The 273,322-nt window shown below is 44.6% G+C and overlaps 1 protein-coding gene across 3 annotated transcripts; it reads left to right on the plus strand.

Annotated features, from left to right (window-relative positions):
• The first annotated feature begins 69,720 nt into the window (after nucleotides 1-69,720).
• On the plus strand, nucleotides 69,721-237,880 carry MTX3 (metaxin 3). 3 transcript variants are annotated; one of them, XM_069223188.1, is made up of 9 exons: nucleotides 69,721-69,919; nucleotides 103,600-103,669; nucleotides 141,982-142,058; nucleotides 164,901-164,993; nucleotides 181,118-181,300; nucleotides 181,436-181,512; nucleotides 183,515-183,672; nucleotides 210,715-210,803; nucleotides 229,555-237,880. In XM_069223188.1, the coding sequence occupies exons 1-9, from the start codon at nucleotides 69,788-69,790 to the stop codon at nucleotides 229,663-229,665; spliced, it is 990 nt and encodes a 329-aa protein (XP_069079289.1). In that variant the 5' UTR covers nucleotides 69,721-69,787; the 3' UTR covers nucleotides 229,666-237,880. The 3 variants fall into 3 exon arrangements, with proteins under 3 accessions (XP_069079289.1, XP_069079280.1, XP_069079298.1); XM_069223179.1 differs by lacking the exons at nucleotides 210,715-210,803; nucleotides 229,555-237,880 and adding an exon at nucleotides 184,363-186,286 and having other exon boundaries at nucleotides 69,722-69,919; XM_069223197.1 differs by lacking the exon at nucleotides 210,715-210,803 and having other exon boundaries at nucleotides 69,723-69,919.
• Nucleotides 237,881-273,322: the final 35,442 nt, after the last annotated feature.

A 273,322-nucleotide genomic window follows, 5' to 3' on the forward strand; every position in this document is an offset into this window, starting at 1 on the left:
GGCCACTGATGTGATGGAGCACCAAACCTCTGTCCAGAGATTGTAAAAACAAGAGGGGAGGAAATAATCAGAATTTGAAACAGGAGCCCAGCTTCTCCTGGTTGACTGCTATGTTCCCCTAGCAGCCAAAACTACTGGGAACCAAGACACAGTTAAAATAAAAGTGTGAAACTAGAAGCATAAAATAAATGAAACATGGTAATGTAGTTATGGTGGACCCAGGCATCTCCACTATCCTGTACAAGGAACAGGAAAGGTATAAGCACTGCACGTGCGATAAATCTCTGCAGAAGCTGTCAGGTAAACAAAGAGCTGTCCTCTGAGGCTAGTTTTTCAGAGAAAATCATCTGAATTGTTAAAGCTAAATCAAACTATTTGTCTTTGAGGTACCACATTGGTTCTCAGCACTCTTCTTAATTCGTTCTTTATACTCATTATCTGAAGGGTCGCTGCACCAAAATATATTATGATCCCCAAGAACTCTATCTTCTTCTTGGTTGGCAGATATGAATTACTCTTGCTGATAACAAATCTCAATCTCTCCAAGAGCTGGACTCCAATCACTAGTTTCTCCGTCAACACAAACTTATCTTGGAGCATAACAGTAATGTTATTAAAATATGATAGACGGGTGCCTTTATCTCTCAAAAAAGCAATCATGGACTTCAAAGGGTATGTGAAGTCCAGGAGAATGTGCAACAGCTCTAATGGTAAGTTGAGGAATGTACCAATGATACACTTCCACTGTAGGGGTCCTTGCAGGACCTGTGATGCAGTTCAAAAGATTGATATGGTAATGTAGGCATCCTTTCAGTCCAATCGCCACATCCAGTTGTCTTCCAACAAACCATGCCTCAGTAGAGGGATACCATCCATCTTTAAGTAGCTGTATATGATGAAGGATTTGGAGTTACTAAGACTGAATACAAATTTGTATCTCTTGTCTTTTTTTCTTTAGTGGACTATATTGCTGAGGAAACACGCTGAAGAGAGGATTGAATTCTCGTGCTTTGTTGCATTATTTCTCTAATGCCTACCTCGCCAAAAGGTCCTGCTTTTCTCTGAAACAATAATCAGTCTCAGTATCATTGTTTGAACCGGAGCTCCATAGACTTCTATCCAGAAACCTTGAAGGGTCTACAACATCCACATGCCCTTTGGTAATGTGCACCAGTTGTGTAAGAACAGTTATGTTCACCTGCTACCCTTGCATGGGAAGAAGGAGTTATGTTCTCCTAAGCCCCTCCTCCTCATGCGCTTTATGAAAAATCAGCCTCTTGTTCTGATCTCATGGGGCTCATGGGGAAGAGGGCACCTCAGTGAAGTTGGACCCTTTCCTGGACTCCTCTACAGGAATATTGTAACTTATGAGAGCCATGATTGTTGAAGCGACCTAATAAGTGCTCCCTACCACATCCAGCTCATTACAAAGCTCCTGGACTGAAAACATTTTTCATCAATATCTGTGCCTTCTCCATGACTGTAAAAATATGTACAAATTTCCTGAGATCCTTTACAAAAGGAACCAACCTGAGCCCCTTTCAAGTAGGCAAGCTCCTACAACTTTGGGTTCACCTTTAAAAGAATGCATCTTCAGGGCTAAGGAGGTGCCACCTGTACAGCAGTGATGCAAGATGGTTCTTGGTGAACATCCCAGGTAAAAAGTCTAGGTCTCTGAGGCTATTGTCTTCTTTAGATGTCTCAGCCATTTCAAGAATTTTTATGAAGTGATTGTATGTCTGAATATCAATGAAAAATATTGTCTGGTATAAATGTTGTGGACTAAACATTGTTTACAAACATATTGCTTCGTAAAGTGTAGATGTTCTCAAATTAAATGCTTTGGGGCTATGTTTCTGTAAACAATATTTACAGCACTATATTTTGTCAGACAGTATTTGGGCCAAGATGTTCTGGTACCATAACTCGCCAGGTCCAGCAATTTATCTTGGAATGGATTTTAAGACCTATTCAGTCTTTTCCTCGGGTCTCTAATAAAATGTTTCATGAAAGTAGTCATCCTTGGATTGATTTCCGAGGTCTGGGGCTCATTCATTCCAATAAAGATCTAAAGCATTCAGTCCTAAGGTGGATCCTTATGTCCTTGGCTAATGTTTACCTGAGTTATACCTGCACATATTAGTCTTTCTTACTACTCATATTGTTCTGCACATGTTGAACTGGTTCTGCTCACTCTTCTGCTCACTCTTACTCACACTTTCTTCTCCTCGTTCCCCAGTTAATTGACATTTTCTGCCCCTACAGCATCTCTCTTTGGACCCCAAAGAGACCTTGCCCTCAGAACATTTTTGCTTGGAAAAAAAGTAACCTGAATCTTCTTTTTTGGTATGTTCAGTATCTGTCTTAGAATCATCACCTATTTGGAACTCCTGAGCCAACCTTCCATGCTCTTCAGTAGTGCAGACGACAGTGTAGTAACCAAGAGCAGACGGTCCAAAATAATAGTAAAAAATATAGGACTTCTCTGGAAGTGAGGTCCAGTAGTGAGAAGCATCCTCCTTTGGTAGCTTGGTCCCGGGCTTCGAGCTAAGGTAAGCGGCCTTACAGGTTTGGAACAGCCCCATCACATGCACCACTTAACAACCTAAAAAGTTGGCTCACTTTTCACACAAATCAACACAAGAATGAACATCAGGTTGGATCTCCAACTGTTCCTTCTATGTTGCACTGAGAGGCTCATAATGTCTACATACAAATGACGTATTAGGTCTCCTTTAATTATTCATAAATGACCGTTGCTTTGTTTAGACCTTTATGGCGTGAATCACTGAAAGGATTGGTTAGAGTGTCTATAGACTGTCTACCTTGTGTGTTCTGTGAAGGCTTTTTTAAGTGTTGTCCTGAAAAAAGGTGTAGTTGAAATAGGAAATCCCCTCCAAAACATATGCTAGCGCCTTTTAGTACAGCTACTGACTTCCTGGCCAGAGTGAATGTGGGTGCACAAAAAAACTGTCTACTGTTTGGATGATACAGATGTTCATAGCAATTGTTGTTAACATGTATGAGCTACATAAATGTGTGTACTACTGTGAGAGTCCAGTTCAAATGATTTATATATTTTGTTATATATATCAAATTTTATTTATAATATTGATTAGCATTGCACATTATGCGCATATAATGCACTATTTCTGTGATTATGTGTACTGTAAATGAATGTTCATTGACTATACCATTATATTGATCAGTTGCATCTCTTTTATACACTCTTGTATGTTCACTTAGACTTGATTACGTCACAACCTTGATATCACTATAACATTAATAACTGGATATTGTTAGGACTACCAGTGTTTTCTTCTTTTCTTCCATTTATTACTCTCCCCTCCTTGCTGCCCCATATGGGGTACCTTTGTGAAATTCCAGCATACCTGCAATGATGTAAGTCTGCCCTCGGGCAGCCAAAGAGATTGTGCAGAGCACAGCACAAGAAACGGGCTGCAATCCTTGATGCACCATGGCTACACCAAAGGCATTTAATAACAGGCTTTGAACTGAGCCAACAGCCAGGAAGCTTTAATAAGCTCCGATGCAAACCACAATAAAGAGAAACACTGAATGAAGACTGGCATTTGTGCTGCATTTACACTGGAAGTCACATGCATTGCATGCCTCCAATTCAGCTGTACAATTTTGATTAAATGATTTGTTATAAGCTGAGGCTGGTGGTAGGGGTTGCTATTCTCTGTCATTAGAATCTATGAAATATTGTCTGACTTGCTTCACTCTAAGGTTCAGGACATTTGTAACTTGTTTCTTCTTTTTTTGTTTTGTCACCATGACCACTTTCTTCTGATGCTTTTAATCCAGCACTGGGTCCTAATTCTCAATTCTGGGGTCTGATGAATTGTTCTTCTCTGCTCCGAAGAGTGAGGAGACCATGCATCAAATTATTCAAATTAATTACAGTGTAACTCAATAGTCACACATTCAATCTCAGAGACCAAATTATAGTTCAAAGGGCTTTGTTTAGACTCAAAGTCAAGCTTACATATATGAGTCTTAAAATCATAGTATAAACGTACAGATTAGCCAAAGGTGAATCAAAACATCGTACAATCTGAAACTTAACTTGCACATAAAAGACCACTAATCCATAATAATATAATAGAGATAATGCAGAAAATGAGGAAAAACAATTGTTCCATAGAGTACGAATCCAAGTTCTCCTGCCTAACCATTTAATCTAAATTCCTAACTATGCTAACATGCTATGTGTTCAGGAAACTAGTCAGCACCACAGAACTTCTGGATACGTTTTCATCACAGGATGCATAGTGGCATGAAACCACACAAATTAAAGTTGAAGATAAGTATTTAAGCAGGGTCCAGTCTCAGCTAAGGGCAGAGGGAATCTGAATCTTACCTAGAACTAAACCACACTTAAATCCTCTTTCTTCCAAGGATTATCTCATTGTCAAATACCTTTCCCAGTTCAAAAACATAACCACAAATTATGCTTTCCTAATTGAAACTTCAGCCTTCTGGGTTTTCGGCATCGACCTTGGTACACTCCTGCGCTCTGGAATTGTACAAGAGTTACAGCTGCCAGCCCAGGAGAGTCCTCACAGCTTCGATAAGCATTCCTCCGGACTTTTCTTATCATCTCGAACATTGAGCTTCCTATTAACTCGGTCTCGGATCCTGACATCTGCAGCTTTAAAAATCATTCAGAGGCAGATTGCACATTGAAAGTTAAAACACAGAAAAATATATGGGCCTTCACTCCACCCAACTATTTTAACATGCATACACTCTTGGGTTAAATAAATTCTATATGTGTCTTATGTCAAATATATCATGATTATAAGGAATAATATTTTTCAAAAACACTATAAGATATGCATTCTTTCAAACAATTATAAAATATGGTATACATAAAGCATTGCATTTATCTGTACATTTAGCTTGTATATTTTACCGTGTACCACGTTAAAACACATTTCTTTCATAAAGCAGAAAAATCACCCTTTTCAATTAATATTTTAAGAGGTGTAATGGCACAGCCAGGTTAAGCTCTCTCACTTTCTTGGAACATTTCACCCCACTTACTACCAAAGCTGTCACTTGCAGATGTATATCCATTCTACCAGTTTTACACAACCCTGTCCACTGGTTTATTTCAATAAGGGCTCTTCATTTGTGACTCCAATTCTCTGCCTCAACCTAAAAAACTCCCTGGAAACTGTCCAGGTTCTGATTTAATTAAAGCATGACATTGCTGTACTACAGAGTTTAAAACTGATCATCTCATCCCATGCTTTATTCAAGGGAGGGTTTTGGAAAAAACAGCTAACTCCCAGCTCTCTTATTTATTGGATGATTATAGAACTTTGGATAAAACTCACTATCATTTTAGACCTGCCCATGGGACAGAAACTGACATATTTACTGCCTTAGATTAAATTAAATTCTCCTTGGATTGGCAATGGATGTCACTGCCCTCTGACAGTGGACTTTGATCTCATGGGCAATCCAAGATTTCTTCATGGGCTGCAGGAGATCAGATTTGTCATCATGACACTGAGATGGCTGGCCTCATAACTTGAAGAGAGGTACAGGTGGTCCTATAGTTCTAAATCTAACTCTCTTTCCTATATGTTCCACGGGGATCTCCGTACAGCCTTACACTCTTCAATATTTATGCAGAACTTTACCATCTTTCATCCTTTGGCTTCAGATTTTGTGCTTTTGTGAATAATACAGAACTGCTTATTCACCTGGAAAGCAATCAACCTGATGCAGTAGACCACTTTCAGCTCTGTCTCTTAACAGCATTGGACATGCTGTCTTTGAATTCCTTATCCCTAGATTCAGGCATAACTGGGCCACTTTCTTTTGGAGCTCCTCTTAAAGTTTTGACCACATTTTGGTGGTCTACTGAACTAGGCTCAGCGCTAATTCCTTCTGCCCAGGTGCACAAATTACAAATCACCTTCCATGAGACCATTTGTTTGAATTCACATTAACAATGTGTCTGCTGCTTCATTTTGTTTCTGCACCCAATGCTCACTTCTCTAGAGAAGGAAGACCACCACTCAGTTATCTGCATGATTTTATTATGATTGGACCTGATACGGGGTGAGAAGGGTCCCACCAAGCTCCCTCATGGAGGGCAGGTGAGGTCTCCCTGACTTGTTGGCATACAATGCGGCAACTCAGCTTCAGCATGCAATCAGCTGGTTTGGTGATGAGTCTAGCTGGGTGCGGATGCTACTTACTCTGTGAGCTCCTTCTTATAGGCAGGAACGTCCTGTGGGACACCCCATACTTTATAAGACAAGTGCCAGAACACACCACTGGGTAGTCTGTAAAATTCTAAAGAGAGTGCCCTTCGCAGAGAACCTATCGCTGTGGAAGTTGCACCCCTTTTCTGCCCTGTTGACTGACATGACCTATGTTAGGTGGTGAAAGAGCAGCTGTGAGATGGTGGGGGACTTTTATTGTAAAGATAGCTTTATTATGTTTGACAAGCGAAAGAAGAGTTCAGAGTGGGAACTGGACAATTTCTGCAATAGGCTCTACTGGCCCATGCGGCCCGGCAGGTGTAGACCACATTTCCCGATATGAGTGTGCTTTGACAGCTGATGATCTTAGTGGGATGTACTAAGCTAATTACACACATACACCGGGCCTTATTGGAGGACGGGGATGGGGGTGACAGAGAGACCAAAAGTAGGATAGACAAACTGATGGCGCAGGACTGGACAAAGACGTGCTATGGTTAGGCAGGTGTCGCCCACACCAGATTTACACTGATCCAGTTTAATTACCTCCACCAGACATAATTGATGCCTTGGAGATTGACACTGATGGACTATACTATCTTACTAGACTTAAAATTTGTCATGATAGGCTAGTCTACTGTGTTGCTATACAGCAGAACTTGCTTCTGACCGGCTTCTAATCTTGCTTCAGAACTTGCTTTTGTCTGACACTGCCTCCCATCACACCTTGATCAACAGACTCCACCACATCAGAATCGAAGGAGATGCCTCATGCCTCACCGGAAGAACTCAGAGAACATGTTTCCCATTGTTCACCTTGGAAACCCAGAAGATCTTCTGCGGCGTCTCCCAAGGATCATCCCTGAACCTCACTCTCTTCAACACGTACAAGACCCCCTGGTAAATACCGTCAGATTGCACGAACTCATCATCATCTCCTATGCCGATGACACCCAACTCACCCTCTCATTGTCAGAAGGCCCCCTCCACCACCAGAGCCAACTTCCACAGATACATGATGAACATCGCTAACTGGATGAAAGACAGCTGTCTCAAACTCAACATGGACAAGACGGAAGTCCTCATCTTTGGGAAGAACACCGCACCATGGAACAATGCATGGTGGCATGCTGAACTCGGCCCATCCCCTTACCCAACAGACCACGCCCGCAACCTCAGCATCATCTTGGACAGCAAGCTATCTATGAAGAAAAAGGTAAACACATACTGTGCAAGATCATCAGGTGGCTCCCAGCCACCACTAGAAGAACCGTCACACAGGTCGTAGTCTGGACTATGGGAATACATTCTATGTAGGAATCAACGCATGCCTTCTGAAGAGACTACAGACAATACAAAACTCAGAGGCACGACTCATCCTCGACCTCCCCAGATGAATCCACATAACACCCCACCTCAGGAAGTTACACTGGCTCCCGATCCAGAAGAGTTGCCAATTCAAGATGTTGACCCACGCATACAAAACCCTGCACAATGAAGGACCAGCATGCATCAACAAACGCATGACCTTCCATTAACCGAACAGACATCTACAACGATCTGCCTCCCTCTTCCTCACAGACACCCCCATATATGCTGAAGCAACAGCAGAGGACGCTCCTTCTCACACTTAGTGGCCAAAGCTTGGAACAACCTTCCCCTGCACCTAAGGACTGCCTCGTCCGTCCAGCAATACAGGAAAGGAATCAAGACCTGGCTCTTCAAATTAACAGATCACCACGAAGCAGTTAGCAACTCCAGCGCCTTGAGACCTTCACGGGTAATTTGCTGCACTTTATAAATCCTTGATTGATTGATTCTGACCTGAATCTGTCTTTTAACAGAGCACAAATGGTAAAGACAACTAGTTGCTCTATAAATATATTAAACAGTCAATCAAGTGCTTGTGAATGACTGCATTCCTTTTTATCTGCATGTTGCAAGCCCTTTGAGCAACGTCCCTATTTGTTGCCCACCCTTTCCTGCAGCAACAATTGAGTAGGTCCACTGGGCCTGAATGGAGTCCTGGAAGCCTCTGCAGTCTGTGCACAGCTGCTGACACACTGAGAAAGCAGTGGACATAGATAGACCCCTGACTGCATTGAGACTGAAAGGAAATTTCGCTGATCAAAAATGAGGTGCTGGTGCATTCGATCCTAGCTGTCCCCCTGGTTAGGACCCCGTAAAAGGCAACATGAACGAAACACAGGCAGGAGACATTAGAACCAAACAGATAGGATGAGAGAAATGGCAATTACAAAGAAACTAGGAGAGTGAATACAGAATTTAAAGTGAGATTTGTCCTCAAATGAAGGAGAGCTATGAAAACATCCGGCAAACACCACGTCTTTTTGGGTAAATATAAACTTAGGGGCGGCAACCCCCCCCCCCCCACCCGAGTATTCCAAGTCTGCCAGTAGAAATATTCATGAATCCAGATCATCTGTTTATTACTGCGGCAGGGGAGTTTCATTCACAGTTGTAAGATGGTAGAAGTGTACAGTATTAGTACATCGTAGGTAATTCTAGGGCGTTTACTTTACAAGAGGTCTGCCCTGCAGCACTCACGCTACTGCAAGAGGCTTGCGAGGTCCCATTCAGTTTTTCTTTTTTTATCAGAGAGAGGTGAAGTAAAGGTGTAGAATGTGGTTGCGACGTTAAAACAACGACATCAATCTCTGTATTAATGTCAGTGTGGGCTTTGTGGCCGCACGCCATTCTGGCCGTAATCGTTTGCCCAGACACAATCCCCCGGCCAGTGTGCACTGAAAGTAGGACTGCTCCAGTCTCTCGTGGCTTGGCCACAATGCTAGACACTGCATAAGCAGTCACGGTGGGAAGAGGATTATAGGGTGCACGCTTCCTGGCTCGGCAAGAATATTCTGTCTTCTTTCTGAGTTCATCATTTCTAGCAGATTCAGCATGTTTCCTCCACAGATGTGCTCGATTATGGTGCTTCCAAAGATGGTAGTTTCACCCTGAAGAAAAAGAGGAAGAAAGAGAGACGATGGAGAGGAAAGGGGAGAGAATGCTTGGGGGCGCGGGGGGGAAGGAGAGAAAGAAAAAGAGAGAGAAATAGATTGACCGACAACCCCAGGATGGTTGCGAGCTATAGAAGATAGTGTTAATTTCTTGCAGGGGGTAAGGGGTGTTGTCTAGCTTTGCCCCAAAACCCTGCATGTCCCATCCCGCAGGGAGCAGAGGCCAGCCTACATCTTCAAGTTTTCAAGCGAATCAGATTTGAGTGGCCTTCTTGTCGGGGATGTACACTTTTCATAAGACTCACTTTTTCTGCAGCAAACCTTTTTGAACCATCGCAAAGGAAGGCATTGGGTCTAGGGGCAGGGCTCTGTGTTGCAGTGCTCCTTTAGGAGGCAGGGATAGGCCTTAAGATTGAGAAAGAAAGCTTATTGGTGTGTTCACTTTAGAAGCAGGAGATAGGCTGTCACTCATGCATAGAACCTGTCCCGCACATCACCTCAAGAACTGCAAAGCTAGGATGCGGTGTGCAAAGAAGTCCACAATCTATAAGAAGAAGCCTATCCTAGATCAGAGTGCTGCTGTTGCTGCCCAGCTAGCTCAAGATGTATGCAGTAGAAGTGGATATTGCTTCTCAAACCCTTCCTTCACATACATCTGCCTGCTAGAGAGGCATATTTCCTTTGTTGTGTGACCTTGTTGCAGCCCACGAGTAGATCTAAATAATTTCAGGGGAAGGTGTTTTTTCTCCCCTCTGACTCATCCCCATGTCTATGATTGTATGAACCTGTCCTGAGCCCTCGTAAGTTTCTGAATCCAGCCACATATCGTCAGTTAAACTATGAAGGTGCATCTTTGGGCACTGTATTTATTTATTGGCCATAGTCAGCTGCCTCCACTCCAAACGGAAGGTGCCAGTAAGTGTCCCCTTAGGTTGTGGTTCCCTTATCTACATCAACATCTTCCCCAAACCCCGTCTACTTCGAAAGAGTATTTCTCCTTGCCTGGCACTTACACTGAGAATGCCCTACAGTGATCTGTGTGACTGGTCAGGTCATGCACAGACTACCCTTAGCCCGTAGTGGAAGTGAACCCCATGAAAAATAAGACTGGACCAGATGAGGTGGCAGAACCATTCGGAACTGCTTATACCAACCTCGGAGATAGGACTTAGGCTGCATACAAACATAGTTGTTCCTTTTGTCTGATCATTTAGAAAGAAGCTTTATCTGCAAACTACATAGACAGTCTACCTGGCCCTCCGCTCCTGTGCATGTGAACAGGAGGTGGAAAAAGCATGAGTGGGCCTTCGGCCTGAGTGACCAGGTAACAGCAGCAAGCTTTCAAACCCCTCATTATCACCACCACAGTCAGATACATAACATTGTGGCCTTCTCTGAGTCGGGGGGGGGGTAAGGGACATTGCTCAGTACGGAGATGATTGGGGCATTTCATGACATTGATGTTTTTTTAAGTTGATAAGTTTAAATTATTTGGTGTGAGTATGAAATTGGGGAGAGAACTATCATGGTTACAGTATTATGGTGTTTCACAGAAAGATTATGTATAAGAAATATTAAGTATGGACTTGTGTAATATGTTTTTCAAAAGTGGAAATGTTACAATGCATGTCTTCTACTCACCAACTCAATACAGAGGCGCTACATTATCACCTTGCAGTGTATCACTTCAAATGTGCTTGCTGTTTGCGGTCTGAAGAAAGATGTCACCTGGCAAAGAACAAATGTCTTACAAGCATTCCATAGATGGGCCTTGTGATGTAGTAGAAGGTTAAGGCTGGCTGGAACCTTGGATGATGAGGATTTCATGGACTGACAGTTAGAGAGGGAAGTGGTGGATAAGGTCTGTTGGAATAAAAATCCTACCTTACCTTTTCACTAATAATGACTTGTTTATTCTGTGCAATTTCATACTAGTGACGAGCTGAGGGAATCCTGCAGACCTCAACACAGTCACAAGTGATGTGGTGAAGCCAGTGGATTAAAGTGTGCCCAGAAGTCAGATGACGCATTGGAGACTACTGGTGGCTAATTGAGGTGTGGATCCTGTCACCAGGTCAGCAGTTTTGTGTGTGGGTGCTCTTCCCTCACAGATCACTGTTTTCGACTGATTGAAAAAAATACGAAGCTAGCCGTGAAAATCTGTGGAGCGTTACAAGTTTGGTGGCCATTTTAGGAAGTTGCAATCGATTTGGCACAAGCCCAACATCCTATAGAACTGATTGGAACACTGGCAGCCATCTTGAAAGAATGGAGAAATAAGAAAACAGGCCAGATCGACCAGAGATGATATGCATTTTGGGGTGTGTGGCGGCCATTTTGAAACTTTGGGAAACGACTTGAAGCATTTTGGAGAACTACAGTAGTTATCATTGGTTGATTGAACGAAGATGTAATTAATCAGAAATTTCCTAGCTATTGAAAAGGAACGTTTCAATTCTATTAAGGACACAGATGCGAGGATTATGCATTTCTTTCTTCATTTAATTAATCAGCAAGTGTGGTAGATGTCTTTCAATGCATCTCAGCATATGGTAGAATGTGAGGGATTCTATTCCTGAGGCAGATGTCACTCGTGACATCACATTGGAATGTGGAGTGCTGGGGTTCATTTACTGGAGACTTGGGAGAGAGATGGATGTCCTGTGATCGCTGGTGGATAGGATGCTCTAAATAAAGAACCTACTTCTCAAATCTGGATTGTGACCATCTTTACAGCAAGTTCAAAGTTCAACGTAAAGAAAAAAAACACAACATTACATATCCCATGGTTCATAACAAAAGCATCCCCGGTAACAAATGTCCAGTCCTATATCAGTCCAATAGTCCATATATATCCACTGCTCTCTGAGTCTTTCCTCGACTTCACTGCAGTCGGTTAAGTTCAAGCACCATTATTTCCCCGTGGTATCAGCCCCTGTGAAGAACAACGTAAATTGTTGAAACCAATCTAATGTTTATTTTGCATCCAAGACCTATTTGTAACTCATAACACAATCCAATAACCTTATTATATGAACAGTTTACAATCATGATATGATTTATTCAAAATCTCGTAACAGCCTGTCTAGAATAGGAACAGTATAAAATAATGAGTACGTCATACAAGTATATTGAAGAACAATGCCACCTCTTAAAACTTGTCTTTACTATGTTCTCCATTCAGGAGGGTGACACCCCTACACTGTGTCGGGTGAGATAATCTTGCCTCCGTGTCCTTAATAGAATTGAAACTTTCCTTCTCAATAGGAAATTTCTCATTCTTTGTCAGGACTGGAGCTGCAGATTATGCATTTTCAAAGCTTACTTACCACCAAAGCAGCTGCTTCGTGGATTGGTTTAAAATAAAACCATTTAAAAGTAGATTCAGATGACCAGTCAACTGCATTCATAATGTCCTCCAATCTGCCACCCACCTGCATTGCTTGGAAGTCATGGCTCCTCTTGTGGAATGTGTCCCAAAGAACTTTACATTGATTCCTACCTCTGCCATAATCCACCTTATCCACCTTGCAATAGAAGAGGAGGATACTGCTTTAAATTGCTTCTTAATGAAAATTAACAGCTGTCTCTCCCCGGTGGTCGGCATTCCGCTGTCATTTCCTCATAAGCCTTAAGACACCTGACCACACACAGCTTAGGTGAACTCTCAAAAGCTGGGTACATTACTTTGGTTCTCCTAGATATTGTAAAAGTAACTCCTTCTGATGTAAACACTCTAGCTGCAATGACTAGAGCCCGAACATCAGATACCCTTTTACAGGATATGAGACACAGCAGCATAGCCAATTTTGCTGAGATCTCCTTTCTTGAAAGGTATTGGTTATCTTGCCATGAAGACAAGAAATGTAAGACTATGTTAACATCCCATATACCTGAGTATCTAGGTTCAGGAGGTCTGGACATCCTGATGCCCTTAAGCAGCTTGCAAACTCAAGGATGCTCTCCCACCAGTGTTTTGTGAAAAGGAGGGTGACCCGCCGATATCGCAGACCTAAATGAATTTACTATGCAGTAGGATAAGTCAGACTCAGACAATTCTGCAAGAAATTTAAGGTATCTGTAACCTGGGCGCCCATGACACCCAGATATTTCTCCACACACCAACGAATCCAGGCAGACCTATATCTTTTACCAGTCCCCGGGGCCCATGCCTGCTGGATGAATCTCTCAGCCCCTTCCTAAAGCCTGATGTCTTCCCATCTGCGCCTGAAATTCTCCATGCCATGAGTTTCAAATGACCTTGAAGAACCAGAGGGTGCGGTTGACCCTGTGGGTCTAGAAGTACTCATGGAAAATCTGGAATCAGAATCAGGGAGTTGCAAGAGAGTTCGAGCAGTGCCGGGAACCATGCCTGAGATCTCCACAGAAAAGTTATCAGCACCACAGTGCCCTCTGACATCACACTTGAGCGGTCACTCTCTGTATCAGCATGAAGGGAGGGAAAGCGCAAGATATCCACCGCTGACACCCCCGGATCCAGACGGCAACTGACATACTTTGATAGCTGTGCGTTCAGTCTGGACACATAGAGATCTACTGAACATGGACCCCAATGATCCATGAAAGTCCCAAAGCCCCCCCCCCCGTCCAGCTGCCAGTCGCTGGTATCTTCTATGTGCCTGGAGTTCCAGTTCGCTAAGGTATTGTGTGACCCTGGAAGATACTCTGCTGTCACTGAGATTTGATGTTGGAGGCAGTAATGTAACACGTCCTTGGCTACTTCCACCAATGCTTTTGTGCGGGTGCCCCCTAGGCAATTCATGTATTGAGCTGCAGACACATTGTCCATCCTCAAAAGAATGCAGCAGGAGACCTTGATCGCAAAGGATCCCACCAGGAGTTCCTGGCAGTTGAGATGTAAACTCAGTTCCTGCTGAGTCCATCAGCCCGCCTCATAAAAATCTCACAACACCTGACCCCCCAACCCTGCCAGCTGGCATCTGATTCTATGATATGATCTGGGGAGGATCCGAAGATCCCTCTGCCATTCCATGCTTCCATGTGGTCTACTAACCACGGTAATTCCATCCGCGTCTCTGGGGAGAGGGATGTTACTCCCCGTCTGAGGTGCAATGCCTTCAGTCACTGCAGGGCCCTGTAGTGTAGGGGGTCTGGGAATATGGCTTGGGTCGAGGATGACAGCAGTCCCACTATCCTGGCCAACTGTCTGAGAGAGATCCTGTATCTCCTTAGAACCTAGTTTGTGCTTGATTTTGGACATCTTTGGGCTTGGGAGGTTAAGGAAGGTCGCATTGGAGTCTATAAGGAAGCCTAGGAAGGCCATAGTCTGAGAGGGAAAAACTTCTGACTTCTCTTGATTTATTACAAACCCGAGATCCTGAAGCAAGACAATAGTCATGTTTGCGTGAGATAAAAGTTGGAATCAAGACTGATTCATCAGGAGGATATCATCTAAATAAATGTTTAGCCAGACCCCCTGCATCCTGAGGTGCTCCACTAAAGGTTTGAGGAGTTTCGTAAAGCACCATGGTGCTGACTAAAGTCAGAACAGGAGAGATTTGAATCTAACACTTGCTGTTGCCAGATGAACTGTAGAAACAGGCGGTGTGGAGGTAAAATTGGTACCGTGCGGTACCCGTCCTTGAGGTCCAAGCGTACCATCCAGTACTCTTAAAGGAGGAGGTCCTTGAGCAGGTAAATGCCCTCAATCTTGAAGTGCCTGTACACTACCCATTTGTTGAAGGCACGTAAATTTATGAGCGGGTGGAAAGCTTTGTTTTTCTTTTCCACCAGGATACTAACGCTTAGGAAACCCCCCGGGTGGAGTACTGACCTGAAAATGGCCCCTTTAGCTAGGAGCGCCTGCTCCTCTGAATCAATCAATGCCATGTATGTTTGAGAGAAGAAAATTGGTTTTGATGTTGTCTCCTGCACCAGAATTCCCAGAAAATCTATGTGGAAACCCTCCGCAGTCGGTAGTACCCCAAGCATCGGAGGTGATCGTCGCCCATTTGTGTGCTAACCTCCTCAACATCCCCCAGTGTTTGAGGGGAAGAAGTGGTAATGCTTACTGTCAGGTCCTCTGGGGGCGTTCCCCCCACCACGGGTGCCACAGCTGGTTCTGTTCTTCCCTCTTCCCCAGTTGGGGAAGAACGTTCCCTGTCGGCCGTCACGCCAAACATTGTTTCTTTTGGTTGAGCCTCTGCCAGGGCCTTGACAGTTGGAGTGGCCACAGGGGGGACCCCTACCTCTTCCAGCCCCGCCAAAAACCTTTCAGGGGATATCTTTTTGATTTAGGTCTGCACCATGTCAAGCACTGAGAATGACCCCGCAAACTTCCCCAGCTCCTTTACAAAGGGGTCACCAAACAGGTGTCATTGCGCAACCGCCCCTACTTCCAAGTAGGAGAGCTCCCCAAGTTTCAGGTCTATCATGATTAGTAGGGACCTGCACCTCTCGGCCGAGATGGCACAACTAGCATTGCCCAGAAGGCACACTGCCCTCTGGGCCCATCCTGCCACTATGTCCGTGGGAAGGGGTTTGCCCATGTGCTTTGCTTGTTCAGCCAATGTATGATCTGCATAAGGGGGTGCAGTACATCTAAAAGTTTATCCTGACACACCCTCCAGGAGCGGTCAATGCCCTTCTTAGGGTCCCTAGTATATTTTCCAAAGAAAGTACACAACTTTGGATCAATACCTGGCATAGCCGCCACTTTGTCCTCCAACGTAGGGGAAGGGCATTCCGCCCTTAGTTGGGCCCGCAGTTCCTTGTCTAGAGGTTGTCGAATCTTGCTCCGGGTCGAACATGTCCAGAGTGGAAGTATCTCCTTCGCAGGGTCTGGCTTGGCGAAAGGCGGGCGCAAGGGGCAAGTGGAGTCACGGTCCTCATCTGAGGATGCATCCCCGTCTGTGCCACCGTCTCCATGAATGGCCAACTCTGCATCAGGGTCTGTCATAAGGGTGACCTTATTGCCAATTTCCCCAGGCCACTCATCCCCCTGGTAGGGTGCATGCTTTAATGTGCGTGCACTCTTATGGAAGGCTTCAGTGAGACGCTAGAAGCCTTCCAGGTTCCCCATGACACGTTTGCGTGATTTATTGGGAGCCGCTGAGTTGTTGCAGCCAGAGCGAACTCCTGTATCCCCAAACATGTCAGCTCCCATAGAAACCTGGGTTGTCAACTTGGCCACACTCTCTTGTAAGGGGGCTAGCGCTTTAGCTATGACCTGAGACGGGATGGCGTCCAGTTCGGCCTGAAGACTGCACTGTGAGGGACCCTCCTCCATAGATATAGTGCAGGAATATTCATGGTCCTGTAAGGACTGCATAATGAGGAAGATGTGAGCATCCACAAACGAGGAATTAACTTTCCAAAAACACAAAACGCCCTGTAGTTAAATCGGGCAGCCCCCTTGCTGGTGTTCTGGCAAGCTCTAAAATTGCCCCTGTGAAGCAACTTGCCTGAGGTGGTAATACGGGGACGGACCAGAGAATGGGCCTAAACGTACCACCATTGCCATGCGAGGGTTGGAAAGGGGTAAGGAACTCAACTCACATTTACTACAGAGCTCCTACCCCTTACTGCGTAGTGCGAAGCAGATCGCTAATCACTTAAACCTGTGCAATTCGATTTTTTTTGCTCTACGTAATACGGGTCTCAGAGGCGGCACGAAAAATATGTGACAAGTCTACGGAAACTGGCTGGTACCTGTAAAATTAGAGCATGAGTAGCGTATTCACAATAAATTTCTATTCAATTGCAGGGATGACAGATTGAGGGAAGAGCACTGGTAAAAAAATGAACCACCATTGGCTAAAGTGTTAATGATAGGAAAACGGGTTCAGCATATGTTAGCGTGTGTGTCTGAGATAGGTAAGGATTCAGGTATAAAAAAACAAGCACTTATTATCGTGGTTGGTGAATCAAAGAGGAAATAAGGCTGGGTAAATGATGGCAGATCAAAATGAAAGGACAGGAAGTTCAAAGGTAGATTTTTTTCGGTGCTGTCAACGGGTCACATGGATAATAATACGGACTGTCCTGCTCAAAGTGCTACATGTGTAGGATATACCCATCTGAATGGTATTGATGGGGATCTAAAGACTTTGGATATGAAACCTGTTGGCTATGATGGACAGGAACTTACTATGTGCGGTTATTTTTATGCCAACTTTGAATTTAAAAACTGAATGTCAAAAGGAAAGGTTTATGTCTCTGAAAGCGGAGATGATATATTGGGTTGGACTGTACAAAACAACTTTGATGAGTACCTTGATCCAAACATGCAACCTCAATTACAAGTACAAATAGTGGAAGGTAGGTGCATGAATGCAGTTTGTACTTTTCTAGAAGTGTTCCAAGATGAGAATGGGTGTTTGAAATCATATGGGTTCGAAATTAAACCGAAATGTGGTATTGAACCAAGGTGAGAACAATACCGTTATGTATGCATGCTAAGGTGAAGGCAGAGTTAGATAAGCTAGTAGAAAAAGGTGTGATTGTGCCTGTGGAAGTCAGTGGATGGCTAGCTCTGATTGTTGTGGCAAAGAAACCAAGTGGTGAGTTTAGTCCGTGCATTGATCTGAGGGCCTTAAGGTGGTGGTTGTTGACTGTCATCATATACCAAACATGTCTGAGTTGTTAACTTTTATGGGTGGCGCCAAGTATTATTCAACTTTGAATCTGGCATCCGCTTATCATCAGGTGTGATTGCACGAAGATTGCGGCGATCTTACGGCATTCATTACTCCATTTGATAGGTATAAGTGTATATGTATGCCTTTTTGTTTGGTTTCATCCTCATCAGTATTTCAAAGGATAATGAAAAGTTTACTGAATGGTATTGGTGGAGTGATATGCTATTAAAATGATGCGTTGGTATGTGGTAATAAGTGGAAGGAACATAATGAAAGCTTGAGGCAAGTGGTGTCATGTTTCCTGAGGAAATGTTAATGTTCAAGGCCAAAAAATGTAAATTTGGTGAAAGTGAAATTGTTCACATATTGTCTGTAGTGGGAGTACACCCAAGAAAAGAAAAGAGGGATACAATAAGCAGGATGCCCTCACCCTGGGCTAAAGAAGATTTCTTGTCCTATTTTGGAATGTTACTGTTTTATAATTGTTTTATTCTAGGATGGCCATCTGCAAGAACACACAGTATGAAGAAGCTACTTAAGAAAGGAGTTCTGTTTGAATGGTCAGATGAATGTGAGGCAGAGATTTTGGAAACTAAAACATATTTGCAGAATGCACCAAATTTGCAGTTTTTCGTTCCTGGGAAGGACACATATGTTTGTAAAGCTGCAAGCATGAAAGTTATTATTGCATTTCTTATGCAGAAAACAAAAGGTGAGGATGTAATGATTGCTTTTGCCAGTCAGTCGTTGAAGGAAACTGAAGTAAATTATTGAGAAAGAGGCACTTGTGGTGCATAGGACCTTGAGGAAATTTAGGAATTTTGTGTGGGGTGATTTGTTTATTGTGAAGACTGATCACAAGCCATTACAAGTGATTTTTATGAAAAAGGGCTAGATGCTTTGTCTTTAACAATTTGTTGATGGGCGATTGACCTAGAAGAGTTTTCATTTGAGGTGCAATATATTCCTGGTGTACGCAACTGTGCATCTGACTGTGAAGATTAGTAAGCACTAAAGAAGATAGTGATGATTCAGATTGTTTCATGGAAGTAAATGTGTGTTGGTGAAGAGTAGCTGCTCTCTGGAGTTGTCTTAATAAAATCTATTTACCTTCCTAAATCTTTGTTTCTTTGTCTTTGGCTACTGGATGAAACAGGACCAGCTCTTGTAGGACAGACACACCCCTTTCTAGGAAGCAGCTTCATCCCTGCAGTATCTCCTTTCTGCAAGTACTGCTCTTCCCTGTGAGAGCCATCACACCGGTATTTATATTTGCATATTGGATGCATCTGGGCTTTGCCCACTGCATACAAGGGCCTCTATGGGTAGCACCTCCACAACACAAAAGAAACCCTTGCACTGTGGGGTGCTGACACTGTTGCCACAGAGACGATACTTGGGTGAGACGCTTCTCAGAGATCAACTAGTCATCCATGGGACACTGCATAACTTGTGTAGCAGCCATTTTGGTTGGCGAAGAGAACGTATTTGTAGTACCATTGACAAGTATGTTGGTATTTATTTTTTATGTAACATTCTGGGGGTGATTCTAACCCTGGCGGGCGGCGGAGGCCACCCGCCAGAGTTCCCCCCTCCAGAATACTGCACCGCGGTCAGAAGACCGCTGCGGTTATTCTGGGTTTCCCACTGGGCTGGCGGGCGACCGCCAAAAGGCCGCCCGCCAGCCCAGTGGGAAACACCCTTCCCACGAGGAAGCCGGCTCCGAATGGAGCCGGCGGAGTGGGAAGGTGCGATGGGTGCAGTTGCACCCGTCGCGAATTTCAGTGTCTGCAAAGCAGACACTGAAATTCTTTGTGGGGCCCTCTTACGGGGGCCCCTGCAGTGCCCATGCCATTGGCATGGGCACTGCAGGGGCCCCCAGGGGCCCACGACACCCCATACCGCCATCCTGTTCCTGGCGGGCGAACCACCAGGAACAGGATGGCGGTATGGGGTGTCTGAATCCCCATGGCGGCGCAGCAAGCTGCGCCGCCATGGAGGATTCAGCAGGGCAGCGGAAAACCGGCGGGAGACCGCCGGTTTTCCTCTTCTGACCGCGGCCAAACCGCCGCGGTCAGAATGCCCTGCGGGGCACCGCCAGCTTGTTGGCGGTGCTCCCGCCGACCCTGGCCCCGGCGGTCCTTGACCGCCGGGGTCAGAATCACCCCCTCTGACTCTTCTGAATCCAACAGACAAGCCCCATGCGTAGTGAGCACATAGAAAAATTATTTTCCTTTTTTTTTACTTTTAGAAGACATACATAGACAGTCACTCTAACTTCTCTTCAGGCCTTTCTGCCAGCTCCGGGAGAACCTTACCGAAAATGACGTGAGTGGAAGGAGTCACTTATCTACTACTATGGATGACAGAATGAACACTTTAGACCCAGTAGGAAAAATAAGGTTTTTCTGCACAAATTTGGTTCTGATGGGTTAGGAGTCTTAACCAAATGGAAATTAAGTCAGTAGGAGAAGTGGAGACTTTAAAAAAAATGCTTTGAATGATCTGAATAATTACTTTATGCCCACAGTCTGTGTTGCCATTGACCATTTAATTTTTTTCAATGGAAGCAAGGCATCACAGAGTCTGTGGAGTACTACATGGAAGCTCTTAAGAAAGTTGTCATCACATGCAAGTTTGGGATTATGCACAATGAACTTATTTGGGATCAAACAGTGATGCACTCCAATTATCCGACTGTGCAGGAGAGATTGTGGGTCAGTGGTGGCTTGTGTTTAAAAGATACTGTAAACATCACCAAAAAGGAAGAATTTTCCAAGGAGTGAGCTGTAGTAGCTTTGAACACCTTTGCGTGTGGCAACACTGTCGGTAAAGTTAGGTCAAGGAGGTTGTATTCCTTGAAGAAAAGCAATGAGACGTTATTGTCTTATCATAGATATGATCATATCTCTCAGAACATATCCAACGTTCAGAAGTTTACAGACAATCCACAATTTTTTAGATGCTGGAAGTAAGATAATTTTGCACATAATAAGGGGTGACCAGCTGCTAAACAGAAACCCTCAAATTGTGAAATTTTTGACACTTCGCAAGGGTATGCAGAAAAAACGGCCCCACAGCAAAGTCAGCATGTGTAATTGAAAATTCTGATCATGGATTATATATGGGAAATTAAAACAGAATTGTTGGGCGTAGAGTCTGATATTTTAGAGCAGGATGTTAAATCCAGAAGTAAATCATCTTGTGCTGTAAAATCCAGTGTAATTTTCCTTTTCCTTTATTTTGGTTCAGTAGTTGCTAGGTATGTAAACTCCAGTTGAATAGCCAGACAGCCCCCCCGGAACCTTGCTTCTCCCCTCATTCTACTGGCATCATCAGATGCATCATACTACATCCCACTTTCTAATACATCTCCACACATGGCCCCCCTTTATACTGTATATACAATTAAACAACAGTTCTTTAAATATCTTAAGCATCACTAAAACATTGAATTACAATATACATAACTTTCACTACAATGAAACTACAATGAAAAGTGAATCATACATGAACTAAGAGAATGATTAGATATAAATCATTCCACTGTGATAATCTACCAGACTCCCCAAAAATCGATCTCTTTTCCATAGCTTCTGTATGAGGCCTATAAAATCTACAGCCACTTTTTCCCATAGCATGGCTGGAAGCTCCACTCACTTTAAAGGTGGTTGCCTAACCACTTTAATCTTGTCACTAACAATCACTCACAACTCCTTCTACTTCTTTATGCATACCGGGCCGCCAGAAAAATTGCCTTTACCTCCTTTTCATCATGTTGCTTCCCAGATGTACCTCATGTATACGTTAAATCAAAGTTGCTCCCAATGCATCCGGTGGAACAACACAAGCATGCCTCAAAATGTTATCATCCTGAATGCTCAATTCATCCTTTACCACCACATTTTGTTTTACAGGTTCGTCTAACACACTTGATTGTTGCCATCCACTTCTTATAAGCATTCTGAATTGCTCATACACCATGTCACATGCCATAGCTTCCTTCCATTCCTGTTTTCTGAGGGCAAGTTCCCCTTAAATACAAATTATTTGATTCTCTGTTTCATATGTGGGTGAAACATCTTCTACTGGCATACGCGACTGGCAGTCAGCTATAACATTTTTCTTTCCTTTCACATAATCTATTTTAAAGTTGAAATCCATAACAGTCATTAACTACCTTGCAATCCAGGGCATTATACTGCCTTCCAAACCCCGACCATATTTGAAAATTTGCAATAATGGTTTGTGATGTTTTAAGTAAAAAAGACAAATCCCACAAGTAATACCTAAAGTACTTCATGCCGCAATAACAGGCTAATACTTCTTTTTCTATAGCAGAATATGACTGTTCTGCATCTTGCAATTGCTGAGATGCAAATCCTATTATTCTTGCTTCTTCATTCACTCTTGGAGACAATTCCACCCCAAGGCCCACACTACTGGCATCAGTTGTCACAATGTTTTTTCTGTTAATGTCAAAATGACCCAAAGTAAGTGATTGGATAAGAGATTGCTTTCTTTTGTCAAATGCAGATTTGCACTCCATACATCATGCTCAGCATCTCTGTAATATTGGGTGAGGGTTGCCTGTCTATCCATATGTTTTAGTTAAGTTAAGTCAATGCAGAGGTGAATTTTGTTTTCTTACTTTGGGGCTACTACAGTGGGAGCCAACCATTCGGATGATTTGATTGGCTCAGTGATATTTTCTTTAAGTGATTTATTCAATTCCTGCTTAAGTGGCTCTTTCATTAACAATGGTAGGGGTCTCAATTTATCCACGGCAGGTGTAGCATTTCTTTTTAGAATTATCTTATGCGTGAATCTCTTCAGTAATCCCAATTTATCAGTGAATATATGTGGAGATCTTTCCATCAACTTCTTATCCCATTCAAGGTTTATTTTATGTACCTCAACTTTATTCTCGTTAACAGGTACATTACCATAACTGGTTCTTTGGCATTAGAATAAAGCATTATTTTCAAATCCTTTTGGTGATGTCAACCCAAAAGATCAGATCCCTCATTGGTTATGTACACCCTACTGTGCGCAGCATTCTCTTTGAAAAGTCCATCCATTGCATTCCTATTATGTTGATCCTTTTTCCACCATATACCACTAGGCTTTTATGTCTGTTTGTTGTAGATCTTTAATTTCCCCGTTCAATTCATTCTCGTACATGTCCTTGGAAATCAAGATAGACTCCCGGACTTAGCCATTACTTTAAGTGTTATAGTCCCTAATGTGAATTCACAATGAGGTTTTTCTTATTTTTCTACACTTTCTTTCTTTATGTGCATATTAATGGTATTAGTCTTTTGTTGCACAGAATCTTCTATTTCATTCACAGTCAATATAATTTCTTCTTGACTATCGCTCAGATCATCCACCATTTTCACCCCAGTACTTTGCATCTTTCCTTTTGACCTACATACTTTAGCTAGAGGTCCGCCTTTCCTGCAAGATCTTCATATTGTAAGGAATACCGAATGCCATTAGCATGAATGGCTTTATAACGCAAGTGTTGTAGTGTCATAGCGAAATGCCTTTACAATAGAAGGCTTTTGCAATTAGATTTTTTACAACGAAAATGCCTTTAGAACGAAATCCTTTACCACTAAACGTAAGTATTTAACAAGTAAGTATAAACCCTTTTTATATATATGTATCTACGTATATATACATATATATTAGTTTTATATATATCTATATATATATCTATATATATATATATATCTATATATATATATCTATATATATATATATATATATATATATATATACACATATTATATATATAATGGGTTTATTTTTACTTGTAAAATAGTTACATCTTCTGTGGAAAGGCATCCGTTGTAAAGATACATTACCTAGTGACGGTCACCACTAGGTAGTTATAGTTAGGACGTAGTTTCTATAGAAAAGCAGTTTTTTGCCTATATCTTTGGCACCACTTTGCGAATCTTCACAAAATTTCTCAAACAAATTTGTCAGTCATGTTAGCTGCTGTCTGGAAAGTTTCAGGCTGAGATAAAGGGGAGATGGCATTTAGTGTTTCCATTGTTAATTCCTGTAGGAAAAATTGAACAGCGAGAGCGCAAAAACCACTGTACGGAATTACACCAAATTTGGCAGAAAGGTAGCTCTTGATCCAGAAAAAGCAATTTTTAGGTCGAGCCTAGGCAGCGCATGCTGTATCTGCGAGAAATGCTGTGTTCAGTATATGAACTTTAACCACGCCCACTCTTGTCATTCGTTCTTTGTTGTGCTTTTCTTAAATGCTTCACTTTTATTGGTGCATTGTGCTAAATGTCCCTCCTTTGCATGCTAAGTTCCTGCCCAGGGTGCTTTCACTAAGAGAACATTTTTGTTGACCATCAAACTACCTCACGCTTACTCCTGTTACAGCGTGCGATGGCCCCTCCTCCCATGTGGATAAACCATTTAGGAAGATCGTAGAGGGGCAGCTGGGAGAGATGGTTCAAAAGAAAGAGAGCGCTGTTTATTTTTATATGGCACGGACATTTCCAAAGGTACTAGTGCGCTTTACAACAAAATTACTCCAGAACAGAAATAAAGAAACAGACTTAGACCTGTAGTGGAAAAAGATTGATGTAACGCCGAAGTTCCATGGGGATGAAATGGTAATTGAGAAAAGTATTTATACGTTACTAAACAAGCACTCAGATTACATTTGCATTGCAATACAATTATACTTTACTGGTGTGACGTAACATATATGCATTGTCAAAATGTTTTTCACTGCTTATGTGTATATTATTTCGATATCCTGCACTAATGAAGGAACGATATTGCTCTGTATTGTTTCTATAGGCCATAACACTATTTGTAGTCTTGTACGCAAGTGTAGATAGGTGCATATGAGAGAGATAGTGACATAAGATACAGAAGAGGTTGCTGGGAGATGAAGAATTGATGTGGCAAAAGGCCCTTATACATTCAGAAAGACTCGGAAACGGATTACGAAAAGAAAAACTAGTTTTGACACTTCAAAGAATCCACACAGAATAAAGAAGGAAGTACCCACTACCCTAATCCACACACCACATGGACTTGTAGTTACGTTTTCTCAGCCGAGGGTAATCTCTGATTCAGGTGGATCAAAATAAAATGTAGCCATACATTTCAGTGCAACAACCATTTTGTGGTTGGCATGATTTGTGAGTTTACAACTTTGCCAAAGTGTTGCCCCTGGTTACCTCCCCATGCAGCGACTGAGACCCATTAAGGACTTGACCACACCACACCATTTCTGGTTCAGAAATCGTAATTTTGGAAATGCAAAAAATTCGCAGATAATGGGGCAGGTATCGCAATTTGCGATTCAGTAATAGCATTTGCGATTTTTAAGAAATCGCTATTACCGATTCGCAAATGTGATACTTGGCACTTTGCGAGTCGGAAATAGCGATTTCTTAAAAATCGCTATTTCCGAATCGCAAAGGGCCTTGATGATACATCTGGCTCCAGGTTCTTGTCCCTCCTCCTGTCTGGTTAAACCATTTTTATTCGTTTTTCAACAAAGAGCATACAAATATAGAGCACATGCAAGTGGCACAGGATGATGCAGAATACAATCTTGGGTGTGGTAATTGTATGTGTTGTAAAGACCTTGTTGTAAATATTATGAGTAATAATATGTGACATTTCTTGTGTGTTTCCTTGTCGGACATTTCTAACTCAGCTCTTGACAAGCTCCATAGAGACTCCTCCAACCATAATCGAGCATAATCTGCACTGATTTTATAGCTTCTCTGTGCTTTTATAGCAACGGGTTCCCTTTTAATCTCTGTAGTGTAATGACATCTTGCTGTGGAGAAGACAATCATATAGCAACAGTTTTGTCAGCCATAGGTTTAAAAATCTGTTCTTCACAGAGCAGGTAAAATGCAGCCACCTCCTGGCCCCTTACCCTCCGAGAACCAAAAATCCATCTGTGAAAAAGATTTGAAGTGAAGTATTATCAGCTGTTACATCTTGTAAGGACAGCTTGTGGGTCTTTGGTCTGCTCGTTTTCGATAAAAATGAAGCTCTTATCTCCCAGTTATATAAAATGTTCAAAGTTCATTATAAGATTCAGTCCTTAGGTAAAATTGTGATGGTCAGAAATAACGAGAAGATAATTATGAAATGCTTTCACATAATCTGTGCTAGTATTAAGCAACCCCTCCTCTGTTTGCTAATGGTATAATCCCGTAAAACCCTTTACGTTGCTGTGACAGCAGTGAGGTTTCAGCTGGTAGTAACTGTATTGAGCTCTCACTGCACTTCAGCATAGCAGTCGTCTACCAGGAAACACAAGGCAAGTAACACGAATTAATGTGGCAAAAAAAGTCCAATTATGCATTTACAATGCCGATCGCTCCAACTCAAGTAAATGAGATACCTATTGCTTTGCAAATGCTTGTTGTTATTTGGTGTAAATCAGTTCAGCAGTTTTTGAGAAATTTAAGGAAATCCAAATGTATATATCTATGTACAAGAAGGATTCACAACCCCTCCCAATCTCGTGCTGACATCTGATTGTCTGGCAACACTTCAACAAGGTTGTGTTGGCAGCCATGTTGGGAATCGGCTTCAGTCGAGTCCCAGAAAAAATAATTAAAAATACAAAAGGGGGCAGGGTCAGAACACCCTGACTCTCAGGTTTGGTGCCGGGGTCCCAAAGTGACCACCCCCAGAGTAAAAAACATTTTTTTTAAATGTTTACTGTGGAATCGCAACGGGTCACCAATCTAGGGTAAAACATCTTTTTAAAAACAAGCGTGGGCTCCTGTGCTTGTTTTTATATAAGCCCCCCAGGTGGGCCAGGTCCTGCGGGCACCTTTGTCTTTTTAATGGGGGGGCTCCTGGCCCCCGTCCACAGCCCCGGGGACCACCACCTCCCCAGGGCTCTTAATGTCATTTAAATGGGATGCGGCCCCCCTACATCCCAGAAACCACCACCTCTCCGGGGCAAAATGCGTGAATTGTGTGGGAGAGGCCCTTTAGCCTCCCCCACAGCCCTGGGTAGCACCACTTCCCTGGGCTATATAGAAAATAATGATAAGGGGTCTGTTTTGGCATTCTTGGTTGGAGGGGGGCCGCATCCCCCCCCTCATGGAGCCACAGATGGCCCTGGTGACTGCCACTCCACAGGGCTGGCTCCTGCTATTTCCCAGGGTGTCCACCTCCCGGAACACAGCTGTTTGCTGTGGCTTGCCTGCAGCTTTGAAGCAAACACTCCAGTTTCTGTCAAGAAGTTCCTGCTGTCAGAAAGAAGAGCTTTAATCTCTTTTACCTGCACGCACGTATACATGCATGCAGGGAACAGAGATGAAAGGTTTGCTTCAGCAACCACGGAGCGGCTACTTATGGGCCTTGAGGCTTCCCCTGCAGTCCCAGATAGCCCATAAAGGGCTAAGAAAAAGAAATTAAAAAAAAGAAAAGCTCAGTGTGAAGGTCAAAGACCTTCACACTGAGCGTTAGGTCAAAGACCTTCACACTGAGCGTTGAGGGTTTGAGTCTAGCCGGACTCATTTCCCTCCTTTTTTAGGACAAGCGTAAGCGTACACCCTCTTGTATACTTTTTAGTATACTTCTTCTGTGGGTTTCCAGTTATTTAATTTGTAAGTTTCAGTGTCATTTAAAAATCTTTGTTTGCTACTGGTCAGTCATGCCTCTTAGTCCCTCCTTCTTCTGTGTGGGAGCAGGGACCAACTACTGTATAATTACACTTTGTTTTGTTTATCTGGTCTGTTGGGGACTTTTTTAAAATTTGTTTCCTGCCCAGGGAAGTTCCCATTTTCATTTGCAGAGCATTCTTGCTCTGAGCTTAGCTGTAAACAAGGGTATAAATCAGGCTGTTATCTTGGTCACTTTTGGTCTTTGTGGGCTCTCTGCACCCTCTCTCACCAGCCTGGCTTAAACGCATCCTTGGCTTGGATTTTCTTCACCAAGTGTGCCTGTTTGTTGCTTATAGTCTAGGCACCGAGCTCTTCCACGGCTCTGCAATCCTTAGAGACAGTGCCCACTTCTGCTCCATACTGGGATTCCACTCGCAGCTCCATCAGTGCACCTCAGTTCACACACTCTGAGCCCTCAGCTGTGCCAGCGCTAGGAACCCCACACAAGCTGTCTTCCAGAGCACCTCAGTTCTTCCAGTCAGTACACTCTGCTGCTCCAGTACTGGGACCTCGGGTGCCGCTCCATCAGTGCACCTCAGTTCACACACTCCGAGCCCACAGCCATGCCAGGAACCCCACACACGCTGTCTGCCAGAGTGCCTCAGTTCTTCCAGTCAGTACACTCTGCTGCTCCATTACTGGGACCTTAGGTGGTGCTCCATCAGTGCACCTCAGTTCACACACTCTGAGCCCTCAGCCATGCCAGGAACCCCACACACACTGACTGACAGAGGACCTCAGTTCTTACAGTCAGTATACTCTGCTGTTCCGGTACTGGAACCTCGGGCGCAGCTCCATCAGTGCACCTCAGTTCACACACTCCAAGCCACTCACTCGTACCTGTGCAAGAACCCCACACACACACTGTCTGCCAGAGCACCTCAGTTCTTACAGTCAGTACACACTGCTGTTCCAGTACTGGAACCTTGGGCGCAGCTCCATCAGTGCACCTCCGCTCACACACTCCAAGCCACTCACTCGTACCCGTGCAAGAACCCCCCACACGCTGTCTGCCAGAACACCTCAGTTCTTACAGTCAGTACACTCTGCTGTTCCAGTACTGGGACTTCGGGTGGTGCTCATCAGTGCACCTCATTTCTACCCCAGCAAGGTCACTTCTTTTCCTATACTGGGATCCTGCTCACATACAGTTCCATTACAGCAGTTCAATTCTTATATTTAATCTCAATGCCAAGCCAATACTGGACCCAAAAGAGCAAACCACAGCTCAGCCAGTGCACCTCGAGTCTAACATCCAACGCCACTGTTGATGGGAACCATCACAGCTCTGCCAGAATCCATCAATTCTAACACTCACTGCAAATTTCTTCTCAGTACCAAGGATTACACACACGCCCTTCAGGACTCCTTGCTTCTGTGGTTCAAAGGCAATCCCACTCCCATGCTGGGCCTCACTTGCAGCTTCACCAGGGCACCTCCAGGCTAACTCTCAGCAAAACTACAACCCAATACTAGGTTCCACACATAGCTCCATTAAGATACCTCACTTCTGACCTTGTGTACTTGTTACTATTCCAGTACTGCAGTCACATACAACTCTGTCAGTGCACCTCAACCCTAGCCTGCAGCGCCCCATTATTCCAATACCTGGAATTACATGGCACTCTTTTTTTCATTCATCACCCGCTGCCTTTTTGTTATTTCAGCACTGGGATGGGGCACAGTTCTGTCTATAGCCCCAATCCTGATCTGAAGCACCCCAATATTCATGAATTAGGGGTCACATACAGCTCTGCTAATGCCCCTCCTGCTGTTCTGCAGTGCCCCCCGCTGTTCCACACTCTGACTTCTGTTTGAGGACGTGGGGGAGCCAATTAAATCTATTCTTAGCTGCCATCTATACTTGGGAGGGTCTGTTCCACTTATCTCACTCTGTTCTTTCCTTTCCTCTGTTTACTCTCAATGTTTTCTTTGTCCCCCACTTTTCTCTTTCCAGCTCTTAAAATCCACATTTGTTCTTTCTTTCAACTGGTTATTTCTACCCCTCTCCCTTTTTTATTTCCTTCTTCCTCTTGCTACCTCCTCTTTCAAACTTTCAAAAACTGGGTTATTTCTTTCCTTGTTTCATTCCACTCTTTTTTTCTTCATCAGGCATGCATTCTTTCACTATTTATTTCTCTTCTCTTCATTCTTTGTCTTTTTTATTTGTTCTTTCCTTTGACTTTTTAGGCTTCCTTTAACTTTTTTTCTTTAGATCATTCTTTCTTCCTTTCTCTGGTGTTTTTGTTGTCTTTATCTGTCAAATCATGTTTTCTATAAATCCCTCTTTTCCCCATCTGTATGTGAAAGCCAGAAGTTACTTGTCGAGACCCGAAGTGTCAAAGTGGTTTTCCCATTCTGTGTCTGTGGGAAATGTGTCAGTACATACATTCCATGGTTCATTCGCTGTTTGTTTCTCTCTCAATCCCTCTTCCTTTCTCTAATAATAATTTTTCTGTTTCTTTTCACACTTCTTTCATTATTTTTTCCTCTTTATCCTTCGTTTGCTAGCTACTGTCCGTTTTTTTTGTCTCACACGTTTGCTCTATTTCTTCTCTTAGTTGAGTTTTCATTTTCTCATTCTTTCTTACCTTCCCTTCTTTATTTTATATCTTTGCGACTCCTTCTCTTTCTCCCTTTTGTCTGTTGTATTCCTTTCACTTCACTTTTTTTCCCTTATTCGCTTTCCCTCCTGAGGCCTAGTTATCAACGGAGCAACAGATGCAGCTGCGCTGAGACCTACAGACCTCACTCAACTCTAATTACTGCTGTAGTTTCCTACCGAAATTCCAGTCAACCATTTCCCTTTCTTACTCCAGGGCTCATGACCGTAAATATGCCACTTCTCCTCTCCGTCTTCACTCCCGACTTTCCTTTCACCCTCCAATCTGTCCCAAATTATATTTTTGTTATGGTGTTTTGAGCATTACACTCTCATGCCAAAAGTTTATTTCTGATAAAGGTTTATATGATAAATGTATATGTTTTAAGATAGAGGAAGGAGGTAAATAGAAGTGCTTTAGTTAAATGCTGGGCACCTGGAAATATTTGGCAGGAAAAGTCAAAATTATGAGGCATGGTTGACTAAATTATGTGGCAAGAGAAGTCCAGTTATGAATTTACAATGCCAATAGCTCTAACTCAAGAAAATGCGAAACCTATTGCAATGTAAATGCTTGTTTTTAACTACAAATGTTTAAGCCTCATACTGAAAGGTGATCTTACTCTTTTTAAATGACAAATACATTTTTCTTTTCAATTTGTCCAGAAATATCTAATTCTAAGTATATCATAAATCAAAACCTAAAAAAAACTCTATCTCTTTCTTTCTCTCTCTCCCTCTGTCTCTTTTAATCTTTCTCTAACTCACACACCCACTCAGACACTTACTCATAAACTCACACACCCACCCACTCACCCATCCACTCATAGGCCCACTTGGAACCTTGTGCACCCACTCACAGCCCCTGTCAGACCCTCACGCACCCACTCACAGACCAACTCAGATAGTTACACATACACTCACAGACCCACTCAGATGCTCTCACACCCACTGACACCCTCATTCACCCACTCACAGACCTGCGCACAAAGTGATGCACCCACTAAAACACTGATGTATGCACCCTCACACCCAGACACTCTCACAGCCTCTCTCACCCCCAGATACACTTTCTCACACCTATTCTCACACCCATAAACCTTTGGCTTTTTAAATGCATATATATCTATACAGATACTCACCTTTTAACCAATAACCCCTGAACCCTAAAAAAATCATTTTCCACCCTAACTTTCCCTTACCATCCACAAAAAACCTATGATCACCCTAAACCCTAAGAATCCCCTTACAACTCAAAAACCCCAACCCACCCCAAACCCTGAAAATTCCCTTTCCACCCAAAAGCCTATATCCACCTTAAAACCAAAAAATCCCCTTACCACCCAAAAACCTCTACCCACCCTAAACCCTAAAAATCCCCTTAACAACCAAAAACCTATACCCACCCCAAACCCTAAAATTTCCCCTACCGCCCAAAAATGTATACCCAACCGAACCCTAAAAATTCCTTAACCACCCAAATACCCATACCCACCCTAAAACCTACACTTCCCTTATCACCCAAAAACCCATACCCACCCTAAACGCTAAAATTTCCATTACCACCCAAAAACCAATACCCACCCTAAACCCTAAAATTGCCCTTACCACCCAAAAACCTATATCCATCCTCAACCCTAGAAATCGCTTTACCACCCAAAAACCTATACCCAGCCTAAACCCTGAAAAGTCTCTTACCACCCAAAAACCTATACCCACCCGAAAAATTCCCTTATCACCCAAAAACCTATATCCACCCTAAACCCCAGAAAGTCTCTTACCACTCAAAAATCTATACCCATCCGAAAAACCAAGCAATAATAAAACTATATATATATATATATATATATATATATATATATATATATATATATATATATATACACATATATATTTAAAAAACATATAGGCCCTCATTATGAACATGGCAGTCCGGATCCCCATGCCGGCGGTGGCAGAAATTACCGCCACCGGCATGGCAGTCCGGACCGTCATATAATAAGCACGGGAAGACCGCTACAGGTGGAACTCCGCCACCGCCAGGCTTCCACCGCCAGGCAGCCTGACGATGGCGGAGTTCTCCATCCGACAGGGCAGCGCTGCAAGCAGCGCTGCCCACCGGATAATGCACCTGTGTTCCACCAGCCTTTCCCTGGCGGTTTAGGCCGCTAGGGAAAGGCTGGCGGAATGGGTGCCCCGGGGCCCCCGTGCACAGCCCTGTGGCACATGTCACTGCCCGCGCGACGGGTGCTGCTGCACCCGCCATACTGCTACATTGAGGACGTCTCCATGTGGATCTGTCGGCAATATACATGCCCAGCATTCTGCTGGGTAGGCGGGCGGAAACACTGTTTCCGCTTGCCGGCCCAGCGGAATGTTGTTTATTGGGCCGGCGGAGTCTTCAACGTGCTGCCAGTCGTTGTTTCGACCACCAGCACCGACCGCCGAGTTCGAAATGACCCCCATAATCTAGTGGTGGTCGCCACTAGGTAGTTATAGTTAGGACCTAGTTTCTATAGAAAAAGTGTTTTTTGGTTTTGCTAATATCTTTGGCGCCGTTTGATGAAGCTTCACGAAATTTCCAAAAGGTATACTTTGCTAAGTTAAGCTTCTGTCTTGAAAGTTTTTGGATGATCTGTCAAGTGGGGCTGAGAAAAAGAGGGGTCCCAAAATGCATTTTCTCTATTCATTTTTCAAAAGGACCTTTGGACACACATCAGCCCGAACCATTAAATGGAATTACACCAAATTTGGCATGAAGGTAGATTCTGTTGCGCAGATCACACTTTTTGTGATTTGCTGTAAATCGGTTCTGTAGTTTTGGAGTAATATAAGGTAAAAAAAATATAGATCTATAGGGACGCTGATCCTCCACGGATCCGCTGTGGATCGATCCGCGGATCCATGCACCACAAGAAGAATCTGATTGGCTGACCGCAACCTGCCAGAAAGGTTGCGGTCGCCATTTTGTTTTCACATCGGCTCAGGGATGGGAAAAGAAGAGAGAAAAAACACATTAGGGGTCAGGATACAGGTATAGGATGCATAGAGGGATCCCTTAGGGACCCTTTGTGGGCAAAAATTGCCCAATAATTAATTTTTCATCAGATTTGTGGATCCATGGATGTATCCACGGATCCTGAATTCGCGAATCCAGAGACATTTTGTTTTAAAAAAACACCCACTTTATCCAAATGCATGCTGCGCACGGCCGAAGGGTTTAGGTGTACGCAGGAGGGTTGGCAGCCGGACCTGACACTGCTTATTTTCACATCAGTGCATGTTGAAAAAAACATAGAAATTCACCCAAAAAAAATTAAGGTTATAGGGACGTCATAGTTAGGTTCTGAATTTACTCGCACAAAACCTTAGAAATTCAGCAGTTATCTTTAGAGTTATTTCAAGTAGCTATAACTCGCACCCTAAGGTAACAATAACTCACGCCATCGCCGTGCGCAGCGGATTACTCCACATTTTATATCACTGATGACACCTTCTTTGGCATCATTGATATTATCACTGCAACATTTGCAATAAAATTATTGATCACAAAACTGTGCATGGCAAGGGAACGAGTTATAGTTACTTTAGGGCATGAGTTACAGTTACTTGAAATAACTCTAACTATAACTTCTGAATTTCTAAGGTTTTGTGCGAGTAAATTCAGAACCTAAGTATAACACCCCTGTAACCTTTGTTTTTTTAGTGAAAATATATATATACATATAAATGTGTGTATATATATATATATATATATATATATATATACACACACATAAATATATTTAAAAGCTGCTTACTTATCTGCAATATACTTACATTACCCATGATTTTCGTTGTAAAAGGCATCCCTTGTAAATCCATAACCGCAAACAATTTCGTCTAAAAGCCTTTAGTTGTAAAGACATTTTCATTATAAAGCCTTCATTGTAAAGGCTTCTCGTTCTTTAGCCTTCATGATAAAGACTGTTTCTCCTACATATTACATTTCTTGCTCTACACACAGTAATAGACCTAATGTGTCCTGGGCATCCACACCTATAACAGGAGAATGGCTTGTTTCCTTAGCGACATCTTCTCTAGTAAAGTTTGCATATTGGATGCATCTAGTCTTGCATGGTTGGCTAGGGTGCACAAGCTTGCCTTTGACGAGCATGTCCATGTGTCCCCAGATGCAGCACATAAGAAACCCTTGTGCAGTTTTGCACTAATGCTGTTACCAAAGAGAAGCTACTCAACTGAAGCAGCTTCGCAGCTGTTTTAACTTTAATGGAAGATGGGGGAAGCGAGGTCACAATTTGATTTGCTTCTCGCTCATGTTCCCTGGCTGAAGAAAAATATTTCTGATTCAGAAAGAGAAATGCTAGTGTGGTTAGGATATAGGAAAATTCAAACAGTATGAGTGTGGCTTTGTATTTATTCTCCACACCGATCATATTAACCACTGAAAGGTTACTGAATACCACACCATGTATTACAATGATTTTGTTACGGTTACTGGATTACAACTAAGATGCAATATGTCACAGGTGTCTCGAGCAATGTTACAGACTATTTGAGCAGTACTCTCCTACCTATCAATTTACATCTGTCTTCTGGGGTGATTTTGTTGGGTTGTTGTAGATGATGGCAATACTAAGACCATGTCTGAGAACAAAAGGGTTGTCCGTAAATGTGATGTTGAATAAAGTAAATGAGTTTGTTGTGAATGCTTGCACTAAAACAAAATGTCTTGCAGGAGAATTCAAACATTTTTGGGAAATCAGGAAAGAGTTATCAGTTAATGAAAAAGGTTTTTTTTGAGGGGTCCAGAGTGTTTCTATCAAGTCGTTTGAAAAACAACATTTTAAGGATTGACCATAAATACCATCTTGGCATTATCAATGAAAGATCAAAGACTTTTACTGGAGACGTTTGTAAGGAACTGTGTGGGATGCTGCTAATCTGCAAAGTTCCAATTCAGTAAAAGGCCACTATTGTGTTCTCTGGAGTCCTCTGGCAATCCATGGGATGCTGTTGCCATTGGCATTCTTGGTTCCATTCTAAATTATAGTGGTACTATCTAATAGTGATGGTACATTTGTCTTCTAAATGCCTTGACACTGATGTGGTTGACAAGGCAGATTCTCCAGCTGCAGTGAAATCCTAGATGATTTTTTGTGTGAGGGAGTTCCAAAAACCATCTTGAGTGTTAATGACCCATAATTTGTTTCTGAAGATGTGAAATGTTTTTTAACCAGGAAAGGAATCACAGATAAGCCCACATCCTTCTACCTGACTATCTGTGGTGCTGTCAAATACTTCAACAGAGTTATCATGAGTTTTCACAAGTTATCATGAGTATTATCCAGTTGGCCATTAATGCTAGAAAGTGCTGGGAAATGGAGGTTAAGAAGATGGATAACACCCGCCACACCAGGATTTAGCCATTTTAAAGTTTTGAAAGGCAGGGAACCTTACTCAAAAGACAACATTCACTAAATGAATGCAGAACATCTAGAGAGTTTGTCCCTGCTCATATCTTAAATGGGTCTATAGACCTGAATGTGACAACTCCTACTTCTAAAAAAAAAATCATTGATAAGGCTGCGGTGGTGAGTGTGTTATAGTAAGCATCACTGTTGTGGTGCAAGAAGAGATGCGAGTATGTGTGAGAATATGGTCCTCTCCTGTTCCTGGTACAGAAGCAAATGTGGCATGGAAGAGGAATGGAAATGTTCTTCCACATATCATTCTACTCAAGGGGGAGAAAATGTTCTATATACAGCACGTAAGAGTATCTTCAAGGCTAATAGACTAATGATTTCAGCAGGCGGCCCTTTTCTCAGCCAGGGTGACAGGGTAAATTACTTTGTCGCCATGACAGAGATGATGCCTGTCGAATCTATAAATGACCACCAAGCTGACGATTATTTATGAACCATTGGCAGGAAGTGCCATCATGGACCGCCAAGTACCTGCGCGAAGTCTGAGCAAACAACGGGCACCACCTTTTTGCCAGTTAAACTATTTTGTAACCGGAATCTCTTCATTTTTTATATTCAGCTTTAATTCTTCAGGAGTATAGGAAATAAAATATGGGCATATGCATAATGAAAAGAATTCAATCACTGACACAAATTTTTGTATTTTACAAAATTTTAGAAGAATTCGTTTTAGTCCCCTCCACACCTAATGCATTTCGGGTCATGGTCAAAGGGAGCCTTAAGCAACTGAATAATTATTGATTAATGATCCTCCTCGGCCTATCAGCAGCATTCAACACCGTACAGACCCCACAACCTGATTAACAGACTAAACAGCATTGGCATCCAGGGGAACGCCCGCAAGTGGATCACCTCCTTCCTTACAGGATGCTGATTTAAAACTGCAGGAGCAGACGCCCCTCTTAGATACCTCCATCCTCCAATTTCGTTAGCTAGACAGATGGTTGCATGGGGGGAAGAGGATGGGATAAGAAGAGCCGGCTGGGTTTCAGAGTGTTCCTTCCTGTGTATCCTCTGTTACCTTTAACCTTTTAGATTCTTGTGTTTTAGCCACAGGATTTGCCACTTCATTGTAAAAAAATGTTATTTGTTTTAATTCACCATATCATTAGTTATCTCTTTGAAACTACTATTAACACTGCTTTACCTTTAAATATCAACATACTTTGTTTTACCCAACTGATATCCTCTCTTCTGATAATCTCGCTTTTGATATATATTTTATATTATCATTATATACAGTTTTTGGATAGTTTTGAAGTCCCTTTTTGTTGCAACTAACTTAAGGAACAACAATGTTCATCTTAACAGCTATAACACATTCTTTCTTTTCAGGTACTTGCATGTCCTGCTCTTCAGAGCCAAGAGCGACAATGGAATGCCTCACGTTGTATTATGCTAAGTATAGAGTTCTTTATTATTTCATTACTTTGTCGCTGAAAATCTTATAACTCTGTTTTCGCTCACACTTTATATTCTCCTTTACCTACTCTCATCTTCACCCTTTTGTATATAACAAGTTCTAAGCCTTTCTCTGCAGATCTACCTTTTAAGAAACAGGGTTGCTGATGCTTGTGCTGACTCTGTAGTTGAGTGGGGAGGAAATAGCTAGTTACAGTTTCAAGATTGCCCACAAATTCTCTGGAGACTTGTGAACTGTCTGTCTAGGAAACAAGACACTAATCACTCCTCCCGAACATCGTTCTGTAGGTAACTGATAACCGTAGAACTATACGATGCTCGAAGATGACGCTACCTTAACTAAACTTTTCCAATGCATAAGAAAGTTTTGTTTCTCCTCAGATTCCTCACGTGAAGTGTGCCTCACCTTAGGTGCGAGTGCAGGACGTTCCAACAGAAGCTTTGTGGGTGCAACGCTAGTGTGCAAACTTGAAGCCATAGTTTCTGTGACCAACTTTGAATTCCTGATATTCCATTGCAGTTTCCAGCATGCTGCATGTTGTTTATTGTGGAACCCGAATGGGTTCTTGTGAATGATAGTATTTATTGATTTGACTCTAGTCTGCTTAGGAAATTGGGACTTCCTGACTGATGCATGCAGAAAATCTGCCTACCTCCCTTCACCTCCGAATCTAAGAACATAGGGGGTCATTCTAACTCTGGCGGGCGGCGGAGGCCGCCCGCCAGAGTTCCCCCGACAGAACACCGCTCCGCGGTCTAAAGACCGCTGCGGTGATTCTGTGTTTCCCGCTGGGCTGGCGGGCGACCGCCAGAAGGCCGCCCGCCAGCCCAGCGGGAAACCCCTTCCCACGAGGAAGCCAGCTCCGAATGGAGCCGGCGGAGTGGGAAGGTGCGACGGGTGCAGTTGCACCCGTCGCAAATTTCAGTGTCTGCTAGGCAGACACTGAAATTCTTTGTGGAGCCCTCTTACGGGGGCCCCTGCAGTGCCCATGCTGTTGGCATGGGCACTGCAGGGGCCCCCAGGGGCCCCACGACACCCCATACCGCCATCCTGTTCCTGGCGGGCGAACCGCCAGGAACAGGATGGCGGTATGGGGTGTCAGAATCCCCATGGCGGCGCAGCAAGCTGCGCCGCCATGGAGGATTCAATAGGGCAGCGGAAAACCGGCGGGAGACCGCCGGTTTTCCCTTTCTGACCGCGGCCAATCCGCCGCGGTCAGAATGCCCAGCGGGGCACCGCCAGCCTGTTGGCGGTGCTCCCGCCGACCCTGGCCCCAGCGGTCAAGGACCGCCGGGGTCAGAATCACCCCCATAATCTGCAGCGTACAACAAGGCTCACCCCTCAGTCTCACCCTGATCAACACTTACATGATCCCCATAAGATCCCACAGACTCAACATCATACCCTACACAGATGACAAACTCATTCTGTTGCTCACCAAAGACCCCCATAACCACTAGAACAAACTTCACCAACGTCATGACCAGTGTCTCCAATTGGATGAGAACTAACTGCCCTAAGCTCAACTCGAACAGGACAGAAGTATTGATCTTCAGGAAAAAACACATCCATTTGCAACAACAGGTGGTGGTCTGAGCTCTGACCCACACCTGCTCCAACAGACCACACACGCAACCTCAGCATTATCTTCGACAGCAAACTCACCATAAAGTGACAAATCAACAGTCGCCTCTTCCTGCTTCCACACCCTCCGCCTGCACCGCAGTATCTTCAGATGGATCGCAGTCAACACCTAAAAGACCGTCACTCAGGCCCTCGTCACCAGTCGACTGAACTACACCAACATTCTCTACTCCTGCCTCTCCACCCAATTCCTCAAGAAACTCTAGAACATACAGAACACAGCAGCCAAACTCATCCGAGTTAGACCTTCTCAAACAAACACATATCACCCCCCCACCTCAGAAAACTCCACTGGCTCCCCATCCAGAAGGGATACCAGTTTGGATCCTCATGGATGCCTACAGAGCCTTACACGATCATGGGCAGGAATACATCAACCACAGCATGAACTTCCATCAACTTGCCAAATACCTGCGCTCCACCTCCCTGGCCCTCGCACACAAACCTTGAATTTGTCACAGCCACAGTGGGGGACATTCCTTCTTCTACATTGCAGCCAAGACCTGGAAAGAGTTGTCCGCCAACTACAAACAGCACCCTCCCTAGCAGACTTCAGAAGGAAACTCAAGACCTGGCTACTCGACTGAAACTTCGCATGCAATCCCAGCGCCATATAAACACTGGGGTGATAGTGCTGCACTATATAAATACTGAGCGATTGGTACAAATAATACTACTAGGCCATTATTTCAAAAAGTAAACACAGAACGTGGACTAACATACTCTTGTCTTTAATTTTAATCTTTTTCCAACATGGGGATGTTGAATTTAGTAATCTTTGAAGACGCTGCTACACTGTCAAAAAGACAAGCAACCGAAGGTCTCGGCTTCAGTTGTGCATTTTTTTGGATGTAGCTTCTAGTGCATCAATAATCTTATCCTTGATGTTTTTACTGTGATTACATGTGAATAATAGCTCTTCATCGAATAAATCTAGTTATTGTCTGCTTACACGTCCCTAGTAAAGTGGTTCTCCATGTACCCAGGGCTTATAAATTAAATACTATTAGTGGGCCTGTAGCTCTGACTGTGGCACCCACTTACGTAACCCTTAAAACATGTCTCAGGCCTTCCATTGTAGCCTGTGTGTGCAGTTTTAAACTGCCATTTCAATCTGGCAGCATAAACCTTTTGCCAGGCCTAAACCTTTGGTTTTCATACCTACAGGGCCCTAACAGCCCATAGGGTAGGGTACAGTGTATTTAAAAAGTAGGACATGTACTTCTTACTTTTACATGCCCTGGCAGTGAAAAACTCTCAGATTCGTTTTTCACTACTGCAAGGCATGTCGCTCATATAGGATAACATTGGGTTACCTAATTACATTTATTAAGTGATAACTTGGTAGCAGATAGGAAAGTAGAGTTTGGTCTCTAAAGAACAGTAATTTAAAACCCTCTTTAATGGTAAAGACGTATTTTAAGTCACAATACTGAAAATGCTACTTTTAGAAAGCTGGCATTTTCTTGTCCCAACTATTTGGTGCCTGCAGCCTGTGTCATGACTAGGTATAGCAGCCGGATGGTCTTTGTGTATTACTCCAAGACAGTGAGGCAAGGGAGGAATAGGTGCCGGCAGGATGGGCCTTCTCTGACTTGATAGGGGGTTTAGCTGTCACCCACCACACTTGCACATCACAAAGACTCTGCCTTGGCACACTCACAAAGGGTTTTGCACTAGTCTTTTGTGCCCCTAGTCAAGCTGGCGATAGGGCAGGGAGGCAAGTAGTTCCAAATACCTTTGTAGAGGGAGGACTCTAGAAGCTTCCCCCCACTTCAAAGTGGTCACCGGGTATAAGTAGTGAACCTTCACATCCAACTCTTCAGTTCACTTCTAGCCCTGCTCAATCCAGCCTGTCTGTGTGGATCCAAGCCTCCAAGAAAATCTCCAAGGGTCAGTTGGGTAGCCCCCTGTTCAAGCAACAGGGACGTAACAGGTGTCATCAACATTGACACATCTCGATTCAGCACGACACAGCCCGCCATAAAAGTCTGGTCAATGCAGCATGACACAGCCCGCCATAAACTCTGGCCAGTGCTTTTTCTTAATTCTGAAGCATCTCAACGCAGTCCTTGCAAACCCTGGTGGGCTTTTTTGATGCTGACGTAGACATAAGCCCAGCAAATTGCCTCTGCAAGCCCCACCGGCTTCCCTGATGGCGACGCAGGACTTCGCATCGCCGCTCCTCATCAAAGGTCATTGACTCTAATCCTGCATGGCGCATCTCAACACCGGACCTCACACTGCAGCTCCCCAATGGTTCAGCGCTGGCCCATGCAGCTCGACACAAGGACTTTGCATCTTGACACCCAGGGCACAAGGGACTTTGTCAGAAGACTGAAGTCAATCTTGCATCCAGTCCACGCTCCAGCTCGGTCAGCCTAAACTTGTGACTTGGACCCAGTACACCACAACTATGTATCCGTGGTTGGCGCTTTTTACTTCTTAGCACTTGATTTATTGAAAAACCTTAAAACTGTAAATCTCTGGTTCTGATAACCGAATTTTTTTTGTTTTAGTGTCAAATAATTTATTACATTTTACTCTATTTTTCTAAATTGGTTTGGGATTTTATTTGTGTTGTGTTTTCACTTTATTACTGCTTGTGTGCTACATAACACTTTACACATTACCTCTAAGTTAAGACTGATTTCTTTTGTTTCAAGGTACCAGAGGGTTAAGCATAGGATAATTTAGTGACTTTAGTGGAAACTAAGTGATTGCAATTCAGCAAGGACCAAGTCATCATATGAACCTAAGATCTGTTGTTTGATGGGGGGTATGAAAGTAGACTTCTCTCTAAATTCCTAGCATCTTTGTGATTCTCTATTTCAGACAAAACAAACTTCTATTTCAATTTGTGAAGTAGCATAGGGTGGTACAAAGGATGCACCTTGTTAGAAAACTTTATATTCAAGCTTGGTTAATGGATATTTACAAATGTCAGTTAGGAGGCTCTTGCCTGGCTGTATTTTTTTTCCTAAGGCCTCCACTTGTTCTTTGTGTTCTCATTGGCTGGTAACAAAGAAGTTACAGTGTGTTATGGTAAATGTTGATGGTGAAACTGCAGAATTTGAAATTGCTATCCCACTGCTGAGATTTAATGTGAAAGGTGTTGATTGACTTGATGATGAATACTTTCTATGTTTTGATTATGAACTTTATCTTTGCTTTTATCTGCTTTTCTCATGAATTCCTCAGATGGTCTTCCCTCATTGTTGTTGGTTAGCTTGGGGTAGGGAGGGAAATGTAGTGTCAATTTGAAGTAATTACTTTAAATGTGCTGGCCTAATACATGTACAGGAAGCCAATGGACAGGGAAAACTAGTTAGCGGCCTGGTGCTGTAGGAGAGACAACCACAGACAGAGAGTGCCAACAGGGAGGAGAGGTCAGCGACTTCAAGGAGGAGTGCTGTGAGACAATGGCAGCAGAGGGAGTGACGGCAGTCCACCGACATTGCAGGAAGACCTCTGCCCTAATACTACCTTCAAGTCCAGCAGTCCCAGAGAACAGGCAGATGCTGTGGCTCCAGACGCTGAGACACAGGAAAGCATTGGCTTCAGGCAAGTCCCTGTTTTTAGAGTCTATGCACTTCACAGGTGGTGGGCGGGGCTCAGGACGCCGACCGAGATAGAATCTAAGGGATGCTCCAAAAAATTGGCTGGAGAAGGCACTAAAAACACATGTTGAGCACCTGATTACAGAGAGGCAATTGGGGGGTGGAAGAGAAACTCTTCACAACTGGGGAAAGTCAAATGTGTTCAAAGAAACCAGGCACATGATTGTTAAGTAAAAAATGTGTATGGGTGATGGGCACTATGTATTTCCCTGTTACAGTGAAGGCTTGAGCGAGTGAGCTCTCTCTAGGAGGAAAGCCAGGCACTATCATTTACTGTTGCCATCTGATTTGTTTTGAGGGCCATGTTACACCTCATCTTGGGACAAGGAAAGGACGGGGGGAAAGTTGAAAAGAAAACCAGAGCCTTGCATTATTGATAAAGAGAGAGAAGAGGCAGCAATAACAAAGCATGTGTACTTGTGTAGGCCCCTGGGGCAGTGTTTGTGGAACAGAAACAGTTTATGGAATTAATGATAATAAAGAAACCAAATAAAGAAACCAACCTACGACTGGGCATGTCACTGCATGGGAAGGATGGGGTGACCACAGTGCTGTCAGAAATGGGATCAATCTGTGTCAAGCAAAATTACAGAACCCGTAACAATGGAAGTGATGATCACTCAGCTAGCAGAAGTGCAGCGCCATCTACCACTGGTCCTCGAACAACAAACACAAAATTCCCCCAAAGACCAGAAGGCCTTTCAGGAAGCATTAAAGGATCAGGCGGTTTAATTAACTACCAATCAGCAGGTCCAGGACACAGCCATACTGCGTCTCACAGGTGCCATTTCTAGTGCACAAGTTCATCCTAATGTTCCCGGGTCAGTTCTGCAAAAATGTCAAGAAGAGGCAGAAGCAGAATTTTTTTTTGTGAATTTTGAGAAGGTAGCCAGAATAGCAACATGGCAGCGGGAAAGATGGGGCCAATACATTGCTCCTTTGTTATCTGGCGAACTGCAGGCCGCATACCAAGCAGCAAACACTTCCGGGGTTACAGTGTATGCGGCCATCAAGCAGGTGATTCTGGAACAACTGGGTTGCGATCTGGAATATTATAGGGGCCGTTTCCTTAAAGAAAGATGGACTGCTGGATATAACCCAAGAGCACTGTATTATAGCACAAGAGGCCTATGAAATCATTGGCTTCAACCCCAAACTGCAACTAAGGAAGAGATAACCGAAAGGGTGTACTTAGAACAGTACCTGGAGGTCTTACCCACAAACACTCGATCATGGGGGAAGCAACACCCCAACCTCATAGTTCAGTCTGCTGTTGAACTAGCCTGTGCCTTTCACTGTTCCCCTGAAGTCAAAGTACATGTACTCAGAGTAGTTTGAGCCTCCTAAAACACCTAGATGGGGAGGGGGTTTTCTATGGGAAAACAGGGCACCCACCCTGCTTAGGTTTCCAGTAAACTCCCCACGAGAGAGTGCAGATCTACACCAGGGACCGCAGTACTTCCAATGTGCTGAGTGGGGACACATAGCTTGACATTGCAGGCCTTGAAAAATACTAAAAATGTTACTAGACCCACAGGTCAAGTAACTTCAATAATCTACTTGACCTAACTAATGTACTTGACCTGTAAACAGGTCTCAAATTGTGTGATCCCAGGCAAATAGTTTACAGAGTCACCTTTTCTTAATTCTCACATATGATTGCACCTTCAAATATATGAGCTCAGCATTTCTGCAGTACAAAAAAAACTCTTTTGTTTGATTAACTAGACTAAAGTTTGCTGCATGCTTCACAAGAATCTTGCCCACATACCCATGCAGTCTAGCCCACATAACCTAGGACTTCTTTTAGTTTACTAACAACATTGCCATCAGGGAAGGAGTGTTTCTCAGTTTGTTTAAACACTCAATTGTAATAAACCATGATTTGGTAACAGTCATCTACATACAGTAACTTTCCAAGAAATGTCCAAAAACCTCTCCACTAACTTGCAGCTTTACTGATTAAACTATATAGTGTATTAACAATCTGTGAAAATTGGTTTTCAGAAAACATATCCTTTGCATTTCAACATGTAAAGTATTCTGATTTGTTTTCATCCTATTAACATATTTTTTCATCACACAGAAATATTAAAAATGGGCTTTCGGCGTGTCCAAGATGGCGGTGAGCTAGGACGTCCCCGTCCACGCTCTGCCGTCTTGGCCTGCAAAAGCGTCTTTCGGCCCGGTGGGGGGTAGCCCGGAGGCTCCCCCTGAACTTTGAAGCACCCCTGGGGGTACCTGGCCACGCGGCAGTGGCCCTGACCTGAGCCGCGCCGCTCCCGCGGGGAAACGGAGATCGGCCCTGGATCGAGGCGGAGCCGCAGAGCGGCGGGGCAGGCGGCCTGGGAGAGGAGCTTTCCCCCGGTGGTCTGGTGAGCGTGGCGCCGGTGGGTTGTGGGGCCTAGGGGGCTCCCTCTGGCCACGGGAGTGGCTGTACCGCGGAGGGGGCCCCGGCCCTTGGACGCTGGAGAGCCCTGAGCGAGAAGGGCGCCCTCGCCTGTGAATTTGGACCGGGGGCTGCGGGCCGGCGCTCTCCACCTGGGTGCCCACGAGGTGGGCTGTGTAGAAGATTGAGACCCCGGAAGCTGACAAGGGGCCCTGCTGACTGGACCTGGTGCTGCCACATCTCACCACCCACACTGTAATTAAGAGAGGGCCCGCGTGCAAGGCGGAAGAGGCAACAGAAGAGGACCTTTGGAGGTGGTGGCTGCCAGGTGTTGGAACCGGGAGCGGACCCTGGCGCAGTGGTACTTGCTGGTCGGTCTCAGACGGAGATTTTTGGCGGTCTTGCAGGGCTGAATCGGCGAATTGTGAGTAGGCTGACACGATATGGCGACGTCTAAACTCAAACGAGAGCGCTCAGTGCGGGACATGCTCGCCGGGCCGCGCCTGACATCTGGGAGTACCGCGGAGGACCTACCTGCGGCGAAAGCCCTGGAGAATCGGGTGGAGCCGGACCCAGATGAGAGCTCTCCTGTGACGAAGGGCTTCCTGACCTCCCTGTTTGATTCGCTTCAGGGCGATATCCAAGAGCTGTGCAGGGACATCTCTCAGGAGGTGAGGGAGTTGCGAGGAGAGGTTACCTCCTTGGGTGAACGAGTTTCCCAGCTAGAAGATGGCGTGGTCCCACGCAGTGAAGAAGTGGCGGCCCTGCAACAGGAGGTCGTACGCCTCCGAGAGCAACAGGACCTCCTCCAGATAACGGTCAAGGATTTGGAAAGCCGCTCCCGGCGACAAAATATCCTTATTAAAGGTGCTCCGCTTGGTGTTGAAAAGGATAACATTGGGGACTATGTAGCGGCCCTTTTTCGCTCTATACTCGGCCTGGACGAGACCCAGGAGGTGGTACTGGACCGAGTACACCGTGTCGGGCGTGGCCCTGGAGATCGCCCTCCGGACATTCTAGCATGTCTTCATAATTTTGTTCTCAAAGAAAGGATCCTTCAGCGGGCCCGTAGTCTTCAGCAGGTACTCTTTCGAGAGCACGAACTTCAACTATTTCACGATTTATCTGTGCGGACTTTGCAGAGGCGGAGAGAATTTAGACCGATCACGGATCATTTGCGTGCACATAATGTGTCCTATTCTTTGGGCCACCCGTTCCGCTTGGTCTTCTGCTGGGAGGAGCAGCTCTGGCAAGTGAAGTCTGTTCTAGAAGCCAGCCGTATCTTGGGTCTGGAGGATCTGGGCAGAGAGGCGAGTGAGGAGGCGATCCAGCCAGTGGGGGGCCCTCCCCGGTGGCGGAGGAAAGAGAAAAGAAGGAAGTTGCAACGCCCAACGGCCTCGGAGTTGAGGTCGGAGAGAGAATCAGTGTGGCTGCCGGAACTTCAGCCTAGTGGGTGCCGCCGGGGGTGCCCGGAATTGCTTCTGGCCGTGTGACTAACAGCATGCTGATCTTGGAAGAGGGTCGGGGCGGTGGGGGCGTTGGACTTGGTTACTCAACATGGTTGGATACAATGCCCCATGGAGACTTCACCTCGCAAAGATGGACGGCCGAGGACTTTTCTTTTCTATGCACCTGTTGTGCGTGTTAGTTGCTTGTTGTTGGGTTCCCCTGCGATACTGGCTCCTTGTAGTGACACTCTTAGGTCTGGGTGCTCCAGATGGTCCGGATCTTTATGTGGGGGGTGGCCCTCTGTCGTGCCCTCTTCTCCCTTGCGTGCTCCCCTCCATATAGGACATGATCATTAAATGTATAAGCTTAAATGTTCAGGAATCAATAACCCAACCAAGAGGTTAGCCATCCTATCTGCCTTAGAGAGATCGGGGAGTCATATTTGTCTCCTGCAGGAGACGCACCTGGTTTTAAAAGATAATTACCGTATGCGCTCTAAGTGGTTCCCCAGACAGTTCTGGTCTTCGCTACCATCAAAGCATGCAGGGGTGGGGATACTTCTCTCACCTTCATTCCCTGGGGAAGTGATATCAAAATTGCACGAGGTTCCAGGGAGGCTTCTAGCAATGAGGTTCAGACTGGGGGGCTTTTCCTTCACTATTGCTTCCCTATATGCGCCTAACTCCCAGCAGGAAATCTTCCTAGGACAGGCTTTGACTCCACTGCTCCAATCTCCTGATGGTGCTGTCCTGGTGGGGGGTGATTTTAATCTAGTGATGGACGGGGACCTGGATCGCTCAGGGGCAGACGAGGTCTTTGTCGGATTCTGGTCGACAGTGGCTGAGTGGGTGTGGCCTGGTGGATCTCTGTAGGAGTGCGCACCCCACGTTGAGGGATTATTCCTTTTACTCAGCAGCAACTAAAACATATGCTAGGTTGGACCTCTTTCTGGCAACACAGGAGTTTCTCCCCCGGGTTGGAGATGCAGCGATTGAGCCGCGAGCCTTGTCCGATCACGCCCCGATCACGGTTGAAATTCATGTGAACATGGTGTGGGTAGGTGCATCGGGGTGGCGATTTAGGGACTCGATGCTCCAGAATGGGGCAACTTTAGAGGCGATCCGAAGGGCAATAATAGATTATCTCAGCTTTAACGATGATGGGATCATAAGCGTTGCGACGCTGTGGGAGGCACTGAAGGCTGTGCTGAGGGGCGAGGTGATGTCGCTTTCTGCTAGGGACAATAAGGCAAGAAGCCGACTCAGGGAGGACTTAGAGCAGCGAGTGAGGGTCTTGGAGCGTTCGCATAAGCGCACTGGTGCTCCTAGAACTTGGCGAGAGCTTGAGAAAGTGAGGAAGCAGCTGAGGAGGTTGGTCTGGGACAGGGCAGAGTATGCGGTGGCTCGCCTTAAACAAAAGTATAATGCAGGAAGCAACAAGTGCGGGAAGCTATTGGCGCACAGGTTGAGAGCGCAGCGCGCAGCGTCATTGATAAAAATGGTCCGCTCGCCCTCGGGAGCAGAAGCATATACGTGCGATCAAATAGCGGAGGCGTTTGCAGAATTCTATCGAGGTCTCTATCGGGCCGAGGAGCCTAGCTCTGTAGCACCAGAATCTTTCTTAGAGGGTGTAGCAATTACTCCCTTGACTGAAGGGGATGCAACCTCGCTCGACCAACCTATAAGGGCAGAGGAGGTCATATCAGCAATTGCACGGCTGCAGACCGGGAAGTCACCTGGCCCGATGGTTTTTTGGCGCTCTTTTATAAATCTTTCTGTACGGAACTTGTACCAGTCCTGGTGCGACTCTTTAATTCCTTTCGTCAAACCGGCGCCCTCGCTCCTAGCATGTTCGATGCTACTATCGTGGTTATCCCGAAGCCGGGGAAGGACCCCGAGGAATGCGCCTCCTACAGGCCGACCTCCCTCCTCAATATTGATGCCAAACTATTTACTGGCATTCTGGCACACCGTCTCAACTATTATTTGCCGGGGCTGGGGGATCCCGACCAAGCGGGATTTATACCGCATAGGCAGTGTAGTGATAATACCAAGCGACTGCTCCATCTGCTGGATAGACCGAACGCTCTCGTAGGGAAGCGCTCTTCCTGTCCATCGATGCTGAAAAGGCGTTTGATAGGGTTCACTGGCCATACCTGTTTAAGGTGCTAGAGCGCTTCGGGCTGGGTCCTGGTTTCATGGCATGGATCCGCTGCATTTATCAGGCGCCTCGGGCGGGACGCTCTCTTTACCCTTCGCGGTCCAAAGAGGGACCGGGCAGGGGTGCCCGCTTTCACCCCTCTTGTTCGCGCTTTACATGAAACCTATGGCGCAGAAGCTCCAGGACAACCCTCTGATTAGAGGTGTAAAGTTTGGGGGGATGAACATCTCATATCATTATATGCGGATGACGTCATCCTTACCTTGGCGGAGCCTACCACCTCTTTGCCTGCATTGATGGGTGTATTAGAGGAGTTTGGACGGGTCTCAGGATTCCGGATGAATATGCTAAAATCGCAGGCTATGGGCAAGTTCATCAGCGCTGAGCATGAAAGGGACCTGAAGGCCCGATTCCATTTCATGTGATCTTCCTCAGGGCTTCCATACTTGGGGATCGAGCTGGGTCCCACGGTAGCCCGCACGGCATCGCTGAATTACGCGAAAACTAATCCGGGAGGTGCAGTGTGACTTAGAGACTTGGGGGAGACTCAAACTCTCTTGGTTGGGTAGGGTGGCGGCAGTGAAGATGACCATTTTACCACGTATACTGTATCTATTCCAGGTGCTCCAGCTGGAGCCCCCGCCGCGAACGATAGCGACCCTCCAAACGACAGTCCTGAGATTTATTTGGGAAGGGAAGGCGGCCCGGCTACCGCAACAGGTGCTGTATCGTCCTAAGCAGAGGGGTGGGCTGGCGGTCCCCTGCCTCCTTCGATACTTCCAAGCAGCACAATTGCGTTTCCTCTTGGAATGGAGTCGGCCGTCTTCTGAGAAGCACTGGTGCTTCATGTGGCTGGCTCCCACATATGGAAGGAACCCTGGCTCGGGCGCCGACACAGGGCGCGAGGGCTGTATGTTTCCCCAGTCACGGAGGTTTCGATGCAAGTGTGGGATCGGGTGGCTTCCAGGGCGGGCTTGACGACCTTCCCGTCCCCAATGACTCCCTTGGGTGCGAACCCTGATTTTGGTCCGGGCCTGCATTCGGAGGCATTGCGTCAATGGAATGAGGGGGGCTGTAAAAGGGTGGGATATTTATTAGATGAGCAGGGGGTTATCCCTTTTGACCAGCTGAGGGAGACATACGGCCTAACTGAGGCCGATAGGATGATGTATTATCAAATACGACATTGGGCCCTGCTCCCAGCCAATAGGACATTAATAGATAGACCGCTAACACCGTTTGAAAAATGGATTCTAATGAAAAAGGGCGATAAACGCGTGGTTTCTGAGCTCTATGCTCTTTTGCGGGGGGAGGTCCGCCCGCCCAAGACTAAGGGTCAGTTGAGATGGGAGAGGGAACTGGAGCGAGAGCTATCGGATGATGAGTGGGAGAGTATCTTTTATAGGGCGCACCACACAGCTTATAGTGCTGCAGGCACAGAGACAGCCTACAAAGTGGCCTCCTCCTGGTATTACACCCCAGCAAGGATACACGCATGGGATCATGATAAATCTAGTCTTTGCTGGAGGGGGTGTGGTGGAGGGGGGTCGCTTGTGCATTTATTATGGCACTGCCCAAAATTATATTGGTACTGGACGAACATAATAGATACTGTCGACAAGGCTTTTGACACCCAGATTCCTAGACTCCCTGCGTATATCTTGTTGGGCCTCCCCAACCCTCTCACTTTTCCCCTGAGATCACTGAAGGGACGGCAGATGGCCTTAGCTTTAAATGCTGCAATACAACTGTTGCTGTCCGCCTGGGGGACCGAGCAGATTCCGACAATAGTTTCATGGCTACACAAACTCTGGTTTATCCTCACTATGGAAAAGCTCACCCTGACCTCTCAGCAGCGGAGCGGGGACTTTAAAGAACTTTGGCAACCATTCTTGCAAATTTTATCTGGGGAGTTCTCAGAACTGACATGTCCGACTTACTTGAGGGTTCTGAATTTGAACTGAGTGAAGGGAGCGATCCTTTAGGGGGGATGTATTCATAGGTCCAGGACTATATTGTAAAGGAGCCTGGAGCTGTTTGACTCTTGTGTTATCGACCAGATGTGGGGAAACAAAGTTGTATATTGTATTTAAAGTTTTCTTTTTCGTTGCACATGAAGTAAGCTGTTTCTGAACCTAAGTGTATTACTTCGATGTGTTGCGTATGCAATGTTTTATAATTGTAAAATCAATAAACAGATTTGATCCATAAAAAAGGGCTTTCACAACTACTGAAATATATTGTGAAATGTTTGCACAGTTGACTTAGTCATTCAAAAGGTGTGTGTTAGGAAAAACCTGACACCCTATTTCCTTTTTACAGCAGGTCACACAGTTCACATTTAAAAGTACTGGAACTCTGCAGTCAGAAGGAAAATGAATTCTAAGACAAACTGAGTTTTGACCTCTGTCGGTGAACACAGAGCTAATGTGACATAAGAACAAGATTTGAAGGCATCTTTTATTGCCCCTTCACTTTTCAACTGAACAGAATCTGTTCTCTGTCAGCTCGCCAGAAGGGGCGAGTAAATCTAAAAATAGTGCGACCTGATCAAATAAGACTCATCATAGCGAGTGATCTGGTAGATTTTTCGAGCCCTGCCTTGCGCCCATAGAACAACCACCAGTGAACCCATGGAAGTAAATTATACCCGGGGTCAGGTCCTGATTGCAGGGGGGGGCACCCAAGGGCTGAGAAGAAATAACATCGGAACGTCAGCCCGATAATCGCTCTGCTGGACACTGGATGCCAGTACACTGCAGTCAGTAGAGAACTGATCACTGAAACCCAGATTAGACCTGAGGAATATGTGCAGGTAACCTGTGTGAATGAGGATAAGAAATCCTACCCGCTGGCTAAAGTATTGCTAGAAGTGGACAGGGATCCACATGCACAGAAAGTATGAGTTGTCCCCTACTTAGCTGAGAAGATACTACCCCACTTTACGATTATTTGGCAGCCTTGACGTCTCATAAAACTACGATAGGACAGCTCAGGGAGGCACCCTTCTGTGAGATAGCAAGAAGGGCTCCCGTAGGAAAGAGGGTAAAGACACAAAGTGAAAGAAGAAGGGAATTGACAAGTTATCAGATGAAATCCCAACCCTCTACAGCTCAGAGGGATTCAGATTCCTTCTAGGAGCTTCTGGACGGCCCAGAAGAATGATAGCACCCTGATGCATATATGGGAAGAAGTGAAGGAGGACAAAGGAGGCCCATTCGTTTGCACAAAAGGGGATTGTTGTACAGGGTTTCCTGGAACAGAGACCACTAACCAGATCAGTTACTAGTACCCCTTGCCTGCCGGGGTCCAGTCATAAATCTCACTCATAGCCAGACCAGTGGTGGGCACTATGGGCAGGAGCATACTTTAAAGTATTTGCTTGAGGGGTTCTACTGGCCTGGTGTGTACATAGACATAGTCAAGTACTATGCAGCCTGCCGCAGATGCCAGCTGGTAAATCCACTAGGGGTGGCAAGAGCCCCTTTACACCCACTCCCTATCACAGGGGTATCATTTTGGTGGGTGGGTATCAACCTGGTAGGGCCACTGCCTCCCTCTGCTCGGGGCACCAGTACATACTGGTCTTAGGTGATTACACCACCCGTTACTCTGAGGTGATCTCTTTGACCAGTATGACCACCCTTGCTGTTGCTCAGGACATGATCTCGTTCTTTTCCTGGGTGGGCTTCCCCCATGAGATATTGACTGAGCAGATTACCTCATTCATGCCCCGGTTGATTAATCAGATCTGCAAGTTACTAGGTATACAGCAGATCTGGTCAACTGTGTATCATTCACAGACAGATGGATCAGTGGAACATTATAATAGGACCATTAAGACGATGTTGAGAAAAATCAAACACTCCAAGAACAGGAGGGATTGGGACAGGAAACTGCCACTGGTCCTCTTTGACATTCATACCCTACAGTGTTTTCCCCCTTTGAACTACTGTACAAACTCAAGGAGATGTGGGAGGTGCGCGCTTTCAAGTCACTCTTTTCAAACGCCCTGTTATGTTCCCGCAGCACCTTTCTTTTCGGTGCACTCCACTGTAAAGCCATGTTTTTGCATATATCTGCGGCGTGTCAATGTTCAAGCTCATTAGCACAGAGGCATGTTACTGCTGCACTGTCACCCTCGACTCACCATTTAAATGTAGATTAAAAATATCAAACCTTTTTTTGCATTCGGCGCATCAGATGTCAGGTGCGGCTTCTTCACAGTAATTGTGTATCAACTCAAACAGGAAGAGATGTGGGAAGGGCACAGTTTATAAAAGTGATTTTCAAACCCTGTGTTTTGTATCTGCAGTGTCTCTCCGATTAATGTGCTCGAGAGTGAGACCTCATTTTGCATATACCTGCGGACTGTCACTGTTTAAGCTTGTTAGCAAGAAAGCATGTTACTTGTGCATTTTCCATCATAAATTACATGTGTCTCAACTTCGTACTCATAACACTATCATTTGACACAATTTACTTACAATTTCAATTTGGATCCAAACATCAGAATCTGCTGGTGCGTTTGTAATCCAAGATGTCAGGCGCTTGTGTTTTTTTGGGCCCGGCCACAACTTAATGGGGGACGCATGCTCCACCCTCCCGGGGCCGATCTTACCCCAGGGACTCCATCCCCCAGCCTTCATTTAATAGGGGAAGGGGGCCGTGCAGCCCCCCTCCCTGTGCTGAGTTTGGCCCCAGAGACCTCATCCCCTGCGGTCCGGCCATGTCACCTGGGTGCCCTGTGCACCCAAGGTCCACGATGGGGAACGATGGGAGGAGCCTCAAAGCCCCTGTGGTCCCAGCTGGCTCCCCACCTCCTCCGGCAGCCAGCACTGCTGCTGCACAGAGTGAGCTGCTGGAAAGGCAGCTCCATCCATGCAGGAGCAATTGTTTCATCTCTTTCCCTGCCTGCATGTCTGCGGGCAGGGAAAGAAATGAAACCTACCCTTCCAGCAGGTGGGAGCACTTTGACAACTCCTGCCCACTGGAACTGGAGTGTTTGCTTTTGCTTGGCAGGAGCTGTCAAAGCTCCCACCAAGCAACAGGAAACAGCTGTGTCCCAGGGGTCGGCACCCCAGGACATAGCAGAAACTGGCCCTTGTGGGTGGCGGTCCCCAGAGCCATGTATGGCTCCAAGAAGGGGGGGGTGGCTCCACTCCTATTTTCACAGGCTGCCCCGGGGAGGTGGTGCCCCCGGGGCCCCTCTTCTTTTTTTTTTTTTTTTAAAAGAGCAAGCCCCGAATAGATGGTGGTCCCTGGACTGCGGGGGTCCGAGGGCACCCCCTGCTCCATATTTAACTTAGCCCCAGGGAGGTGGTGGTCCCCAGTGAGAACATGTAATTTCTATGTTTCATGCAGTTCCTAATTAGTCTGTGCCAGCGGTTTTACTTATTCCTGTTCACTAGACTATTTTTTTAAAATGCTTATCTGTTCACATACTGTTAACTGACAACTGTTCCTAACACTCAGGAACAGTCGAATAGAGGTATTCTTTCCTGTCTTGTAATAACTCAAGGTTCAAAGGCTTGTCCTTTTGTAAGAGAAGAAAGTTGAGGCCTGCAGGAAATGCTTCTGAGTTGTGTATTTTGTACCCTGGAAAGTCTCTGGCTAGGCCTCTTCTAAATTTGTGTGTTGAAACTAATGAGGGAAAGACAAGAAGTCTAAAATTAAGAAGTCCAAAATTGGTATATCTGTCAGGAACATGTATAGCCACATCCTATAAAGGATATGAACACCCACTGTGATATTTTTGTGTTTCCTGACTCATGTGTTTCAATGGTGTGGTGTCTGGAACATATATACATTGTGTGCATGTTTCATTCAGCAGAGCTTCTGTTCTGAATTGTACCCAGCTCTCTGCAGCGCTGCAGTTAAATAAACAATTCTTTTCCAATCCTGCATTCTTTCCTATTTGTGAGCAGTGACATTATTTACACTCTATCACCAGGGCCCCGGGGGGTATGTGCTCCCCCCCAATTTATTTACAGCCCCAGGTAATGGTTCCCGAGGCTTGGGGATCACTGGTCTGCACAGCCCCATCTAACCATTTTATTTGTAGTCCCAGAGAGGTAGTGGTCCCTGTGGCTTGGGGGGTCCGCGCACCCACTCTTCCCCCATATCATTTTAAATTTGTAGCCCTAGGGAGGTGGAGGTCCCCAGGGCAATTGTAAGCCCTTGGAAGGGGGCCCCGTGCACCCCCTCTATTTTTAATTTTTTTTATTAAACCCTGCATGCCCCCGAGACCTGGCCCACCCGGGGGCTACAATTAAAACTATTTTAATTTTTTTGCCACAGATACTCAGCATTTTTTGTAATGCTTTTTTGCTCTGCCGACCAAGTTTGGGGGGCAGGGAATTCCTACCCTGCTCCATTTCCTTTAGGTTTCGACAGTACAGAGCTTGCAAAATCTTCTATGTTTACAAAACAAAATCTGAAAGGGGGTTGAGACCACCCATTACTTACCTCGACTTACCACTGGCTGGTTCCCATGTGGCTCCTACATCACATTATTTACCATTGGCTGGCTCCCATGTGGTCTACACATCGTTCTACTTACCATTGGTTGTCTCCCACGTAGCTCGTTGCTGGTCAACGCTTCCTCCTCATCTCCATCATCGTGCCGTGAAGACTGGCCTTGGGCCCAAGAACTGCTTACGGTACCTGTCTCCTTCAATTTGCCGTCTCTGCTAGGGAGGGGGGCCCACCGGTGCCAAGTACACGCTAAAACTGCTCCCTCGTCACTCCTTCAAAACTCCTGGACACCAACTCCCCCGTGGGCAGTGATTGGACTCTGGAGAGGTCTGGCCAGCTGGTGGGCAGTGTAGCAGACTGGAGTAAGCCTCAGGGAACACGGGAGGGCAGCAGGCCTGGAGGGCTTAGGCATCCCAGCTCACTTCTTTGATGTCTCCAAATTGATAAAGCCAACAATAGATCTCACATACATTTTTCAGACAGAGACCAGCCATATTCAAATCAGGTTTGGTTGTGTTCCTATGTAAATATGTCCACATTTAGCTGCAAGGGCTAAGAGCAGAGGTTTTGGTCTGTGCCCCACATCTATGCACTGTGTTGCATCTGAGAAAATAGCCACACTGAAGCGGTTGTCTTTTTACTGCTGCTGTTGTGCATATTCTGCCATACGGCTTGTTTTTCCTGCGTAAGTGTGTGGTTTCATGTACTGTTCACGGTTTCCTTCAAGAGCAATAGCCTCAAAGGCTGACAAACTTGCAAATGTCATCAACGAGACAACCGCAGTAGTTGCAGGTCTACTTTACTTGCAGCTCCATTACAGTGGCACTTTAAAAATTATACAGTTTAAAAATGAGATTGACTTGTATACTGCAGGGTTGGGTTAAAGTGTGCTCCATGGAATTGGCAGTAGTGCGGTGCGTTTTATGTCATGCAGCAACTGTCTATTGTAAAGCTTTTTTTTCACCTCAACCCACTACAATCCATTCCACATCACTCTACTTCAAACTGGGGGGCGGGCCTTAAGTGATTCCAGGGGGCGCCACACTCTGGCTGAAAGAAGAATTATACAAATAACAGTGCTCTGTTTTAAGCTGAAACATGTTATTGCAATTTTAAAATTTTAACAATACTTAACTCTAATGTTTAAATAAGTCTAGACATATTTAAACATTGCCATCTTAATAAAATAGTTGTGAAAAATTCTGAGGGGGGGAGATGATTTTTATTTTTCAACTGGGGGGGCAAGAATAAAAAGTTTGAAAACCACTACTCTATGCCATGCCACTCCATTCTGCTCCACTACAATCTAGGCCACTTTATGCCACCCCACTCAACTCACCCTACACTACCCTACTGTACTCTGCCACTCAACTCTGTGCCAATCCACTCCACTGTATCCGACACTAAGCTAATCCACTCTAGGACACTCCACTGTATGCTACTCCAAGCCACTATACTCCACTCCATTCTAGGCCACCACACTCTACACCACTCTGCTCCACTCCAGCCCACTCTACTCCAAGCTACACCATGTTACTTCACTACACTCTACTTCCCTTCATTCTGCTGTATAACATGGCTCCAAGACATTGGCAAAGCCCATAGCTCTTGCATAGGCAAAACCTATTGGCTTTGCCAATGCTTGTTTTTTTGGTGGGACTCGGCTGAAGCAGAGTTCCAGGATGGCTGCAAACACTTCCCAGTTGAAGTGTTGGCAGCCAATCAAAGCTCTGCATTTCCCTGCATGAGCTTGTTATTCTTTGCAAAATAGACGCCAAGGATCAGTGGCCCCAGATATACAAATTTAGATTCCCTTAAAGTTCTCAACAACTATTCAACGGATTTACACCACATAACAAAAAGCATAATCTGCAGAACAAAATCTACCTTTCTGCAAAATTTGGTGCAATTCCGTTCAGCGGTTCGGGTAGTAGTTGTGTTCAAAACCCCGATGGAAATTAACATGGAAAACACACTTTTTATTTTTACCTCCCCCCATTTTCTAGGCCACACTTGATGGATCACCCCAACACTTTCGATGCGCAACAAGAATTAACGGCACACTTTTTGGGGAAAAGTTTGTGAAGATCAAACTGTGCCAAAGATATAGGCAAGTCAAGAAACACTTTTCCTATGGAAACATGGTCTTAATTATTACCACCTACTGGCAACCACTAGTAGGTTTTTGTGTTTTTGTATATGTATATACATATATATATATATATATATATATATATATATATACATATACTCAAACACACGTGCAAACATTTTTTAGCGAGCAAACATTGGTGGAGTGAATTCATTCATTTCATCTGCACCGATTTACAAACTTTTTTTTTTTTTTTTAAATATGTTTATTAGGTTTAAATGTTTACACAAATAGTGTTTCACAATTACAGTATATTACCACCTCTCCTCCGTCTTCAGAGGAGAGGCAGTCACAACAGGATTAACAATAGTGGAACAGACAGTTCTCATACAACAACATAAAACACACTGAACTCCCACCACCTTACTCATAACAAAACTTGGGACATTTTACTACAGTCTATCCTGTTAATTGCCACGTCTCTTGGATAAGCGTGTTTTTTAGCACCGGTGGATCTAACTCAGGGTAATTGGGCAGCATTGCCCTCCGATATTGCTTGTTAATTGTACTGAGAGGAGGAGGACCGCGTTTATTTTGGGGGGGGGGTATGTGTGTCGCTCAGTGGTGCGCATTATTTGCATGTTGTTGGTGTGCGTGTGTGTTCCTCCCCTGGCCCCTACTATTACTTGTGCTGGTCACTACCGAGAGGGGGGTGGGTTCCGGCTCTTCCTTATGGTGTGCTCCAGGTATGGGTGCTTGATCTGGCACTATAAGGGTGTCTGCCAATTCTATGCTCTCCCGTCATCTCTATCTGTGTCATGGCGGCCTTTCATCGCTTTTGGCAACTAGTCGGGTGATCAGTGTTTCCCAGATTTCCTCTCCCGTGTGATGTTGTCCCATGCGTGCCAGTTTGCTCAGCACCAGGGCTTCCGTCCTGTTCCAGCACAGTGTGTGGGAGCGCCAGGCTTTCAGATCGGGGGCCCTGGGTGCCTTCCAGTTCATTGCGATCAGTCTTTTGTATAACACGAATGCTAGATCTGCAAACTTATGTAAGTGTTGGTGTTTCTTTTCTCTGGCTCTCAGCCCTAACAGGCAAGATTTGGGGTCTGTTGCGAGTGTCAGGCCTGTTATTTCCGCTACCTCCTCTGTCAAGCTACTCCATTCCCTGTTTATGTGGGCGCATTCCCATACCATGTGGTAAAAATGCGCTCCTGAGGCGCCACACCGCTGGCAGGTCGGCGTCGATCCAGGGAACATGCGGCGTATCCTGGCTGGGGATAGGTATGTTTGATGCGTGTAGTTGAATTGTGTGTAGCGAAACCTGGAATTTCTGGACACCCCCCTTATGTGATAGAGGGCTTTCGGCCACTCCTCTTGCGAGATCGGGTCGGTGAGGACTGCATTCCACCTGTCCCTTGGTCTCTCTAGGTTGAGCTCGGAGGATTTGTTCAGAATTTTTTACAGATTTGTCACTATTTTTGTTTGGTTATCAAAATGCAACATGTGGTGTAGAGTAGGAGAGCTCTCAGGTTCAGCGTTCCCCATGGCCCACGCCTTTTGGATCAGGTGGGCTATTGCATATTAGGACAGAAATTGTCCAGGGTACACTGCTGTTAAGGCTTGGATGGCTACAAATGTCATCAGCTTCCCATCCTCGAAGCAGTCCCCGACCGACGTTATCCCGGCCTCGGTCTAGGTCTTAAGTGTGTGTGAGCCCACCACATTAACGCAGCCTGGGATCAATTCTAGTGCTAGGAGTGGCGAGTATAGGAGTGTTTTATGGCCCTTTTGTATGTACCTTTGCCAGCATAGTTGCGCTACCTCCATGAGCGGGTTACCCAGGGTCCCCTTTGGTGTCTGATTCATTAACCATGTAATCAGCGGTACCCCGTCCAACCGCGCTAGAAGCCATTTGGACTCCGCCTGTGTTGGCCTGTGCAACCAGTTCAGTATCCACTGTAGTTGTGCAGCTGCCTAATACAGTTCGAAGTTGGGGGCTCCCAGACCGCCCGCAACAAGCGGGCACTGCAGGGTGGCGAGTGCAACCCTTGTCCTGCCGCCTCCCCATATTAGCTGCAGTAATACTGTGTTCAGACCTTTGAAAAACCTCCTGGGGACCCAGATAGGCAACGCCGCAAAGTAGTATAATAACCTAGGCAGCAGCAACATGTTTGCCACCGCCACCCTGCCCATGGGCGACAGTGGGAGTTTGGTCCAGAATCCTAGTGACCCCTTCATGGAGGTCAGCGCCTTCCCTAGATTCCCGTCTCTGAGGTCCACTTTTTTGTGGTATATATGTACCCCCAGATATTTGAATGTGACGAAGCACCATTTCAGACGGCCAGCCATGGCGTTCTCTTGTCTTGCCAGGGACCATCTGGTTAACGGAAATATACATGATTTGTCCCAGTTCACTACCAACCCCGATAAGTTAGCAGTGACATTACTAAAGGAATTGTCTCAGGCCCTTTTCGCACATATATTAGCGCATCATCTGCGTACAGCGATATGCTGTGATACTGACCGCTCCTGACCACCCCCCATCTCCTCTGCGCAGCACGTATACGAGTGGCCAGCGGCTCCATTGCTATGGCAAACAACAGGGGGGACAATGGACAACCCTGTCTTGTGCCCCTTGTGATTGGGAAACTGTCTGATATGACCCCGCCCGTCTTTACCCTGGCGTGTGGTTTGGTGTACAGTGTCTGCACCCACTGTATAAAATTAGGCCCTATCCCCATGCACTGCATTGTAGCAAACAGGAAGTCCCACTCCAGAGTGTCGAATGCCTTCTCGATGTCTAGTGAAAATACCATCTCATCATAAGCCCCCGGTGGGGTGTCCCCCAGTACTCCTAGGAGCCTGCGGATATTTAAGAAGGTATTGCGTTTTGGGATGAAACCGTTTTGGTCTTCATGTATCACAGTGTGCATTAGAGGGGCAAGCCTGTTAGCGAGGATCTTGCCCAAAACTTTACAGTCTAAGTTCAGGAGTGATAAAGGTCTATAGGATTTAACATCGGTGGGGTCTCGCCCTTCCTTGTGGAGAACCACCACCATCGCCTCTCTCAGTGTAGAAGGTAGGATTTTATTGACCCATGCCTCCTCAAACACTTTCATCAGGTGTGTCGAGCATGTGGAGTAGTATTCTATTGGGAGTCCGTATGTGCCTGGGGCTTTATTCCTGGGCATCTGCAGCACTGCTCTATCGATTTCCTCCATTGTGAGTGGGGCATCTAATTGCTGCTTATCTGCTAACAACATTTGTGACATTGGAGAATCCTCCAGAAAGGACCTCAGTTGCGGAAGGGTGCATGTTGTACGTTTGGTGTATAACTTAGTGTAGTACTCCCTGAAGACCCCATTAATTTCATCCTGTGTAGTGAACATTTTGCCTGCGTGCCCTTTTATGGACCCAATCGGGGTATGTTGCCGGTTCTCGCGGAGAAGCCACGCCAGCATCCTACAAGACCTGTCTCCCTCTGCGTGTAATCGTATTAAGCGATATTTATGGTCATGTTTTCGGAGCGATCGTCTGCTTCATTATATTTTGTTCGTGCCTCTTTCAATGTTGAGTAAGGAGCCGCTTTGTTTGCCACCGCTTTTTCCAAGTCTCCCACTTCCTTCTCTAATTTATTTATTTCTGTGTGCAACGTGCGCCTGACTCCCCAGCTGGTTGAAATGCAATACCCTCTTACTACTACCTTGTGTGCCTCCCATTCCAATGCTCTGGAGTTGGTTGAATCCTTGTTTATTTCCCAGTACTGTTTCACCGCTGCGTTTAATCTCTCTCTAAACGCTTGGTCCTGTAGGGCCTCCCCCTGCATCCGCCAAGTGGGGATCTGCGAGCGTCTCCTGCCCCAATTCAGCGTTGTTCTTAGTGGAGAATGATCGGAAAATGTTTTAGCCAAGTATTCTGCCTTGTTTGTCAGGGCGCAGATATCCCGGGTCCCCCACATAGTATCTATTCTTGTGCGTACCATATGGGGTATTGAGTAGAATGAATATTCTCTCCGTTGAGGGTATTTCGTGCGCCATAAATCAAATATACTCATATCCGCCGCCCATCCGAGCAGGGGGCTTCTGGCTGTTCTGTTTGGGTTTGCTTTTGGGGCATTATTGGACCTATCTAGTTCTGTGTTTGGGATGCTGTTAAAATCGCCTCCCCATATAGCTGGGGATTCGGGGTTCACCAATAAAGCTGGGGTAGGTGTACTCAGGAATTCGGCTGTAGCACTGTTAGGGGCGTAAACTCCGACTATTGACAAATGTCTACCGTCCAGGTCCCCCTCCAGTGCCACATATCTGCCACCTTTATCAATCATCTTTTGAGTTATAACAAAGGGAACCCCCCCTGCTATCCAAATCAGCACTCCCCTGGCATATGCCGAAAACGTAGTGCCCACCAGCTGACCACCCCATCTTCCGCACAGCTCGCACAGGTCAGCTTCCAAACAATGTGTCTCCTGCAGGATAGCTATGTGTGTGCCCTGTCGTTTAAGGCGATCATATACCCTATTTCTTTTGCTTGGAGCCCCCAACCCTCTTACGTTCCACGTGATTATATCATATTGGTGTGCAGTGAAATTTGCACTTAGCGCCATTTCACATTATGTGTAATTGCCTCCCTTCCCCTCAGACCAGCTGCATCTACGCGGGTCCCCTCCTGCTCAATCAATTGTGTCCTCCTGTGTGTCAGCGCTAGCAATATTTCCCGTGTTGACCTATTGAGTTCAACTTAACTGTTGATCCCCCTACACACCCACTACTTACACTCAATGCAAACCTGTTAACTAACAACGAACTACTAATCCCATTAACAAACAGCAAACTTGGTGTCCATTCAAACACACATGGGGCAGCCATATTAGCGACCAGATGTGGCCTGTATACATGGCCCACACCCTTCCGCAGCCATTGGCTGCCTATACTGCTGGGCACCCCCGGGAAACCCCCCCGACCCCCTCCACCCCACCCACCCAGCCGCCAGACCCAAACAGTACCGTCCATTATACAGTCAAGGCCGATTGAGGCCCGCCGCAGCATTCACCAGCACTTGGACAGGCATGGCTCCGTCACGGGCTCCTCAACCGAGTGGGGAGGGAGGGGGAAGAAGGGAGGGAAAGGGAGGGGGGGAGGGAGGTCGAAGCAAGAGAGGAGAAAAAAAAACAAAGGGGGAGGGGGAAGGAGAGCGGGAGGCTGTCCGCGTTTACAGTTCGTCCGCCGCTCGAGGAGTGAGTTTCGGCACCGCAGGCAAATCCGTGAGCCCACATGCCGAGCTGATCGAGTCAGAGTCCGGGCTGTCCGCTGGGATCTCCCTCAGAGCCGCAAAAGTATTCTGCGTGTGCAACGGAGTGGTCCTCTATACTTTTGCCCTTTCCTCCGCCGCCTGCTCCTCTGTGGGCTGGCCTTTTGGCCTTCTCTTGGAACGCTTCCCCATTGGGGCAGTCAGCCATTCCTCTCTGTCTTCCGTTCCGGATTGAGATCGTGCCAGGCCCTTGGCATGCAACCACGTCCAGGCGTCCTCAGGGGATGTAAATACATGAACGCGTTCATCCGATGTGACTCTTAGCTTTGCAGGGAATAGCAGTGCATATTTGATGTTGTGTTCACGGAGGCTTTGTTTGACCCTTACAAATGAATTGCGCTGTTTTTGTACTTCCTGTGTGAAGTCTGGGTACGCATTGATTTCTAAATCTTCGTGTCTAAATGGGCCTTTGCTGCGGAATAGCTGCAGAATTAAATCGCGATCCCTATAATTTAAGAATCTCGCTATCAGAGGTCTCGGTGGCTGGCCCGGGGCCGGGGGCCTCCCCGGTATCCTGTGTACTCTTTCCACCGAAAAGAATTTCAACGGAGACCCATTCAGCACTTCCTTGCTCAACCATTGCTCCAGGATTATTTCTGTGCTCTGTTCTGCTGATTTTTCGGGGAATCCTATAAAGCGTACGTTGTTTCTCCGTGATCTGCCTTCCGCCTCTTCGGCGCGGCATCAGAGTATTTTTACCTCTGCATCCAGCCGCTGTATTTGTTTTTGGTTAGCCAAGACCGAAGGATTCATTTCCTTTATCTCCGCCTCAGCTGATTTTACCCTTTCCGCTAAGTTACGGTGATCCACTCGTAGCAAATTTAGATCTTGCGATACTGAATCAATCTTGTTCTCCAGGGAGGTTTTGGTGTCCATAATTGCTTGCAGTACTTTTTCGAACTGGGTTGAGTGGGTTTGCAGAGTGGTTTCCAATGCTTGTAGGGTTGGAGCTAACTGCTGGTCACTTGTTGACTGCCCCTGTGTATGACGGTCCTGGTTTTTCGTGGATTTGTTTCTTGCAGCCATGATGTGCGTCAGGCGAGCGGCTCGCTGTGAGCGGGCCGTGTAAACGTGCAGCTGCTGTTTGGTGCAGGACTCCGGTGTGGCCCCTGTGTACAGCCGGTCGACCCTCCCCTTACCACGCTGCCAGCCCAGTCCTCTGCGCACGCCGAGCGGGGGGGAGGAGGGGCATCAGGCGGTCACCGCTCCAAATAACACGCAATCTCCTGTCGATCGCAGTACTCACGGGAAGGGGGGGGGCCCCGTCCAGTCCCCCTGGATCGTGGACCCTGCTTGGTCCCCCCTATCAGTTCAAAGCAATCGGTGCCAACGGGGGGGGCAGAAGAACCCCCCTCCAGTCCAGCACCACCCGCGCCTCACGGGGCGTGCCTCACCCCTTGCAGGCGCCCCCACCTCCACCCAAGCCGGGGGCGGGTCCACGATCCGGAGTGTCTCCCTGCAGCCTCCCCTCGGGTTCCTCACCTCCTGTTGTTCCTGCTGATGCACCCGCCTGGTCCCAGACAGCCAAAAGATCGCCGCCCTCGCCACAGCCGACTCAGTTTCCTCTGTGTGGGAGGGGCGGCCCACGCGCGGGTCAACGCCTGCTATTTTCCCCGCATGCAGCGGGGAAGGGGGGGCACCCCCACGTCCTCTCCCCCCGCTCCAGTCAATATTGTGCCGGGGGGTCAGTCGCCACACGGCGAGCGGCCTCCTGGCTCTGCCGCTCCACCTCAGGGCACGCCGCGTGATCGCGGCCGTCTATCTGCTGCGGCCCGCCCCTCCTCTCGAGCGCGGGGCAGCGAGGGCGGACGGTCAGGGAACCCGGGGGTCGCCGGGCGCCCGATCCGATCCTCGCATCGTCCGCACCTCCCTCAGTGGCCCGGGGGGCACCCACAGGATACTTTTGCAAAAGGCAAGGGCCGGAGCGCCGAATCTAAGCTCCCGTCCCGGCCGCCATCTTGGCTCCTCCCCTAATATGTTTTGTAAGGCATTGCTAACTCCTTGTTGACAGATCGTGTGTGCATTCCCACCAAGTGTGGATGAAAGAACCTCTCTGACAAAATTGTCTCCAACACAGGGGGCTGAACATTAAAAACATTTTGTGTACTTTAGTGGGATGGAGAAGAACCTTTTAAGACCTATGCCGTCATATGTAGGTGTTAAGCGGACCTCCAGGAGCGATGTGTGCTTACAAGAATGCATGTCTTGCATAAAGGAATACTAAAAAAGATAGGACTGCGATGAAGAGGACATGGCGATAATCAGTCTTTAGTATTTATTCAGCAGGACTAAAAGTTACAGAGAGACCCTTGAAAACACTTGTTTGAACAGAGACAAATCCATACCTGTTACTACCTTTGCTCAATCTTCAATAGGAAAACTGCTTAAACATGTCTTTCAAGCTGTCTGCCCTGTCTGAGGCCTAGGTTGCAAAAACATACCCTTCAAGAATTTCTATCTCAAGCTCAATAGAACTGCACAATCGGAGATATCGAGTGTTAATGATGAGATGTCAATGCCACAAACAAACATGTACTGACTCAACTATCACCTATGAATAATTGCTGTTTTAACTTGAGCCGCAATGTAACTAATGTCTTAGCAATGATCCCATGTCGAAGTTGGGATTCTGAACAAACATAAGCTGACAACGGCAGCACTGCCACTATAATATCTGAAAATACTTCTCTTTTAATCACAAAATAGTTTTCTGTCACCAGAACACACAAGAGTTTCAGAAGTGCCTACCACTTATGGTGGTATCCTCCCAACATGAAGGTTGGTGCAAGCCAAAAAATAAACGCTTACATTTTCACCTCCCTCCCCAATGTTCAATCAACTTTTGGTTTATTTTGCTTTTGACAGTGTAAAGCAAACAAAACATTGTGGCAACACTGCATATCTTGCAGAATAATAAAGCAATCAGTACTGACGTTCCCCATATATACCCTCCATCCTCCACAGAAAGCCCTCCCTCATAAAAAGTAATTTGTGAGCACAGTCATCATCACCAGCTTGACCTACTCCCGATCTGGCGGGTTGTCTAACAGACCCAAATATGCCCATTATTTAGTTCCATATGTTTACCCATTTACATGGGCGGCCCCTGCTGTTGTAGACCTGGTGTTCTGCATCCCTGAACCAGTCCATATCCGGTCTGACCTCCAATCTTATACACTCTGTGACTCAGCTGCACCCCATTGGCGTGATGTTCCACTTTGTCACTGCAAAGTCCAGGGTGTATAGTAATCTAGCGTATTTTCTTGGCCAATCCTCACCCCAAATATTTGGAAGAATCGTTTTATGTGAGACCTTGGACATGAGGCTGGCCCCCTCATGAAGGCCCCTACGAACTCCCCCCATAAGTCCTCGAGCTTTGGGCAGTTCCAGAATGTTTGTAGTCGCCCTCCCTGCATTCGGCAAACTCTGGCGCCCTCATCCATACTTATCCCACCCATCCACCCAAGCGTTGTCACATGTAGTGGGATCTGTGCAGTACTAAATCAGGCTCTAATAGCCATCATCCTGGACGATCATAGTGCTTTTTCCCCAGTACTCTTTGTCCGTCTCCTCAACGTCGGCTTCCCAGGTTTCTTTGAGCCTCACAAAGGAGTCATGGGCGTTGTACAATAGCTTCCTGTAGGTTAGAGAGATTGCCTTAAGGAAAAGAGGTTCCATCAGCAATCTGTCCTCTAGGGTGAGGATCGTCAAGCGGCTGACCCTTCTTAACATGTGTCCACAATGCATGCTGCAAAGGATCATACCTAAACACCTCTATGGGGGCCATGTCGTATTCTGTTTGCAGTATCTCCCAGGTGATCATGTCATAATCTCGTCATACATCCCCAATTGAAGAAATGCCTGTCAAATTCCATCCCTTGAACTCTCTAAGGGAACCCACATCCAACAGTGAGTAGCTATCACATAGAGGGGTCTCTCAGTGAGCCGACCCCGCTGTCCCAGGAATCTAGTAACCCTCCACCATGTCCAGGCCATCACCCTTGTGGGGGGGGTGGGAGATACATGCAACCTGCTGGAAGTAAAGCGCTCCTGGATAGCCAATGGGGCCAAGGGTTCTACGGTCTGTCCTGATCAAAGGCTCATTGTGAGGAGCAAAGCCCAGTCGTTGACCCATATTAGTTGTGACGCCCAATAACACTTTTCTAGTTCAGGAAGGGCAATACCTCCATCGAACCATCCTCTTGTGAGCTTACTCGACACAATCATGTGAGGGCCCAACTCATCCCATAAGCGTTGTCAGATCACCTGGCATACATTTTGGAAGAACACCGGTGGCACTCGATATGGCGTGTTTTTCAGCAGGTATATCATTTTTGGTAAAGCGATCATGTAGTACATTGCGGCCCTGCCAAGGAGTGACAGAGGCCGCGATTGCCAATGTTGGGCATTAGCTCTAAGGCAATCCAACACTGAATAGAGGTTTGCCGTGCAAAACCATTCTGGTTGACTGGTCATATACAGGCCCAGGTATTTGAAGCCCACTGTGTCTACCCTGTGGCCCTGCAGGAGAGTGCATTGTGTCGTTCATGCACACAGAGGATATAGGAGAGATTTCCCACAGTTGATCGTGTAGCCCGAGTGTGTACTGTAGCCCAATCCACTTCAAGCCTGGTTGAAGCGTGAGTTGTACTATTCAAAACTGTAAATAACTTCTGGAGTTAGTTGATTTTAATCATGGTTAACATACTAAAAGTATGATAATGTGATGTAATGTCAAACAAAAATTATAACATAGAATGGCATAAAGTATGCCAATTACACCAGTATAACTAAAGTGTCACACAGGCCTAACTGGGACCTGAAAACGTTTCCCTGTAAATTATGCAATAAACCACATCTAAAACATGATAGAATCTCTTCAGAATTCTAAAAAGTATGTCTTTCATATGTGGAAGCTTCAACATGACGTGGTTACAATATATCACTGCACAGAGAAGTACTTATTAAAAGTAGTATTTCTGTACATGAACATAGAACCTTGCCTGCCACTAACAATGTCATTAGTGAACTAAAAGGCAAGTCAGTTATCATGTGCATCCTGTATGCGAGCCAGATTCTTACAGAGCAACATTATAGTCTATTAAATTAAACACAATACGTTTTGCACAGCTCCCTTTCTGAACTCAGGTATACGAAGGTGCTTTAACGTTGGTAATGAAGAAAAAAAGAGTGAGAGAGCGTAACTTATATAATCTATATTAACATGAATTGTTTATGAATTAATGTGTGATAATGCTGCATAGAAACAATAATAATAATTTGTGCTTGAACGTGCACTTGAAATGTGACCTCGGGGAGCGTCCGCCAATGTATACGTAGACTAATAATGATGACTAAAATGTTTATATTATGTTCAAATAAGTTTATACTAATGATTGCGTTATTGAATCTGTGCTGAAATCCTCATAGGCCTTAGGTTAGCATGAGCCGAAGGTTAGTCGCTTGGCTCTCATATTAAATGTGTTTTCCTATTTTGCAGTGTGCTGACTCATAAAAGGACACGACCCTGCATGTTCTTTTCCTTCAAGACGAATGTAACCATGTTAGATCCGTTCTCACAGCCTTTTCTTGTTTGCAGAATTTTTTTTTAAAACAAACTGAAACAGTGTAGATTAATGTAATGTACAAGGTCATTCAAACCGGTGAAGACAATGGAACTGCTGACCAAAAGATGTGCAAAGAATTACAGAAACATGAAATCATACCGGACGTGCCACCTCTGAAGATGTCCATTATGGAGACCAATCAAAGACTTGTAAAATAATATGGGGTGAAGAGTTAGGTTACCTAATGTATTTTCTGATAGGTTAAAGATAGTGGGGTGTAGAAAATGTCCAATAAAATTTTGGGGGAATGTATAACGAAAAAGGGATAAAAACCCATGTCACGGGGAGTCATCTAGGTGGGTTAGGGAATGCTATTGATTTTATCCAGAGACTTTGTCACTCTGTTTGGTGACTTGTTGGTTTACTTAAAACCATCCTCGCCCTTAGATTGTCCATTTTTACACTTTACCTCCTTATGAGGGAAGTGCCCTTTTGCCCCAGAGCTGAGTTCTGACTGATGGTGAATTGACTGATGTCCTGAAGACGAAGACTGAACCTGTCTGGCCTAAACTTTGGAGGGTAATTATGACAATGCAATTGTGATTTGTCTGTTTGCTTTTCCTTTCTAGGTACCAACTGCTTACTTTTGACAGAGACCCTAGTTAGATGTTTTCCAAATTAGTGTTCTAAATTGTTTAGCATGAAGCACAACATGCTAATCAGTGGTTAGGGCAGGTGTGCACCAAACTGACGCAAATAGACAAACGACCGAAACTATGCTTTGTTGAACTGACGCGTTATTGACACTCTGCTAAATTGATCTATGTTCACACCGTGTTATATTCTGATGTTTGTGATTCTCGCTTTAATTAAATCTTACCAAAGTTGCCATATCGTGACTATGCTATTATGTTTCTTGGTGTTGAGATTAACGCATCTGCTTCTAGATTGTAATTAATAGGGAAGAAAATGTATAAAATTCTACTAAACTGGTGTGGTTATTCATGGCTGCAAGGTCATGATAGAATCTTGTATTGATTAATGACTTTGACTAACGTGAAGTGTATTGTTGTGATAAATATTGATGACATTATTGACATTTTGATTGATATATTGATTAGCTATCTCTCCTAAGGTGCCTCTCAACTGGGTCAAAAGATTCATTGGCCTAAAACGAATCCTGATGTGTAATAAATTATCATAAAGGGACGCGTTATCAAGAGGATGGAGGAATTAAAATAACTGCCTAAGCTCTAGCTCACACAACTAGGCTCAGCATAAAAGCAGTATTTATTTCACTTTTTTCTGGTTTCATTTTCCTACAAATCACTACTAAATGGGTATTTATTTGTTTCTCCTTTTTTTTAACCTAACGTGTTAATGCTAAGACATGAAGGCAGAGCGAGAAAGCGTGGCATAGGGGCAGAGCGACAGATGAAGGCACAAGCTTCATGAAAGATCTGCTCGTTTTGGGTTCGAGGTTCCAGGAGGGCTCGAGCAGATCCAGTCATCTGGTTCGAGCTTCCACCGGCTTATCCACCTCTAGCTATCTCGACTGCCAAGTCATGGACACCTCAGATCTACAATATACATCTCCTATCAAACTGTGTATCGCAACAAATACTAAAGTATTTGTACACTCGGCCACTTAAAGCCCTAGAGACAATCCTGCTAAATGGTGAGTTTCCCATCCTCTGTAAGGGTCTGCTCTACTAGGAAGCGCTGGTACTGTCACACAAGTACAACAGCCCTCTGAACAAGTATTTGTTGTCTTATTCGAACTACTGCCCGTCACCGTTTTATTTTAACTCTGCCCCTACTCCGCATTCTCGCTTTTCACTTCCACGTTCCGTTGTCTGCTCCTAAAACAAGTTTTCTATTACTACCGCTGACTGTTCTGTGCATATCTGCGCTTTTATAGTTCCATCAGTCATCCTCCACCTTGCTGCGCCTCCGCTACCATCCTTTACCTCCACCTCCCTCTTACCAACAACAGAAAAGCGATTTGAGAAGAGAAGGAAGTGGAGGGTAAATGGAACCAAGCGCAGAAACTACTTCCGGGTTAATGTCCAACGATAACAACATGGCGACTGCCATGAAACTGAGCTGCTGGGGAGGTGACTGGGGACTCCCTTCGGTGCACCCCGAGTGCCTCGTCGTCATGGTAACGCAGCTAACAACCCTTAGAATATCCTTCCTTGTTGACATTGGGTCGTGGGGTGATGGTAAGGGGACTGTGCTGGTCTTACTGCATCAGCCTGCCTGCGGGAACAGCGGGGTTACAGTGTTGCTGGGAAACCTGAATCAGGTTTCATACAGCTGTGAGGCTTGTGCTAGCTCAGACTAATGTCCGATTTTGCTTTTCTTGCAAAACTGGTTTAAATCAAGTTAATGCATTATACGTGCGCGTGAAGTACTAGCACCAAAGATGCACATTTCTTCTTTTGGTCCTATGCTAATAACTATTAATGCTATAAATGGGAGCAATTTATTATTTAATGTATCAATTACATCAATTTCAATTTGTCTCACTTAATAATAGCATTCCGGCCAACAGGCTGAGTGGGCAATTGACGACATTGCATTAATCAAACTAATTTGTTTCTGAGCCGTTAATGTATGAATGTAATTTTACAGTCCCTCACTGTCGATCGCTTATAGAGTGCCTGTTGGGATTTTGCACGGGGTTTAAAAACTAACGTTGGGATGCATTTTAACACTAAATGTTCCATGCTGTCAGCGCTGTATGCATTATGAATCCGTTTTTTATATGCCAACTAGGGAGCAGAGTCCCAATTTTTAGCTTTATAAATGTGGATAGATATTCGTAAGAATCAAAAATAATCAGAATTAGAAAATTGTAATTTAAAGTGAAAACTGATAAATATAATAGCTTTTTGTGGATCATGCCAAAAATTAATATCGTATTAAAACCCACCAATTATTTACTAATGGTTAACATTTTGGTCACTCTCCTTTGCTTGCTTCTTATTCCACCACTAACCTTTCTCCTTTTGTGATTGCCCCTCCCATGTGCATTTCCTCTTTGCTATCCTTAAGATTAGCTGACTAGTATCTTTCCACTACTCACATGTAGGGAACTAGGTTTTACTTTTCCATTCAATACTTCATGAGTGTGCTTTTTTCTTGCTTTGTGTTTGCTCTCCACCTCTTCCAGTTTGTCTGTAAATGCACAATAGGAATATTTTCCAATGTTATGACTAAAAGAGCACACTATAAGTTTTTTTTGTTTTATTGTCTGCATTCGGAATATTGCAGAAATGCATATCTTGGCAAACGAAAGCTTGTTTGGCGCTAGGGGAGTGGCTGGATTCTTCACTCACTCAGCCAGCATTTCAGGTAGAAGGTGTTCTTAGGGTGACAGTAAAAGCAAATGTCTCTTCTGCAGTCCCATAAATCCGCTCCTCCCGCTACTGTAGTAAGCCAAATGGATGAAGCATTTTTCAGTTCTGAAGCTGGAAAGTAAATCACTCAAGCATTTTCCTGTCAACACCCGTTCACAGTTTTCTGAGTGAATAGTACTTGATCAATAAGCCATTCATTTATAAAAACTGTACATTTTATACTATTATGTACAGTTTTGAGATCCCTTACAACGTGTTTGCTTTTCCTCCATTATTCTGATTTTTTTATTTTATTTTGTAAACAATGGTTTACTAAGGAGCACTGGCAAAGTCAATACCTTGACATTCTTATTATAAAGAAGGTTTACCAGTGCTCGTTATTTAACTGGTGTGTTATTTGGTTGCAGAATTGCTTCACTGCTGAATTTAGATTGGGTAACCAGATGACAGGCGTTTAATCGAAGCTGATTTTACTTTTAAACAGGGCCATTGGAATTATTTGGCAATTTTGGGCCAAATTATGTTTATGTACTGCACACTTCAAAACCTAATTCATTCTAAGCTGGAATACAATCTAAATGTTAATACCATAGTAAGTAAATCTTCTGCAAGGCGAGAAGGAAATATACTTTGGATGCAAAGGTTTGGTTTACATTTATGTGGAGAAATTTGTATAGATACAAAAGTTAGATAAAAGATCTATAACGTGGATTTGAAGTGCTATGCCTGGGCAGTCAAGATAGCAATGGCCGTGTCTACTGGCCTTATAAGAATCACAATGAACATCCTCGCAACAAGGTATTGTGATAGTGTAATATAACCACAGGGTGACTGAAATTATAGAGCAGGGATGACTCAGGCATCACGAAAAGGCAAATTATGTGGTATTCTGTATCAGTGTTGTCTTGCTATTCTGATAATAAAGGGATTACAGTACAGAAATATTTCTTAAGTATTAAAAGAATACTCAGTCAGAATATCCTATTAAAATGTTTTTCACAACAAACTATGTTTGTATACTTAAAACTAAAGAACAAGTCAGAAGTCACCACAGGTAACAAGGGAAAAATATTAACGTTAAGATCAAACTGTGCTATTGTAATGTAGCAGGATGTGAAGCACTAGGAAAACATCAAGACACCAGTGAATGTCTTCTAATTTGATGTCATCTGTCTCCAGGAAACATAAAGTACTACCAAGATTGATATGGCTGGATATCAATGCTTAACTGTTGCAGCCAGTGGACTCTCAACAAAAGGAAGACCTTCTTGGAAGATTAGCCATGCTTGCGGCAACACATCTTCACCTGGGTTGCACTAGCCGAACATTACTTGCTCCTGGACACAAGGGATCGCTGTCACATTGAAATCGTGATATTTCACTTCTCTTACATTTTTATTCCCAATGTATATATTCATCCTTCAACAAAAGTTAAGAAGTATTTCATTAAAGAATTAGCCAACATATTGGACTTTTTACAGCCCCTCTTCCAAGAAGCCTAATAATTCTGATGGGCAACTTCAGTCTCAACCTGATGGGCAGTCACGTCAAGCACTTCTGGCACGAACAGAAGGCCAACTATTGGAATGTACCTGAAACTTCATATTCAACCTGAGAACGTGGGCAGAATATCAAATTTTAATTCCATAGTTTCAAATATAGTTCTCATCGGGTAACAGCAACAGACAATATTGTCTCATTATCAACACAGATCCAACGAGGTATTAGATTGAAGCAAAATCTTCATGCATGCTTCATCGTTTTTTGTAAGGCCTTTGACTCACTCAGTAGACCCCTGCCATGTAGAAAGCTCAAATAAATGGGTATTCCAAAACAGCTACTTTAAAGCCATTTAATCATCATGTATGGACAAATGGATTTAAATTAAATCTAAGAATAAGGTATCTATTTCTGACAATGTTTCTGTAAATAAAGGTATGAAGCAATGGTACATTCTTGCTCCTTTGCTATTTAACTTGTATCAAGTTGACATTGGAAAAGGATTCGAAACACAATAGGCTTGTCCACCAAAGCTAAACTGTAAGCTTCTTCACATTATACAATATGGTGATGACACAGTGCTTCAGCATTCACTAAACCAATTACAGTTATATTGCAAGGATAACAGATGATAATTAGAGTCAAACTCAAAGAGGTATGTTTTAACCTGTATTTTGGCGTGAATATTCATCATGTTGGTGCTCCTAAAGCTCACCTCGAAAATAAGATGTCTAAAAATCCACCAATATTATATGCTTTTAAAAGATTAGAGGCCAGATGTATGTAGCTTTTTCTTGGTTGCAAATAACCGGATTCGTAGTTTGTGAGGAAGAAAAAGCGTTTCCCAATGTACAAACCCAAATTTGCGATTCGGTAATCTATATAGAATCGCAAAATGGGGTTGAAACTCACTATTAGGAAGGGGAATGCCAAGGGCGTCCCTTCCTAATAGCGACTCGCAGTGATAAGTATGATTGTTTTGGGACCGTGAATGTGGTCACAAAACAATCGCAGTTACCACCAATTTCAAATTGGTGGTTTCCCATTCACAAAGTATGCAAAAACATTTTTTAAGAGCAGACAGTGATCCCACAGACCACTGCCTAATCTCAAAAAATGAAACTGAAACATTTAATTGTTTGCTTTTTAAACCCACCCCGTTTTTTTTTAAGGAAAATGGGATGCGTTTAAAAAAAAAAAGATTGCTTTATTTAAAAGCAATCAGAGACATGGTGGTCTGCTGACAACAGCAGGCCACCATCCCTGTGATTTTTGCGATTCCTAGTGGGTCCTTTTCCTACCTCATTAACATTAATGAGAGAGGTTTATTTCTGACCCACTGGGAATCTCAAAAGAAACTCAGTGGAGTTTGGTACATTTGGAATTCGGATTTCCTAGTTGTGATTCACAATTAGGAAATCGCAATTCAAACGTTTGTGCATGTGGCCCTAGCTTCTAACCCCTCTGGTCCATCACTACTCCCAATGTTTCTACCAGCGGTGTCATATGGGGACAAGTTTTACCCTCTAAAGCTAGACAGTTGGCTGAATATAGCACTATATGAGCTCCACAGGGAACCGTTCTGCCTCCAATGTCAACTAGCCAGCATCAAAACAACTAGAGTTCAATCTCTAGGACCAGGTATTAGCTGAGAAGGCAGCTCTTTTATACTGCTGGCTCCATCTACCTTTTGCTGAACCGTGATCCCTAAAATTCCATTTGAAAAACAAACTGGATTTGCAGAACTCACCATCGCAGTGGAACGTAGCCTTAGCTTTATCTGTACAAGTGATAAACCTGTGCATGGCAGAGACATAGAGTTTGACATATTTACACCTAAAAGAATCATATGGAAGATTGGCAAGATTCTATCAAAAGCCAAGGACATTGGACTAGTAAATAGAAGACAATTGGCACTATTGTTGCTCATGCCTATACCATGAACCCGGCGGTGCAGCATTAAAACTTCCCGACCTCCTGGGAGCTAAAGATGAAATACCAAAGTCTGCAGTTGGGTTTGTTTGATATAAGCGAATAGCATCAAAACTGGAAATACAAAAGAGAGGACACCATCAGTCACTTCCACAGCTACAAAACTGAAACTCTGACACAGGTGCTATACTGCTGCCCAGGCTACTTTAACAAGCGTGAAAGAACTATTGTTGCCACACTGGAGGAGGTTACAAACCCACACCTGCAAAGAAGTAATAAAAGCTTATTTCAATAGCAATGGACGTCAGTTGCTGACTGCTTTGTAAAAGCCACGCATTGAATCACAGACAATCTCACAAATTGAATTGCCCCAAGTGAACTGTAACTCTACGATTTTATAACTGTATAATTTACTATGTATTTTACTATTTTCTTAATCACAAGGATATATATTGAACAGTTTTAAGCAGTGGTGGGTTGAACTTTTGGATTTTAACTCCGCCTTTTCCATGGAGTAACAGAGTTCTGCCAACGGGCAGAAATAGGCACATTGCAGCACTCTAATTTAGTCCCAGGAAGTTGTTCCACACTGAAAAATCAGGGCAAACGGCACCACATGGCGTATCAGAGGGTGCAGTTACTTAAGTTGATTTTGCTGCCCCTGGAGTCGATTTTCTACTCGAGTGGCAGTCTTCTGACCATGAAAGGTTGCAGCCGCTCGCATTGGAAAATACCTGCCAGTCCGGTCTCCTCCTGTTGACCAAAAAATGGGACTATGGGACGCCAAATCTCGCTCACGCTCGATGCTTTACTGTTTTAGAGCCATGTGCAAGAAAAAATTCTGAAACACTGCGATTGGTGGTATTTTTACGCAACTCCATGTTACACGCGTAACACAGTCGACTAAATTCCACCTGCAGAATAGAATATTTCAACCACTCCTAACTTTAAGTAACTATCAAAGATTTGATTTGTTTTGATTTGACTAGATCTACATGAAAATACAGAAATACAGTTTTATCAACACAGTCTTTATAAGCCCCAGAGTAAAGGTAGATTCAGTGAAATATACAATGTTGCTCTCAAGAGACATTATTATTTGAATCCAGTTATTTTTTAGAAGTGGTCTGTATTTTTGGTGCTATTGTGTCCAAATCGGACCTCTAGAAACATTTATTTTCATTAAAAGACAGCACTGGAGAAGAGTAGCATACAATACTGATGTGTAATTCTAGAGTCTTGCCAGGAGGTGCTGAAATAAAGGCTGTTTATGTAGAGTATCATTTTGTAAACTGAATTTTCAGGAATAATTAAGGAAATATTTGAATTCCTTTGTTTGAATTACATGTAACTATGTCAGGTTTCTTTTTGCATTTCAAACCAGAGCCCTTTCTCAGTTCATTAGCGGTCAGCCTCAGTAGTGCATAGGTCACCCTTCATTAGTACCAGTTTAACACTTGAAGCTAGCAGTTGGAAACTGATATGTGGCTTGTTTCGTGTAGTAGCTTTTGATTCATTTAGCTGGACACATTTTCTTTTTGCATTTCAAACCAGAGCCCTTTCTCAGTTCATCAGCGGTCAGCCTCAGTAGTGCCTAGGTAGAAGTCACCCTTCATTAGTACCAGTTTAACACTTGAAGATAGCAGTTGGAAACTGATATGTGACTTGTTTCGTGCACTAGCTTTTGATTCATTTAGCTGGACACATTTTGTTGTTGTTGAAATCTGACGATTATGCAATAGATGATATGATATGCGGCAAATACAGTAAAACTCATAATTGTGTAGCGAATATCTCACTGCAGAGTTCCAGTGTCCGTGCTATTCAGCAATTCTGAATGGTGGATTTGTCTGGCTAGGTTGTTTCTAAGTTGGAAGCTGTTACTGAGGTTCAGCGGTCATCTCTTGCTTAATATCTGCTTGTGGGTAACCAGGAGTATGTTGTACAATTGTATTCTTGCAAGCATTTGGAAGCTGTGACTTTGATGCATTTATATGTGAGACAGAGAATTGTGAGTGTGATTCTGTCTTACTGGGAGCCAGTGAAGCTACTGCTGCTTTTCATGTTTTGTCATATCAAAGACCACTCTCTCGTGCATTTACCAACTTCTGGGGACGTTTGATTTTGTTAACAAGCGCTTCCACTATGATGGTGGTAAATTGGGAGTTTGATTTGGTGACAGAAGGTTTCTTCTACTGCTCACATTTAGGACTTTAGCTACAAGTCTGCTCTCCACAGCACTCTCAGCTGTCATGATTTTGCTTTTAGGCAGTTTGAACTCTGAAAGTGTGTGGCAACTAAAGGTGTTGGGTCCTTTTGAAGCAGTGTTCTCTACCTGAGCCAGGATTTATGTTTTTTGATATGTTTACTTTTTTTTCAAAGTTTTGTTTATGCAAGTATCACAATTACATATATTTGCACCAATTGAGAATCTCAGCGCGTGAACCATACATCTTATCCCGCTCCATTAATTATAACATAGATTTAGAACGAGTTAGGTATTCGTGTACATGTTCGACATATTACCTATAATATACATGTCCAGGTAATACAATAATGTTTATACAGTGTGTCGGTGTAGTCATACAGTAGTGGTGGGCTATCCTGCCCATATCAATACAATGCATAATATATTAACTTTAAACAATTAACCTGTGATACTGTCGAGCACATTACCAGATACAAGCGTGAAGAGCGAACAGCCCACGCACACCACATGACCAGCCAACACTATTTCGTCAGCTAGACCCTTAGTTGTGTCAGCCAAACCCAATCCGTGACAACATAGGTGGATCGAACAGGGGTGGATGGGCTTAGGAAGCCGAGGCAACAGAGGTCGGAGTCGACTGGAGAAGTAGGCGTATCATCCTTCAGACACCCTCAACCATACATCTCCCACTGCCACTGTACCGCCCAACAGAGTATGACAGCACCTGTATCTCATTATTGGTGGTCAGCATCTGAGGGGTTCCCCTCATCGCCCACAGGCTCCCCATGCAGCCCTTCGATCATGCCACGCCAAAGTTCCAGATCCCGTTTTGCGTGTTCATCCATGCACATCTTACAGAGGTGACCTTCCTCCTCAGTTGTCCTCTCAATGAGGTCAGTTAACCACACCTCCTGTGCTGGAGGGGCCGGATTAACCCATTGGATGGCAATGCGCCTCTTAGCCAAACAAGCCACAGTTGTGCAAATCGGAACGCCATTTTACGCCCTTTTTTTGGGAGCAGGAGGAGGCCCAGCAAACAGTGTTTTATTGTTACCTGTAGTTTCACAACCGTTACCTCCCTTAGTGTTTGTACTATTTGGTGGCAAAAAGATATGATAGAGGTACATATCCATGTGACGTGTTCAGAATTGGCGGGAGTTGCGCCACAATGAGCACAGCCATCAGAACGTGACAGGAACAGTCTATGTAAGCGCTGCGGTGTCAGATAGATTCTGTGCAAGTAGTAAAAATGTGTCAATTTAAATCCGGCATTGCTAGTCCCTTCTGGCACTGATAAGCAGGCCCTATTCCACTCCCCATCTGTAAGCGGTGATGCCAGATGGTTTCCAAGATGTACATATAGAACCTTCTAGTAACTCTTTTTCCCAGTTAGGGGTATCACTACACCACGTGGTCGCATATTGTAACACGCTCGCCATGTAGTATAGATGGAGGTCGGGAAGTTCCAGTCCCCCTTCAGCTGAGTCTAACTACAAGACCTCAAAGCGGACTCTGAATCTCTTACCTGCCCAAATTAAGGAACTCAATAGCTTATCAATCTGCCGAAACAGCGAAGAAGGCAATTCACAAAAGGAGTTTTGCATGACATACAGACACTGCTGGAGTAATACCATTTTACTGAGTGCTATTCTGCCCATTACCGACAGCGGGTGGGTGATCCACAATCAAACAGAGGCCTGGATGCCATCCATTATTCTTCCCATGTTCAATTCATATTGAAGCAGAGGGGAGTGAGCTATTTGCATACCAAAGTACTGAAAGGACTTGGTCTCCAATGTCAACCCCACCTGCTGCAACTCCGCCGCCTCAACTCTCGTCAGCCCCACCATAGAGTACAATACCATCTTTCGACGATTGACATGGAGGCCAGCTATCTCTCCAAGGTTATCCATCATTTATAACAAAAGCGCAATCGATCTTTCCAGGTCAGGAACATACACCAGAGTGTTGTCTGCATACAGCAATATGACTTGTGTTCTGTGCCCCACCTTCATGCCCCCTCTTTCCAAGCCTGTCCTCAGCTGTATGGCTCAAGGCTCCATAGCAAACGTGAATAGCAGTGGCGGCAGTGGGCAGCTCTGCCGTGTGTCCCTTTCAATGTCAAAAGGGTTCGATACTATCATTCTCGTTCGTACCTGTGCTTGCGGTGCCATATACAGCAGACGCACCCATGACAGGAAGTTTTGTCCACTGCCCATCCTGCATAGCACCTCCCATGAGTAGTCCCCAGACAAGTATCAAACGCCTTTTCTATGTCGAGAGCCACTAAGTCAGACGTCTCTTGTATTACATGCAATAACCTACGCAAATTCATATGGGTTCCCACCCCCCATCCCCCAGAATGAAGCTGCATTGGTCGTCCCGTACCAGATGGGTTACAACTCGCCGCAGGCGGGTTGGCAGTACTTTTGCAAGTATTTTCACATCAACATTGAGCATAGATAATGGTCTATAGGAGCTAGGATCCACTGGATCCTTCCCTGGTCTTGGTATCATGATGATCAGTGCTTCCCTCAATATGCATTGGGAGCGAGCCTTCGCAGAGTGTTTCTAGTAATCAGGGGATAACCGTTGCAGAATATACACGGTAAATCTCGGCTGGTATATCATCAGGACCTGGCGTCTTACCGTGTGCCATGGCTGCCAGAGCTTCCTTAGCTCTTCTAGCATCACCTCCCCCTCCATCTGTGCCTTAGTAAAACTGGGGATGTGGAGCCCATCAAGATACCCACACACCTGGGCTCCGTCTGTAGTCTTCAGCGACGTATATATGCGTTTCAGGTGATCCCGCAAAAGTAGGTTCACATGTACTTGTCCCAAATACCTCTCCCTGGTCGGTCCTTGCAGTGACAGGGTTGTTGGTAAAGGCTGTTCACGCTTAAGGAGCCAGGGCAACATGCACCCCACGTGGTCTCCCTCACGATACAACTGTTGTCTGTAATCCTTACATATATAACTATCCAGCCTATTCCAAATAGCTCCTATTTTTGAGTGCATCACGCGACAGTCTGCCTCAGAGACATCTCCGCTGGCCACTTGGGACTGAAGAGCAATCAGGGCATCCTCTTGTTGTGTAAGCTCCGCTCCAGTTTTTTCCTAATACCATAGGATTTACCAGTGCGTCCGCCCCTAATAACTACCTTTAGCGCTTCCCATTCTATGCTGCGCATCAAGTTGTAGACCAGTTCACACTAAAATATCAAGTTAGTGCCGCCTGCATATCTCCCTTATATTCTAGGTCTCCGAGTAACTCAGGCCGCAACTTCCACAGAGGTATCGTCAGCCTAGGTGTATGGCTCTCACATTCTAATAACAAAGGGGCCTGATCTGATAGAAGTCTCACCTGAAAGGCAACACGACGGACATCTAGGGTGCCTATGTTGGCCAGCAAAAATCTGTCTAGCCTGCTATATGCCCCATGTGTGGGTGTGTAACAGGAATATACTGTGGAGGTGGGGTGTAGTTCCTTCCATATGTCTACGAAATGTAGGCTACTCATAACCTCGCAGAGTTTAGCTGTCATATGCGGCTTAGTGCCTAGTTTTGGTGGGCTCCTGCCTAAAACACCACCCAGAACACAATTTTAAATCTCCTGCCCAGAAGACGGGCATTCCCATATAGGGTTCTAATTCCTGTTGCAGTGTTTTAAAGAACTCTGCATCATCCGAGTTGGGAGCATGTACATTCAGGATGCAGAGTTCGCGCCCATCCAATTCGCCATTTAAGAAGATATAGCGGCCTTGTATGTCTGCTGCTAAGCTTTTGAAGTGGAAAGGCACCCCAGGGGCAACCCAGACAGAGACCCCCCCCCAGCGTATGAAGAATATGTCGCAGAGTACAACTGTCCCCACCACTTTTTCTGTAGCTTTTGTGCTTCACTATCCATCAAGTGTGTCTGCTGGAGGAGAGCAATTTGGGCACCTATGCGTCTAAGGTAGGTGTGTACTCTATAACGCTTTACAAAAGAGTTCAGCCACCCTTAGATTCCATGTAATGATTCCACTTAGATAATCATCCTGAGTTAAATCCTCCAACAGTCGTATCTCTACCCCGACCACTGCCCCCATCCCGCCTACGTCTGCCCCAATCATGTATTCTGGTCCAGTGCGTGCTCAAGAAAGCAACTCCATGTCCTCTCTTCCTCATAGTGCATACAGTACCCATGTGTATAAAAACATAATACCAACTACAACACATAATCACATTCAACATCCCCAACCCTCCTCGGTAAACACCATCCCCAACTAGTGTCTGTCCAATCCGTGTGTGCACCCCGCTATCTATTCTAGAATCCAGAGGAGAGGGAGAGAGAATCACTACCCCCACTCAATAGCAAGGAATTGTTTGAGTTGGTGCAGTCTACACGCATGTACTCCTTCAAGACCCCTCACACAACCATCCAAACCCTGCACGCATTTCGCCCAAGACAGTAGCTTAGTGCTGCAATACAAAACCTGGTACGGGGCGTAGCCAGCTGCGGCAGAAAACAGAGGAGCGTGCCTGTAAGATCGCCCACACCCCCCTTATTGTAGCCATCCCGAGATCTGCCTCCTCCAGCATCGGCAGGTAGTAGAATAGGAAGCGGGAGGAAGAAAATCGAGAAAGAGGTGAGCAGAAATAAAGTCAATATTTCCAGGCCTGTTATGGGTCCAAAACTGGTAGTCCTTCATGGTGCTTTGGTAGGGCCTCTCAACTAGCTGTAACATCTGAGTCCGGTGACTGGTCAGCCTCACTGTGGGGAGATCCAGAGCGCGATGATGCCTCTGAGGTGACTGATTTCACTAAAAATCTGGCCTCCTCATGTCCCTGTCTCTTTCCATCCAGACTCAGGGTGCCATCTGGGCGCGCTCCTATTCTGTCTCTACGACTGGTGCGGCGGCACCTGTTATTTCTGCGTGTAGTGGCCTGCGAGTCCCCTGCCCCACGGTTTCTCCTGCGGCTCCCCCTGTGCAGGGTCTCCAGGGGTCCCTCATCGGTTCTCAATTACAGCCAGTCCCAGACTGCCTCGCACATCTGGAAGAAATGCGCACGACCCGCATGCAGTACCTTCAGCTTGGCAGGGTAGGGGAGCATATAAGTGTAGCCCATTTCTTACAGTTTTTGTTTGGCACCTATGTACAATTGTCTTTGGAGCTGCACCGCCCTAGTGTAATCTGGGAAGAAACATATAGTTTGATTCTCATAGGTGGGGTCTCCAAGTTTGCGCACTTCCTGTAAGATAATATCCCAATCCCTGTAATTCAGAATCTTGGCAATAATTGTTCTAGGTGGAGCTCCCGGCGGCGGAGGGGGGCCAATGTCCTGTACGCCCGTTCAACCACGAACATGGGCAATAGGGGTGCAGTCGGCATCGTTTTTATATACACTCTTCTAGAAACGCCTCCGAGGCCCTTCTCTCCACCCCCTCCAGGAAGCCCAGTATGCGCAAGTTGCATCTCCTCGCTCTCCCCTCTGCATCTTCGGCCTGCGCTTCCAATTTGCTCGTTTTAGTCTCAAGGATAGCTACCGTTGCTTTCAACATATCGATATCCGTCTGTAGGCGTGTCACTTGCTGCTCAGTAGCCACCGATCGTTCAGCCACCACCCTCAAATCTGCTCTCAATAAGTTAACATCTACCGCCATGCAGCAATTTGCCTCTGCACTTCCTGTCCGGTCGCCTCAATAGCTGCCAAGATCTGTGCTCCGGTGGGCTCATCTCCCTTGCTCTTGGGTGTAGATGAATCTTTCTGCAGGCTCCCTCCTGCTCCCTGGGCAGTATATTGGTCCATCCTGGTTGGATGTGCACTCTTGTGTGATCTGTCCTTGGCCATAGTGCACAGAGTTCCCAACGTTGGTCTCCAACTGTCTCACAGGGCTCTGGCAGCCTCATTTTGTCATGTTGCTGCCAGCAATAGCGATTCCGCCTTATGCACGCCAAACAGCCAGTGTACCCAGTCTAATCCACCTCTAAGGCATGGTTTCCTTCACTATTCCAGGTATTTTCCTGGTCGAGCAACCAGGACGGAGTTCAGACATCTATTTCCTGGTGTGGGGACCATTTGGGGGGGAGGGGTGGAAATGGAGGCAGCCTTGTCCGATGCAGCCGGCCTGGTGACAATGCCTTGGCTACCTCCAGTGCTCCTCGACCCCCTCCTTCTGTTCAGCACTGTCTCACGCTAGTCTTTGGCACACTCTACCAGGCCAAAACACCAGATCAGGCGCACATACCTGTGCCACTCTCCGTATCACTGTCTCTCCGCAGGGTCCTCCTCACCTTCGCTACACTTCTTCTTGTAATCCACGAGGCTGCACTCTGGGCCGTCCAGGACCAGGCCTCATAACACTTGTCAAAGTCGTCGCACTGGGGTGGGGGGCAGGGAGCAACAAATAAGTGAGTCGCCTCCCCTGCCTCAGAGTACCCCCACCAGGTTCTTCGGAGGCAACATGCCCACCCCGGGACCTGGCCTCACACGCCGACAATCGCCGTTGCAGCCGCCATGTTAGAGTCAGGCACTCCTCGCAAGTGTGGCTCTGCGTCTCGTCAGTATCATTTTTGTTCTTCCCCCTGCCTGCACCGCAGTCCCTCACTTCATGTTCACCAGATCACAATGGTCTACGGAGGCTCAGGTTGGCAGGATGGTGCAGGACTTGAACGCCGGGGCCCGGAGCACTCGCTTAGTGCGTCCGGTTGGCCATCTTGTTAGCCACGCCCCCTGATCTATTTACTTTGAGGCTACTATGGCATGTCAATGCATCTGTGTTTTAAAGTCCTCTAATGATGATTTGAAATTGGTTGGTATGTTCTGTCACTGTCAGGTGTAATTGTCCTCTGCTTAGGAGAGAATTGGACAGCATGGGAATGAAGCAGGTTCATTAGAGGTTTTATGTACATAATAAAGGGAGAGAGAACAAAGGGGGAACCTGTGGTAATCTTCATGTGACCTTATGTGTTGGTAGGAGGAATTCTCTTTTCATATACTTTGGGTGTGTTCCCGAAACAAATATTTGAACCATCTAATAGTTGCATCTGAGGTATTGACTACCATATCTAACTGGTGGACTATTATGTATGGCCTACTGTGATTCAGCATGCTGAGTCACAACTCATCCACAAGTGTTTTTGAGCCCTGCTTTGATGTGTTAGTTGATAGGATCTCTAGGGTCAGGAATAGTTAGGAGATGTGTGATGTAAGATTGGTTAATGGTGCTTTGCACATTGGTGCTGCTGTTCACAATTTTGGTCATCTGGGTAGCTGATATTATGTTTCTAGAGAAAGACAGTTTTTCAGCAGGGAGAGGAATTATTTTGACACACGTTGATAAAGAGGGTATCCAAATGCTAAAAGAAGCATTTACAAGTGCAGTAGGTTTCACGTTGTTCAACCCTCACACCAAAACCCAGCAGTAGCAAGATATTGGTTTTGGAGAGGTTAGCTAAGCATGTACACTTACATTGCTGTTACATAGGTTCATTTGCATTTTTTCTTCTATTCTCTGAACCAGTCTAAACTTTAATGTATTCACAATGATTTAGTATTGTGCTTTTACACCATCATAGTCGACATTATACCAGGGATTATGACAATTTGTCCATGGTGAGTAAACTGCTGGAAAGTACCACCGTTGTGCTAGGGTCAGCATGTTGCCAGTGATTTCCACCATTGTGTCAGAGCTAGCATTTTGCGAGGAATTGACAGCTTTGTGCCACATTAAGCATTTGGCTGGAGATTTACACCATTGGGCCAAGGCCAGCATGTTGCCATAATTAACAGCATTGTGCCAGGACCAGTCTTTTGCCAGAATTTACCACAATTGTGCCAGGGCCAACATTTTGCCAGGGATTGCCACGATTGTGCCATGATCAGCATGTTGCCAGGAATTACCACCCATGTGCTCATTCCAGCATGTTTCCATAAATTACCACCATTTTGCTTGAGCTGGCATTTTAGCAGTAATTACCAGCATTTTGCCACGGCGAGCATGTTTCCAGCGATTACCACCATTGTTCCAAAATCAGCTTGTTAAAATATTTTACCGCCACTGTGGAAGGACTATGACGGCTCCAGAAAATACCACCAAAGTACCAGGGCCCACATGTTGTCTGGGATTACTGTCACTGTGCTCGGGCCATCACTTTGAAAGGAATTACCACCATTTTGCAACTAATGCTAGCATTTTACCAGGAATTACCACCAACAGTGATCAGTTTGCTGAGGATTAGCACCTTTTGTGCCGCATGTCTCCAAGGATCACCATCAAGATCTGTGGGCTGCCAGAAATGATCACCTTTGTGTTAGGGCTCGCATTGTACGAGGAATTATCACAGTTGAGCCATGGCTCGTAGAGTGCCAGGAATTGCCAGCATTGTGCCAGGTCCAATTTTTGATGGACTCGCTTCGCACTCAGAGGCATACACTCATAAAAATGTAGTTGTGCACAGACATATGCAAATACAGACATGTATACACACACTCTCTCTCACTCTGTCTCTCTCTCACACACACACACACACATACTCCCATATTGTGGGGTAAACGGGTGCGCAGGGGCCATGAAGTTATCTTACTTCCTGACTCCTGCTGCAGGCTGTCTCTTCTGTGCCACCTGTCCTAATAAGGCTCTCAATGTGTGCTTTCCAGGAGCGTGAAGTGTGAGGGGGTTGACTGCATGGAAGAGCAGGATAAAAGGGGAGCAGATGAGTAAATCAGGGGATTATTAAGAGTAAGTGCGGGGTTGGAAAGGGTACTGGGATAAAGTACCTGCTTTGAGGGTAAGGGGGGGGGGGGTTGCAGGATTCGAAGTAGTCATCGGACCCACCTGGCACCTGGGCAGGCAAAATGGAGGCACTGATGGAGGGACGTGATTCTCTTTGTAAGTGCATATTCATGGACAAGGAGAGAGTGCAGGCATTGCTACACAGAGACTCCTCTCTGCGCTAGTAAAGGTATGTACTTTTCAGCTTGCAATGCAATAAGTTGATAAGTATGCCTAGCGAATGCTGAATGCCTACTTTTCCTACTCCACATTATTTTCACCCCATTTCGCCGCTGTCCGGCAACGTTTAGAAAAAAGATACAGGTTGCTTAAATAAAACTATACACCATTTAAGAATTTGTCCCGCACAGCAGTGTAGTTAATTTATTATGCATATAGAAAATGTGTAATTCATATTTATTATACCCTGTAAAGATCAAGCTGAACCTTAAAAAGAGATGCAAATGTTTGCGATTCTTCACAACTCCTCTTGAAATGGGAGCTTTCTGTGACTTCTGAAACATAACATTTTCATGGAAAAAGTAATCATTATTTACACCTCATTTGAGTTACAGTTGAGTACTTTTTTTTTTCTTTCCCCGCTGAAGGCCATAAACATTTCCATCAGTCCATCCATTAGGGCGTTTGAATGTTGGGCCAATATGCCACCTCGATCAACGCCTGAACACAATAATCTGCAGCTTTTTGTAAAACTCTGGAAATCAGGCAGTCAAAAGCTGATTATGTGGCATGAGTTGCAAATCTGTGTTTACGTGGGGAAAAGATCAGATTCAGTTTTACCACGTGGAAACGTATGTAGAGCCAGCACAGAGAAGGAAAGGAGGTGGGAAATGAGTGACCATGTGTAAGGAAAGGGGTGTATTATATGGTGTAACTGTCCAACCTCACCGTGTAAAACACTCACAATACAAACCTGGGTCAGTCAGACTCTTTTGTTAAACCTTAACTGAACCCTGGGAAGCTGTGGCTTCTAGCAGTCAGTCTTAAACAAAGGAACACATGTGAAGCATTTAGAAACACCAAAACAACGAATTAAGAATGTCATACAACACAAAAGAAATCTGACACCGCTTTATAATAGATTTATGTTTTTATGAATTTTCAGACACCAAAACAAACAAAATCGACCAGAGGGTTCCGAAGATATAGATTTTTAAGTAAATCGAAAATCACTGCAAATATCAACAAGCATTGATAACCATACAAGTTTGAAAACTTTGTAAAACCAAACTTTGAAAGATTCGAGTTGGGCTACTCTGGCCTGCTTTGGGTGACCAATTCTGGCAGGGGGAGGTGAAAGGGATCAGAAAGGAGTTGTAGAACAGTTACCTTGTTGCCAAAGCAGTTTAAAGTCCAGTTATGGGCTCTAAGGACAAACTGCCAACAACTTCAAAGGAGTGGTCCTGATGAAAGGGATACAGGAGTCGAAGATGCTGAGGAATCTGTGTGGTAGATAAGGGTCTTCCTGGGTTTACTTCTCAGTCCACAGTCCAGGTGGGGCTACTTTGGCCACAGGGGGTCGATGTCCCTCGAAGTCCTCTTTGGTTCAGTAAAAGCCCACTGGACTATTGATCTCCGATCACAGTGAAACCACTGGTTCCCTTTGGTGAATGCTAGTGTTGTCTTGGGTGACCAAACTGCACTCTAATCACTCTCCCAGGTCCAGCAGACTCAGTGCAACTTTTGAGCATCAGGACTTGGTCGTCTGGGCTACACATCCATGGTGAGAGGCAATAAGGCGAATATAACTACTGACTGGCCAGAAGAGGCTTATAGAGCTTTTGTGGCCGTGGTGCTGCAACAGGAAGTCAGCCAATTGACACTTGGAGTGACATCTTCTGTCTGGGACTCCGCAGTGTCTTTTCCTTGAACTAGGCACCGGAGGCATGTCATCTCTTTGCTAGCCCAAGGATCAGTAGGTGCAGTCCAGTGGTTAGTGGAGCCTCTCTTGTCAACTCTAGAGAAAAGCAGAGCATTCCTTCTTTGGACCTGTCTTCAGTACAGATGTGGTCTGTGGTCTCTATGCCCATAAGGTGCCCTCGGGGATGTAGCAGTTAGTAGCCAGTTGGCTACTAGGACCCTCCCCATCTTATGACAACTTTCTGCTATGTGTGTGGCATCTAGCTATCCCAGAGTGCACTATTCTGTCCACTGCCAAGATGGCAGAACTCCATTGGTGGTGTGGAGTTTGGTAGCCCACTCTTTTGTGTGGCTACCTGAGGGCTACATGCCCACAGAAAAACACAGGTTGGGAACTGATCTCCCCTCTCTGTCCCCAGCACTAACCTGTTTACCTCAACGAAAGAGAAACCACTGTTGTGTGTCTACAGTTTTCCCTTCAGTGGCAGGTTCCCCTTTGAAGCTCATCTTATGGGGCTCACACTTGTGTGGCTTCCTGCCTGAGAGAGTTAACACCTTTTCTAACGACAGGCCTCTGTTGTTCCTGCACCTGAGAGCCATGCACACTTCTCCCCAGGAGAGGGCATAAGGCTGCCTTGTGGCTAGCACCTGTAAATGCTTCCTGGAAAACTTGGGCAACAGAGTGATAACTTTCTAAAATTTACACATCTTAAAAAGTTACAGTAAATTCGACTTGGGCATCAAGTCGGTTTTAATGTAACAGTTATTTTGATGTCTTGAAGTACCATCTTCAGTTGTCCCATTTAGGAGTTGACACCGCTGAGTTGTTAGCGTGTAACACTGTACCAATGAGGCTACTAGCATGTCCCTAGTAAAAACGACAATTTGATATATACTGAAGGTTTGGGCTTTGCCATAGCTTAAATGGCAAAATCAGTTAGCAGTTTAAAAATTAAAATGCTCTGCCAGTCTGCAGTGGCCGGCTTGGAAACATGTTTTCACATTGTCACATTCAGGGTGACACAATAGGTGTTGCAGCCCTAGTGGGATGCTTTAACGTACAGGCACTCGGTACGCCTAGTAGCGTATACTAGAGACTTCTAAGTAAAGTTATACTAATTAGGTATAAGGCAACCAAACATATACTTCTAAGGGTCAAAACACTGGCACTGAGGTCTGGTTAGTATGCCTCAGTAAGAGTCGCAAAACCAGCAGCATCAGTCCAAAACTTTGGGGGTGACCATGCAAAAAGAGGCATTTCCTTACATGCTCCCCCCAGAAGAAAGGTGATGAGCAACTAACGTACTCCCTGGAAGTTCTCATCATCTAAGTAGAAGAACATGGGAAGGCCATCTGCATTAGCCTGGTCAGTCCCAGGCCTGTGGTCCACTGTATAGTCCATACCCTGTAGGGAAATGCGCCAGCTCAGCTGTTTGGAGTTCTCTCCTCCCATCTGCATTAGCCACCTGAGTGGTCTGTGGTCAGTCTGAACAATGAAGTTAGTCCCAAATAGGAAGGGTTCTGCTTCTCCAGGGACCAAACCACTGCACACTATTCTCTTAGGGAGGAGTTCCTTACTGATAAAAGTAACTGGATGATCCCATCCAAACTAAAATCATTTACTTGTGGCATCACTGCCCCATTCCCACAATCGCAAGCGTCTGCCTGAACAATAAACTCTTTGTTGAATTCAGGTGCCTTCAGAACAGGTACTGAGCACAAACCATCCTTGTGGGTGTCAAAGACCATCTACCCAGTCCAGATAACTTTTCAGAGTTGCTTTTTGGAAGGAGGTTCTGTCAGCAATGCCACTATGGCACCATAACCTTTGACAAATCTTCTATTGTGCCCAGTAAGTCCAAAGAAGGCTCTGGGTTTTAGGAGCTTACCAGGGCAGAATTGTCTGAATTTTGGGTTGGAAAGGTTGCACATGGCCTTCTCCTACTTGGTGGCCCAAGTACACATCTTACCCCTGCCCTTTCTGGCACTTGCTTGCTTTAGTAGTCAGTTGTGGTTGTTGGAGGGCCTGTAGCACTTCCTTGAGGTGGATCAGGTGATCTAGGTGAACTGAATACAGGACTATCATCCAAATATGCTGCACTGATACCTTCCAACCTTGAAAGTACTCTGTTCAGACTCCGGAAGGTGGCAGGTGCATTCTTTGTCCTAAAGGGAATCACTTTAAACTGAAAATGGCCTTTTAGGTGTAGAAAAAGTAAGCCTCTCTTTGGCTCCTTGTGTGAGGACTATCTACCAATAACCTGAAGTCAAGTCAAAGGTGGTCATATAGTTTGCAGCCCCTAACTTATCAATGAGCTCATCAGCTCTAGATATGAAGTGGACATCTGTCGTGGTGACCGCATTTAGGCCTCAGTAGTCCACATTGAACCTCATCTTGGGATTCCCTCCTTTGGGATTTGATTTGGGCACCGGTACGACTGTACTGGTCTAAGGACTGCTAGAGGACTCTATCACCCCCAACTTTAGCATCTGACAGTCTATACATTTTACTATTGATAGATAAGATGTCACCTGTGTTCACATGGTAGGTGCACCACGTTGTCAGCCCTCGAGTCAATGAAAACAGAGCAGCAAACTGCCTTAACAACTTGTTGCAGTTCCTCTGCTGTTGCTCTGTTTGGGTGGAATAGAGAACTACTCCCTCTACAGATTCATCTGTTTGACATTGGTTGACAGCAGGTCAGGGTGATGCTCACTCTCCTCTTCTTCCCCTCTATCTGTCACCATGAGCATGGCAATGTCTGCTTTGTTAGGGTGGAGTTTCAGCATCACAAAACAAAATAAAATGATGGACGGAGTGTTGAAACTTTTCAAACACTTACCCCCAGTCACAGATCTGGGTTTAATCTATCGTTATTTTGCTTGCCACGTCACCCCAGTTTGGACCCAATCATATGCAAATCAGTCTTGACCCTGTTCCCCATGGGAACAGTCCAGCCCGAAGTGCTAGGCCAGGTCCTCCCTGGACAGGAAACAGGCATCCTGGGACCGGTTTCTGGCTAGGTCCATACTGTGGTGGCATGGTGAGCAAAAGAACGACGGATTAAACCCAGATCTGTGACTGGGGGTGAGTGTTTGCATTGTTCAGCACTCCATCCATCATCCTTTTGTGTTGCTAAAGTTGCCCTAAGTGGGAATGGTATGCCCAGACATGGGTCCCTTGCTCACTGTGCCACTGGATTCAAGCTAGCCTGGCTGATGAAGGGTGAAACCCTGAAACCGGTCCCAGGATGCTTGTTTCCGGTCCAGGGAGGACCTGGCTTGGCAGTTCGGGCTGGACTGTTCACATGAGGAACACGGTCAAGACTGATTTGCATATGGCTAGGTCCAAACTGGGGTGGCATGGTGAGCAAAAGAACGATGGATTAAACCCAGATCTGTGACTTGGGGTGAGTGTTTGCATTGTTCCGCACTCCGTCTATCATCCTTTTGTGTTGCTAGGGTGGAGTTTCAGCCTGTTGACATGAATGAACCTGTGAGCGTTCCTTGGGGTTCCCATGTCCACCTGATAAGGACTTCCCCTTTCTTCTCCAGAGTAGGATAGGGCCCTGTATGCTACAGGCTCCCAAACCCACACCAATTGTTGTTGTTGGTAGTACACCATTGAGGATTGCTGGTAATTCTAGTGTTTAACAAGCTCCGACCAGGCCTGCAGCATTTTTGTTTTGTTTTTGCCTTCATTTGTTTTGCCATTCTGGAGCGAAAGCATCATGCATATTCCACAATATCTTACTGAGGGGTCTCCCCCAACCTTCTCTCACCAAACCCAGTGGACATCTCACAAGGTGTCCAAAGAGTAGCTCAAAAGGACTGAACCCTAGTCTTTTCAGAGCAGCTTCCTTGTAGGCATAAAGGTATGACAGGAGAACATCCCATGTCCTCCTGAGTTTTTCAGGAAAACCCATGATTAATCCTTTCATGGTCTTGTTGAATCTTTCTACAAGACCATTTCCTTGGGGATCTTAGGGATGGTAGGGAGTGGTGAACTTGTAAATCACATCAAACTCATTCCACGTGGCTGACATAAGATTACTACCCCTACCTGAGATTACCTTTTTAGGGAACCCAACTGTGGTGAAGGTTCCAAGGAGGGTAGTAGCTACTGCAGTAGCAGTGACTGTCCTCAGGGGTATGGCTTCCAGATATATTGTGGCATGATCCACCACCACCAAGATGAATCTGTTTCCAGAGGCTGGATGTGAGTCTAGGGCAAGTCTTGAAAAATCATAGAAATGTTACTAGACCTGCAGGTCATGTAACTTGAATAATCTACTCGACCTAACTGAAATGTACTTGACCCGAAAACGGGTCCCAAATTGTGTAATCCTAGGCAATTATTTTCTTTTACAGAGCCGCCTTTTTCTTCATTCTCACATGAGTGCACTTTCAAATATGTGAGTTAAGCATTTCTGCTGTGCAAAAAAACACTTATGTTTGAGTAAATAGACTAAACATTTGCTCCATGTATAATAAGAAGCTGCCCACACATAGGGTACACATGATACCTGACTTGCCTCTTAGTTTACTAATAGTATTGCCATCAGGGCAGGAGTGTTTCTCAGTTCATGTTTAAACACTCACTTTTAATAAATACATTACTAAAGCATTTTTTTTGTAATTTTTTTATTGCTTTTAACAAGGGATTATAGTATGCAACGATACAATTATTAAGTTAAACCCAACAATGAGTTCTTGCCCTCCTCCCCCCCATGTGCACTTTGTCCATCTTCAAGTACTCTTATTTCAACAATTCTCTGCTGTTAGGAGCTTTATCAGTGTACCATGGTGTTTTTGTGTTGCGGTTGTGACAGTCTACTCAGTTTCTGATTCATTGTCGGAGTTGTTATCCTCTGATGTGGAAGCATCCATAGACTTTAGATTTTCCAACAGGGAATCCCACTGTTTAGCATCGTCTCTAGACCTTAGTCCCTGTAGGGCTTCTTTCAGTAGCACAGCGCTTTCAGTTCCAGCCCATTTCTCTAGCGCATTTTGCCATCTTACCACTTGGGGACCTCCCGGGTCCTTCCAGTGCGCCGTTATTTCTCTCCTTGCTAGTATTAGTGCCAGGTCTGTGAACCTGTTGGTTATTTTTTGAGCTGAAGGGCGAGGAAAGTTCCCCAGTATTGCCACTACTGGGGTAGGCGAAAGTGATTTTTCTGTGCTGGAAGATATTTTCCTGAACACTTCTGACCAATATGAACTGATTCTCGGGCAATTCCATAGCATGTGTGCCAGGTCTGCTGTAGGTTCTTCACATCAGGGGCATTTAGAGTTGCTCGTGTTGTAGAATTTGGTTATCAATTGTGGGGTTAGATATGCTCAATGGTAGATATATAAGTTTATCAGTTTGAATCTTGCATTCCTGGATATTGGGTAAATTTGAGAGGTGATTCTTGACCATTGGGTGTCCTCCAGTATAATGTCTAGGCCTGTCTGCCATTTGGATTTAAGTTTATTCATTGGTACACAGGTGCTGCTCTGCAGAGATCTGTATATTCCCGAGACTGCCCCCTTCTGGTCTCCCATTGAATAGAGGAACTGACATCCCTCATGTATATTTGGCTCACTAGATTTTGTTGGATAGGCATTGTGGGTGAGGAACAGGCCGGAGGGGAGATCAAACTGTTCCTGGAGCTCTGCGTAGGAGCAGAGCTTACCATTACTGTACAAATCCCCCACTCTCCTGATGTTATGTGCTATCAGTTTATTAGTGTGTGTTGCAATGTGTCCCTTCAGGATGAGGTTTAAGGCTACTAGGGGGATCTCAGGTGAATATGGGGATTTTGTACAGGTGCATCTCAGAGATTGTTCCTAGCAATGTCTTGATGCTTCCCATTCCAGCGGGAGCTGTTGTTTAGGTTTTTTTGGGGTTCAGTAGTATATTGACAATATTTTCGAGAGGACAGTTTAGCGGGATTTGTAAATCTTTTGTGCCCGGTGATTCGCTGATTAATTTAGCCAGCCATTGTAGTTGCCTTGCCCAGTAGTAGATTTCCAAGTCTGGTGCGGCTAAACCACCCTCGGCAGTGGGCCTTCTGAGGGTGTTAAGAGCGATTCTGTGCCTGTTCAGTCCCCATATGAAATTTACAATTAGGGAGTCTATATTTCTGAACACTCTTTTCGGGATTATTAACTGGATCGTGGAGAAGTAGTATAGCAACCTGAGTAGTACTATCATTTTGAGCAGGGCAACCCTCCCAAAGACAGTCAATGGTAGTGTGCTCCAGAAGAGCATATTATCTTTGATTCCTCTTAATGCCCTCTGTATATTTCCCTCTAATAGATCTTCTACTGTGTGGTATATGTTGACCCCTAGGTATTTATATGTGTTCGGGGACCAGGGTAGGCCCCTGGTATCTACGGGTTCTATAGTGTCCTTGGTTAGTGGGAAGATGGAGGATTTTCTCCAGTTGATTCGGAGGCCGGAGGCCATACCAAAATTTTCTAGCATATTTATTGCCCCAGGTAAGTCTATATCCAGGTTTTTGAGAAATAATAGCATGTCATCTGCGTATAGTGCTATGTGGTGTGTCCAGTTATTGATTAAAATACCCTCAAAGCACTTCTTGGATCTTGCTGTTTGTGCACGGGGCTGTACTGCTATAGCGAACAGGAGGGGAGATAGTGGGCAGCCTTGCCTGGTCCCTCTACATATTGGGAAGGAGTCAGAAATGGTGTTGCCTGTACGTACTCTTGCTGTGGGGTTGGAATACAGTAATTTTTCCCAGCGTGTGAATCCCTCTCCTAGCCCGAGTTTTAGCATGACCTGTTCTAGGTAGTCCGACCTTAGGCTATCGAAGGCTTTTTCTATATCTACAGAGATTATCGCTGCTTGAGGCATTGTTGAAGGCAAGGCATGCAGTATTGAAACTAAGCGTCTGATATTTTGTGCTGTGCTACGATGTGGGATAAATCCCGATTGGTCTTGGTGTATCAGTGATGACATGAGGGGTAAAAGTCTGTTTGCTAGTATCCGACTCAATATTTTATAATCTAAATTCAACATGGATAGTGGGCGGTAGGAACAGACGTATGAGGGTGGTTTATCGGGCTTAAGTAGGGGAATCATTATGGCCTCATTAGCTGATTGAGGCAGTTTGTTGATGCGCCATGCTTCGGTATATATTTCGCAAAGTCTCGGAGCTAGTAGATCCTGGAGTAGTAAACAGAACTCCATTGGGAGTCCATCCGTTCCTGGAACTTTGCCCCTTGCCATGCCCTGTATCGCTATTTTAATTTCCGCTATTGATATTGGAGCAGCTAGGGATAGGCTTTCTTCAGCGCTTAGTTTTGGAAGGGTGAGAGCCTCTAATTCCTGGACCTGAATGTTACTAATAGTGTCCGTAGGTGGGACATAAAGGATTGAGTAGTATTCAAGGAAACACGTGTTGATCTCCCTTTGACCATGTACTCTGTCGCCCAGTTGTGTCTCAATCTCGACTATGGTGGTTTGCTGTTTGGGGGGTTTGGCTAGCCATGCTAACAGGGTGCCTGCCTTGTCGCCTTCTGCGTGTTGCTGGTTTATATATTGTTTGTAGTCGAAGCAAGATAATCTAGTGTTTGCCTCAATAATTTTAGCTTTGGTTTCTGTCATGTGGGGGGTCAATTTGGGTTGGGTTGGGATCTTACGCTCTACGTCTCTGAGGGAGTCTTCAAGTTTTTTTACTTCATTCTCAATTGACTTTCGGACTCCTATACTCTCGCCAATGCATTTGCCCCTGGTTACTATATTAAAGGTTTCCCATTCAAGGGCTCTGGAGGTGGCTGTCTCTGTGTTTATAATGAAGTATTCCTGAATGCTTTATGTAGGGTGAGTTTGAATGCTTCGTCTTCAAGTGTTTCTGTCCTCAGTCGCAAGGTAGGGATCAGCGGTTTTTCCCCTCTCCATGCTAGTGATACCATCAGGGGGTTGTGATCCGAAATAGTACGACTTAAATATTCGGCTGCTACTACTACTTGTTGCAGTTCGTGGGATGTTAGGAAGGTGTCTAGCCTCACGTGTAGGTCGTGTGTTATCGAGTGATAGGAGTAGTCCCTACATCGCGGGTTAAGCTGTCTCCAGCAGTCTCCTAATTGCCAGTGTTGTTGCCATTCTGTAAAGGATTTGGCAGTTTTTGTGGTTTGTGAGTGCGGTAAGGGCGGATGTGAACAATTAGGTGTATGTTGGCTATACAGTTGTAATCCCCACTGAGAATTTTCGGGCCTGTTAGCTTCGGACCTAATTCTTGTGATAGCTTATCAAATATTTTTTTTTTATCTAGGTTCGGTGCGTATAGTCCGCCAATTGTCACCACCTTCCCGTCTAATCTACCCTTGACCACCACATATCTACCCTCTCTATCTATAGTTGTTTGTAGTGCCTGGAAAGGGACCCCCGGTCGGATCCATATCAGCACTCCCCTGGCATATGCCGAGTAGGTAGTGGCAAATATTTGGCCTCCATCTTTTTTTTAGTGCTGTGACTTCCTGTTCTAACAGATGTGTTTCCTGTAGTAGGGCCATGTGTGTCCCCCTACGTTTAAGGTAGTTGTATACTTTATACCGTTTGGACATGTTATTTAAGCCTCTGATGTTCCATGTTATCATTTTATAAATTGCAGCCATGATCTGCAGGTTTTAGATTTGTCAATGTAGGTGAATATAGACCTATAGATAGGTTTTCTGTTATGAATACTGATTGAGGATCTAAGACGAGAATTGTTTGATTCATTAGTGATTACTGCATTGTTAACCCCTCTATCTATGTGGACTAATTTAATCCCCAACTCCCACTCCCCAGGACCGGTGTTCAAAACATTCCCCGTCCAAACCGTAAACATGCTTATATTAGAGTCCTATAGGTGGGCGATGTGTCGGCGGTCGAGAGCCCCCGCTCATAGTTGCTCCCGGGGCCCGGCTATAGAGTGTATTGCTTCCAGTAGCGTTTACCCAAGAGGTATAAACTATTGGTTGGGCTAAGAGGATACTTGCTTATTAACCTGGGTGTGTTAATTAGGACCTTATTGGTACTCACATAAAACTTGATCCTCACAGACAGCAGTTAGATAATCTCCTCTGCAGTACCCGGTGTTATTTTGGGCAGGCTAGTGATAGTGTCACACGAGGATGTTGATGAGCCCTCGCAGTCTGACTCGAGGTTGGAGGCATTGTCAGGGGACGAGGGCTGGCCCCTCCGCTTAGAGCTGCTGCTGCCGTTTCCACTGCATTCCGCATCTCCTGAAGTGATTGGTGTCTTGGTGGGGCTGCTTCCAAGGTTCGTTTGGTGGATCTGCTGCATTTCTTGTCGGGCTTGCTTGGGGTTCTAGGAGGAGGGGACGGGTTGTTTTTGTTTAGGGTTTCCATCCATTCCTTTACTAGCTGTGGTGATGGAAAAAAGTGCGTTTTGCCGTCGTATTCCACACGAAGCTTCGCCGGGAAGAGCATGGCGTATTTAATACCGCACTCGTGTAGTGCTCTCTTAGAGTCATTGAAGGAGGCCCTTTGCGCTTGCATTTCTCTGGAGAAATCTGGGAAGATCATAATTCGTTGGTTATTACATGTTATCTCACCGAGTTGACGAGTTTGCGAGAGGATGTAGTCTCTGTCTCTGTAGTGCAAGAACTTTGCTATAATTGGTCGAGGTCTGGCTCCAGGTGGAGGCATTCTGTTGGGTACCCTATAGGCTCTTTCTATTGCGAAGAATGCTGAGAGGCCCTCGTCGGCTATTGTGGTTTTGATCCAGTTTTCCAGGAAGGCTTCCATACTGTCTGCTGATGACTCCATTCTCTCTGGAATCCCAACCAGACAAAGGTTACTCCTGCGTGCACGGTTTTCAGCGTCCTCCGCTCTGGATTCCAGGGATTTAATGCGTAAGGAGAGGTCTGTGAGCTCTGTGGTAGTTGCATTTTGTGTTAAAGTAGTTGCTGTAAGAGTTTTTTCGTTCGCTCCTACTCTTTCTTTTAATTTGCGGTGGTCATCTCGCAGTAATGTAAGGTCCATTGCTAAGTTATCTATTTTCTTCTCTAATGCTTCCCGGGAGTCTCTAATGGCCAGGAGGACCGTGTCCAGAGTTGTTTCCTGTTGCGACTTGTCATCTGGAGAGGTTAATTTTGTGGGGTGACTAGTGGTTTTAGTGGTTGAAGCCTCGTCTTGGCTCTGCTCGTCACGTCTTTTGGTTTTCCCCATTCTTGGAACAGTTGACGAATTAGGTGAGGAGAAGTGTCTTCCGCACCTGTGTGTGGCCCTCTACCTTGCGTTGCACTTTCGGGGGGTCCCCTAATTGTTTTTAGGGCCCACTACTTTCCCTCAGGGGGTGGGCTCATTGCGTGAACCGAGGATCCCGAGTTCCCAGGTGTGAAGGGGGAAAATTCAGCTGACTGTTTAGACTATTCAAGGGGGGGATGTGAGGGTCTCAATCACCTCCTGATTTCAGGGTTTCTGAATCTGCTTGATTCTACTCAGTAGGCTTCTCCCAGGCTGTATTTCACTGGTGTTTTACATTCCCGTCTTTGATCTGAATTGTTACGGGGGGCCCTCCAGGTTATCCTATGGAGGGGTATGTGGTCGTTCTTGTGATCAACAACTCGTCTCGAGTCAGACAGGGGAACATCAGCGTAAGACGACTTCACTTTGCGTCGCAGGTCGGGCAGATGTTGTTGTTTTTCAACACTTACGATGGGCAAGAAGAGGTCCCCTAACTCCTGTCCCCCCACTCTCTGGGCTTCAAATTTGAGGGGGGGTTTCACTGCATGGGCCGGGTGGTGGGGGGAGGGGGGGTTAGATGTCCAAGTAGTCCCTGGCTAGTTATTGTGCTTATTGGTCCCAGTCTGAGGGCGGGTCGTCTCCTTCATGTTCCCGCAGTGCAAAGCAGTCAGGGCACCTTCAATTTGGCCTGAAGTAGGGGATGCACCTCCATGCCAGTGCTGGATGGGGTCCCCGCGCTCCTCTCCGAGTCCTTTCCCCCCTGCCCGGAGATCTCCGGTAAGCTTTTTTGGAGGCTCAGGGGTCCCCGGGTTGGTGGGCACAATTTCCGGGCCGCGACCGGGTGAGGGTTTCAGTCTCCTCACACCCGATCTCCCCCTCCACTCACTGGCTCCTCCAGCGTGCTGCAGTTGGTTTGCCTCCGCTCCGGAATCCCCCCGGTCCATGGGGGCCGCTCGGTTCTCATCGCGCGCGTTCAGTCTCCTCGGTGCTCCAGGGCGAGTCTGCAGGGGAATCACTTGGTCGCGGCCGCCATTTTATCTCGAGCGGCCACGGATGAAAATGTTTTACTTTAAGTAGATTCCTGCTGTTGTTTCTGGTCGGAAACGGATCGTCTGTGGTCCCGTCGCATTAAGATGTGTCCACGATCCACTGGAGCCAGATTGGGACGTTAATCAGGGGTTTTCAGTAAGCCGAGCCCCGATTGCTCTCCCGGAGCTCCTCTCTAAGCGTACGGCTCCATCAGCCGCCTGCCACGCCCCCCCATTACTAAAGCATGATGTCGTGGCACACCATTTGCAGACAGTAAATTACCCATTGAAATGGGCAAACATTTTCCCACTAACCTGCGGCCTTTCTGATACAACTATATAGTGTATTAAAAATAATCTGTAAAAATTAGGTTTCAGAAAGCATTCACATTTTCACATCACAGAGTAAAGGGTTTGATTTGTTTTCTTCCTGTTAAATATTTTTTTCATCCCACAGAAGTACAAAAAATGGCCTTTCACAACTACTGAAATATATTTTGAAACAGTTGACATTAGATATTTAGATGTTATGTGTTCAGAAAATTCTGACCTTACAGCATTTCCTTTCACAATCTTTGAACAGCCGATCAGACAGTTCACTTGATAAAATCCTGGAACTCTGCAGTCAAAGAAGTCAACGGACTTCTGACCTCCTTCTCTGAACATAGAGCATATGTGACAAGATGAAATTCAATAACATAGTGTATTAAAATAATCTGTAAAAATTGGGTTTCGAAAAACATTTATCATTTGCACATCACCAAGTAAAGGATTTGATTTGTTTTCTTCTTATTACATTGTTTTCATCCCACAGAAGTACAAAAAATGAGCTTTCACAACTACTGAAATCTATTTTGAAATGTTTGTATGGTTGATTTATTAGCTATTTAGATGTGTGTTCGGAAACATCTGACACTCTGCAACCTTTCAATTTACACTCTTTGTACACCAGGCCAGACAGTTCACTTTACAAAATCCTGGAACTCTGGAGTCAGAGAAGTCAACTGACTTCTGATTTCTTTGTCTGGAAAAAGATCAAATGTGACAAGGTAAAAAGAAGATTTAATGGCATTTTATCGCTCCTTTACTTTCTGAGTGAGCAGAATACCTGTTTATTTGTCAACTCGCCAGAATGGACAGGTAGGTTCTAAATTTACCTTGACTTGATAGAATCTAACTTGCCATAGCGAGTGGATGAGTAGATTTTTCAAGGCTTGTAGGGAACCAACAATGTCAATCCCTACCCTTTCAAAGGGTGTCACAGCCACTGTTAGAGGTATGAGGTGAGCCTTTGACTTGCCCAGTCTCTTGCCACTGACTTGAGCAGTGACACAGGAGCGACAGAACTCCTTCACCTTTTCAAACATGTGAAGCAACAGAAATGGTTGACCAACCTTTTGTATGTCTTTGCCCGCCCCAGATGCCTAGCTAAAGGGATGTCATGGGCCAGGCGAAGGAAGAACTTTCTATATTGTGTACCACTCTCCTAATTGCCCCTTACCTCACTATACAGGTTTCTCTCCTTCCAGTATACCTTATGTGTACCACTGGCATCACCTTGTTCTTGTCTGATAGCTAGCTGGCTCTGCTCATCAAGAGTGGGACAAGTATTTGGTCCCTGCTTATGTCCTCTTTGGAGGGACCTTGGAGTTCTGCCTACTCTGGCAGCTTTCCTAAGGACATAGCCTCCTCTTCAGACACCAGGCCTTTTCCCATCAGGATTAGGTTCCATTTGGCCTCGGTACCTTTGGAAGTTGATTCACCAGTTTCCCTGCCCTTCCTCTTCATTCTTCCAGGATCGAGGGTCCCTTGGATTTCCGTCTAGGCCTTTTGTGCCCTAGTGGGGAGACACACCCATTCAGGAAGACCCACCATTTCTGCATGAGAGCTTCTCTCCAGCTCTGTTCAATTGGTAGTCTCAAGGTCATTTGCAGCAGACATTCCACTGGGATGACAAGAGAGACAGCTGCCTTCTTTGGGCCATTAGCCCTCCCTACACAGTCTTTCACCCTTTGTAATTCTCAGGGACAAATTCCACCCCATCCCTACAGTAACAATGCCTTTGGGATGGTCAACTTTCACAAGGGTTCCAAGTTACTACTGATCTTATGGCCATTCTTCAGGACCAATTGTAGTAATCTACACAGTGGTTGGCATCTAAACTTATGTGTTTTCAATAATTACCAATCACAATCACCACAACTTGGTGGAAGACTAATATATTGTTATTATTGCGGAACCAACCTATGATAGAGTGACAAAAGACTATCAATAATGCAGTTTGCATGTATCACAGCTCAGTTAAGCCTCTGACAAGGGGAGTAAAAATCTTGTCATTGTTGCACTCACATGTAACCATAGGTGTATAAGCATCAAGTAAAGTGAGTCCTTAAACATATATAGCACCCACCACTATACGCACTTGTGACATAGCAATGGGAAACCATCATGCATAGATTTTTGCACACTGTATCATGTATCAATAGTATTGTGTATAAATAGTGTCCCCTTGTGTGAAGGCAGTGCAAGCGCTACATAGCGTGCTATGAAAAAGAAATAAATGGCCATTAGTGATGAAAATGGGGGCCCTTCACAGCGGTAGTGCCCAAGACAGCTCTTACCAGTTCTGAAAACAGTAATACTCACAGGAACAGTGAGTGGTGTTGAGCGGTCAACCTACTCACGCTCTGCTTCCTCAGAAGTGAAGAAACAGGCTGGGAGGTTGCTGTTTAAGTGTAGAGCTGAGGGCGACCAATTAACTTCACCAGTGGCAGCCACTCTGTGTTAGGCTGGGGATGGAGAGTGTCCGAGATCGCAGGCGCCATGTTGGAAGTACAAGATGGCCCAAAAAAGATCTAAAAGGGAGGGGGCAGTGTGAGACACACAATGCATTGCTGGTAAAATTAAACCAAACCTAATGTCTCAATGGGGAGAGTCCCACAAGTAAAGTGGGCAAGGAAGCTCAACCCCTTCCAAGAGAGGAGTAGAAAAAATAAAATGGGTAATGGCCGCCATCTTGGAATGACATACCTGTTCACAGACACTAGATAAAAGTGTAAGAATAACTGGTTCACACACGGAAAGGTTAATGTGATAGACATTCACCAAGTGTCCTGTAAAGGAAGCCCTGATGGACCTGAATGTGATCATTTATCATGGTAATGTCAAAAATTCAGAGCAGACACAAAAGACTAAAGGAATACGTCCCAAGGTCAGGGCCATCCAATAGTGAAGTCAGCAATGTAGGTGACCGAAGGCCCATTGTGGAAATTGTTAATGGTCAAATTCACTCCAGGGAATGTCATAATTCAGGCTATCTATGTGTGTGGACAGCTGGGAAATCCATTTTTTGTTCCCTTCTGAATAAATTGGTCTTACTCATATGTTGGTGTGCTTCTAGTATTGTCCAGCGGAAATTGTCAGGTGAATGACCTTCAGTAAGGTAGTGTATGCACATTCTAGTGATGGCTTTGGTACAGCGTATGCTACTGCGATGTTCCATTATTCATGTGTTGACAGGTCTAGTAGTCATACTTCTTTATCTTTTATAGCATGGGCATGTAATCGTGTAGATGCAATTTTTGGAATTGCAGTTGGTGTGTGTTCTGTCTCCAGGTCTTGGTGGTGTCTAGTCTTATCTCTTCTGTAGTTTCAGTGAGATCACAGACTGAACAAGAGCGACATGGAAAATAGCCTCTTAGAAGAGGTAAATACAATAGTGATCGTTGTGCTGGCCCCATGTTGTTCCGTGGTCTTGTGTGTCTCAACATGTCCTTCAGATTGGGAGATGTGTTTAAAGGCAAACCCAGGGAGAGGGGATGTAAGTTTGCATGTTTGTAAGATTGCTTAGTCTGCATTGGCAGGCTGAGAGACATGTTTTTACATGGTCACATTCAGGGAGGCACAATAAGTGCTGCAGGCCTAGTGGCACACTTAAACGTACAGGCACTGGGTACCCCCTGGTATTATATACTAGGGGCTTATGAGTATAAGTTAGTAAAGTTATACCAATTGGATGTAAGCCAACTAAACATATACCTTTAAGGGTCAGAGCACTGGCACTGAATTCTGGTTAGCAGGCCTCAGTGCACTCTGAGTCAAAAACACCAGCAACATCAGACAAATACTTTGGAGGAGAGCCTGCAATAAGAGGCATTTCCTTACACTATAGATTATGGATTTTTTGTTTAAGAGAAGTGATAAAGGGCTGAAAGCACAAAGGGCCTTGAGTTAAAGTTTGGCAGGTGGGTAACTCCATCACAAACATGCCAAATATCATGCCTGTCTTATTACAAGTGATTATGGTGATATTAAGGGTGATAAAATAATAGCAGTATTACTGTTTGCCTCTTATTGTGTAACGTCAAGTATGTAAAATAAATCTTGAATTTTTTGAGTAAAACAATGAAACAATATCCACAGGCTTAGTGTTTCTACAATACCTTCTATGTTTATCTTGCAGCATCAAAGCAGCCTGCATTTCTTGCAGTGTAAAAATCTTTAACCATTGAGCTCAGAAATTTTAAATCTCTTTAATCTAGTCTGTAGTAAGTGAGTTTGTAGGCGGTGATGTTGACGGCCATTTACGAAGAGTCTGGTCACTTCATACTCATTTACTGCCAAAAGACAAACTACCAAGCATTTAATGGTTCGATATTCAATGTATTCATATTTTCTACAATTACTTTTACAATGTGTTCTTTATAAAATTACCATTGCAGTGGGAATCATCATTTTGGTGCCAAAGTGTTTGGTTTTGAAATCTTAAAAGTGGCATGTTATTTTCAGCCTAACATCAGTATCTTTGAGGACAAGTAAATGCTCTTCAAGGAAGGCTATGTTCTAATGCTTCTTCTGTTTTGCTCAATCCTGCTTCATTGAATTGAACATGGATGGTTGCTAAGTGAAGACGTCCTGTGCAGATGACGCTATTAAAAATTTACTGATGTACACTTTTTACATTTATTTCAGGCTTACGCTAGGTTTGCAAGCGCTCCTGTGAAAGTGGATGTTGTAGATCACAGCTGGAAGAGTCCAAATGGTAATGATAATTTAAACCCCCTTAATGTCATATTGTGCAAGTTGATGTCTGATTAAACAAAAAAAAAAGCACAGCATGTTCCATTAGGTGTTTCAAATGATGCATTGTGTTTAGTTATTTGTTTTTTGGACGGACAATGTAGCACATGCCACGGTCCGATCAGATGATTGCAAAAATTATATTTTTCCTTTTCTGATCCATACAAGAACAATCTGGAACTGTCAACAATAGGCCTTTTCTTCCAATAGGCTGATCTGTAATATCAAACCTTGGCATGGCAATTCACCTATTCATGGATAGCAGCAGCACTCGATTATAAATGGTCTTTGACAAGCTGTGGCAGCCTGTCTAAAATGTGAAGGTGGAGGAGGCTGTTTCATTTCATTTGTCAACATCCATTACAACGCACTCTGTAAAGACTGCTGGGTCAGTGTCCTCTTCCTCCTTTTATTCAGCCTTACCTTTGATCCACTATTTAAGGAAATCCTATTGAGAAATCTCATTTAATGAATGTAAATTTGCAAACCTAAATTTTTAGTCCCATCCATATTAAAGGTATATCACGCTTAAACTCTATCCCGAAAGTCCCTATCAGCGTTAATATCTTCACTTTAAGATTACCATTTTTAAAAATGTATTTATAAATTGTTAATTAGACATATGTATACACGTGGTGCATACTGGAGGTAACATTGAAAGACAATAATATTAATTGCTAAACAATATGCTTGATGGTTTCAAGTATAATCATTGACGCTGTCTGTTATAAAGTAGAATGTACAGCATTTGCTTAATCTAAGTAGAAGATGTTAGTCCATAAATTGTGAAATGAAAACCTGAATGTAGTAATCGTGACCACAGACCTGTAATCCCTGATATTTTCCTAGACCTCAGCTGCAGCAACAGATACATCTCACCAAAAGGAATGTATAGTCATTAGCAGTATCTCAGGAGTGTATGGGATAGTGTGTGAGAAGAAGTTCAGCGCCTAGCGTTAACTAACATAAGCTATATGAACAAGTCTGTTAGATATGTTGTATAACCTAGCTTGCCTGACGGCCCTTTGAACTAGCGCTTTGTACAACTGGTATAGTGCAAACCAGGGTGTGTTTTGCACTATACGGGCTGTTGGGCACTCGACTTTATCATGGCCACCAGCCATTGAGAATTTCGGGTTTCACTGGACGTTGATGTGAGGGCAGCTGATGTAATTACTTGGCATTAGATGTTACTGTGGTCACTCAAACCCAAGTACTTATAGGATACTGGGTTTCATAAAATGTGTTCAGCTCTTATTGATATCAACTGCCTTTACTATCATTGTTGCAATTGGGACACAGGCTACGCTGACTCCTGATGATTTCTTTCACAGTTCATGGCAACATTTGCTGAATTTAGCACTACATTTTGCTGCGTCACTTCCTGAGTAGCCTATCTTTGGATATAATTTGTTATGCATTGTCCTTGAAAAAGTTACGCTGGTGATGAAATACGTGTTGGCTGTGGATGTTTCTACATTTGTACGCTTGCAAACCAATACTTTCAAACATCAATAAAGGATCTAACCTTTCAAGTTTTCTATGGACTCACCTTAGTTGACAATATATTGTGGACTGTCTATGAGTGCTTCGGTATTCTTGTAGCCATTTTATGTACAGTGCTACCTTTCAGGTTACCCTAATATGCCTATGGGTAGAAGGGCATCATCTACCGTTCAGCACCAGCATACATTAATAGTTGTTTGTTCTTCTTACTTGCTTTTGCCATTTACGTTTAGTTAGATGAAGGATGTGCGCCCACTAATGCCACTACTACCAGGCTATCCACAAAAACAAAACTAATATAGATTCAAATAGAAGAAATCATAACTTTATAGTACCTTTTTTTCTTTTTAAACGTGATCCATGATACATTTATGAAAGCACTAAGACGGCTACTCGAAATCAAGTGTTGAATGGGAAATAGTATTGAAATCTGTAAGATTTCAGTTAATTCCTGAACTTTCAAAGCTTTACCCCTCTATATCAGTCTTCAATAAAAACCAAAACAATTTTGAAGCTAAAAATGAAGATGCCTTACATAATAGTGCTTGCCGGCAAGTGGAACACTCCTACCAACCGTTTGGATCTGACCGAAAAGCTCATCCACCACTCATTATTCCTCAAGGAGCATCACTGATGCCACAACTGTTACGTTACAGCCAGCCTTTTAGAATCTTATTGAGACTGTATATGTTCTTCCCAAAGTGGTATTCTATTATGTTTTTTTTAACTTTATTTATATTTTTTAGATAACACAAACAAAATCACATGCAATCCATGTATGGTAGCCTATAAAGATGCATTGTCATTATTTCAGTGTGCAAAAGGCGATGGATAATCAGGTGCGTTAGTAATTACGGGCAGATGAGGTAGGGAGGGAGTCCGTGTCGAATGGGGTCATTGAAGGCAGCAAGAGTCATAGAGTGTACGAGTAGTGCTACATATTAGCACCTGAAGTGGATGATGGGTAAGGGTATTCACAGGTTGCTTTCAACACAGACTGGTAGTTTTAGTCACTATCAGAAAGATCCTGCAATGCTAGTTAGTCTCTGAGCGTTGCAATATGTCACAGGCCTTGAAGCTGTAGGTTGGAGTGCTGCTTATACCTCGCTGGTAGTCTCGCAGTATATGATGCTACAAATCCAGTCAGATGGAGAGGGGCAGCGCTTCCTGCCCCAGTGCAAGATAATTTCACACTTGGCCTAGAGAAGCGCTATTGCAGCAAATCTACGGATCCCAGGGTGGGAAGCTCAACCACATAGCCCAGCAGGGCTGTTAGTGGGTTGAATGTGATAGTAGTCTCAATCATTTTGGATAGCTGTAGGAATATGTCTCGCAAGAACGCACCAATGGGGCCACAGTTCAGGTCATGTGTGAGAAGACCACGCCTGTAGTCCTACATTTTGGGCAAAGAGAGGATCGAGAAGGATCCAACCTGGCCAGTGCATGTGGCGAGAGGTCAGTTCACCTAAGGAATTTGTTGTGTAACAATTTGTGTTTGTGGTTAGGTGATATCAATTTGGTCTGTGTACAACAAAAATTCCATATTTTATCTGACAGTGGCGGCCCAAATCAAGTTCCCATTTCTCCCTAAGCCTGGTATCGCAGGTTGGTAGCAATGCGACTGAGGTGTGATATAATTTAGACAATAAATGGGTACCCTCGAGGTCAGCAATCACTGTTGTCAAAGGGGAGAAGTCATTTGAAGCCAGAGGATAGGAGGGGATTTGAGCTCGCAGAGCACTGTATCCATCTCAGGGCAAAGTGATCCAGAACCATGGCGAATCGATTATCATCTCTGTGGGATAAAGCATGTCCCTCAGGGGAAAAATCTCTGAATGTGTAAAACTCATGCTGTGAGTGGGTACACCAGACCAATTTATCCTGTGTGGGGGGCAGCCATTGGTTGTTTGAAAGCAGCCTGGCTGAAGAGTAGAGAAGGTCGACCCTGAGCAATCGAAGGATCCGCCGCCACCCCCAGCAGGTGGTGGAGCTTGGTTGTATGTCAGTGGGGTCCAATAGGATGTCCTGTGGAAGAATTGAAGCAAGAGGAACATGGTCTGCTTGATCTCGCTCCAGTATAACATAAGGAAGACGGGCATCAGGGTGGAACCAGTGATATGAAAATTGAAATTAGGCAGCTAGAAAGTATAGCTGAAAATGTGGGACTCAAAGTTCTCCCCTGTCTTACTGGCACCAATGTATTCCAACTTACCAGATCAACAGGAGAAGTAAGGTTTTAATGGTAGAGAAAAAAGCATTAGTGAGGGCAAACAGTTTGTTTCGAAAGAGGTACAGGAACCAGCGGACCACCACCACCTTAATGATGGCTATGGGACCTGCCATAGATAGTGGGAGGCGGCACCAGCGCTCAGTTTGTGAGACCAGGAGGTCCGTTGCAGGGCCGTTAATTAAACTAATTATCTGCTCCTTGTCTGTATGGAGCCAAGTACCGAGGTAGCAAAAGGGGCCTGGATTCTACTGCAAAGAGTAGGAGCCCAAATTGGTATTCTGTTAGACAACTAGTAGATAGACTAACATTGAACAGATATTACCATATGACCACTACAAAACACCTCAAAACAGCGGTCAAGAATAAAACTGCTAATCTTCATGGTGTCTCTTGCAGTACAAACCAAAAGACGACTTTGATGAAAGGTAAATCCACAAATGTGCATCAAATGATGGAACTTATTATGTCAGACCATCCATGTAAAAGGAGGAGCCTACATAGCCTAAGTGAATCTGAAACACCTCTAGTGTCTTAGGAACCTAGGAGACCTTTGACCCTGCTTGCAGGTAGGTCGCTTCCCGCTCCGCGCTACCTCCTCTCCCGTTTCCTTGCTGTTTTTTTTTTTGCTTCCCCGCCGCTGCATCCCCTGTGGCCCCTCCCCACCTCCCCCCTCGTTCTCTCACCATTTTCTCTTCCCTTTTCCCGCCGCTGCGTCCCCTGCGGCCCCTCCCACCTCCCCCCTCGTTCTCTCACCGTTTTCCTCTTCCCTTTTCCCGCCGCTGCATCCCCTGCGGCCCCTCCTGCCTCCCCCTCGTTCTCTCACCATTTTCCTCTTCCCTTTTCCCGCCGCTGCGTCCCCTGCGGCCCCTCCCACCTCCCCCCTCGTTCTCTCACCGTTTTCCTCTTCCCTTTTCCCGCCGCTGCGTCCCCTGCGGCCCCTCCCACCTCCCCTCTCGTTCTCTCACCATTTTCCTCTTCCCTTTTCCCGCCGCTGCGTCCCCTGCGGCCCCAGCCAAAGGCAAGCCCGTTTGCACTCGTCCGCGCTTGGACCATGCCCAGCGCCACCCCCCCTGGTCAGCGAGACCCCTGCACCTCCAGACGCCGCTATACGGCCGACCAGCTCAACGCCCTCAACCCTGGCCGCACCACAGCATGCTCCCAGTCCTCACCAAGGAACACCCACGGACCCTTCGCTTGCCGCACCTGCAGATTCACCTGCGACAGAACAACGAATCCGACTGTAGGCGGGCGTCGCTCGCCTCGCCTACGGATAATCAATATTGGCGTTCGCCCGATGCCTTTCCCGGCTTCCGCCCACGTTGTCATGGAGACGTGTGGGGGCAGAGACGGCAATCGGCCCCGGACTTCCGGGTTGCCGGCGATTTTAAAAAAGGAAGACGCCGCGATCGAGGTCGGCGAGCAGAAACCGGAGCCAGGGAAACTCTACAGATCCCCAGCGCGAGGAGACCAGGAGCTGAGAACAGACCCCGACCAGAAGAAGACAGCTGGAGCGGAAAGACAGAGAGGACACGAAACAGCCTGCCACGGCCCAGGAGGGTCGTGGCTGCACAAGGTACGTGCCCTTTTTAAGGGCAGCCGCAATAAGGAGAAAGAAGGGGAGGGAGAGAGGGTGATAAAATACAGGAGATTAAAGACTGGGGGAACTCCCAGGGCACCCTACCACTCGACTTTTAGAGAGCTCACAAACCCTAACCATCCCACTAAAAATAAAAACTCCACAACACGTATTAGTTGCTTGTTTAACTATTCCCTCTCTATTCCCCTCACACCTCCACCCCTCCCCACACTAAACCAAAAATCAGGAGCCCAAGAAATACCGTCTCACTTACCTGCTGTATCCTCTTTTGTTCTTCCGAGGGAAATCGTGGAGCAAGGGGAGGACACCCGAAACTCGCCACCTGGAAGAGAAAAAATTAAGGAAACCATTAAAGACCTTGGAGGTTCCACAGACTTGAGGAAGAGAAACAAAAGAAGGAAAAGAAAAGTTACCATCCTATTATTTTGTTCCACCTCTCCTAGAACTTAAAATAAAGCAAGAAAATCCCTGTTAAGGGTTAAAAAAATCTGCGTCCGTGTTCTCTGTAGCCCAGATCACAACCCCAATCCCCCACACCGACAAAGACCGAAACTAACCACCTCCACTGCATACTCCTCAACACCCGCTCCGCACGCAAGCACGCCATTGAGCTCTGGGACCTGCTCGACTCCACCGCCCCAGACATAGCCTTCCTGACCGAAACCTGGTGGAACGACTCCACGGCGCCCAACATCGCTATAGCCATCGCAGACGGCTACAAGATCATCCGTAGGGACCGCAACAACGGAATCGGAGGAGGCATAGCCATCGTCCACAAATCCTCCCTCAAGGTCGACACCCACACCGACGACTCCCTCAAGACCTATACTTCCGCATCCACACCGACCCCAACACCACTCTCAGAGGAATGCTCATCTACAGACCCCCCGGACCACGAGCACCATTCAGCGAATCCCTCGCCAACCTCACCAGCATCCCCGCACTCACCTCAACGGATTACATCCTCCTCGGGGACCTAAAATTCCACCTGGAGAACAACAACAACACCAACTCCACTACTCTGATCGACAACCTCACCAACCACGGCCTCAGACAACTCGTCAACACACCAACCCACATCGCCTGCCACACCCTTGATCCCATCTTCTCCTCAAGCGCCCACGTCACCTTCAACCATACCACCGTACTCCACTGGACCGACTACCACTGCATCCACTTCACCTACAAAAAACATACCGAGCACCATCGCACCCAACAACCACCCCGCCGATGCTGGAGCAAAGTTACGGAAGACCAGCTTACCAACACCCTCGTCCAGAACCCACCCCCGACTCCACCGACCCAGACACCGCCGCCAACAACCTCACCCTGTGGATCAAAGACTGCGCCAACACCCTCGCGCCACTCAAAAAACCCACTGACAACCAAGCCAGAAGAAAAGCCACCTGGTTCACCGACGAGCTCCTAAATTCCAAATGCGACTGTTGGAAGCTAAAAAAGGAATGGCTCCTCAAATGCACACCTGACAGCCTCACAGCCCACAAGGACGCCACCTGCAAGCACCACCAACTCATCAGACAAGCTAAACGTTCCCACTTCAAAGACCGCCTGGACAACAACCCACACAACAGCAAAGAGCTCTTCAGCATCGTGAAAGAACTCTCCAACCCCAGCGCCAACATCAACAACATCCCTCCATCCCAAGAACTCTGCAACGCACTGCCCACCGTCTTCCACCGGAAGATCATCGTCATCCACAACAGTTTTGACGCCACTCCCACGTCACACCCCACCCCCGAACACTCCACCTGTGCAAACCACCTGACCTCCTGGACCAACGTGAACGACACAGAGACACGCAAGATCATGAACTCCATCCACTCAGGATCTCCGTCAGACCCCTGCCCCCCCCACGTATACAACAAAGCCGACTCCATCATCGCCCCCCAACTACGGAAGGTCATCAACACCTCCTTCGAAACAGCGACATTCCCTGAAAAATGGAAACACGCCGAAATACGCGGCCTCCTCAAGAAGCCCAAAGCAGACCCCAAGGAACTCAAGAACTTCCGACCCATCTCCCTACTCCCCTACCAAGCAAAAGTGATTGAAAAAATCGTCAACACACAACTAACCAGCCACCTCGAAGACAACGGCATCCTAGACCCCTCCCAGTCCGGCTTCAGACAAAACCACAGCACCGAAACCGCCATTCTCGCCGCCACAGACAACATCAGATGCCAAATGGACAACGGCAAAACGTCAGCCCTCATCCTCCTGGACCTATCTGCCACCTTTGACACAGTCTGCCACGCACCCTCAAATCACGCCTCCACGAAACCGGAATTCAAGGAAAAGCCCTCAACTGGATCGTCTCAGTTCTCTCCGTCAGAACCCAGAGAGTCCGCCTCCCCCCCTTCCGCTCCGAAGCCACCAACATCATCTGCGGCGTCCCCCAGGGCTCATCCCTCAGCCCGACGCTGTTCAACATCTACATGGCCCCCCTCGCACAAGTGGCCCAACAACATAACTTCAACATTCTCACCTACGCCGACGACACCCAGCTCATCCTCTCACTCACCAAAGACCCGCACACCGCCAAAACCAACCTCCACGAAGGAATGAAATCCATCGCCGAATGGATGAGAAACTGAGCTCGGACAAGACTGAGGTCCTCATCCTCGGATCCACCCCCTCCACCTGAGACGACTCCTGGTGGCCCACCGCACTAGGAACCCCACCGACACCGACCGACCACGCTCGCAAACTGGGCTTTATCCTCGACTCCTCCCTCACCTTGTCTAAACAGGTCAACGCAGTTTCCTCCTCCTGCTACAACACACTCTGCATGCTCCACAGAATCTACAAATGGATCCCAACAGAAACAAGAAGAACAGTGACACAGGCCCTAGTCAGCAGCAGGCTGGACTATGGCAACGCACTCTACACAGGCATCCTAGCAAAAGACCTACTACGCCTCCAACGCATCCAAAACGCCTCCGCCCGACTGATCCTCAACGTAGCCCGCCACAGCCACATCTCCCACCACCTGAGAAACCTTCACTGGCTCCCCGTGGACAAAAGGATCACTTTCAAGCTTCTTACCCACACTCACAAAGCGCTCCACGACAGCGGACCAGCCTACCTAAACAACAGACTCAGCTTCTACGCCCCCACCCCTCAGCTCCGCTCCTCTGGCCTCGCCCTCGCCGTCGTCCCCCGCATCCGAAGAAAGACCTCCGGGGGCAGATCCTTCTCATACCTCGCCGCCAAAACCTGGAACACCCTCCCCACCAACCTACGACAGACTCAAGACCTACTCACCTTCAGAAGACTCCTCAAGACCTGGCTCTTCGACCAGTAACACCTGCTTTCCCCTCCCCCCCCCCAGCACCTTGAAACCCTCACGGGTACATAGTGCGCTTTATAAATCCAATGATTGATTGATTGATTTACAACTACAACTAAATCAAAATACCTATCTCAAAATGATTCAGGGGAAAGCTAATTCTTGAGGTATCGAACCTTACTTGAAATGTTACTGCTGCCTCGTATAGTAAAGAAGTATGACAAGTAATACAATGTCTCTAATAATATACCAATATCCACACTCCACAGCAACTGATCACAGTAATCATATTGAATATCCACCATTACCAAAAATGTAATTAAATCCAATATTTCCACCAGCATTAATGCTTGGGGAGTGACTCCATGACTGTCCCTTCATATCCCACCCAGAAACAGAACCACAATCTTGTGTCTTCCTTCACCGCGCTCACGGAGTACGATGGTGTTTTTCATGGAGTTCAGACATAGCCCTTGTAACATTCTTAGAAAACACTTACCCTACAGAGATGAGGTTGAGTATGAAGTCTAACTGCCTTGCTAGCACTTGCAATTAGTGAAGGATGATCTTCTAAGACTCAAAGCAGAATTCCTAACACTGTGCATTTCTGTGTTTTAAAGACAGTGTAGAAAAAATGGATGCAATGTTACAGACCTTAAAAAGTCAAGACATGTATGAATTCTGGCATTTGGTTACTGAAGGAATTCCCCATACAATCAATCATAACCTTTTTTGCAGATTGATAAAAGGAATTGGGAACCCCACATAAGTTCTCTTTATAGCATTTAGATACTACCTAGTCCTGGTTGCTCTTTTGACTTCTCTCATAAACCCTCCTGGAGGGAGTAAAACACATCTTCTGGGGGAAATGAGACTTCATGACTGGTTGGGAATTGCCTTCCAACAGTTTATAGAGTTGTGAGCTCCTATTCTTTCTGTGCCAGAGTAATCTGGCATGTTGGATATATTCCTCCCTCAGGGTCCAGTACAGTCTTTGCGGCCATTTACTTAAAAAGGGTGCCAAAATACCCTACTTAACTATTACCTTTAGGCCCTGCACTGGCTAGTCAGCAACCTGTTTGTTAGAATTAAGCTATCCGCAGTTCAAGCCTGAGTGGAGTCTAATTTCATTCTTGTTTTTCCCCTATATAGTATTTTGGAAGTCTCAATCAACTCTATCAAATTCCTATTGCTGACCAGCCTGATAACCCAGGCCATTAAAAAAGGCATTGTCCTCTCTAGTGTGCGTACATTGACCTTGAGAGTGCCTGTGACATTTTCGACAGGCCTCTCGTGTTGAATAAATTGCAAAATTAGGAATCTGGGATGCAGAAAGGCATATGTCCACTTTTCCTAGTATTTATTTAGACAGTGGTGTGCATGGATAAAATCTGTATGACTAGAGACCGGAAGCAAAGAGGGGCTGCTTGCCCCTTTCTTATTCAGTCTTGGCATTATTGATCTAAACAATGAATCTACAACCAGGAACGGGAACCAGCTCACAATAGGCAGACAAACCAGCTTTATTCAATGCTTCTGATGATGTTGAATCTTAGCCATACACCCATGGGGCTCCAAAACCAAAATTGACAAAAAGCATACAGTGTATAGAGTTGCCCAAAGCTAAACCTTAAAAAGAACAAGGTAATGACTGTCACTTGAAGCTGGAAAAACCTATCTAGGCTACATGGGCTCACCTCTTGAAAGAGGGGAGATAACTCTCTTGGTCTAGTGCTCAGTGGCTAGCTAGAAAACCGTCCTGATAACCCAAAACAACTAATGGGAGGTTATTGAAATTCTTTGGATCTGGCGAGGTTGGATGGTTTGTAGTCTTCTAGTGAGTTGCTTGGTGATCCTAGTGCAGAGGGTGTTCCCATTTGCTGGTTACTAGGCAAGGAGTGGCAGTTTTTCTAGTGTTGGTTGGAAGCCATTTGAAGATCTTTTTCAGCATATTCAGGATTTGGAAACATTGCGCAGTGACAACTTTGACTTGTGCGGTCATGTCCAGTTTGCGGTCGATAATTATTCTGAGGTTCCTGGTGAGGGTTCTGAGTGTGGGTCTGAGTATGGCCAGCCACCAGTTGGAGTCCCATAGTGAGGTGTTCTTGCCCAGGAGCATTACTTTTGTCTTGTCGGCGTTGAGTTTGAGACTTTAAGGATTTGGAATTGGGCTTTGAGTAGAGACCCACTACTTTGACCCAATGGAAGTTACCATTTTAAAATAAACCCTTTGCATGAGAAAGTCAAGCTCTATTCAAGCCTAGGTTGGAGGGCTCTCTGATATCGACCAAGGCTAGTGTGATCCAGGGAATGATGCATTTACTAATAAAATATCAGATCTAATACTTTGGAAGCTTGTTTCTTGTCTTTGACAGAAATCTAGCAGAGAGCCAAGGGTTCTTCACTGCCAGTGTCTGTTGAATAATCTTTTTATCCACTGAAGAAAGTAATCCTCCCTTCACTATACAGTGTTAGTGTGGCTTTCCTAAATGAGAGAGCTTCGTACTCTAACGCCCTGCAAGCAAACCACTCCTGCAGCTTACCACAGTATTGCACAATGCCCATGGAACCTGATATGAACAGGCTGTACATGTTATTTTGTTTGAATCAAGTCCTATTTTTAACTTAGGCTAATGGCAAGGCGCCACTTCAGTTCATTGTTGGTGCAGGCTTTGCTCAGAACTGGTAGAGTGCTCCAGGCATGCGTTGCTTGAATGCGTTGAAATGGTGGAGGGAAGTAGGTTGTTAAGCTCCCACAGGTATCCACCAATTAACCTGCCAACAGTCAGGCTTCACTCCACGGTTTGTGCACTACTAGAAGGAAGACTTTGTTATGTAATGTGACAACCTACTTATGCATTGAATTAAACAAAAATAGTGCTTGAAGTTATTGTTTTAAATTACCTTTGTACATTTTGCGACTTTAATCACACAAGATGTTCATAATGTTTCTCATTTTAAACCAAAATAAAACTCTTAATACCAATAATGCTATAGGCAGCAACCCCATGGGTATCAGTATCTCGAACACGTCATTTGCATGTACATTGCATTTGAAAGGGTCTCCTGGCACTACCTTTGGGCTGTTGTGAAGCATAGGGGTTTTGGAGAGGCCTTTCTAGGGTATATACACAATCTTTATGCAGTATCAACTACTCGAATGGCCATAATTGTGATGGTCTCAGCTGCCACATTCCCCCCCACCCCCACCTTTTGCCCCTCATGAGAGTGCCTGTCAGGCTGAGCAAAAGTCAGCCTGACAGACACTTTTCATGTTCAGATCAGGCAGCCAGGAGCGAGACATTCGTGATTTGCGCAGACTCCTGGCTGCCTGAGCTGAATTTACTGGCCTGAAGAGGTCACAGCTCCTATGAGCATGACCTCCTTGGCTCAGCAAAGGTGCCTCAAGGCCCTCCCCCTCGGTGACGAGGGGAAGTGTCAACCATTGACTCCGACCTAGGCACTTCAGGTTTAAGCCCTTAAGCGCCCAGGGCGAGTGTCAATCGGTGACACATCGTCACAGAGTGGGGTGGGGTTGGGTCAGAAGTCTCACTGACCCCATCCCACTCTGTGACTAAGTTAGGACTAAGGTCAGCCAGTGAAGGAAGGCAGCGGTCCCAACCCTCCTGGGACCTCCGAGCTGAATGTAAGTGTGTGTGTTTTTTAAATGTATGTTTGGTGCGTGCGTGTATGTTTGAATGCCAATGAGTGTTGTCAATGGATGTGCGTGTGTGAATGAATGAGTGTGCGAGAAAGTGTGCTTACTGCCTGCCCCCTCCCTCCTAAAATTACCGGCTGCCACTGGGTCTGGCGTATTTGCTGACAGTCCGGCTTGCATACTAGTTGTACCATACTTCTGTTTCTGTTTTTTTAAGGCAGACATTCTGTTCTGAAAGTATTAAGCCAGTTGAGTTTCACAGTGAGTTGGTAAAGCTGCATGTGGACGCTGATGGCGTGGCAGCATATGCAGAAGTGATTGATAAAGCCGTTACTATAATTGAAAAGAATGCAAGGAATTAGAGATGTTTGGTGAAATTTCTGGTTATCATTTGAAGATTGTCAAAATAATGTCTAATTAAGAAGCGTTTGTGGTATGAATTCTAAAGGATGCAAGGTATATAGGGGTACCAGCTACCTGTGACACAGGTAACGCGGTGAAAATACATCATAAATCATTATTGAAATAAACTATTACCATGTTACATGACTGCAACCCATTACCTGTTAGCTAGTTAGGAAGATGCAATATTGTGAAAACTGTGATACTCCCAGTGTTTTTCTGTCTGTTCCAATTTATATCACTGATTTTCCCAAACCTCTGTTTTCAATCTTGGCATGAACGGGAAAAATGGCTCCGGTACTCAGTGGCGTAGCGTGGTGGGTGCAGGGGGGCCGGCCGCACCGGGCGCAACATCTTGGAAGAGACTAAATCCACGGGTTAGGGGGCACAAATTACTTGCCTTGCCCCGGGTTAGGGGGCGCAAATTACTTGCCTTGCCCCGGGTGCTGACAACCCACGCTACGCCACTGCCGGTACTGAACCCCAATTCTGATTCTCCTGAATTTTCTGTGTCATGTTGCTAGGGGTCAAGTGTTGGAAATTGCTTTTTGAAATGTACTAAAAAAACACAGTCGGGGACCCTCAGAACATGAAGCCAGGTCCCCCATCTGTCTAATATTATGTGAGTTATAAATTCATTAAAGAGATGCAGCGAAATGTCAACCTATCTCTTATGTTCTTCCAGGACTAGGGTCCTAGCTTCAAGTTGCCTTTAGGCTAGCTATAGTTTTATCATTCTACCTGTAATTTCTGCCACTTATCCTATTGGTATTAATGGTACCCCGAATCTTGTCATTTCTCTGGTTAATATCCTGGTGCCTAGTCTATAATATTTTAATTAGTGCCCTTTCCCTACTCATGTAGTCATCTGACTCCTGGAGCACCATCAACCAATTATTCAATGGATTTACCTATATAGGGGCCCAGAATCTAACACAATCACCATCCTCTCCTTTCCTCTGATTCTTTTTCATCTGGGCCATTGTGACAGCAACCAGCACCCACAGCACTTTATTCATGTTGCTCTAAATGTTCATTTTCAATGCATGTTGCACTGTATTGCAACATATGTGGGGGTATTTTGTCTATGCACGCATGGCACTTTATCTATTAGCACTGTATATCAGCACTTTTTTATGCTGCTCTGGGTAAAATTCCTTACATATCAAGCTGCGGGGCACTTTAAACGCTATTTGCATTCTTCTGCACTTAATTGCAATAGATTGTATGCTGCTTGTTTTTAGGAGGATGTTGAGGTCTGCTATTTGTACTGTATTGTAGGGCTCTTTCGGTTGCTTTCATTACAGTGTTGGATTTATTCATGTCGTATTTTATGGTGATTGATTCTAGGCTGATTTTATAAGGAGGGGGGATAGCGTTTTCATAGTCTGGAATGTACAGGGAGTGCAGAATTATTAGGCAAATGAGTATTTTGACCACATCATCCTCTTTATGCATGTTGTCTTACTCCAAGCTGTATAGGCTCGAAAGCCTACTACCAATTAAGCATATTAGGTGATGTGCATCTCTGTAATGAGAAGGGGTGTGGTCTAATGACATCAACACCCTATATCAGGTGTGCATAATTATTAGGCAACTTCCTTTCCTTTGACAAAATGGGTCAAAAGAAGGACTTGACAGGCTCAGAAAAGTCAAAAATAGTGAGATATCTTGCAGAGGGATGCAGCACTCTTAAAATTGCAAAGCTTCTGAAGCGTGATCATCGAACAATCAAGCGTTTCATTCAAAATAGTCAACAGGGTCGCAAGAAGCGTGTGGAAAAACCAAGGCGCAAAATAACTGCCCATGAACTGAGAAAAGTCAAGCGTGCAGCTGCCACGATGCCACTTGCCACCAGTTTGGCCATATTTCAGAGCTGCAACATCACTGGAGTGCCCAAAGCACAAGGTGTGCAATACTCAGAGACATGGCCAAGGTTAGAAAGGCTGAAAGACGACCACCACTGAACAAGACACACAAGCTGAAACGTCAAGACTGGGCCAAGAAATATCTCAAGACTGATTTTTCTAAGGTTTTATGGACTGATGAAATGAGAGTGAGTCTTGATGGGCCAGATGGATGGGCCCGTGGCTGGATTGGTAAAGGGCAGAGAGCTCCAGTCCGACTCAGACGCCAGCAAGGTGGAGGTGGAGTACTGGTTTGGGCTGGTATCATCAAAGATGAGCTTGTGGGGCCTTTTCGGGTTGAGGATGGAGTCAAGCTCAACTCCCAGTCCTACTGCCAGTTCCTGGAAGACACCTTCTTCAAGCAGTGGTACAGGAAGAAGTCTGCATCCTTCAAGAAAAACATGATTCTCATGCAGGACAATGCTCCATCACACGCATCCAAGTACTCCACAGCGTGGCTGGCAAGAAAGGGTATAAAAGAAGGAAATCTAATGACATGGCCACCTTGTTCACCTGATCTGAACCCCATTGAGAACCTGTGGTCCATCATCAAATGTGAGATTTACAAGGAGGGAAAACAGTACACCTCTCTGAACAGTGTCTGGGAGGCTGTGGTTGCTGCTGCACGCAATGTTGATGGTGAACAGATCAAAACACTGACAGAATCCATGGATGGCAGGCTTTTGAGTGTCCTTGCAAAGAAAGGTGGCTATATTGGTCACTGATTTGTTTTTGTTTTGTTTTTGAATGTCAGAAATGTATATTTGTGAATGTTGAGATGTTATATTGGTTTCACTGGTAATGAAAAATAATTGAAATGGGTATATATTTTTTTTTGTTAAGTTGCCTAATATTTATGCACAGTGATAGTCACCTGCACACACAGATATCCCCCTAACATAGCTAAAACTAAAAACAAACTAAAAACTACTTCCAAAAATATTCAGTTTTGATATTAATGAGTTTTTTGGGTTCATTGAGAACATGGTTGTTGTTCAATAATAAAATTAATCCTCAAAAATACAACTTGCCTAATAATTCTGCACTCCCTGTATATGGCAAAGAAAGTTCTGCACCATTATAACATATATTCTATGTACTCAGTATTGTTTAAAAATGCTCATCCAGGTATTAGATATAGTTCTTTATGTTGAGGTCTTACACTACAGTATGATTTCAAAACCATACATTCGTAATGATACATTATTACTTGCTTGAATGGATGGTATTTTATGGTTGGTTGAACTCAATTTAAAAAAAGCAATCAGCAACCAGCATTCCTATAATAAAATGGAGGAATCCTAAAAAAAAAAAATCACAAAAACTCCTCATTGATGCTTCCAACACCCTGTGCACAACATTTTCCATTGCTCATGATGATGAGCAGTCCTTACCCACGGTGCCTGGCCCCTGCAGAGAGCCAGCACGCAGCCATTTTATTGGAGCCAACTCAGCATGTTTCCCAGCCAGCCCCTGTGAGGCCGGAAGCAACTGCCATACATTCCCAGCCTTCTCTACTCAGGATGGGTCCCAAAGCCCCAGCATCATACCTCACCACTTAAGTGAGGTAAACATGTCGCCCACCTTAGCCCAGTTTAAGGAGCTTTCCTCTGTGGTGCCAGCATAGGGGGTACCACACTCAGTGTGCCATAATCTTAACACATCTTCCGGTGCTGGACAAGCGGCTTCCCCCTTACACACTGAGTAGAAGCCCTGTCTGCCAATCTTCCAATATTTACAGGACATCTAAAGGTCAACCTAGAATCAGCCATCCAGTGCTGCACCTTGAAATGCAATTAACACCAGAAAACACCTCCATTGGGCTCAGAAGAATGGTGACCATCCTCGATCCTGGTTGCTCATCCCCAATTCAAGCTGGCCACCCTGGATTCGAGCAATACTTTTTTATAAGAGATACTCCAGCCATCGTTAATATAGATAATGCTGTAAGAAATTTGATTATTATTTAGGGTGGGTGACTACCTACCTCAAGGAATAATCACAACCCTTGTTAGGGTGAACCCTAAACGTCACCAAATTACCCTGAGCTATGCCACAGAGCAGACGGGCTTAACATAAAGTAATATGTAAAGTATGTATGCAGTACCACAACAGTAATAAAATCAAAATGCAAAATAATAAGTATCCCAAACTGAATTAGAAAAATTGAGTAAAATGTATTAAACAGAATGACAAAACTCCAATAAGGGGAACCAGAGATACGAATATCTAAGCTTTAAGAAGAAATAACACCAAAGAGCACACAATGCCAATTATAGTCCGTGGTAGACTGGGACCTAGACACAACCTCAAACTCACCACAATGAAGCACGGGTCAGATACACCAAGAAGGTTCATCCTGGTCAAAGATTTTATATTATGACTTAAGTCTTTTAAGTCCCAATCTAGCACAGGAGTACACTTCTAAATCCGCCCCCAGGAGCTCAGGGGAGGCGCTTAGAGACTCAAAGGATGTCAAGCAGATACCAACTGTAGGGTCCAGTCTTGGTCCAGTTGACACTTGTTACTTCCAGGAAAATGCTTCTTTTAACTTGTTGTATCCCTGTAGCTTGAGCAGGAGGTCAACCTTATAACCCTTGGAGAACACTTCCTGCACCTCTTGTCTTTGACCTGAGAGGAGCGCTGGATGACTGGACCGTTTCTCTCTTGTACTCAGACAAAGAAGTGTACTCCCAGGGGTGTACGCCTGACCTCCTGTTCAAGGTACAGGGATATAATAAACTGCAGGATGCCTTTTCCATGAACTCAGTTTAGAGCTGATGACTGAACACCATGTAACCCTGAGCCTCCACACACCACTAAGAAGAGTCCTAGGAACATATAAGAACTTAATTCTGCAGAGTGGATGCTTCTTTCTTTGATTTGTGGGTTCTTATGATTCTCTAGGATTGTAAGAGGCACACGGCTTGCATAACAGACACACCTTATATTTCACAGGAGACTTGGTTGTAGTTTCAGCCTTTTATTCAGAGAGTCAGATAGTTTTGTTAGAAATATTGTAATTTTGCATCTTTCTGTCTGCCACCTTTCCTTTTTTGACTGTATTGAGAACACTTGACCAATGCGAACCACACCCAAGTTATATTGACAGTCCCTACAGAGGATAACATTGGCCACAGGGCTTACTGTTGAACAAAAATATAACATGCTGTTTTCTAAAGTTAAGAACTATCTGGACATTCAATTTATTGACTGTTAGCTAAGCCGTTATGTTATTTCTGACTTTCTAAACTCCTTCCACTTCATGGTGTAAGTGATGACTGCTCCAGGGAGCACTTAGTCACTCGGTTTGAGTGCAGCACTGTTGTGAATAGAAGACTCCAAAAGTAAATGAAAATAACACCAAATATTATTGAACAATAGCGTCTGAATGCAGTTTGATCCCAAGAAAAGGCCTTACACTAATGGTCCTCAAGCTGCATGGAAACAGAATAAAAATAAATAATCGTGGTACCTTCTCTTCATTCTCAAATTTACACACAATTAGAAAAACAACAGATACACTCGATCTAGGCTACAACTATCACCCCTGGCAAAGAAGCCTAGATCGAGTGCATCTCGATCTAGGCATCCCAAAGGCAAACCCATCCACGCCTGGACCACGCCCAGCGCCAGGGCCCCTGGTCCTCCCGCCCTCCACCGCTACACACCAAGGCTGTCAGAGTCACCAGATCCTCGGGGTCCGTGCACGTTTCCAACACTTCCACCACGAGACAGCTCCAATACTCTGATTAGATTTATCACAGAGTCTAAGAGAGTCCAAGTGGGGAAAAGGGGATTAGGACGGGAACAACTGGGAAGGAGACCTGTAGGAAGGAAAAGGTTAAAACACAACATCAAAATTACATCTCATGAAATCAGTACCATGCTACAACTCTAAGCTTCGTCTTTTCCGAAAAAACATGAACAACCCTAGAATAATCCTAAAACTGACTAGGCTTTAGATGACCGAATACCTGAGGAGGAAACAGGAAAAGTTAAATAGGACTTTCAGATTCAAGTACTTTCTTTAGCATGAGAATCATGAAACACTCTGAGCAATTTCTAAACAACCCTATGAATCTCCTTTTAGGAACACATATCAGGAACACACAGCATTACATCTAGAACTCTGGTATTGTTGTGTTCATCTCAGAAAAAACATTGGGAAGTAAATTGCGCACATTGCAGATTTTTCTATGAGTATTAAACACCATAAAGGTTTGTGCACCATAAAATCACACAACGTAGATTCAAGGAATAAATCACGCGACGTGTCAACTTGAAATGCTACCAAGAAAATGTCTTAGAATGGTAGCACACAGTAACTTACATTATTTATGCACGAGGAAAGAATTGCGCGTCTTGCCGATTCAAATGCCACCATACAAAAGCCAAGAAATGGTAGCGCACAATGAATAACATGAAAAAACACTCAAGGAAAGAATCGCGCGTGTTGCCGATTTGAATGCCACCATGTAAATGCCAGAAAATGGTAGCGCACAATGAACAGCATGAATTGCACACGAGAAGTGAATCGCGCATTTCGCCGATTCGAATGCCACCATGTAAATGTCAAGAAAAGGTAGCGCGCAATGAACAACAAAGTTAAATGCTCATGAAACGAGTTGCACGTCTTGCCAACTCGTAAAACATCATGTAAATGTCAAGAAATATCAGCGCGCAATGAACAATAATGTAATAACGAAGTCAAATCTTTATGGAATAAATTGCGCGTCCTCCCTATTTGCAAACCACCATACAAATGTCAAAAAATGGCAGCGCACAAGTAATCTGTTATTCATTTAAGAATTAAAATCAAGAATATGAAGATTCTCAATTACGGTGTTGGGAAATGTCCAAACACCGTCTTACCGCCTGGGAACCGTGATCACCAATGAGAGATGAGTGCAGAAGACTGGAAAATCCAAATTGGCTGCCGGGACAGGAGCTCAGAAAGAAGCTGCTGCTCTGCACCGGGACCTCTGAATAGTGAGCACTGGAAGTTGGGCTGACTCTCTTTTATAGAGTCTTGGCCCAGCCTAGAACCACGCCCAGGCATGTTGCAGGGAAAGTCTCCAGAAGGCCCTGGAAAGGGACCACACCCTAACACACTCTGAATGTCTGCAGCAATACATTGTAAATGTACAGTATTTATAAGCACCTTAAAAATGAATCTTTTGGATGGAATTCTGCAATGCAAAAGGTTAAACAATAACATATCATCACAATGCATAAATTACTTTATCTTGCAAGTGTTGGGTTTTTGCATTGTAGATGCCCGTAGAGCGCGCACTGTCCTGGTGTTGACAGTACTCCCGTCTCCCAGGCGCGCTCTAGGGCCTGGTTTATCTGGATTGAGACGATGAAAGCGTCTCACAAGTACTGGAGCATGAACATCAGATGCGGAAACCCATGAATTACTTCCAGGGCCATAACCTTTCCATGAGATTAAGTACCATAGGTTACGCCCTCTCAGTTTAGAGTCCAACACTTTCTTGACTTCATATTCTTCTTCCCCCTGTACTAGAACAGGAGCTGGATGAGGGCGGACCTTTTGGACTGCCTTTTTTAAGAGGGAAGTATGGAACACTGGATGAATCCGTAATGATTTTGGCAATTGTAGTTTATAGGTCACAGGATTGATTTGCTGAAGAACAGTGTAAGGACCTATAAATTTGGGGTTGAACATGTGCTTCGTCTTGAAGTCTATATGTTTTGTGGAAAGCCACACTTTGTCACCAGGTTGATACTGCGGTCCCTCACAATGTTTCTTGTCATAATGCTTTTTGTATTTTTGTTTGGCTTTTTCTAAATGTTGTTGAATCGGTTTCTGAGTTTGATGCAAATGTTGAATGATTTCTGACACAGCTGGAGTGAGAGAGCTTTCTTGAGGAAGTGTGATGGGCAAGGTGTCAGGATGATAGCCAAACAAACCAAAGAAGGGTGTAACGCCAGTAGAAGTGTGGAAGGAGTTGTTGTAGGCTAACTCAGCTAACCAGAGCATTGATGTCCATGAATTAAGTGCTTTTTCAGCGTAAGCACGTAGGTATTGCTTCAAAGTCTGATTTAGTCTCTCCGTTTGACCATCTGTTTGAGGATGGTGGCTAGTAGATAGGGTAGATGTCCCTTGGAGTGTTTTACACCATGTCTTCCAGAAGTTGGAGGCAAATTGGGATCCCCGATCGGAGAGGATCACTTTTGGCAGTCCATGATAAAGAAGCACTCTATTCAGTAAGATAGTTGCCAGTTCACTAGAGGTGGGTAATTTCTTACAGGCAATGAAATGTCCATATTTCGTGAGACTATCTACTACCACCAGAATTACTGAATGCTGTTGAACCACTGGCAGACCTGTAATAAAGTCTAAAGAGATGTGTTCCCACGGACGACTTGGGGTTGGGAGTGGGTGTAACAACCCTTTCGGTTTTGAATGACTTGTTTTAGTGCGAGCACAGACTTCGCAGTTGTTTACCATTGTTTTTACATCCTTTATTAAGGTAGGCCACCAAAAATAGCGTTGGATTAATTCAAGAGTTTTAGGAGTACCAGGGTGACCTGCTGTAGGTATAACATGCAACCAATGAAACACTATCTTGCAAAGTTTGGTAGTGGGCACGAACAAACGAGCATCGTAAAAGGGTAATCCTTGCTTGATTGATCTTTTCGGATCTGCTTGGGCCCACGCCTGCCATTTTTCAACAGTGAATGAATTGCGGATGTCTTCAAAGAAATCTTCTGTTTTTATGATACATAGGACCTTGTCAGGAGCAATGATAGCTCTGGAGGTTTGAACTGCAGGCAATGTGGTAGACTCTTGGCGGGACAAGGCGTCAGCTTTGCGATTATCTTTACCAGGCCGGAAGGTGACCACAAAATCAAACTCGGCAAAAAACAGCATCCAGCTTAATTGCCGAGGAGTCAAAAGTCTGGCAGAACTCATGAATTGAAGATTGCGATGATCAGTATATACTGTGACAGTATATTTAGCTCCCAACAAATGATGTCTCCATTCTTTTAAAGGCGTCACGAATCGCCAGAAGCTCTTTTTCAGCAATGACATAGTTCTGTTCGGCTTCGTTCAACTTCCGAGACATGTAAGCTACAGGATGAAGCTGGCCAGTGTCTTTGTTTTGTTGTGACAAGACTGCTCCTATCGCCACATCTGAAGCATCAGCTTCCACTATGAAAGGTCGATCTGCATCTGGATGAGTCAAGACTGGGGCAGTGGAGAAAGCTTCTTTCAAAGTTGAAAAGGCTTGGTCTGCTTCTGGGGACCATACACATTTTTCTTTCTTTCTTAATAACTTAGTAATTGGAGCCACTGTCTGGGAGAAATGATTGATGAACCTCCGGTAAAAATTTGCAAAGCCCAGGAAACATTGTACATCATGAACAGTCTTTGGGATGGGCCATTCAGATACGGCTTTTACTTTCCTTTCTGCCATCACCATACCTTGAGGGATAAGGATAACCCCTAAAAACTCAACTGTGGTAACATGAAACTCACACTTGGTTAGCTTGCAATATAAATGGTGTTTACGAAGGGCTGCCAAAAGTTTCTTGACATGTTGAACATGTTCATTCTCATTGTCTGAGTAGATCAAAATGTCATCAATGTAAACTATGGCAAAGATATCGAGGTACTCTCTAAGAACGTCATTTAAGAAAAATTTAAATGCTGCTGGAGCATTGCACAGACCAAAAGGCATGACAGTGTATTCAAAAAGGCCAAATCTTGTTTTGAATGCCGTTTTCCATTCGTCACCCTCTCTCATTCTGACCAAATGGTAGGCACCTCGAAGATCAAGCTTCGTGTAGATTTTTGCTTTCTTTACTTGTTCCAGTAAGACCGGAATTAGAGGCAAAGGATATTTGTTCTTGATGGTGATTTTATTCAAGCCCCTATAGTCGATACAAGTTCGAAGCTCTCCGTTCGCTTTGGGAACAAAAAACAAAGGAGAAGCTGTGGGAGACTTAGAGGGGCGAATGAAACCATTCTCTAAGAATTTATCCAAGTATTTTCGTAAATGTTGATTTTCATGTTCTGACAGGGCATACACACGACATTTGGGAAGTATTCCCCCTGGGACTAGATCAATTTGACAGTCATAAGATCTATGAGGAGGTAAATTCTCTGCTTCCTTCTCATCAAATACATCTTCATAAGACGAATACTGTTTGGGCAACTGAACTTCTTTCTCTGTGGCGGTAGCTATGTAAGAATGGCGAACTTCCGATTCTTGAGTCCTTTGGAGACAATGTTCTTTACATAGCACTTATGAGAACACGATCTTTCGTTCAGCCCAATTGATCTCTGGATTGTGATGAGTTAACCATGGCAAGCCAAGGATGATCCCATACTGGGGAGCATGGATCACGTCAAGAATGAGTTCCTCTTTATGTTTCTTTCTTTGATTTTTACCTTCACAAATTATTGTCAAGGGTACAGTCTGAAGAGTTATCGGACCTCCAGTCAAGAGTTTTCCATCAACTGCCTGGATGGTTTCTGGAGGCTTCTTTTCAATACATGAGATCCCCCATGCACGAACCAATTGGGCGTCAACAAAGTTTCCGGTAGCCCCAGAGTCGAATAGAGCCTTCTTGAAATAGGTCTTTTTCTTGACCTGAACTCTTATTCCCAATTTTAGATCTTTGGATTGTGAAGGATCCACGGTGACACCCAAGAGCAACCCTTCTCTGCAACTTGGGTGCTTTAGATTTTCCGACTCGACGGATGCATTGGTTGCAACTTTCTGAACTGGGCCTCGCTTGCTCTTTGTTTTGATTGGACAATCTTTGGCGAAATGACCTTTCCGCCCACAATAGAGACATTGCCCATTTTTTCTGCATAGGTCCTTTTCGTCTTTGGTCAAAGGTCTCCTGATGGTTCCAATTTCCATCGATTCCGGCGTTCTTTCCCTCGGAGTTCTTGAGTCTTTGTTATCATGAGCATGCCAAGAATGTTTTTCAGTCTTTTTACGCGTTCCTTTTCGTTCATTTAAACGATGATCAAGCCTCAAGACAAGGTTTATTAAATCTTGACACATTGCAGGTTGTGGGTCGATTTGCGCTAAGATGTCTTTTAGCTCCTCTTTGAGTCCCCTGTAAAACAAGGCCGCTTGTTTTTCTTCAGGCCAGGATGTCTCAGCGACCAGCCGATTAAAGTTGCCTAAATATGACACTAAGTCCTGATTCCCTTGGCGTAAGTCTAATAATTCACGATCTGCTCACTGTGTTACAGTTCTACGATCGAAAACTCTCTCAAATTCACGAACAAAATTTTTCAAGTTGTACAACAGGGGACTATTTTTACGCACAAGAGGAATAGCCCAGGTAGCTGCATCTCCAAACAGATATGACAACAAGAAAGCTACTTTAGACTGGGCATCGGGGAAAGTATGTGGTCTGCAGGTGAAGTGAAGTTCCACTTGAACCAGAAAAGATTACGCTTTTCAAGGGATCACCTGAGAAGCGTTCTGGGGGAGCTAAAGGAATGGCTGAAGGAACATTGAGGGAAATGTTAGTCAGACTACCTCCAGAAGTCTGAGAAGAAGTACCTGGCCAAGACACACCTGCGGGACTTTGTTCTTTCTTCTCAACCTTATTCTGTAACTGACTCACCCTCTCAGCTAGACTATTTGTCAAATCCTTTGATGATACCACTTCTGACTGGAGCTGGGTGATAGCCTTGACTAGCTCGTTCAGTGTGGCCATGCTGAGAACATACACAAACCAGGAGGATAATAATTTGTGGGCTCACTATTCTGTCAGAGTCACCAGATCCTCGGGGTCCGTGCACGTTCCCAACACTTCCACCACAAGACAGCTCCAATACTCTGATTAGATTTATCACAGAGTCTAAGAGAGTCCAAGTGGGGAAAAGGGGATTAGGACGGGAACAGCTGGGAAGGAGACCTGTAGGAAGCAAAAGGTTAAAACACAACATCAAAATTACATCTCATGAAATCAGTACCATGCTACAACTCTAAGCTTCGTCTTTTCCGAAAAAAAATGAACAACCCTAGAATAATCCTAAAACTGACTAGGCTTTAGATGACCGAATACCTGAGGAGGAAACAGGAAAAGTTAAATAGGACTCTCAGATTCAAGTACTTTCTTTAGCATGAGAATCAGGAAACACTCTGAGCAATTTCTAAACAACCCTATGAATCTCCTTTTAGGAATACATATCAGGAACACACAGCATTACATCTAGAACTCTGGTATTGTTGTGTTCATCTCAGAAAAAACATTGGGAAGTAAATTGCGCACATTGCAGATTTTTCTATGAGTATTAAACACCATAAAGGTTTGTGCACCATGAAATCACACAACGTAGATTCAAGGAATAAATCACGCGACGTGTCAACTTGAAATGCTACCAAGAAAATGTCTTAGAATGGTAGCGCACAGTAACTTACATTATTTATACACGAGGAAAGAATTGCGCGTCTTGCTGATTCAAATGCCACCATACAAAAGCCAAGAAATGGTAGCGCACAATGAATAACATGAAAAAACACTCAAGGAAAGAATTGCGCGTGTTGCCGATTTGAATGCCACCATGTAAATGCCAGAAAATGGTAGCGCACAATGAACAGCATGAATTACACACGAGAAGTGAATCGCGCGTTTCACCGATTCGAATGCCACCATGTAAATGTCAAGAAAAGGTAGCGCGCAATGAACAACAAAGTTAAATGCTCATGAAACGAGTTGCACGTCTTGCCAACTCGTAAAACATCATGTAAATGTCAAGAAATATCAGCGCGCAATGAACAATAATGTAATAACGAAGTCAAATCTTTATGGAATAAATTGCGCTTCCTCCCTATTTGCAAACCACCATACAAATGTCAAAAAATGGCAGCGCACAAGTAATCTGTTATTCATTTAAGAATTAAAATCAAGAATATGAAGATTCTCAATTACGGTGTTGGGAAATGTCCAAACACCGTCTTACCGCCTGGAAACAGTGATCACCAATGAGAGATGAGTGCAGAAGACTGGAAAATCCAAATAGGCCGCCGGGACAGGAGCTCAGGAAGAAGCTGCTGCTCTGCACCGGGACCTCTGAATAGTGAGCACTGGAAGTTGGGCTGACTCTCTTTTATAGAGTCTTGGCCCAGCCTAGAACCACGCCCAGGCATGTTGCAGGGAAAGTCTCCAGAAGGCCCTGGAAAGGGACCACACCCTAACACACTCTGAATGTCTGCAGCAATACATTGTAAATGTACAGTATTTATAAGCACCTTAAAAATTAATCTTTTGGATGGAATTCTGCAATGCAAAAGGTTAAACAATAACATATCATCACAATGCATAAATTACTTTATCTTGCGAGTGTTGGGTTTTTGCATTCTAGATGCCCGTAGAGCGCGCACTGTCCTGGTGTTGACACATGCCCTGACTTTCAGACACCCTAACAGCAACTGCTTCACGGCCTCCCCCGATCAACCAAAGGATCCTTCACCTGCCAACACTGCTGTTTCTCCTGTAACTTGGGCCCACCTGCCCACACTGAAGCCCGCACCCACATAGAAGACTACAAACAATTCAGAACCATTTCAGTGAATCCTGCTCAACACCCGCTCCCTGTGCAAAGACACCACAGAAATCTGGTACACTTACGACCCGGACATTCATCATTGAAACGTGGGTAAACCCTCCTCAACCCCGACATAACCAGGGCCACCCCAAACGGCTACAAGATAATACACAGAGACCGCACCAACAAACACAGTGGGGGCATCACCATCATCTTCAAGGAAACCATCCAGTCCGCCATTACTGACTATGAGCCAACGCCCCTCATGGAGCACTTCAACTTCCAACTCCAGACCAATGCCACCACAATGCGAGGCACCTTCGTGTACTGCCCCCTGGGACCACGTCCAACCTTCTGCAACGCCATCACCCCCCTCGCCATTGACTCCTTTCTTTACGTCCTACTCGGTGATCTCAATTTCCACCTCAATTTTTTTTTTTAAATCTGTTTATTATACATTGTGCATGAAGTTCAATACAATACACTATTCAGGATTTTACAGTGTGTCTACATACATTTATAATCTAGTACGGTGCAATTGCATTGTTTTATACAGGAATACAACTTAAAACTGTGTAACTGGTAGCTAGGGACACGTCTGAGTATCAACATGCGTGTGTTAATTTCGAGAGTAAGGGCCAGATGTAGCAACTTCCGCATTCCGAATCGCAAATGCGGATGCAGAACGGTGTCTCAGACACCGTCTCCAACTCGCTATGGGGTCGCAAACACCCACCTCATAAATATTAATGAGGTGGGTCGCATTTTGTGACCCCATAGCGAGTCCCTGCACTCACAGGGATGGTGGCCTGCTGAAGTCAGCAGACCTCCGTGTCTGTGACTGCTTTTTAAATAAAGCAGTTTTTTATTTTTATTTTGCAGCCCGTTTTCCTTAAAGGAAAACGAGTTGCAAAATAAAAAAAATAACGAAACCATTTGGTTTCGTTTTTTTAGAGTAGGCAGTGGTCCACTGGACCACTGCCTGCTCTGAAAAAACCTTTTGGGCAACATTCACAAAGGGGAAGGGGTCCCATGGGGACCCCTTCCCTTTTGCGAATGAGTTACCACCAGTGTGACACTGGTGGTAACTGCGAATTGCTTTGCGACCGCATTCGCGGTCACAAAGCAATTCTGCATTGCGATGTGAGTCACAAATAGGAAGGGAACACCCCTTCCTATTTGCGAGTCACATTCACAATTTGCGAGTCGGTACCGACTCGCAAATTGTGAATGTGCATCGCAGAAGGCTGTTTGCATGGCGCAAACTGCGATTTTCGCAGTTTGCACCATGCAAACAGCTTACTACATCTGGCCCTAAGAATGGGGTATGCCTGTCGGAGGGGTTGGGGTGAAGGGGGGCACATCAATTATGTGTGTAAATAAGCTGTGGAGCTGTTGACGGGGTTGGGGGGGTCGAAGGGACGTCCAGCGTCCAAAGCGCAGTGAGCGAGACAAGATAACAGTTCCGAAGGGTCACTGACAATGGATAGGCACCTTTAAGCACTACATTGCTGCACTGAAATAGAATATGAAGGTGTCAGGTCTAACTGATTGGAGGGCAGTGGGGGGGTGCGAGATGTAGAACGGGGAGGCAATTTCAGGGTGTTGAATACCTCAGGGGGGTATGTATCATCCCTGGCTTCTATGCTCACCACGAAAATATCCCAGATTTCGGCACTGCCCTGTATCAGGCCCTTGTGTTGTAGTTGGCGTAGTGTCTGCGCCTCAGCTAGCGAGCGACTATGCAGGTCACGGAGCCAGGCGGTATGTGGGGGAGCGTGCGGGGCTTTCCAGTGCATGGCAATCAGGCACTTAAAGACAGCGAATGCTAAGTCTATAAATCTGTGGAGGTGTTTGCTATCCTTAGCTCAGTGGCGTATGCGGAGTAGACAGCATTCGGTGTGGGTGTGAGAGTATGGCCCGCGATATCTGCTGTGGTGTCAGTGATTTGTTGCCAAGCCGTGTTAATTGAGTGGCAGCTCCCGACCATGTGGTAAAAGTCAGCCGCTGGGGTGGCACATCTAGGGCACACTGGGTTTGTGTTCGGATATATCCTTTGAATGTGGGCCGGGGATAAATATGAGTGGTGGATATAATTAAATTGGGTGTACCGGAGTCTAGTGTTGCGGGACACAGTCTTGATCAGTGTGAGGGCTGCAACCCAGGCTTTTTGTGATAATGGTGTTGAGAGGACGGCGTCCCAACGTGCTTTTGCGTGCGTCAGGTCCGGGCAGGCCTATAGTGAGGATTGCGGTGAGCAGATAGGATTCACATGGTTCAACATTGCCGGGGCCCCATAGATTGGTAAGTAGACTTTTAATAGCACTGTATGTCAAGAAGGCTCCTGAGTGCATGACCCCTGCAGCCACAAGTTCTGCGAAGGTGCGCATTGTGGAATTTGAGTAATAATCCCCCACGTTTAATGTACTTATGACGCGCATATCATGGTGTAGTGAGAGTGCTTGGATTCCCGGTAGTTGAGATAGTGGCAATAAAGGGGAGTAAGGAGGTGATGGGGCCTTGCCTTGGACGTATCTGCGGCAGCAAAATCTTGCTGCTTCTAGCAGAATGCACTTTAGCGGCGGGCGGTGGGGGCCAGCCAGCAGTGAAGTTAGGATTGTTTGTGGCGCAGTGTATGCGCGCAGTACTATACTTTCTGTGGGTGGAGGTACCCTAAGCCATGTAGTGAGCCAGAGCAGCTGAGCCGCAGCGTAGTATAGTTCGAAGTTTGGTATGCCCAGTCCTCCTGCTTCCTGTGGGTATTGTGTTATAGATAGTGCTACTCTGCGCCTGTCTTTGCCCCAGAGCAGATCCGGCAGTAGAGAGTGCAGTTTGTGAAAGAACGCGCGTGGCAGGGATAGCGGGAGGGCAGTGAAATAGTATAGGAACCTAGGTAAGATGAGCATTTTGGCTATAGCTACCCGGCCCATGGGGGATAGTGGGAGTGAGCACCAAAACGACAGCGAGCTACGGGTGGATCGCAGTGCTCTGTCGAGATTGCCCTCTTTTAGGTCAGCTATAGAGTGAGAAATTTGTATGCCTAGCTATTTGAAAGTTGTGTGCGACCATGATAATTGATATTGCGGCAACGTCAGGTGAGATTTGCTAGTCACAGGAGTAAGTGGGAAGATGCTTGATTTTGACCAGTTTATGCGCAATCCGGAGTCGAGTGCGAATGAGTCCAGCAGTGACATTACCCCTGCCATGGAAGTAGTATGGTTACACAGGTAAATTAGGGCATCGTCTGCATATAAGGATATGATATGATATGTGTTAAATTCTGAGATGCCCCATATGCGAGCGTTGAGTTTGATTGCTAATGGTTCCATGGCTTTTGCGAATAGTAAGGCGGATAGTGGACAACCTTGTCGAGTGCCTCTACCTATGGGAAATGCTTCGAATATAACTTGACCCTTCTTTACTCGAGCTGTAGGTTTAGAATACAGCGTTTTGATCCAGCTGATGAAGCCATGCCCAAAACCAAGTGCTTTTAGTGTGCGCATGAGGAAGTCCCAGCTTAGCGTATCAAATGCTTTTTCTAGGTCTAGGGAGAGGGCCACTGCTTCTGTCTCCGTAACGTGATGCATTATGTGGATTAGTCTTCTGATGTTTAAAAAGGTGCTCCTGCCCGGAATAAATCCCGACTGATCGGAGTGTATTAAGTGTGGTAGGTAGGAAAGTATTCTATCTACCAGGATTGTCCCTAATAGTTTACAATCTGAGTTTAATAGGGAGAGCGGTCTATATGATTTCACGTCTAGGGGGTCGCGCCCCGGTTTTGGAAGCACGACTATCAGGGCTTCGCGCATAGAGTCAGAGAGTTGTAGCTTATTGTGTGCTTCATTGAATACCTCTAGGAGTGGTTGTAAGAGGAGAGCAGCATGGGAGCTAAAATACTCTATTGGTAAGCAATCTGAACCAGGGGTTTTGCTACGTGCCATTTGTGACAGGGCTTGGCATAGTTCTTCAATAGTAATGGGGCCATCTATCGTATCTGTATTGTCAATGATGTGTTGATTTTGGGGAACCACAGACAGAATTTCAGTTAATTGCTGTTCGGATGGGGGGGAGGGGATGTATATAAAGCTTTATAGTATGTAAAGAAGGCCTCATTAATTTCCACCTGAGTGTTGATGATGTTACCTCACTTCAAACGAATCGCGCCTATGGTCGAGGGTTGTGCTGGTTGGCGTATCAGCCATGCTAACAGTCTGCCTGATCTATCTCCCTCAGCATGCTGTTTCGTCATGTAGTGTCTGTAATTGTGTTTGCTTAACCTAGAGTCTGCCTCCCTGTAGTCGGCTCTAAGCAAGTTCGGTACTGCTAATGCAGATTCATTCCGGGAGGCTTCTATCTCGGCTTTGCGGAGTTTAATCTCCAGTGACTGCAGATCTTTGATGAGTGTCTTTCTAACCCCTACTGTGGCTGCAAGGCAATGTCCGCGTATTACCACTTTGTGGGCGTCCCATTCAGTAGCACGCAATGATGTTGTGTGTTTGTTCAGGGAGAAATAGTCAGCCAGGCACTTGGATAATTCCGCATGAAAGGGAGGGTCTGTGAGGGCTTCTGTCTGTAGCCGCCATGTTGGTATGCGAGTGTGGGTGCGGCCCCAGTCCAGAGTTGTATAAAGCGGGTTATGGTCAGAGATAGAGCGGGCCAGGTATTCGGATGCGCTTACTTTTGGAGTTATGGACGCGGATGCGAAGAGCATGTCTATTCTGGTGTGCATTTTGTGGACAGGGGAGTAGAAGGAATATTCGCGGTGAGTAGGGTGTCCCAATCTCCAAACGTCTCTCAATCCATTATTGGAAACCCACTTTGTCAGGTCTAGAGATGTACGGTTGGCCGGAGCAGTGTCGAGTGGGGGAAATGAGCGGTCCATTTGAGTGTCTAAGACACAGTTAAAGTCCCCCCCCCCATATGCTGTCCGCCGTAGGGTCGCTAAGGTTGCCTGTAGTAAGTGTACTCAGAAAGTCACGTTGATTTGTGTTCGGGGCATATAGCGCTGTCAGTGCTAGTGGGGAACCATCTAGGTCGCCTTCTAATATTCTGTATCTACCGTTTGGGTCGCATTGTGTATGAGACATGGCGAATGGGACCCCTGGGGCGATCCAGACCGCCACCCCACGAGCAAATATTGAAGAAGTGGTACCGTAGAGTTGCCCTCTCCATTTTGAGCATGTGCTTTCCAGTGTGGATTGGGATAGATGTGTCTCTTGCAATAGGGCTATGTGTATCTGATGTCATGGGGGTTTATAAGTTTAGCTAGGGGAAGGTGATATGTGTCGCCTCTCCCTCTTGTAGTGGTGATGTGCCCGTTACCCTCCGGGGTTAGCCAGTACGTGCCCCTGTTATTGGTAGGCATGGTTCTGTTGGTATGATAAGTGTGACATGGTTTTATATGAGCGTAGTCCCTGTTAAACAGCATGGGATAAAACCCATGAATGAAAAAACAAACAGGAACTATATATAACATCAACTGGGGTTGTGGCAAAGCGAGAAAAGTTCCGGCAGTTGCCAGCGTGGAGGAACAGTCCATATGGAGCGGGGGGTGCCGGCGAACACTGGTTCCGAGTCATTGGGTTGCCCAGCCTTTGTTGCTCTTGGTGTTGGGTCCGCCACCCAGGACCATGGTTGACTAGAGTGCTGAGTTAAGGGACTCGTGGTTCTGCCCCGCAGGCTCCAGGCAACCGCCAGGATCAGGCCGTAACATATTGGGATGAACATGGCACTAGTAATACGTTCAAGTGATTCATGGTTGTTTAACAAATGTCGTCTGCCGTACGTGGAGTAAGGGTAGGGCCTTGATCAGAATCCGCCGAATCTGAGTTTACTTCAGGGTCTGGTTCACCTTCGGTTTGAGTGGACAGGGTTGTTGGTGAGGTGTTTACAAAGCAAGACATTGCTTGTAGGAGAAGCGAGCGTTCCGTACGGGACTGTTCTAGTGTAGGTTTGCCGCAGTGTTTTTTTACGCTGCCTGCGTTTTGTTTTGGGGGAAGACCATTTTTCCATAGAGTTATTAGCGTCCATCGGGTCGGCTAGGCCCTTAGCGTGCAGCCAAGTCCAAGTGTCTTCCGGTGTAATGAAGAAGAGTGTATGGGAATCGTCTTGTACACGAAGTTTGGCCGGGAACAGCAGTGCGTATTTGATGTTGTGTTCACAAAGGTGTTCCTTGACCCGGTAGAAGGAGCTTTGTTTCTTCTGCACCTCCCCTGTAAAGTCTGGATAAGATGTGATCACTGCATTGTCGAATCGTACAGGTCCTGATTTGCGGAATAATTGTAGGATGAGGTCTCTGTCGCGGTAATTCAGGAGTCTTGCTATCAGCGGGCGAGGCTGTGCACCCGGTGGGGGGGGTCTGCCCGGGACTCTGTGGGCGCGCTCGATTGAAAAGTACTTCGGGATATTGTCCTTGAGAATTGTGTCTGTGAGCCATTGTTCTACAAAGAGTTCTGTACAAAGGCCTTCGCGCGCTCAGGGAACCCCACTAGTCGGATGTTGTTACGTCGTGACTTTCTCTCTGCATCCTCAGCTCTACGTTTTAAGTCTACAACTTTGGCTGTTAGATGAGTCATCTGCTCGTGGAGGTTCTTCACGTTCAGAGGGAGAGACTCGTTGTCTTTTTCCAATTCCTTAACCCTGTCAGCCAACGCGTGTTGGTCTGCACGCAATACGTTGACGTCTTCTGCCACTGAACCTATTTTGGCTTCCAGGGTGGACTTGGTGTCAATGATAGTTCAAAAAGATTTTACAAGCTGTGTTGTATGTGTTTGCAAGGTAAGTTCCAGCTTCTGCAGGGCCAGTTGCGTGGCGGATTGGGCCTCAGAGGAGGGGGGGGAATTTGGATCCATACTGCCCAGGGGGGCACATGGGGTTTTTGGTTTACCCATTTGATGTCTGCGGCACTGAGTGGGCACTAGTGGAGTAAGTATGAATGGGGGATTAATGGCTTGCAGAGGGCAGGGCTACCTTTCCAATGCCAGGCGTAGATATTAGTGCCAGTGAGGCATGCCGTTTGGATCCCAGTAGTTGGCGTTGTATTTTAGCGCTGCGCCGCGGTCCCACCTTATCTTCGGGTCGCCATCTGTCGTGTGTCTGGTGCTGTGTCACCCAGCGTCAACGAACTCGATGCCAGGGAGACCATGTGACCAAGGTGTGAGGAGTACTCTGTGTAGTCAAGGCAATGGGCGCACTCCGACTGTGCTTCAGTGTGCCATGAATACTGTAGGTCATCGGGCGGTGGCAGGTCAGCAATGGACAAGTTGATAAGGGCCTGGGGCAGCGTTAGGTCCCTTCACAGCCAGCAGGGCCAGGTGTGGTGTCTCCCACGTCCTATCTCCTTCGCTGTCCACTTCGCGTTGGCAGGTCCCGTGGGGGACAACGGCCTGCCTCTGCACCGCGACCCGGTCCGTGTCGCCGAAGGGCGTGCAGCCCCCACCTCGCGTGGGCGCCCGGGGCCAAGCAGGGGGACCCAAAAGTGTCTGCCCCAGTCGCCGTCGGCGCGATGGCAGCCGTGTATCACCAGTTCGCAGGCCGCTTGTTAATTCTTGGGGCCGCAGCGCCCTCAGGCTGCGCCCTGTTCAGGTATGGCATTCCAGCCCCAAGGGGCCTCGATAATGACCATGGGAGCCGTCCGGCCCGAGGCCGTGTCAGAGGGCCCACGCGCGGCCGCAGTCCATAACGGCGCGTGGCGCTGAGCACCACGCCGGGTCCAGCGCTGTGGCGAAACTTTGCCTCGGGGGGCTGCGATCGAGCACTCTGCAGCAGCGCGATATCCGGAGTGCAGGTCCCCCCGTCCACCGGTGCTTCCGGGCTCCCCGCGGGCCCCACCAATTCAGCGCCGAGCGCTAGAGGGCCGGGGGTGGAGTCGGACCTCGGCCCAGGCAGCACACTCACCAGCCGCGTCCACGGGCAACGTTACAGCAGGCCTCCAATTTCTCCTCTGCGCAGGAGGCAACCCCGATGTCCCGAAGAGGATCGCTGCTCCGGGTAGTGGTCCTGGGCAGCTGAGCAGACGGCGCCTACCGTAAAGAAGGTGTTAGGCGCCGTAAACAGGATATATTAATGGGTCAGGCGCGGAGCTGCAGTTTATGCTGCTGCTCCGGTCACCATGTTGGCCACACCCCTCAATTTCCACCTCAATGACCCCAACAACACTAACTCTACCTCTCTCCTGGAGAACACCAGAGTCATTGGCCTCACCCAACCCACACACAAAGCCAGAGACACATTTGACGCCATCTTACCTTCCAGCAATAGAATCAACTTCACCCACATCACTGAACTCACCTGGACCGACCACAACATCGTCCACTTTACCATCTTCGACTCCCAGCACACCATCTCCAAGCACCACAGCACCACCGAAGCTGGGACAAGAGAACCAAAACCATATGGACACGGACCCTAGGCCTCTTACAACCTGAGTCCATGGCAGACCTCAACCAGGCAATCCAGAACTTCACCACCTGGATCTCCGAATGTGTCGACCGAGTTGCCCCGCTAAAACCAGTAAAAACGAACACCTCCAAGCCAGCAAGAAAGTATACTTATGAGCTTAGAAACTCCAAACACAACTGTTACCAACTCGAGAAACAGTAGCGCATGACCAAGTACCCCTCCGGCCGAACTGCTCACACGGCAGCCCTCAACAACTACCACCACCTAATCAAGGCAGCCAAGAGAGCAGCAATCATTGCCCACATCGACACCGCAGCCAACCACATGAAAGAACTCTTAAAAGACCATCAAGGAATTCTCCAAACCGACAGCCATAGAGACCAGCATCCACCCATCCCAGGAACTCTACAACACCCTCTCAGACTACTTTCACAACATGATCACCACCATCTACAACAACTTTGAACCCCAACCCACCACTTCCAGCCTAGACAACTTCTCTCAAACAGCGAACACCAGCCAGATGATAGCTACCTGGTCTCCAATCACCACACAGACCACCGCAGCCAGCATGTCATCTATCCCTTCTAGGGCACCCACCGACCCCTACCACCATCTGCTCTTCAGCCTCGGAACCAACACTATTAGCACAGAACTAATCAGCATTTTCAACTCCTCCATCTCCACTGCACTTCCCAGACAGATGGAAGTACACAGAGGTCAGACCCCTCCTAAAGAAACCCTCAGCCGACCCCATCGACCTAAACAATTACAGACCAATCTCCCTGCTCCCCTTCCTTGGCACAGTTCTTGAGAAAGCCATCAACCAACAGCTCACAGAATACCTCGAACAAAACCACCTTCTCAACACCTCACAATCAGGCTTCCGGGCCAACAACAGCATGGAGACCGCACTGATCACATCAGGACCCTCCTCGACCATACAGAATGAGCAGCTCTATTCCTCCTTGACCTCTCCACTGTGTTGGATACAGTCTCCCACCACATTCTCCTCAACAAACTCCACAACATAGGCATTCAAGAAAATACCCTCAAGTTGATTGCCTCTGTCGTCTAAGGCCACACTCAGAGTATCTGCCTTCCTCCCTTCACTTCCGCACTCATGAGCATCACTTGCAGTATACCCCAAGGATCTTCCCTCAGTCCCACCCTGTTCAAAATCCACATGACCCCCTCGCAGACATTGTCAGATCCCACAAACTCAACATAGTCTCATACTCTCACAACACTCACCTGATCATCTCTCTCACAGAGGACCACAACAACACCAAAACCAATTTCTGCAACACCATGACCAATGTAGCAATATGGATGAAAGACAGTTACCTCAAACTAAATACTGACAAAACAGAAATCCCGATCTTTGGTTAGAACACCTCTGTATGGGACCACAGCTGCTGGCCAGCAGAACCTGGAACAACACCCTCTCATCAAACCACGCATAAAACCTCAGAATCATCCTCAACTGCTAACTGTTTATGAATCGACAAGTAAACTCAATCACCTCCTTCTGCTTCTACATCTTCCAAATGCTCTGCCGAATTTTTAGGTGGATCCCTACCAACACAAGAAACACCTTTGCACACACCTTGGTCACCACCTGCCTAGACTACGGCAACACTTTCTACGCCAGAGTGCCCTCCCAGCTACTCAAAAGACTCCAGACTATACAGAACACTGCAGCCATACTCATCCTGAACTTTCCCAAGCATTCCAGCATCACCCCCCACCTTAGGAACCTCAATTGGCTCCCTGTCCAGAAGAGATGCCAGTTCAAGATCCTCACACTCGTATACAAAGCTCTACACAACCAAGGGCCGTCCTACATCAACCATTGACTACGTTTTCATGTCCACTCAAGACAACTGCACTCCGCCTTACTCAATCTCGCACACAACCCACGCATCCATCGCAGCTGCAGCAGGGGCCCTTCCTTCTCCTACATAGCGGCCAAGTCCTGGAACAACCTGCCCCTCCACCTCCGAACAACTCCCTCCCTGGCGCATTTCAGAAGGAGACTCCAGGCGTGGCTTTCGACGGAGACACGGCACCCTCAGCGCCCAGATACCCTTAGGGGTGATATTGCTACACTATACAAATGTTATGATTGATTGATTGAGAGGTTCCAGCATCATGGGTTAGTTGTTTATTCTCAAGTTCATTCCTAGGAATTGCCGTTTGTCCTGTATGCCCTAAAGTCTATTCGTTTTGAACCTCTGGCTGAGATTTATTTAGCATTTTTTGATGCCTAAATTTTCTTTTTAGTCGATAACTCTGGTGTAGCATTTGGCCTCTCTTGTATTGCTTACTTACGTAAAATGGTTTTGACCCATCATTTACATGCAACTTGGTGGTCATGCATATTTGTTGTGCATTCGCTTACAAAGATTGTGAAGCAATAGCATGTTTCTTGCTTTCGTATTTCATAAATGCCATGAGGTAGGCTACTGAGAGATCAGAGCATATATCCTGAAACCTAGTTTATTGCCCCTAACTGTCCATCTACACCTCATAAGAAAAATACAAATTTTTAGGGTCTAGACAATTATTGTTACTTCTTTATGTTATCACAGTTCTTGGTGGCCATAAATGTGTTTCCTCTCCCGCGTGACCTGGCCTGGCAATCTAGGCTGGACTGTTCCTATTGGTACAGGACTAACACCCTGATTTAGAGTTTGGTTAAAGGGGTTTACTCCGTCACAAACGTGACAGATATCCCGTCCGCCGGATTACGATCCCATTATATCCTTTGGGAATCATAATATGGCGGACGGGATATCTGTCACATTTGTGACAGAGTTACCTGTCTGCCAAACTCTAAATCAGATGAGGATCATCCTTGTCTAAAATTGTATAGTGGGTGAATAATGATGAACAGGAATGCGGCTCCGAGCGATTGCCAGTGGTTGTCACTTTTATAAGTATCTCACCACTCACTTTTGTGTTTCAAAACCCTCACTGCTATGGATATGCCAAGATACAAGTTCCTTGTTCACTCTGCCACATGACTCGAGCTGCACCTCAATGATGAAGCTCAAAAAGGCCAAAACTGGTCTCGGTTTGCTTGTGATCTGATTCAGAGGGGATGTGGTTTGTCAGTTCGGGATGGACTGGCCTTATAGAGGCGGGATTAAGTTGGATTTGAATTGGCTACTTTCTGTCTGGAGTAACATAGAGGGAATAAAATGGTAGACAGCAATGCAGCGCCAACCAATTGCCAATGACTGAGACTTTGCAAGCCTCCCATATCTTCTGCATTTCATTATAATGCCCTACGTTAGATGGATATGCCAAGATGTCAGTCTCTTGCTTGCTGTGCCCCCGAGGAGGTGTGTCCTGACAGATCAGGCTGCACTGTTCCTATTGGAGTAGGAACGAGTCCATTTTTCTTTAGGCTGGTAATGTCTGCAATGGCATAGTGGTCATAAACAAGGGACTGTTTATAGCCAATAGCTGAGACATTTCCAGTTAGTATTTTCTTTCAACATTGCTCAACAGTGTACAATTCCCTGTCTGATGTCATAAATAATACACATTTGCCGTTTATCCTCTACTATTGTATGTTATTTTTTTGGTCAGAAAATTTCTTTGTAGCAGTTAGTTGTACTTCGCATGTACTAATTGCACACTTAATAATATGAAAAATTCCCGTGTTATTTTTTTTTTCTTTACATCTTTTTGCTTACTTTCAGGTGTTGTGCCAGTCCTAATTTTGGAGGACACCACTATTGCACAGCCAGTGCAAATCTTGAACTTCTTAAGGAAACAGGTCGGTCTGTTTGCATGTGTGGTATTTATGGGTGTGTCTGCATTGCTTGATATGTAGGCAGTACGAACACCAGTAATAATCCCTCTCTGGGAGTTACAGTATCAGTCTTAACATATAGACACAAAAACAGCAATAGGGACAACAAAACCCAGAAAGAGATTGGAGGCAAAAAAACAGGTAATTTATAGAAGATCAAATCTCCAAAAACGCCAACGGTAAAATGTGTTTGGGAATACCAGCAAAATACAGGTATTGGTACACAATTATCTGTGTAGTGACAACATGCATGCACCTTCAATACTCAGAATAAAATGTAAGCAGCCAAAGTAGCAGAAACAAAATAACAAGCATATACTGTGCTTCCATGTTGTGAACAATCATGTTCTGGATTTTCTCAGAATCAGACTCTAACACTTTGAGGCCTCATTTAAAGAATGGTGTTATAACCACCAGAAATGAGTTACCCCAATATCAAATACTGCAATTGACATTGGTGGGATCTGCATACCTACAGGTGCCATGGTAGGAAATTCTAGAGGGGTGGTGGAAATGAGTAAAAACTATCACACAACTTGTACAGCGCAGACATTGTTAGTGTAAAAACACTGGTAAATGTACTGTCAACACTATACTAGACTCTCAAGGAACAATACATTTCTAGTCTACGGCACTGTGCTTTTTCTACAAGCATGATGTCCAAACAACCGAGGCTGAAGTTCTCAATAGCAGGGTATATAAGCAGTGGAAGGTACGCTGAAGAATGAGTCAAACTAACTGTTATTGCTGTTGAGCAAAAATCCTGTTACCATCCCAACCATCAATCTGTTGAACTAAAACAATACTGTGGGCATCATGTAGATGGGATTGAATTCAGGAGTGACTACCTCATGCAGTCATCTTATCTCAAAAAGTGAGATGTGGTGATTGTATGTCAGAATATTGAGTTTTTAATATCATACTACCATAGTTTTTAAAAAATATGACAACCAAAATTTCAAGACAGTTAATATGTAATGATAATATAGATTTACTATTCTTAACTCCACATCCACGTACCTTCATGATTTGGTCATCCATATTTGTGCTGCGATATTAAAGACTCGATTTTCTGATATCATAAGATTGTAGCAAAAATATTAACAACCAAAAGATCGAGAAGGTAAGTATAAATTGGTAAATATAGATTTACTGTTTTTATCTCTATATTCGCATACCTTGAAGATATAGATCATCAAGGTACATATATGTGAAGTTAAGTATCATTAACGTATACAAACATTTTCGATATATAGACTTGATATTCTGGCACCATAATACCATAGCAGAAATATTAGTAACCAAAATCTAGAGAAGGTAAGTATATATTGTTAAATAGAGATATACTATTTTAATCATCACCTACTTTGAAGAGATATATATATATATATATATATATATATATATATATATATATTTATATCTCTAGTGTCTCTCTGGTGATCCCCTATCCCACCCATTCCTGGTTTTAGCGATCATGGTTATTCCCCATTCACTGCTGGTAACAACCAGGTTAAGTCACACTAGTAGCCCGAGTCTCAAGAGTCCACTGTGACTCTGATTTAAAGTCAGTAGTGTTCCAGCACACACATGCTTGATTTAGCAGAATTTTGCCCTGGATCGTCAGGCCTGAAACAAGTTTTACCCGCACAGGCAGGAGGTAAGTATTTGGAGTCCTGGAGTGCGCACTCGCTGGGCGCAGGCTCTCCCCCGTGCTGCCATGCTCCTGCAGTTATCAGAGGTTTTCTGCAGCTTGGTACGTGTCACACATTCCCGATGAGGGCAGGGCGGATGGCTACGATGATCCTGTCCTTGGTTCCACACTTGGGAAATGATGCTCCCATGGCATCCTCACTAATCCAGTGGGGTATAACCAGTTGCAGTCCTTGGTGCTTTTGGTGACCTGATACATGGGAGTCACAACTACTCACTGTCCACAGGTTCTGGCATGGTCAACACAGCAAAGTTATCCATGGCACACCATCTTTGCATATGGGGTTGCTGTGCTGCTGCACAAGGCTTCAGCCCTTACCTCATGCCAGTCTTATACCAAGGCAGCCAATCCTGGCATACGGGGTCACTGCACTGCTGCCACACAAGGCTTTGACCCTTACTGAATGGCAGTCTACCACGGCGGGATGTCCTGGCATACAGGGTTGCCAGCCCGCTACCCCGCAAAACTTCAGCCCTTACCGCATGGCAGTCGTTCACCACTGCTATCTTCAAAGTGGCCATCTCCTGGTATAAAGGGGGTCACCAACTCGGTCCTGCACATGGGAAACAACGGGGTCTATGCAGCAGCCATTTTCTCATACCTCACACCAGGAGTCTATTCAACAGGGCTCCCGCTGTATCTTGTTCCCTCCCAAGCTCTCCTCTTCTTCACAGTGCACACTTTTCTTGGCAAGCAGGCAGACATTTCCCAGGCTCCGGGCAAGTCATATTTGATTCCCCCCACCCAGTAGGGAGACTAGCAGGCCCTGGGCCCCATTCTTGGTCATAGTCAGGGGTCTTTTAGAGTTTTCCCTCCTTGCACAGCCTATCTGGCTGCTCGGCAGATGACAGTTTTGGGGGTCTGAACCGCCCCTTCTTATAGTCCCAAATATCAAATGTGATTAAGGGTCTGAGTCTTTGAAGTTTTATGTTGAGGTTCTGCTTCTTTTGCATGCTCCTCTGCTTCTTTTTCTCTGAAGCTGATAGTCCTACAACACAGGGCATGGGAGTGAATAGAGTTCCCACCTGAACGTCAGCCACAGTGATATATGCATCAAAAGGTTAGCCCAGGACTCCCAACCCTACTGGTCATGATTCTCTGATCAGCCCCAACTCTGTCCTGAGATGTGCCCAGGTCCATTCCTTGTGACATCTTATTGAATCAAATAGCACCCTTTGAAGTGTACAGGAAAGGCCTGAACCTCCCCTCCCTAGTGTGTGTCCCACCCAGCTTACAGGAATGCAGCAATCTTCAAATCTGTCTGGGAGGATTGCTGTACCTCCATTCCATGTTTCACCATTCAGGACTGGGCCTCCCAAAATGGAACCCAAGGACCTCCACGTATTGTACCATCCACAGGCACACATACACCCAGTGCATTTATACAACGTACACCAACTGCACAGTACTGTATCCTCCATGCACTAAACCATGCAGAGGCACACCTACATCCAGCACTTGGGTTTAACATGTGCACTCAGCTCAGTACCAAATCCATCATGTACTGCACCACCCAAAGGCGTACATACACCCATCACATGCACCTATCATGCATGCACAGCATCCTTCATGCATTGTACCACTCATAGGCATACATACACTTTGCACATGTACTTATCATGCACCCACAGCATCCTTCATGTATTGTACCACTCACAGAGACACATACACCCAGCACATGCATTTATCCCGCACACATTGCTCAGCCCTACATCTTTCAAGTACTGTACTGTTCACAGGCACCTGGACCTCCAGCACATGCATACAACATGCACACACTACTCAGTACTGCATTATCCCATATAGAGCATCCTTTCCAGGCACACATATACCTAGCACAGTACACCAGTTCTGTGCTGCACAGTGATTCACATCTGATGTAGGCCAAGGATGATTAAAGCACACAGTAACAGAACTTTTGAAAGTGAGTGAACCTATAGGACTCACTCTAGTGACAGGTTTAAAAGGACCTGTTCACTCCTATTGATTACTACACAGTATGCTGCTACCATCTCGCTCATGGTGCTTAACACCTGGTGAAGGCAGCCTTCCACTGCCATGGAGGTAGCCTTCCACTGCCATGGAGGGCGCGCATTGGGCGCTCCTCCCTCTACAGCAAGACTGCAGTCTGTGATCCAGGCCTATTTCATGGCGCACACGCATGATCCGTGTTTGTTTATGAGAACAAAAATCAGCATTAGGGAGCCAACATCCGTACAGTTGGCCACTCAGGGCAGGGGTGCACGTCCGTTAACATGCAGAGGACTTTTCTGTCCCAACACCCACTGTCGCTTTAGAGGTTGAATATCCTTGTCCTCTTTCAGCTGGACAGGACCTCCCCACCCTTCTGCTAGGTATGTCTGCATTTTTATGATGCAGTCTGTTTTCCAACTTTTTCATCGTCCCTGACATATATTTTGTCCAATACACTTGCTGTTATCACCAACTTCCTCAGCTCAGTTGCAAGAAGGTAAGTCAAGTTTGTTTGTATATAGACAATTTCAGTACAGTTCACCTTAGTGAGTTACAAACCTGTCTCATTTTTATGACACATACATAGATATGGGGGTCTAGCTAACAAAATACATTGAATCATTGTATATAGCCAGTTGCCCCAGGCAGTCTCAAACAGGAGTATATGACACTCCATCTCCTGGCTAGGATAAATTAATGCAATTAAAATGCTATTTTTCCTATTTTATTACCTCTTCTAAAGACTCTTGGTAGAGGTTCCTGGAAAAGAGTTCAGATGTTTGCCAAAGGACATCTTCCATTTTACATGAAAAAGGAAATTGCAGGGATGAACCCCCTGGCACCTAGGCATGGGGGAAATATCCTGTCCTGGCATAGAAAGATATTTCCGTGCTGCTCAGATAAGGGAGGGTACTGAATGACTAGATCTCTCATGTCTGAGAATAAAAGACCCTTTACAGAAGACGGACAGGCATGCCAGTTTCTATAGCATAGTTTGAAGTTACCCACATATCACGGAGAAACGTGACAATACAGGAAGAACTACGTCCCTATAAAACATTATGGCCTGATCATAATGAGGCATATTCCCATGCATGGGCTGTCGATAAATTCATTGTAGGCTTGGGAGCCCCGAGAGTGGGCCCACGATTGTGATGAGTAATCGCCTTCCTGCTTCATTACTTTCCTACGACATCTCACCTACTTAATTTTTCATTCCTGGGTCCAGCTGCCACGTTAATATGAGTGCTTCAAGATGAGCTTTGTTCCTGGTGATGATGTTTAACTTGTGCATGATGTCGAGACACCTTCGCTTCACATACATCTAGACTCATTGGCCTTGTTCTTTTGTATATTTTGCTGAGTCATAAGTCATTTGCTCACCTATGTACACGTCGCTCTTTCAATACTGCTGCACTGTGTGATCACGCTTTATTTTTGGAGGACTCTGTTGTCGCTAACTGAATAAATGCCTCAATAATTCACAGCACTGCAGGTGTCCAGCATAAAAGTATTGGTCGAAAATTTGGATAGGGTAATTATTTTATTTTCCATAAACTCTTCTTCACATCCAGTCCATTGGAAATAACTAAAAGAATTAAATTGATATGGAATGTTCTGACTCTGGAATAAATGACCTATTCGGCTAAGCATTTGCTGTCGGTGAACTAAATAGTTTTTGTGGTTCTAGTGGGAGAATTGAGACTTCCTACAAATGTTCTTTCATTTAGGCGGTTGGTTTTCTCATTAAGGTTTTCCAGTATTCACCGCAAGGAATGCTCCCTGTATTTCATTTTATCAGAAAATCACAATCTGTTCTGTTTGGAATGTGCTCAAATAATCTGCAGGGTGAACAATATATGAATACGCTCTTAACAATTACTCCCAAGATACTGAGAATGTTCTTTTAGTTGAGAGATTTACGGCTGTGTTTTTCTGTGGTAGCATTACTGCCATACTGCCTGTCCTTTGGTTTATGGCTCAGCTGCCTAATCTGTCACTGAGGTTGTACCGTGTGGGTGGATGGATTGAGCTTTACAGCAGGTTTCTCACCTCATGAGCTCATCGCCTGTGGACGCCGACCTATTAAAAAACTCAAGATGTGGCCATCGTTTGCCAATAGGAGGAGTTTCATGCAAGTGGTGTTAAGATATCTTTTTAAACACTTTTTGAGTGTCTTACTTTACATGGTGTTTAAAAAAAAAATAAGTAATCTTCCTAGATGCAACCATGTCCTTCTATCTTTGAAGATATTCTCCTGGTACTCCTTGTAAGTAACCACTTTAGTGTATCGTGACAATGCTACTAAACCAGTAGGAGGTCTATTTTTTTTTTAGGAGTTGCTGATGCAGTATCCCCATTAAATTAATACGAGTAATTTACTAAGGGTGTGATGTACAATTCCCATTCACAAATCAGAGATGTGCTAGCCGGTTTATGAATGGGAGTGCAATTTGCAATTCGTTCTATGTACCCATAATGCATATCCACATAATTTCCAAAGAGTAATCTGCTGTAACAATTCTCAAAGGGGACTCTGTGCCACAAGGCTGCGATGCCTTCTTTATTCTGTTACAGCCCTAACTCGATGGTCGGTAACTTTGGAATGGTTTACAATTGCGACTGAAGTCACAAACCATTGATACAGTGCATTGTGAATCCCAAATAGGTGGGTTCCTCTTTCTCACTACCTCGTATTTGTGATTCATAAGAAATTGCAAAATACCCTTTATAAGTATGAAATAACTTTCCTTCTCTTAAAAGTGGTTTGATACATTTTAAACAGTTGTCTTTGCAGTCACAAACCCTGTATTTTTACAAATTGCGGGCTTTGCAACAGTGAACTTCCTTTAGCACATGAAGGCCCTCGGTTGTCTAATCCTGGTGACACATAATAGAAGAGACAGCATAGGCTTTGCACCCTACAGTGTGACTTAGATGGGATCTCCCAGTCAAAAAACGTTGGCCCTCATTTCAACCCTGGTGGACGGTGTTAAGTTGGCAGTAGCACCGCTAACAGGCTGGCGGTAATTACTGCCAAATTATGACATTGGCGGTTTGGCACATGCCAAACCGCCAATGCACCACACCGTCCCCCATGACGGTAACGACCGCCAGGCTGGAGACAACGGTCCCCAGCCCGGCGGGCGCCACTAGTCCGCCTGCGGGATAATGACCCCTCATACCGCCATGGTTTTCGTGGTTTTCGTACCGCCACGAAAACCATGGCGGTAGGCACTATCAGTGCCAGTGAATTCCTTCCGTGGCACTGATGGGAGTCCCCCCGCCCCCATCCCCCTCCCCAGAGTCCTCCCCCAACAGCCACGGCCCACCTACCATCCCCCCAAAGGTAATAGGGCCCCCTCCCCTCCCCCGCCCCCTAACTCCATGGGCCCCCCCAGACATACTCCCATCCCACCCACTCATGCACGCACACACCACTCACACACATACATACACACGCACACACATACACAATACATCCCCTGACACACATCACACCCCCTGCATTCATACATGCACTCACACACCCCCTCTAAACACTCACACTCACACCCCCATTCATGCACACACCACACAACAACCCCCCCCCCCTGTCGAAGATCACCTTAACTGCCCCAGTGGTCGTCTGGGAGGGAACGGGTTCCATGGGGCCTGCTCTGCTGCCAGCACCCCGTCACCAGAACACCGGCAAGCCGAACACTGAAACGTAATTCGGTGGGCGGTGTTCTGATGACGTGGCGGTGCCGAGAAGCAACCTCCACTGCACCGCCGACCGCCAGTATGGCTGCTGGCGGCTCTCCGCCCTAAATATGGCAGAGGGTCGCCAGCAGTCATAATATGGTTGGCGGAAGACCGCCAACACTGTCAGTCTTTGGTCTGGCAGGACCTCAGCGGTCTTCTCTGAAGACCCTCGAGGTCATAATGAGGGCCTTTGTTTGTTCATTTTCCTCTCAAGTGGCTTCATTTTGCTACACATGTTATATGATAAACACAGTTGGCCTATGTCTGTCTACACCAGGACAGCCTGTTGTGCTTGCTCTTTTGAGCACCTTCAGTCATTTTGATTTTGGATAACCAGTCCATGTCGGGACTCCATACATGGTGAATGCTACACACCCTCACACTACTCACACCATGTCACGGGTCAACATGCTCTGCTTTATTGCTTTGAGTTTCTCTCGACCCTACCCCTGCTAATGATGATGGCAGAAATCTAAGTCTTGCAGATAGGACTGTCCAACTCAGGATACTAGATAAGAAGGCGTTCCTGTATAATGCGAATAGTTCTGTCAGTTTAGCCATCAGAGGTTCAGAGTAGGACCTTTGTCAATATTTTCAGCTCAGCCACCCAGATTTAGGAGTCTCAGTCATTGTCTATTCATAGATAAGGTAATGAACCACCATAGGTTAAAAAGACATCCACTTGAGGGGGCCTCTGGCCCTCATCCTCTTATCAATTCCTGTGCTATTTGATCTTTATTCTTAACTTGGTTCCTGAGGCTTTGATGTATAACCAAATTAACCTGCCTGGAGGCATCTATTAAAAACACACATTAATTCCACTACCATGTAAGCAACACAATTTTTGTTTTTGAGCCCTGGACTGTATATTCGAGAATATTTACTGCCCTGCTAATGATGTGCACATTTCTACCTTATCCTAATTGGGCATCACATTTCTAAATTCTTTGTAGTAGTTGTAGTTAACAGTTTTGATGCTGCTTTTAATTTTATTTTGTGCAGCCATAGCTCAGCATTGGCACATAATTTCTCATGAGCCAATTATTTATTCTTTTTTTCTTGCAATTTGTAGGGTGCAACATATCACTTAAGCCTTCATGGAAGATGGTAGAAGAGGATGTAGAGGTAGTTAATCAAAAGATTTGAAGTGAGCAGGTTTAAAAAAAAAAGTAGATTTGTGGTGGAGGAAGAGAGTTCTGCTATGTGGCTTTTATGACTTCATTAGTGCAAGGTGTTAAGCAGATGAGAATTGATCAAATTCAGAAAGATGTGTGGATTGTCTTGAATTCTAGAAGGGAGCAATGAGATCTGACAGCCTTGTGGAGGATGTCTCGTACAGAACTCTATAGGTGAATACTAGAATTTTAAGTTTTGAGTGGTCTTTTACTGGTAGTCAGGAGAGTTCCTTCACAATCAATTCTGCATGGTCCATGGGTTTAGCATTTAAGGTGAATCTGGAAAGGGATTTCTGTAGAGTTAAGGGTTTTCTTTGAATTGCCTTATTAATGCTTTTGCAGAAGGTACCACCTTATTCCAAACAGAGCATCCTAAGAGTTTTCATCCTTGTGTTAGTCATTGAAAGGAGGTACTTTGTGTTCCGGATTCACCTTACGATATTGTTTCTTGAATATGAGTAAAGGACAAGAGAGACACAGCTAATGCATTTTGTCATATTTAGGTTTGTCTCTTTTGAATTGATACTCAACTTGTGGAAGGTTTGGGAGATGCCTCAGTGTTTGAATCCATGGTGATGAAGACCACTGACAAGTCCTTTATCATTAAAATAGCATATCTGTGTTAGTCAATTAGTAATAAATAGCAGGTCACTAATACCTGTGATCACGGCTATCTCTTCCCCATAGTAAAAGTGAAACCGTGACTGAAGATTGTCCAAAATGTCATAGATGTTCAAGAAGGTGTGTTGTTGGATGGTTACAAGGACTTCAGTAGACTTAACCATGAATGTACAGGAGACGGTGGGTGGTAGATGCTAGAATGTTAGGGTCACAGGAGGGGTTTTCAGTCTGGGTTTAATCTATTCCAGTTTGAATGGGTTAAAAAGAAGCCATGACACAAATAAAGGCTGGAAAGTGACTCCATCAACAGGCTTCAGATGTTCCTTTTGTTGAGTTAATGAAGTGAACAGCACTCTGCTGGGAAATAAATATATAGTGAGTGTCGGTGTAGTTACCATGTGCATCATTTCAGAGGGGTCTTCCAACTGCTTGACCATTTAATCCAGTGTCTATGAATTTGTTTAGGTCTTGTGCAGTAGACTTATTTCAGTATTCTCCTATATGCAAAGGTGAACAGCTTTGTGCACCTCACTACCCTACGTATGTATTGAAGCAGGGGGTCGAGAGGAAGGGGGTCCACGGAATGTGAGTCATTTGGATTTTAGTATACTCTTTAGTCATGTATAGTGGAACTTGAGGCACAGCTGTCACCTCATTGTGCATATTATCATTTTAAAGACATTGTTATTAAGATATGTCTGAAACATGTAGTGGTATATAAGGGACTGTGATCATGTTGACTAAATGAGTCTTCAACATAAAAGTAGGAGTGAACTTTGCCATCTCTGCAGCCTTGACACCATTTCTGTGATGACTCGCTCGTAGTTGTCCTCATAAAGGCTCTATTTCAGGTTCCCGATGGAATAGAATGGCAGATATATTACCAGCACCCATGCCTTTCTGGGTTAGGATATCTGACTAATCCTAGTTTGCGCTCACATCAGAGCTCTACCTAAGTCACCATGTTCTGCCAGGATCTGGCTTAGGTTTGTATTAGGGTCGTACAACATGACTGCTTCCTTGTATAGCCAAGCGATATTTGTGATTCTCCTCATTATGATTCCCTGTTGAAGGTGACTAGCTATCATAACTAGAGTCGGGATCAATCACCAGGACAAATCGAAGTAGATAGAAAAGAGCTCCCTCCTAGTATCATACTCCATGTTGAGCATGTCCATAACAAAGGTACCCACTCCCACTCAGCCAGTGCACTTAGCGTGAGGGAAACATATTATTCCCAATAGGTAGTCTACCTTGTCTGGTTTGACAGACATTTGAACAAGAACTTACAGGGCTCTGAACCAAAGGCTTTCTCCAAATCTAGCAATCCAGATGCACAGATTATCCTAGAATTTCTGCCTGACCCACTCCTATTGTTTTAAACTGTCTTGTGTTGTTTGTGGTGTGGATCTTTCATACCTGAAACTACATTGCTGTAGATGGATGATCTCTGTCAGAGGATTGATATTCCTGTTAGATAGTAACATGGCTTAGTGAGCTTGATCTAATCACTTGCTGCTGCTATCTCCGTATGGACTGCAGCTCAAAAAGCATATTCCCAGCTTAATGTCAGAATTCCCACACATTCTGAAAGCTGGGCCAACGTAGCATACAAAACTATCATATTTATTAATGAAATAAACAAACTGGTTATTGTCATTTATATTTCACTTTCTCCTCCATAACTGTATACAAGTTTACTCTTACACTACCTGTTCCTGGTGTGAGTTTTGTGAAGTGCTGTGCCATTTATTTGTGGTGCGACAAAGTCTTGTTTCTATTCATTTTTCTTTAATAACTGACACCTGGATGCCAAAATTGTCCCTTTTTACTAAGAAATGAGAAGTTCTTCTGAGAACGATTTTGCCTTGCGTGCCATAGCTAAGGTTCTTGCTGTAAGATCAATAGATGTTTGCAGAATTGATAGTGGCCATTACCTTTGTTCCCTGTGCTTAGGTTTCTTTTAAAATAGTTGCAATGTAGTTGAAAAGGCTTCCTCACACCAAATATAGGGCTGATAGAAATTTACATTTGGTCAAGTGTTACACTATATCCAGGCTTTCAGTCGGTTCTCAGTAGCAACGATGTTTGTCTTTATAGCAGTACGTATAGTTCATGGATCAGTTTGTCTTCTTTGGCATTTAAACAGAAAAAGTAATAGCTATGTACCTTCCTTAGCTCTCTAGTACAAGGCAGTCAAGACGTTAGTTATTCAATACCAGATAATTTAAAGATAATGAGACAGGGTTCTAGCTCAAAAATCTTGCTCTAAAAATGTGGAACAATAACCTATCAAGCTTAGAAAACAAGAAGCTTACGCAGCGTGAATTTCTTAAGCTGCTCAAGACTCACTCACTTGTTTCCATATTAATAAGTCCCTTAACCTGTTCAAGTTGCTGTTCAAATTTCAGCTTTGTGAAACCTTCAGAGAGCTGCAGTTTTGCAAGGAGATGAATCCACAACGTTTCATACCAGTTGTTCCATTGTATCAGTTTTTCCTTTACCCCTCAAGCTGACATTGTCATATATCCTTTTGACTAAGTTTGACTGGCCCCTGATCCTTGGTGACCCCTGGAGTAAAAGAGCCTTTCACCTGGTCTCCTGATCTCATAGGTCTCAATGAGGTACCTCCCTCAAATCCTTACCTTTGGGCATGGATGATGTCAACAGATTGAAGTCTTGAGGAAGGGGGCAGTAGTTGCACCCAGGAGTACTGCCTTTTGCCCCTTTGTAAATTAAATGATCTCTGGCCACAGGGATTGCTTTGTTTATGTATTTTCTTTTTTATGAATGATGTTTACATTCATTGACCATTTTAATACAGATTGTGAAAATTGCAACATGCCTGCTCAGAAAAGTGATTGTGATCTCCAATGCACCTGTCACTCGGGTTACCCATAGCTGATTGTGTGCACAATGTTGTGTTAAGACTGAGTGAAAAATGGGGAGTAGAGGTTTCTTGCTGTACTGTAAAGGGTCAGCCCATCCCACCTTTACATTTCAAGGAACTGTCAAAGGGTACTATACACAATGCCCTGTGACAGCAGCTCTCCAGAGGTTATCCTTTGCATGGGATCGAGTAGCACTCGGTGCTCGTAATGCATGCTGAGAGTGAGAGAAGCTGGTCTCTGCTTGGAGGTGAGAAACTTTGCAATACCTGAGTGGTCGGGATGTCATGTACGTGAGATGCGCTATATGAGATTGGGTCTGGGCTTCTGCCAAACTCCCATGGTGTACTCATATGTGCTTGTGCCCCACTATAGCACTTAGAAGACCACCCTGTCAGCCAGACATGCACCAACCCTCCCCAGACGTCGCCTGCCAGCCTCCCCTAAATAAGGACTAAACATGCTTCCCATTACAGGCTTTACAAGAAGTCTAGAGTTGTTGACCCAAAGTGCCAAGGAGCCCTCATTCCTCCACACCAGAAATTCCAAGAGGGCTTCCGAAGAATCTACACAGCAAGTAAGCCGAGTGCTGAATGTGGCAGCACCACTTCACCTAGTTTCAGAAATATACTAGCATTCCCATTTTATGGTGTGAGCTTGAAACCAGAAGTATAGTTGAGTTCCACTTGATGATCCCTTGACCCTCCCTGGAAGTGCAGAGATCTTGCACATGCTGGCATACTTGCTTCCAAGTCAGACCCAGAGCTCAAAAAGATCCTGAAAGGTCTCAATACAGGTCTGTAGTAAGCCCAACCCATTTGCTATCATTTCTCACCTATCTCCTACTACCAACTCATAGTTACCCATAATCAAAGTCCCTCAGTAATTACACATTGCCCCCTACTTTCGTCTCACTGGCTCGGTTCTTTGAATCCATGGTGGCTGACGTGGATCTGCACTGCGATGTTGGAAGATCGTCTCGGTCTGATCCCTCTTCTTGTCCAGCTCTTAGTTCCACTCCTTTCTGCTTCTTATCTCTCTCTTCAGGAGTTCATGTGCCACTGCTTTGTACTTCTGCTAGATGCTGCTTTAATGATATTTCACTGTCACAAAATGAGTGCTTTTTAGATTTCCATGTGAGAGCCAAGATTGTCTGTTTTTAATACCTTTATAAGTTTATAGTGCAGGAGTCATGGCAAGTACGGGATGTGTGCCACAAATTGATTAAATGTACAAACTTATGTCAAGGTGCGCATTTGTCATCTATTACAATAAACCGTTGTGATTAATACATATTGTCATTTTCCTTCCCTTCTGTGGTGAAGGATAGACTTCCCCCATTTTCCCTTTTCATGATAAAGTCAACATATGGGACTCCCTTCCAACCCGTGTCCCTTTTGACACATGTCTTACAGAGGAGCCAAATCCTTTCACACCCGTTCGTTTTGTTGTTGACCAGAGCGGAGAGACATCTCGCAGCATACACATGCCTTACCTTGGTCCACCACGGTGATATTGCTGGAATGGTCCGTGACTTTCACAAGTGAGCTATTCTTAGCTGTGCAGCCAGTGTAGGTAGAAGTAAGTGTGTTCAGCGTTTGCTTGCTATTGTGGACAATAGAAGAATTAAAATCGGCTCGTCAGACACTGAGGTTATTGACTGTTTTAATCTAAAATACTATTTTCTCCCAGCCATCCCGAATGTGACTGCATGATCACTGCATGCTTATATATGGCCCCTCTCCTCGCAGCCCCTCCAAAACATCCCAGAGCGTTCATAACACTTAACCTTGCGGGGCTGAAATACCGCCTAGTGATGGCTTCATAGGCGTTCCCTTTGTGCTGGGAGCAAATTGATGATTGTGCTGCTCTTGCTCATATATTAGTCAATTTCCTTTCTGGCATTTCTACCTCCAGATCTTTATCCCAGGTGGTTAGAAGGAAAAGTGTAAGTGCAGCATAAATTGTTAATCTGCTTGTAAAGTAAGGAAATTAATTCGATCGTTCTGGCCTGTGAGAAAAGTGGCCTAGTATTTATGTTCTAGCTTTTTCTGTAATGAGCTCTCTCACCAATTCATTGCATTGCATTGTGAGGCGATATTCATCAGTTCGGCTGAGACTGAATTCCTACATGCATGTTTGCGTATTAAGGGGTTTCTCCTCAAGAAACCAACTCCCCTAGTATTCATGGGTTACCTGTCTGGCTCTTGGTCACAAAGAGGGCCGTTTGTTGAGCAGTGTGAACTGTACAGCAAAACCTGACGCTGTCATTGGTAGGCTGCCCTGTTTAGGAATAAGATGGGTTTAAAAAGCACCTGCTGCAGAGTTCCTTGTATGTCCAGCAGTTGTCAGTCAACAATAAAAGTGTCAAGATAACTCTAGTGATAAATGTTCCTGCTGGAGAGAGATCAGAATGTTGTCTAGTGGCAGTTATCACTCATGATAAAGTATCACAGAGAGTTAATATGCCTCCTGCAAAGAACTTGTACAATGCAAATCACCAAACTGTATTTTATGTGGATCACTCAGTAGGTTATTGCTTTTATTACAGACATCCTTTTGTTACTTGCAGTCCATAAGTTACAACCCTAATATAGCACAGTGAGCTATGAACTGTCATCAAAGAGCTGCACGCAAACTGCTTGGTATAAATTAGAACATTATGGCCCTCATTACAACCCTGGCGGTCAAAGACCACCAGGGCTGTTTCGACGATTACACCGCCAACAGGCTGGCCACGGTCGCACCTCCGGGACCGGCGGTTTACCGCCACGTTGGTCCCGGCGGTTGTAATCCTCCAGGGCAGCGCTGCCCAGGGGATTACGAGTCCCCCTCCCGCCAGCCTTTTCATGGTGGTAGGAACCGCCATGAAAAGGCTGGCGGAAAGGGGAGTTGCAGGGCCCCTGGGGGCCCCTGCACTGCCCATGCCTTTGGCATGGGCAGTGCAAGGGCCTCCTGCCACAGCCCAATGAAGCTTTTCACTGTCTGCATAGCAGACAGTGAAAAGCGCAACAGTTGCAACTGCACCCGTCGCAACACCGCCAGCTCCATTTGGAGCTGGCTCCGTGTTGCGGCCGACATCCTTGCTGGGCCGGCGTGCGTAAATTTGGGTTCCGCCCGCCGGCCCAGCGGGGATCTCGTAATGGCCACCGCGGGAGTGTGGCCGCATTGGAGGCCACACGGCGGTTACAACATGGCGGGCGGCGGTTGCCGCCTGCCAATGTTGTAATGAGGGCCTATGTTTTTCCCCAGTTTTTCACTATCCTAATATTGCTAAACAAAGGGTTCATTTGGGTAGAAATGCATTCTTATCAGTAAACCAACCATTGTGGTACATTTTAAATCCTGAGTTTGTGCTTGTCCAGACCAAACACTCTTAAAATATACTGCCTACTAGTATTGGTGACATGTGACTCCTACACCTTGTAATCCTCACTGTCTTATGCAACAGTTCCTATAGACTGATTTTCACGTGCATGATTAATTTTGTCTGTATGATGTGTGTGTGTGATGTAATCTGCTCTGACATTCTACACTGGTATGGGAAGCAGTGTAAAACAAAGGAAATTCATGTTACAGAGGGGCTATGGAGAGATGAGTGCACTGGTGGAGCATGGTAGTGAGAATCTGTGGAGGAGAAGGTTTTTTGGGGATGGGGGTCACCAAAGCATTGGACGCCACCAGCACTACACCCACTCCTGGTCACAAAACCCAATTGGTATGGAGAAGTAAGGAGAGGCCAAAAAGTTACAGGTGAGTTACCATTATGGAAGTAAATATTTTAAGTACAACATTTTAAACTATTGGCCTGTAGGAACTGCAGTTGGTGGGGTCTTTAATAGACTTTAATATCAGTATAGCTATCAGTTCTGCCATAGACTTTGGGACAGTTTTGGTTGGCAAAAATAGTTAGATTTCTTTCTCTAGTATATTTTATAATCGGATTTGGAAAATTATACTGAAAACCCATCAGGTCCTGGAGCCCTGATTGTTGAAACATTCTTGATTGCAATTGAGATTTCATGAGTTGAGATAGGCTGTTCAAGAAGTGTGAAATCAAGAGAATCCAAGCTGGGTTGAGATAAGTCAGCTAAGTCTATATCTTGTGATTCGTTATCCAAATTTTGGGCCTGATACAGCAAGAAGTAGTAAGTCAAAAACTCCACAGTAACACTTGAAGTTGTTTCAAGGATTATGCCAGACCTGACAGCAGTTTTAATGATATAATTTCGTGTACAGGATTGTTTCAATTTGTAAGCCAGAAAGTGATAGGCTTTTTCACCTTTTTCATAGTATTTCTGATTTATTTCTGATGTGCATTCTCTGTGATTAAATCCCCATTGGGAGGAATCCCCCTCACCAGTATACTGGTATAGTTTTGAGAGGAGCATTCCTGTTTTTTCTAAAAGCACTTTTAGCCCAAAATATATGTGCCATGCTTCATCATTGAGTCCTCATCTGGTGTAGTTGTACAACACCGGGTGGGCTCAACCCTACTTTTGGAGAAACCACGTAAATGTGACTGACGGATATGGGCTCGGGACCAGAAACTGTGGAAACTGTTGAAATGGCCTGCGGTGCTGTTAAAGCACCTCTATCAATGGTGCTTTATTTCAGGAATAGTTGGGGACCCTGGGCAGATTAAAAACAATAACTGGGGAAAGTGTAGGCTGGGCCAGTGGCTCCCCATCCTCTGGTCATTATGTTTCAACTGATATTGCCAAAAATGTCCTGAGCTTTCATCAGAACCAACCTGGTCCCCGTTATTTTCTTTACCTCATTATTTAGTGGGACAGCTAACTTTGTTGCCAAGTCCTAATTTTCATTCATTCGTTCATTTACACTACATACAATGTTTTACCAGCTTCTGGACATTCTTGTTCTTCTCTAACTCGGTACTAATTTGTGTCTTAATCCTGAAAAACAGGAGATTTTAAGTTTAACCTGATTGCAGATATCATTGATTGCTTCCCTCTCCAAGCATGAATCGGGATACATTGCATACTTTTGCACATGTGATGAGACAATATCCACCCTAGGTGATCACATCACGAAAGTGATAAAACTCCCCTTAAAAAGCACACATCCACACTCTTCCTCTGTAATCTGAAGAAGGGGTCTATGCTGAAACTTCTATTATGAATTGTGCATTTGCATGTGCTCAAAAAGATCATTCCATCATGCTTACTAACTCTTAGTCATATTTAGTTGTAAAGTCAGGTGGGCTCATCCGGATATTTGTTTTGTCATTAACTGAAGTGTGCACTTCTATATAACTATATACATTCTTTATGGTTATGCCACCATTCACGTGTATTTTTTTTTTTTCTACAGTTATGTGTTTGTTTAGGAGTCGGTCAGACTTGTAATAGATAAATGATGATTGTATGTACTGTCTACTGACCACATCAAAATTAATTCTTGTATGTGTTCCATGCACGTTAAAAAATGGATATCATGTCCTTCCAGCAACGTATGGATTTAAACTTCCTATTGTTAGAGAGATTGTGGTGTTCGAGGTAGGTTGTCTCTAGCCACAAACTGGTCCTTCATAGGGTGAAGAATCATGTTAAATTCGGGCCCAAACAGTAAACCACCTCTTGAGGTTTCAGCGGAGACTCGGGGCAGGTTTCAGTAGATCTACCTCATCCCCTCCTTGGGGCCATATGCAGGAAAGAAGGCCATACTAGCCGGACCCAATGTGTCTTTTATCTTACCAGTAGATTTCTAATTTAAAAGGGACTCCCTTCTTGATCAGAATTGGTACTTCTGTGGGCTTATTAGCTCCATTTGAATGATACTGCAGGGGGAGCCAGTATGGAAGTAATTGGTAGGAATTTAAGACCATTAAATGTGCTCCTTGAAGTAACACCATATCTTCTTCCCTTAGGTTCACCACTTCAACACCACTTTAATCGGATCCTGCAATTTTAAAGTAGTTATCTTAAAAGGTGTCATGACTTGTCTAAGTGGATCATCCACTCTGTAAATGTAACAGTTTGTACTTTCATTATTGCTTTACAACGATCTCTTACCATTGTGGAAGAAAGCCACCCTCTTGTCCCATGAAGTTTCTATAGGCACTGGCGTACAGTGCATATATTGCCTTTAAGTCTTATCTACACATCAGCATGTGCATAAATGGTTAACTCAAACCAGTATTTAAATCAAAACATGAAAACCAAAATATCTATCTTCCCTCTTCTGTTAGAAGCTTGGCCATTTTTATTTCTCTTGTTAAAAATAGGATGAGCAGCAACTACCCAAAACCCTGGACCTTTACTCCCAGCCTGAGCATGAAAACCACCAAATGAAATGGTCAATATAAGCATCAAAATCCCATAATGAACGTTTTCTTTTTTCCTTTGTGCCCTAGCATAGAGGTTGATTATAAAAGATAAATTTTTATAATTTTGAAAGGAGATCATATGCCAACATTTGCAATGGAAAAAAATATGAAAAGGATATCTTTGAGTCTTTTGGCTCTCTTTGAATGTACTTACTTCCCTTCTGAAGAGACTTTGTGAGGATTTTGTTCTTTCTGTCACCTTTGGTGCCATGACCGCTCTCCACTCTTTTTTTTATAGTTGCCATCTCCAATCTCCTCTTAAATCACATCTCTGGGGTTCTCCTGACTTCTTTCTTCCTGCACTGAGTTATGGTAGTTTCAGTATTCCTTTCACTTCTTCCAGCGTTCTTACTATATACTATTTTGTTATCAAAGGAGAGGTGCAAGTGGAAGGAGAAGCCACCAAAGGAAGGGGATTTTCTCATCTTGCAGAAACCTTGTGACCTCTCTAATGTCCCTTCTTTTGGCAGCGTTGTAGGTGAAATCTCTTTGAATAGAGTTATGGTCCCCTCTGAAATGGATTTCACCTATCCTGTGTGCTGTCGCTCATACTTCCCCCTTCACGTTGAAGAAATGAGTGCTCGCCAGAATATTGTGTAGCAATTTTTGGCAAGTCTGAAATGTGTAAAACTGACCGTGTGTGTTTAAAAATGACTTTTGTTTTTCTGGAGACTGAAGTATGTGTCGAATTAGGACATGGACGTGACCTTCCATTTCTTCATTAGTAACAGACTGGTTCATTCCTCAGATTTTAATACTGTTGCACCTGGAACGGTTATTACCGTCGTCGTTCATATCTGTTAAACCTTTGTAGTGTGGTTTGAGGGTGTCCATTCTGGCTGATAGTAAATCTTGGCCATGTGGCTGTTGGCCACATAGTCTATTTTGGTTTCAGCCTTTTGTTGCCAGCAATCAAGATTTGTTAGAGCTTTTTGCTAAATCCTGTTGTCAAGTTGTCATGTCCTTCTTGGATTCCTGTAATAATAGTTGTATATCCCCCCTCTGTAGAGGATGCCTACGTGTTTTCTAGCCCTAGCAACTCATGTGTAGTGGCCTGTGCTAAGCTCACCAAAGTGGCGCTGCCTTGTCCCTCTGCCTTTTGAGCCAATAGAATGCATTTAGTGGACTGTGTTTTGGGGGCTTTGTGCTTTACTGCTGCAAGTTTAACCCCACCCCCCCTTCCAACATGTGAGTACCGCCAGGTCTTTTCCCGGCCAATAAACTTCCTTTTTTACCCCCTTTCCTTCCCCTGCCCCAAATCATTAGGGGACTCATTGTTGGCCGTTAACATGGCCGCAGTTTATTACATATAAAATACACGGTTCATAAAACATCACATGTTGTGGTCATACATCTGTTCCATTATGCCACTGTCCTTTATTGTACTTTTTGAGGAGTCCTCGCGTTATATAATCACACCTTTACATTTTGTTCTTGTGGCAATCGCTGTGCGTTCAAAGACACAGAAGTCAAATGTTTGGCTCTGTCTCTCGAGCAAGTTAGGTGTTTACTTTCTTGCTCTGACTTCAAAGTGAGAAGATTTATATGACAATCTTGCCTGTACTGGGAAAGAAAAGTATTTTTCTAGCACACAACAAAATGTAAATGTCTGTAAATGAACTGTGCACATGTTTCAGAATATTTCAGAATTAGGAAAGCACAAATGTGGCAATTTTTTTGTATGGTGTGGTGGAAACAAATATTTTAATATGATCGAAACAAATCAGTAGACTAGGCGATGCCATTTCCACACATTAACGTTTGTGTGCTGTACAGTTTTATCACTAAAACGGTATGTGCAAATGTAATGGTCATTTAATTTGAAAATGTGTTGTCTGTTTTTGCAGCACGCTACCACACCATGCATACTCCACACTACGCCTATCCGCTATACACCACTCCACTCTACGACACACAACCCCACTCTACGACATGACTCTCCACTCAACCATACTCTACTCCACCACACCACTCTATGCCACTTCACTCTAGGCCACTCTACGACATTGTAGGACACTCAGTGCCACTCTACTCCCCTCTACAATACTCCATGCCACTTAACTCCACTCTGCGCCACTTCTCACTCCGCCACTCGACTCTGACACTTTATACCACTAAACCCTACAGCACTTCATTGTATACCACTCCACTCTAACCCACTATCTCCACTCTGACACTTTACTCCATAACACTTTATTCAACACTATGCCCCTCCACTCTATGCCTTTCCACTCTATGGCATTCTACTTTACTACACTCTACACCACTCCGCTCTACAACACACTATTACACTCTAGGACACTACACACCACTCCACTCTCTGCCTTGCCACGCCACTCTACTCCTCTCTGCGCCATTCCACAACGCCATTCCACTATATGCCATTCCACTTTGACTCTACTCCACTGTACATCTCTACTACACTCTGCACCACTCCGCAACACTCTACTCTACACCACTCTAAATTACTTTATTCCACTCTATGCCCCTCCCCTCTGTTCCACGCCTTGGCACTCCGTGACACTCCAGTCCATGACACTCCACGCCACTCTACGCCACTCCTCAGCACTCTACTCTTCACCACTCCACTCTACGACACTCCACTCAATGCTGCTCTCTTCTACACCACTAACATTTAGTCATGCTGAACAGCAGCCACATTTTTTTGCAACATGGCAAAACTCATTGGCAAAGCAAATAGCTCTTGCATACGCTAGACCTATTGTACTTCTGTTATAATCACCAGCCTAGTTAGGTTCTCTTATTGGGCCACTCCAATGGCATCTCTAAAAGGGGGGCCTGTGCTTCAGCTCTGTTTGTCCTGCCCCTCCTCGAGCTCCCCCCCCTCCACTCCCAACCCGTGCCACACCACCAGAGCTCACAATGTACCAGGAGGCATCACAGTAAAAAACACAAAAAAACGACATTGTACCTTGCCACACACATTATTTTGTTTGACCATCTTTCATTGCAAAGGAGTGTTTGCTTAAAATCTAACTGTATGTATGTGTGACTGTATCATTACCTAAATATAAATGTATATGCACACGTATGTGCTAAATCAGAATTAAACATTTCAAGGTTCATAAATTATAGTCCAGCTAGATTACTGCACTTTTCCTCTTTGGTTTATCTACACATCTTTTGCTTCACAAAGACTGTTTGGATGGCCAGATCTTTGCTCGTCAGGTTAATGGCCTTGAATAGATTACCTTGCAAAATATCTGCAAGGCATGCCAAATCTCTTCACATTTAGTGGTGACTTCCAATGTTATTCATATTAAGATAGAGCTACAGTAGACCTACAGTTGAATTGAAATGAATTAAATAGTATTGTCGTAAATGAATTATGCAAATGAAAGATCCTTGCTCAGTCTTACGCTGTGCAGTATCATAAGCCAGTGATCCAGGTGAGCGTGCATATGTTTACATGAACTGGGTGAGTGAATAGGAAGGATGAGCTCTAATAAATGTGTGCTTTAATCAGTGTATTGGGTATAAGGCATTCCCCTGAGTAGGACTGCAGCAGTTCCTCCAACCCTGTACGTGTGGAAGATGCTGTGTAGCTTTCTCCCAGTTAAAGACCATTCCCGGTACCTCTGTCTTCTGTCCTCATTACACAAGCCCAGCGCCACACTTGGCGACAAACACTAGTGTCATCTGTGGAAGATTTCAGATGTATTAGTTAGTGCATAGTCAGTTAAAACCATTACACATAAACATGCATACAAACCGTTGCAATAAAAGAATGAAGAGAGATAGCAGTACAATCAACAAGTACTGGATCGAGGTAGTGGCGATTGTTAGAAAAAGTGTCTGGTTACCAGTGTCCTCATGCCCTGAAATCTGCCTCCAGGTTTCGCCTCAAGAGTGTCTGAAATGGGCACCATGAGCAATGGAAGGAGAAGGCGTCCAGAGTTCAGTGTCAGTGAGGGCAGGGCACAATCTGGCATAGACCAGTCACAAATTAGGAAAAGTGCAAGGGGTGAAGTATAGAACCAGACCCATTTATGAGGGTGCAGGACAAATGCAAGTACAGCGAAGCATCAGACTGTGGCAGGGGTGGCGGGCATAGTACAACGCCACACCCTTCCCAAATCGTGCAGCTTAATTTATGATAGAACACAAACTCCATAGTTCAGCATGTTTTTGGGTAGACCTCATAGAAGGTGTCTGAGTAACTCCAGTGCTGCTGATCTTAGGTAGATTGAGCATTCGTGAAACATCATTGAAGGTAGATGAAGAATGCAAGACTTGAATGCAGTGCTCTTTGGGAACAAGTGCACTCCCTATTATATTTTAATGTGATTATGATATTTTGCCTTTTTCTCGCTTTTGCAGAAGTACAATGCTGATTATGACCTGTCTGCGAAAGAGGGAGCGGACACCTTGGCCTATATTGCGTTGCTTGAAGAGAAGCTTCTACCAGCCTTGGTGAGGATAGAAAGTCACTAGGTTTTCAGATATTTTTCATATAATCTCCGTTGTGTGCATGTTAAAAGGAGATGTTGTACACTAAGTCACATAAAAGATGGTAAGTAGAAGACAAAGCTAGGTTATTCGCACATACACTTTGTAAGGTATTCCAAACAAGCACATCCTTACTTACATATGTCATGCTTTTACATGTTAAGTTGTAGTATTTACTAAATTGTACTAGCTATCGACATGCGACCCTTTATTCTCGACTGTGCCTTTTCATATATTGTTGATATATCACTAGTTGCAACTGCGATGTCACTCAAAGGTTTACCATCCGGCATAACCTTACTGGCCCTACTACAGAAGGCTAATCCAGGTGAACTAGCTGTGTTAGAACAATGAGCAACACAGCCATGGCTACTAGCGACACCGTTCACCGTAGGCCTAGGGTTATCTTCAAAATTTGATGTACTCGAAAAAACGTTGTGGATGATGATGTAGTTTTTATAAAGCGCAAAAATAACCCTAGCGAGGGTGTCCTGTCGCTACCAGGCAGTTGCTGCAATCCGTTCAGTGAGACAGACATGTCTTCAAACCGTACGGAACCGGAAGTGACTGCCTTCACCCCTCCAATGAAGGGGGTGGCATTTGGGAGTCTGGGTTCCAAAAGAGAAGGATCTCACGCCTTTACCTGTCGAGCTTATGTGGGGAAAAGCATTAGCAGCCCTGAACGCCGACGCGAAAATTAGATCAGACATGTGTCCTATATTATTTCTGAATCCGGCGATTTTTTAAAATGTAATTCTTTTAACTAATGCAAAGTTTTCGATGTATGATCAGCTGATCATTATGCTTAATACCTGCCGACAATCTAGCGGCCCAATTGTGCACTCTCTGTAAACGGGTGGCGCCTGAATTGGTACCCCGGATATAAAACAATACAGCACCCCAAGCGCGAGGCATGTTTACTGTCTCAGGAAAGGAATGGTATTAGTATTATAATTTTCAAATATTTTTACTGGCATTTCCTCAGACATTTTATTATATATTCAGTCACCACGTTAACAAATATTCCAATTAAATGTCTCATTTGCATATTTTGTTAACCCATTCTGTGACTAGTTTTCCAGTCCCTTTACCAGGCATTAAGCTGATGATTATTTGCAAGTATTCGAGGTATATCATTTATGTACTTCACCAAAGTGACAGCTCCGTGACAGTGCTAAAGCCGTGTGGCAAGTATGGAAGATGATGTGTGGATGGAAGTGGTCATGGATAGACTCAAACATGCAAAATGTTACTTATGCTGGAAAGAAAAGCGAAGAATAAATGGGAGTGTCAGATAAAAGATATTTTTTTTAATTCCTGATATTTTACTTTTTAACACATTCAGGAGTGTTAAAGGGTTATCAAAGAAACAGAAGGAACCTCCTCTACGGTTACTGTCCCAGTGCTCGGCTACGCTTGGTAGTGGAGCACTGCAACCCAGTTGTTCTATTTTTTTGATGCTTCTATTTAGTGAATGTAGGTAGTAGTTGGGGACCAACTCTTGCATAGGTTTGCTTGTGCATTACCCACAGTGCACTTTCCATAGGAGTATGAGTGAACCACACTAAGAAGGAAGGCAAGCACAGTGCAGCGATGCAAGTTACCACAAACATACATTCCATAGGCAGAGCCCTAAAACACCAGGAGATCACCACGCCTTTGCCAGCAGTGGGTTAGTATTAGATAGAGGGCCTCAGGTGGGCTCAAGATGAGGGTAACATGCCCATCCCAGCTCAGAAACACACAGAGGAGAACATCCTTCCAGCCAGTAATATCAGAGCCTACTTCGCTCTCTAGTATTTTCGATTGTTAAAGAATTTATTGACAGTTTGGAACTCAACACAGAAATTTGTCCTCTCCAGCATGATGTATTGCACACCAGTAACCTTCAGTTCCTTCTTTTCTTTGTTATAGCCTTTGCACACCTTGTGGGTTTCTGAAGCGGTCAGGATTAAAGGAAAGTTTGCTGCGTTGGCAACTGATATTTGAACCTTGACCTTGCTGCATATAAGGATCCTAATCATAATAGACCTAGAGCCAGAGCCCAGAGGACACTGTTGACTGAGGAATCGATGAGGGAAGTCTACAATCAGATGTTCCAGTTCACATGTATCCAGGTACAACTGATAGTTCTAGGACCTGATTTAGAACTCGGCCGATGGGTTACTCCATCACAACGGTGACAGATATCCTGTCCACCAAAATCTAAATCCCATAGAATATAATGGGATTTAGATTTCGGTGGACAGGATATCCATCTGTTGTGATGAAGTAACCCGTCCACCAAGTTTTAAACCAGGCCGAAAGTCCTCAATTAAACAGTCTATGTGACTCCTCCCCCTAAAAGACCCAGCAACCTGGCTTACATGTCACTTAGTTTATTCTTTTGATGTTCCATAAGTCCCACAGTTTTGCCCAAAGCTTGACATTTTCTGCTGCATCATTGTCCACTCAAAACTGTTGGCACTCCAATTTCGAGGTTTTCTTCTTTACTTCCGATAGTCCTTCACGTATAATGTTGAGACTGTTGCTCAGTTCATTCATCTTGTGCTCAATTACTCATTTCTCTCAAGCATGAGGCATTTCATGTCAGAACTGATATGCAGCAGAAGCAGCATTCCATGTCAATGTAGCCATATCTGAGGTGATTTAACTGTGGTGAGATGATCTGGAGGCTCTGGCAAGACTATAGGAAAATAGTTATAAGGGGATTCCCTGAACAAATAAGTGTAGCTCAAACAGGGAATAAACCAATGTAGAGAAAACTACTAAGAGAGCTACTCAAATGCACTTGAAGATACCATAATCTTCAAGAAAACCACAATAGAGTTTGAAATAATAAGAGCTATATATAATAGACCAATTATAAACACATGATATCAGGCTGCTATACTCTAGCAATTAATCACAGATAGGGTAATCCTATTATATGATTTTATATAATTTTTTTATTTTTGTTATTATTATTCAGTGATAATACAATCATAGAAAAATATACATCATTTTATAAAAAAGACAAACAAAGTACCTAAGTCAGACAAACCACAAGCATACTGGACCAAACAGATGGAAAGGAAGATCTTATCTACAAGTGAAACATGACATCAATAAAGCTAATCCTAATAACATAGAGAAGCTAAAACAATTTTTAATGATAAAGATATATAAATATAAATTCTTCTAATACATTAATCATAATCTAATACATAAAAAGAAAAACAATGCTGACGTGGTTCTATCGAAGTGGTACCGTAGGGACCAAAAGGCCTACGCGTGTTTCGGTGTTTTATGATATTATGGATCACCTTCTTCAGGGCCGTTCCCAATGGTACTGTTCACTAGTGGTCTAGTCTTAGCAGCCAATTCTTCTGGTAAATTTGATTTTAGGTTTGTAGTGTATTTTTTGATAATGTAGTCAAAAAGTTTGAGGAGTCTTTTCTAACTTTTTTATGTAGCAATAGTTGTTCCGGCTGTTTCTATCTCATTACGGAGCGGATGCCAATTGTTAAACAAGGAGATGAGCTGAATATTAGCTGGTAGCAACTGTTGAAGTTAGGTCCTTATGTTTGATTTTTGTAGGTCCTCAAAGTCATAGCGATACAAGGGATGAATCCAGGATATGTGTATCTCTAATCTGCCATTGTTAGCCGGGAGCTGCTGGAGTGCTGGCCCTCAGATCCAGACTGTCTACAATTTTGTGCCTCCTATGGGCGTTTTTCATCTTTTTTGTTTTGGTACATGCGCATAAAACAATAATTAACCAGTACAGCAACTCCTCAACAGGGTCATCTGGATCATTAAGGCAGGGGAATAGTGCACAGGTAGGTCTCCTGCCTCTTTTCAGACCACCCACACCACATGGAAGGGATTTCAAGGTTCCAGTTCTTAGAAGGCCCAAGGGGCAGCAGATAGTGTATCAGAGTGATGCCAGTAGTGGTAGGCAGTGTTAGATCCACAACAACGCCACGGCCAATGAGGGCCTGACATAGGAGGGTAAATTCTGTGTCAAAGGTTTCTCATATGGCTCTTAAGTCAGTGGTACAAGTGAGACCAATAGAGAAGAGAGTAGGAGAGCAGGGTGAAAATGTTGCGGCAGAGGCCAAAAAAGCACCAGCGAGTGACAAACCCAGTAAGTTATGCAGAACAGAGCTAGGATGTTTAAACAAGCTACCATTTATTGCAAACAAGCTGAAAGTCACCAGCCGACCTCAAGTCACATCACATCCATGTTAGAAAAGAAGTGTGAATGACCCCGCATGCAAAGAAAAAAGCTATGATCCCTAGACAGAAAGTTGTGTCCTAGAGTTGTGAGGGAGGAAGCAAAACCACCAGAGTTGCCCAGAAAAAGTGCCTCAAGCGAACATGTACCCAGGAGAAGACTATATAGACTAGTCATCAGCAGAAGGTGTTCAGCGTAGTGCAACATCATAGCATGGGTGCATAAATCGTGCAGGCAGTATGGCTACCCCCTGTTGAGATCATTGTGTGCCAATATCAGATCATAAAACATCTATCAAAGACCTAAAATGGTGATCTTAGTCTCCTGGAGGCTTGCACTCAGTAAACCATCTTCTGTCAGTTTGAAGCAGACTGTCATAGGGAGTCCCACAGCTGCCTCCAGCCATGTATCCACTTGCTTCCTAGCCTTTGTATACTTTTGTATTAATAATATCTGTCTGTACCTCCCCATGCTGCATATATCCTGAGTTTAGGGAAGTGTTGGACCTTGCTTTTTTAACAGGATCATCCCCAAACTTGTTGCCTTCCTCCTCCTATTTTTTTTCGGGCCCTTTTTGTTGACGGTAGGACTCTGGGCACTTTACCACTGATGATTAGTGCTAAAGTCCATGTGCTCTCCCTTCACAACTTGGTATGATTGGTTTACACCTAATGTGCACATTTAATTTACCTGTAAGTCCCTTCTATCCCTATACCCAGGGCCTGTAAATTAAATGCTACTAGTGGTACTGCAGCGCAGCTTGTGCCACCCACAAAAGTAGCCTTTCAAACCTGTCTCCAGCCTGCCACCATAGAGCCTGTGTGCATAGTTTACTGCCACAGGGACCTGGCATCTCAATTCACTTGCCAGGCCTGCAACTCCCCTTTTACTACATATAAGACACCCCTAAGTTAGGTCCTAGATAGCCCTCTGGGCAGGGTACTGTGTATGTAAAAGGTAGGACATATGTCTTTATGTACTACATGTCCTAGTACTGACAAACAGGCTATTTGGTTTCTCACTACTGTGCGTGCTGCCTCTCTCATAGGACTGCATTGGAAATGCCCTCACATATGTCTAAGTGGAATTGTCTGATCTGTGAGGGGTGGTGTAGGCATGTTTGGTATGGTTGGAATGGTGGTGAGAAATGCTGCTTACTGGTGTAGGTGGATTTTTTATTGCCGTTATAGAAATGGCACTTTTAGAAAGTGAGCATTGCTCTGTGCTTATGACGCTGTTTTGCAGCTTGCCTCCAATTCACGTCTGGGGCAGAGTGACAACTGGGCTCTGTGCATACTTGTAGACAGCCTGTACACAGGGAAGGTGGAGGTGTCACGAGAGCATCTGCATACTGAATGGTTTTCCTGGGCCAGAAGAAGGAGAGGCGGGGCACAACTGCATTTGTAAAGGCTGTGCCCTGGCCTCACACAAAGGGCTCTTTTACCCCCCACTGATGTCTGGAGCCAGTGCTGGAGGAGAGAGGGGACATTCCTGGAAGTGGTTTGTGCTGTTTGGAACCCTCTGTCCCCCTTATGTGGAGACTGCACAAAATGACTATAAGTACAGGGGGCTTTCCCCCACATTTAGAGAGCACTTTTGGGAAGTGGGACTGAACCTCTGTCAGAAGGACCGCTGGACTGCACAAAAGGACTCATCTGGACTGCTCTTCTGTTTGTTGCCCTGCTGCCTGGTGTCTGCTGTGGGGCCCAAAAGACTCATCAGGATTGCTTTTCTGCTTGTTTCCCTGCCTCCAGTACTCCCTAATTTGGACTTCCCTGGTGCTGCTGAACTGCCAGGAGGAACGGCCCCCTACATGCCTTCAGGGTGCTGGCCTCTTTTGTCTGTGGCCTGCCTGGCCCTGTCTGCCCCCAAGTGTTCTCCCAGGGGCCAGCATGAGGCTGCCGATGTGCCTTTTGCTGTCCCTGGCTCCTGCCATCAAGAGCACCTGGGGAGCGCTTCATTTGGCATTTTTGCCCTGCGCCAATAACTAGCGTGAGGTGAGCCCTGTGCTTGACTCCCCCGATATACGCTCAGCAAGGGTTGGAGCCCTCCCTCGTGTCCTGTGAGGTAGGAGTCTCATGAGTTTCCTAAGTGCGTCCGCTGGGTGGCTTAGGGGAAGGCCATCCCAGCCTACCTGCAGCAGAATCGACTGTGTGATACCCTCCTAGCAGGGGCCGCAACGTGGAGGAGAGGTGCTGTCCTGAGGCACTGTTCCAGCGATTGTCTTCCCTGAAGGTCGGCCGGTGGAGACCACCATCAGGGGGGCTCCTAGTTGGAACCAGTGCCACCTCATCGAGAGGAGGAAGGCCACTTGCAGGAATCCGATCGGCGGCTCTCCTCCCTCAGCAACCCACTCAGATCTGTTTGTGACTTGTGTGCGCCCCCCACGCCCGGCAAGGAAATCACGACGGGCTGCCCGTCCATCTTTGACCCCAGCCAGCACCCCCCTTTTGCTTGCCTGCATTGACGGGAGCACCGCACGGATGCGGGCGACCGCCTTGGGACACTCTGCAAGCGTGGAACCTATTGGGGTTGCCCTGCCAACATGGGAGAGGCGTGTACCCCCTCCAGTACCGCTACGCAGCGTACCTTGAGGGGCTGCCCTGTGCCGTGTCACCATGGGAGAAGTAGCAGCCCGGGAGGGCCCGGAGGGCTCCGGGCAGCCACTCCAGAGAGGTAGCACTTGGGGGCCAATAGCATCTGGGCCGTGTGCACGCAGGCAGCTGCTGGGCAATTTCTTTTCTTTTATTTTCTTGGTATGGGGAACGGGAGCCGGCAGGAACAGACAGATTTCACCCCGTCCCCCACACACATAGCCATAGTGCCACATTTCTTGTGGTAGCAGCCCCCATAAGGGGAGCGGGGTCGTTACCTTGGATACCGCAAAAATAGTGTATTCACCGTAATAGGAGCATGGAGGCAATTACTGTGCAGCCACTGAAAGGCGTGCCAAAAGGCCACAGGAACCTTCGCCTGGAAGGTGGTCCTAGCGATAATTGTACTTTCCCCGGCATACGTGCCCCCATGTTGCCTGCAGCATCCTTTATTCCCTATGGAAGTGTTTTCATGAGAGGTGCCTACATTTTTGTGACCATAATAATAATCTGCCAGTTAAGAATGTTTCATTTTGTGTGCACCCATGATGATGTTCTGGCATAGTGTGTTTATCCTGACCTGTGCATTCTTGGTAATAATGACCGCCTGACTACTGCTTGTGTTGCAGAATACCAGTAACCTATATGTTTACCTGACTACTGCTTATTGTTGCAGGATACTAGTAACCTGTATGATTTTCTGACAACTGCTTGTGTAGCAGGGCATTACTGATACATGTCATGTTTGGTCTAATGATGTTTTATGCAATAAGTTTATTTTTATATAACTTGGTGTTGTGTTTCCTTTGTGGTGTATCTATTGTGTCATGTGTATTGTGCAATCACTTTACACATGACCTCTGGGATAAGCCTGACCACTCATGCCAAGCTACCAAGGGGGTGAGCAGGGATTATCTTAGGTGTGTAACTCCCTCGCCCTGACTAGAGTGGTGGGTTCTGCTTGGTTTAGCTGCATACCGCAGCAAACCAGAAACCCCATTTCTAACAGGAAGAGTATGATTTTTGCCTGTATAGATTCTGTTAGGGGAATGTGTGTCAAGAATAACCACTTGTCCTAGTTTAGTTGTGATTTCCGCAACAAAGCAATGGTAAAATACTATTGCAAAGCTCTCTCAGTCCATGACATTACCTTTCCCTAGCCTTTTTGACTGCAGTTGTTTCATCCTTTACCATGTAAGCATTTATCTCGCCCAGACCTTGATCGATGAGTATGGGGCACCGGATCCTGTCCAAGAATGCATATGTTCGAAACAGATTTTGGGGGGGGGAGTGCTCGGCATAAACCTTTAAATAGAAGTATGCAACCACTATGATTTTCTTTGCACCCACCTTACTTTTTCTGTGGTTGTTTTCTGATATTTGAAAAACACTCTGCACCTCCGAAGATTCAGCCTTCAGTTGAATTTGTGTGGATTCAATTCAAAGGTAAAATTGTGAATGCTCAGTGTTTACATCTCTTCATCTCAATGAGTTTTACCCTAGGTTTTAGATTCAGCAGTGCTCAGACCCTGAGTGTCATTTTGCAATTGAGAGAGGTGATTTATCTGAGGGTGCCTTAGGAACTAGGTTGAAAACTTACTCAATTTAGGTAGTCTGTTTAAAATAGAGCACACATCTTTGAACCATCTTACTGAAATAAATGACCATACCCATGTACAAGCCACTTTATCATTTTATGTATCCATCCCAACACCAATTTATAGCTGTTGGGAAGATCTTGACTGGAGTGATTTATTAAAACATTTCCTGCAATCATGAAAGAGCAGCCCCTCATATTTAAATTGTACAATGAGGTAAAGCGTTCTGCAATCCCCTATTTTTTGGTGAAGAAGAATCTAATAAATCCAGGCATGACTCTTGAAGGAACACAGTATGAGCTTGCAAGTTTCGTTCGTAGTTTAATAGTGGTTATCTCTCTACAATCCAGCAGTTTCTTTGACATTAGGGTGGCACCATAACATTTGTCATGGTATAGCTGGATTGTGTTCTGGCTTTGACTCACTGTGGCTATTCAGCTCACAGGCTTACATACTCTATTTTCAGGGCCCAAGGCAATTTAAAGGAGCCTGAGCGTCATCAATAATCATATGACTGGCAGTCTGTGTTTTATAGAGTGAAGTAGCATCAGCTGTCCTTACAGATGTGCTCATTAGTCTTCCTCTGATCTGTAGTGATCCCAGTAAACCATATAAAGAGGGAAATTGCTATAAAACGTAGCACAAAATAATTCTAGTAATTTGATTTGGTGAAATGTACCTTGGCTGTGGATTGAAGTTTCCAGAGGCTGAGAGTATTGTAATACTAGGAAACATCTTGATAACCACAGCGGCTGTCCTTCCTAGCTTCCTCACGATATCATGGTGCAAAATCCTACTCAGAAATTTAACTGAAATTAAATTTATCTAAACCAAAGACAACATTCGCATTGCTATTAGATTAAATTCAAAGAATTCAATATCTGCCTGGATTTTGATATCAGGCATTGCCTCCCCCATATGGGATATATTCTCAAAAATGTGGTCTCTTGGCATAGGGTCTGTTTTGGCTTCAGCTTCTGGAAAAGATGTTGGCCCAGGCCCAGGTCTTTTTCTTTCAAGCCCTCTTGGTCAGGGTTAGTCATTTTTAGAACTTCTTTAAGATCATGATGACCAAACACTTGATTTGAAGATGGCTGTTATAGGCAGCAAATATCAATAATTTCTACTTCACTGATCTGAGCTCCTCAGTCACTCCACTGTTGTGAGTGCCATTGCAAGCCCACATAGTTAGTCCGACTGATTGCACTTATGGAGACAAAGAGTGGCTCAACTCAGACTGCCCCTGGGTACTTTATTGATCAGTACAGTACTGGTTTGTCCCACTCATGATAGACCTCTCAGGGTCCACCCATAGAGCCGTCTGCTATTTGGTGCTGATTATCAGCAGGAGCAGATTTCGATCCCCTGAAGGTGAGCGCACTGGCTTCCTGTCTGGTCCACCAACTATATATGTTCTGAAAAGGGTTTCTTTTATTCAGTTTTTGTATACATGTATGTGGCTGTAATTAAAGAGCGTAAACTTAGCTATGGAATACCAGAGTGCTGGTTGGCAGGTGTTAGACCTATCAGTCTTACATTTTTGAGTTAGTTTTTGCCGGCTTTAGGACTCCTCGAACTTTACCACTGCTAACAAGTTCTAAAATGCTTGTGCTTGCTTCCTAAAACATGATAGAGTTGGTTTGCACCTGATTGGCATATTTCATTCACTTAAAAGTATAGTAAAGTGATATACCATATACCCAGGGTGGTAAATTAAATGCCACTAGTGGGCCTGTAGCACTTTTTATGCCACCCAATTATGTAGCCTGTTAAGACATGGCCCAAGTCTGCCATTGCAGCCTGAATGCAGTTGTACACTGCCAATGTGACTTGGCAAAATAAACCCCTTGCCAAGCCTTAAACTCCCATTTTATTACATATAAGTCACTCCTTAGGTAGGCACTAAGCAGCCCACAGGGTAGGGTGCATCGTAATGTAAAGGCTGAATGGGTACTTTAATTTTGACATGTCCTAGTAGTGAAAACTCCCTAAATTTGTTTTTCACTACTGTGAGGCCTTCTGCTCCCATAGGATAACATTGGGGTGCCTTATTACATTTAATAAGTGCTGACTTTTAATTAGCAGCAATTAGGAAATTCATGATTGGTGTCTAACAAATTGTATTTTTAAACCCTCTTTAATGGTAAAGTTGGATTTTAAGTTACAATTTTGAAAATGCCACTTTCAGAAAGTTGGCATTTTTCTGCCATAGCTATTTGGTGCTTACATCCTGTTCCTGGGTCACATGATTGGGAGTAGTTGGCAGTTGGACTTTGTTTATTCCTCCCAGACAGCCACACAGTAGAGGGATTAGGTGTGCCTGGATGGGCCATCACTGGCAGGATGGGGGACGGAGCTGGGCACAGCTCCACTTGCAAACTAATAGGCTCTGCTCCACCTTCATACAAAGGACTTCACACAACTGCATTGTTCAGTCAGCCACGCAGGAGCCACGGAAGGGGAGGCAGGAAACTTCAAGCAAAGGAAATTCTCTAGAAACTTCTACTTCAAAGAAAGCACCAGGTATAATAATAGGACTCTCAGACCCACTCTTCAGTTCACTTTCTGGATCTGCAAAACGACTCTCCAGAGACTGCCTGCCGCAGTGGTCGGCTGTGCACTCCAGAAGAATGAATGCTTTGCTGGACCTGCAAGGACTGCTTTCCTGCCTGAAGCCTGCCTTGAACTCTCAGAGGCCTACCCTGCTGCTTGAGCCCTGCTCCACTTCTTGAACCCAGGAATTCAGAAGTGACTCAGAGGCTGGCATCCCAATCAGACCCTCAGGGACAGAAAGGCTCCAACCATCCTAAAACCGCACCTGGACCTGAGTGGGCCCCCACCCCGAGTAATGACCCTCCAGTTCTGGACCCTTGGTTAGTGGTATTAAAGGTGCCCAGATAGCCAAAACACAAAACTTGGGACTTGAAAAATGTTTTGGCTAAAAACTGCTTTGAGAACCGAGAGGAGACCAGGACCAACATGCTTGTCTGTTCACCCAAGGTGTATCGCCAGTCGGCCTGACTTTGTGGCAGTTCCCACTATGTTCTTCTTCTCAGCAGCAGCAAATCCTGTTCAGTGGTCCTTCGCAGAAGGGGTATCCGTCCTCGTGGAGCCCTCAGTGGCTACTGTCTCCAGCCTGTTCCCGCTGGATATTTTTGACTTTCAAAAAGAGACCAGTCCAGATGTGGAAATCTTCTCCATTACTCCGTCCAGCGGCTCACAGACAACACCTCCTCCTCAGGCACTGCCTGCAGCCTTGTCACGCCGACTTTCTGTTCTTCTCGGACACCTTTTCATGAAACTTCTTTGAAGTCTGAAAGTAAGCACCAATCAGGCCTAATCCACGTGTTGTATCTCACCCACACTCCATTGTGGCTAGCCATCTTTTTCAACTTTGACTCAGTGTTGCGCAATTAAATGTCCATGGTTGACACTTCAATCCTTTAGGTACTCTTTTTTACCCTAAACTAAAAATTCATAACTCCGGTTCCACTGATTGGATTTTTGTCATTTTGGCGTATTAAATTAGATTCTTTTTCTAAATTGATTTTTCTTGTGTTGTGTTTTTGCTTTATTACTGTTTGTGTGCTGCATACAATTTTTTCATATTGCCTGACTGCTTGTGTCAAGCTACTGGAGGGTAAAGCACAGGTTAATTTGGTGACTTTTCTGGTTCACCCTGACACAGATTGTGGCTGTTGGTTGAGCAGGGTTAACGACCCACTCAACCAACAACCGAGTTTCTCACAGCAGGCAAGGGCCCAAAATGTGATTAGGTTTATTTTTAAATAAGGCAGGTAATGTGCATGTTCCTGTGGTTTAGGGTCGAGGTATTTAGGGAGGGATGAATTTGTCTGCAGAATTTAGGAGGACTGTTAAGGTCATCATGCCTACGTGCTGTTCCAGATAAAGGCATATGCCTGTAATCCATGACTTCCAACATTGCTTACCACTTTCTTCCACCCATTTGAGATGCTAACGGTATAGAATGGAGAATGCGTTGTTCTCCTATGGCCACCAGATTACCGTACAATGCTACCTATATGGTTGTTTTTCTAGTGTCACTTATTATTTAACTGAAGTTTAAAACAAACAATCAAACACAGGATGTTTTTCACGTATATTAGACCGGACCTTCGTAGCTGACCTTTTTGTGTCATGTTATCCAAATTATCTTTTTGGTGCAGTAGGATATCTGCCATCCTCATTTTGTGTTTTTGTTAACGCACAGTACAAGGGCGGTGGTAATGTTTTCCACCTAGTGGCACCGAGTGGCATGGGATACTCGAGGTTTGCAATTCCTGCCTCTGTTGTTATTCACAGCTCTTCATTTGAAAACAACCACTTTGATGATACTTATCCAACTGAAGTTCTGTGTGCAGATACCCGCTATAGTGGGTCGCTGCATCCTTCTGTGACATGGTGTGTAGAATTAGAAATGTTTGGTATTTGATGTTAAGGTTGTTATGTTTTTAAAGCATGGCTAACACCATCAAAAGTACTTCCTACATCTGATTTGCAGCACAGTTCAAATTGCAGTGAAAGAAAATAGCAGCTCCCTGTGCTGCACAGACCTGGGTTAATCGGTCCCAGAGCTGAGTGGCTTGTAAAAGGAACTATGTTTAGCCATTGGCGTCTTCTTAATGCTGAGAGATGCTTATTGTGGCAGCTGTCCAACGGGCTCTCTGTTTTTGGTTTCTGTTGCTATAAAATGTTTTACACAATACCTTAAACATGATTTGCTTTCCCATCGGAAACCAAGTGAAATGTGGCCAGTGCTGGAGCGATATGTTCCCAGAATTGGGAGTGATCAGGGGTCTGACCGCTGCAGTTTGAAGGTAATGCACGTTTTTAGAAGGTAGGTCAGAACTTCAGGGTAAACTCCATTGGAGAAGTCCACTGTAGACATCGCCTTTAAAATAAGTGTGTTATTTCGGTGCAAGTCCAGTAAGGGAAAAGTCACTTGACGCAGTTCAAACCTGTAGGCTAAAAGCAAACCAAATGATGGTGCATGATCAAACACAAACACAAACCATTTTTGTTTAACCTGGCTAGACTCTGTAGGGGGGCATTTTGGCCTGAAACCACAATTAGGATCTGTTTTGTTGGATTTGGTTTTAAACAGTGTTGACCAATCCATGTATGGAAGGCAAAAGAGAGAGGTAGCACTGCCGTTAACCTGCCCGTCTGCATGTAAAGGCATCAGTCCCAGGATAATTTGAGTATCAACTGCATATTTGTTGGATGTGGGTCCAGATGACTACAGGGTATTTAACAAGTGCAGCGAACATATACAGGGAGTGCAGAATTATTAGGCAAGTTGTATTTTTGAGGATTAATTTTATTATTGAACAACAACCATGTTCTCAATGAACCCAAAAAACTCATTAATATCAATGCTGAATATTTTTGGAAGTAGTTTTTAGTTTGTTTTTAGTTTTAGCTATGTTAGGGGGATATCTGTGTGTGCAGGTGACTATTACTGTGCATAATTATTAGGCAACTTAACCAAAAACAAATATATGCCCATTTCAATTATTTATTATTACCAGTGAAACCAATATAACATCTCAACATTCACAAATATACATTTCTGACATTCAAAAACAAAACAAAAACAAATCAGTGACCAATATAGCCACCTTTCTTTGCAAGGACACTCAAAAGCCTGCCATCCATGGATTCTGTCAGTGTTTTGATCTGTTCACCATCAACATTGCGTGCAGCAGCAACCACAGCCTCCCAGACACTGTTCAGAGAGGTGTACTGTTTTCCCTCCTTGTAAATCTCACATTTGATGATGGACCACAGGTTCTCAATGGGGTTCAGATCAGGTGAACAAGGAGGCCATGTCATTAGATTTCCTTCTCTTATACCCTTTCTTGCCAGCCACGCTGTGGAGTACTTGGACGCGTGTGATGGAGCATTGCCCTGCATGAAAATCATGTTTTTCTTGAAGGATGCAGACTTCTTCCTGTACCACTGCTTGAAGAAGGTGTCTTCCAGGAACTGGCAGTAGGATTGGGAGTTGAGCTTGACTCCATCCTCAACCCGAAAAGGCCCCACAAGCTCATCTTTGATGATACCAGCCCAAACCAGTACTCCACCTCCACCTTGCTGGCGTCTGAGTCGGACTGGAGCTCTCTGCCCTTTACCAATCCAGCCACGGGCCCATCCATCTGGCCCATCAAGACTCACTCTCATTTCATCAGTCCATAAAACCTTAGAAAAATCAGTCTTGAGATATTTCTTGGCCCAGTCTTGACGTTTCAGCTTGTGTGTCTTGTTCAGTGGTGGTCGTCTTTCAGCCTTTCTTACCTTGGCCATGTCTCTGAGTATTGCACACCTTGTGTTTTTAGGCACTCCAGTGATGTTGCAGCTCTGAAATATGGCCAAACTGGTGGCAAGTGGCATCGTGGCAGCTGCACGCTTGACTTTTCTCAGTTCATGGGCAGTTATTTTGCGCCTTGGTTTTTCCACACGCTTCTTGCGACCCTGTTGACTATTTTGAATGAAACGCTTGATTGTTCGATGATCACGCTTCAGAAGCTTTGCAATTTTAAGAGTGCTGCATCCCTCTGCAAGATATCTCACTATTTTTGACTTTTCTGAGCCTGTCAAGTCCTTCTTTTGACCCATTTTGCCAAAGGAAAGGAAGTTGCCTAATAATTATGCACACCTGATATAGGGTGTTGATGTCATTAGACCACACCCCTTCTCATTACAGAGATGCACATCACCTAATATGCTTAATTGGTAGTAGGCTTTCGAGCCTATACAGCTTGGAGTAAGACAACATGCATAAAGAGGATGATGTGGTCAAAATACTCATTTGCCTAATAATTCTGCACTCCCTGTATATATACTGCAAATGTGGGAGTCAGGATAGAGCCATGAGAACCTTCGCTAGTGATATTGGATGGCTCACAACAGAAAGGTCACTTGGAGGAATTATACACCATGCAGTCTTTGTCCCTTTGTTGAGTTATGATATACATATTTATCAATTGCCTAACACTTCTGACAAAATGTTAGTGGTCTAAAGAAATGAAGTGGTATACAACGAAAACTAGGTTTCAAATGGGAAAGTGTTATAGAAAGTGTAAAATCACCCTCTTCCAGTGGCCTGGTGGAATGCCAGCATGATTATGTACCCAGATTTGTCAATGGGTTGAGACTTCACTTGCAGAATAGAGATCCAGAGGCCTACTCATCTACAGCTCAAACAGTTACATGTATAGTCTTGAAGGGCTGGATGCTTTGTGGATTGGGCAGATACAGCAAGCAAATCTAGGAGGTCCTTTCTGGTTTCATATGATCATTTTTTCTTAAGGGCTGTGATGAACCTGACATCAAAAAATCGAGCTACTTGTATTGTCGGGCTAGATTTCAGGAGGTACCAAGGCATAGAGACTACAGGAATGGGGCCTAGACATAGTTCAGTGAAGATGATTAACCCTAATTGAAAACACATTGTATTGGATGAAATGTAAGGGGAGATCTTCCTTGCATTATTTCCCACTTACTTGTGGCAATTTCTAATTGTATGAAAAACAAGTATTCCTGAGCGTAGTTGAATATAATGGAAGTGGTGGTTACCAGCCTAACATTTATAATACCAATCTTTTCTCTGTGTTTTTTTAATTCTTTGTTGTATTTATGGGTACTATGACACAGCTTCACGTGTTCTGGGTTGATGCCGAAAATTATAGCAGCATGACACGGCCATGGTTTGCTTCTCGGATTCCGTTCCCGCTCAGTTTGTATTTACCTGGGAAGATGTCCCGCCAAGCACTAAACCGACTTCTGCTGACGAGAGGAGAGCCCCCACTATTTAGGGTCAGCGACGTCGAGGCACAGGTATGTTGGGACCAGTCATGCAGTCCAGAACAAGTCCCATGCAAACTTAAAACATGCCAGTGTCTGTGTATACTGCGGCTGTTCTATGTTTTGTATTTGATTCTTATTTTCAACCAAGTTTTCATTTTTCTCTAGATATATAAAGACGCTAAGGAGTGCCTGAATCTTCTTTCCCACAGATTGGGAAATTCTCAGTTTTTCTTTGGCAATACGTAAGTATGGAGTAAACCTATTAAAATACAATTTTCACATACGATATGTGTATGATTAAGTATGCTGAGTAACATTATTTTCCTGTTGCCTGCAATATAGCTTTATTTTCTGTGGTATTCATTTATAAACTTGGTGAATGACACAATCCTCTGTGGGAAAATCTGGAAATAAGGACACTATTATATCTGAGTTGTGCATGCTACACTGGTACTTTCAGAACTTAGGTGCCTTCCCTTAACGAAATGTAGCTGAATCCTAATACCTAGGACATTAGCATTTATACAGTGCATGACATAGTTTTACTATTATTTATTTGGCATTATAGCAAGTTCAGAAATTTGGAGAACTGAATCAAAGTTCACATCACCATACCAATAACATAATTCTAGTGCATGGACTCACCTTCCCTCTGAAGAAGCACTGTAGCTGCTATCTCACCGAATATGCAGTAACATGGTTCCGCATCACCTGAGCAGTGCACCAGTTACACTGTACACTGAACTCTTCATTGGGTTCTGTTGGAATACATTCTGGCAACCTGTGATTTTTTTTTCCAGTAGAACCCAACTGTTAATATGGAGCCGCGGCTAGTGGGAGGGAAAAGGGGTGGCATGGCATGGCACTACGGGGGGCAAAAAAAAAAAAAGTAAATAACTTTCCTTTTTTCCATGCCGCACCACTTCAGCCGCTCTGCTCTCCTCAGTCGTTGCAGGCACAGGCTCCCAACCTTCCCTGCGGCCAATCCTGACGCTGCTTTAAGCAGCGTCAGGATTCGCTGGGAGTGCCCAGCCAGGGTGCTCCCAAGCAGACTGGGAGCCTTCGCCTGGTCTCTCCAACCCAGCAACACAGTGCCGGGTTGAAGAGACCCTACTGTGCATGTATGTTTGGCTGCCCGAGACGGCCGGTGCTGTGCACTCCCCCTCCACCCCGTCATGCCCGAGGCCCCGCCCACTTTTATAGTAAAAACATAATAAACAGGGTTTATTATGTTTTTACTTTAAAAGTTGTGGAGCTCCTGCTGCTGGCTGAGGGAGAGGGGGACGACGCTCCTCCACCCTGGCAAAGGAGCCGCCCCTGCTAATATGTTTGTTTGCCAGAAACCGAGCTGACATACTTTAAGTGCTTTACAATAGTGTAATATAGAGAAGGTGCCTTGCATTTTCTGTCATGACAAAAGTGCCCATCATTCTGAGAGATATCAATAACTTATTCAGAGAATATTTATACATCCTGTGCTTTATGGCATTACTTTGAGTTTGTTCTTCTTCCCTTCAAAATGGGCTACAAAGTATTACTGTGTATTACTGTGCCAAGCAACTTTGCTTTTTCTGTGGCGCGGCTCTAATCTGTTTGCAATAATTTTTGAATGGATTTTGTAATCAGATTGGAGTAGGTACATTGGGCTGTAGTTTATTGGCAGAAAGGTATCTTTCTCATCCAATGGAAAGACTATAATGGTTGCCTCGTAAGCGGAAGCTGTTACTGCTCCTGAATCTGCATAATGAGCAAAAAGCAGTTTTCATGGTTGGATGACATTAACACCCCAAGTATGGTAGATTGTGAGTGGAAACTCATATCTGATCCCAGTGCTTTATCCCGATTGCACTGCATTCCTGTTTTCCTAGCACTTGATGACTTGTTAAGTTCCACCTGAATTCTGGCAATAAGGTTGGAATTGAAAGTCCATTTAGAAAATCTGAGAAGGATTTGTATGTGGCCTAGTTGTTATTTAAATATATGTCAAAGTACAATTTTTAGAATTTTGGTTTGAGAGTCATATGCTTAACCAGCAGCACATAGCGGTAACTGATTTGGCAGTACAGACACCTTTGCTGGGGTATCCGATAAATTATGTTTAATGATTACTAAATCTTCTTCTTTACAGCTGAAGTGAGCCCTGTGTGAACAATTAGATGCATCATTTTGTGCTAGGCTAACAAGCTGTGAATTCTTTGGTCATGCCTTATACTTAGACCTCTCCTTTCCTTCCTGTGTCCTTAGACCAACAACACTTGATGCCTTTGTCTTTGGCTTCTTGGCCCCTCTATATAAAGTGCACTTCCCAAAGGTCCAGCTACAGGAGCACCTGAAGCAGCTGTCCAATCTATGTCGCTTCTGTGATGACATCCTCAGTGGCTACTTCTCACAGAATCTTACAGGTATGATACACTTTTGGATTTCCACACTTATTTTTTAAAACAGGGACGTACAATGTGGGATCAGCACTCTTAATATATTTACTTGCCAGATGCGGATTTTCTTTTGCAATTGCTTATTGTATGTGACAACACTATTATGGTGTCTGTTTTGCGGTTGATGCAATGTATCACTGTTATAGGAAATTTGTTGCACTTATAAAATGTTATGTATTTCAATGAATATGTGTAATTTTATACTTTTTACTTTTTTTGTAAGTTGTGTTTAACTCATTGAAAATATATACATGCCATTTACTTCATTTGAGAATTAGAATTACGGCCTGATTAGGACCTTGGCGGAGGGGATTACTCCATCACAAACGTGACGGATATCTCGTCCGCCGTATTACAAGTTCAATTATATCCTATGGAACTTGTAACACGGCGGACGGGATATCCGTCCTTTTTGTGATGGAGTAATCCCCTTCGCCAATGTCGTAATCAGGCCTTAGTCTTTTTCTCGCTTGCTGTAGGAATTTTCAAAGATGCGTGGCATTGTAGTGATGTATTTGAGACTTGAAGGCATGTCACACTTTACTGTCCTTTATTAAAGAAGATTCGGGATCTGTATATTTGTTATTTAAGTCAATCAGCTACCTGATCAGTAACTGAAATCATGTTCTTCAAACATTCTTTTTATTCATTTTATAGCAAATAAAAAGACAGAAACAAACAGAAAGACAAGAAGGCAATACATGCATTTCCAGCAATACCAATATAACCGCACCCAATCAGACTTGGCCCGTGCCCGGCTCCCCGACCTTGTGGGGTGTGTCATCTGCTCGTGGAATGACCTCGTCTACCTTCTTGTCTTGAAATCATGTTGTGTCTTGCTTTCTGTGGTGGTTCAAACCATGATAATTGCTGTGGATTTTTTTTAGGAAATTCTCGGAGAACGATAACTTTGCTTTTAAGATGGCTATTGTCCAGATTTGTACAAACTAAACAACACTGAAATAAACTTAAACGTAACAGACATATTTCATATGAAATCAAGAATAGAGTGGGATGTCCATTTCGAAGATCTTATTTTGCAGCCATGACTTAGGTGTGTTCTTAGCATCCATCGGGCAACAATTGCCTAAATAAGTAACACAAGTAGAGTAATAGTTGCAGTTAACATGAGTAGCATTTCTAAATAATCATTGTTTGAATTAACAAGCTGCTACACATGCACCTGGTCCCGTCCATCATGGACATGATTCTTCTCCCTGTTGACCTTTTTAAATATAAATGATTAAAACAAAAGAAAATACGGATGGCACCTCCTGACAGAAAAAATGTTTAAATAATTTGTATCAAACCAAACCCACCCCTTACACCTCTCATCTCCAAGTGATATGGAGAAAGCAGAACATAAATCCATCAAGGATTTAGGGAATCATGAGGTGGACAGGTTAAAGCTCTTCATATCATGGTTGTTTATTCAGCCAAGGTCCTTTCTGCGATGCAGGATGTAGTCTGACTCTTTTGTCTCTTGCAGTTAAGGATCCTAATCCTACTATCTCAGCATGACTGTGTATTTAAGCATACCATGGAGAGAAGTAAAAGGCTGTATTTTAAGAGTTAGTATGTTGTTCTGTATAGTAACAATATTACTCTAGCGCTATCAGTTTATTCAGTTGCATGCCTCCACACTCTGTCCCTTCCTTTTTCTTGAAGATGTATTCCATACCATCATTCATCACCAGTTGTTTTACTTCAGTTTGATGGTGCAACGTAGACAGAAGTTAATTCCACCTTGTTAAAAGATACAGCATTCTCTGTGGCTGAATTATTTAGAAATTATTTTAATATGGATGAAGCCACATCTGCATGTAATGACATGGACATGCATATACTGCCTGTGGGAATTATGTATTAGATACATAATGTAATTGTGCATAATTGTGGAAACAAGAGAGAGTCAGGCAGACAATCTTCTTAGAATAGGAAGATGGGAAAATAACCTTCCAAATGATGCAGCCTTTCATTTCACTATTTCACTGGTCGTAAAAGGTAAGTTCTTTCCATTTTAGTAATTCTCTTGAATTCGTCCTTATATCCGGCCAACTACAAAATATTCATTTTCATTTGGCTTTCAAGAAAAAGATTTGTTAAGATTTCATGAACTAGAGATACTCTTATTTAGCATGAAGGGCTTAATGTTTGTAGTGAGGGAGCTACGTATTGGCAGAGAACTCTATTATTGGCCTTGTCCCAAGTATTCTCTTTACCAAAGTTCTCCTTATAGCAACTGGCCTTCTATCTAGTTTATGTATCCACATCACTCTTTTGTTGACAGCTGACCAATAAGAGCTTTCACAGTTTACAGTCAGCGTTTGTTGCTTTGCCTCCATGTTACTTGGTGTACACCTCCCAGTGCTAAATCTGGGATTTGATTTTCATTGGAAAGAAAATACTGGAGTGGGGGTCTAGAGCATAGGATAATATTACATCTCTGAGGGAACACTGCATCTTCTAGCCTGACCACTTGCAGTTGCTAGGCAGAAATTGGAGTAAGTATCCTACCCTGAAGTTATTATTGACTATTATGTATGCTTTCTCATGTTATTGAAGATTAAAATGAATGGGGGGGGGGGAATCTATGAAAGCACACTGTTGTGAAAATCAATAAAATATGTAAAAAATAAATTTTAAAAAAGTATCCTACCCCATGTTAAAGGTATGAATAAGGGGTTACGCCAGTTAAGTGTCTGGGTGGTTTGAAAAAGGAGTGATGCAAGGGTGGAGATCCGGGGAACAAACAAATCTATTTAATCGAGAATGCATTTAATGCCCAGGGGAATAAAATGTGTATTTGCAACATTGCGGGTACACCAAGTATTGCCTAGCCTCCAGTGATCTAACCAGTGCTGGAGATTATTGGTGTTAATTAATGCCACGGATTGTGGAAGTGGTAGTGAATATCTACCTAAACAAGTATTTGGAACACAGTTGAAGTCTCCTTCAATAATCCATGGAGCACTAGGTCTGTCTGATAAATAAATTAACTCACGACTCCAGAAAGCTAATCGATCAGCATTTAGAGCAAAAAAGACCCCTAGCATCAAAGGTTAATCATCCAAATATCCTCTTGCTAGTGTGAATAACCTTTTAACATCAACTCATACTAATTGTGTCTTAAAAGAAACACCAGCTCTAATCCATACTGCCCCTCCCCTCTGCACGTCGAGAATCCTGTTCCATAAACTTGGTCTTTTATGTAGTGACCTCAGGTACTAACAAATGTATCTCGTGAAGGAAGACAAACAGGCCGCTCCGCCGGGTTATAGCTGCATGAATCATATAATGCCCTTGTAGGGATTTCATGCCTTTATGTTCCAGTTAAGTTAAATTATATGAGGCAGTGAACCATACAATAAGCATATATTAATGATATGGTTCCTGTGCAGGACCTATTGTAAGAAAAGCAACATAAAGGATACAATAATGATGAGTGAGCGGGAGATTATTGCCATTTTGGAAAAAAACATCATAAAAAAACAGTACGTAAATTTGAAACATCAACAAGACAGGTTATCCATCCAGAAAGTTTTGTAACAAAAATAACAGCTAGTTCCACAGTCAAGAATGGCAAGGGAGCAAATAGATGGATATGGCCAGAACTAAGAGATAGCGCCAAACTCACTGCTGATTACAAGTAATAGAGGGTGTGGGGTCACCTAGCTTATTAAAGTCTCGTATGGCACAATGGTTGATGGGTGAGGGCACTAATAAAGAATATGCAATTAGAAAACCACACGTCACATCATAGAAGACTATCAATGTCAAGCAGCTCAAAGAGGCAAACTAATAGCTTGATTATCAGCAAAACAGAATAACATATTGAGCACATATTGCAATTTACCAGTGCATTGGACGTGAAATCAACAGGGAAGGATATGTAAAGTTCAGAGTATATCATCAGCAGTTTGAGCTGTAAACATCTGATGTGTCATGGAACCAACGTCAGGCTAATCAGATAGCAAGTCATCCCCAGAAACATTGAAGTCAGAGCAAACAACTTAGGAGTTGCGGACGAGTCCAGTGTGGATGCTATCATGGTCAAGACCTCTCTTTGTTTCTTTTGAATCAGAGCTGGAGTGGGGCCATGGCTTTTTGATCCCCTGCAATGCGCCGATGAGTGAAGGTGGAAGGGGGCGGGGGAGAAACCCTGAGCAGCCTTGTCAAAGGCTTGTGCCCAGTAGCAGGCCACCTTCATTTGGGTAAAAAAAAGTGTGATTATTGACCATCCGAAATATGGAATTTTGCTGGGAACATGGAGTGCATATTTAAGATCCCTTATTTGGAATTTCCTCTTGACTTGGCCAAAGGATAAGCATTGGCGTTGCACCATCAAAGTATAGTCAGGGAAGAACATCACCCTGATATTGTCCCATATGATAGTTTCCTTCAAGCAGGCTGCTATCAGCATAGTGTTGCGGTCGTGGTAATTGAGAATTATTGTCACCAAAGGACTAGGTGGTTCTTCAGAGACAGGGAGCCACACCAGAACCTTGTGTACCTGCTCAGCCACTAAACGAAGGGAGAGGAATGGGAGCTATTTACTTTTTCACCCAATTTTCAAGAAGACTTGTGGCACCTTGTGTCATCGTCCTTCTGCATCTTCTAGCCACTTCTCTCCCATGTGCAGTCACCCCAGAATTGACTGTGTACATTTAGAAAAGTCTTGTGTGCAGTGGTGGAGCTCATCTAAAGCCAGAGTGTTTGTGTTGACTTTTTCAGGCAAATTGTTTTGATTTTCTTAGAGAATAACAAAGTTAATAGGCAGACAGTCAAATGTAGCTTAGAGGGCTGAACAATACTCAGCGCTCACTGCTAGGATTAAATCCAATTTGCCATTGTAATCGAAGGGACCTCCACCTGGGATGGCCCAGCTGTCAAATTCATGGTTACTTGTCCTGACTGACTGGGAGGTGTGAGAGCCTTGTCAGTGGCAGGTTTGCTGATATCTGTAGCTTCTCCATCCAACAAAAAGAATGGTTTTTCCTGATCAAATTGAAAGAGCAGTAAAATGTGCAATTTGTTTGTGACTGTAGAAAGGAATGCAGTGAGAACCAAATCATGAAAAGCCCACCTAACCCAGCAAAAGGGACAAGGGTATTGGACCAGCAGTCAGTCTAGGGGCATGAGCTGCCTTAGAAAATAAATTCAATATGCCTGGGTCAGCCTCTTGGGGTCACAAGACTAGAGCAGGATATGGTGCATCCATGCCGCAATGAGTGTAGGTATAGCCAATGTCCAACTGGGGAGCTGTAGGGGCCCGCTCTCTTAAGGCCAGGTACAGTGGATTCCAATGTTAAGCACTCACCCACAAGGGGCTGCCACCATCAGGTCCTAACTGTAAGCATGAGTCAGGAATCCCAAGAGACCCTCTGTATCAGCCCAGCACGCCAGGCACCAGTTAGAATATCACACAGTGCTTGCAGTGCCACACTAGCAACTATAAACACCAGTCTCCAGCAGTGGTGGATGCCTCTGGGCTCGAGGCACAGCAATGGCAGCGCCGCAAAGCAAATCCTTGTGGTATTGTGTGCAACAAAGGAAGTAGGCAGACAGCTGGCTTGCACCACGTTCGCCTTGTCCCAAAACGGCCTGAAAAGAGTGCTGTGGACCTACAAGACAGGCCGTGGTAGGCTCCAAACAGTGCCAAGTGCTCTATGCTGTATCTAAATGCCCTCCTAGTGACCTAGTGACTCTGGTTGAGGCCCAAACTGCACCAACAATTGAAGTGGCTGGGAAATGCTGCGTACAAGGGAGCCCACTGACCCACCTAAAGAACATGGCTGGCCTAGGTCCCTTGCTGTCGAAATTCAGAGTGTGCGGTATCTCGTACAGGTGGTGCTGGACGCTCAGTGGGTGTCAATGTAGTCCCTGTTTCCTTGAAAGACCCCATTCAGCAATAGAGGGGCCCACTACAAGGTGGATCGATTGAAGCAAAGCGATCAGGTGGAGCTCCTCTAAGCAGCATGCTAAGCAGTCAAGCCAAGCTTCCCTTGAAAGTTGGCTTTTAAAAAGGGTTTCTCAATTCAGGATGAAGCATCCTGAGATGTCAGTTTTATGTATTCCTGTATTATGTATTCCTCAATGCAGATTTTATGAATTATACAGACAGCCTTAATTAAGACTTCAGTAGAAGGCCATTTGAAGGAGATCAAGGCCATTTAGACCTAGAAAAAACATGTGATTTCTGTGAAAAACTTTGCAGTGGCATGGGGTACCACCTTCAGAAATGCCAGGTGAAATATGGGATTACCTATCTGCAGCTAGGCCTTAGCTAGTCCTAGAAATTACTTGGGGTTGAACAACTGATTGAAAGGCATCCCTGTGAATTAATGGCTTTATCTTTTGGAGTACTTTGATTTGATATGAGGTGCGTTTGTTTGGGAGTTTATGTGGGTATGGAGACTCAGATTCATATCCAGCCTAAATCATAGGCATTTTGCAGTCTAGGCAAGGGAAGCAATGTCTAGCTTGGAATAGACTTTCACCTATAACTGGGTGTCATCTGTGTATAGACGGTAGGAAATGTTGGAGAGCTTTAGAAGTGCACCTCTTTGTTGAATGTATAGATTAAAGAGCCTGTGGGACGCAATAGCCTTGTGAAAGCCCCAGGAGAAGAGAAGTGAGAAAGCTATAGTTTGACTGTTTTATTTCTTTGGATTGGTTCTTTGACTAAGAGAAGATCAACTGACAGCTGTCTTATATTGTCCAGTTCATTCTTAAAGGGACGTTTAGGAGAAATACATGATTGACCATGTCAAGCACTTCTAAGGGTTATGGGTACGAGAAGGCAAGAGTCACCTTTGCCCAGGATGTATACAGCCTTGTTTACCATTTGGAGGACAGCAATGTTCATGCTGCACTCCAAACTAAAGCCTTTATTGGAAGTCTTCAAAAAGCTAATTTTCAGAGATTAAATGCTGTAATAGCATGTTCCTTCTAACTTTTCAAGGCTGTGTTTTGGTCAAGAGGGGAAGGCTTCAGACAGAACGCACATTGTCCAGATATTCCAGATCTACACTGCATTGTTTTTTCAAAAGAGGGTGTGACCTGCTTATTTTAGGTAGTCGGGTATTACTTCTTAAGGAAGGACAAGTTGATGATATTGGTCCAGTGAGGGGTGAGAAGGTATTGAATCCTGAAAGCGGGAGGCAGTTTGAGTTTCAAGATAATGAACTTTGGTTTGTATTGGGTGATTTCCCCGAAGGGTGAACAGCGGCCTATCAATTTAAGATGTTGGGTGACAAGCTAACCTGTGCTCTGTTGGGCATGAGAGGGTTTAATATTCTCTGTAATGGATCTTTCATAACAGATCACATCCTTGAATCATCCCCATCATCGAGCGGGGAGTTCCACAGTATCTGTAGACAACCCTGTACTGCTAAGTATAAATAGAAAAGTTTGACATAGTTACAAAAGTACCCTTTTTATATCACTATAAAATATCCTAATCTCAGCTAATCAGTACGCAGCACACACATCACTCTTCCTTACCCAAGTCTCAGATTTCTACCACACATAGTGTATGAAGGAGTACCTTTGAATTGTGCTCAGTCATTCAGATTAGTAAACAGTCTTTCTGTTTTTCATTCTGAATGTCTGAGGAAAAATTATTCCTCCTTAATCTACAATGGCTGAATCTATTTAAAAAGTCTTTTTAGACCATGTGCATCCTGTGGTAGGAAAATGTTTAATTAAGATGGACCCTACAAGCTTATACCCTGTCAACAAGGCAAAAGACTGTAAATTATGCTGACCATTTTCCACAAAAACCCTTACAGATTGTCAGGGTAGACTTTTAATATGATTCCAGAAGACCAAGTCAGAAGAAATCCTTTCTTCAGAGATGGAGTATGAAGGCACTTTAAATTCATCAGCTAAAGTGCATAAAAGAGAACATCCTTACTGTGAGCGCTCTTCAAACCCTTATTTTAAGTCTAAATCCTCAAATTCTGAGAAACCTCTAAGACAATCTCATAAACAGTGTGAGAATACAGTGAAGTATGTCCTGATAATGTAATATGGACAGATTATTTTTTTATAAATCTTTCCACAAATCAACATCTGAGCCATCTACTTCAAAGAGACACTGTGAAGGGTCAGCTTCCTAATCCAAAGCAATTTGTTTGTCAATGAGACCAGCGTCAGTATTATCGTCGACGAAACCACCATCAACAAAGAAAGCCTCATCGTCATTGACAGCACCATCAGCAAAACTGCCATCTACTAAGACAACATTACCATCAATGTTAACACCATTGACCACTCAGTCGAAAACCATTTAGACTATGTGCATTACGACACCATCGACAATGACAATACTGTTGGTGGCAGTCCAAACCCCTAAAAAAAAGAAAAACACATCAGGATCATCCTCATCTTGGACAAGGCATCTCAATGCCATGCATACCAGAACAGACTTCCCCTACCAAGGTCTGTCAATACCCACCTCACAAAATGTTCAGAAGATGATGAGGATAATGATGGTCCAATTGACCCTCCATATAACCCAACCCAACAAAAGGTCAAATATCAAGACAGATGGGGATGAATATGATCAAGCTGAATAACATTGTTTGGCAGACTTTACTCATTCACAAGATCCGGACACCAGAAGATCTTACCAGTCCTTCCAAGATGATCAGGATGACCCCTGTAGTATGATTACGGCCATAAACACAGGTTCAACAAACATCACAGGAAGCCGTTGTACAAGTCTTTGTAGCTCTGGACAGAGATTTACACCTCATGTTTACCCACTACTATAAGCGATTTCTGGAATCTCTTCAAGACAAGCTTCACTTTGGTCAAGACCTCAAATGAGACCTTGAACTCCGCGCACTCCCATGCGATCTCCTTCAAGGCCAATATCATAAACCGCTTTAGTAATACACCCATCTTTGGCAATCCACTCTAATCCACCAATTACAGTTGACACTTCTACAGATGACAACCAGGATGACAGTCAAACACATCCAGTTTTTTTTTTGTTTTAATGACTCAGAAGGGGATAAGTATCTAGCACCCATTCCAGGAGATATCACTCCCATAGCAGTGGATTCACTACCAGATGTTATAGGAGAGTTTCACACTCCTATCAAGAGCGCCTCAAAAATATTCAACTTGCCAATACCAAGAAAAGAGAATGACTGCTTGTTATATGATTTCCCAGAGACTTAAAGAAAATCAATTACAAGTGTTCCAACAATTGATCACATCACATTTGGTGGAATGGTCTTAAGGTTATCAAGAACCCAGCCACAGTGGCTGTAGTAATTTCTAGGCTTGAGAAAAAATATAAAGCACCCGGCAACACCCTAGCTTGTCTTGGTCACACTGTGCTGATTCAGTGGTGATGCAAGCAGCCTTGCTGCAATCAAGGAATGCAACACTTCCATGCCACCTAAAAGATAAGGAAGAAGCATCAACAACATCTGCAAACTTTTTTCAGCTGTGGCAGCCACATCAATCAGAGGAAAAGGCCAATATTCTTTTAGAGGAGGTAGCAACTTTACAGATATCAACCGTATCAACCAATTCAGCAGCCTTGCTGTCAATGTTACACACAACAATATAGACCATCACCCCAGTGTCTTATAATCAGCAGGTTCCTCAAAGAAGATTTTCAAACCATTCTCAAGGAAATGAATATTTAAGCAGACAGTAACATTATAGAAGTGAGTCATAACGACTCCTAGCAGATATAACATCCCATTGCTGGGTATTAGATTGGATATACTTTGATCACACATTAAAATGAATTCCAAAAGCTCCACTTACACCACTGCCTGGAGGCCATTACTAACATAATCTCTGTTACAAACCGAGACTCTAATAACGTTGCAAAAAGAGGCACAAAGCAAATGATCAATTACCACAGAAATTTAGCATTCTCTTCTCACTTTTTCCTAATATAGAAGAAGTAATCAGGATAATCAAGACCAATTTTTGGATTAACAAAATCGGAACAAATTTCTCAAAACAACAATCTTTTCCGATGGGTACTTTGCAAAAAGTCATCCAACTGCTTCAACAAGGAGATTTTATGAAATACTTAAATTTGCAGGATGCGTCCTTCCACATACCAATTCATCTGAATCATAACAAATAGCTTTGATTCAAAGTGACTGGTCGCTGTTATCAGTTCAAGGTGTTGCCCTTTGGACTCAAGTTAGCCTCGTGAATATTCACAAATGGCTCTGATGGCAGTTTACCTAAGTAAACAAGGACATCAGATATTTCTGTACCTAGACATCTGACTAGTCAAAAGAAACTCACAAAAAGCCAGAGAGAACTCAGCAAGAGACTGTTTGCAGCTCTTCAACAAATTAGGCTTACTTTAAGTCAGTGGTTCCCAACCTTTTGACTTCTGTGGACCCCCACTTTGTCATTACTGGAACCTTGGGATGCCCAGTGAATCATTATTGGAAACAAGGGACCTCCTCACTGAGTCATTGCTGAAGTTGGGGATCACATCTGTTAACATTATTTAATTTTCTAAGCAGCCGCAGGGATCCCCGGACCACAGGTTGGGAACCACTGCTTTAAGTGAAACAAAATCTTGGTTAACCCTGCCCCTTTCCCTCCAACAGAAACTCTGTTTCTAGGAGCAATTTTAGACACAATGCAACACAACACCTTCCCATTCAGAGAGAGTAGAATGTCTAAGTTAATTGGCCAAGACTTTACAAAAGAAAAAACAAGTCACTGTCAGAACCATCACGTTCTTTTTAAGGATGGTGTCCTCTAGCATCACTCTGATCCCTAATTGCCACCTTCACATTAGACCCATTCAAGACAAACTCAATAAACATTGCCTTCCGGTGTAGGCATCATTCGACTATATCATAAGGATGACAAAAAGAATGAAGCAAACTTTACTATGAAGGGCTCAATATGAAAATATCAACGTATGGTTGTACTTCCTGCAAGAAAATGTTTAGTACACTATGACTACCGACTCCTCCTTAGAAAGCTGGGTAGCGCACTTGCAGGAACTAGCAATCGGTGACAAATGGTCTCCCAAGGAGAACAACTGAATATCAACATGCTAGAGTTGCAGGCCATTGCCTTTCTTCCACAAATGAGCAATTCCTCAGTATTGAAACGGACAGACAGTACTATGAGCATGTTTCATATCAACAGACAAGGGAGAACAAGCTTCTTCCAGTTCTCCATAGAAGCACAGAAAATATGGGACTGCACCATTCAAAACTGTATCCAGTTATACAGCTATCCGTCACATGGCTTAGTCTTAGATAATATTCTACACATGGTAGAAACAGAACATGTATCCATGACTATTCTTAAAACAGCTGTAATTCCGGTCAATTACACCCCTTTTTATACAATTACAAATCTTAATTAGTGCAAACCACATTACTTACTCCATACCTCAGTCCCATAACTGTACATCTTTAGAAGATCCAAGGGAGGGAAGCATTGATTTTCAGGTGGGATAGTCCTTGCCCTCATGTCCTTAATAGAATTGAAATTCTTCATTCCAGTAGCTAGAAATGTTTCATTTTCTTTCTGGACCAGAGGCGAGGATTATGCTTGCCTAAAGTTTACTAACCACTGAGGTGGCAAACTCCATGACTGGCTTGAAATAAAACCTTTTAAAAGTTGAGTGAAGAGGACCAGTCTGCCACATTTAAGATATCTTACAATCTTGTCACCAAGGAGAAAGCTCTAGAAACCATATATCCTCTGGCTGTGTGTGCATCGAATTTTAAATTATCTATGGCAGTTTCTTGCACGACCGACAGACCCATCTAGCAATTGTAGGGGAGGAGACCTCTTTGTAGGGTAAAGGAATAGAAATGAGCAATTGTCGTTCAACTGAAGGGCAAAGATCCCCTATCATACTTTCATATGCTTTGTTGCATTTGACAGCATACAGTTTCAGGGAATTTAAGAAAGAAGGTTATGCCACAGTTCTTGAATTAGACTTGGGCCTTCTGCAAATGTGGAGAGTAACCCTGTCCACGATAAATACTCTGTGATATCTAGAGCCATGATGTCTGAGACTCGTCTACATGAGACTGAACATAGGCGCATGGCCCTTTTACTAGACAGCTCTCTCCTGGAGAGTTATTTATTACTGCTCCAGGAAAGAAACAGATTAAAACCTTGTTGATATTCCAGAAAGAGAGTGTAGGTTCTGGAGGAGACGATAAGCTGAAGTCTCACATCAATTTCCTGACAAATGGATGTTACCCCGCTGGAAGTACTTCAATATCCTGCCAAAAAAACTGACTGAAAGGTGTTCAGTAATTTGTAGGCCATACCCCTCGGAGGAGATGCTAGCAAGAAAATTGAAGATGTGGACAACAAATGACCCCACAGGAACCACACCCCTCTGCAAACACCAACCCAACCTAATCAACCATGCTGACCTGTAGTGTTTGACGGTTCCTTCTGCCCATGCTTTAAGCCTGTTGTAAAGGTCCCGGGACCTTCGATCATTCCCTGTATTCTTCCAAGCCGTAAGATATAGAGTGCCATCTCTTATAAGACTGTGAGGGTTCCCTGATGGAAGAGGAGGGGTAGTTCGACTGGAGAATCCAAGGAAAGTTCCATCAGAACTGGACACCAAACTTGAGATTTCCAAATCGGGGTTACTACCACCAGAGTTCCTGCACTGATACACGTTATCAAGAAGAGGGGAAATGCATAAACCTGTTCAGCTGGCCAGTACTGGAGGAAAACATCTGTTGCAGCAACATTAGGGTCCAGTCTCCAGCTGAAGTTCTCCAGCTTAAGCACTGACTTAGCTGGTGATCCAGCCTGGATGCGAAGAGGTACAACGTGAAGGGTCCCCAGCGAGTTGCAATCTGTTGGAGCACCATCGGGTTCAGATTCCAAACACTCATGTCTTGTAGGTGGCATGAGTGCCAGTCTGCCACGCTGCTCCACTGGGGGAGAATTTCCTACACTTGGCACCCCAACCACTGTCATCCGGTTCAATAATAAGGTGCAGGCCAGAGCCAGTAATCTCTCTCCTGTTCCAGACCTCCATGAGGGATAATCACCATTTGATTTCCTCCTAAATCTCCTTCGATAAAGGTACCGTCTGTGAATATATGAGGCCCTTCCAAAGATGGTAGGTTTTTAGGAGTTGTAGAGCCCTGTAATCAAAAGGGCCTAGGACGCTGGCCTGTATGTAGGAAGAAATGAGGTCAACAGCTGAGCAATCTGATGCAGAGATATGCTTCATTTGGCGAGAGTCTTGCATATTTCTTGCCTGATCTTTGCCATTTTTAAAGATAGGAGCCTGAGCGTTGCCGCAGTAGCATGTACTACAAAACCTAAGAAGGTAATTCTCTGGGTTGGAGCCAGAATCTATTATTTCTTCTTGATGGAAAATCTGAGATTTTCCAAGAGGCGGACTTCTCTTTGAAGATATTCCACTAGCTTCACTGGCATAGGTCCATCAGGAGGATGTTGTCTAAGTAAACAATGAGGTGAATACCTTGTGATCAGTAGTATTCCATCAGCGGTGTGAGCACCTTGGTGAAGCACCTCGGCACCCCGATGACAGACCGAAAAGGAGGGTGGTAAACTCAAAGGTCTGTGGTGCCCAGTTGAGTTGCAGGAATCTGTACTGTAGTGGCTAAATCAGAATCGTCGAGTCCAGGATCCCCATCCAGTCACCGTGTCTCAATAAGTCCTTGAGGAGGTGAATTCCCTCCATTGTTAAAAATGTCAAAGGACTATTCATTTGTTGAACTCGCCGTTGTTCCCTGTCCCTCTTTTTCAACAGAAATAAATTGCATTGGAAATCCCTAGGGTGTTTGAAGGTTGGAATTGTTGCCCCTTTTTCCAGCAGATCTGCCACCTGCTCTTCAACTAGTGAGGGTTCTCCCTCTGACAATGTAAGGGGTTGTGTCCTTGATGTCTGCCCAGGGGAACCATAGAACTCAATATAGAAACCCAGTACTGTCTGGAGGACCCAAGCGTCCATCAGCAGGGTGTGCCAATTGTGGACAAAACCTGCCAACTTCACTCCTTCCCTTAAGAAAGAACACTTACCGTTGGTGGCATCTTGATTATTTCCTCCACGGAATTGTCCTATCTCATCCTGTTGTCGTGGGTTGCCTCTGGAGGGGAAGAACCTCACAAATGCAAGGGGCTTCATGTAGGAAGCAGCTGGCTGAGTGCCCCCTGCCTTGACCATGCACCAAACACCTTTGGGGCAAAGATTTGCCTAATAGAGGCTTGGGCCTAGTTTAGAGAAGTAAAAGCTTCAACAAACTTCCCTAACTCTTTGATAAAGTGATCGCCAAGGGGACCCCTTTGAGCCACAGGTTTGGCTTCTGAGGTGGTGAGATCACCCAACCTGGGTTTGACCTTGGTGAGGTGGAACCTGTGTCTTTCTGTACAGATAGCGCACTTGGTGTTACTCAGGAAGATAATAGCTCATTGTGCCAAGCCAGACAGAGTGTCTGCGGAGATGAGGGAGCCATATCAAGGTTTTTTGTAAGGGTGCAGCTAATGTTTAGGTGCTTATCTTGGGATGATTGCCATGAACAGTGTGTGTCTTTCTTAGGGTCACAAATATATCTGGCAAGGAAGGTGGCCATCTTTCTGTCTATCATGAGCACCATTTTGCCATCCAGGGAAGGACTTGTGCACTCCACTCTAAGGTGGTTGAATATCTCTTTCCCAAGTGATTTTCAGAGTTGGCAACCTTCTCCCCATGGCCACATTCAGAGAGGTGAGGGTGGAGGATGTCCTGGGGATCCAACATATCTTACATGGGATTAGTGTCAGTCCCTGCAGAAGGGACAACAGAGCTTGTCACCAGGGATACCAATAAGGGTTGCCAGGGCTTATCATGCCCCAATTCCCCAACTGAACCCCCCCATTGAATTTTTGCCCTTTCGGGGCTCTGAGGAGTGAGAACTGAAGGTATCAGGGCATGATCCTTCCTTACCCCTGAGTAAGGGTGGTAGGATCTGGCTCCTGAGGTAGAGGTGTGAGATAGACAGGCTCTTTTTAACACGTCAAATGCATTGAGATCGACATCAGGCTTGTGCTTTCTCTTATGCTGTGACAGGAGGCTACATTCTGTTGCTGCTGTGGAGTTAGGGGGGCTGATGACAGCCCTGAGAGGTCTTCCCTCCAAAAGAATGTTTTTTGGAAGCTGTTGCAGGCAGCATACGTTTCTTCTTCTGTGGTGCCATAGCTGAGGACACTGCTTTATTAATAGTCACCTACTACCTCACAACAGGCACCATCAAAGGAAAGGTTGGATAGGTATCCCTCCTCCATGTATTACCCATTAGAGTCCTGAAATTCTGAGGACAATATATTGAACTGTAAAAACCAGTATGCTTTGAATGGCTTGAGGGACTCAAATCAAGTGACAGACCCCAAAGAACACCAAGCATCCAAAAAATATTGTTTGGTAGAACACCTGTGTTGGTGGCTCACACTTATGTACCTATTTGATGATTGTTCAGACCCCCTGTGAAGTGTGTTAGTAGTAGAAAGGAACCCTTTGTGGTGAGCAGGCGGGGAGGAGGGATCAAGGCTCCACAGTCCTAGTGTTCCACTCTGTTGTTAGGCAGATCATTTCCTGGATTTAGCACACATCAACTACAGAGGTAGAGGCTTTGGGAAAGCTTGAATCGAAGCTGGAGCACCCTCATGTGGTTAGAAGATGGTTCTGCACCCTGCAGCCCGGCTCTTTATTGTAAGTTTATGGCCTTGTGAGGAGCGCACAAGGCATTCCTGTGGCAGGGTGCCACCATAAATGCAATAAGTATCAGTATAAATGGCAACCAAAACATTCAAGAATCAGGGCTTTAGTAAAGGGGATTTTGAGAGAAGCAAACTGGTAGCACTTATCTGTGGCTGTTGGAGCAGCGAAGAAAGAGGGGCAATGACAGCAGACAAGGGACTATTTGTAGCAGCCTGGGCTCTGATTGATTGATGATTGATTGTTTATCCCATGAGTTTCTGGGAGAGTTAGTTTTTAATATGTTTGGTTTATATTTTCTGCTGGAGAAAATATAGCAGCAAGAAAGAGAAGCATAACCTTTACCCCCGTTCTTGCCATAGAATACTCATCTCTGTGTCCTTAATAGCAGTGAAAATTTCCTTGGCGTTCGCTCTGAAGCTTTTCCTTCTATGGACCAGAAGCAAGGATTATGCATGTTTAAAGTGTACTTTAAAGTTGGTTTGAAATAATACTTTTTAAAAGTTGTTTCTCTGGACCAATCCACAGTGTTCAGAATATAAACTTTGTGAGAAAATGCATCACAGCCTTTCTAGCAGTACAGAGCCCAGAAATATACAACAACCCTCAGCGCTGCCATGATTCAAAGAATCCAGAGTAATTGTTGAAGAGGAAACTGAGCCTGAAGGCTAACTGCTGAAGAACAAAAGTTGACTAAAGAGGTCGGCTCTCCCCATCACCTCTTTATATTTGCTGAGTCAAATTACTTCACATAGCTTAGGGATGTCTGGAAAAGCCAAAAGCCATATAAGAAACTCACCTTGTATTAGATATTCTTCTCCTAAACACCATAGAGGTATCTCCCTCTGTGACGTACATTCTGGAAGAAGTGTCCTACACTTTCACATCTGAGACTCTTTTACACGATATTCGACACAGTAACATGACTAATTTCTCTGACAGTTCCTTCTTTGAAAAGTACTCTTTAGACTTCCAGTTCAAAAAGAATCTGAGGACCACCTCAGAGATTAGAATACTTTGGCAGTGGTGCACAAGAAAGACATACACTTTCTAGAAGTGTACAGACTAAAGTGTGTAACCCCACAGGTATTAGATTCACAGGCATATGACCTGTGGAAATTGTTGCTCTACAAGTGTTGACAGTCCTGTATGCTAATCCTGTCTCAGCTAATTCACAAAGGAAGTTCAAAAAGTCTCCATGGGATTGCAGTTCTGTCCTAAACACCAACAGGACCATCTTCTGCAGGCTGAAATGCATCTCTTAACTGAGGTCTCCGAATAAGCCTTCCAAATAGAGGTTGAAGCCTGGAACTAAAGTCCTGGGATTTCCCATTGTTCGTTGTAATCTTCTATCCCATCAGGCATAGACATCCCACAAGGACTAATTGATGCCAATTGCCCTGATAGCCCTCAGAATGGTACAGAGGAAAAAATTATTGGAGAATCCCACTATAGTTCCAAAGAAAACAGGAAGCCATACTTGAGATCTCCAAAACACTGTGAGTAGAGTTAAATGCACTTTCTGCCTCCTGACCTGTTCTGACACTTATGTGATCATTGGAAAGTGGGGGAACGCATAGTTCTGGAACCAACCCCACACCTAGGTGAAGGCATCCATTGCTTTGCCAGAGGATCTGGCCTCCAACTGAAGAGTCTTTGGAGCTGATGACTGCAGCAAGAGGCAAAGAAATATATTTCGCACTGGCCCCATAGTGGGGTCAAGAGGAAAAATACCTTTGGATACAGTTTCCAGGAAATGGAATCTCTAAGAAGCTTTCAAATTCAGTTTCCCTGAAAGGTACTTCGCAGAGACCAAAATCATGTTACTGAGGTAGAACCACCAAAACTCCTCTGCTGGTTCGGCCAATGCCCTGAATCTTAACCGTCCTAGGCAGTTGATGTTCCAGACTGCTGATACATTGTTCATCTTCAAGAGGATAAAAGAGAAACTTTGTGCTTCATGAGGCATTTCACCACAAACAATCCTGCCATAACTCCAGACAGTTGATGTGAAGGCCCAGTTTTTCGGACAATTTTCCTCCTGTCATAATATCCCGTCCACAAGCTTCCTCCCAAACCCAGATGACTCACATCTCATTCCATGACCAGGTTTGGAGCCGAGCAAGAAATGACTGTCCCATTCCAGGCCTCCATATGATCCAACCATGACTGGATTTCTCTTTTAGTTTCCATGGATAGTGTGACCTTCTCTGAGTAGTTTAACCCCTTCGCTGCCAGGCCATTTCCCCATCCTGTGCCGAGCCTTTTTTTGGCTATTTGGGGCAGTTTGCGCTTAGGCCCTCATGACTTTTTGTTCACATAAGCTACCCACGCCAAATTTACGTCCTTTTTTTCCAACATCCTAAGGATTCTAGAGGTACCCAGACTTTGTGGGTTCCCCTGAAGGAGACCAAGAAATCAGCCAAAATACAGTGGAAATGTTCTTTTTTTCACAAAATTGGGAAAAGAGGGCTGTAGAAGGCAGCTCGTGGTTTTTTCCCTGAAGATGGCATCAACAAAGGGTTTGCAGTGGCAAGATCACCATCTTCCCAGCTTTCAGTAACAGGCAGACTTGAATTGGAAAACCCAATTTTTCAATGACATTTTGACATTTTACTGGGACATACCCCATTTTGACTATTTTTTGTGCTTTCAGCCTCCTTCCAGTTAGTGACCAAAATGGGTGAGAAAACAATGCTGGATCCCAGGAAGCTAAACATTTCTGAAAAGTAGACATAATTCTGAATTCAGCAAGGGGTCATTTGTGTACATCCTACAAGTGTTTCCTACAGAACATAACAGCTGAAATACAAAAATATTGAAATTGAGATGGAAAAAACAGCCATTTTTCTCCACGTTTTACTCTGTAACTTTTTCCTGCGATGTCAGATTTTTGAAAGCAATATACTGTTACGTCAGCTGGACTCTTCTGGTTGCGGGGATATATAGGGCTTGTAGGTTCATCAAGAACTCTAGGTACCCAGAGCCAATAAATGAGCTGCACCTTGCAATGGGTTTTTATTCTATACCAGGTATACAGCAATTAATTTGCTGAAATATAAAAAGTGACAAATAGGTATCAAGAAAACCTTTGTATTTCCGAAATGGTCACAAGATAAGGTGTTGAGAAGCAGTGGTTATTTGTACATCTCTGAATTCCGGGGTGCCCATACTAGCATGCGAATTACAGGGCATTTCTCAAATAGATGTATTTTTTACACACTGCCTTACATTTGGAAGGAAAAAATTTAGAGAAAGACAAGGGGCAATAACACTTGTTTTGCTATTCTGTGTTCCCCCAAGTCCCCCGATAAAAATGGTACCTCACTTGTGTGGGTAGGCCTAGCGCCCACGAAAGGAAATGGCTCAAAACACAACGTGGACACATCACATTTTTTCACTGAAAACAGAAGACACATCTGGGGAAACCTAACAAACCAGTGCATTTTTGAAGACTAGACACCTAGGGGAATCCAAGATGGGGTGACTTGTGGGGCTTTGACAAGGTTCTGTTACCCAGAATCCTATGCAAACCTCAAAATTTGACCAAAAAAACACTTTTTCCTCTCATTTCGGTGACAGAAAGTTCTGGAATCTAAGAGGAGCCACAAATTTCCTTCCACCAAGCGTTACCCCAAGTCTCCCGATACAAATGGTACCTCACTGGTGTGGGTAGGCCTAGAGCCCACGAAAGGAAATGGCCCAAAACACAACGTGGACACATCACATTTTTTCACAGAAAACAGGTGTTTTTTTACAAAGTGCCTACTTGTGGATTTTGGCCTCTAGCTCAGCCGGCACCTGGGGAAACCTAGCAAACCAGTGCATTTTTTAAGACTAGACACCTAGGGGAATCCAAGATGGGGTGACTTGTGGGGCTCTGACCAGGTTCTGTTACCCAGAATCCTTTGCAAACCTCAAAATTTGACCAAAAAAACACTTTTTCCTCTCATTTCGGTGACAGAAAGTTCTGGAATCTGAGAGGAGCCACAAATTTCCTTCCACCCAGCGTTCCCCCAAGTCTCCCGATAAAAATGGTACCTCACTGGTGTGGGTAGGCCTAGCGCCTCCGAAAGGAAATGGCCCAAAACACAACGTGGACACATCACATTTTTTCACAGAAAACAGAGGTGTTTTTTGCAAAGTGCCTACGTGTGGATTTTGGCCTCTAGCTCCCCAAGGGGGGCAGAAATGGTCTAAATACAATTATCCCTCCAGGGGAGCGACCCTTGCCTAAGGGGTCGCTCCCCATCTATAAAACAACAACAACAACAAAATCCCCGCTGTCTAGTGGTTTCTGCCCCCCTTGGGGGCAGATCGGCCTAAAATAAATTTGACGCCCAGGGGAACGACCCATGCCTAAGGGGTCGCTCCTCTTGCGTGAGAGTCACGAAAAAAAAAACTCCCTGGTGTCTAGTGATTTCTGTCCCCCTTGGGGGCAGATTGGCCTCATAAAAATAGGCCAATCTGCCCCCAAGGGGTACAGAAATGGCCTAAATATTATTTGCCCCCTAGGGGAGCGACCCTTGCCTAAGGGGTCGCTCCCCACCTCTAAAAAAACAAAAAAAAAGATCCCTGGTGCCTAGAGGTTTCTGCCCCCCCCGGGGGCAGATCGGCCTAATAATAGGCCGATCTGCCACCAGGGGGGGCAGAAAAGGACTTTTAAAAAAATGCCCCCGCTGGGAGCGACTCTTGCCCAAGGGGTCGCTCCCTTATGCCAATTTCCTTAAAAAATTTAAATCCCTGGTGTCTAGTGGGCGTTTTAGCAGCTGGATTGCTTTCAATCCGGCTGCTAAAACGCTGAGAGAGACTTCAAAGGGAAGGAAATTCATTTCCTTCCCTTTGAAGCCTCTCTGGCCTCCTCCACGTGATCGGAAGAGAAATGCTTTGCATTTCTCTTCCGATAGCGCGATGGGAGGAGGCCTCTGTAACTGTCAGCGTGCAATTGCGCGCTGATGTCACAGGGGGGAGTCGGGGGTGGAAGGGGAAGGGCTTCCCCTTCCATCCCTGACTTGGGAGGGTGGGGGGGAACCCCATAGAGGGAGCGCTAGCTCTACCTCTTGTCTCTGTGCCCAGGACGTAATGGTTACGTCCTGGGCACACGAGCACTGTGCCTCAGGACGTAACCATTATGTCCTGGGCACAGAAGTGGCTAAGCCCTTCCTCAGTTGTGAAGCCTTTAGTCTCTGGAGGACCCAATAATCGAGGGGTGCTAGAAATATTGCCTGAATCAAAAAGGCCAGTAACCCTTTCAGCCTGGCCAGTTGTCTGATGGAGATACATTCGTTGTTGAGAGATAATTTCAGTTCCTTCTTGGATTTCATTACTTTGGTCGGATGACGTTTAAAGTCTGGGACGTTGAATCCACCATGAAGCCCAAGAATGCTATCTTTTGGAACGGTGGAAGAATTGGTTTCTCCTTGTTGATGATGAAGCCTAGTTCTTCTTTGAGGAACATTGTTTTCTGGAGTTGCCCTTTTAACCTGTGTGGACATTGATTCAGCAGTAGAATGACATCGAAATAGACGATTAGTCATATTCCCCTGTACTGAAGAGCTTCCATAACAAGTCTTACGATCTTAATAAAATACGAGGGGGCTGACAATAGCCACATGGGGAGGAACCCAAACTCCTGAGTCTGAAACCTCCTAAATAAACTGCTGAAATTTCCAATGAGGGAAAAAATCGTTCCCTAAATTCGAATTATGTGATCCATTCACGTGGAAGGAGAACTCTGAGAAAGTGGATCCCCTCCAGCTTACAGTGTTGGTATAACAACCATTTGTTGGCTCATATATTTCTTTTGAACCAAAAAGATATTGCTCACAAAGAGCCAGATGTACTAAAATGCAATTTAGCATTTCCTAAATAGCGACTTCAAAGAAATCGCTATTTAGGAAATGCTATGTACAGATATACCAATTTCCTAATAGCGATTTCTACAAAGTGGCATGTATGTGCTCTATTGCAATTTTAAAAAAGCATTTTGTTGGGCGAATCGCAAATAGGTAATCCCTATTTGCGATTTCCAATTTTGGGGTTTGAAAAATGCGATTTCTACATGCCAGAAATCGCAATTTGCGACTTCCTAAAGGCCTTTGTACATCAAAAAAGGCCGTTTTGCATTTCTTAACTGCCCAAAATACCAATTCGGACCGTTAAGAAATGCAAAATGGCTTTGTACATGTGGCCCAAAGTCTTTTGGATACATGGTAGTGCACACCATCGCTTTTTTCCTGGCCTGTGCCTCCTCATCAATAAGGGTTTTGTCTGCTTGAGAAAAGAAAAGGGGTCATGGCCTGTATAGTTTAACGGATGCATGCATCACTATTGTTGTCCTGCCAACTATGAAGGAATTGACTCAGTCTCCCTAACACTTTTGTTAGGAAAAAAATGGTAGTCGTTACCTGATACTCCTTAAAACTTTGGATGTTCCCTGAAATATTCCTCTTACTCTATAACGTTTTCTCTAGAAAAATCCCCCAAATTTTCTTTCATCCTGACACTGAAAACCTCATCACATACCTTGACCTCTCTGGGAAGCTAGGAAGAAGGAATGGTCCGTTTTACGCCCCCTCCCCCCCCCAACATCTACCAGCTTCCACCCCCCTCTCAGGAAAACCTTTTGCCCAAAGATTTGCTTCGCAGATTGCTGGGCTTTCTCACTGATTGAAAAGATGTTGACAAATTTTCTAAATTGGGGGTCCACCAAAGAGGCCTGCTCCTCCAATTCTGGCTCTGTTTTGATGAGGAGCGAATGGCGGACATTAATGTAAAGGGCACAGTTTGCATTCCCCATGAAGCAAATTACCTTTGTGCCCACTTGATAGTATATCCAGTGTTATCATATTGGCTGTCTCTCCTGCATCTCCGGCTGTATCAAGAATTTTGTGAACAGGACTGCTATGTCTAGAAGCTTGGCAAGCTTTCCAAGAGCAGTCAATCCATTTCTTAGGGTCCTTTATGAATTTTGTCAATAAACCAGTCATCTTCCCATCAATTGTGGAGTTTATGTGTACCTTACCCTCTACAGAGGGTGTGGTTAATTTAACCCTGGGGCGACCTCTCACCTCAATATCAAGAGTTTTTTGCAGTTTATTGCCCTCATGCTGGACACAATTTTCAGCTGAAGTCCGTACTGAGGAGTGGGGTAGTTAATGAGTTGATCTGCTGGACCCACCAAGCCCCTATCCTCTAGCCTTGGATGTTCGGCCGCTGCATACAGGCACCTGGGTGGAGTGGGTCCATGATCCTTGTTAAAGTCCTAATCAAGACCTTCTGACGCATTCCTGGTATGGGTGGCTGGCAAAGGAGAAAAACGTTTTCGTGAAGCCAAAGTTTCAGGTTCGGGTCAGGGTTATGCCATGTTTCCTTAAAAGCCACAGTTAGGCACTCAAAGGGGTCTGAATGGACTCCTGGACCATGCTTACTTTGCTTTATGTGCTTCTTGAACACCCTGGTGTTCTTTCAGAATCTGATGCCCCTGACCTACCCCAGCAATGGGTCAGTGACTGGGATGCATCCCAGACAGCATAATGTGTCTTGCCCTAGGGCTGAGCATGTCTTTGGAATGAGGAATTCAAAGCATTCATGAGTTCTTCACCAGGAGAGAAGAAACATTGTTCCTATAAAATGGTCCTCCTAAAGATCGCCATTCGAAGACTCTGCCATTGAAATCACAGTGATATTCAGATTACTCCCTTAAAGGATGACATAGAGGCAAAGCACGGGAACCCCACTTGAAAGGTCCCAGTGGGGATTCCTGCACCAGCGCCTTTAGAGTTTTTTTAGGGCAACTGGAGACCTATTCCCACCTGTCAAATCCTGCTGAATACGGCATCCTGTGGGTGTTGTTTATCCGCCAGTTATTAGTAGAACAGGGTTCTGGTGGCAGCACCCCAATGTGGGCTCTCCAGTGCCCAGAATAAGGAGCTGCTGAATAGCGTGTTGCTCTCCACAGCACCATCTGGTGGGCTAGAGAGCAACCACACCAGGCACAAAAGCAGAGACTGCCCACTACGGCCTGCAACTGAGTGACCAAATCCTAGTCATAGATCACGTCACATGCTGGCTGAATGACACTCCCCCACATGACCTTGATCAGGCGAGCATGTTAATTGCTGGGGGATTAGGCACATTAGGCTGACCATGATCGTGAAGTGATGCCTGCAGTAAATCTGAGGAAAGACAAAGTTTAGCACGCAAGCACAACTTCCCTTCAACCAACTTAAACAAGCTACTATATTGGTAGATTGCACATAAGATATCTCCTTAGTGTGAGAAACCATCCTTTTTTGTGTGCTCATACCCATCTTTTTCTGAATTTTATTGCTGGTTTTTCAGAATCTGCATACTTGTGCACTGCTGTCCTAAGCTATGCACTCTGGCCCCTAAAGCATATAAAAACGGTCTAATCCCTGATTGGTATATTTAACCCTTCTATAAGGCCATAGTATATGGTGTATAATGTGGACTGCAGCACTTATTGTGGTGTCCACTAGTGTGACACAAGAAACCATGGCTTTAGGCCCTCTTTTGTGGCCTGACTTCTGCAACCTAACCTGTCAAGCAAACAGTTTTGAAAGGTGAAAAACTTTAAATATTGTTGTCACCCTTGTGTAGGCCTTGTAGCCCACAAGGTAGGGTGATTGGTAATTAAAACTAGAACATGTAGAAATGTATTGTTACTATGTCCTGCAGTGACAAACCCCCCAAAACTATTTTCAATGTGAAAGGCTCTGGCTGTCCAATGAGAAACGAGAGCACAGATTAAAATATTAATTTTGCTATCTTGTGTTTGAGAACAGCTAGAAAATTGATTCAACCACTATTTTAAATACCAAATTCAATGGTGAATTTGGATGTTTAATGAATATTTAGGAAAAGTGGTTTTAGAATGTTACCTTTTTCCTGCCTGACACGTTCCTGAAGGCTAATTTGCATTAGCCTAACAACAATTGCCTTACAACTGCTTGACCTTAATGAGATGTGACAACTGCTCCCAGAGCAGAAACTGGTCTGGATGTGGGGAGGTGTTTTTCTTCTTCTTGCAGGAAGGCCAGAAAGAGGAAGATACAAATTTTCCTTGTTATCGCTCTGCACAAGCATACTGGCTCTGCATAAGGGAGTAAGGGATTCTAGATCTTGGATTTTAGGACTAAGGTGTACTGTAGGATTGTTTTGCAGTAGGGCAAACAGGAACTGCTGAAAAAGTGGGTAGTGTTGCCCTTGCAATCTTTTACCCCCCTTGGTTATGGAGGAGCCAAGAGTCACCCACATCTACTAGCTAGTGCCAACCATAAATAAAGCACCCTCCTGAGAATACTTTCAGGATCTGCGAAAGATCAGAAGAAGGCTAGACCTGCTGTGACCTGAGACGAGCCCTTAAAGACTAGACCCGCTCCCTCTTGTACCCAGGGCAAAGAAGTGGACTTAGAGTCAATTGATTGACCTCCATTGTGGCTACAGGGACACACCAAGCTGCAACAAGCTTTTTTTCCTCATGGAGTCAGTTGAGTACTACTTAACTTGCTTGTGGCCCCTAAGTGTGTTCCCTGAGGTGCAAGGAGACTTAATAGTAATCCAGAGGAGCTTCTCCAGAAACCCTAAAAAGTTGAAACTTTGTACATTTTGAGGCTTCCAAGGCCTCTAGAGCCTTCAGTTTCACCTCACAACAAAGTTGTTCAGTTTAGATACAGCTTAGATGGATACAGTTCTAGGCTTGCCCCGTTGGAGGATTTTAAAATCCATAAAAAAGACAAAATCAGAAGATAAACTCTCTTACTTGGAAGGACACACATTGTGTCTCCAACCTGAGCTCAATGGCAGTTGGCCTTATATGGCACCTGGGTCATGGTCTACTGCTTCCATAGATTAGTGCTCTTTGGCACTATTTTTACTTAAAATTTTAAAAATTCATATCTTTGATTGCCCTTATTGTTATTTTCGTGTATTAAATTCGACTTTTACTAAACTGATGTAAGATTTTTATTGTGTTATGTTTTCAACTTTGTAACTGTTTTGGTATTTCTAAATGCTTTACACATTTTCGATAAATTAATCCTATCTGCTCTGTGCCATAACTACCAGGTGTTGAGGTCATGGTTTAAATGACTGAAACCTTTGCCTAGACCTAACAGATTAGTTAGTGGCTTTGGGCCTGATTATGAGTACTCTGTCACAAACATGATGGATATTCTATCTGCCGCATTACAAAAGCATCATATATATGGTACTTGTAATACGGTAGACAGGATATTCTTCACGTTTGTGGCATAGTAACCCGTCCACCGAACTCTAAATCATGTCCATTATATCTTTTGGTGCTCTACCATCCACCCCAAATAATAATTCACTTTCTTACACCTAGCAATATAGTAGTTGTGAAGAAAAGCACTTATCTGGCTAGTGACAAGTGAAGAAAGAGGAAGTACTGTATTTGTTGAAGATTGTTATATTGGTATGCCCTGACTGGATATGCAGCTGACAATGTTTTTCCTAGAGAGAGAACATGTAGTCCTTTAGCTTGAATATGATGTTAAGTTTGGTTGGCTTTTGAGAGAATAAAAGATTAAAGAAATGCATAATCCTCACCTCCGGTCCTGAACATAGATTCCTGGTGACAAGAAATTGCAAATAGTTTCTAAATCAGCAGGCGGTTGTAAGATTAAGATGTCCAACCCCCAGAATGTAAACTATTGAGTCAAATTGTAGACACAATAAGCTGTTAGCAATAGAAGTCCAGCAAACATTTCACCCTCTAGCTTTTAAATTCTACACTTGCCCTGGTAGACGCATGATAAGTTTGGACTGATTCCAATAACCAAGACTTCTGACATGGCAACCAGTCATGGTGCTTGGAGCATACATCATATGCTTTTTCCCCATTCTGTAATGGCAAAGATATTCCAGCCATGCTCAAAATGATCTGCTTCAGGCGCTTTTTGGAGGGAGCAGATTGTCAGAACGGTCTGACTGCTTCACCATTAGGGTGCATTACTTTGAGGGCCTAGAGGGAGAGTGCCGAGATGGTGCACTGGGCGAGAGGTAGAAACTTGTGCTTTTGCTCCCCATGTTCCATCTCATTGTTGGATACATTTAAATACCTATTGTTTAAGTTTCTAGTTTAGCTTTTACGTAGGTAGGTTCTCAGCTCTGTTGTGTAACTTTCTTCATGATGCACAACGTTGAAGTTTGCATTTGCTTTCTCTCACACCAGCTATGCAAAAAGCTGTAAATTATTTCTTCAAACCTTTTCCTCTCTTTGTGTGTTTCTCATCTTTATGTTTTAGGCTCTTCCCCAGTTGCTCCAGATGCAGGAGATGCAAATCTGCAAAAGCTCACACAGCTTGTAAATAAGGAATCCAACTTGATTGAAAAGGTTGTTTCCTGTGTCATTTTTCTTATTTTCATCTGTAGTTTATTTGTGTTTTCACTTGTATCTTGATGACTTCATCCTCATCTTTTCACCAACCAACTCTACATTGAAGTGTTCTCTGCATCCCTTATTGTGATCTGTGCTTTTTATATGCTAATGCACATAATACGGTTAATTTGCCTGCTCTGAAGAATGTACATGGCATGATGTGGGAGGTATGATAAAAACTAAAATCGTACATGTTTTGTAAATAATCCACCACTGCATTAACCCGTGTGAGGCCTGAATGAGACTGTCTATTGGGACTAAGCCCATAATTGTACCATCTTTGCATGTGTAAAATGCTTGGGTGTCTGGTGAGCTTTGAAAGGTTTGAGACATAAATACATGACCCAAATTGCATGTGTGTGGCCAAATGCGCCAGACCAACTTCCTGCATGGGAGTTCATTTGAGTTCTTCCTAAGAATCTTTTGATAAAACCGAATGAGCTGGTGTATTTCACAAAAGAGTTTTCACATAAATTCACTAAAAAGCCATAGCTTCTATAAGGGCTCACATAAAATATTCCACTACTTTCATGTGGTGCCACACAATCATAAATCTTGCCAACCCCGGGGAACACTGTCCAGAAAATGGTACTTTTCAGTAAAATTGCCTTAAAAAGTCTGAAAAACCCTAAAGTGCAATTGCACATGGATTATTTCTTATAGAATTTGTCTTCACTTCTACATTTCAGTACCGTTAGTATTCCACCTTATGACTTCTAAATGAATTCTCAGTCTTATAGTTGACAATATCATTGGAAAGGGTATTGTAGAAAAAGAAAAAAACATACACAGGTCTCATAATCTCATTCAGTGCTGAACAACCTTGACGGATTTTACAAGTGAATACAGCAGTGCAATTACTCAGGTTATGTAAACCTTTTAGTTTAGAACAGCACATGGCTTGCATCAGTCTTACAGATCAGCAAGGCTCTAGTATAATGGAAGTGATCACCATTCAAATAGCAGTGCAATAGTTTTGCCCCCAAACATCAGCTAAGTCAGAGTTCAGTAAGAAAAGGGCAAGAAACCCCTCACACAAGGCTTGTGTGCTCATTCAATTCAATTGAATTTCAACAAAAGTCTGAAAATAACTAAAAACTGTCTTCTCAGTGTAGCACCCCATCCATCTTTGCTAACTTTCACAGTTTCCCAAACCAGTTCTTCCTCAAACGTGTATCTGGACCTCCTGTTGTCACTCTATCCTGGTTCGTATATTGAAGTATGGACTAAAGTCAATCGTATCATAGCCTTGTACAGTGCTCCATTGCTTCCCAGCTAATGACACAGTTTATGAAGAACACTACACTTTTTCTTCTTTGAAAAGGTGATATTCCCAACATCTCCCATCATTATACTGGTCATCCTTTTGTCTTTATTTAGAGTTGCAAGTTATTTGACTCGAGATTTAGTGAGACGTTCTGTGCAGTTGGTAAAAAAAATATTTCAGATAGGCAAATTATGTTGCGAACATTGTTAAGCCTGCAGTGTACTTTTGAAGGAAGTGTTGTGGTAGCAAATGTGTGATGTTCTTGTCAGTGGCTTTTTTTTGCTGCATATTCTGATGACTACTTATAAACACAGATTCCTCACCTTGTGAATACCACCCATGCATCTGACAAGATCTGGAAAAGTAGTACTCCTGAGCACCAGTAGATGGGCTGCTAGGCCCCCTCCACCCACTTTGTTCTGCTCCAGAAATTATTAACACAGCCATATATAAGCACCACCATGTGTGCTGATGTCAGTTCATTTTTTAAGTGCCTTCAGAGTAAAGCTGGAGCTCTACTCTTTTAATTTGTAGCTACATTTTCCCAAAAAATGTTCTCAAAGTTTTGTCCAGTGTACACAGAACACTGCTCCAAACCCTGTGATGACTGAGCCCAGATAAACCCAATGGCCATACAAGACTGTGAAGCAAAGATCTGTGTCGAAAAACAGTGAACGCTCCACACCTTTCCCTGCCAAAGTCAAGGGCAAATTCCTGTTCCAGCTTCCATAGTCGTTCCTGTGACAGAACTTTGTCACAGTTGTAGTCTTTGGGTAAGTCAAAGGAGAAGATGCAATGACATCAATGTGCTGCACTGTCTAGCTTCTGTTCTCCTGAGGAGCCGATTCGGAGTCTGGTCCTGTGGCACTCTGCCTTTTCAGGTCCAGCCATGATGTCACAACAAATTGAGACCTTTAGGGAGGCTATGCTGCACATTATAGCCGCTTCCCTCTTCTTCTGGTGCACCTCCAGGCCCCATGGATCTTCGAGGGCCTCCAGTCGAGCTACCAGCAGCAGCTTCACCCTCTGCACCTTCTGTGTCCTTTGAACTTGCTTGGGGTTCTGCACCTGTTTTGGTACTGACTTCTGTTCTGGCACCACAATCTGCACTGGTCCCTGCAACATAGATGCAGGTGCCTGGGGAGGATCTTCTACCTATAGTGCTTTCCAACTTCTGATTCTGAGACACTGCTTTTACCAAGCTGTTACACACAGACACTACATCAAAGTTTCAGCTGAGATTCAGACCAAAGTCAGACTTTGGTGATGGTGAAGATATGTTTGTTCCACAATACGATGAGAAAAACTGGTACAAAAAGTTACAGGATGCCAGTGGCCTGGACACCTCCCCAGACACTGGATTATTCACCCTTCCTGGCCTAGCCATTGAGTACAGTGCATTGTTTGCAGTAGTGATCAGACAAGCTGCAGAGATTCTGGACTTACAGCTCTCAACTGGAGGTTAAAACTAATGTTCTAACAGAGGTCCTTTAGCCTCGTGAGGTACCTACAGAACCGCTTTGGCCTTTAATAAAGCTTTTACAAAGACGCTTTTGTGCAGCTGGGCTAAACCATGTTCTGGCCCTCTGATCAATAGACAGGTTGCTCATCACCACAGACCTGCTCCAGACAACCATGACTTTATTACATAGTATCCAACTCCAGAGAGCTTGATAGTGCAGGCATCTACCAGCAAAGTCAACACTAGTGGTTTTCCTTCAACCCCTCCTGACCATCAATCCGAGAGTATGAAGGCATTTGGAAAGCTTATGCAGGCATTCCTCTGCCCATCTTGCCCTTTTTTTAGTAAATGCTAGTTGCCGCTCTAGGCACTTCATCCATGCGCTATAGGACATGGTCATTCAGATCTTACTGGTGGTTGCTGACAGCTTATAGGTGTCTTTTACCCAAACTATTCTGGACGATCAGGATGCTGCTAAATCTGTTATCTACTCTAGCCTGAATGCAACAAATTGCTTGGTTCGGCAATTGGCCCGAGCGTGGTGCTTTGGAGCCACACTTGTTGAGGTCCTCAGGCTTCTCAGGGGATGTTCAGGCATCCTTGATGGATATGTCATTTGATGGTTCTCACTACTTTGGTAAGAAGGACCTCAAACAACTCAAAGAGTCATTTCACAGCTCATTATCTGGGTCTCTCCACACCTGCCCGGCAGTTTCCCCAGCAACTTTGTTCCTTGCCTGGTTATGCCAGGGTATTGGCATATAGACACAGCCAGGCCCTGTCAACATCACAGTCGGCTTCTCAGTCCTTTCGTGGTTGGAACTATGGGTTCTGAGACATAAAGGACAAATCACAACTCGGTGCCCTGTCCCTCCAGCAACCACAACTTCAAAAACGCTTTAGCGTGTCTTTTCCGGCACACAGCTGCTCTGTAGGAGGCAGGGCTTCCCTTTCCTCCAGAGTTGGGCCCTCCAGATCGTACAACGGGTCTTTGCTCTCCCATTTCTTTCTACTCAGCCACATCTTCTACCCTCATCAGGGAACTGAAAGAGGACCACATGTCTGTGTTGCAGCAATAAGTGCAGGGTATTTTAGCCAATGGTCCCAGCCTCAGAAGCAGAAACTGGATGTTACTTTCTTGTGCTAAAGATGGAGGGAGGCGTTTGTTCTTTTGTAGATCTATGGCCTCTAAACCCCTTCCTGCAAAAGAACAATATCAAGATCTTCACTCTAGCCCAGGTTGTCTCTGCCCTGTATTCTAAAGACTGAAGCCTTAGACCTGCAGGGCGCTTAGTTCCATATTCCCATCCTGCAGGTCCAAAGGCGTTATCTACGTTTCACAGTGGGAGTGGAGCATTTTAAGTTTATGGTGCTCTCTTTTGACCTCACCAGTGCCACTCAGGTGTTCACAAAACTGATGGTAGACTTTCTCTAAATGACGGCAAGCCTTCTAGCATTGTTAGGGTTCACTGTCAAAGTGCCAGAGTTGCAACCAACTCCTTTACAGACACTCCTAGACATTCGGCCTATGATCCAGATATTTCTGCCTCTGTCCTGGATCTCAGTAAGGATGACTCTGAGGTTACTGGGACTGTTGGTCTCCTGTATCCTACTGGTCGATATTGCCAGATGTCACATGCGGGCTTTGCAGTGAGATTTGACATTCCAGTGGGTGCAGAACAAGGACACAGTCCTACCAAATATCACACATCAGGGGTTAGACTAACACATTTTAGTGCTAGTGTCCGCATCACCACACTAAAATGCATTAGTCACACATCATATAGCACCAGGAGCACCCCAGAAGGCGCACTCTTCTGCAGCGAGCCAAATGAACTTGGAGTCAGTGCACTGTGCTAGCCATGGGGAGCAAGCTTTGTGAGTACACTGGTGTGTCTCAGTCTTCTTTACTTTTTTTTCATCAATCACTGTGCTAGGAGCGTGCCGGAAATGAACATATCACCCACAATGAAGCTGAGCCTGGCTCTTGAGCATACCACTGATTTTTTTGTCAGTACCACAGGGTCTTGATGATAAACCTTATGTGGATCTGTTGGGGGGTGGAGCCTTGCATTTGTTTTCTGGCAGGGCACTGGCACCACCATTATGACCTCTCAGCGTCTGACTGGCCCCAGAGTAGCTCAAGACGGCAATTTGATTTTCCTTGCTATGTGGCCTGCTTCCACCAGAGTGGTGTCTTTTATCCAGGCCACGGAGGAGGCTGCGCTCACTAGCAGCAAGGAGGAGGCTGCGCTCACTAGCAGACCAGATGTTTTTCCAAGTCCCGCTCTGCACCTCTGAAGCCCCCAGGCATACCTACCCACAGCCTCAGCCGATTAAAAAAAACTGCATCACTTGCTTTCACGTTTTCAGCTCTCAGGAAGTACCAAGTAAGTCCTTCCAGGGAGCTGTGGTCTCAGCTGGCAGCTACAAACGCTGAATTAGACAGCAGCCAGGACTGCGCCTAGTTGACGGTAGGATTTGTCATGATTTCCAAAATTATGCTCACGACTGAGAGCAGAACAAACAGAAAATGCATTCACAAACATTTGCATGGGTGTACACGGTGGTTGCTCATCGCCAATTGCTAGTGAGGTAACAAAACAACAATCTCCCCCTTCTCCACTATAGAAGCATTTAATTTACCTTATCCCTTCAATACTAAAAAAAATAAAACCCGGTAGCAATTGTCTGTTTTGTAATCACCTTTAGTTGATACTTCCTGCCCAGCACTGGATAGAGCATTTTTATAAGATGGGTCAAAACTCCCCTTCTGAGACCTTAGCACAAGGATACTACTACCATGGAACGATTTCAGCAGCCTGGCCTTGTATCTAAAACCTATATCACCATAAATCCCATAATTGAACGTGAAGTTGCATAAAGAAAGCCAACTACTAGCTGAAAGTATTATAATTTAACAATGAGGGCAGATACTTTATTTGGCCAAAGTGCGCTGCTTGTAACACTTCAGTTTATGCCCTGCCATGCCATGATTTAGGCACAAGGCAGAAAGCCAATCCTTGCACTACAGTACAAGAAGTAGATTGCATGTCTCCCAACAGAAGCATAAGAAGTTCACATACATTGCAGATACTATAAGGCAACTGGCAGCTAAGAGGAAACCTATTTTATTCCATCCAGGTTTCAAAGGAGACTGCAAAAGATGTGCAGGGGTGGCTTCTCAACTGCATTTGGGACGGAGGCAGACCCCTCTTCTTAACCAACCGAGACCTGACAGTGGTGACAAATGCATTGCTGCTGTGTTGGGGAGACCATCTTTTTAGAAGTGGTGATCAGAGGAGTCTGGTCTCTGGTAGAAACCAGACTCCACATCAATCTGTTAGGATTGAAGGTGATCCATTTGGCATTGAAGTCCTTTCTTCCAACTATCAAAGGGCGACTGGTAGAGGTTCTCATTGACAACACCACTGTCATGTGGTACTGCAACAAGAAGGGAGGGTGGGGTCTTGGGTCTTGTGCCAGGAGGCTGTGCTCCTCAGGAACTGGCTCAATCAGCAGGGCGTCTCCCTGGTCATGAAGCACCGGGCTGGATCGTTAAATGCTAGGGCAAACTAACTCAGTTGCTGACACTTAGCAAATCATGAATGGCAGTTACAGCCGGAGGTGATGCAGGACATCTTCCACCAATGTGAAGAACCCTGGCTCCACCTCTTTACTTCCACTGAGAATGCACAATGTCAATATTTTTGCTTGCTTTAGTTCCCTATAAGGCGTTCCCTCAGAGTCTTATTCTGCCTATAGTGGAGCTAGGGACTCCTGTTGCCTTTCTGCCCCTGCCTTTTCTGGTTCAAGTTCTGGAGAACAACCAGGCCCAAGTTATTTTAGTGGCTCCAGATTGGACCAGGACGATGTGGTTTCCGGACCTCCTTGGTATGAGCATCTCTCCTCTGATAAAGCTGTCTGTTCAGGAGTATGTTCTATCTCAGCAGCAGGGTAGGGTCCTATATCCTGTATCTGGGGAGGTGTCTAGCCCACTGCCCTCCTCAAGGTACATAAAAAGATTGCCTTTTTCGTAATATTGGGATACATCATCCCCATCATCTCTATGTATCCCGGTGTTGACTGTGTTCAGAGTCTGAGGTAAAAGGAATGTGAAGCGTCCTAAGCAGTGGCAGTGTTCTGTCTGAGTCTGAATGAGGTTGGACATGCTGCATCAAAGGTTGTTGAGCGTGCAACTTTGGTCGGGGTTTTGCCTGGTTTGTCCTGGAATTCAATAAGATAATGGGTTCTTCCTCCAGCTTTGGCGGTGTCAGTATTGAGGTGGCAGGGACAGTGTCGATCATGGCGCTGGATTCAAAGTCTAGTTGGACATCGGCCCTGGAGTCTGGACAGATCTTGCACCAGTGTGAAGAGGTGCAGACAGCATTGAGGACAGATCCACCGATTGTAGTGTGACTGGAGGCTTTCTTGATCCTTGGAGCACAAATGCACACCAAAGGGAGGTTAAAGGGTGCTGAAGATGCACAACATGGCTTTTATGAAAGCCTCTACTTCTTACCGCTTTACTGATGGACCTGGAAATTTGGGTTGCATTGGGATGAGCTGTGGAAATGGTTTTTCAGCAGAAGACCTGGACCGAGACCAGGAGGCCTCTTAAACTTCTTGCAACATCTCTAGAAGAGAGTTGCTGGACAAGGGAGTCACTCTTTGTCTTCTTCTGTTTCATTTTCAACTTGGACTTATTGATGACTTGGAGTTGGAAGAGGACCTTTCACAGGACCAGCCTTTAGAATGGGAACAGGCCTGCATCCTCAGCCTGGACTGCGTCATATGTGCCTTTTTTAACAGTGTTTAGCGACTTAGATTGCTCTGGGATTTATCCAGGGGCAGTCTCTACAGGACTTACAGTTGAGTGAAGGTCCTAGGCAAAAGAGACATCCCTTGTGGGAGTCTGTAACATACAGCTGATTGTGACAGTCCCTACAAGGCTTAACCCTGTAAATCTCAGTGAGGACATTTTCCCTTGTACACTGTAGGAAGAATTCAAAGGAAAATTTGTCAAAAGAAAATGTTTAGGGAACAACCTTCAGATAAGCATCTCAAGGTGAAGAAAGAAATATATCAGCTCTTAGGGGTGGCTTCAGGTGTCACTTTCTGGATGGGATGAAGTTGCTGCAGATCCACATGACTCCTCCTGCTGAAGCACAGGAGCAATGCTAGCAAAAATCTCCGGATCCAGTTTGGCGCCTTGAGTTATTCACATGGTGAGGAATCTGCAGTTTGATTGAGTATCCACCAGAAAGAGCATTACCGAAGGTGTGTATTTCTAGACTGCAACCCATTACTTCAAAACGTGTTCTGATGCAGGAAACTGACATGGAGGGCCTAACTTTAAGAAGAGACAGAAGATTAAAGAGTTAGCATGGTAGAGAAGGAGTGAACATTCATGGTTTCAAGGCTTTATGACGGTTGGAAATAAGTCTGTTGGACAACAGGAGTTGTTTGCAGTGCTTAACTTCAAAATGGGAAAAGGCCCTATCTCCCAGAAGGGCCTTATCTTTAGAAGCACAGAGAAGATGCAGATATTCTGCATGAAATCTGCTAGCAGTGGTGTAGCGGTGAAACATGCATCAAAAGTACTGATGCTGCAATAAGCACAGTGACAAATACAGAATCATAATGTGAATTCGTTTTTTGATGAGGACCCAGTGAAGGGTGAGAAGAATATGACAGATGGAGGCATATCTGGGAACGTTAAGGACAAGGTACATGGTAGAACTTTGAACCACCTGTAGACAGACAATGAGGGTCTTGGTCAGTCCTGAATATTAAGACATAATGTAATCAAGGCGAGTAATTATGATAGACAGTATAACTATGTTCGTGCAGCTTTCAGAAAATAGGAGAGAATCATACTGACACAGGGCCGGCTCTATGGCAGTGCGACTGGTACCACCACACCGGGCGCTGACTTCAGTTGGGGAGCGTGTTTGCAAGAATATTATGGTTTTAAAGGCACCTGCTGCTATATTCCATGCCTTCAGCACTTTTCATGCACCAATAAAAATGTCAAGATAACTCCACTAATTAATGTTCTCTCTCAGGGGATCTCCATTGATAATCATAATCACGGTATAGTCCCGCTCACGTTCGGGGACATCGAAGCACTTTTTCACAATATACATTCTTAAATGTAGATGTTGGCTTTTCGTCGGGAAGGGCTGCAGAGTCATTTAAGAAAGAAAAATATGCAGCCTAAGGAAGTGGCCCAATTCTTCATCCTGTAGTTTAAAAAGGGGACAGGAAAACTGTCTATGCATATAAATATATGATGTTTTTGTACAACAGCATACATTGTTTCACAAACCCTTTTTTAATAGAGTATAGAGATGGAGAGCCAGACAGTGTAGCCCCATAGGCTGTCATTATAAGAGTTAAAAATAGAGGCTGTGCCTTTAAGAGCCTAGGGACCACCAGTATCCCATCATTCTCAGCAGGTGACAATTGCTTCAGTTCTTTTTCCAGCTCCTGCTGACAGGATCCTGGGGGATTGCGCTTGGCCTTTTTCAGGATTTTTTTCATTAAATCCACTGAGAGTTTGTTGTTAACTGTTTCATTTGACGACTTTCATCTCTCCCCCGATTCTTCTTCATTTTTCCGACAGAAAAGTGAAGTATTTAGTCAAACAAAATGCCATCTTTGTTTGATAAATGCCCTGCCTGTGAGAGAAAGAAGGCCAAAACGGACCCCCATGAAGTCTGTTTAATCTGTCTTCCCTCAAGTCCTGTTTCTGATTCTTGCCAGCACTGCAGGACCTTTACCAGGTGCACCCTGAGAGGCTGGGAGAAAATCCGCCTTCATGGCACCGCGGAGCGCTGAAGACAACAAGCTTCATCTGAAGGTGGGACCTCAGGGTGAGGTCAGTCCTCCACCAGGGCCCTGCTAGCTGTCTCTGAGACATCCAGAAAGAAGATGACAGTGCAAAAACAACATCTGTCCTGGTCAACGTCGAGATGATTGACGTCGAGGAGAGGTACGGTGCCTACATGTTCACCGTCAACAGCTGGCGCAATCTTGTGGAAGCACTGAAGAGCAACGTTCAGACCGGGTGGGTCGACATCACAGGCTCACACAATGTTGAGGAATCCATCGACACCAAGGTGTCGACAACACTCGCATTCAAGGTCCCTGTCGACGTTGAGAAGCCATTGAAGGTCTAAGTTAAGGGCCACATCGACGTTGAGGCTCCGCCGAAGATCCCCGTCAAGGAGTAGATTGACATCAAGGCATCAAAGTAGGTCGACATTGAGGGGTCTTTCACCGTCTATGACATTACAAGAGGCAGGGAAAAAGAGGAGACACATTTATTCCTCTCCAGATTTGGAGTATTCCAAGACATCTCTCCTTCTTCAAGGTATGAACATTGTTCTCCATCACCAGCCTCATCTCCTCCACCTCCCGCTACCATCTCAAGGCGCTCACCATCTACCAGCCACTACGATAGTCACTATTCTTGGTACTTTCATTCATGATCGTACCATTGACACATCCTCCACTTCTATTGGAAGATATTCTCTGACACTGTCTGATTCTCCACCCACTTGAATTTCACTGGTGGATGATATCACCACTCTCCAAGAGGTCTTGGTGAGGGGATCTGCAAAGCTTAACATTCCTGAGTCGATTCTGCCCCCCTCAACCTCCGTGGTCTTCAAAACACTTCAACACAGGACAGCATCACAACCATTACTTTCACTGGTGCCAGGTCTCCTTGCACCAGCTATGGATATTTTCCTGACTCCAGCCACAGCTAAACCAGTTCCATTGAGGCTCCAAAATAAATATTACCCTCTGGAGTAAGATCTGAGATTGTAGTAGCGGCTAAAAAGCCCAATGCTACTACTCCTGCTTCAACAGTACCTCCCAATAAAGAGAGTAGAAAGCTGAACTCTGTGGGTCGAAAGGTGTGCAGCACTGCAGCAACCACCATGATAGTGGCCAGTGCAACAACTCTTCTCGGCCGATATGGTGGGGCATTATGGGAATCCATGCAACAGTTTGCAGAATATCTCCCCAGAGATAAAAGAGAAGGCTTCATGGAAATACTCAATGAAGGTTTAATGTTTTCCAATCAAGTAATAAGCGCTGCAGCAGACACTTCCTTATTAGCAGCACATGACTACTGCCACGCATCTCTCTGAGAAGACATTCTTGCCTCCGCTGTTGACTCTATTTGGAAGTCACAGATGATGAGATGGCATGCATGGAAGCTGAAATGGAGACTCTTAAAGCAGTAGGATTAGAGAAACCAAACAGCAGAGAACATCTTTCCGGCCCTATCGTCATTGTTTCTACACTCAGAGGACTCAAACCCTTCAATGGTGTCAGGGTCCCCAACAATCACAACATCAACGACCCTAACAGCAATGAAAGCAGACGAGGGGAAGATCCACCCTGAAGCCTGCTCAAGGAGGCAAACAACATCAGGATATAAACCCTGAATTATTACTCCCCCCCCCTTTCTGTTACCCGCTCCAGTGTGGGGGGGGGCGGGGAGAGCATTTCACTATCTGACAGAGTGGAAAACGTAACCAAAGATGCCTGGGTTCTGAATATTCTGCAAAATGGGTATTGTCTCAGATTCACCAGTCCTCCACCGTCAATACCTCTGAAACCATCAAATTTCCATCTCCCTTTGCTACGGTTGGAAGTCAACATCCTCTTACAAAAACAGGCAGTGGAACCCATTCCCCACAGACAAAAGGGAATGGGCATTTATTCCAGATATGTTCTGTTGAAAAGAAAAACTGAAACAAATTCAGACCCATACTCGAGCTCACAACAGCCAACAAATGGATTAGACGGGAAAAGTTCTGGATGCTAGCATTACATCAGATCTACCCCCAATCACACCAAGTGGATTGGCTTTGTTCCATCAATCTTCAAGATGCATACTTTCATATTAGAATAGCCAGAAAACTTTGAATGTTCTTGAGGTTCTTGGTGGGGCAGGACCACTATCAGTACCAAGTACTTCCATTTGGCCTGAAGTCAGAACCCAGAACTTTCTCCAAGTGCATGGCAGTAGTAGCTGCCAGCCTCAGGAAACACCAAATCTTTGTCTACCCTTACCTAGATGATTGGCTAATCAAGGCGTTAACGTCTCAGGAAGCCAAGCTGCATTTCAACTGGACTTGCTATTTACAGCAACAGTTGGTCCTTCATGTCAACCTCATCACTTCAACACCTATTCCAGTCCAAACATTGCATTTTCTGGGAGCCTCCATCCACACAATACAGGCAAGAATGTGTTCTTCAGAGGAGAGACGGTTATCTATCCTTCAGAAGTGTCATTCTCTCATGGAAGTCTCTCATCCAATGGTGAGTGAAGCATCCTCTCTTCTTGGCTGAATGACTTCCTGCATCTTCCTCACACTGAATGCTCGTCTCTACTTGTGCCCTCTCCAGGAATGTCTCAAGGACGAGTGGGACCAACTGACAGGCAAGTGGGAAGACAGGATAAGGCTATCACTTCATGCGAAGCAATCCCTTAAATGGTGGTGCTCACCAGTCAACCTGCTTCGAGGAATGCCCTTTCATCAGCAGGTACCTCCTCAAACTATGGTGACAGATGCATCACTACTAGGATGGGGAGCCCACATGTATTTAAGGCAAGTGGTCACAGAGAGAAATGAGCTAGCTCATCAGACTCCTCAAATTACGTGCAATCCATCAGGCGCTGAAAGCGTTTAATCCATCATTGAAAACCCAACCCCTGCTAGTTCAGATGGACAATACAACCACCATGTACTACTTCAACAAGCAGGGCGAACCGAGGTCCAGACCCTTGTCACATGAGGCCCAATCAATCTGGAAATGGCTCATAGCCAGGGACCTGACGAACACGGAAATGCATCTTCCAGATGTCCAAAATGCTCAGGCAGACACTCTCAGCAGAATTCTGCACGAAAACCACAAATGGGTCTTAAACGATGACATTGTACAAAACATCTTCCAGTTGTGAGGCTCTGTAACCATCGACTTGTTCGCCACCGCAGAAAACAAAAAATGCTGAAGCTTTGCCTCAAGATATTTCCAACCAGGGACACTGGGGAATGCCCAATGGATAGACTTGGCAGGCAAAATTATTTACGCTTTTCCAGCGATACCCCTGATCCTAGCAGTCCTCATCAAGCTGGCCCACTCGAGAGCCAGGATGGTCCTAATAGGTCCGGAGTGGCCTAGTTAGTGGTTTAATGAACCTGCTTCACTGGTCAGAGCGTCCAGATCTCAAGCTGCTATGCCTTCTAATGAAATTGGGAGGCCAGATGGTACACCCAAACCTCTCCTCCTTGAATTTGGCTGCATGGCTCCTGATCTAGTGCAGTGTAGACATTTGAACCTCCCACAAGACTGCATGGAGATCTTCAAGGAGGCTACGCAGTCGCCCACCTGGTCAGCATATGCTTTAAAGTGGAATAGATTTAGCATCTGGTGTTCCTCCAAGAATGTGGACCCTACGACTTGCCAAGATGATGTCATTCTTCCATACTAATTACATCTGGCAAAATCTGGCTTGCTTTTTTCTTCCATAAATGTTTACTTGGAAGCTCTTACTACCTACAGAACATGTCCTTCACAAACCTCTTTTTTCAAAATCCCTGTAATCAAGGATTTTTTTAGAAGGGTTAAAGAAGGTTTTCCCTCCAGGTAAGTGTCCTTCACCTTGTTGGGAGCTCAATATAGTTCTTTCACAACTCATGCAAGACCCATTTGAGCCCTTTCATAAGGCACCCATGTAACATCTCTCTTGGATAACTGCTTGTCTTTGTGGCAATAACATCACCCATCAGGGTTAGCGAGATCCAAACATAATGTTCTCATGAGCCATACATAGTATTCCACTCTAACAAAGTGGCCATGAGGACTTAACCGAAATTCCTACCTAAGGTTATTTTGGATTTCCCTGTTAACCAAACCATTTCACTACCCAGATTCTTTCAGAGTCCCTCTATTCTATTCGAGAGAACACTTCATTCTCTAGATGCAGATGTAAGGTAGGAGTGTTTTAAAGTTTTATCCTGATGAAACCCAAGACATCCGCTGATCTGACCAATTTTGTGTCAATTATGGTTCGATCCATACAGGGCTAGCCACCTCCAAACAGTCCATTTCGAGATGGATTGTATCTTGCAACCTGTTATGCTATCAGAAAGCTAACAAGACACTCTCAGCCAGTCCTAAAGCATGTTCCACTAGAGGTAAAGCAGGTACTGCTGCTTTAATGAGGAATATCTTAATTGCAGAGATTTTCAAAGCAGCCATATGGAGGTCTGTTCACACATTCACCAAGTATTACTGTCTGTACTCTGATGCTAGGCAGATCCTCAAGTAGGACAGCCCTCCCTCAGAAATCTATTGCCTAGATGGTTCCCTTCTTCGACATTGGTCTTTTCCTACAGCTCTTAGTGGATTTGGGTTTGCTATTCTATTCAGTGCTTATAACTATTAAGGGAGATCCCCTACAATAGAAGGAATTGTTTCTTACCTGTAACTCCAGTTCTCTCGTAGGGGAATCTCCATTGAAGTCATAAGAAACCCTTCCTCCTCATCAGTGGACTGGACAGGGCTAACCATGGGATCTAGCTATCATTCACACATCGCCTAAAAAAAAAACTGAAGCAGCTGTCACCTGCTGAACATTATGGGTGGTCGATAGGCTCTTAAAGGCAAAGTCTCTATTTTTAACTCTTATAATGACCATCTATGGGGCTACACTGTCCTGCTCTCCTTTATCTCTATACTCTATTAAAAATGGTTTGTGAAAGAGATGTATGCTGCTTTACAAAAACATAATTAATTTATATACATATACAGTTCTCCTGGACCCTTTTGTAACTACAAGATGAAGAGTTGGGCCCCTGTAGCCTAATCCTATAGGCAGCATAATATTTTTCTTTCTTAAGTGACTGCAGGCCTTCCTGAAGAAAGACAAACATTTACACTTAAGAAGATATATTGTGAAAAAGTGCTATGGGGTACCAATTTGTGGAGCAGGACTGTTCAGTGCTTATGACTTCAGTGGAGATTCCACTATGAGAGAACAGGAGTTACAGGTAAGAAACTATTCCTTCTTCTTGGAGAGAGAGATAGGAGTTTATCTAGTAGTGGATGTTTTGATTCATGGCAAGGTAGCACAGAGGGTTAATATGCCTGCTGCAAAGAAATTGTACCATGCAGTTCACAAAGTGCATGTAATGTAAATAGGTCAGTGGAATGCTGCTTTTGTCAGACAGATCCTTTCTTATTTGCAGTTTATAAGTAAGAATCCTAATATAGAATAGTGAGCTATTAACTGTCATCAAAGAGCTGCATGCAAACTGCAAAGTATAGATTAGAGTGTTAGGATGTTCCCCAGTCTTTCATTATCCTAACGTAGCAGAAAGGGTTAATTTGGGTAGAAATCAATTCTATTAGCGAGCCCCCTCCTCACCCCAACCATGGTGTTTCCTTTTAAATTCTGAGTTTGTGCTTTTCTGGATCAATCACTCAAACTATACTGCCTACTAGTATGGATGACTTGACACTTTGCAGTCCTCTGTCTTATGTAACATTGCCTATACACTGATTTACACATGATTGGCTCTGTGTATGTGTGTGGGATGTAAAATGCTCTGACACCCTACACTGGCATGAGTGGCGCTATAAAACAAAATAAACGCATGTGAAAGAGAGTGTTATGGAAACTTGAGGGGTATAGTTAAAACGTGGTAGTGAGGGAATCCTTAACGGAAATGGTCCGTGAGGAACGCCAGCAAACACTGTTGCTCTCGGCACAACCAGCTCTAAAGCCATCCCTGTGCTGACAAGACTGATAGAATTAAAACATTTGGAAACCACTTGAGAAATCTGGGTGGAAAAAGAGATGATTGTCAAACCAGAAACCAAGACTTTTGACTCTGTGGTAAGATTTTGTAGGGGCATCAAGGTAGGTTAGCCACCATAAAGTAGACCATGCCGAAGGAGGGTCTCCCTTAGTAAGTACCTCTGTGGTATCCAAGTTCAGCTTCAGTGTCATCCTGTGAGCTTTGTCAAAAAACAGGATCAGAAGGTGGCTTGAGCACAGCTCATTGTTCTTCCATGCTGGTGACAATTTGAGTGCATCATTATTAGCCTATGAGAGCAATTTAGATGTGCTAGGGAGGTGACAAATATGTTGAAACAGTGGGTCTGAGAGGGGACCACATGTGATTCTGTAAGTGACGATCTTGGTAGAAGTTTGAAATGAGGGAGGATTAACAGTCTGGGCATGTTGGGATAAGAATTAACAAAGGTATCCAATGCAGGAGCTTTCCCATTGCAGAAAACTGATTGATGGATGCTGTTGAAATATCAAATAGGATCAAGGCAATTGTGCTGCCCTGATCTGAGGTCATCCTAAGTTCATTCAGCATTGCAAGGAGAGATGACTTATTACTGTGTTGATATCTGAAACAAGATTGGGGCAGATCAAAAATGTTCATAGATTCAAGTGGAAAGCTAGAAATTTACGCTTTCCAAACTTTTAGTGAGAAAAGGAAGTATTGAGATGGGTCAAAAAACTATGAAGTACTGCGTGGTCAGCCAAAGGTTTTTTTTTTAGTACCCTCTCCATTAGGGTTTCTTTTCAGGCAGTGGGCACTACTGTGGAGGCTGAAGAAGCATTGTTCCATAAGGTCAGATGCAAATGCATCTAAGGAAGAAGAAAGCAAAAGTACTGGGAAAGGAATGGAACGGTTGTCTGATTTAGTAGACTTACATAGAGTAACCACATCCTGAATGCTGACAGGAGGAAATTAATTAAGCAAGAGGGCATATAGTATAAAGGGCTAAAATGCTATGAATGTTTTATATCGGACTGATAGGATACATGATTGGCCAGATTTCGCTTTACCAAAATCTACTTTAGCAGATTGTTCGGAGTCTTGAATACAGGGATGCATAAAATTGGCACTTACTAATGTATTTTGTTTTGCCAGATAGCGTTGTGTCACCCCTGGGCAGTAAGTCAGGTGCTTTTTTATTGCATTGTGCATGCAATTACAGCAGCTTAACTCGGAGTAATAACAAAGGGCTTAGGGACTTGAATGACAGGACATAACTTTTTTGAGATGGGCATCCTCATTGAGATCATTGGCTATCAGTGAGTTAAAGTTTAGTGCACTTCGTGGAATTCACGGAATCCAGAATGAGGAAGAAGAAAGAGCATGATAAACTTGATATGTAAGGATTTTAGACCAACATCTGGTGGTCTTAAATGATGATGGGACTGCATTGTTATGGTGAGCACCACACTGGGTAGGCAAGGGGCACTCACACTGTGACCTTTGGACAAATGGACTGCAGTGCTAGAGTCAAGAAGAGAAGCAGAGTCAGGCAGATGCGGCTGGTCTCCCATGATAAGAAAGTTAGATGATTCCATGATAAAAAGGGCTAGGAAGTCAATCTAAAATGAGTAGCAAGGCCAAGGAGGATGATAAACCAAAGCTCCCAAGAAAGATGCGTTGGGAGATATTGCTAGTTGGATCAAGAGTACTTCACTGAACATAAGGGAGAAAATATTGTGTTTTATTTTTAAAAAAAAAGAAATAAAAAAAAGAAATTCCCATAATAAATGTTTGTTATTGAGATAGTATGGTCGATTTAAAATCTGAGTCATCAGCTGTGGTGAGCTGTGCAAACATAACCCGCCCATACTCTCCTGAAATCCTTACACATTATATCACAAATGAGCACTGTGGCTATCAGTTGTGCCAGGCCTGGCCAAAGGCCAGGCTTGTCACCCTGACCTTATTAACACAGTTCAAGGCCATGCCCACTTGACACTGGAGGTAGAGGTGCTGAAGGCAGGTCCTACACTCAGAGCACAATGGTCAAAGTCAATACTTGTGCACAGTGAGCCCTTGGAGTAGAGATGTTGAGTGCAGCGTTATTTGCAGGGCTGCTCCTACTTTCTGCTTTGTGGCCAGAGCCCATTGGTCGTGGCCAAAGGGGTGGTTGGTCTGAGCTACCTCTACCACTCAGCACCATTCCTGTGTAGGGCCAACCTCTGCCCAGAGCCTGAACGCAATGCGTTCTCGGGTGTTGAGGTGTTGACCACCTTCAGGTATGTCATCAATGGTGTAATGTGTAGTGTGACGAGGTATGTGTGATGTCACTGCTGATGTCACGTACTTACTGGTAAAATGATCTCTAAGTGTATCCTATACGGTGAGAGAAAAGCTCGGTATGCTCATACACACTTGCAATGCTACTCTGGAAATCAGCTAGTGAAGCACAGTGAACACATCACAGTTCTCTCATTTTGTCTCCAGATACATGTGGCAAAGAAGGGTGGTCTTTAAAGATGCCACAGCAGCTATCTAGGGCATTCCGATGACTGCTGTTTCCCTTGGTTTGATACCAGAAAGACAGGTGGACAAATATGGTGAAATAGCACCTGGCTTTTCGTTATTTCTCTTGTCCTTAAGGTGGCTCTGCAACAACCTGCCCTTCCTTTGCCTCCATGTGGCAATGCAGGGAAGAATGGCCCTGCAACCTCCCACTTGCTTTGAGGTGTTTTCTGTTTGGAGCTAGGAAACAACTTGCTGAACACTTTTCTGTTGTCTCAACAGCCCCCATTTCTAGCAGTGTTGTTAAATTGGAAAACGGGCAGACCGTACACAACAAGAGTTTTACTCACAGTATATATACCAGCTACTTCCCCATTCAGCCTGAAAACAATATTTTATTCTCATAAATTTAAATTGCCATATATTATAAATTGGCATAATAGTGAGACGTGAGAGAAAAGAAAATATTAACCCTAAGCAATAGAAAGTGGGAAACTATAGAACCCATGATTTTGTGTTTTTGTGAAATACTGATGAAGATCCTTGACAGTGATCACTGATAATGTGGCATGGGTATGTTGTTGTTGAAGTTCGTGGTGTTTCTTGTTAAACTTTTCTCATTAAACTTTCATTGTGTTACAGATGGATGACAATCTTCGAAGAAGTCCTCAGCTTCACCCTCGAAAGCTGTCCACACTAAAGCCCATTACAACAGGGGACGAAAACAGTTCACCACAACACTTGTCGCCTTGAGACTTTGCAGCTTCTGCCTTTTAAACAACTGAACACAGTGACCAGTCTTTACTTGAAACTAGAGTCGACAGATGGTCGGAAAACCCTAAAATAGATGCGTGGTCTGGAGAGCCTACACAGAGGATTAGTCACTGTCTTTTGCTGTTGGTCTTCATCGGAGAACATGGAGCCCTCTTTGACCACACACTAGAATAAGGTTCAAAGGGATGCAAATGAAACTTATTGAACTGTATTTAATGCCTTAATCTTGCACAGTTTATTTTTCCATGGTACAATGACTGACCATATTTTTGTTGGCTTAGATATTTCATTTTTGAGTTACATTCCTTGATTTTCATTATTTTATGGGTTGTTGAAGTTCGCTTTTTGAGTGAGTTGCAGTCAAGTTAACGGTTGATAATTTAAGCTATACTGTTGTATACTTTGTTTGATAGGCACTTCTCCTGCTCCTTTCTTCTTCTCTGCTGGTTGTACAGAGATTGAGTTCTTTAAGGAGATATATATATATATATATATATATATATATATATATATATATATACCAACAAAGTTCACCGTTCTGCACCCAGCCATACATACAAACATAAGCTCAGAGAAACCATGAGTCACGCGCACTCAGGATGAATAATCCAAAGGTTTAATGAAAGTGCTCCATCCCCGGCAACGTTTGTTCAGCTCCACAGCTTTGATCACTTGATCCATTTTCATTTATCTCAATGACATTATTTTTGCTTCAACACTGGTTGATTCACTTCTCAGGCCAGTGCTCTTTCAGTAGTTTCATTGATATCCTTTTTGTATGTTTTTTCTTTTTCTTTTGTTTTCTTACTCATTCTAAGACGAGACCCTGTCTCTCATTCTCCTTCACTCAACCCCTTTCCTACACATACCTTATTCGGCCCCTAGTTTTTCTCTCGTGAGTTTCTCGTATTCAACCCACTTTCTTTTGTCAAAGGATTCGGAGACACCCGTGAACCCTCTTCACCTCTCAGTTTTCCCTGTTTTGCATCCCTCCTCTTCCCATCTTCCCGTTGTTTTCGCATCTTAATTTAATTGGAGCTACTGTGCATCCAGGCTTTTTATGCTATCCATGTCCCTTGTCCCTTCACCGCCTGCTTCTCCACAATCCAGTCTTCTATACCTCGGATGCTCAGTCTTTCTACAGTATCTATCCTGAATGATGGTAAAAATGGAGAGAGCTACCAGATCCCCCTTTGTTCCTCGTTCAGGGTGAATGCTTTTCCACAAACTCTGATCTAGCCTATTGTCCATCTGCAAATAACCTTGTATCATTTATTATACCATCAGTGTAAGTAATTGATGATCTTCAAAATGAACACAAGTCTGATGTTGATTCTTTGGGATAGTTATTGAAAGAAAAATAATGCCAACCCCTTTTTAAAGACTTAGGGATGTGTGAAAACTGTTCTAGAAGCTTTGTGCACCAACGTGCTTAAAATCTGGGAATCTCAAATGACGTGGAAATTACTAAAAACAACAACAAAAAAGTCTGGATAAGCACCTCGCCACAGTGCAGCCAATGTATTGTGAGCCGAGTGAAGTCAGTGTGGTCTCAGTGTGACTCGCATACCGTGCAGCAGCCTTCTTTGCCTGATGCAATAGGGTGATCTTGTTGTTCTCTCTGAATATTACTTGGTGAGTAACAGTGATGGCATTCAGGAAGTCCAAAGTGTTAAAGACAGCAGTTCCCCTGTCTGTTGTAACAAATGTATAGTTACTCCAGATCCATGATGAGAGGGACTAGTGAATTTTGATCTCGATCAGTGATTTTGTTTTAATAAGTAATTTTTATTGAAAACATAACAAGTGCATATAAAACGCAGAAAATACATACCATCAGTGAAAAATCAAGTGGTAACCGGATAGCCACAATATCACTTAACAAGCAAATAGCGCTCACCCACCCCTCCTGCCTGCTGACACAGTCGGATCATATTTGGTCAGGGTTCAACGCTGTGGCAGAGTTCAGAGTGAGGGAGGTACATAGATTCCTCCCACCCTATGGGCGTTCCATCATCCCCATATCTTGACCCATTTTTGTGGACGGCTCTGGCTTTCATAAGTGAACGTCTCTGCCATCATGCACCAATCCATATCATTCAACTATTGAATTTTGAGTTGCATTTCTAAATCTTGCAAATTAGAGAGAAACATTTGCATATCGTTTATAACCATTGAACAGGTTTTAAGAATCCATAAATTGGAAAAATGTCTGCAATGCTCACAGTTATACTATCACTTTTAAGCACTCCCATCTTGCTTCAAGCAGGTGAACTGAAACATATTCTTTACTGCATTTACAAATGAGCTGATACCATCCTAGTCCAAGCTCTACTTGTGAGGGAGTGGGCCTTTAAAAATAGAACACTCTGCCATTCATCCCGAATTCAGCCCTCTGTACATGACCATCTACGACCACGAACATTGTCCCACAACTCATTGAAGCTGACACATTCATAAAATGAGACAATACCAATACACCATATTTATAGCGCATTTTCTCAGGCTGGAACAGAATTCAGTCTGCAATTAAAACCTCAGAACAGTTTGAAGCATTCATCCTCAGACTGCTGAACTTGCTTTTATGCAGTGGCATATTGGGCGTAATGTGAATGTCAGTACCATAAATAGCAGAAACATAAAAAAGAATACAACAAATAAACCTTTTCACCACCACCCAGCATCATAGTAAATCAGTCGGTTGCAACTTCTGTCACCATTAAATGACACTAGTCAAACGAAGTTAGTTAGTTTTTCAAGCAAGTATTACATTTTTAAAAGTGACTGCAAATAATTTTATTAAACACACTGTTAAACAGTTGCAAGAGATTGGTGCAGGAACTGTTTTAACTATCTGTGTAAGATCTTTTTCTTCTTAGTGTGGATTTTTACAAATATTGGACTTGTGTTGGATACTGGCCAGCTTCTTCTTTTAACCTGATATTTGTGGTTGGCAGAGAAGCAGAGAGTTATCTAACAAACAGGGACAGTTAGAATGGGCATAAGGTAATTGGTGTTTTTTTAGTGTTGAAAAATTAATTGTCTCAGGCCAGCACTTTCAGTAATTTTGTTAAAAGGTCACCAATCACTTCTATTCTCTTTTTTTTCTAATTCAAAGGGTTTAGTCAATGGTGAGGCCACTGTTGTGAATCATGCGAGGGTGGTCTTTGTAGTTTGGTATCTGCTACATTTCCATATAGTCAGTAGTTTGTGGACAAAGGTTGCAGGTATTGTACTATTTGGTCTACCCCTTCCAAATGTGACTAGTAGGTCTGTGGTTGAGTGTGACGGCCCTGAAAGGCACTCCAAAGGATGGGTGTGGTCTTATGACTTGCAAAACATGAGCCATTATATTAGTGAGTATGTACATTTAGCGTGATTCAAATGGAAGGTCGTTGTGGGGTCGATTGGATGGTAGCGAAAGGTGGGCCAGGAGGAGAGTATCACATTGGATGAGGACTGGGGCGTGAGATCTGTTGTATAATGTTAGAGGCCGTCCTAAGGCTGAGGAGTGCCTTTTCCATATTACTGATGGTTGCATCCCGGGGGACGTGGAGATCCAAAGTAAAATTTTGTTGCAAATGTTTAGGTTGAGGTGATGTTATATGAGATTTTGGTATTAAAGCTGGAGCAGGGTCACAGAAGGTCTTCAGACATGGTGGAAAATTACTGTCTGGGCTCCAGATAGTGTGAAGTGGTATGTAAGGAGTTCAAAAGATTTGAGCAATGACTGATCCAGGAGACTGAACGGCCACATAGATTTGTGGATGGCTGCAATGCAATCTCCAGCCTTGTGAGTGACCATAGTGTTGAATGTGGTATCCAGATGAAGCTAGATTATTATTTATGTGCATGGTGTTAAGTCAGGTTCCTGAGACGAAGAGATCATCTAGTTTGTGTGTTATTTTGGTATCTATGGTATCATTTACTTGTCATGCTGCAGAATGTGTGTTGATGAGCATCACATGCAGTGTATGTTCTGTGAGCTTGTTATGAAAGGTGGTTATGGAGGTGTGAGGTAGACTAGTGTGTGTGAAAGAGAGCTATTTTCTTTGTTTGTATGAGTACCACCTTTGTCTTGCCTACTCTTAGCATGAAAGACCTATGTAAGGATGTTCTTGGGACCTTTTTAAAAAAGGGGAAATTCGGTGTATCTTTTGCTTCCTGATTAGTTGCTCCTAATGGGTTTTGTTGTTTTGAATTTACCACTTTATATTTTTGACTGTAGGCAGCACTTCCAGTGGGTGGGGCATCTACTGGAGGATGCTTTCTTTCCATTCTGATTACCCACTCCTATAGCCTACCTTTGTTCTTCAGCCTGTTCTACAAACCCTTAGGAAACTTTTCCTTTGCGCTGAATTCTAAAAACAGCTTGGAAATTTCTGAAGCATGAGAGATGTTATACACTGTCTCAAAGCTGTGCTGTATGTAGCTACTACTTTAGGTGCACCCCACTGTTTCTCACTGTATTTGATTCTATTGTATTAGTACTAGATGCTTGTCTAGGTGTATGCCCTGCTTATTTTTCTCTTACTGTGTTATTGTATTAGAGTCTTCCCAGCGGCCTGAATAGTATTCTGCCATCTTCCAGATCCTCGTCCATACTGTAAAGTGCACAAAAAGAACTGTACATCTCCCAAAAGCGAAGCACTATGATACTGTCACGGGCTCTAACAGTGATGCTTGCAGCAGCTCAAATGCTATTTTTTCAAGCAGTAGTTCAAAGGCCGCTTCCTCAGGGCTGTAAATGTAGGGAGTCTCTGAGTGAGTTTATACAGCTCTTAAGGGCAATTTGTGTTAACTTTTCTTTTTTTTGTAGGAAGCAGAATGGGATTATACTGCTCTGCAGTTTGGCGAAGCATTAGTCTATTATGCCATACTTTCTAGATGTTTTGATGTTAGTACAAGGAAGAGAGAAATACTCCAGTCTTACTGCCTAGTAATTGTTCTACCAGTTGTTGACGTAATGGAAAGCATTGGGTATTAAAATGGTAGCCTCCTACCCTGAATACATGAATGTGACCATTTCCTACGAATAATTAGTGAGCATTTCATGAATGTATTTTTTAAAGATTATAGGCTGAAAGAAATGTATGTATTTTGTAAATCAATGTAATGCGTAACCAAATCTTTGTAAAAATATGATACCTCAACAGCATACCTACTTTGGAAACACTAAAGGAAATCTGTCTAGATTCAATTCATCAGGTGTCAAAAGTGTCATTATAGAAAGGTATCCATGTGGGGGGATAACTGTATTGCACAGTTCTTTGCTGCAATGCTTTCTTTAGAAGTTATATAGGTGTAGGGCATAATACTAGTGCCTTCACTGGTGTACTGGTCAGACAGCTGATGTTTAATTATATGCAGACAAAATGAAGCACTGTATTTGTCTTATAACGCACCGATTATCATCTGAGCAATGCTGAAAGGGGCTTTCCGATGGCTGGTCTTTAGAATTAGGCTTCAGCAGACCAACTCTGTTCATCATTATTTTATTTCATCCTTTTGCACTGAATTTAAACTGCAGTCATCTTGTGCCTATCAAATGCTAGCACACACCTGATATCAAATGGTTTATGTGAGGATGGCATGACTGAGTCTCACATTAGCCTGCTTCCCCTGCCTCCACTTGATATGAATGAGTCATGCAGACCATGGGCATTTAGGAACTCCACAAGAGGCTGCTGCATTTTATCTTAAAATAGACACGACTTAAATTATTATTTTACGTAACAGTGATATACAATTCAAAATAATTGTTTGAATATGACTAAATGTGTCCTCCCCCATGATAATATTGTGATTTGATTTCAAAGTCCAGATATTTTTACGAGAGGGTGTGGTGATTTCTAATATCCAATCCATGGACATATTTTAGTGAAATTTTGGCCATGTATTGAAACAATATCCACACACAGCTGATGAGTTCCAAAATGACCTTGGATGCTTACCAGGGTTCAGCTAGAAGAAAGTGAAACATTTTAGAAAATTAAAACATAATATTTCATTTTAATACATGGCAATGACACATACCAAAAGAATGATTAGACTGTATTCCATCATTACATAATTTACATTGGTCACACACAGTGTTATCATATTAGTGGCTCTGGGCACCTGCTGCAAATATGTGATCGGTTTGTGGCTGTGCTTGACCATACATCACTATTTCACTATTTTTTTAATATTTAGTCAACAATTTTGTGTAAGGTGAAAATCAGACAACAGAAACAACAATAAAAGTATTTGCATGCATATATTGACACTATGATGCATGTGCCTTTACATATCCCTGACCTGAATTTAGAATATAAACTGAATTCAGTTCCACAACTGAAAGGAAAGTGAGTTTGTCCACGTTATGGAATTTCAAACATCAATATTATTGTAGATAGATATTTTTGTAATGGCTTGATTGTAGAAACTTACCATTTGTAGGTCTTTATTCCCGCATTTTCTTTTTTCAAAGTTCTTGTTTTCAAATGAACTTTAACTATTAACATCGCCTTCATCTTGAATTTCAGTATGTATTGTTAGTTGAAGGCCCTTCTTAATATGTCCCTTAAAGGAACTCTTTGATTGCTTGGGTGTATGTTATAATTGATGTTTATTTTTAGTAATACAGAATGGAAGAAATGAAAGAAAATAAATAATGTTGAAACTACTTACCCTGACAGCACACCAAATAGTGTATTACCTTAATAGGGTTGATTCCTGCCTTTCTTACTTTGGGCAGGCAGTGTCTGTTCCAACAATGTTGACTTGTAACCTTTTATCTTGTTGCTGTCATTCCACTGCTGTCTTAGAGGTGAGCCAAATGTCTGGCTTCATTGAAATATAAAGTTGCTTAGTTGCTGCTTTCTGTCACCTGTACACGCTCACAAACCGTACTCTTAAATGTATTAAATTTATTTTTAACTTTCTGATAATGGATTTCTGTTATGAAACATGTACTTTCATGGCCAAGCAGCAACCTTGGACTATCAAATTGAAATATTTACACAATCCCTACACTGCATGTGTGATTAAATAGTGTTTTGAAGAATCTAGTTTAGTGGGTGGTGCAGTATCCAATGATAGTGACATGTGAAGGAAGATGGAGGCAGCAATTATGAATGAATCAGTTAAAAACTTCTTAGCTTCCCATTCCAATCATCTATTCTCATTTAGCTTGATACACATATATATGAACTGTTCAAACTGTTTCAAGACTTAAATCTGTAGTGACCTGTGATAAACAAATTTTACATGAACAAACCCTTCAGTAAGCCCTTTAACTTCACATGGCTAGGTATTTGAATTTCAGGCATAGATGGTAACTGGTCACTTTTAAAATATATATGAAAATATGTATTAGTGTCTAGCCATGCATCTTGTTCATTGCCCTGTGTGCCCTAAACTGGACCAGCATAAGCCCTGTTGGTGGCATTGTCACTCCTTAGATAGCACAACTGCGGGTTCGTTGGTGATAAGCTTTGTATCAAAGTGATAAACTACTGCCACTTTAGCTATGCCAGCATACCATATTGTTTAAAAGCAACTGAAAGGAAAATTGCAACTGGGGCAAAAGCAAAACCCAAACCACTGCACCCAGCATCTAGTGTGGCTCCATTTTCACCAGCCACCTTAAGTTAGACATCATAAAGTAGTCAGTTGAAGTTGTGGCTGTGTTGTTTTCATGTGATAGTTGGGAAGAGTTAGACTGATCAACCTATAGCAAAGCAGATAGGGCCTGCTGGGAGTGAAACGTTCCTCTAAAGATTTTTGTGGCTTACTGCCTCCTCCTTAACCACTTGCTAGACTCTATGTACAATAAATGTTTATATTTATAAAAGCATCAGTGGACTGTAAATACTACACTTTTACACTTACTTGAAAATGTAAATCAAAGAATGTAATTTTTATGTTTGTATATTCTGTATGGCACTTGCCAGAGGTTTAGAATGCATGATTTGTGTCTTACGTAATTTTGTGAATCCACCATAAATATTTATTCTAGCTACATAACGTGCTGCGCGGTACTCTAAGGTACAGAGTTGTGCTCCATAATATCAATTGAGTTACATGGAAACTGAAAGCATGTGTGACATTGTTTGCAATCAATGGATTTGGTTTTGCAATAGATAATATTGCACGTCATTTTATATTTTCTTGTATGGTGTGAAATTAAATACATATATTTAAGCAGAAACACTTTGTCTTTGAGTACTTTTCCTGCAGTAGCAGCCAGTGAACTTTTTAAGTAGGTATGTTATGAATGCACTGCCCCAATTGTATCAAGATTGTGTATATTAGTGACCAGCCAGCAAGTAAAAGGTTGTTCCAGCCCACCGTAATATTGAAAATTGGGTCAAATATCACATTCTCAGCACAATAAGCCATAGTGAACAAACAATAGCTATGAATGGTCATCCTGAAGGGACACACTTAAAATATTCTAATGAGCCATGGTCTTCTTGGCAGGATAGACTCTCATCAAGAATATTAGGTGGCTCACAAAATCTCTTTAATCCTCTGGATACATTTTGAAAATAAATTGCTGCTAAAGTTTTCATTCTACAGCACAAAACATTTTCTACCTTGAATAATTGCCGAGAGAGTGATAGATTTTAGAGGCAATTCAAACAATAAGAGTAGGCAATCTGTCAACATTTTGAAAGAATATTTACAATCTCCTTCAAATATATCACATATTTTAACTTGCCACTTGGATACCACTTTTATGCAGTGGAAAACCACAATTGAAACTTCTTCCCCAGAAGCAGAAATGAGATTGCCTACTCTATTTTCTTGTGGTTGAGTTATCTTTTCCATTGAAGACCTGCTGCTCTGTTATTGATCGCCAACGATAGATATTCAAATGTACTAATTTGCAACAATATTACAAGCAGAAACTGTTCTTTTGAGTTTGCAAGCAAAAGTGTTAACTAGTCATTTGTGATCTATCTGTTTTCATAATGGTAAAAATGTATACTCAAGATAAAAATTATGAAACAATAATCTGTAAAGGGATTTTCCAGGACTGACCTTGAAAAAAACAGAAACGCAAGAATTCTCCTACTTGGGGAAAATCCTGCCACAAAGAGCAAAACTTCGAATATCCATGCTGGAAAACTAGATGGCAAATAATGGGCCTCTGTCTGTCATCACAAACAACAGATAATGAAACAGGTGCCTTGAGTGCTACTTGGATTAAGGTTGTTTTCTCAGCATGGTCTGTTTTCACTTGGACTCCCATATTCAAAGGAAACCATTGTGAGAACAGTTAGTAGCCAAACATAATTTGTTTAAATCCAAAGTTGCTTTAGGGGACATCAAAAAAGCTGGATCAACAGACGAGCAAAAATCTTGGAGAACAGAGTTAGTACTTTAAAATATTATTGAAAAAGCAGACTAAACACATATCTGATCAATGTAACTTAGTACTGTATCTAAAAAAATGAGTTTGGATTTGGAGAACCCGAGCACGGCGCTCAAGCTTAAATTGATTTGGTATTCCAGAAGAGGAAAAAGTAACACTCTTTTTCTCAATGGAGGCTTAGAACTTAGACAAAGAAAGTCAACAGGCTTTGGATTTTCCTCTAGGAGCCTAGGAGAATTGAAATCCAACGTAAAGTACTGACCTCTTTATTTTAGGGAGCTTCCTGCAGAAGGAAAAATTCTATGACAAAAGGCTTGCCGTACAGAGTCTCTGCCTCTTAGTATTTTTTAACCAAAGCTGATATTATTAAACAAGCACCTGACAATCTTGAAAAATATTTCTTCAGCATATTTTAAGTCATGTTGCAAGGGGTGGTAGGTTATTCTCAAGTTCCCCGGAGAAGGCCAAAGATCTTTTGTATAAGCTTTGTAGCCATAAACCTTAATAGGCACCCATTTTTGAGAGATTTGAATAGATCATTAATATATATTCCAAGTAACATACTCTAAAATGTACCATGCTTGGACACTGATGGGAGGAGGAGAGAGGCAACAGGGGGATAGAAACGTAAAGCACAACAGGCTTAGCCAACAACAGCCAAAGGCGGCATCACATTGGAAACCAATTAACAAAAAAGTGGCAAAGAAGGGTCAGAGGGAAACAGGGCGATGGACAGTGCGCTCAAAATAAAGTAGAGAAATCAAGAAAGGTGTTGATCAAGACAATTTGACTGGTGGCTGTGAAAGAGGTCTTTGTTTAGCTGGCTGTGAAGAAAAAAGGGACAGCAAGAAATGGTAGGGTGATGGCCATGCATGGCTATGCAACATGTGGGAGGTATTTGAATGCAAGTGCATACACAAAAGTGCAGTCGTTTGTACAAAGGTTTGTGTGGGAATTAAGTTAATCTGTTTACATCCTTAAAAACTGTAAAATCAATTTTTAATAAAAAACATTTGTTTTTTTAATAATCAGGTTAGAAATGTAGGAATCAAACTTTTATTTCAGGAGCTTCACAATATGGCACACAGTTATTTTGTTCTGCCGTCTATGAGTATTTGGCTTTCTACAAAGAATAGAGAGCTTTGTTTTAAAGCATGTCACATAAATGTTTTAGTCACTTGTGAGAATTCATTGTGTTTTTTAATGTTCGTATTCCTCTTTTAGATGATTTTTGAGGACTGGGCTCTTTTTTTACTTCTTATTGAAGGCCTTGTGCTAAGTTCTTTTCTTTTTAAGATGGGTTATGCTTGCTTAGTATTTCAATCATGGCAACACCACAGCAGTCGACAAGCAGAAGCAGACAGGGAGTGAAGAGAGGTAGATGGTATCTGGGCCCCAGAGGGTGGGACACATACAGTAGACAAATGGTGCTCAGGGGCACAGTGGTTTGGGACACTTGTAGGAGGTAAATTAAATGAGACACTGTAATGGGGCTTCTGTGGAAAAGGGGCAGTGAAAGCAAGAGAAAGGTAACTAGTGCTTCTGGGTAAGTCACTGGAGGAGTTCCCTTTGCTGCCTCTGAATAAACACACATGTCATCCTATTCACTCAGCAGAGTCAGTTTCAGGCATTGATTCGTATTGGACCCCTCCAGCCACACTGACATTTTAGTTATCTGCACAGTGTTTCTTAGGTAGTTTTGACTCTGCTGAACCGCTGCCCTGGTGGACTGCTGCCCTGGTGGACTGCTGCCCTGGTGGACTGCTGCCTTGCTGGACTGCTGCCTTGATGGACTGCTGCCTTGATGGATTGCTGCCTTGATGGATTGCTGCCTTGATGGATTGCTGTCCTGCTGCCCTTCTGCCTGAGTCATAAGGATTTGGACCTGCACCTGAACCCAGGACTCCCAGAGTGACTCCAAGGGCTAGTCTTCTGAGCTCCTGTTCAGAGCCACATGGGTATAATAGGCTCCCAACCACCTTAACCAGCACCCAGATCCAGCTGAAGCAAACCCGACCGCCTGCAATGACAACAGGATCTTCATGCTACAGTGATGACCATCCATGACACCCGGCCTGCTCTTCATGCTATAATTAGAACCTTTTGCAACACTTCCCTGCTCCTTGTGGCCCCCTTCCGCAAACGGGATTCTTGGTGCTGTAGACTGAGAAGGTAACTTTTCAGTGGGACTTACCTGGTCCCTGTATCTGACCTGCGCTCCATCTTGGTCGGACTGAACTTGTGACTTTATAATGGTCTCGCACGAACTGGTAGCTGTTTAGTGGCGCTTTGGGAGTAATAGCCACCTCTGCAGGTAAACCAAAATGAATAGGAGTATGCGTGAAGCATGAGACAGCTCCATAAAGGGCCTTCCAGGTTTCTCTGTCACAGCCCTCGGTGCAATAGAGTGACATTTTCTGCTATATCTGTCAAAATTACTTAGAACCATTCAAACTTTAGATCTATAAGTAGGGGTGGACATAAGTTGCAGCAAAAGTATACTGAAATACACAAGGAGCATAATCCAGCATTTCAACATATTTTCTTAGCTCAAATGCAGCCACTCATTACAAAGTAACAGGGGTTTGTCACCACAAAGATTCTTACCATTGTGCACAAAACTCCTATTATGAATTAGAAAATTATTTCAACTAATAAAATAATGTTTCTGATCGTTCCTAAATTTCAAATATGAGAAGTCATGAAAGGGGGCCCCCTCCCCCTTCCAGTTCAGAAAGAAATATACTGATAGTTTAGGACTGCAGTTGCTGCTACAAGCCATTGATGAGCTAACGACCCCTGAGTTGATGTAATAACCATTTTGCAAAGGGGAAGGTGCGTCCCCCTATAAGCCCTTTCACTTTGGGAGTTATGTTGCCATGTTCTGGGGAAGAGGTTTTCCTTTTTTTGCTTTTTTAAAGAAGCACAAGTTCCTAAGGAACCTGGGCTGCTTCAAAAAGAGTTTTCTATTCTAGAATGCATTTTAGAATGATGCTGGTAAGCTGTCCCTTGCAGGCCACCATCCCTATGGTTACAGCCAATCACAAAGGGTTTCATATTGGCACCTGCCTCATAAATATTAATTAGGCAGGTCATTCTGGAACCCCCTACAATTAAGTATTTTGGGAAACACCTAATAGTTTGGGTTGTAAAATACTATTCCATATGCAAAAAGTATGTGTGCCATTTGCACCCACATTTTGCAAATGAAATAATAATACATCAGTGCCATAACTTTCATAAGGAGATAAATGCCAGTTATGTTCACTCATTGTTTGTAATTCTACCTGGTGGTAAGCAACTGTGGAAATTTGCAAAAGACCTAATAGCACAATATTTACGCTGTTTAGACACCAACCAGGCAAGTATTGAAGTTCCTCTGCTGTGTGCACGACTACTGGCATTTAGCAAACCAGGTGCATAATGAAGTTTTTTTTTCTATTTGCAAAGTCACTGTCCAAGCAATACACCATTTCTGCCAGCAGTCGGGTAAATATTTAAATTTTGTTTGCTATTTGCCAGGCCACCGGTGAAATAGTATATAATAACTGCTATTTAACCAGCAGACAGGAAAATAATTACGTTTATTTGCACATTGCATGGCTGCTGGCCTAAATGTAAATAATGTCTCCTGTTTTGCCAGCAGCAGGGTAATGAGTTTAAGTTTCTTTGCTGTTTGCTGGAATGCTGGCTAAATAGTACATAACCTTTGCTAAGCAGACAATGACCAGATAAATAGTGAGTTTTCCTTGCTATCTACATGGCTGCTGGCCAAACTGCAGAATATTTATTATTTAGCCAGCAGCCGGGTAAATAGCAATGTTTCCTTGCTATTTTCCAGGGTGCCAGCCATATCGTAAATCATTTCTACTGTTTAGCCAGTGGCAAAGTAAATAGCAGAAAAAAATCACTTACCGGTGGCTGGCTAAATAGCTGCTGCCAAATGTTTTACATAACCAGTTTGAGCACCAAGCTCATTTTAACAATCTGGGAAGAATGGAAGGATGAAACTGCTTTTTTGGCCATCAGTTGGCCTGCAGTGATAGTCATTTCCTGCATCAACCATTCACCTTCACTACAAAGACTGAGTCCAAGTATGAGGTAGGGGATCGGGTACAATCTGGAACAACCATGAAACTAACAGGGACCAGAGGGGACCTGTGCTTGCAAAAAAAAAGGCATCATTCAGAGAGACTGCCAGGGACAGCCTGGGATGGTAAGGAGTCCAAAACGACTGAAGCATTATAGTGAACAAGCACTGAGGAAATCATGGGCACAGTCTTTTTTAGGAATGTATGTGAAACAGAAACAAAATACTGTTTTAGAGAGACTAAGCCATTGCGAAGACGTGCGGGGATTGCCAGAAGCTAGTGGGAGCAGAGGCAGACAAAGGCCTGCAGAGGACAAGCAGAGACTCACACAGGAACGAAGAGCTCGAGGCTGCCAATTAGGTGCATCATACCCTAGCATCTTAAGAATCATCCCCTCCCCCCACTGACTGCTACCGTAGTCACCAAGTGCACCTAACCTACAGTGAAACTTCAGTCAATATCTGGCAACATGCTTGCTAGTTCAGAATGTCTGCTATTTAATCAGCGACAGCATAAATTGTAAGGTTCCGTCACCAAATGCTACTTCATCTCTGCCTTTTTTCAGTGTTGGGATAAACAGTGTAGCTTCTTTGGTACTTGCATGGCCGCCATATAGTACATGATCTCTGCCATTTAGTCGGCGGATGGAAAAATAGTGAATTGTATTTGATAGTTGCATGGCTGCATATATGTTCTCCGCTGTCTAATCAATGATTGGGTATATGGTGATGCTTCTTTGCTGTTTGCATGGCTGGCTGCCAGCTAAATAGTACATGATCTCTGCTATTTAGTCGGCAGTAGGGTAAATAGTGAAACTTCTTTGCTGTTTGCTTGGCTGTCAACTGAATAGTACATAATCTCTGCCATTCTTCAACAGCCAGGTAAATAGCGAATTGTCTTTGCTATTTATTTAGCCATTAGCTAAATTGTACATAATCTCTGCTATTTAGTCAGTGACCGCGTGAATAGTGAAGTTTCTTTCCTATGTGCGTGGCACTGGCCAAGCAGCACAAAGTCTCAGCTATTTATTTGAAGGCAAGAAAAATTGTGAAGTTTCTTAGGTGTTTGAATGGTAACTGGTGAAATAGTCAATGATCTTTACTCTTTTAGTTGACAGATGAATAAATAGTTAAGTCTGTTTGTTGCATTGTCGCCCTTGAAATAGTCTATTATCTCTATTACTTTAGTCGGAACTGGATAAGTAGTCAAGTCTATTTTTTGTATGCATAATTGCTGGCCGAATAGTACATGATCACTGTCATCTAGCCTGTAGCCCAAATAGTACATGTTCTATGCTATCTTGTTGGCTGACAAGTAAATTGTGAAGTTTATGTGCTATATGCACAGCTACTGGACAAATAGTACATAATCTCTGCTATCTATTTGGCAGCCAAGTGAATAGTGCAGCTGTTTTTGCTGTTTTTGCTGTTTGCATGTCCATCAGCCAAAGCACACAGTCTCTGCTATTTAGTCAGCGGCTGAGTAAATAATGACATTTGCTACATATTTACATGACTGCCGATAAAACAGTGCATACTCTCTGCTATTTAGCCAGCTGCCTTGTTAATAGCAGCGGGATTTCACTATTTAACCAGTGGCTGGGTAAATAGCACCTACCAGTAAAAATAATTTTAAAAAAAGATTTCGAAATTCACCAAAAGACACTAAAGTTAAAGGGACGTTACAGTTAGGGGAAAATGTCAATTAAAACAATCAATTTTAAACAAACAAAACCACTGATATTCACCAGTGATAGCTATCTTAACTAAGTTTACTTCTACTCTAAATTAACTATACCTTGCGCCATTTTCACCTAACTATAATGTTCCTTTAACCTTTGCGTTTTTTCCAGTGAATATATATAAGCATATATTCACTGTAAAAAACAAAGGTTGAAGTGGAATTATATGCAAGAGAGGTAGGAAGATTTGAACTTATGTTTTTAAAAAAAAACATAGAAATTTACTAAATTTACAAAAAAAAATCACTATTGTTGTAAAAAAAAAAAAAAAACAGGGAAATTTGCCAGTTATACTAAACTAACATACGTATATCACTTGCACCACAATAGATTTCAGATCTCATTGATGTTATAGGATGAGGATGTCAGCCTAGCTGTGCCTCACTTGCTGTTGAGTGTGGGAGACCACGGTGTGGAGGCGCATGTTGTGCCACACCCTCCCCTTACCACAGCTGTTGCTTCCCCATGCTATAGCACTGCCGGGCAGCATGGTGGTGAGGTGGCACTTCACAAAAAAGAATTACAGTCACCTCTTCCTCACCAAAAATAAACACACAGAGAATAGGAAACTAATAAGTGAAAATTCAGTCAAAAAGGGTTATTGGTGGAGCAGATTGGAGTGGGTTGGATTGGATGGGGGCCTAGTAGGCAGGAAATGTGAGGGGGGCTAGGCATGATTAGGCTGGAGTAAACTTGGCAAGACAGTATTCATGCCAGTTTTGAGTGTAAAATGAGTCACCCACGTCCTTTTTCTGACGTGACATGCACCAAACACATCTTGGTAATTTTGCATCATTTTGCAGTGATTCCACTAAAAGGAATTACATGAGTTACATACCCCTCCTTGAAGAAGTGCACCTTTGTGGGAATGTCAGACTGGGGCAACCTTTCCAGTGTCTGTGTATGATCAAGCCTAAGCAGAGGAGCTGGCTTTGATGGGGTAGAGCAAAAAAACAACAAAGCCTTGAATGTTCTTTCTGCATTCTGTGGTAGGACTGTAGTGCAAATATTTTTACAGCATCTTTTTAACAGGTCTCCCTGTTTCATCCTACCGTCAACATTCTAGTTTTACAGCATTTGGGCCAACCCCTCATCCGGTGTTGCTCGTTGGAGCAGTCATCAGCTGTGTTTTTTAAGGTCTTCAGCTCTGTTGCCCAAACAGGTCAGGTCCACTTTGAGAGAAGTAAGACTTGACATCTGCAGCAAGTACCAACTTAGGATATAATTAAAATTGACAATTTTGCATTATGGCACATTAAAGAACTGTGTGAATGCAGCAGTTGTGGAAGCTGATAATGTGGTGTTTTATGTGTGGAAGCAAGTGTACATTGCATGAGAAAAAGATGACTCGCTGGTTTAACAAATATTGCTAAAGGCGAAACTTCCTTCAGATGAGGAAGGATTGCAGAAATTGGGCCACACACCCATATTCCCATACTGCAGCCAGTACCATCAGTTGGCCAGATATGCCAATACCATGTGCCCAAGTATCTCCCATATGCCAGTTGGGGCTGTCATGTGCTTAGGTATGGTCTCACTTTGGCAGTAAATGGTATGTCCCTGTTCCTCCCCATGCTTATCAGTGCTATGTGGCCCAAGATGCCCCATCCACCATATGACAGTCAGTGACATTTACTCAAGCATGCCCCATCATCCGTTGTGTTGCGTTATTGGTATTTGTATAGCTCAGCTTCTGACGCCGGTATGGCCTTGTAGTGATTTGGGCAGTCAGAAGACTTTCTACATGGATTGTGAGGTTGACACCACAGTCCGGAATCTGTTTGAGCTTCCGGGGTTAGGCTGTGTCATATTCATGGATCTGTGAAGGTTGGATTTCGTTGTTTAAGGATGAAGGGGTTATTTGATTCATTGTGCATCGTTTAGGTCGCTCGTTGCCCAATAATTTAGGTAATGTGGAAGCGGCGTATATGGCGTTTCGAGACCTATTGGATGTATATGACGAACTCTGTTAAAAGTGTTCTGTTGGATGTAAATGTGTGGCCTTGGGGCAATGTGTTACTGTACACACGATGACATATTTTCATGCATTCCATATACATTCTAATGTGTACATTAGGTTTTTGAACTTCTCAGACTTCGATATGTATTACATTTCGATATTTCATTACATTTGAATTAACATTTCAGTACCGTTTCACTGAACAGGAGTGCTGCGCCTTATGAATGTTCTGTTAAGCGCAAACAACTTCCCATATTTCCTACTGTTCAAACCCATCTGGGCTGCATTTATTTGCTAGACCACGGATCCCTGGTGGCTTCTAGGCAGGGTATATGAGCCATCAAAAGGTGACTGCCCAACGCCACTAATTCCAGTTTTCACACTCACCTAACATAAGGGTGTGAAAAAGCCAGAAGGCAACTAAAAGTTTTGGAAAGACACTAATTTAATTCATAACCCTTCAAGCTATTCGTTATTTAAAAACACCTAGTGTTAGCAACAGAACCAACACCCTCCTGGTGTTATAGCTCCTAATGGCACCGCGACACCAGTCCTTGAAATCAGGACAAGCAGTAAAAGAACCAGATGGCAGACTGGACGAAATAGAAAATAATGTAACATGCCAGCTATGAAGCAGGAGCTGAGGCGCTGAAAGTGACAATATGAGTGGAAACACGTGACTAGTTAATGCACAGCCAAAGGCTCGGAGTACATGAACTGATCAATAGGCTAGTGTTAGACTGCCAACCCATATAACTGCGTAGGAGCTCCAACTTCAAAATGGCGTGATACCTGTGTGCACTACAGAACGGGGTTGGAATGGAACAAAACAGACGTCCAAACACACCCACACTTAGCAGGCACGCTCGCCTAGAAGAAAAAGTGAAACAAATTGATTCTTTTTATTTTATTTTTTTAGCCGTTAGAAGCTCTACGTTTGTCTTCCTCTGCGTTTGTTTCCCTCGTTACACCAGGCACTTGCTCATTCCGTGAGAATACTCGGGGCACAAGTCTGGGTGGACAGATTTTTAGAGGATGGTCTCCGTTCCCCTAATGTAGCACCAAAGTTAGGCTGGAAAGTGTTTGTGGTACCACCTTGTGCCCATCACACATTTATGAGAAGAAGAAAACCACGGCACATCACAGGATCAAGGTGAGGACACTTTATTCCTTAGTGTTAAATCAGGGCGAAAATCCTCTGATATCATGAAACGCACTAGATACGTAGTATGGAAGCACTGTACAATTTTCATGTTTGTGAAAAAACAGCCAATTATCGAGCATGCATCAAAGGCAGTTGTGTACTTCGATGTATTAAGTGAAAAGCAGTAACCATAATGCTAAAAACAGGGATATATGCCCACAAACCAAAATAATGAACATGTATAATTTTACAATTTAAAACTCAGAAGAAAGTTGTTCTAAAGATGAAAAAATACTGTTTAAACAATGAAAAAGATTACAGAGGACACAAAAATCAAACCAATATCATCTCATAAGTAATACCAGCAACTGTAAATAAACACCCAGCAACCCAGAGCCAGTAAGCAAGAATTACGCTTAAAGCCAAGACAATTGCGATAACGTATGGTGAAAAAATGGGTTCGTGAAAAATCACAGTTCATGAGGATTGAGTAATACAGTAGCGAATCACATTTAAACATCATCTGTGCAGTATTCCCCATACTGTGTGATCATCCCTCTTCTGTATAGTCTTCTTACAGTATAAGCCTCTTGTACTCTATACAGCCCCTGTGCAGCAGATGCTTCCTGTACACTGTATGAATACCCTACACAGTACACATCCCACGTGCAGTATGGGCCACTGTAAATCACACTGTGCATTATCAACGCCTAAAGATTAACCTCCCCGTCTTCTTTCGTCCACAGGTCAACCAAAGAGGGATGTGGTGTGAATCACTCCACCTTCTCCCCTGGCCCCATGTCGGGTCTGTCATCCGAGCGACTCCATTCCAGGTGGCAGATTGCCCACAATAATCCACTGAATATTTGGGCATAGACGGTAGGACTAAAGGCCAAGACATTTGTTTTCATAGTATCAGGACTCAGGGGCATAGCTTCGAGGGGTGGGGGGAAGTGTTACACCCCCCATAATAAATGCATTTTGTAATAAAAATTTGGGTGCAGGTGCTTTCAGTCGAATATGGCAAGGTGCCTGTAAGATTTCACCAGGAATTTTTACACACACAGACAAAAACGGACACACACTCTCTCCCTCCCTCTGTTTGGAAAGACTTAAAAAATGTTGGTTATTTCACTAAATAATGCGTTCATTACTCACCGTTAATGGCATTACTCCCAGTCCTACTCCCTCGCCTTCCTTCGTAACCAATGAGGCTCCCTTGCCTCCCATAGACCCCTCCCATCCTAAATGAAACTCGCCCTCCCCCCCACTTCCTCCACCTCCTGTGCATAAACAAGCCAACCAGACACTCAGTTGAACCGTACCGGGAGGGCAGGAGGGAACTCAAAGAAAGGTGAGTGAGTTGGACTAGGAGTAATGCCATTAACAGTAAGTAATGGACACATTACCTCCCGTCCCTCCCTCGCCTTCCTTCGTAACTAATGAGACATAGCAATCAAAAAGGGACAACTGAGTCACAAACAACCACTCCAAAAGAGTGCCCAGAATAGAAAACTCCGAGGCACAGAGGACAGAACACCGTGACCCAATCAAGTAACCCAAGAGACCAGCACAGCAAGGCAACAGCAACAAACAAACGCGAAGGCAGGGGACCAGTCCACCGCCTAACAAAGCACACCATGGAAGGCCCCAGCAAGACAGCCCCGGGTGCAGCCCAACAGCACAAAAGCTGCTCCCGACTACCCAGGGAAGGAACTACACACAACAACACAAACGCCAACCAGAACCCGAGAAGGCAACAATCCACTCAATGCAGCAGGAGAAGAACACACCAGTACCATAGCAGGACCAAAAGGCCCAAAGAACGCAGCCCCACAACGGAATGACGGCACCCCAATCAGACACCACAGCAAAGAGAACACACGTATCAAACAGAGAAACACGCACACCTCGTCAGAGGATGGGCTAGAAAGAAATGCCCTCAGGAGCACACCCTGACAGGCAGGAGAATCAAAACTGACTGCAGGCATGACTGAGGGAAAGGGAACCAGAACAAACTGGCCAGAAACACCCAACAAAAAGGAAGCATACGGGACAAGGCCAAAACAGAAAAAGACATCAAAGCAACGCCCGCAAGGGGAACAAAGGAGGGCCAGCAAGAACACAGCCAGCAGCACAGGAACCCCTAGAGCTGCAAAGCCATACCGGACAGTGGGCAAGCTGTCAAAAAACACTCCCAAACAACCCCAGAGGGAGGGCTGGGAAGCCAAGTGGAGATGGAAACACCAGAAGAACCCACACCAGACCATCCCACAACCACACCAGTAGAGGGACCCAAGACGCTGGAGGCCATTGTGGGACCACCAAAAACACCAGAGCCCACACACACCGGGCCCAAACCAGAAAAGCCGGACCAACTGAAAAGACGGGAAGGCAAATTAAAGGCCCAGAGGACGACAACAAGGAAACCCGGCCACAGCCCAGAGGACAGAGCCCAAACAAACCGACAGCACCAAAGCAGACACTGGCAAAGGAAACAGGACTACCACCACCACCTCAGGACAAGGAGGACCACCACCTCCTCAGGACAAGGAGGTGGGACAAGGGCACAAGGAGAAACCAACAGAGCATGGAATGCAATAGCCACACAAAGCAGCCCAGACATACGTCATCTTCTGAAAGCACAGAGCAGGCAGAGACAGAAGAGAAACCAATGCCCAGAAGACAACGTCCTGAGCAATCAAGGCCAGGAACCCAGACTAGGAACCAATGAACCCGCCGACACACCAGCCAAGCCCCCCACCCAGAGAGACTAGCAGCCAGCGGAACAAACAGCGGAGCCGGAGGAGACTGGGAGTCATCGACCAGAAGCACCCGCACCAGCCACCACAATGGAACCCCATGGGCCAGTACCGCCCACAGAAAATGGACCAGAAGAACGAGAGCCCCCGAAGACCAGAGAATCCAGCTGACCAGAAAGACCAGGGGAAATCTAGCCCAAGGGACCAGGGACACAGGAAAGTCCGGAACTAAACCAAAAAAGACAAATCTCAATAAGCCATAGATCCCAAAGTGCGACAGGCCGACTGACTGAACCAAGACATCGCCCAAAAAGGGACACACACACCCTCGCCAGGAAGAAAAGCCACCAGGGGTGTCAGACCCAAGGCAAACACCCATGGAGAGACCCGAGCCCAAAGGGAAGGACACTAAACCAGAAACACACAACAGCAATTGTTAACCGCAGAAACTGGAGAGAGGAAACTGCAACTGGGACGAGCTGACAGGCAACCAGCAGAGCAAGGAGGCCAAGAAACACCCAGACCCACTAGCGAGAGAAATGCCCGTACAGCAAACATCAAGAAAGAACAGCCGAAACCAAGAATCGACCCACTGGAGAACCATGACCAGCCCAAAACGGACCTACCTCTCATAAGGAAGAGATACAAGAAGGAACAGGGCACCCCTCCATGCCCCACCACAGGGATACTCCAGATGGACGTGTATTTAACAAGACCCGAACCCAATGAACAGGGCTAAACAACACCCCACCGAAACAGGAACCGAGGCAGCGGGACGCCCGCAACCAGGGGAAGAGGCTGGAATCAAAGGGGCGGGGTCCGTGGCCATAAATGCCAGAGCCCAATGGCCCGACGCAACTCGGCCAACGGACAGAAAAGGGCAGGAACCCGCCCAGACCAGCAATGCCCCACAGAAACAATGAAGGCTAGGAGCCCCACATCAAGGCCCCCAACAGACCCCCTCAAATGGCAAGTCCTGGGAACTCCCACAAAATGTCTGAGAAGAGGTCTGGGAACAGCACCCCAAGGAGTTCCAGACCCAGAAACAGAAGTGCAAATGAGGAGAGAAGGGCAACACCCCAGGGGCCATCCCCACCGCCTCAGCCTGAGGGAAAAACCAGGCCACCAGCAAAGTGGACAAAAATGACGTGAGCAAAACATCCCAGGAAAGACAGCAAGCCACCACACATGCAGAGCCAGAACAGCCAACAGAGCAGAGCACCAAGCTCCCACCAGAACGGCCACCACAAGCTCAACGAAGACTGGCAACAGGGAGACTGCATCATAAAAAATGCCACAAAAGTCTAGAATCCAAAGTCCACAGCACGGTGCAAAAAAATTGCCTGCGAAGAACTGCTCAAACTCCAAGTTAAGGCAGCCGCAGTGCGAAAATGAGCCAGAGGTCCTCAGAGGAGGGCACTGGCACAGACTTAGAGGGATCGACATAGAAGGCTCATAAGCAGACACCGCAGGAGGGAAAACACACCCAAACTGGACAGATGGAGGAAGAGGAAAACCATCACCAAGGGCGAAAGCAGACAACGGAGAAGGGAGAGCCCAGCAGCAAACTAACAAGACCCGAGCCGGATGCAGGACCACATGCTGGAGGCATAAGGCAAGCTGACAGGACAGAACACCAGCCCTGGGAGGCGGAACAGTGCCCTGCGCACCGGTACTCCAAAAGCTACAAGAAAGCACTGGGTAGCAGAGGAGAACCGCCCCCAGAGAAAAGGGCAAAAGCCAAACAGGATAGCCTGTAGGAGGAAGAACGACCCCCGTCCCAACAAGCACAACATGGAGAGAGAGAGAGAGAGAGAGGGCTGGAAACAATCCACAACCCCCCAAACCCACAGCAGAAAAACCCCGAACAGGCAAGACAAACCCACAGGGTGAAGACTGAGTGAGGAAACAGAGCGGGCCACATCACCACAGTATGAAGGGACAGCAATGCTATGCAGTCCCACTGAAGGGCCAGAAGGAGTCACAACTTCCCAGGAAACCAACAGCCCACCTGAGGAAGTAGAAGGAGTCACTGATGCCGAAGAAACATAGACCGCCACCAAGACACACACAGCGACTGCTGGAGAGGCATCTCAGGCTGAGTCCATAAAGCAGGAAAAGCCCACAGACACACCTAGAGGGAAACCCATACATCAAGGGTACACTGTGATCCATGTTTACTGTCTGGAACAGTCCACAAGATGAGAATACACAGGAACCTCCAGAGACCAAGAATCGAACCCTACAACCTGCATAGTGCGAACAGAGGAACAAACGCCCAGGCCACATGACACTCTCAAACACCAGGGAGAGGGTCCCATCAGTCCAAAGAGGAACCCCCCCCCCCAACAGATGAGGGCAGGGAACCTGCAACCACCTCACAAAGAGGTGGTTATTCTGCAAGGAGAGGTGCAGTCCCCCCTACTGGGAGACCAGCAGCATGAACCCACGAGCAGGGGAGAGGAACAACCCTGCAAGGTGCAGAAAAAAAAAGAACAAAGTCCCACAAACTGGTAAGGAAAACGGGCACAAAACCCGTTCCTACCGCCTCAGGTATGCCATACACAGCTTCCACATATGCGTTCAGTCTGGCAGAGGCGCTGACCCAGAAGCACAGTCCCATCAAGACCGCCTGACTCTGTTGCACCATCTGCGAGTCGCGTTCGAGAGAAAGACGCGCTGTCCTACAAGAATGCTGCCAGGCTGGGAGACCGCCGCAGAAAGCACTGCACCCCACCAAGATCCAGCACTGAAGACCCCCAGACCCCACCATGGAGGAGGAAAGAGGTAAGTCTAAAGGTAAGACAAAAAGGAACAGGGGTGGGGGCATATTTATTTAGGAAGGGAGGGATCTATTGGAGGCAAGGTTGCTCATAGGTTTCGAAAAAAGGCAAGGGAGGGGTGGGAGGTAATGCACTTTCTCTCACTTAGAACACCTACCAATACACATTCCTCTCCCTTTCCACTGCCCCTTAAGCACCTCTCGTGCACCCTGCTTGTTGTATAATATATTTTAACATTGTGTGCCAGCGTGATTGTCTGGAAACCTGAAGCTAACACCCCTCCCCGAACAATCATACTGTCTAAGATACGCCCCTGTCGGGGCTGCCCATGCGACTGACCTGCAAGAGTCTCAGTTCCCAGAAGATAGCGCTGTAATGCCCACCTGCAATCATTTGCACAAACTAAATGCTGCATTAATGTCATGTCATCCGTGTCACCAACTTCATTCGTTTTACATATATGTAACAATAAAAGCGAGCAGCTTGTTAGTAAATATCTTTGTTCGTCATTTTTAAGTGTACATCAAGTGTATGCAGTAGTTCATACTAAGCTGGTGATTAAATATTTGGAAATGTGCAGGTTATGATTTAAATGTAGACTGTTATTGTAGGAAAGAACCATCTTGCCTGGCATGTTACCCCCATTTTTCACCGTATGTATGTTTGTTTTTGCCTATGTGTCACTGGGATCCTGCTAGGCAGGACCCCAGTGCTCATAATGTATGCCCTGCATGTGTTCCCTGTGTGGTGCCTAACTGTATCACTGAGGCTCTGCTAACCAGAACCTCAGTGTTTATGCTCTCTCTCTGCTTTTAAATTTATCACTGCAGGCTAGTGACTAATTTTATCAATTCTCATTGGCACACTGGAACACCCTTATAATTCCCTTGTATATGGTACCTAGGTACCCAGGTATTTGGGTTCCAGTTGATCCCTATGGGCTGCAGCATTTATTTTGCCACCCATAGGGAGCTCAAACAATTCTTACACAGGACTGCCACTGCAACCTGAGTGAAATAACGTCCACGTTATTTCACAGCCATTTTCACTGCACCTGAGTAACTTATAAGCCACCTATATGTATAACCCTCACTTGGTGAAGGTTAGGTGCCAAGTTACTTAGTGTGTGGGTACCCTGGCACTAGCCAAGGTGCTCCCTCATTGTTCAGTGCAAATTCCCCGGCCTTTGTGAGTGCGGGTACACCATTACACGCGTGCACTACATATAGGTCAATACCTAAATGTAGCATCACCATGGTAACTCCGAACATGGCCATGTAACATGTCTAGGATCATGGAATTGTCACCCCAATACCATTCTGGTATTTGGGGTGACAATTCCATGAATCCCCGGGTCTCTAGCACAGAACCCGGGTACTGCCAAACTTGCTTTCCGGGGTCTCCACTGCAGCTACTGCTGCTTCCAACCCCTCAGACAGGTTTCTGCCCCCCCTGGGGCCTGGGCAGCCCGGTCCCAGGAAGGCAGAACAAAGAATTTCCTCTGAGAGAGGGTGTTACACCCTCTCCCTTTGGAAATAGGTGTGAAGGGCTGGGGAGGAGTAGCCTCACCCAGCCTCTGGAAATGCTTTGATGGGCACAGATGGTTCCCTCTCTGCATAAGCCAGTCTACACCGGTTCAGGGATCCCTCAGCCCTGCTCTGGCGTGAAACTGGACAAAGAAAAGGGGAGTGACCACTTCCCTGGCCAGCACCTCCCAGGGGAGGTGCCCAGAGCTCCTCCACTGTGTCGCAGACCTCTGCCATCTTGGATGCAGAGGTGTTGGGACACAATGGACAGCTCTGAGTGGCCAGTGGCAGTAGGTGACGTCAGAGACCCCTCCTGATAGGTGCTTACCTTTCTCAGCAGCCAATCCTCCTCTGTGGGCTATTTAGGGTCTCTCCTCTGGGCTATTCCTCAGATAACGAATGCAAGAGCTCACCAGCGTTCCTCTGCACTTCCCTCTTCGACTTCTGCCAAGGATCGACTGCTGACTGCTCCAGGACGCCTGCAAAACCGCAACAAAGTAGCAAGACGACCACCAGCAACATTGTAGTGCTTCATCCTGCCGGCTTTCTCGACTGTTTCCTGGTGGTGCATGCTCTGAGGGCTGTCTGCCTTCACCCTGCACTGGAGGCCAAGAAGAAATCTCCCATGGGTCGACGGAATCTTCCCCCTGCTAACGCAGGCACCAAACTTCTGCATCACCTGTCCTCTGGGTCCCCCCTCATCCTGACGAGCGTGGTCCCTGGAACACAGGAGCTGGGTCCAAGTGTCTCCAACAATCCAGTAGCCCTTCTGTCCAAATTTGGTGGAGGTAAGTCCTTGCATCCCCATGCCAGACAGCAAACTTGTGTACTGCGTGATCTGCAGCTGCTCGGGCTTCTGTGCACTTTTCCAAGACTTCCTTTGCGCACAGCCTAGCCTGGGTCCCCAGCACTCCGTCCTGCATTGCCCAACTTGCTGAGTTGGACTCTGACGTCGTGAGACCCTCCTTTGTGACTCTGAGTTGACCGCTGTCCTCAGGTCTTCTAAGTGCCTGTTCCGGTACTTCTGTGGGTGCTGCCTGCTTCTGTGGGGGCTCTCTGAGTTGTTGAGCACCCTCTCTGTCTCCTTCTCCAAGGGGCGATATCCTGGTCCTTCCTGGGCCACAGCAGCACCCAAAATCCTCAACTGTGACTCTTGCAGCATGCAAGGCTTGTTTGCGGTATTTCTGCGTGGAAACACTTCTGCAACCTCCAGCACGCCGTGGGACATCTTCTGACCAAAGGAGAATTTCCTGGCACCTTCCATTGTTGCAGATTCTTTGGCTTCTTCCACCCAGAGGCAGCCCTTTTGCACCTTCATCCGGGGTTTAGTGGGCTCCTGCCCACCCTGGACACTTTTGTGACTCTTGGACTTGGTCCCCTTCCTTTACAGGTCCTCAGGTCCAGGAAACCATCTTCAGTGTTTTGCTGATGGTTGTGGTTCTTGCAGAATCCCCTATCTCATCTATACTGTCTTTCTGGGGTTGTAGGGTAACTTTACTCCTACTTTTCAGGGTCTTGGGGTGGGGTATATTGGACTCCCTTACTGTTTTCTTACAGTCCCAGTGACCCTCTACAAACTACCATAGGCCTGGGGTCCATTTGTGATTCGCATTCCATTTTTGGAGTATATGGTTTGTGTTGCCCCTAGGCCTATTTCTACCTATTGCATCCTATTGTGATTCTACATTGTTTGCACTACTTTTCTAACTGTTACTTACCTGTTTTTGGTTTGTGTACATATAATTTGTGTATATTACTTACCTCCTAAGTGAGGGTATCCTCTGAGATACTTTTGGCATATTGATACTAAAATAAAGTACCTTTATTTTTAGTAACTCTGAGTATTGTGTTTTCTTGTGATATAGGGCTATATGATATAAGTGGTATAATAGGAGCTTTGCATGTCTCCTAGTTTAGCCTAAGCTGCTTTGCCATAGCTACCTCTAACATCCTAAGCTGCTAGAAACACCTCTATTCTACTAATAAGGGGTAACTGGACCTGGCACAAGGTGTAAGTACCACAAGGTACCCACTATAAGCCAGGCCAGCCTCCTACATTGGTGGTGCAGCGGTGGGATAAGTACTTGTAACTGCTTTACCACTTTGTCATTTGATGCTTTTCATAAGAAAAACATATACCAAATATTTAAATATATGTACATTGAACCAAAACAGTTTACTTTTCTGCTCTAAAACTTTCTACTAAGTTTCTGAAAAGTTCTGAAAACTTTTAAAAGTTTTCTAAAAGTTTGAAAAAGTTTTTTTCTCTGTACTTTCAAAAGTTCTAAAACTTTTTCTCTCTCTGTCTTAAACCTTTTCTACCATGTCTTCAGTAGAGCCCACTCCCAAGATTGTTCAAGCAACATATGAGAGTTGTTGGACTTTTGCTTTTGCAGGGTCATCCCCAGTCTTTTTGCCTCCTGCCTCATATTTTTTTCTGACCTGTTGCTGTTGGCTTTTCAACTCTGAGCACTTTACCACTGCTAACCAGTGCTAAAGTGCATATGCTCTCCGTGTAAATTGTATGTAATTGGTTTATCCATGATTGGCCTATTTGATTTACTAGTAAGTCCCTAGTAAGGTGCACTAGAGGTGCCAGGGCCTGTAAATCAAATGCTACTAGTGGGCCTGCAGCACTGGTTGTGCCACCCACATAAGTAGCTCTGTAATCATGTCTCAGACCTGCCACTGCAGTGTCTGTGTGTGTATTTTTACACTGTAAATTCGACTTGGCAAGTGTACCCACTTGCCAGGCCTAAACCTTCCCTTTTCTTACATGTAAGGCACCCCTAAGGGAGGCCCTAGGTAGCCCCAAGGGCAGGGTGCAGTGTATGGATAAGGTAGGACATATAGTAATGTGATTTATATGTCCTGACAGTGAAATACTGCCAACTTCGTTTTTCACTGTTGCAAGGCCTGTCTCTCTCATAGGATAATATGGGGGCTACCTTTAAATATGATTAAAGCGTAGATTCCCCTAGAGAGTAGATGGACATGTGGAGTTTGGGGCTCTGAACTCACAATTTAAAAATACATCTTTTAGTAAAGTTGATTTTAAGATTGTGCGTTTGAAAATGCCACTTTTAGAAAGTGAGCATTTTCTTGCTTAAACCATTCTGTGACTCTGCCTTGTTTGTGGATTCCCTGTCTGGGTCAGTTTGACAGTTGGGTTGTTTTTCACCTCGCACTAGACAGTGACACAAAGGGGGCTGGGGTGTAACCTGCATTTCCTGATTAGCCATCTCTGCTAGGAGGGAGGGGTGGAGTGGTCACTCTCATCTGAAAGGACTGTGCCTGCCTCTGACAATGCCGGCTCCAACCCCCTGCTGTGTGTCTGATGCCTTGCCTTGGCAAGGCAGGATTTCACAAGTAGGTGTGAGTCCCCTTTGAAGAAAGGTGACTTCAATGACTAAAATGGGTATAAGAAGGGCACCCAAATCTACAGACTTGAGAAACACTTCTGGAACCAAGAGGAACCTCTGCCTGGAGAAGAGCTGATAGCTGAGGAAGAAGTGCTGCCCTGCCTGTGACTGTGCTTTGTGGAGCTTTCCTGCAGTGCTGCTTCTGCCAGAGTAAGAGGGCAAAGACTGGACTTTGTGTGCCTTCCATCTTGTGAAGAAATCTCCAAGGGCTTGAGTTAGAGCTTGCCTCCTGTTGTTTGAAGTCTCAGGGACAGCACCTGGAGTCTCTGGAGAGACTCCTGCCCCGACAAGTGGTGCCCTATCCAGTCCCTGGGCCCTTGAAAGGAAAGCTGGTGGAATCCAAGGAACTCGACTTCGGACGACTCCAGACCGACGCCGCTGCTGAATCCGGTAACGCCGCCTGCACCTGACGCCGTGACCTTCGCTGGAACGCGACGCTCTTCGCAGGCCCGACGCCGCAGCAGCCCCGCTGAAGTCCACAACTCCGTGGAAGTCGCCGCACCACGTCGTGACCGACGCCGCTCGAAGTGCACGGATTCAACGTTTCGCACAGACGCCGCGATCCACGACTTCGCGCATCGGCTTGTTTTCACTCTTCACCAAAGGTACTGTACGTGGGGGTCTACACGACTCTGTGTTCGGCGCCGCTGGTGTCGGCTTGTTGGGAACGACTCCGTCACGACACTGTGTTAACATCTCATCGAAGCATTTTTGTTTCTAAGCGCTATTTTTGAGTTTAATCTCTAAAAATTCATAACTTGACTTGTGTATGTCGGATTTTTGTCGTTTTGGTCTTGTTTTGTTTAGATAAATATTTCCTATTCCTCTAAACTGGTGTTGTGTCATTTTGTAGTGTTTTCATTAAGTTACTGTGTGTGTTGGTACAAATACTTTACACCTAGCACTCTGAGGTTAAGCCTACTTCTCTGCCAAGCTACCAAGGGGGTAAGCAGGGGTTAGCTGAGGGTGATTCTCTTTTACCCTGACTAGAGTGAGGGTCCTTGCTTGAACAGGGGGTAACCTGACTGTCAACCAAAGACCCCATTTCTAACAAGAGTTTAAACTACAAAAGTTTGAGGGGTCTCTGTCTGGAAAGAGGTTTAAGCATTGGTAAGAATCCTACAAAAGAGTTTCTCTTCAACCTGCTCTTAGAAAGTGACCAGAACCAGTCTGGCCCATCTCAGGAGAAAGAGGTAGGAGGGGAAGCTGCCCAGTCAGACTCAGAGGAGTTCCCTGAAGATACTGGGGAGGGTTCTTACAAAGACCTGATATCTAGCAGGCCACCTAGTGACACTGGTAGTGGGAGAGGTTCACACATTAGTAGGGCATCTTTCACTCCTAAAGGCCAGGTTACTAGGATCCAGCCAGTTAGGGACAGGTCTCTCTCTGCCAATTCCCACATCTCCTCTGTATCCAAACATTCCCAAGCCTCCCACCCTGAGGATAACTTAATGGAAAGGGAACTCAGAAAGCTGAGGTTGGAAGAGACCAGACAGAAGCTTAAACAGCAGCAGCTGGCCTTAGACAGGGAATCCCTAGATATAGAGAGGGAAAAACAGAGAATGGGGTTAGCTCCCCATGGTGGCAGCAGCAGTGCTTCAGATAGTAATCCTGTTAGAGAGCAAGATTCCAGAAACCTGCATAAGATAGTCCCCCCTTACAAGGAGGGGGATGACATTAATAAGTGGTTTTCTGAACTTGAGAGGGCCTGTATGGTACAGTTCGTCCCTCAAAGGCAGTGGGCTGCTATCTCGTGGCTATCTTTCACTGGAAAGGGTAGGGATAGGCTCCTTACTGTCATAGAAAGTGATGCCAATAATTACAAAGTTTTGAAGGATGCACTCTTGGATGGATTTGGCTTAACCACTGAACAATACAGGATTAAGTTCAGAGACACCAGAAAAGAGTCCTCTCAAGACTGGACATATTTTATTGACTGTTCAGTGAAGGCCTTGGAGGGTTGGTTACATGGCAGTAAAGTATCTGACTATGAAAGCCTGTATAATCTGATGCTGAGAGCATATTCTTAACAATTGTATGTCTGATTTGTTGCACCAGTACTTGGTAGGCTCAGATCTGACCTCTCCCCAAGAATTGGGAAAGAAGGCAGACAAATGGGTCAGAACAAGAGTGAACAGAAAAGTTCATACAGGGGGTGACAAGGATGGCAAGAAGAAGGATGGTAAGTCTTCTGACAAGGGTGGGGACAAAAGTAAACATTCTGAGTCTTCATCAGACCCACAAAAGTCCTCTGGGGGTGGCGGGTCCAAATCCTCTTCAAACAATCAGAAAAAGCCTTGGTGTTATTTATGTAAATTAAAAGGCCATTGGGCAAGTGACTCCACTTGTCCAAAGAAAAACACCAAACCTCCCAACACCACAACCCTAACTGCAACCTCTAGTGCCCCTAGTAATAGCAGTGGTGGTGGGAAATCTACTACAAATAGCCAATCCAAGGGTGTAGCTGGGCTCGCTATTGGCAATGTAGCTGGGGTTGGTCTTGTAAGGGAGACCACAGAGGCTGTTTTAGTCTCTGATGGTGGCATTGACTTTGCCACCTTGGTTGCTTGTCCCCTTAATATGGATAAGTACAAGCAACTACCCCTAATTAATGGTGTTGAGGTTGAGGCCTACAGGGACACAGGAGCCAGTGTAACTATGGTGATAGAAAAACTGGTCCACCCTGATCAACATCTACTTGGTCAGCAGTACCAAGTGACTGATGCTCATAACAACACTCTTAGCCACCCCATGGCTGTTGTGAATCTCAACTGGGAGGGGGGGGGGTTACTGGTCCAAAGAAAGTTGTGGTAGCCACTGAATTACCTGTAGATTGCCTTACTGGGCAATGACTTGGAGACATCAGCTTGGGCAGAAGAGGAGTTGGAGGCTCATGCAGAAATGCTGGGCATTCCTGGGCATATTTTTGCTTTGACAAGGGCTCAGGCCAAAAAGCAAAAAGGACAGGTAAACTTGGATCCTGGAACAATGGACCAAGTGCTCCCAAAAGCTAGGGGTAGAAAGGGTAATTCCTTGCCCACTATCCCTCCCTCTCCAGAAGATTCCCCTTTTGAGGTGTGGGTATTGGAGCCTGTGGCCCCAAGAGCACTCCAGGACAAATGGAGTGGACCTCATCTAATTGTTGAAAAGAAGGGTGAGGTTACCTATTTGGTAGACCTGGGCACTGCCAGGAGTCCCCTTAGGGTGATTCATGTCAACTACCTAAAACCCTACTATGACAGGGCTGATCTCACCCTGCTCATGGCAACAGATGAGGGACAGGAAGAAGAGAGTGACCCTCTCCCTGATCTCTTCTCCATCACTGAAGCTGATGGCTTAGTGGAGGGAGTGGTCTTAGCAGATTGTCTTACTGCTGAACAGAAAGACAACTATGTCAATCTCTTAAGTCAATTTTCTGAACTTGTTTCACTTATACCAGGTACTACTACTTGGTGTGAACATACAATTGATACTGGAGACAGCTTGCCTGTCAAAAGTAAAATGTATAGGCAGCCTGACCATGTCAGGGACTGCATTAAACAAGAGGTCCAGAAAATGTTGGACTTAGGGGTGATTGACCCTTCAGAAAGGCCCTGGGCTAGCCCATTTGTGCTTGCCCCAAAACCTCACACCAAAGATGGAAAGAGAGAGATGAGGTTTTGTGTTGACTATAGAGGGATCAACCAAGTAACCAAGACAGATGCTCACCCTATACCCAGGGCAGGTGAGCTCATAGATACACTGGCTTCTGCCAGGTATCTAAGCACTTTTGATCTAACTGCAGGGTATTGGCAGATTAGGTTATCAGAAGATGCTAAACCCAAGACTGCATTTTCAACCATTGGAGGGCACTACCAATTCACAGTAATGCCCTTTGGTCTAAAAAATGCACCTGCCACTTTTCAAAGGTTGGTGAATACAGTCCTGCAAGGGTTAGAAGCTTTTAGTGCAGCATATCTAGATGATATTGCTGTCTTTAGCTCAACCTGGGATGATCACCTGGTCCACCTATGGAATGTTTTGGAGGCCCTGCAAAAGGCAGGCGTCACTATCAAGGCCTCTAAGTGCCAGATAGGGCAGGGGAAAGTGGTTTATCTGGGCAACCTGGTAGGTGGAGAACAGATTGCACCACTACAGGGGAAGATCCAAACTATCATGGACTGGGCTCCCCCTACAACTCAAACCCAGGTGAGAGCCTTTTTAGGCCTCACAGGGTACTATAGGAGATTCATAAAGAATTATGGCTCAATAGCAGCACCTCTTAATGATCTCACTAGCAAGAAGATGCCTAAGAAGGTATTGTGGACAGCTAGCTGTCAAAAAGCTTTTGAGGAGCTCAAACAGGCCCTTGTTACTTCAAGAAATTCATTGTACAAACTGATGCTTCTGAATTAGGGGTAGGGGCAGTGCTATCACAGCTGAATACTGAGGGCCAGGATCAACCTGTTGCTTTTATCAGCAGAAGGTTGACCCCTAGGGAAAAGCGTTGGTCTGCCATAGAGAGGGAGGCCTTTGCTGTGGTCTGGGCACTGAAAAAGTTGAGACCATATCTGTTTGGTACTCACTTTATTGTTCAGACAGACCACAAACCTCTTCTTTGGCTAAAACAAATGAAAGGTGAAAAGCCTAAATTGTTGAGGTGGTCCATATCTCTACAGGGAATGGACTATACAGTGGAACATAGACCTGGGAGTACCCACTCCAATGCAGATGGACTCTCCAGATATTTCCACTTAGACAATGAAGACTCATCTGGGCAAGGTTAGCCTTATTGTCCTTCATTTTTTTTTTTTTTGGGGGGGGGGTTGTGTAGGAAAGTACCATCTTGCCTGACATGTTACCCCCATTTTTCACTGTATGTATGTTTGTTTTTGCCTATGTGTCACTAGGATCCTGCTAGGCAGGACCCCAGTGCTCATAATGTATGCCCTGTATGTGTTCCCTGTGTGGTGCCTAACTGTATCACTGAGGCTCTGCTAACCAGATCCTCAGTGTTTATGCTCTCTCTCTGCTTTTAAATTTGTCACTGCAGGCTAGTGACTAATTTTACCAATTCTCATTGGCACACTGGAACACCCTTATAATTCCCTTGTATATGGTACCTAGGTACCCAGGGTATTGGGGTTCCAGGAGATCCCTATGGGCTGCAGCATTTCTTTTGCCACCCATAGGGAGCTCAGACAATTCTTACACAGGACTGCCACTGCAGCCTGGGTGAAGTAACGTCCACGTTATTTCACAGCTATTTTCACTGCACATAAGTAACTTATAAGTCACCTATATGTCTAACCCTCACTTGGTGAAGGTTAGGTGCCAAGTTACTTAGCGTGTGGGTACCCTGGCACTAGCCAAGGTGCTCCCACATTGTTCAGGGCAAATTCCCCGGACTTTGTGAGTGCGGGGACACCATTAAACGTGTGCACTACATATAGATCAATACCTAAATGTAGCATCACCATGGTAACTCTGAACATGGCCATGTAACATGTCTAGGATCATGGAATTGTCCCCCCAATACCATTCTGGTATTGGGGGGACAATTCCATGCATCCCCGGGTCTCTAGCACAGAACCCGGGTATTGCCAAACTTGCTTTCCGGGGTCTCCACTGCAGCTACTGCTGCTGCCAACCCCTCAGACAGGTTTCTGCCCCCCTGGGGCCTGCGCAGCCTGGTCCCAGGAAGGCAGAACAAAGAATTTCCTCCGAGAGAGGGTGTTACACCCTCTCCCTTTGGAAATAGGTGTGAAGGGCTGGGGAGGAGTAGCCTCACCCAGCCTCTGGAAATGCTTTGATGAGCACAGATGGTGCCCTCTCTGAATAAGCCAGTCTACACCGTTTCAGGGATCCCAGAGCCCTGCTCTGGCGTGAAACTGGACAAAGGAAAGGGGAGTGACTACTCCCCTGACCAGCACCTCCCAGGGGAGATGCCCAGAGCTCCTCCAGTGTGTCCCAGACCTTTGCCATCTTGGATGCGGAGGTGTTGGGGCACAACGGACCGCCCTGAGTGACCAGTGCCAACAGGTGACGTCAGAGACCCCTCCTGATAGGTGCTTACCTTTCTCAGTAGCCAATCCTCCTCTGTGGGCTATTTAGGGTCTCTCCTCTGGGCTATTTCTCAGATAACAAATGCAAGAGCTCACCAGAGTTCCTCTGCACTTCCCTCTTTGACTTCTGCCAAGGATCGACTGCTGACTGCTCCAGGATGCCTGCAAAACCGCAACAAAGTAGCAAGACGACTACCAGCAACATTGTAGCGCTTCATCTTACCGGCTTTCTCGACTGTTTCCTGGTGGTGCATGCTCTGAGGGCTGTCTGCCTTCACACTGCACTGGAAGCCAAGAAGAAATCTCCCTTGGGTCAACGGAATCTTCCCCCTGCTAACGCAGGCACCAAACTTCTGCATCACTGGTCCTCTGGGTCCCCTCTCATCCTGAGTAGCGTGGTCCCTGGATCACAGGAGCTGGGTCCAAGTGTCTCCCACAGTCCAGTGGCCCTTCTGTCCAAATTTGGTGGAGGTAAGTCCTTGCCTCCCCACGCCAGAAAGCAAACCTGTGTACTGCATGATCTGCAGCTGCTCGGGCTTCTGTGCACTTTTCCAAGACTTCCTTTGTGCACAGCCTAGCCTGGGTCCCCAGCACTCCGTCCTGCATTGCCCAACTCGCTGAGTAGGACTCCGACGTCGTGGGACCCTCCTTTGTGACTCTGAGTCGACCGCTGTCCTCAGGTCTTCTAAGTGCCTGTTCCGGTACTTCTGTGGGTGCTGCCTGCTTCTGTGGGGGCTCTCTGGGTTGCTGACCGCCCCCTCTGTCTCCTCCTCCAAGGGGTGACATCCTGGTCCTTCCTGGGCCACAGCAGCACCCAAAATCCTCAACTGCGACTCTTGCAGCAAGGCTTGTTTGCAGTATTTTCTGCGTGGAAACACTTCTGCAACCTCCAGCACGCTGTGGGACATCTTCTGACCAAAGGAGAAGTTCCTGGCACCTTCCATTGTTGCAGAATATTCGGCTTCTTCCACCCAGAGGCAGCCCTTTTGTACCTTCATCCGGTGTTTAGTGGGCTCCTGCCCAGCCTGGACACTTTCGTGACTCTTGGACTTGGTCCCCTTCCTTTACAGGTCCTCAGGTCCAGGAATCCGTCTTCAGTGTTTTGCTGGTCGTTGTTGTTCTTGCAGAATCCCCTATCTCGACTATACTGTCTTCCTGGGGTAGGAGGGTAACTTTACTCCTACTTTTCAGGGTCTTGGGGTGGGGTATTTTGGACACCCTTACTGTTTTCTCACAGTCCCAGCGACCCTCTACAATCTCCCAAAGGCCTGGGGTCCATTCGTGATTCGCATTCCACTTTTGGAGTATATGGTTTGTGTTGCCCCTAGGCCTATTTCTACCTATTGCATCCTATTGTGATTCTACATTGTTTGCACTACGTTTCTTACTGTTACTTACCTGTTTTTGGTTTGTGTACATATAATTTGTGTATATTACTTACCTCCTAAGTGAGGGTATCCTCTGAGATACTTTTGGCATATTGATACTAAAATAAAGTACCTTTATTTTTAGTTGTGTTTTCTTGTGATATAGTGCTATATGATATAAGTGGTAGAGTAGGAGCTTTTCATGTCTCCTAGTTCAGCCTAAGTTGCTTTGCCAAAGCTACCTCTAACATCCTAAGCGGCTATAAACACCTCTATTCTACTAATAAGGGATAACTGGACCTGGCACAAGGTGTAAGTACCACAAGGTGCCCACTATAAGCCAGGCCAGCCTCCTACAGTTATGTAGACGTTTTATCTAACACATTCACAGCCTCGCAGCCTCGCTTTCAAACATGAAGTTAATGTATGTGTATGTTTGGTTTAGCTAGGAATACAAACATTGTACATACATGTCATTCTTATACATACAGTATCTCAACTTTGGCTGTAAATTAGTCAAATCCTTTCCCCATAAAAAGCATTTCAAGAGTTTTGCGTCTCTTCCTACGACATATCTTTTCGTGATGTGACTGCATGTGATGTTGTTACATATAACACATATAACGCCTCGTCAGGGGTAGTGAGCGCTATACAAATTCAATTACAATATACAAATTTGTCACCCAACTATTGTTTTTTAGACTTGTGCCCTAAGCATATTTTTACTTACTGTGTGACTCTGCTCGACATAATAAATATGAGCTGACGTCATGCTGTGTTGCGTGTAGGTAGCTCTGCGACAAATTGGATGTTGTTGCTGATAGTCTAAGAGGCCTAAACTTCCGATGAAGTGGTAGAACCTGGTTGTCCTCGAGGGACGGGCCACGTCAGACTTTCAAGGCAACCAATTAATATGAAAATAGCCTTCACTCGGAATAAGAATGTGCCTCATGAATAGTCTCTGTTGAAATCCTGAATGCGAGGCGCGTACCACCCTCGAGGGCCTTGAGTGAGTGCCTTGCTATATTGTCCCCCCTCTCCCCGTCTGCGACATTTGCTTAGACATTACAATTTCTAAATTATGTTTAAAAGTTGCTTATTTTTTCAAGCCCTCCTGAACTTCAAGGGGAAATTAGCCGCACGTCTGTCGAAATGTGTGCCCGGAGCGAAAGCAGGATGCGGGCTGCGTGGCACCTCACTCAGCCCCTTCCTGGAGCTGCTTGGAGGGGCACCACCTGGCCACCCGAGGGTGTATAACCTTTCCAGGGGTCTGCGGTCTGGCGTTTTAAACCAGACTTCAGTCAGTGTTGATTATTCGCTACAGCCCACTGCGTTCCAGCACAACATAATCCCATGCGTCTGATTAGTGTTTAGACCCCCGGGCCCTGACGTCATTTTGTATATTAGCTTCTGGACACGGAGGTTGTAAAGCGTTTTTAAGGGCATGCCGTTGCATTTAAGCGCGCCAGCAGATGTGTATAGAATAGATCTCCCAGAGCTCTCTGTAATGATGAAAGCAGAAGTGCAATCCGCGCTGCCCGTGTCTGAGCTGGTTTTGTGACGTGGTGTCTGCTCTCGGGGTGGGAGTGATGGTCAGCAGAACATTTCTTTCAATCATTCGTCCCTTTATCATGAATAATACTATATATAGGAGAACTTTACCACAGTTTTCCAAAGATTTTATTAAATATAGTAACTTACTTTGTTACGTAGCGCAGACAACTCTCCTGCCCCTTCTGGGCGCTGTAAATGATAGTTGTTTCTATTACCCCGATTGTTCTATACTGATGTTATCGACCTCCGAAGGATAAAAGGCTGATAGAAGGCTTTATCATTATTTGAAAGCGTGATATGCAGACCACAGTGTATCTTTAACTTACTAAACCATTCTCCTGGCCATGTTGTAATATTTTGTTATCCTCCTATGACATCGAGAGTGCAGTTATCACGACAGTGGTGGGGGATGCAAATTTTATGTCAAGACCGGAGGCTCTTCTAATGCTTATCTTTTCTTGCTTTAACTCAACAGCAGCAGTCAACAATAAAACTACAAATCCCATAAGGCAAAAAGAAATAAGACAATGGTAATAGAAATGTAGTTCATCAAATAGAACCAATCAGCAACGTATACACATATTATAACCTCACTTGACTGCGAACAGCCCTCTTTTCTTGCTGCTCGCATTCAAGTTAAGTACTTCTCTGCATATTTATTTCTATAGTTGGCTATTCTATGTTTATATGTATTTATTACACTTTTATTTCAGTTTGCAGGCTTCGCACTGCGCTTTTGATGGCTTGAGGCTCCGTTTAGACGACACGTTGCCGCGCTGCCTCTAGCGTGTTTTTCCTCGCGCTCCTTGCCGAGGTTTTGATGGTTAGAAACCGTTCCTCAAATAGCGGCCACTATTTCTTGCCGCTTCTGAGGAACATGTACATGCTACTTACTGGGCTCCATGGGACATTGTTAGGCCAGGTTTTCCCTTTGTGTTACTCAGTTTTTCTGGTTGACGCCTCGCCGAGTCTCCTGCTTTCCTTCCGGCAGTGAGGGCTCATCGGTCACAACCTCATTACCTCCTCTTTCCTCCTCAGTACACGGCCATAGGAGGGGCCTTTTCATTCAGGGGCACTCCCTTGGGTTTTTGATCCTTTTTTGTCTGAATTCTTAGCTACTTTCAACCTTTTTTTATTTCAAATTGGAAATTGATAGCTCTCCTTAAATCGAGGAGGCTCCAGAGGATGAAACCAACATTAAAGAGGATTTGAATAGTTTTATTCAAGCCTCTGTACCACAGGCAGTGCTACCTCATTTAACAAAATTACAAAAAATTTAGAAACTTCTGTTGTTAACATCAAGTCTAAGACCATGTTGGCCCATTCTGCGGGGGAAGGCAGAAAGCGCCCTTCAGTGAATTCACAGCCTAAAACACATAACTTGGCGCTATTGGTTGGTGAGGTTTCCTCACGCAAGGCAGAGGATGTGGCTCCTCACAGGCCTCCTTCTAAGGAGGGTAATACTCATGAAAAACAGAAGATTTCAGCCAAATGTACATCTAAAGCCAAACATATTTCTTCCCCCATTTTGGTCTTCATCATCCCAGATACAGACAATGATTTGGCTAATGTGGACTCAGATGATGATTTATCTTATAATGATAATGGAGGACTTCTATCACCTTCTCCAGCAAAGAAATAAAAAATTGCACATCTGGATGATCCCAAACCTAATGTGGTAATGCACTCGGACGGGGCCCCTTTGTTCGATCCCACTCATATTCATCATCCCTATTCGACAGAGTGGCTTCATGAGGATCATGTTGGTCAATAGGTATCCTCCAGATTACGTTTTCCCTTGGACAAACAAACTAGATCAAAATTAAAATCTGAATGCCCCCAACTTTCTCTCCCTCAAAAACTTACGATCACTCGCTCCATCGACCCAGCACTTGTTACGTTCTTTTCTAAATTTGTCAAGGACACTCGCAAGGGTGTAGACAAAGCTTGGTCCTCTTGTCAGGACAAACCTTTGGACGTGGTTGGTCCACTTACTCATATTTGTGATCTGGCAGAATCGGCTAGGCTGGATAACTTTACCATAGACCCTGAAGAACTGTCACTCTGGGTCCATCGTGCTTTTTGTCTGCTGGGCAATGCTAATTCTGCCATCACACACGAACGCAGGAAGGGACTCTTCCTCAAATAGGATCCCAAATTCGTTAACCTTGCTACTGTGGATCCCGGTATAAAAGCAGAAGGTTTGCTTTTTGGTGATTCTTGTCAAATAACTGAGTAAATATTGGCTGGTAATTTTAGGAGGGAGGGGGCAGGCAGCACACTCACTCATTCACACACACGCATGCACATCTATTCATAACACTCATCAACATTCAAACATGCACGCACCAAACATTCACCCCTTCGGCCTCTGAGGTCCCAGGAGGGTTGGGACTGCTGCCTTCCCTCAGCCAATGAGGGAAGGCAGCAGTCCCAACTTCGTCACAGAGTGGGATGGGGTCAGTGAGACTGCTGACCCCACCCCACTCTGTGACGAAGTGTCACTGATTGACACTCACCCTGGGCGCTTCAGGGTTTAAACCAGAAGCGCCCAGGTCGAAGTCAATCAGTGAAGTTTCCCCTTGTCACAGAGGGGGAGGGCCTCGAGGCACCTTTGCTGGATGGAGGAGGTTACGCCCATAGGAGCTGTGACCTCTTCAGCCCAGCAAAGTTCAGCTCAGGCAGCCAGGAGTCTGCGTAAATTGCGCATGTCTCGCTCCTGTCTGCCTGAGCTGAACATGAAGAGTGTCTGTCAGGCTGACCTTTGCGCAGCCTGACAGGCACTCTTCATGAGGGGCAAAAGGTGGGGGGGTGTGGCCTCTCCGCCCTGAAGGACGGGCCACGGCTGGTAAATATGTCTCCACGTTTGCATCACTGGACAAGGCTCAGCAATCCCTGAAGAAAACATTTTCCCAACAGGTTTTTGCCAGTGTTGGCAGAGGAAGGAACCGCTTTGCCGGACGTGGTTACAACAACCAAGGTTCCTGAGGCTCCTACAATAGCTCCTGCCAGGAATACAAGCCTCACTTCTATCCGCAAAGAGGCGGGGTATCCATAGCAGAGGCTCCATAGGTTCCAGGTACTCTAATCAATCAGGTGAGTGTGCATTCTGGCCTTCTTATTCCCATAGGGGGCCGTCTTTGTTTTTTTTCTCCCAAAATGGTTGTCAATCACAGCAGACCCTTGGGTTTTAAACACAGTTCAAGGTTATGTTATTGAACTCTACTCAGAACTTTTTCAGTCCTCCCCGCCTCTTACACCAGAGTTCTCAAAAGAAATGTTCGATCTTATTTCTTCAGAAGTGCAGTGTCTTCTCCAAAAACAAGCAATCGCTCGTTGTCTTCCCGACTCATCAGGTTTTACCAGCGCCATCTTTTTAGTTCAAAAGAAAAACAAAAAGATGCAACCAGTAATCAATCTTAGGTTATTCAATCAATTTGTAGTGTATCGCCATTTCAAAATGGAAACGATTCTGCACCTCAGGGATACCCTTCTTCAAAACAACTTGATGGTTCATTTGGATTTGCATGATGCTTGTCTTACCGTCTTACCGTCCCAATTCATCCAAGTTACAAAAAATGTCTTCAGTTTCAATGGCGAGATCAATTCTTCCATTTGGTCTCTCTTCAGCTCCTTGGGGTTTTACCAAGTTAATGAAGCCGGTTGTAGCTGTTCTGAGAGCTCAGGGTGTAGGGCTCATTATTTACCTGGATGATATACTCTTAGTGAACCAGAGTATTCAATCCCTTCAATCCCACATTTTCCTTACCTACTCCCTTTTAAAGGATCTAGGTTTCATCCTCAACAAAGAAAAATCTTTCTTTCCTGCAACCCAACACACAGAATTCCTCGGTTTCATAATAAATTTGGTTTCTGCCACTCTTCACCTCCCTTTGACAAAAGTAAAATCTATAAAACCAGAAATTCTTCAGGTATTCTCTTTCCCTCAGGTCACTCGCTCACATATTAGGTCTTCTTTCTTTTTCTATCCAAACCATCTTTTCAGGTCCTCAACATTATTGGGCTCTCCAGAGGTTAAAAATTCATCATTTAAGAAAGGGCCTCGCATACTCAGACTCCGTTCTGTTAGATCAGGATTCTCGTGCAGAAATTCAGTGGTGGCTCCTCCATTTCGATGCCTGGAACGGCAGGACAATATTTGCATCAGCCCCACATCTTGTGTTAGAATCAGATGCAAGCCTCTCGGGTTGGGGATCCTGCTGTGGTCCAATATCAACTGGAGGTACATGGTCTTTAGAGGAATCCAGATTGCATATACATTGTTTAGAAATGCTTGCAGGCTCCTTTGCAATCAGAAGCCCTGCAAAGAACAGAGTTCGCTGCACTATCCTTTTCAGAATGGACAACATTTCGGCAGTACGATATATAAACCATTTAGGGGAACGAAATCCAAACCTCTTGCGGAACTGGCCAAAGCCTTCTGGGAATATGCCCTTTCAAACCAACTTCCAGTTTGTGCAGAGTATCTTCCTGGCGACTTCAATTCTGTTGCGGATTGGCACTCTCAACACTTCCGGGGTTCAAACGACTGGAACTCCATCCCTCGATCTTTCATTCCATCCAGGACAAATGAGGTCCTCTGTCAATAGATCTTTTCACCTCCCGTCTCAAATCCCAGCTTCCTCCATTTTACAGTTGGCACCCGGATCTATTAGCGCTAGCCTCAGAAGCTTTTTCTCAGGACTGGTCTGTTTCCCTAAATTACGCCTTTCCCCCTTTCTCATGATCAGCAGGTTACTTGCGCAGGTAAGGCTTCAAAAGGCAACTCTAGTTCTCATAGATCCCTTCTGGCAATCTCAGGTTTGGTTCCCAACTCTTCTAGAATTAGCCATAGATTTTCCCTTTCTCTTTCCTTCCTTCCCCTGTCTCCTTTTGGACCCTCTGAATCGTCCTCACAACCTAGATCTAGACTCTTTCTGCGTGAAAGATTTCCGGAATTCTCAATCTCTCCCTAGCATTTCGGCAGAAGCTTCTAAATATATCACCCAGTCCTGGGCTCCCGGAACTACAAAAGCCTAAAAGTCAGCTTGGTCTTTATGGCATGGCTGATGTTTGGGAAAAGATATCAATCCCATTTCAGCGGATGTAATTTTTACTATCAATTTTCTCACATGGGAAGCTAGCAAAGGAAAATCCTTTCGTACTATAAATCTTTACAGGTCAGCAATTTTTTTGAATCATTTGTATATCAATGGAAAACCATTAGGAGAACATCCTATTGTCTGTCAACTTTTGAAGGCAGTAAAATTCTCAAATCCCCCTCTCCCCAAATACAGTAAGTTATGGGATGTTAATGTTGTTTTGCATCTGTTTTTGTCATGGCCTGATAATCCTCTACTTTCGCTGAAAATGCTTTCTACAAAATTAACAATGTTACTTTGTCTTATTTCGATCAAAAGATTGTCTGATGTTAGAGCCTTAGACATTTCCTTTAGTCAATTTACTCTGTTAGGTATGTTATTCATGGTATCTTGACGTACCAAAACAAATCTCACTTCAGTGTTCTATCCCTATTTTCCCGACCACCCTAAGTTGTGTGTTGGACAATGCCTTAAAATTTCTGAGCAGAAAACTGCAGATCTAAGAACGTCCTCTGTTTCTCAACTTCTCATATCCTTTAGAAAACCTTACAAACCAGAGTCTTCTCCTACTCTGGCACTTTGGGTCAAATGGATCATGTCCCTCGGTGGTACTGACACCTCTGCTTTTGGGGCCCATTCCACCAGAGGAGCCATGTCTTCCAAGGCCTTCTGGGCTCAATGTGTTTAGAGCTTTTTATTGTAAACCTATTGATAATCCTTCTTCAACTGTGATTAATGTGCTTCAAAAAAGCATGATAGGAGCCTCCGATCTTGAC

This window comes from Pleurodeles waltl, chromosome 1_1 (genome assembly GCF_031143425.1).
Source record: "Pleurodeles waltl isolate 20211129_DDA chromosome 1_1, aPleWal1.hap1.20221129, whole genome shotgun sequence".
Classification (NCBI taxonomy): domain Eukaryota; kingdom Metazoa; phylum Chordata; class Amphibia; order Caudata; family Salamandridae; genus Pleurodeles; species Pleurodeles waltl.

Excerpts from the sequence above, each read along its gene's own strand:
- MTX3 (XM_069223179.1), top strand. The coding sequence starts at position 69,788 with ATGGAACCAAGCGCAGAAACTACTTCCGGGTTAATGTCCAACGATAAC. Across the intron at positions 69,920-103,599 it reads CCGAGTGCCTCGTCGTCATG|GCTTACGCTAGGTTTGCAAG; the intron begins GTAACGCAGCTA and ends CATTTATTTCAG. Across the intron at positions 103,670-141,981 it reads CAGCTGGAAGAGTCCAAATG|GTGTTGTGCCAGTCCTAATT; the intron begins GTAATGATAATT and ends GCTTACTTTCAG.